Below are 218,740 nucleotides of genomic sequence, written 5' to 3'. Positions count from 1 at the left end.
CGCTGCAGTGTGTTTACTTCATCACTTCGCCATTTCACTGTGGTCAAGCCAACCGACAGTTTGACAAAAGCGGTCGAGCCAGCAGGCACTCGCTTTCTGCTTGACCGCAGTGCCATTTCCACTGAATCAAAGCGACGTTGCGTCGTCTGAACAGTTGTTGGAGGCATTACAGCTACACGAGTTTATAACCTGTTGCAATATTCTAACCATTATACACCACATCATTTCCAAGCAATTTTCATCGACGAGAATGATGCGAACCAAGCACAAAACACTGCCGTCTGTCTAAGCAATGCACTGTCCTTGTTTGTGTAATTGTAGTTGTCTGTCACGTTCAAAAGAACAATATAACAATATTTCAAACACTTTATCTTGTCGGTGGACATATTTCCAAGCGATTCTTCAGTATGCCGGCTGTGTCAACAAACCCACGTGAAGGACATTTTTCCTCTTTGAGCAAAGAGTATTTGCGCTTGTCAACCAGCAGGGAGTAGTAATGAGTCCAAGTTACCGAGAGCTGCTTTAATTCTTAAAGTCTTAACATAGGTTAAGAATTTGAATTAGAAAAAAAAATCCATGGCTCCACTTACTTCATCCACCTACACGGAAATAGAGTAGCAGCAAAACAAGTTCTGTTTCAGCAGCCCCCGCTAAATTGTTTCACTGGCACAGAAGAAAGCCATGGCCTTTGACTTTGCGCAGAAGGAATCGTCGACTTACGAGCTCTCTCAATAAAACCTGCGAGCTCCATAATAAGCCCTGCTTTGTTTCAAATACATCCAAGTGAGAAAAAAAAACATTTATAGTACTAATTACAACGGTTTCCCATTGAATTTTCTTCCTGTGTTACACATGTCCTGGCAAAGTTCCCAGGATTGTGTCAAGTTCGTCCCACCACCTGTGACTGCTCTGCTAACTACAATACATGGAAAGAAAGGAGGCATGTTCCAAATCACTCTCTTCTGTGCTAAACACTTTGTAATTTGAGTGCAATTTAAGTGCACGCCCTTGTGCACTTTATGAAGTGTCTGTTCTGGAACTACAGATGCTTAAAACCCTCTGCAACCACTCACGGCGAAGGGAGACGAGGCTATGACACGAACTCCTCAATGTTCAGAAACACTCACAAAAAAGATATGGTCATATCAATGACCTGACCAAGGCCAGAATCGACCTGCTGGATGTGCTAATAGCTACTGTGGCTAGGCTGAGGCTAGTTAGAGCTGGACAAGAGACGCAAAATTGATCAGCTGGGATCACAGTCGACCGTGATTGTGCAAAGACTCGCTCTATCTACAAGTGAAGGTTAACAAATATTGAGAAGCCTGTGGCCTAAATCAAGTATGGCCAGGCCCAAATTAATGGAAAGTTCTAGAAAACATTGATTAATATCCCCTTGCATGATGTTTTCTTTTTAAAATTGCACACTGTAGATAAATGCATAGCATATACAGGTTTCAATTCCAAGATTTAATATGATAACAATGGAATTGGATGCACCCACATCACTGACATATTGAAAGAACCACTGTTACATGAAAAGTCACACTAAAAGAAAACTTGAATCCACTTGTGTCCACGGAACGTAATACAATAGGTATGAAGCTAGTAAAGGTTGCTGGCAAAGATAGTCACAAAAAGGAGGAAAATTGCAGGAACTGATTCAAAATGAGTCTTTATTTGAATTGGATATGATTACAAAAGGCTTTAGCAGAAAACTTTAAAAGGGATATTAAAGTTGAATGAAATGTTGGTCCAAAAGGAACAAAAGGAAACAGAGCTGAACCAATTTTTCAAGAGGCGAACTAATGGTCTTAGTCACATGGACTGAGTGTGGGGCACCAACACATGAGACTGTATCTTTGAAAGGTGGCTTAAAAGTATGATATACTTATAAGTAAAGTAATGCCAGTGATTAACATGGACATCAACTACACGGAAGCTGAAAAAAAAATTATTACTATTACGATTTTTTGAACTCAGTCAGTGTAGATTTTGGAGGAGAGGGGTGATGTGGTCACGAGAACGGGTGCGAGTGAAGAGGCGTGCTGCAGAGTTTTGGATGAATTGGAGTTTGTTGAGAAGTTTGGGGGTTGTGCCATAGAGGACGCTATTGCAGTGGTCAATGTGGGATGTGATGAAGGCGTGCAACAATGTATAATTAACGTGGATCAATTGATTATCGTGGCTGGACCAGCTCAGTGGTCTGCTGGTAGAGTGTCTGACTGGTAGGTTGTGGGTTTGATCCCCGGCCGGGTCATACCAAAGACTGTAAAAATGGTATCCATTGCCTCCTGGCTTGGCACTCAGTATTTGGGGTTGGACTTGGGGGGGTTAGATCACCTAATAATTCCCATGCACGGCACCGCTGTTGCCCATCGCTCCCTCAGGGGATGGGTCAAATGCGGAGGACAATTTTTGCATCCTTCGGGATGTGACAATGATTGGGACTACAACCTTTAACCTTTTGTTCATGACAAGCGTGAAATTTACTTTCGATCACGTGTTATGCATTTTATTGTGCGACTATGAAGGACTGTCATAAATATCACTCCAGGAAAACAAAGCGACCCAACACTGATTTGACAATTTAAAAGTAATAAATCATTAAAAAAAAATACATTGACATGTTTTATGACTTTATTTCTGAGAGCACATGGACTTAATCCACAAAGTGTCAAGTTATTATCTCCCGGTAGTTAACGATTTAGTCAAAAATGCTTTTATGCATCAACAGGTGTATGGTGCCAATTGACTAAAAATTGGTTTGGGAACACCTCCCATAAAGCCTCTTAAGTATTCATGTTTAATAATGGAATTCTCTGTGGCTCCCATGATTAATGTTCCACCTTTTGCAATTGCAAATATTGTCTCACACACTAGTGCAGTATAACTGTTGGTATGAATTTGAAACAAAACTTATATGAAAACAGAGAGCATGAAAACTCATCAGAAACAATTGTTGCCCATTTCTTTTTAATGCTTGACCTTATACAGAAACATGTTGAGTAACTGACAACCACAGATTTCATTTTTGTTTGTTTATTTGTTTTTGTTTTTCTAACTTATTTTAAGAGTTTTGTTGAAAAATGATGGATAGTAATTGAGTGGTGGTTGAGCGAATCCCAGGCTGGTGCTGGAATCCTCAGAACCTGCAGCAGACGCCACATCCTCTCATGTTGGGGCAGCAGCCACAGCACACACGGCAGGCAGCAGGGCTCCGCTTGGATCTGCTGCTGTACGGCATCTGTGTGAAGGACAAGAGACGTGAGCAAGGTGTTGATCTGCAGCATCACCTCTCACTCTGTTGCTCCTCTCTGCTTCCACCCAGTGTGTGGAGGCACTTTGGACTCACCTTCCAGGAGTCCACTGACGCCTCTTCATCCACAGTTTCTGCTGCTGGAGTGTCAACATACACTGGCACATCAAACTCAGCCACCTGTCAATGAGTGCATCAATCCAGTGACATTAAGAGTGTTTCAGTGCAGCTGATGAGAGAATGAAATGAGCGCAGGTAAAGTTCTTACTTCAGAGAGAGGAACAGCAGAGCTCTCCTGGATACAGATGATGGTGAGAACGACGGCCACGGCAACAGCAACACTGAAGGTCTTCATGTTTGGAGGCTTTGACGTCTTCCACTGCTTCAATCTCTGACTCTTCTGGTGACTCTTGTCAGGTCTTTGGACTTCTCCTGTCTGATGCTGGACTGGAGCTCATGTGATGGTATTTATACCCACTTGGCCTCATCACTGACAACACCTAAAGCAAAGGGGCTACTGCCAGGAACCTGCTTGCATCACAGACTGCTGGGATGCTGGGAATGAGCGTAGGAAATTCCTCCATCTATCATTCGTTTGGTCTCTTATTTGTGTAAGATGTCAGACATTGACACTTAATGGGTGTGTTTCATGTTTCTCTCAGTTGTTTTTGCTATAAAATATTTAGGATTATTCCAGTTGGTTTGTCGTGAATTTAAAAAAATACCCATGGTCAAAATGAACACATTTATTTATATTCCTTATCATGTGACCTTTTTATCACTTTTGTAATATTACTGGTAAATCATAAAAGCATTGCATGAATTTGGTCTTTCATGAAGCTGAACAAGTTTTTAAATATCAAATGTTCAATGTGTCCAATGCGTTCAGAATCAAAAACTTTGCAAAAAACAAAAAAACAACCTGTTTACGTTAATGTCTGTTATCTGATGCCCCTTTTCATCTCTTACACCAGCTGTGATGTTAGAAAATACAAGCAAATGTTGATTATTAGCGAATCAAAACACAATAGCCATTCAACTTACTGTCTCCGTAGAGCGAGAAAAACAAATATCTATTTTCTTTCCATTTGCATTCTGATAGAGCCCTTTAAGTATTACATATCAGGCCTTTAAATTATAATAAAGCAGAAAAAATAAAATGTAATACAGGAGTACATGAGTTTAGTGAGGTTTTTTCTATCTGCTTCGGTGTGTATTTATTTAAACTTGTGTATATGTTTGAACATGTGTTGTAATCAGTGTTTGTACTTTCAACAGGTGAAGAAGGAGATGAAATTTCTCTAAAGACTGGATTTTCCCAAAGTATGAAGCAACAACATAAATCCCCCGTTTGACATGAGGTCGTTGTCAGCAGCCAGTTAGGGTTAAGGTTATGGTTGAGGTAAATGTCACTTTTTTTCATAAACTACCCATTTCCTTTATAGGTGAGGAAGCAAAACACTAAAGCTAGAGAAGAGTCTGTGGCATTCTGGCCATAGTTTGTCTGTAAGAGAAAATTGAAAACGCAGCTTTAATTTCACCTTTTATCCTCACAAAAACACTGACCAGAGGTTCTCTCAGTCTCCCATCTAGCTGCAAAGCTAGATGGGAAAAGACATAGAGCTGGAAGGGCAACCACAAATTCTGTATAGAATCATTTGACAACAAACTGATGATTTAAACTATCAATACACTGCCGTTTAAATTCAGTTGTGCTGTTGAGAGATTTCATTGTCTCTAACACAAAAATTCAGGCTGTTCTGTTCAAATTCAAAATGGATTCACATTCAGTTTGTAGTTGCAAAGAGTCATAAAAAGGACATTTAATTTTGAGCAAAAGTCTTAATTCAAACAGGCTCGATGTGTCATGAAGTGGTCTGTGGTCAGTGACGACAAAGTTTGACAACTATTATGTCTTTTAAACAAGTCATACATTCAAAACCAGTCATGTGATTTAAAAAAGAGATACTGTTGGAATCTGTGAGAAGTATTGAAGTTTATTGAAAGGTTCCATACATTTATAGCCCTGTTTTCATTCATTCATTTTCTATACCCGCTTCTTCCTGAGCTCAGGGTCACGGGGGTCTGCTGGAGCCTCTCCCAGCTGTCATAGGGCGAAGGCAGGGTGACACCCTGGACACGTTGCCAGTTCATCGCAGGGCCACATAGAACCAAAAAGCCATTCACACCTACGGACAATTTAGAGTGTTCAAATGACCTCACATGCGTGTTTTTGGAGTGTGGGAAGAAGCCGGAGAACCTGGAGAGAACCCACACAGATACAGGGAGAACAAGCAAACACCACACAGAAAGGTCCAAGGCCCGGAATCGAACCCACGACCTTCTTGCTGTGAGGCAGCAACGCTAACCACTGCGCCACCGTGTCTCCCCCCAACCCCAGGCCTGTTTTTTGTTTTTAGTTTTCCAAAAATTAAAGCTGTGTTCTTAAATCATGATACTTACTTAAATTTTTTCATTTTATCAGTTTTGGATAGATGCAACAGATTGATAGTGAGTGGTTGTTGAGTGAATCCCAGGCTGGTGCTGGAATCCTCAGAACCTGCAGCATACGCCACATCCACTTATGTTGGGGCAGCAGCCACAGCACCAACGGCAGGCAGCAGGGCTCCGCTTGGATCTGCTGCTGTACGGCATCTGTGTGAAGGACAAGAGACGTGAGCAAGGTGTTGATCTGCAGCATCACCTCTCACTCTGTTGCTCCTCTCTGCTTCCACACAGTGTGTGGAGATTCACCTTCCAGGAGTCCACTGACGACTCTTCATTCACAGCTGCTGCTGCTTCTGCTGCTGGAGTGTCAACATACACTGGCACATCAAACTCAGCCACCTGTCAATGAGTGCATCAATCCAGTGACATTAAGAGTGTTTCAGTGCAGCTGATGAGAGAATGAAATGAGCGCAGGTAAAGTTCTTACTTCAGAGAGAGGAACAGCAGAGCTCTCCTGGATACAGATGATGGTGAGCACGACGGCCACGGCAACAGCAACACTGAAGGTCTTCATGTTTGGAGGCTTTGACGTCTTCCACTGCTTCAATCCTCTGACTCTTCTGGTGACTCTTGTCAGCTCCTTGGACTTCTCCTGTCTGATGCTGGTCGACAGCTCATGTGACAGTATTTATACCCACTGGGCATCATCACTGAAAGAAAAATGTTTATTTAGAAACCTCTTCTAAATGACCTTTTTTTCACTTTAATAAAATATTGGTTATGAAAAAAGATAAAAGGAATCTGCCCTGTTTCTTGTGTAAATGTTTGTCTGAATAAAAACACGTTTTTATAAACCTTAGCATGTGAGACCTTTTGTTACTTTAATAAAAGTTAGTAAATAATAAAATAATTGCACAAATTTTGTCTCTCTTGTTTTTCTTTTTTTTTTTTTTTTTTTATACCAAGGTCAATAATGTTTTTTGTCATCTTAGTTAATGTTAAAAGCCATTAATTTTTAGTGGCTCAATAGAGTGAAGGAACAAAAGGAAACAGAGCTGAACCAATTTTTCAAGAGGCAAACTAATGGTCTTAGTCACATGGACTGAGTGTGGGGCACCAACACATGAGACTGTATCTTTGAAAGGTGGCTTAAAAGTATGATATACTTATAAGTAAAGTAATGCCAGTGATTAATATGGAAATCAACTACACGGAAGCTGGAAAAAAAAAATAAACTAAGCATTTAGAAGTTTATCGTTTTACACTATTTTTAGGACTCAGTCAGTGTAGATTTTGGAGGAGAGGGGTGATGTGGTCACGAGAACGGGTGCGAGTGAAGAGGCGTGCTGCAGAGTTTTGGATGAATTGGAGTTTGTTGAGAAGTTTAGGGGTTGTGCCATAGAGGACGCTATTGCAGTGGTCAATGTGGGATGTGATGAAGGCGTGCAACAATGTATAATTAACGTGGATCAATTGATTATCGTGGCTGGACCAGCTCAGTGGTCTGCTGGTAGAGTGTCTGACTGGTAGGTTGTGGGTTTGATCCCCGGCCGGGTCATACCAAAGACTGTCTCACACACTAGTGCAGTATAACTGTTGGTATGAATTTGAAACAAAACTTATATGAAAACAGAGAGCATGAAAACTCATCAGAAACAATTGTTGCCCATTTCTTTTTAATGCTTGACCTTATACAGAAACATGTTGAGTAACTGACAACCACAGATTTCATTTTTGTTTGTTTATTTGTTTTTGTTTTTCTAAATTATTTTAAGAGTTTTGTTGAAAAATGATGGATAGTAATTGAGTGGTGGTTGAGCGAATCCCAGGCTGGTGCTGGAATCCTCAGAACCTGCAGCAGACGCCACATCCTCTCATGTTGGGGCAGCAGCCACAGCACCAACGGCAGGCAGCAGGGCTCCGCTTGGATCTGCTGCTGTACGGCATCTGTGTGAAGGACAAGAGACGTGAGCAAGGTGTTGATCTGCAGCATCACCTCTCACTCTGTTGCTCCTCTCTGCTTCCACACAGTGTGTGGAGGCACTTTGGACTCACCTTCCAAGAGTCCACTGACGCCTCTTCATCCACAGTTTCTGCTGCTGGAGTGTCAACATACACTGGCACATCAAACTCAGCCACCTGTCAATGAGTGCATCAATCCAGTGACATTAAGAGTGTTTCAGTGCAGCTGATGAGAGAATGAAATGAGCGCAGGTAAAGTTCTTACTTCAGAGAGAGGAACAGCAGAGCTCTCCTGGATACAGATGATGGTGAGCACGACGGCCACGGCAACAGCAACACTGAAGGTCTTCATGTTTGGAGGCTTTGACGTCTTCCACTGCTTCAATCCTCTGACTCTTCTGGTGACTCTTGTCAGGTCTTTGGACTTCTCCTGTCTGATGCTGGACTGGAGCGCATATGACAGTATTTATACCCACTTGGCCTCATCGCTGACAACACCTACAAGTATAGAAGTTGCTGTCAGGAACCTGCTTGCATCACATACTGCTGGGATGCTGGGAATGAGAGTAGGAAATCCCCCCAAAACCACCAATAAATTGTGAAATGAGAGACCTTGTATTACAATGACACTCCATGTATAAATGTAAGAAACTTCTATATTCATATTTATATAAAGTTTTCCCTTTCGAACCTCAAATCAGCTGCCATTGATTATGAGATGCTCGTTGTTTGAGTCATTTGCCTTCAGTTAGTGAGGACTTAGTCATGAAGACAGCATTGTTTTTTAAATTTTAGGTAAGTGCAATCATTGTTGGACATAAAGTCTGAGTGTATAATTTCCAAAGTTTCTTTCACCCAAGATCAAAGGTCAAAGTGCACTTCCTGATTGAACCACTGTCCCCTCTTTCTACATCTCTGGCAGTCAGGAAATCTCTCTTTGGCTCCCCTCAAGAAAACAAACATGAACCCTAACAATTTGATAATTCTTGAGCTTTTAGTGAAATAAAATTATATTGTTTTCTTTTTTAGTTTTCCCTGCTGATTTCTATGTCTAATTAAAAGAAAAGAAACCTTGATTGTCTTAAACAATAAAATACAGATATTGCTTTAAGAAGAACAGATGACATGCAGTCACATCAGTCACAAAATGCTTGAGTTAAAGAAAAAAATACATTTATCTTTTGACATTTATCGTGCATTTGCCGCAAGTCCTCCTTAATATTTAGTGGTCAGGTCAAAGGAGCTACTGTCAGGAACCTTCTTGCGCCACTCTCTGAGGAGTGCTGGGAATGAGCATGGAAGTCTGATGACAACACAACAAAATCAATATATTGGGAAATAAGCAAATAGATCACATCCTCAACCAATCACACTTGTCCTGCTGTCATTCATGTCTCCTATTATAAAGAGACTCCAATTATTAATGCAACTAAAAATACTTAGAGAATGTTTTACCTCCTTCACTTGGAAAACATTATTTTACATCTTTATGAAACACACTGTGCACATATGAATGTCATGTTGGAGGCTTCCAGACATCTCTTGTTACCAATCATATAACTTTAATGGCAATTTTATATAAAAAAGGAAACATATGGATACGCTCTTTAGAGTAGACAATTTAGCTTTATTTGCTGTTGAATGAGCAACATATGAGGGAGAAACAGTAACAACAAATATCACACTTAATCTGTAACACAACAGTATAGAAGCATCCTCTAATATTTACAAGCACAATTTAAGATTAATGTGTTTCAGAGCAAAGTCATAACTGGACAGATGAATTTGGCGCAGGACCAATCACCAATGGAACCTGCAGCACATGCCACATCCATACAAGAAGGGACATGCAGCCACAGCAACGGCCATGTTGGGCCCCTTTACTTTCTGCCATCTGTGTGAAGGACAAGAGACATGAACAAGATGTTGATCTGCAGCATCGCCTCTCACTCTGTTGCTCCTCTCTGCTTCTACCCAGTGTGTGGAGGCACTTTGGAGGGGAAAAAAAAAAAAAAATGTTGTGTATCTTCTCTGTGTGAAGTGAACAAACCTTGGTGGTGGCATTTAACATTGCTTGACCCACAGCGGCTGGATCCTCAAAGTACACTGGCACGTTCACATTCACCTTCTGTCAATCAGTCAGTTGATCAATCCAGAGACAAGAAGAGTGCAGCTGATGAGAGAATGAAATGAGTGCAGGTAAAGTTCTTACTTCAGGGAGAGGACCAGCAGAGCTCTCCTGAATAAAGATGACGGTGGGCACGACCGCCACGGCAACAGCAACACTGAAGGTCTTCATGTAGAAGGGCCTGGTTAATTAGGGCTTTGTGGGTGAGTATGAGGATTTTGAAGTCAATACGTTGTGGGACAGAGAGTCAGTGTAGATTTTGGAGGAGAGGGGTGATGTGGTCACGAGAACGGGTGCGAGTGAAGAGGCGTGCTGCAGAGTTTTGGATGAATTGGAGTTTGTTGAGAAGTTTAGGGGTTGTGCCATAGAGGACGCTATTGCAGTGGTCAATGTGGGATGTGATGAAGGCGTGCAACAATGTATAATTAACGTGGATCAATTGATTATCGTGGCTGGACCAGCTCAGTGGTCTGCTGGTAGAGTGTCTGACTGGTAGGTTGTGGGTTTGATCCCCGGCCGGGTCATACCAAAGACTGTCTCACACACTAGTGCAGTATAACTGTTGGTATGAATTTGAAACAAAACTTATATGAAAACAGAGAGCATGAAAACTCATCAGAAACAATTGTTGCCCATTTCTTTTTAATGCTTGACCTTATACAGAAACATGTTGAGTAACTGACAACCACAGATTTCATTTTTGTTTGTTTATTTGTTTTTGTTTTTCTAACTTATTTTAAGAGTTTTGTTGAAAAATGATGGATAGTAATTGAGTGGTGGTTGAGCGAATCCAAGGCTGGTGCTGGAATCCTCAGAACTTGCAGCAGACGCCACATCCTCTCATGTTGGGGCAGCAGCCACAGCACCAACGGCAGGCAGCAGGGCTCCGCTTGGATCTGCTGCTGTACGGCATCTGTGTGAAGGACAAGAGACGTGAGCAAGGTGTTGATCTGCAGCATCACCTCTCACTCTGTTGCTCCTCTCTGCTTCCACCCAGTGTGTGGAGGCACTTTGGACTCACCTTCCAAGAGTCCACTGACGCCTCTTCATCCGCAGTTTCTGCTGCTGGAGTGTCAACATACACTGGCACATCAAACTCAGCCACCTGTCAATGAGTGCATCAATCCAGTGACATTAAGAGTGTTTCAGTGCAGCTGATGAGAGAATGAAATGAGCGCAGGTAAAGTTCTTACTTCAGAGAGAGGAACAGCAGAGCTCTCCTGGATACAGATGATGGTGAGCACGACGGCCACGGCAACAGCAACACTGAAGGTCTTCATGTTTGGAGGCTTTGACGTCTTCCACTGCTTCAATCTCTGACTCTTCTGGTGACTCTTGTCAGGTCCTTGGACTTCTCCTGTCTGATGCTGGACTGGAGCTCATGTGATGGTATTTATACCCACTTGGCCTCATCACTGACAACACCTAAAGCAAAGGGGCTACTGCCAGGAACCTGCTTGCATCACAGACTGCTGGGATGCTGGGAATGAGAGTAGGAAATTCCTCCATCTATCATTCGTTTGGTCTCTTATTTGTGTAAGATGTCAGACATTGACACTTAATGAGTGTGTTTCATGTTTCTCTCAGTTGTTTTTGCTATAAAATATTTATGATTATTCCAGTTGGTTTGTCGTGAATTTAAAAAAATACCCATGGTCAAAATGAACACATTTATTTATATTCCTTATCATGTGACCTTTTTATCACTTTTGTAATATTACTGGTAAATCATAAAAGCATTGCATGAATTTGGTCTTTCATGAAGCTCAACAAGTTTTTAAATATCAAATGTTCAATGTGTCCAATGCGTTCAGAATCAAAAACTTTGCAAAAAAAAACCAAAACAACCTGTTTACGTTAATGTCTGTTATCTGATGCCCCTTTTCATCTCTTACACCAGCTGTGATGTTAGAAAATACAAGCAAATGTTGATTATTAGCGAATCAAAACACAATAGCCATTCAACTTACTGTCTCCGTAGAGCGAGAAAAACAAATATCTATTTTCTTCCATTTGCATTCTGATAGAGCCCTTTAAGTATTACATATCAGGCCTTTAAATTATAATAAAGCAGAAAAAATAAAATGTAATACAGGAGTACATGAGTTTAGTGAGGTTTTTTCTATCTGCTTCGGTGTGTATTTATTTAAACTTGTGTATATGTTTGAACATGTGTTGTAATCAGTGTTTGTACTTTCAACAGGTGAAGAAGGAGATGAAATTTCTCTAAAGACTGGATTTTCCCAAAGTATGAAGCAACAACATAAATCCCCCGTTTGACATGAGGTCGTTGTCAGCAGCCAGTTAGGGTTAAGGTTATGGTTAAGGTAAATGTCACTTTTTTTCATAAACTACCCATTTCCTTTATAGGTGAGGAAGCAAAAAACTAAAGCTAGAGAAGAGTCTGTGGCATTCTGGCCATAGTTTGTCTGTAAGAGAAAATTGAAAACGCAGCTTTAATTTCACCTTTTATCCTCACAAAAACACTGACCAGAGGTTCTCTCAGTCTCCCATCTAGCTGCAAAGCTATATGGGAAAAGACATAGAGCTGGAAGGGCAACCACAAATTCTGTATAGAATCATTTGACAACAAACTGATGATTTAAACTATCAATACACTGCCGTTTAAATTCAGTTGTGCTGTTGAGAGATTTCATTGTCTCTAACACAAAAATTCAGGCTGTTCTGTTCAAATTCAAAATGGATTCACATTCAGTTTGTAGTTGCAAAGAGTCATAAAAAGGACATTTAATTTTGAGCAAAAGTCTTAATTCAAACAGGCTCGATGTGTCATGAAGTGGTCTGTGGTCAGTGACGACAAAGTTTGACAACTATTATGTCTTTTAAACAAGTCATACATTCAAAACCAGTCATGTGATTTAAAAAAGAGATACTGTTGGAATCTGTGAGAAGTATTGAAGTTTATTGAAAGGTTCCATACATTTATAGCCCTGTTTTCATTCATTCATTTTCTATACCCGCTTCTTCCTGAGCTCAGGGTCACGGGGGTCTGCTGGAGCCTCTCCCAGCTGTCATAGGGCGAAGGCAGGGTGACACCCTGGACAAGTTGCCAGTTCATCGCAGGGCCACATAGAACCAAAAAGCCATTCACTCTCACATGCACACCTACGGACAATTTAGAGTGTTCAAATGACCTCACGTGCGTGTTTTTGGAGTGTGGGAAGAAGCCGGAGAACCTGGAGAGAACCCACACAGATACAGGGAGAACAAGCAAACACCACACAGAAAGGTCCAAGGCCCGGAATCGAACCCACGACCTTCTTGCTGTGAGGCGGCAACGCTAACCACTGCGCCACCGTGTCGCCGTGTCACCCCCCAACCCCAGCCCTGTTTTTTGTTTTTTGTTTTCCAAAAATTAAAGCTGTGTTCTTAAATCATGATACTTACTTAAATTTTTTTCATTTTATCAGTTTTGGATAGATGCAATAGATTGATAGTGATTGAGTGGTGGTTGAGTGAATCCCAGGCTGGTGCAGGAATCCTCAGAACTTGCAGCAGAAGCCACATTTTGTCACGTTGCGACAGCAGATACAGCAGCAACGACACTGTAAAATTCTCCATCTGATGACCTCTGGCATCTGTGAGAAGGACAAGAAAAATGAGCAAAGTGTTCAATAGCAGCATCGCCTCTCACTTTGTTCATCCTCTCTGCTTCTGCTCAGTGCGTGGAGGTCTTCATGTTTGGAGGCTTTGACGTCTTCCACTGCTTCAATCCTCTGACTCTTCTGGTGACTCTTGTCAGCTCCTTGGACTTCTCCTGTCTGATGCTGGTCGACAGCTCATGTGACAGTATTTATACCCACTGGGCATCATCACTGAAAGAAAAATGTTTATTTAGAAACCTCTTCTAAATGATCTTTTTATCACTTTAATAAAATATTGGTTATGAAAAAAGATAAAAGGAATCTGCCCTGTTTCTTGTGTAAATGTTTGTCTGAATAAAAACACGTTTTTATAAACCTTAGCATGTGAGACCTTTTGTCACTTTAGTAAAAGTTAGTAAATAATAAAATAATTGCACAAATTTTGTCTCTCTTGTTTTTCTTTTCTTTTTTTATTTTTTTTTACCAAGGTCAATAATATTTTTTGTCATCTTAGTTAATGTTAAAAGCCATTAATTTTTAGTGGCTCAATAGAGTGAAGGAACAAAAGGAAACAGAGCTGAACCAATTTTTCAAGAGGCAAACTAATGGTCTTAGTCACATGGACTGAGTGTGGGGCACCAACACATGAGACTGTATCTTTGAAAGGTGGCTTAAAAGTATGATATACTTATAAGTAAAGTAATGCCAGTGATTAACATGGAAATCAACTGCACGGAAGCTGAAAAAAAAATAAACTAAGCATTTAGAAGTTTATCGTTTTACACTATTTTTAGGACTGTGAAAAGATATAGAAAATAACATAAGACACCTATCTTCTACAAAAACTTCTAGTAATCTTTATTGAAGGGAGACATAATGAACTGAAAAGAATAACTTGAAACCTTAACAGAAGGAATTTCACTAATTGCTCAGGTTTGTGAGAATATATAGAGACAGGATTTAAGGAAGAAAAAAAAAGATAGATAGCCCAATAGAGTGAAATGCAATGTACCCAAGTTGTGGCATATTTCTCTTTACTGATTATTGTGTCTTTTAAACCGGTAGTACATTTACAAGTATTTATGTGGGGTTTTTTTAAGAGACAATGAGGACATGTCAGGAAAATGGACATTTATTGAAAGATTCCAAAAGCTTATCGCAAAAAAATATTTTGAAGAAAGACAGTTTGTCCAAGAAATATACTTGGAAAAAGAATTGAAACATGTTCAGTCCCTGATAACCAAAGATGTATTTTATTTTTGTTTGTTTATTTTAAGAGTTTTGTCGAAAAATGATGGATAGTAATTGAGTGGTGGTTGAGCGAATCCCAGGCTGGTGCTGGAATCCTCAGAACCTGCAGCAGACGCCACATCCTCTCATGTTGGGGCAGCAGCCACAGCACCAACGGCAGGCAGCAGGGCTCCGCTTGGATCTGCTGCTGTACGGCATCTGTGTGAAGGACAAGAGACGTGAGCAAGGTGTTGATCTGCAGCATCACCTCTCACTCTGTTGCTCCTCTCTGCTTCCACACAGTGTGTGGAGACTCACCTTCCAGGAGTCCACTGACGACTCTTCATTCACAGCTGCTGCTGCTTCTGCTGCTGGAGTGTCAACATACACTGGCACATCAAACTCAGCCACCTGTCAATGAGTGCATCAATCCAGTGACATTAAGAGTGTTTCAGTGCAGCTGATGAGAGAATGAAATGAGCGCAGGTAAAGTTCTTACTTCAGAGAGAGGAACAGCAGAGCTCTCCTGGATACAGATGATGGTGAGCACGACGGCCACGGCAACAGCAACACTGAAGGTCTTCATGTTTGGAGGCTTTGACGTCTTCCACTGCTTCAATCCTCTGACTCTTCTGGTGACTCTTGTCAGGTCTTTGGACTTCTCCTGTCTGATGCTGGACTGGAGCGCATATGACAGTATTTATACCCACTTGGCCTCATCGCTGACAACACCTACAAGTATAGAAGTTGCTGTCAGGAACCTGCTTGCATCACATACTGCTGGGATGCTGGGAATGAGAGTAGGAAATCCCCCCAAAACCACCAATAAATTGTGAAATGAGAGACCTTGTATTACAATGACACTCCATGTATAAATGTAAGAAACTTCTATATTCATATTTATATAAAGTTTTCCCTTTCGAACCTCAAATCAGCTGCCATTGATTATGAGATGCTCGTTGTTTGAGTCATTTGCCTTCAGTTAGTGAGGACTTAGTCATGAAGACAGCATTGTTTTTTAAATTTTAGGTAAGTGCAATCATTGTTGGACATAAAGTCTGAGTGTATAATTTCCAAAGTTTCTTTCACCCAAGATCAAGATCAAAGGTCAAAGTGCACTTCCTGATTGAACCACTGTCCCCTCTTTCTACATCTCTGGCAGTCAGGAAATCTCTCTTTGTCTCCCCTCAAGAAAACAAACATGAACCCTAACAATTTGATAATTCTTGAGCTTTTAGTGAAATAAAATTATATTGTTTTCTTTTTTAGTTTTCCCAGCTGATTTCTATGTCTAATTAAAAGAAAAGGAACCTTGATTGTCTTAAACAATAAAATACAGATATTGCTTTAAGAAGAACAGATGACATGCAGTCACATCGGTCACAAAATGCTTGAGTTAAAGAAAAAAATACATTTATCTTTTGACATTTATCGTGCATTTGCCGCAAGTCCTCCTTAATATTTAGTGGTCAGGTCAAAGGAGCTACTGTCAGGAACCTTCTTGCGCCACTCTCTGAGGAGTGCTGGGAATGAGCATGGAAGTCTGATGACAACACAACAAAATCAATATATTGGGAAATAAGCGAATAGATTACATCCTCAACCAATCACACTTGTCCTGCTGTCATTCATGTCTCCTATTATAAAGAGACTCCAATTATTAATGCAACTAAAAATACTTAGAGAATGTTTTACCTCCTTCACTTGGAAAACATTATTTTACATCTTTATGAAACACACTGTGCACATATGAATGTCATGTTGGAGGCTTCCAGACATCTCTCGTTACCAATCATATAACTTTAATGGCAATTTTATATAAAAAAGGAAACATATGGATACGCTCTTTAGAGTAGACAATTTAGCTTTATTTGCTGTTGAATGAGCAACATATGAGGGAGAAACAGTAACAACAAATATCACACTTAATCTGTAACACAACAGTATAGAAGCATCCTCTAATATTTACAAGCACAATTTAAGATTAATGTGTTTCAGAGCAAAGTCATAACTGGACAGATGAATTTGGTGCAGGACCAATCACCAATGGAACCTGCAGCACATGCCACATCCATACAAGAAGGGACATGCAGCCACAGCAACGGCCATGTTGGGCCCCTTTACTTTCTGCCATCTGTGTGAAGGACAAGAGACATGAACAAGATGTTGATCTGCAGCATCGCCTCTCACTCTGTTGCTCCTCTCTGCTTCTACCCAGTGTGTGGAGGCACTTTGGAGGGGGAAAAAAAAAAAAATGTTGTGTATCTTCTCTGTGTGAAGTGAACAAACCTTGGTGGTGGCATTTAACATTGCTTGACCCACAGCGGCTGGATCCTCAAAGTACACTGGCACGTTCACATTCACCTTCTGTCAATCAGTCAGTTGATCAATCCAGAGACAAGAAGAGTGCAGCTGATGAGAGAATGAAATGAGTGCAGGTAAAGTTCTTACTTCAGGGAGAGGACCAGCAGAGCTCTCCTGAATAAAGATGACGGTGGGCACGACCGCCACGGCAACAGCAACACTGAAGGTCTTCATGTAGAAGGGCCTGGTTAATTAGGGCTTTGTGGGTGAGTATGAGGATTTTGAAGTCAATACGTTGTGGGACAGAGAGTCAGTGTAGATTTTGGAGGAGAGGGGTGATGTGGTCACGAGAACGGGTGCGAGTGAAGAGGCGTGCTGCAGAGTTTTGGATGAATTGGAGTTTGTTGAGAAGTTTGGGGGTTGTGCCGTAGAGGACGCTATTGCAGTGGTCAATGTGGGATGTGATGAAGGCGTGCAACAATGTATAATTAACGTGGATCAATTGATTATCGTGGCTGGACCAGCTCAGTGGTCTGCTGGTAGAGTGTCCGCCCTGACACTGGTAGGTTGTGGGTTTGATCCCCGGCCGGGTCATACCAAAGACTGTCTCACACACTAGTGCAGTATAACTGTTGGTATGAATTTGAAACAAAACTTATATGAAAACAGAGAGCATGAAAACTCATCAGAAACAATTTTTGCCCATTTCTTTTTAATGCTTGACCTTATACAGAAACATGTTGAGTAACTGACAACCACAGATTTCATTTTTGTTTTTTTATTTGTTTTTGTTTTTCTAACTTATTTTAAGAGTTTTGTTGAAAAATGATGGATAGTAATTGAGTGGTGGTTGAGCGAATCCCAGGCTGGTGCTGGAATCCTCAGAACCTGCAGCAGACGCCACATCCACTCATGTTGGGGCAGCAGCCACAGCACATACGGCAGGCAGCAGGGCTCCGCTTGGATCTGCTGCTGTACGGCATCTGTGTGAAGGACAAGAGACGTGAGCAAGGTGTTGATCTGCAGCATCACCTCTCACTCTGTTGCTCCTCTCTGCTTCCACCCAGTGTGTGGAGGCACTTTGGACTCACCTTCCAGGAGTCCACTGACGCCTCTTCATCCACAGTTTCTGCTGCTGGAGTGTCAACATACACTGGCACATCAAACTCAGCCACCTGTCAATGAGTGCATCAATCCAGTGACATTAAGAGTGTTTCAGTGCAGCTGATGAGAGAATGAAATGAGCGCAGGTAAAGTTCTTACTTCAGAGAGAGGAACAGCAGAGCTCTCCTGGATACAGATGATGGTGAGCACGACGGCCACGGCAACAGCAACACTGAAGGTCTTCATGTTTGGAGGCTTTGACGTCTTCCACTGCTTCAATCCTCTGACTCTTCTGGTGACTCTTGTCAGGTCTTTGGACTTCTCCTGTCTGATGCTGGACTGGAGCTCATGTGATGGTATTTATACCCACTTGGCCTCATCACTGACAACACCTAAAGCAAAGGGGCTACTGCCAGGAACCTGCTTGCATCACAGACTGCTGGGATGCTGGGAATGAGCGTAGGAAATTCCTCCATCTATCATTCGTTTGGTCTCTTATTTGTGTAAGATGTCAGACATTGACACTTAATGAGTGTGTTTCATGTTTCTCTCAGTTGTTTTTGCTATAAAATATTTATGATTATTCCAGTTGGTTTGTCGTGAATTTAATAAAATACCCATGGTCAAAATGAACACATTTATTTATATTCCTTATCATGTGACCTTTTTATCACTTTTGTAATATTACTGGTAAATCATAAAAGCATTGCATGAATTTGGTCTTTCATGAAGCTCAACAAATATTTTAAATATCAAATGTTCAATGTGTCCAATGCGTTCAGAATCAAAAACTTTGCAAAAAAAAACCAAAACAACCTGTTTACGTTAATGTCTGTTATCTGATGCCCCTTTTCATCTCTTACACCAGCTGTGATGTTAGAAAATACAAGCAAATGTTGATTATTAGCGAATCAAAACACAATAGCCATTCAACTTACTGTCTCCGTAGAGCGAGAAAAACAAATATCTATTTTCTTCCATTTGCATTCTGATAGAGCCCTTTAAGTATTACATATCAGGCCTTTAAATTATAATAAAGCAGAAAAAATAAAATGTAATACAGGAGTACATGAGTTTAGTGAGGTTTTTTCTATCTGCTTCGGTGTGTATTTATTTAAACTTGTGTATATGTTTGAACATGTGTTGTAATCAGTGTTTGTACTTTCAACAGGTGAAGAAGGAGATGAAATTTCTCTAAAGACTGGATTTTCCCAAAGTATGAAGCAACAACATAAATCCCCCGTTTGACATGAGGTCGTTGTCAGCAGCCAGTTAGGGTTAAGGTTATGGTTAAGGTAAATGTCACTTTTTTTGATAAACTACCCATTTCCTTTATAGGTGAGGAAGCAAAAAACTAAAGCTAGAGAAGAGTCTGTGGCATTCTGGCCATAGTTTGTCTGTAAGAGAAAATTGAAAACGCAGCTTTAATTTCACCTTTTATCCTCACAAAAACACTGACCAGAGGTTCTCTCAGTCTCCCATCTAGCTGCAAAGCTATATGGGAAAAGACATAGAGCTGGAAGGGCAACCACAAATTCTGTATAGAATCATTTGACAACAAACTGTTGATTTAAACTATCAATACACTGCCGTTTAAATTCAGTTGTGCTGTTGAGAGATTTCATTGTCTCTAACACAAAAATTCAGGCTGTTCTGTTCAAATTCAAAATGGATTCACATTCAGTTTGTAGTTGCAAAGAGTCATAAAAAGGACATTTAATTTTGAGCAAAAGTCTTAATTCAAACAGGCTCGATGTGTCATGAAGTGGTCTGTGGTCAGTGACGACAAAGTTTGACAACTATTATGTCTTTTAAACAAGTCGTACATTCAAAACCAGTCATGTGATTTAAAAAAGAGATACTGTTGGAATCTGTGAGAAGTATTGAAGTTTGTTAAAAGGTTCCATACATTTATAGCCCTGTTTTCATTCATTCATTTTCTATACCCGCTTCTTCCTGAGCTCAGGGTCACGGGGGTCTGCTGGAGCCTCTCCCAGCTGTCATAGGGCGAAGGCAGGGTGACACCCTGGACACGTTGCCAGTTCATCGCAGGGCCACATAGAACCAAAAAGCCATTCACTCTCACACCTACGGACAATTTAGTGTGTTCAAATGACCTCAAATGCGTGTTTTTGGAGTGTGGGAAGAAGCCGGAGAACCTGGAGAGAACCCACACAGATACAGGGAGAACAAGCAAACACCACACAGAAAGGTCCAAGGCCCAGAATCGAACCCACAACCTTCTTGCTGTGAGGCGGCAACGCTAACCACTGCGCCACCGTGTCGCCGTGTCACCCCCCAACCCCAGGCCTGTTTTTTGTTTTTTGTTTTCCAAAAATTAAAGCTGTGTTCTTAAATCATGATACTTACTTAAATTTTTTTCATTTTATCAGTTTTGGATAGATGCAATAGATTGATAGTGAGTGGTTGTTGAGTGAATCCCAGGCTGGTGCAGGAATCCTCAGAACTTGCAGCAGAAGCCACATCTTGTCACGTTGCGACAGCAGATACAGCAGCAACGACACTGTAAAATTCTCCATCTGATGACCTCTGGCATCTGTGAGAAGGACAAGAAAAATGAGCAAAGTGTTCAATAGCAGCATCGCCTCTCACTTTGTTCATCCTCTCTGCTTCTGCTCAGTGCGTGGAGGTCTTCATGTTTGGAGGCTTTGACGTCTTCCACTGCTTCAATCCTCTGACTCTTCTGGTGACTCTTGTCAGCTCCTTGGACTTCTCCTGTCTGATGCTGGTCGACAGCTCATGTGACAGTATTTATACCCACTGGGCATCATCACTGAAAGAAAAATGTTTATTTAGAAACCTCTTCTAAATTATCTTTTTATCACTTTAATAAAATATTGGTTATGAAAAAAGATAAAAGGAATCTGCCCTGTTTCTTGTGTAAATGTTTGTCTGAATAAAAACACGTTTTTATAAACCTTAGCATGTGAGACCTTTTGTCACTTTAGTAAAAGTTAGTAAATAATAAAATAATTGCACAAATTTTGTCTCTCTTGTTTTTCTTTTTTTTTTTTCTTTTTTTTTTACCAAGGTCAATAATATTTTTTGTCATCTTATTTAATGTTAAAAGCCATTCATTTTTAGTGGCTCAATAGAGTGAAGGAACAAAAGGAAACAGAGCTGAACCAATTTTTCAAGAGGCAAACTAATGGTCTTAGTCACATGGACTGAGTGTGGGGCACCAACACATGAGACTGTATCTTTGAAAGGTGGCTTAAAAGTATGATATACTTATAAGTAAAGTAATGCCAGTGATTAACATGGAAATCAACTGCACGGAAGCTGAAAAAAAAATAAACTAAGCATTTAGAAGTTTATCGTTTTACACTATTTTTAGGACTGTGAAAAGATATAGAAAATAACATAAGACACCTATCTTCTACAAAAACTTCTAGTAATCTTTATTGAAGGGAGACATAATGAACTGAAAGGAATAACTTGAAACCTTAACAGAAGGAATTTCACTAATTGCTCAGGTTTGTGAGAATATATAGAGACAGGATTTAAGGAAGAAAAAAAAAGATAGATAGCCCAATAGAGTGAAATGCAATGTACCCAAGTTGTGGCATATTTCTCTTTACTGATTATTGTGTCTTTTAAACCGGTACTACATTTACAAGTATTTATGTGGGGTTTTTTTAAGAGACAATGAGGACATGTCAGGAAAATGGACATTTATTGAAAGATTCCAAAAGCTTATCGCAAAAAAATATTTTGAAGAAAGACAGTTTGTCCAAGAAATATACTTGGAAAAAGAATTGAAACATGTTCAGTCCCTGATAACCAAAGATGTATTTTATTTTTGTTTGTTTATTTTAAGAGTTTTGTTGAAAAATGATGGATAGTAATTGAGTGGTGGTTGAGCGAATCCCAGGCTGGTGCTGGAATCCTCAGAACCTGCAGCATACGCCACATCCTCTCATGTTGGGGCAGCAGCCACAGCACCAACGGCAGGCAGCAGGGCTCCGCTTGGATCTGCTGCTGTACGGCATCTGTGTGAAGGACAAGAGACGTGAGCAAGGTGTTGATCTGCAGTATCACCTCTCACTCTGTTGCTCCTCTCTGCTTCCACCCAGTGTGTGGAGGCACTTTGGACTCACCTTCCAGGAGTCCACTGACGCCTCTTCATCCACAGTTTCTGCTGCTGGAGTGTCAACATACACTGGCACATCAAACTCAGCCACCTGTCAATGAGTGCATCAATCCAGTGACATTAAGAGTGTTTCAGTGCAGCTGATGAGAGAATGAAATGAGCGCAGGTAAAGTTCTTACTTCAGAGAGAGGAACAGCAGAGCTCTCCTGGATACAGATGATGGTGAGCACGACGGCCACGGCAACAGCAACACTGAAGGTCTTCATGTTTGGAGGCTTTGACGTCTTCCACTGCTTCAATCCTCTGACTCTTCTGGTGACTCTTGTCAGGTCTTTGGACTTCTCCTGTCTGATGCTGGACTGGAGCGCATATGACAGTATTTATACCCACTTGGCCTCATCGCTGACAACACCTACAAGTATAGAAGTTGCTGTCAGGAACCTGCTTGCATCACATACTGCTGGGATGCTGGGAATGAGAGTAGGAAATCCCCCCAAAACCACCAGTAAATTGTGAAATGAGAGACCTTGTATTACAATGACACTCCATGTATAAATGTAAGAAACTTCTATATTCATATTTATATAAAGTTTTCCCTTTCGAACCTCAAATCAGCTGCCATTGATTATGAGATGCTCGTTGTTTGAGTCATTTGCCTTCAGTTAGTGAGGACTTAGTCATGAAGACAGCATCGTTTTTTAAATTTTAGGTAAGTGCAATCATTGTTGGACATAAAGTCTGAGTGTATAATTTCCAAAGTTTCTTTCACCCAAGATCAAAGGTCAAAGTGCACTTCCTGATTGAACCACTGTCCCCTCTTTCTACATCTCTGGCAGTCAGGAAATCTCTCTTTGGCTCCCCTCAAGAAAACAAACATGAACCCTAACAATTTGATAATTCTTGAGCTTTTAGTGAAATAAAATTATATTGTTTTCTTTTTTTAGTTTTCCCAGCTGATTTCTATGTCTAATTAAAAGAAAAGAAACCTTGATTGTTGAGAAGAACAGATGACATGCAGTCACATCGGTCACAAAATGCTTGAGTTAAAGAACAAAATACATTTATCTTTTGACATTTATCGTGCATTTGCCGCAAGTCCTCCTTAATATTTAGTGGTCAGGTCAAAGGAGCTACTGTCAGGAACCTTCTTGCGCCACTCTCTGAGGAGTGCTGGGAATGAGCATGGAAGTCTGATGACAACACAACAAAATCAATATATTGGGAAATAAGCGAATAGATTACATCCTCAACCAATCACACTTGTCCTGCTGTCATTCATGTCTCCTATTATAAAGAGACTCCAATTATTAATGCAACTAAAAATACTTAGAGAATGTTTTACCTCCTTCACTTGGAAAACATTATTTTACATCTTTATGAAACACACTGTGCACATATGAATGTCATGTTGGAGGCTTCCAGACATCTCTCGTTACCAATCATATAACTTTAATGGCAATTTTATATAAAAAAAGGAAACATATGGATACGCTCTTTAGAGTAGACAATTTAGCTTTATTTGCTGTTGAATGAGCAACATATGAGGGAGAAACAGTAACAACAAATATCACACTTAATCTGTAACACAACAGTATAGAAGCATCCTCTAATATTTACAAGCACAATTTAAGATTAATGTGTTTCAGAGCAAAGTCATAACTGGACAGATGAATTTGGCGCAGGACCAATCACCAATGGAACCTGCAGCACATGCCACATCCATACAAGAAGGGACATGCAGCCACAGCAACGGCCATGTTGGGCCCCTTTACTTTCTGCCATCTGTGTGAAGGACAAGAGACATGAACAAGATGTTGATCTGCAGCATCGCCTCTCACTCTGTTGCTCCTCTCTGCTTCTACCCAGTGTGTGGAGGCACTTTGGAGGGGGAAAAAAAAAAAATGTTGTGTATCTTCTCTGTGTGAAGTGAACAAACCTTGGTGGTGGCATTTAACATTGCTTGACCCACAGCGGCTGGATCCTCAAAGTACACTGGCACGTTCACATTCACCTTCTGTCAATCAGTCAGTTGATCAATCCAGAGACAAGAAGAGTGCAGCTGATGAGAGAATGAAATGAGTGCAGGTAAAGTTCTTACTTCAGGGAGAGGACCAGCAGAGCTCTCCTGAATAAAGATGACGGTGGGCACGACCACCACGGCAACAGCAACACTGAAGGTCTTCATGTAGAAGGGCCTGGTTAATTAGGGCTTTGTGGGTGAGTATGAGGATTTTGAAGTCAATACGTTGTGGGACAGAGAGTCAGTGTAGATTTTGGAGGAGAGGGGTGATGTGGTCACGAGAACGGGTGCGAGTGAAGAGGCGTGCTGCAGAGTTTTGGATGAATTGGAGTTTGTTGAGAAGTTTGGGGGTTGTGCCGTAGAGGACGCTATTGCAGTGGTCAATGTGGGATGTGATGAAGGCGTGCAACAATGTATAATTAACGTGGATCAATTGATTATCGTGGCTGGACCAGCTCAGTGGTCTGCTGGTAGAGTGTCCGCCCTGACACTGGTAGGTTGTGGGTTTGATCCCCGGCCGGGTCATACCAAAGACTGTCTCACACACTAGTGCAGTATAACTGTTGGTATGAATTTGAAACAAAACTTATATGAAAACAGAGAGCATGAAAACTCATCAGAAACAATTGTTGCCCATTTCTTTTTAATGCTTGACCTTATACAGAAACATGTTGAGTAACTGACAACCACAGATTTCATTTTTGTTTGTTTATTTGTTTTTGTTTTTCTAACTTATTTTAAGAGTTTTGTTGAAAAATGATGGATAGTAATTGAGTGGTGGTTGAGCGAATCCCAGGCTGGTGCTGGAATCCTCAGAACCTGCAGCAGACGCCACATCCTCTCATGTTGGGGCAGCAGCCACAGCACCAACGGCAGGCAGCAGGGCTCCGCTTGGATCTGCTGCTGTACGGCATCTGTGTGAAGGACAAGAGACGTGAGCAAGGTGTTGATCTGCAGCATCACCTCTCACTCTGTTGCTCCTCTCTGCTTCCACCCAGTGTGTGGAGGCACTTTGGACTCACCTTCCAAGAGTCCACTGACGCCTCTTCATCCACAGTTTCTGCTGCTGGAGTGTCAACATACACTGGCACATCAAACTCAGCCACCTGTCAATGAGTGCATCAATCCAGTGACATTAAGAGTGTTTCAGTGCAGCTGATGAGAGAATGAAATGAGCGCAGGTAAAGTTCTTACTTCAGAGAGAGGAACAGCAGAGCTCTCCTGGATACAGATGATGGTGAGCACGACGGCCACGGCAACAGCAACACTGAAGGTCTTCATGTTTGGAGGCTTTGACGTCTTCCACTGCTTCAATCCTCTGACTCTTCTGGTGACTCTTGTCAGGTCTTTGGACTTCTCCTGTCTGATGCTGGACTGGAGCGCATATGACAGTATTTATACCCACTGGGCCTCATCGCTGACAACACCTACAAGTATAGAAGTTGCTGTCAGGAACCTGCTTGCATCACATACTGCTGGGATGCTGGGAATGAGAGTAGGAAATCCCCCCAAAACCACCAATAAATTGTGAAATGAGAGACCTTGTATTACAATGACACTCCATGTATAAATGTAAGAAACTTCTATATTCATATTTATATAAAGTTTTCCCTTTCGAACCTCAAATCAGCTGCCATTGATTATGAGATGCTCGTTGTTTGAGTCATTTGCCTTCAGTTAGTGAGGACTTAGTCATGAAGACAGCATCGTTTTTTAAATTTTAGGTAAGTGCAATCATTGTTGGACATAAAGTCTGAGTGTATAATTTCCAAAGTTTCTTTCACCCAAGATCAAAGGTCAAAGTGCACTTCCTGATTGAACCACTGTCCCCTCTTTCTACATCTCTGGCAGTCAGGAAATCTCTCTTTGGCTCCCCTCAAGAAAACAAACATGAACCCTAACAATTTGATAATTCTTGAGCTTTTAGTGAAATAAAATTATATTGTTTTCTTTTTTTAGTTTTCCCAGCTGATTTCTATGTCTAATTAAAAGAAAAGAAACCTTGATTGTCTTAAACAATAAAATACAGATATTGCTTTAAGAAGAACAGATGACATGCAGTCACATCAGTCACAAAATGCTTGAGTTAAAGAAAAAAATACATTTATCTTTTGACATTTATCGTGCATTTGCCGCAAGTCCTCCTTAATATTTAGTGGTCAGGTCAAAGGAGCTACTGTCAGGAACCTTCTTGCGCCACTCTCTGAGGAGTGCTGGGAATGAGCATGGAAGTCTGATGACAACACAACAAAATCAATATATTGGGAAATAAGCGAATAGATTACATCCTCAACCAATCACACTTGTCCTGCTGTCATTCATGTCTCCTATTATAAAGAGACTCCAATTATTAATGCAACTAAAAATACTTAGAGAATGTTTTACCTCCTTCACTTGGAAAACATTATTTTACATCTTTATGAAACACACTGTGCACATATGAATGTCATGTTGGAGGCTTCCAGACATCTCTCGTTACCAATCATATAACTTTAATGGCAATTTTATATAAAAAAGGAAACATATGGATACGCTCTTTAGAGTAGACAATTTAGCTTTATTTGCTGTTGAATGAGCAACATATGAGGGAGAAACAGTAACAACAAATATCACACTTAATCTGTAACACAACAGTATAGAAGCATCCTCTAATATTTACAAGCACAATTTAAGATTAATGTGTTTCAGAGCAAAGTCATAACTGGACAGATGAATTTGGTGCAGGACCAATCACCAATGGAACCTGCAGCACATGCCACATCCATACAAGAAGGGACATGCAGCCACAGCAACGGCCATGTTGGGCCCCTTTACTTTCTGCCATCTGTGTGAAGGACAAGAGACATGAACAAGATGTTGATCTGCAGCATCGCCTCTCACTCTGTTGCTCCTCTCTGCTTCTACCCAGTGTGTGGAGGCACTTTGGAGGGGGAAAAAAAAAAAAATGTTGTGTATCTTCTCTGTGTGAAGTGAACAAACCTTGGTGGTGGCATTTAACATTGCTTGACCCACAGCGGCTGGATCCTCAAAGTACACTGGCACGTTCACATTCACCTTCTGTCAATCAGTCAGTTGATCAATCCAGAGACAAGAAGAGTGCAGCTGATGAGAGAATGAAATGAGTGCAGGTAAAGTTCTTACTTCAGGGAGAGGACCAGCAGAGCTCTCCTGAATAAAGATGACGGTGGGCACGACCGCCACGGCAACAGCAACACTGAAGGTCTTCATGTAGAAGGGCCTGGTTAATTAGGGCTTTGTGGGTGAGTATGAGGATTTTGAAGTCAATACGTTGTGGGACAGAGAGTCAGTGTAGATTTTGGAGGAGAGGGGTGATGTGGTCACGAGAACGGGTGCGAGTGAAGAGGCGTGCTGCAGAGTTTTGGATGAATTGGAGTTTGTTGAGAAGTTTGGGGGTTGTGCCGTAGAGGACGCTATTGCAGTGGTCAATGTGGGATGTGATGAAGGCGTGCAACAATGTATAATTAACGTGGATCAATTGATTATCGTGGCTGGACCAGCTCAGTGGTCTGCTGGTAGAGTGTCTGACTGGTAGGTTGTGGGTTTGATCCCCGGCCGGGTCATACCAAAGACTGTCTCACACACTAGTGCAGTATAACTGTTGGTATGAATTTGAAACAAAACTTATATGAAAACAGAGAGCATGAAAACTCATCAGAAACAATTGTTGCCCATTTCTTTTTAATGCTTGACCTTATACAGAAACATGTTGAGTAACTGACAACCACAGATTTCATTTTTGTTTGTTTATTTGTTTTTGTTTTTCTAACTTATTTTAAGAGTTTTGTTGAAAAATGATGGATAGTAATTGAGTGGTGGTTGAGCGAATCCCAGGCTGGTGCTGGAATCCTCAGAACCTGCAGCAGACGCCACATCCTCTCATGTTGGGGCAGCAGCCACAGCACCAACGGCAGGCAGCAGGGCTCCGCTTGGATCTGCTGCTGTACGGCATCTGTGTGAAGGACAAGAGACGTGAGCAAGGTGTTGATCTGCAGCATCACCTCTCACTCTGTTGCTCCTCTCTGCTTCCACCCAGTGTGTGGAGGCACTTTGGACTCACCTTCCAAGAGTCCACTGATGCCTCTTCATCCACAGTTTCTGCTGCTGGAGTGTCAACATACACTGGCACATCAAACTCAGCCACCTGTCAATGAGTGCATCAATCCAGTGACATTAAGAGTGTTTCAGTGCAGCTGATGAGAGAATGAAATGAGCGCAGGTAAAGTTCTTACTTCAGAGAGAGGAACAGCAGAGCTCTCCTGGATACAGATGATGGTGAGCACGACGGCCACGGCAACAGCAACACTGAAGGTCTTCATGTTTGGAGGCTTTGACGTCTTCCACTGCTTCAATCCTCTGACTCTTCTGGTGACTCTTGTCAGGTCTTTGGACTTCTCCTGTCTGATGCTGGACTGGAGCGCATATGACAGTATTTATACCCACTGGGCCTCATCGCTGACAACACCTACAAGTATAGAAGTTGCTGTCAGGAACCTGCTTGCATCACATACTGCTGGGATGCTGGGAATGAGAGTAGGAAATCCCCCCAAAACCACCAATAAATTGTGAAATGAGAGACCTTGTATTACAATGACACTCCATGTATAAATGTAAGAAACTTCTATATTCCTATTTATATAAAGTTTTCCCTTTCGAACCTCAAATCAGCTGCCATTGATTATGAGATGCTCGTTGTTTGAGTCATTTGCCTTCAGTTAGTGAGGACTTAGTCATGAAGACAGCATCGTTTTTTAAATTTTAGGTAAGTGCAATCATTGTTGGACATAAAGTCTGAGTGTATAATTTCCAAAGTTTCTTTCACCCAAGATCAAAGGTCAAAGTGCACTTCCTGATTGAACCACTGTCCCCTCTTTCTACATCTCTGGCAGTCAGGAAATCTCTCTTTGGCTCCCCTCAAGAAAACAAACATGAACCCTAACAATTTGATAATTCTTGAGCTTTTAGTGAAATAAAATTATATTGTTTTCTTTTTTTAGTTTTCCCAGCTGATTTCTATGTCTAATTAAAAGAAAAGAAACCTTGATTGTCTTAAACAATAAAATACAGATATTGCTTTAAGAAGAACAGATGACATGCAGTCACATCAGTCACAAAATGCTTGAGTTAAAGAAAAAAATACATTTATCTTTTGACATTTATCGTGCATTTGCCGCAAGTCCTCCTTAATATTTAGTGGTCAGGTCAAAGGAGCTACTGTCAGGAACCTTCTTGCGCCACTCTCTGAGGAGTGCTGGGAATGAGCATGGAAGTCTGATGACAACACAACAAAATCAATATATTGGGAAATAAGCGAATAGATTACATCCTCAACCAATCACACTTGTCCTGCTGTCATTCATGTCTCCTATTATAAAGAGACTCCAATTATTAATGCAACTAAAAATACTTAGAGAATGTTTTACCTCCTTCACTTGGAAAACATTATTTTACATCTTTATGAAACACACTGTGCACATATGAATGTCATGTTGGAGGCTTCCAGACATCTCTCGTTACCAATCATATAACTTTAATGGCAATTTTATATAAAAAAGGAAACATATGGATACGCTCTTTAGAGTAGACAATTTAGCTTTATTTGCTGTTGAATGAGCAACATATGAGGGAGAAACAGTAACAACAAATATCACACTTAATCTGTAACACAACAGTATAGAAGCATCCTCTAATATTTACAAGCACAATTTAAGATTAATGTGTTTCAGAGCAAAGTCATAACTGGACAGATGAATTTGGCGCAGGCCCAATCACCAATGGAACCTGCAGCACATGCCACATCCATACAAGAAGGGACATGCAGCCACAGCAACGGCCATGTTGGGCCCCTTTACTTTCTGCCATCTGTGTGAAGGACAAGAGACATGAACAAGATGTTGATCTGCAGCATCGCCTCTCACTCTGTTGCTCCTCTCTGCTTCTACCCAGTGTGTGGAGGCACTTTGGAGGGGGAAAAAAAAAAAAAATGTTGTGTATCTTCTCTGTGTGAAGTGAACAAACCTTGGTGGTGGCATTTAACATTGCTTGACCCACAGCGGCTGGATCCTCAAAGTACACTGGCACGTTCACATTCACCTTCTGTCAATCAGTCAGTTGATCAATCCAGAGACAAGAAGAGTGCAGCTGATGAGAGAATGAAATGAGTGCAGGTAAAGTTCTTACTTCAGGGAGAGGACCAGCAGAGCTCTCCTGAATAAAGATGACGGTGGGCACGACCGCCACGGCAACAGCAACACTGAAGGTCTTCATGTAGAAGGGCCTGGTTAATTAGGGCTTTGTGGGTGAGTATGAGGATTTTGAAGTCAATACGTTGTGGGACAGAGAGTCAGTGTAGATTTTGGAGGAGAGGGGTGATGTGGTCACGAGAACGGGTGCGAGTGAAGAGGCGTGCTGCAGAGTTTTGGATGAATTGGAGTTTGTTGAGAAGTTTGGGGGTTGTGCCGTAGAGGACGCTATTGCAGTGGTCAATGTGGGATGTGATGAAGGCGTGCAACAATGTATAATTAACGTGGATCAATTGATTATCGTGGCTGGACCAGCTCAGTGGTCTGCTGGTAGAGTGTCCGCCCTGACACTGGTAGGTTGTGGGTTTGATCCCCGGCCGGGTCATACCAAAGACTGTCTCACACACTAGTGCAGTATAACTGTTGGTATGAATTTGAAACAAAACTTATATGAAAACAGAGAGCATGAAAACTCATCAGAAACAATTGTTGCCCATTTCTTTTTAATGCTTGACCTTATACAGAAACATGTTGAGTAACTGACAACCACAGATTTCATTTTTGTTTGTTTATTTGTTTTTGTTTTTCTAACTTATTTTAAGAGTTTTGTTGAAAAATGATGGATAGTAATTGAGTGGTGGTTGAGTGAATCCAAGGCTGGTGCTGGAATCCTCAGAACCTGCAGCAGACGCCACATCCTCTCATGTTGGGGCAGCAGCCACAGCACCAACGGCAGGCAGCAGGGCTCCGCTTGGATCTGCTGCTGTACGGCATCTGTATGAAGGACAAGAGACATGAGCAAGGTGTTGATCTGCAGCATCACCTCTCACTCTGTTGCTCCTCTCTGCTTCCACCCAGTGTGTGGAGGCACTTTGGACTCACCTTCCAGGAGTCCACTGACGCCTCTTCATCCACAGTTTCTGCTGCTGGAGTGTCAACATACACTGGCACATCAAACTCAGCCACCTGTCAATGAGTGCATCAATCCAGTGACATTAAGAGTGTTTCAGTGCAGCTGATGAGAGAATGAAATGAGCGCAGGTAAAGTTCTTACTTCAGAGAGAGGAACAGCAGAGCTCTCCTGGATACAGATGATGGTGAGCACGACGGCCACGGCAACAGCAACACTGAAGGTCTTCATGTTTGGAGGCTTTGACGTCTTCCACTGCTTCAATCCTCTGACTCTTCTGGTGACTCTTGTCAGGTCTTTGGACTTCTCCTGTCTGATGCTGGACTGGAGCTCATGTGATGGTATTTATACCCACTTGGCCTCATCACTGACAACACCTAAAGCAAAGGGGCTACTGCCAGGAACCAGCTTGCATCACAGACTGCTGGGATGCTGGGAATGAGCGTAGGAAATTCCTCCATCTATCATTCGTTTGGTCTCTTATTTGTGTAAGATGTCAGACATTGACACTTAATGGGTGTGTTTCATGTTTCTCTCAGTTGTTTTTGCTATAAAATATTTAGGATTATTCCAGTTGGTTTGTCGTGAATTTAAAAAAATACCCATGGTCAAAATGAACACATTTATTTATATTCCTTATCATGTGACCTTTTTATCACTTTTGTAATATTACTGGTAAATCATAAAAGCATTGCATGAATTTGGTCTTTCATGAAGCTCAACAAGTTTTTAAATATCAAATGTTCAATGTGTCCAATGCGTTCAGAATCAAAAACTTTGCAAAAAAAAAAACAAAACAACCTGTTTACGTTAATGTCTGTTATCTGATGCCCCTTTTCATCTCTTACACCAGCTGTGATGTTAGAAAATACAAGCAAATGTTGATTATTAGCGAATCAAAACACAATAGCCATTCAACTTACTGTCTCCGTAGAGCGAGAAAAACAAATATCTATTTTCTTCCATTTGCATTCTGATAGAGCCCTTTAAGTATTACACATCAGGCCTTTAAATTATAATAAAGCAGAAAAAATAAAATGTAATACAGGAGTACATGAGTTTAGTGAGGTTTTTTCTATCTGCTTCGGTGTGTATTTATTTAAACTTGTGTATATGTTTGAACATGTGTTGTAATCAGTGTTTGTACTTTCAACAGGTGAAGAAGGAGATGAAATTTCTCTAAAGACTGGATTTTCCCAAAGTATGAAGCAACAACATAAATCCCCCGTTTGACATGAGGTCGTTGTCAGCAGCCAGTTAGGGTTAAGGTTATGGTTAAGGTAAATGTCACTTTTTTTCATAAACTACCCATTTCCTTTATAGGTGAGGAAGCAAAAAACTAAAGCTAGAGAAGAGTCTGTGGCATTCTGGCCATAGTTTGTCTGTAAGAGAAAATTGAAAACGCAGCTTTAATTTCACCTTTTATCCTCACAAAAACACTGACCAGAGGTTCTCTCAGTCTCCCATCTAGCTGCAAAGCTATATGGGAAAAGACATAGAGCTGGAAGGGCAACCACAAATTCTGTATAGAATCATTTGACAACAAACTGATGATTTAAACTATCAATACACTGCCGTTTAAATTCAGTTGTGCTGTTGAGAGATTTCATTGTCTCTAACACAAAAATTCAGGCTGTTCTGTTCAAATTCAAAATGGATTCACATTCAGTTTGTAGTTGCAAAGAGTCATAAAAAGGACATTTAATTTTGAGCAAAAGTCTTAATTCAAACAGGCTCGATGTGTCATGAAGTGGTCTGTGGTCAGTGACGACAAAGTTTTACAACTATTATGTCTTTTAAACAAGTTGTACATTCAAAACCAGTCATGTGATTTAAAAAAGAGATACTGTTGGAATCTGTGAGAAGTATTGAAGTTTATTGAAAGGTTCCATACATTTATAGCCCTGTTTTCATTCATTCATTTTCTATACCCGCTTCTTCCTGAGCTCAGGGTCACGGGGGTCTGCTGGAGCCTCTCCCAGCTGTCATAGGGCGAAGGCAGGGTGACACCCTGGACACGTTGCCAGTTCATCGCAGGGCCACATAGAACCAAAAAGCCATTCACTCTCACATGCACACCTACGGACAATTTAGAGTGTTCAAATGACCTCACGTGCGTGTTTTTGGAGTGTGGGAAGAAGCCGGAGAACCTGGAGAGAACACACACAGATACAGGGAGAACAAGCAAACACCACACAGAAAGGTCCAAGGCCCGGAATCGAACCCACGACCTTCTTGCTGTGAGGCGGCAACGCTAATCACTGCGCCACCGTGTCTCCCCCCCAACCCCAGCCCTGTTTTTTGTTTTTAGTTTTCCAAAAATTAAAGCTGTGTTCTTAAATCATGATACTTACTTAAATTTTTTCATTTTATCAGTTTTGGATAGATGCAAGAGATTGATAGTGAGTGGTTGTTTAGTGAATCCCAGGCTGGTGCAGGAATCCTCAGTACCTGCAGCATACGCCACATCCACTCATGTTGGGGCAGCAGCCACAGCACCAACGGCAGGAAGCAGGGCTCCGCTTGGATCTGCTGCTGTACGGCATCTGTGTGAAGGACAAGAGACATGAGCAAGGTGTTGATCTGCAGCGTCACCTCTCACTCTGTTGCTCCTCTCTGCTTCCACACAGTGTGTGGAGACTCACCTTCCAGGAGTCCACTGACGACTCTTCATTCACAGCTGCTGCTGCTTCTGCTGCTGGAGTGTCAACATACACTGGCACATCAAACTCAGCCACCTGTCAATGAGTGCATCAATCCAGTGACATTAAGAGTGTTTCAGTGCAGCTGATGAGAGAATGAAATGAGCGCAGGTAAAGTTCTTACTTCAGAGAGAGGAACAGCAGAGCTCTCCTGGATACAGATGATGGTGAGCACGACGGCCACGGCAACAGCAACACTGAAGGTCTTCATGTTTGGAGGCTTTGACGTCTTCCACTGCTTCAATCCTCTGACTCTTCTGGTGACTCTTGTCAGCTCCTTGGACTTCTCTTGTCTGATCCTGGTCGACAGCTCATGTGACAGTATTTATACCCACTGGGCATCATCACTGAAAGAAAAATGTTTATTTAGAAACCTCTTCTAAATGACCTTTTTTTCACTTTAATAAAATATTGGTTATGAAAAAAGATAAAAGGAATCTGCCCTGTTTCTTGTGTAAATGTTTGTCTGAATAAAAACACGTTTTTATAAACCTTAGCATGTGAGACCTTTTGTTACTTTAATAAAAGTTAGTAAATAATAAAATAATTGCACAAATTTTGTCTCTCTTGTTTTTCTTTTTTTTTTTTTTTTTTTTATACCAAGGTCAATAATGTTTTTTGTCATCTTAGTTAATGTTAAAAGCCATTAATTTTTAGTGGCTCAATAGAGTGAAGGAACAAAAGGAAACAGAGCTGAACCAATTTTTCAAGAGGCAAACTAATGGTCTTAGTCACATGGACTGAGTGTGGGGCACCAACACATGAGACTGTATCTTTGAAAGGTGGCTTAAAAGTATGATATACTTATAAGTAAAGTAATGCCAGTGATTAACATGGAAATCAACTACACGGAAGCTGGAAAAAAAAAATAAACTAAGCATTTAGAAGTTTATCGTTTTACACTATTTTTAGGACTCAGTCAGTGTAGATTTTGGAGGAGAGGGGTGATGTGGTCACGAGAACGGGTGCGAGTGAAGAGGCGTGCTGCAGAGTTTTGGATGAATTGGAGTTTGTTGAGAAGTTTAGGGGTTGTGCCATAGAGGACGCTATTGCAGTGGTCAATGTGGGATGTGATGAAGGCGTGCAACAATGTATAATTAACGTGGATCAATTGATTATCGTGGCTGGACCAGCTCAGTGGTCTGCTGGTAGAGTGTCTGACTGGTAGGTTGTGGGTTTGATCCCCGGCCGGGTCATACCAAAGACTGTCTCACACACTAGTGCAGTATAACTGTTGGTATGAATTTGAAACAAAACTTATATGAAAACAGAGAGCATGAAAACTCATCAGAAACAATTGTTGCCCATTTCTTTTTAATGCTTGACCTTATACAGAAACATGTTGAGTAACTGACAACCACAGATTTCATTTTTGTTTGTTTATTTGTTTTTGTTTTTCTAAATTATTTTAAGAGTTTTGTCGAAATATGATGGATAGTAATTGAGTGGTGGTTGAGCGAATCCCAGGCTGGTGCTGGAATCCTCAGAACCTGCAGCAGACGCCACATCCTCTCATGTTGGGGCAGCAGCCACAGCACCAACGGCAGGCAGCAGGGCTCCGCTTGGATCTGCTGCTGTACGGCATCTGTGTGAAGGACAAGAGACGTGAGCAAGGTGTTGATCTGCAGCATCACCTCTCACTCTGTTGCTCCTCTCTGCTTCCACACAGTGTGTGGAGGCACTTTGGACTCACCTTCCAAGAGTCCACTGACGCCTCTTCATCCACAGTTTCTGCTGCTGGAGTGTCAACATACACTGGCACATCAAACTCAGCCACCTGTCAATGAGTGCATCAATCCAGTGACATTAAGAGTGTTTCAGTGCAGCTGATGAGAGAATGAAATGAGCGCAGGTAAAGTTCTTACTTCAGAGAGAGGAACAGCAGAGCTCTCCTGGATACAGATGATGGTGAGCACGACGGCCACGGCAACAGCAACACTGAAGGTCTTCATGTTTGGAGGCTTTGACGTCTTCCACTGCTTCAATCCTCTGACTCTTCTGGTGACTCTTGTCAGGTCTTTGGACTTCTCCTGTCTGATGCTGGACTGGAGCGCATATGACAGTATTTATACCCACTTGGCCTCATCGCTGACAACACCTACAAGTATAGAAGTTGCTGTCAGGAACCTGCTTGCATCACATACTGCTGGGATGCTGGGAATGAGAGTAGGAAATCCCCCCAAAACCACCAATAAATTGTGAAATGAGAGACCTTGTATTACAATGACACTCCATGTATAAATGTAAGAAACTTCTATATTCATATTTATATAAAGTTTTCCCTTTCGAACCTCAAATCAGCTGCCATTGATTATGAGATGCTCGTTGTTTGAGTCATTTGCCTTCAGTTAGTGAGGACTTAGTCATGAAGACAGCATCGTTTTTTAAATTTTAGGTAAGTGCAATCATTGTTGGACATAAAGTCTGAGTGTATAATTTCCAAAGTTTCTTTCACCCAAGATCAAAGGTCAAAGTGCACTTCCTGATTGAACCACTGTCCCCTCTTTCTACATCTCTGGCAGTCAGGAAATCTCTCTTTGGCTCCCCTCAAGAAAACAAACATGAACCCTAACAATTTGATAATTCTTGAGCTTTTAGTGAAATAAAATTATATTGTTTTCTTTTTTTAGTTTTCCCAGCTGATTTCTATGTCTAATTAAAAGAAAAGAAACCTTGATTGTTGAGAAGAACAGATGACATGCAGTCACATCGGTCACAAAATGCTTGAGTTAAAGAACAAAATACATTTATCTTTTGACATTTATCGTGCATTTGCCGCAAGTCCTCCTTAATATTTAGTGGTCAGGTCAAAGGAGCTACTGTCAGGAACCTTCTCGCGCCACTCTCTGAGGAGTGCTGGGAATGAGCATGGAAGTCTGATGACAACACAACAAAATCAATATATTGGGAAATAAGCAAATAGATCACATCCTCAACCAATCACACTTGTCCTGCTGTCATTCATGTCTCCTATTATAAAGAGACTCCAATTATTAATGCAACTAAAAATACTTAGAGAATGTTTTACCTCCTTCACTTGGAAAACATTATTTTACATCTTTATGAAACACACTGTGCACATATGAATGTCATGTTGGAGGCTTCCAGACATCTCTCGTTACCAATCATATAACTTTAATGGCAATTTTATATAAAAAAAGGAAACATATGGATACGCTCTTTAGAGTAGACAATTTAGCTTTATTTGCTGTTGAATGAGCAACATATGAGGGAGAAACAGTAACAACAAATATCACACTTAATCTGTAACACAACAGTATAGAAGCATCCTCTAATATTTACAAGCACAATTTAAGATTAATGTGTTTCAGAGCAAAGTCATAACTGGACAGATGAATTTGGCGCAGGACCAATCACCAATGGAACCTGCAGCACATGCCACATCCATACAAGAAGGGACATGCAGCCACAGCAACGGCCATGTTGGGCCCCTTTACTTTCTGCCATCTGTGTGAAGGACAAGAGACATGAACAAGATGTTGATCTGCAGCATCGCCTCTCACTCTGTTGCTCCTCTCTGCTTCTACCCAGTGTGTGGAGGCACTTTGGAGGGGGAAAAAAAAAAAATGTTGTGTATCTTCTCTGTGTGAAGTGAACAAACCTTGGTGGTGGCATTTAACATTGCTTGACCCACAGCGGCTGGATCCTCAAAGTACACTGGCACGTTCACATTCACCTTCTGTCAATCAGTCAGTTGATCAATCCAGAGACAAGAAGAGTGCAGCTGATGAGAGAATGAAATGAGTGCAGGTAAAGTTCTTACTTCAGGGAGAGGACCAGCAGAGCTCTCCTGAATAAAGATGACGGTGGGCACGACCACCACGGCAACAGCAACACTGAAGGTCTTCATGTAGAAGGGCCTGGTTAATTAGGGCTTTGTGGGTGAGTATGAGGATTTTGAAGTCAATACGTTGTGGGACAGAGAGTCAGTGTAGATTTTGGAGGAGAGGGGTGATGTGGTCACGAGAACGGGTGCGAGTGAAGAGGCGTGCTGCAGAGTTTTGGATGAATTGGAGTTTGTTGAGAAGTTTGGGGGTTGTGCCGTAGAGGACGCTATTGCAGTGGTCAATGTGGGATGTGATGAAGGCGTGCAACAATGTATAATTAACGTGGATCAATTGATTATCGTGGCTGGACCAGCTCAGTGGTCTGCTGGTAGAGTGTCCGCCCTGACACTGGTAGGTTGTGGGTTTGATCCCCGGCCGGGTCATACCAAAGACTGTCTCACACACTAGTGCAGTATAACTGTTGGTATGAATTTGAAACAAAACTTATATGAAAACAGAGAGCATGAAAACTCATCAGAAACAATTGTTGCCCATTTCTTTTTAATGCTTGACCTTATACAGAAACATGTTGAGTAACTGACAACCACAGATTTCATTTTTGTTTGTTTATTTGTTTTTGTTTTTCTAACTTATTTTAAGAGTTTTGTTGAAAAATGATGGATAGTAATTGAGTGGTGGTTGAGCGAATCCCAGGCTGGTGCTGGAATCCTCAGAACCTGCAGCAGACGCCACATCCTCTCATGTTGGGGCAGCAGCCACAGCACCAACGGCAGGCAGCAGGGCTCCGCTTGGATCTGCTGCTGTACGGCATCTGTGTGAAGGACAAGAGACGTGAGCAAGGTGTTGATCTGCAGCATCACCTCTCACTCTGTTGCTCCTCTCTGCTTCCACCCAGTGTGTGGAGGCACTTTGGACTCACCTTCCAAGAGTCCACTGACGCCTCTTCATCCACAGTTTCTGCTGCTGGAGTGTCAACATACACTGGCACATCAAACTCAGCCACCTGTCAATGAGTGCATCAATCCAGTGACATTAAGAGTGTTTCAGTGCAGCTGATGAGAGAATGAAATGAGCGCAGGTAAAGTTCTTACTTCAGAGAGAGGAACAGCAGAGCTCTCCTGGATACAGATGATGGTGAGCACGACGGCCACGGCAACAGCAACACTGAAGGTCTTCATGTTTGGAGGCTTTGACGTCTTCCACTGCTTCAATCCTCTGACTCTTCTGGTGACTCTTGTCAGGTCTTTGGACTTCTCCTGTCTGATGCTGGACTGGAGCGCATATGACAGTATTTATACCCACTGGGCCTCATCGCTGACAACACCTACAAGTATAGAAGTTGCTGTCAGGAACCTGCTTGCATCACATACTGCTGGGATGCTGGGAATGAGAGTAGGAAATCCCCCCAAAACCACCAATAAATTGTGAAATGAGAGACCTTGTATTACAATGACACTCCATGTATAAATGTAAGAAACTTCTATATTCATATTTATATAAAGTTTTCCCTTTCGAACCTCAAATCAGCTGCCATTGATTATGAGATGCTCGTTGTTTGAGTCATTTGCCTTCAGTTAGTGAGGACTTAGTCATGAAGACAGCATCGTTTTTTAAATTTTAGGTAAGTGCAATCATTGTTGGACATAAAGTCTGAGTGTATAATTTCCAAAGTTTCTTTCACCCAAGATCAAAGGTCAAAGTGCACTTCCTGATTGAACCACTGTCCCCTCTTTCTACATCTCTGGCAGTCAGGAAATCTCTCTTTGGCTCCCCTCAAGAAAACAAACATGAACCCTAACAATTTGATAATTCTTGAGCTTTTAGTGAAATAAAATTATATTGTTTTCTTTTTTTAGTTTTCCCAGCTGATTTCTATGTCTAATTAAAAGAAAAGAAACCTTGATTGTCTTAAACAATAAAATACAGATATTGCTTTAAGAAGAACAGATGACATGCAGTCACATCAGTCACAAAATGCTTGAGTTAAAGAAAAAAATACATTTATCTTTTGACATTTATCGTGCATTTGCCGCAAGTCCTCCTTAATATTTAGTGGTCAGGTCAAAGGAGCTACTGTCAGGAACCTTCTTGCGCCACTCTCTGAGGAGTGCTGGGAATGAGCATGGAAGTCTGATGACAACACAACAAAATCAATATATTGGGAAATAAGCGAATAGATTACATCCTCAACCAATCACACTTGTCCTGCTGTCATTCATGTCTCCTATTATAAAGAGACTCCAATTATTAATGCAACTAAAAATACTTAGAGAATGTTTTACCTCCTTCACTTGGAAAACATTATTTTACATCTTTATGAAACACACTGTGCACATATGAATGTCATGTTGGAGGCTTCCAGACATCTCTCGTTACCAATCATATAACTTTAATGGCAATTTTATATAAAAAAGGAAACATATGGATACGCTCTTTAGAGTAGACAATTTAGCTTTATTTGCTGTTGAATGAGCAACATATGAGGGAGAAACAGTAACAACAAATATCACACTTAATCTGTAACACAACAGTATAGAAGCATCCTCTAATATTTACAAGCACAATTTAAGATTAATGTGTTTCAGAGCAAAGTCATAACTGGACAGATGAATTTGGCGCAGGACCAATCACCAATGGAACCTGCAGCACATGCCACATCCATACAAGAAGGGACATGCAGCCACAGCAACGGCCATGTTGGGCCCCTTTACTTTCTGCCATCTGTGTGAAGGACAAGAGACATGAACAAGATGTTGATCTGCAGCATCGCCTCTCACTCTGTTGCTCCTCTCTGCTTCTACCCAGTGTGTGGAGGCACTTTGGAGGGGGAAAAAAAAAAAAATGTTGTGTATCTTCTCTGTGTGAAGTGAACAAACCTTGGTGGTGGCATTTAACATTGCTTGACCCACAGCGGCTGGATCCTCAAAGTACACTGGCACGTTCACATTCACCTTCTGTCAATCAGTCAGTTGATCAATCCAGAGACAAGAAGAGTGCAGCTGATGAGAGAATGAAATGAGTGCAGGTAAAGTTCTTACTTCAGGGAGAGGACCAGCAGAGCTCTCCTGAATAAAGATGACGGTGGGCACGACCGCCACGGCAACAGCAACACTGAAGGTCTTCATGTAGAAGGGCCTGGTTAATTAGGGCTTTGTGGGTGAGTATGAGGATTTTGAAGTCAATACGTTGTGGGACAGAGAGTCAGTGTAGATTTTGGAGGAGAGGGGTGATGTGGTCACGAGAACGGGTGCGAGTGAAGAGGCGTGCTGCAGAGTTTTGGATGAATTGGAGTTTGTTGAGAAGTTTGGGGGTTGTGCCATAGAGGACGCTATTGCAGTGGTCAATGTGGGATGTGATGAAGGCGTGCAACAATGTATAATTAACGTGGATCAATTGATTATCGTGGCTGGACCAGCTCAGTGGTCTGCTGGTAGAGTGTCTGACTGGTAGGTTGTGGGTTTGATCCCCGGCCGGGTCATACCAAAGACTGTCTCACACACTAGTGCAGTATAACTGTTGGTATGAATTTGAAACAAAACTTATATGAAAACAGAGAGCATGAAAACTCATCAGAAACAATTGTTGCCCATTTCTTTTTAATGCTTGACCTTATACAGAAACATGTTGAGTAACTGACAACCACAGATTTCATTTTTGTTTGTTTATTTGTTTTTGTTTTTCTAACTTATTTTAAGAGTTTTGTTGAAAAATGATGGATAGTAATTGAGTGGTGGTTGAGCGAATCCCAGGCTGGTGCTGGAATCCTCAGAACCTGCAGCATACGCCACATCCTCTCATGTTGGGGCAGCAGCCACAGCACCAACGGCAGGCAGCAGGGCTCCGCTTGGATCTGCTGCTGTACGGCATCTGTGTGAAGGACAAGAGACGTGAGCAAGGTGTTGATCTGCAGCATCACCTCTCACTCTGTTGCTCCTCTCTGCTTCCACCCAGTGTGTGGAGGCACTTTGGACTCACCTTCCAGGAGTCCACTGACGCCTCTTCATCCACAGTTTCTGCTGCTGGAGTGTCAACATACACTGGCACATCAAACTCAGCCACCTGTCAATGAGTGCATCAATCCAGTGACATTAAGAGTGTTTCAGTGCAGCTGATGAGAGAATGAAATGAGCGCAGGTAAAGTTCTTACTTCAGAGAGAGGAACAGCAGAGCTCTCCTGGATACAGATGATGGTGAGCACGACGGCCACGGCAACAGCAACACTGAAGGTCTTCATGTTTGGAGGCTTTGACGTCTTCCACTGCTTCAATCCTCTGACTCTTCTGGTGACTCTTGTCAGGTCTTTGGACTTCTCCTGTCTGATGCTGGACTGGAGCGCATATGACAGTATTTATACCCACTTGGCCTCATCGCTGACAACACCTACAAGTATAGAAGTTGCTGTCAGGAACCTGCTTGCATCACATACTGCTGGGATGCTGGGAATGAGAGTAGGAAATCCCCCCAAAACCACCAGTAAATTGTGAAATGAGAGACCTTGTATTACAATGACACTCCATGTATAAATGTAAGAAACTTCTATATTCATATTTATATAAAGTTTTCCCTTTCGAACCTCAAATCAGCTGCCATTGATTATGAGATGCTCGTTGTTTGAGTCATTTGCCTTCAGTTAGTGAGGACTTAGTCATGAAGACAGCATCGTTTTTTAAATTTTAGGTAAGTGCAATCATTGTTGGACATAAAGTCTGAGTGTATAATTTCCAAAGTTTCTTTCACCCAAGATCAAAGGTCAAAGTGCACTTCCTGATTGAACCACTGTCCCCTCTTTCTACATCTCTGGCAGTCAGGAAATCTCTCTTTGGCTCCCCTCAAGAAAACAAACATGAACCCTAACAATTTGATAATTCTTGAGCTTTTAGTGAAATAAAATTATATTGTTTTCTTTTTTTAGTTTTCCCAGCTGATTTCTATGTCTAATTAAAAGAAAAGAAACCTTGATTGTTGAGAAGAACAGATGACATGCAGTCACATCGGTCACAAAATGCTTGAGTTAAAGAACAAAATACATTTATCTTTTGACATTTATCGTGCATTTGCCGCAAGTCCTCCTTAATATTTAGTGGTCAGGTCAAAGGAGCTACTGTCAGGAACCTTCTTGCGCCACTCTCTGAGGAGTGCTGGGAATGAGCATGGAAGTCTGATGACAACACAACAAAATCAATATATTGGGAAATAAGCAAATAGATCACATCCTCAACCAATCACACTTGTCCTGCTGTCATTCATGTCTCCTATTATAAAGAGACTCCAATTATTAATACAACTAAAAATACTTAGAGAATGTTTTACCTCCTTCACTTGGAAAACATTATTTTACATCTTTATGAAACACACTGTGCACATATGAATGTCATGTTGGAGGCTTCCAGACATCTCTCGTTACCAATCATATAACTTTAATGGCAATTTTATATAAAAAAAGGAAACATATGGATACGCTCTTTAGAGTAGACAATTTAGCTTTATTTGCTGTTGAATGAGCAACATATGAGGGAGAAACAGTAACAACAAATATCACACTTAATCTGTAACACAACAGTATAGAAGCATCCTCTAATATTTACAAGCACAATTTAAGATTAATGTGTTTCAGAGCAAAGTCATAACTGGACAGATGAATTTGGCGCAGGACCAATCACCAATGGAACCTGCAGCACATGCCACATCCATACAAGAAGGGACATGCAGCCACAGCAACGGCCATGTTGGGCCCCTTTACTTTCTGCCATCTGTGTGAAGGACAAGAGACATGAACAAGATGTTGATCTGCAGCATCGCCTCTCACTCTGTTGCTCCTCTCTGCTTCTACCCAGTGTGTGGAGGCACTTTGGAGGGGGAAAAAAAAAAAATGTTGTGTATCTTCTCTGTGTGAAGTGAACAAACCTTGGTGGTGGCATTTAACATTGCTTGACCCACAGCGGCTGGATCCTCAAAGTACACTGGCACGTTCACATTCACCTTCTGTCAATCAGTCAGTTGATCAATCCAGAGACAAGAAGAGTGCAGCTGATGAGAGAATGAAATGAGTGCAGGTAAAGTTCTTACTTCAGGGAGAGGACCAGCAGAGCTCTCCTGAATAAAGATGACGGTGGGCACGACCACCACGGCAACAGCAACACTGAAGGTCTTCATGTAGAAGGGCCTGGTTAATTAGGGCTTTGTGGGTGAGTATGAGGATTTTGAAGTCAATACGTTGTGGGACAGAGAGTCAGTGTAGATTTTGGAGGAGAGGGGTGATGTGGTCACGAGAACGGGTGCGAGTGAAGAGGCGTGCTGCAGAGTTTTGGATGAATTGGAGTTTGTTGAGAAGTTTGGGGGTTGTGCCGTAGAGGACGCTATTGCAGTGGTCAATGTGGGATGTGATGAAGGCGTGCAACAATGTATAATTAACGTGGATCAATTGATTATCGTGGCTGGACCAGCTCAGTGGTCTGCTGGTAGAGTGTCCGCCCTGACACTGGTAGGTTGTGGGTTTGATCCCCGGCCGGGTCATACCAAAGACTGTCTCACACACTAGTGCAGTATAACTGTTGGTATGAATTTGAAACAAAACTTATATGAAAACAGAGAGCATGAAAACTCATCAGAAACAATTGTTGCCCATTTCTTTTTAATGCTTGACCTTATACAGAAACATGTTGAGTAACTGACAACCACAGATTTCATTTTTGTTTGTTTATTTGTTTTTGTTTTTCTAACTTATTTTAAGAGTTTTGTTGAAAAATGATGGATAGTAATTGAGTGGTGGTTGAGCGAATCCCAGGCTGGTGCTGGAATCCTCAGAACCTGCAGCAGACGCCACATCCTCTCATGTTGGGGCAGCAGCCACAGCACCAACGGCAGGCAGCAGGGCTCCGCTTGGATCTGCTGCTGTACGGCATCTGTGTGAAGGACAAGAGACGTGAGCAAGGTGTTGATCTGCAGCATCACCTCTCACTCTGTTGCTCCTCTCTGCTTCCACCCAGTGTGTGGAGGCACTTTGGACTCACCTTCCAAGAGTCCACTGATGCCTCTTCATCCACAGTTTCTGCTGCTGGAGTGTCAACATACACTGGCACATCAAACTCAGCCACCTGTCAATGAGTGCATCAATCCAGTGACATTAAGAGTGTTTCAGTGCAGCTGATGAGAGAATGAAATGAGCGCAGGTAAAGTTCTTACTTCAGAGAGAGGAACAGCAGAGCTCTCCTGGATACAGATGATGGTGAGCACGACGGCCACGGCAACAGCAACACTGAAGGTCTTCATGTTTGGAGGCTTTGACGTCTTCCACTGCTTCAATCCTCTGACTCTTCTGGTGACTCTTGTCAGGTCTTTGGACTTCTCCTGTCTGATGCTGGACTGGAGCGCATATGACAGTATTTATACCCACTGGGCCTCATCGCTGACAACACCTACAAGTATAGAAGTTGCTGTCAGGAACCTGCTTGCATCACATACTGCTGGGATGCTGGGAATGAGAGTAGGAAATCCCCCCAAAACCACCAATAAATTGTGAAATGAGAGACCTTGTATTACAATGACACTCCATGTATAAATGTAAGAAACTTCTATATTCATATTTATATAAAGTTTTCCCTTTCGAACCTCAAATCAGCTGCCATTGATTATGAGATGCTCGTTGTTTGAGTCATTTGCCTTCAGTTAGTGAGGACTTAGTCATGAAGACAGCATCGTTTTTTAAATTTTAGGTAAGTGCAATCATTGTTGGACATAAAGTCTGAGTGTATAATTTCCAAAGTTTCTTTCACCCAAGATCAAAGGTCAAAGTGCACTTCCTGATTGAACCACTGTCCCCTCTTTCTACATCTCTGGCAGTCAGGAAATCTCTCTTTGGCTCCCCTCAAGAAAACAAACATGAACCCTAACAATTTGATAATTCTTGAGCTTTTAGTGAAATAAAATTATATTGTTTTCTTTTTTTAGTTTTCCCAGCTGATTTCTATGTCTAATTAAAAGAAAAGAAACCTTGATTGTCTTAAACAATAAAATACAGATATTGCTTTAAGAAGAACAGATGACATGCAGTCACATCAGTCACAAAATGCTTGAGTTAAAGAAAAAAATACATTTATCTTTTGACATTTATCGTGCATTTGCCGCAAGTCCTCCTTAATATTTAGTGGTCAGGTCAAAGGAGCTACTGTCAGGAACCTTCTTGCGCCACTCTCTGAGGAGTGCTGGGAATGAGCATGGAAGTCTGATGACAACACAACAAAATCAATATATTGGGAAATAAGCGAATAGATTACATCCTCAACCAATCACACTTGTCCTGCTGTCATTCATGTCTCCTATTATAAAGAGACTCCAATTATTAATGCAACTAAAAATACTTAGAGAATGTTTTACCTCCTTCACTTGGAAAACATTATTTTACATCTTTATGAAACACACTGTGCACATATGAATGTCATGTTGGAGGCTTCCAGACATCTCTCGTTACCAATCATATAACTTTAATGGCAATTTTATATAAAAAAGGAAACATATGGATACGCTCTTTAGAGTAGACAATTTAGCTTTATTTGCTGTTGAATGAGCAACATATGAGGGAGAAACAGTAACAACAAATATCACACTTAATCTGTAACACAACAGTATAGAAGCATCCTCTAATATTTACAAGCACAATTTAAGATTAATGTGTTTCAGAGCAAAGTCATAACTGGACAGATGAATTTGGCGCAGGACCAATCACCAATGGAACCTGCAGCACATGCCACATCCATACAAGAAGGGACATGCAGCCACAGCAACGGCCATGTTGGGCCCCTTTACTTTCTGCCATCTGTGTGAAGGACAAGAGACATGAACAAGATGTTGATCTGCAGCATCGCCTCTCACTCTGTTGCTCCTCTCTGCTTCTACCCAGTGTGTGGAGGCACTTTGGAGGGGGAAAAAAAAAAAAATGTTGTGTATCTTCTCTGTGTGAAGTGAACAAACCTTGGTGGTGGCATTTAACATTGCTTGACCCACAGCGGCTGGATCCTCAAAGTACACTGGCACGTTCACATTCACCTTCTGTCAATCAGTCAGTTGATCAATCCAGAGACAAGAAGAGTGCAGCTGATGAGAGAATGAAATGAGTGCAGGTAAAGTTCTTACTTCAGGGAGAGGACCAGCAGAGCTCTCCTGAATAAAGATGACGGTGGGCACGACCACCACGGCAACAGCAACACTGAAGGTCTTCATGTAGAAGGGCCTGGTTAATTAGGGCTTTGTGGGTGAGTATGAGGATTTTGAAGTCAATACGTTGTGGGACAGAGAGTCAGTGTAGATTTTGGAGGAGAGGGGTGATGTGGTCACGAGAACGGGTGCGAGTGAAGAGGCGTGCTGCAGAGTTTTGGATGAATTGGAGTTTGTTGAGAAGTTTGGGGGTTGTGCCGTAGAGGACGCTATTGCAGTGGTCAATGTGGGATGTGATGAAGGCGTGCAACAATGTATAATTAACGTGGATCAATTGATTATCGTGGCTGGACCAGCTCAGTGGTCTGCTGGTAGAGTGTCCGCCCTGACACTGGTAGGTTGTGGGTTTGATCCCCGGCCGGGTCATACCAAAGACTGTCTCACACACTAGTGCAGTATAACTGTTGGTATGAATTTGAAACAAAACTTATATGAAAACAGAGAGCATGAAAACTCATCAGAAACAATTGTTGCCCATTTCTTTTTAATGCTTGACCTTATACAGAAACATGTTGAGTAACTGACAACCACAGATTTCATTTTTGTTTGTTTATTTGTTTTTGTTTTTCTAACTTATTTTAAGAGTTTTGTTGAAAAATGATGGATAGTAATTGAGTGGTGGTTGAGCGAATCCCAGGCTGGTGCTGGAATCCTCAGAACCTGCAGCAGACGCCACATCCTCTCATGTTGGGGCAGCAGCCACAGCACCAACGGCAGGCAGCAGGGCTCCGCTTGGATCTGCTGCTGTACGGCATCTGTGTGAAGGACAAGAGACGTGAGCAAGGTGTTGATCTGCAGCATCACCTCTCACTCTGTTGCTCCTCTCTGCTTCCACCCAGTGTGTGGAGGCACTTTGGACTCACCTTCCAAGAGTCCACTGACGCCTCTTCATCCACAGTTTCTGCTGCTGGAGTGTCAACATACACTGGCACATCAAACTCAGCCACCTGTCAATGAGTGCATCAATCCAGTGACATTAAGAGTGTTTCAGTGCAGCTGATGAGAGAATGAAATGAGCGCAGGTAAAGTTCTTACTTCAGAGAGAGGAACAGCAGAGCTCTCCTGGATACAGATGATGGTGAGCACGACGGCCACGGCAACAGCAACACTGAAGGTCTTCATGTTTGGAGGCTTTGACGTCTTCCACTGCTTCAATCCTCTGACTCTTCTGGTGACTCTTGTCAGGTCTTTGGACTTCTCCTGTCTGATGCTGGACTGGAGCTCATGTGATGGTATTTATACCCACTTGGCCTCATCACTGACAACACCTAAAGCAAAGGGGCTACTGCCAGGAACCTGCTTGCATCACAGACTGCTGGGATGCTGGGAATGAGCGTAGGAAATTCCTCCATCTATCATTCGTTTGGTCTCTTATTTGTGTAAGATGTCAGACATTGACACTTAATGAGTGTGTTTCATGTTTCTCTCAGTTGTTTTTGCTATAAAATATTTATGATTATTCCAGTTGGTTTGTCGTGAATTTAATAAAATACCCATGGTCAAAATGAACACATTTATTTATATTCCTTATCATGTGACCTTTTTATCACTTTTGTAATATTACTGGTAAATCATAAAAGCATTGCATGAATTTGGTCTTTCATGAAGCTCAACAAATATTTTAAATATCAAATGTTCAATGTGTCCAATGCGTTCAGAATCAAAAACTTTGCAAAAAAAAACCAAAACAACCTGTTTACGTTAATGTCTGTTATCTGATGCCCCTTTTCATCTCTTACACCAGCTGTGATGTTAGAAAATACAAGCAAATGTTGATTATTAGCGAATCAAAACACAATAGCCATTCAACTTACTGTCTCCGTAGAGCGAGAAAAACAAATATCTATTTTCTTCCATTTGCATTCTGATAGAGCCCTTTAAGTATTACATATCAGGCCTTTAAATTATAATAAAGCAGAAAAAATAAAATGTAATACAGGAGTACATGAGTTTAGTGAGGTTTTTTCTATCTGCTTCGGTGTGTATTTATTTAAACTTGTGTATATGTTTGAACATGTGTTGTAATCAGTGTTTGTACTTTCAACAGGTGAAGAAGGAGATGAAATTTCTCTAAAGACTGGATTTTCCCAAAGTATGAAGCAACAACATAAATCCCCCGTTTGACATGAGGTCGTTGTCAGCAGCCAGTTAGGGTTAAGGTTATGGTTAAGGTAAATGTCACTTTTTTTGATAAACTACCCATTTCCTTTATAGGTGAGGAAGCAAAAAACTAAAGCTAGAGAAGAGTCTGTGGCATTCTGGCCATAGTTTGTCTGTAAGAGAAAATTGAAAACGCAGCTTTAATTTCACCTTTTATCCTCACAAAAACACTGACCAGAGGTTCTCTCAGTCTCCCATCTAGCTGCAAAGCTATATGGGAAAAGACATAGAGCTGGAAGGGCAACCACAAATTCTGTATAGAATCATTTGACAACAAACTGTTGATTTAAACTATCAATACACTGCCGTTTAAATTCAGTTGTGCTGTTGAGAGATTTCATTGTCTCTAACACAAAAATTCAGGCTGTTCTGTTCAAATTCAAAATGGATTCACATTCAGTTTGTAGTTGCAAAGAGTCATAAAAAGGACATTTAATTTTGAGCAAAAGTCTTAATTCAAACAGGCTCGATGTGTCATGAAGTGGTCTGTGGTCAGTGACGACAAAGTTTGACAACTATTATGTCTTTTAAACAAGTCGTACATTCAAAACCAGTCATGTGATTTAAAAAAGAGATACTGTTGGAATCTGTGAGAAGTATTGAAGTTTGTTAAAAGGTTCCATACATTTATAGCCCTGTTTTCATTCATTCATTTTCTATACCCGCTTCTTCCTGAGCTCAGGGTCACGGGGGTCTGCTGGAGCCTCTCCCAGCTGTCATAGGGCGAAGGCAGGGTGACACCCTGGACAAGTTGCCAGTTCATCGCAGGGCCACATAGAACCAAAAAGCCATTCACTCTCACACCTACGGACAAATTAGTGTGTTCAAATGACCTCAAATGCGTGTTTTTGGAGTGTGGGAAGAAGCCGGAGAACCTGGAGAGAACCCACACAGATACAGGGAGAACAAGCAAACACCACACAGAAAGGTCCAAGGCCCAGAATCGAACCCACAACCTTCTTGCTGTGAGGCGGCAACGCTAACCACTGCGCCACCGTGTCGCCGTGTCACCCCCCAACCCCAGGCCTGTTTTTTGTTTTTTGTTTTCCAAAAATTAAAGCTGTGTTCTTAAATCATGATACTTACTTAAATTTTTTTCATTTTATCAGTTTTGGATAGATGCAATAGATTGATAGTGAGTGGTTGTTGAGTGAATCCCAGGCTGGTGCAGGAATCCTCAGAACTTGCAGCAGAAGCCACATCTTGTCACGTTGCGACAGCAGATACAGCAGCAACGACACTGTAAAATTCTCCATCTGATGACCTCTGGCATCTGTGAGAAGGACAAGAAAAATGAGCAAAGTGTTCAATAGCAGCATCGCCTCTCACTTTGTTCATCCTCTCTGCTTCTGCTCAGTGCGTGGAGGTCTTCATGTTTGGAGGCTTTGACGTCTTCCACTGCTTCAATCCTCTGACTCTTCTGGTGACTCTTGTCAGCTCCTTGGACTTCTCCTGTCTGATGCTGGTCGACAGCTCATGTGACAGTATTTATACCCACTGGGCATCATCACTGAAAGAAAAATGTTTATTTAGAAACCTCTTCTAAATTATCTTTTTATCACTTTAATAAAATATTGGTTATGAAAAAAGATAAAAGGAATCTGCCCTGTTTCTTGTGTAAATGTTTGTCTGAATAAAAACACGTTTTTATAAACCTTAGCATGTGAGACCTTTTGTCACTTTAGTAAAAGTTAGTAAATAATAAAATAATTGCACAAATTTTGTCTCTCTTGTTTTTCTTTTTTTTTTTTCTTTTTTTTTTTACCAAGGTCAATAATATTTTTTGTCATCTTATTTAATGTTAAAAGCCATTCATTTTTAGTGGCTCAATAGAGTGAAGGAACAAAAGGAAACAGAGCTGAACCAATTTTTCAAGAGGCAAACTAATGGTCTTAGTCACATGGACTGAGTGTGGGGCACCAACACATGAGACTGTATCTTTGAAAGGTGGCTTAAAAGTATGATATACTTATAAGTAAAGTAATGCCAGTGATTAACATGGAAATCAACTGCACGGAAGCTGAAAAAAAAATAAACTAAGCATTTAGAAGTTTATCGTTTTACACTATTTTTAGGACTGTGAAAAGATATAGAAAATAACATAAGACACCTATCTTCTACAAAAACTTCTAGTAATCTTTATTGAAGGGAGACATAATGAACTGAAAGGAATAACTTGAAACCTTAACAGAAGGAATTTCACTAATTGCTCAGGTTTGTGAGAATATATAGAGACAGGATTTAAGGAAGAAAAAAAAAGATAGATAGCCCAATAGAGTGAAATGCAATGTACCCAAGTTGTGGCATATTTCTCTTTACTGATTATTGTGTCTTTTAAACCGGTACTACATTTACAAGTATTTATGTGGGGTTTTTTTAAGAGACAATGAGGACATGTCAGGAAAATGGACATTTATTGAAAGATTCCAAAAGCTTATCGCAAAAAAATATTTTGAAGAAAGACAGTTTGTCCAAGAAATATACTTGGAAAAAGAATTGAAACATGTTCAGTCCCTGATAACCAAAGATGTATTTTATTTTTGTTTGTTTATTTTAAGAGTTTTGTTGAAAAATGATGGATAGTAATTGAGTGGTGGTTGAGCGAATCCCAGGCTGGTGCTGGAATCCTCAGAACCTGCAGCATACGCCACATCCTCTCATGTTGGGGCAGCAGCCACAGCACCAACGGCAGGCAGCAGGGCTCCGCTTGGATCTGCTGCTGTACGGCATCTGTGTGAAGGACAAGAGACGTGAGCAAGGTGTTGATCTGCAGTATCACCTCTCACTCTGTTGCTCCTCTCTGCTTCCACCCAGTGTGTGGAGGCACTTTGGACTCACCTTCCAGGAGTCCACTGACGCCTCTTCATCCACAGTTTCTGCTGCTGGAGTGTCAACATACACTGGCACATCAAACTCAGCCACCTGTCAATGAGTGCATCAATCCAGTGACATTAAGAGTGTTTCAGTGCAGCTGATGAGAGAATGAAATGAGCGCAGGTAAAGTTCTTACTTCAGAGAGAGGAACAGCAGAGCTCTCCTGGATACAGATGATGGTGAGCACGACGGCCACGGCAACAGCAACACTGAAGGTCTTCATGTTTGGAGGCTTTGACGTCTTCCACTGCTTCAATCCTCTGACTCTTCTGGTGACTCTTGTCAGGTCTTTGGACTTCTCCTGTCTGATGCTGGACTGGAGCGCATATGACAGTATTTATACCCACTTGGCCTCATCGCTGACAACACCTACAAGTATAGAAGTTGCTGTCAGGAACCTGCTTGCATCACATACTGCTGGGATGCTGGGAATGAGAGTAGGAAATCCCCCCAAAACCACCAGTAAATTGTGAAATGAGAGACCTTGTATTACAATGACACTCCATGTATAAATGTAAGAAACTTCTATATTCATATTTATATAAAGTTTTCCCTTTCGAACCTCAAATCAGCTGCCATTGATTATGAGATGCTCGTTGTTTGAGTCATTTGCCTTCAGTTAGTGAGGACTTAGTCATGAAGACAGCATCGTTTTTTAAATTTTAGGTAAGTGCAATCATTGTTGGACATAAAGTCTGAGTGTATAATTTCCAAAGTTTCTTTCACCCAAGATCAAAGGTCAAAGTGCACTTCCTGATTGAACCACTGTCCCCTCTTTCTACATCTCTGGCAGTCAGGAAATCTCTCTTTGGCTCCCCTCAAGAAAACAAACATGAACCCTAACAATTTGATAATTCTTGAGCTTTTAGTGAAATAAAATTATATTGTTTTCTTTTTTTAGTTTTCCCAGCTGATTTCTATGTCTAATTAAAAGAAAAGAAACCTTGATTGTTGAGAAGAACAGATGACATGCAGTCACATCGGTCACAAAATGCTTGAGTTAAAGAACAAAATACATTTATCTTTTGACATTTATCGTGCATTTGCCGCAAGTCCTCCTTAATATTTAGTGGTCAGGTCAAAGGAGCTACTGTCAGGAACCTTCTTGCGCCACTCTCTGAGGAGTGCTGGGAATGAGCATGGAAGTCTGATGACAACACAACAAAATCAATATATTGGGAAATAAGCGAATAGATTACATCCTCAACCAATCACACTTGTCCTGCTGTCATTCATGTCTCCTATTATAAAGAGACTCCAATTATTAATGCAACTAAAAATACTTAGAGAATGTTTTACCTCCTTCACTTGGAAAACATTATTTTACATCTTTATGAAACACACTGTGCACATATGAATGTCATGTTGGAGGCTTCCAGACATCTCTCGTTACCAATCATATAACTTTAATGGCAATTTTATATAAAAAAAGGAAACATATGGATACGCTCTTTAGAGTAGACAATTTAGCTTTATTTGCTGTTGAATGAGCAACATATGAGGGAGAAACAGTAACAACAAATATCACACTTAATCTGTAACACAACAGTATAGAAGCATCCTCTAATATTTACAAGCACAATTTAAGATTAATGTGTTTCAGAGCAAAGTCATAACTGGACAGATGAATTTGGCGCAGGACCAATCACCAATGGAACCTGCAGCACATGCCACATCCATACAAGAAGGGACATGCAGCCACAGCAACGGCCATGTTGGGCCCCTTTACTTTCTGCCATCTGTGTGAAGGACAAGAGACATGAACAAGATGTTGATCTGCAGCATCGCCTCTCACTCTGTTGCTCCTCTCTGCTTCTACCCAGTGTGTGGAGGCACTTTGGAGGGGGAAAAAAAAAAAATGTTGTGTATCTTCTCTGTGTGAAGTGAACAAACCTTGGTGGTGGCATTTAACATTGCTTGACCCACAGCGGCTGGATCCTCAAAGTACACTGGCACGTTCACATTCACCTTCTGTCAATCAGTCAGTTGATCAATCCAGAGACAAGAAGAGTGCAGCTGATGAGAGAATGAAATGAGTGCAGGTAAAGTTCTTACTTCAGGGAGAGGACCAGCAGAGCTCTCCTGAATAAAGATGACGGTGGGCACGACCACCACGGCAACAGCAACACTGAAGGTCTTCATGTAGAAGGGCCTGGTTAATTAGGGCTTTGTGGGTGAGTATGAGGATTTTGAAGTCAATACGTTGTGGGACAGAGAGTCAGTGTAGATTTTGGAGGAGAGGGGTGATGTGGTCACGAGAACGGGTGCGAGTGAAGAGGCGTGCTGCAGAGTTTTGGATGAATTGGAGTTTGTTGAGAAGTTTGGGGGTTGTGCCGTAGAGGACGCTATTGCAGTGGTCAATGTGGGATGTGATGAAGGCGTGCAACAATGTATAATTAACGTGGATCAATTGATTATCGTGGCTGGACCAGCTCAGTGGTCTGCTGGTAGAGTGTCCGCCCTGACACTGGTAGGTTGTGGGTTTGATCCCCGGCCGGGTCATACCAAAGACTGTCTCACACACTAGTGCAGTATAACTGTTGGTATGAATTTGAAACAAAACTTATATGAAAACAGAGAGCATGAAAACTCATCAGAAACAATTGTTGCCCATTTCTTTTTAATGCTTGACCTTATACAGAAACATGTTGAGTAACTGACAACCACAGATTTCATTTTTGTTTGTTTATTTGTTTTTGTTTTTCTAACTTATTTTAAGAGTTTTGTTGAAAAATGATGGATAGTAATTGAGTGGTGGTTGAGCGAATCCCAGGCTGGTGCTGGAATCCTCAGAACCTGCAGCAGACGCCACATCCTCTCATGTTGGGGCAGCAGCCACAGCACCAACGGCAGGCAGCAGGGCTCCGCTTGGATCTGCTGCTGTACGGCATCTGTGTGAAGGACAAGAGACGTGAGCAAGGTGTTGATCTGCAGCATCACCTCTCACTCTGTTGCTCCTCTCTGCTTCCACCCAGTGTGTGGAGGCACTTTGGACTCACCTTCCAAGAGTCCACTGACGCCTCTTCATCCACAGTTTCTGCTGCTGGAGTGTCAACATACACTGGCACATCAAACTCAGCCACCTGTCAATGAGTGCATCAATCCAGTGACATTAAGAGTGTTTCAGTGCAGCTGATGAGAGAATGAAATGAGCGCAGGTAAAGTTCTTACTTCAGAGAGAGGAACAGCAGAGCTCTCCTGGATACAGATGATGGTGAGCACGACGGCCACGGCAACAGCAACACTGAAGGTCTTCATGTTTGGAGGCTTTGACGTCTTCCACTGCTTCAATCCTCTGACTCTTCTGGTGACTCTTGTCAGGTCTTTGGACTTCTCCTGTCTGATGCTGGACTGGAGCGCATATGACAGTATTTATACCCACTGGGCCTCATCGCTGACAACACCTACAAGTATAGAAGTTGCTGTCAGGAACCTGCTTGCATCACATACTGCTGGGATGCTGGGAATGAGAGTAGGAAATCCCCCCAAAACCACCAATAAATTGTGAAATGAGAGACCTTGTATTACAATGACACTCCATGTATAAATGTAAGAAACTTCTATATTCATATTTATATAAAGTTTTCCCTTTCGAACCTCAAATCAGCTGCCATTGATTATGAGATGCTCGTTGTTTGAGTCATTTGCCTTCAGTTAGTGAGGACTTAGTCATGAAGACAGCATCGTTTTTTAAATTTTAGGTAAGTGCAATCATTGTTGGACATAAAGTCTGAGTGTATAATTTCCAAAGTTTCTTTCACCCAAGATCAAAGGTCAAAGTGCACTTCCTGATTGAACCACTGTCCCCTCTTTCTACATCTCTGGCAGTCAGGAAATCTCTCTTTGGCTCCCCTCAAGAAAACAAACATGAACCCTAACAATTTGATAATTCTTGAGCTTTTAGTGAAATAAAATTATATTGTTTTCTTTTTTTAGTTTTCCCAGCTGATTTCTATGTCTAATTAAAAGAAAAGAAACCTTGATTGTCTTAAACAATAAAATACAGATATTGCTTTAAGAAGAACAGATGACATGCAGTCACATCAGTCACAAAATGCTTGAGTTAAAGAAAAAAATACATTTATCTTTTGACATTTATCGTGCATTTGCCGCAAGTCCTCCTTAATATTTAGTGGTCAGGTCAAAGGAGCTACTGTCAGGAACCTTCTTGCGCCACTCTCTGAGGAGTGCTGGGAATGAGCATGGAAGTCTGATGACAACACAACAAAATCAATATATTGGGAAATAAGCGAATAGATTACATCCTCAACCAATCACACTTGTCCTGCTGTCATTCATGTCTCCTATTATAAAGAGACTCCAATTATTAATGCAACTAAAAATACTTAGAGAATGTTTTACCTCCTTCACTTGGAAAACATTATTTTACATCTTTATGAAACACACTGTGCACATATGAATGTCATGTTGGAGGCTTCCAGACATCTCTCGTTACCAATCATATAACTTTAATGGCAATTTTATATAAAAAAGGAAACATATGGATACGCTCTTTAGAGTAGACAATTTAGCTTTATTTGCTGTTGAATGAGCAACATATGAGGGAGAAACAGTAACAACAAATATCACACTTAATCTGTAACACAACAGTATAGAAGCATCCTCTAATATTTACAAGCACAATTTAAGATTAATGTGTTTCAGAGCAAAGTCATAACTGGACAGATGAATTTGGTGCAGGACCAATCACCAATGGAACCTGCAGCACATGCCACATCCATACAAGAAGGGACATGCAGCCACAGCAACGGCCATGTTGGGCCCCTTTACTTTCTGCCATCTGTGTGAAGGACAAGAGACATGAACAAGATGTTGATCTGCAGCATCGCCTCTCACTCTGTTGCTCCTCTCTGCTTCTACCCAGTGTGTGGAGGCACTTTGGAGGGGGAAAAAAAAAAAAATGTTGTGTATCTTCTCTGTGTGAAGTGAACAAACCTTGGTGGTGGCATTTAACATTGCTTGACCCACAGCGGCTGGATCCTCAAAGTACACTGGCACGTTCACATTCACCTTCTGTCAATCAGTCAGTTGATCAATCCAGAGACAAGAAGAGTGCAGCTGATGAGAGAATGAAATGAGTGCAGGTAAAGTTCTTACTTCAGGGAGAGGACCAGCAGAGCTCTCCTGAATAAAGATGACGGTGGGCACGACCGCCACGGCAACAGCAACACTGAAGGTCTTCATGTAGAAGGGCCTGGTTAATTAGGGCTTTGTGGGTGAGTATGAGGATTTTGAAGTCAATACGTTGTGGGACAGAGAGTCAGTGTAGATTTTGGAGGAGAGGGGTGATGTGGTCACGAGAACGGGTGCGAGTGAAGAGGCGTGCTGCAGAGTTTTGGATGAATTGGAGTTTGTTGAGAAGTTTGGGGGTTGTGCCGTAGAGGACGCTATTGCAGTGGTCAATGTGGGATGTGATGAAGGCGTGCAACAATGTATAATTAACGTGGATCAATTGATTATCGTGGCTGGACCAGCTCAGTGGTCTGCTGGTAGAGTGTCTGACTGGTAGGTTGTGGGTTTGATCCCCGGCCGGGTCATACCAAAGACTGTCTCACACACTAGTGCAGTATAACTGTTGGTATGAATTTGAAACAAAACTTATATGAAAACAGAGAGCATGAAAACTCATCAGAAACAATTGTTGCCCATTTCTTTTTAATGCTTGACCTTATACAGAAACATGTTGAGTAACTGACAACCACAGATTTCATTTTTGTTTGTTTATTTGTTTTTGTTTTTCTAACTTATTTTAAGAGTTTTGTTGAAAAATGATGGATAGTAATTGAGTGGTGGTTGAGCGAATCCCAGGCTGGTGCTGGAATCCTCAGAACCTGCAGCAGACGCCACATCCTCTCATGTTGGGGCAGCAGCCACAGCACCAACGGCAGGCAGCAGGGCTCCGCTTGGATCTGCTGCTGTACGGCATCTGTGTGAAGGACAAGAGACGTGAGCAAGGTGTTGATCTGCAGCATCACCTCTCACTCTGTTGCTCCTCTCTGCTTCCACCCAGTGTGTGGAGGCACTTTGGACTCACCTTCCAAGAGTCCACTGATGCCTCTTCATCCACAGTTTCTGCTGCTGGAGTGTCAACATACACTGGCACATCAAACTCAGCCACCTGTCAATGAGTGCATCAATCCAGTGACATTAAGAGTGTTTCAGTGCAGCTGATGAGAGAATGAAATGAGCGCAGGTAAAGTTCTTACTTCAGAGAGAGGAACAGCAGAGCTCTCCTGGATACAGATGATGGTGAGCACGACGGCCACGGCAACAGCAACACTGAAGGTCTTCATGTTTGGAGGCTTTGACGTCTTCCACTGCTTCAATCCTCTGACTCTTCTGGTGACTCTTGTCAGGTCTTTGGACTTCTCCTGTCTGATGCTGGACTGGAGCGCATATGACAGTATTTATACCCACTGGGCCTCATCGCTGACAACACCTACAAGTATAGAAGTTGCTGTCAGGAACCTGCTTGCATCACATACTGCTGGGATGCTGGGAATGAGAGTAGGAAATCCCCCCAAAACCACCAATAAATTGTGAAATGAGAGACCTTGTATTACAATGACACTCCATGTATAAATGTAAGAAACTTCTATATTCCTATTTATATAAAGTTTTCCCTTTCGAACCTCAAATCAGCTGCCATTGATTATGAGATGCTCGTTGTTTGAGTCATTTGCCTTCAGTTAGTGAGGACTTAGTCATGAAGACAGCATCGTTTTTTAAATTTTAGGTAAGTGCAATCATTGTTGGACATAAAGTCTGAGTGTATAATTTCCAAAGTTTCTTTCACCCAAGATCAAAGGTCAAAGTGCACTTCCTGATTGAACCACTGTCCCCTCTTTCTACATCTCTGGCAGTCAGGAAATCTCTCTTTGGCTCCCCTCAAGAAAACAAACATGAACCCTAACAATTTGATAATTCTTGAGCTTTTAGTGAAATAAAATTATATTGTTTTCTTTTTTTAGTTTTCCCAGCTGATTTCTATGTCTAATTAAAAGAAAAGAAACCTTGATTGTCTTAAACAATAAAATACAGATATTGCTTTAAGAAGAACAGATGACATGCAGTCACATCAGTCACAAAATGCTTGAGTTAAAGAAAAAAATACATTTATCTTTTGACATTTATCGTGCATTTGCCGCAAGTCCTCCTTAATATTTAGTGGTCAGGTCAAAGGAGCTACTGTCAGGAACCTTCTTGCGCCACTCTCTGAGGAGTGCTGGGAATGAGCATGGAAGTCTGATGACAACACAACAAAATCAATATATTGGGAAATAAGCGAATAGATTACATCCTCAACCAATCACACTTGTCCTGCTGTCATTCATGTCTCCTATTATAAAGAGACTCCAATTATTAATGCAACTAAAAATACTTAGAGAATGTTTTACCTCCTTCACTTGGAAAACATTATTTTACATCTTTATGAAACACACTGTGCACATATGAATGTCATGTTGGAGGCTTCCAGACATCTCTCGTTACCAATCATATAACTTTAATGGCAATTTTATATAAAAAAGGAAACATATGGATACGCTCTTTAGAGTAGACAATTTAGCTTTATTTGCTGTTGAATGAGCAACATATGAGGGAGAAACAGTAACAACAAATATCACACTTAATCTGTAACACAACAGTATAGAAGCATCCTCTAATATTTACAAGCACAATTTAAGATTAATGTGTTTCAGAGCAAAGTCATAACTGGACAGATGAATTTGGCGCAGGCCCAATCACCAATGGAACCTGCAGCACATGCCACATCCATACAAGAAGGGACATGCAGCCACAGCAACGGCCATGTTGGGCCCCTTTACTTTCTGCCATCTGTGTGAAGGACAAGAGACATGAACAAGATGTTGATCTGCAGCATCGCCTCTCACTCTGTTGCTCCTCTCTGCTTCTACCCAGTGTGTGGAGGCACTTTGGAGGGGGAAAAAAAAAAAAAATGTTGTGTATCTTCTCTGTGTGAAGTGAACAAACCTTGGTGGTGGCATTTAACATTGCTTGACCCACAGCGGCTGGATCCTCAAAGTACACTGGCACGTTCACATTCACCTTCTGTCAATCAGTCAGTTGATCAATCCAGAGACAAGAAGAGTGCAGCTGATGAGAGAATGAAATGAGTGCAGGTAAAGTTCTTACTTCAGGGAGAGGACCAGCAGAGCTCTCCTGAATAAAGATGACGGTGGGCACGACCGCCACGGCAACAGCAACACTGAAGGTCTTCATGTAGAAGGGCCTGGTTAATTAGGGCTTTGTGGGTGAGTATGAGGATTTTGAAGTCAATACGTTGTGGGACAGAGAGTCAGTGTAGATTTTGGAGGAGAGGGGTGATGTGGTCACGAGAACGGGTGCGAGTGAAGAGGCGTGCTGCAGAGTTTTGGATGAATTGGAGTTTGTTGAGAAGTTTGGGGGTTGTGCCGTAGAGGACGCTATTGCAGTGGTCAATGTGGGATGTGATGAAGGCGTGCAACAATGTATAATTAACGTGGATCAATTGATTATCGTGGCTGGACCAGCTCAGTGGTCTGCTGGTAGAGTGTCCGCCCTGACACTGGTAGGTTGTGGGTTTGATCCCCGGCCGGGTCATACCAAAGACTGTCTCACACACTAGTGCAGTATAACTGTTGGTATGAATTTGAAACAAAACTTATATGAAAACAGAGAGCATGAAAACTCATCAGAAACAATTGTTGCCCATTTCTTTTTAATGCTTGACCTTATACAGAAACATGTTGAGTAACTGACAACCACAGATTTCATTTTTGTTTGTTTATTTGTTTTTGTTTTTCTAACTTATTTTAAGAGTTTTGTTGAAAAATGATGGATAGTAATTGAGTGGTGGTTGAGTGAATCCAAGGCTGGTGCTGGAATCCTCAGAACCTGCAGCAGACGCCACATCCTCTCATGTTGGGGCAGCAGCCACAGCACCAACGGCAGGCAGCAGGGCTCCGCTTGGATCTGCTGCTGTACGGCATCTGTATGAAGGACAAGAGACATGAGCAAGGTGTTGATCTGCAGCATCACCTCTCACTCTGTTGCTCCTCTCTGCTTCCACCCAGTGTGTGGAGGCACTTTGGACTCACCTTCCAGGAGTCCACTGACGCCTCTTCATCCACAGTTTCTGCTGCTGGAGTGTCAACATACACTGGCACATCAAACTCAGCCACCTGTCAATGAGTGCATCAATCCAGTGACATTAAGAGTGTTTCAGTGCAGCTGATGAGAGAATGAAATGAGCGCAGGTAAAGTTCTTACTTCAGAGAGAGGAACAGCAGAGCTCTCCTGGATACAGATGATGGTGAGCACGACGGCCACGGCAACAGCAACACTGAAGGTCTTCATGTTTGGAGGCTTTGACGTCTTCCACTGCTTCAATCCTCTGACTCTTCTGGTGACTCTTGTCAGGTCTTTGGACTTCTCCTGTCTGATGCTGGACTGGAGCTCATGTGATGGTATTTATACCCACTTGGCCTCATCACTGACAACACCTAAAGCAAAGGGGCTACTGCCAGGAACCAGCTTGCATCACAGACTGCTGGGATGCTGGGAATGAGCGTAGGAAATTCCTCCATCTATCATTCGTTTGGTCTCTTATTTGTGTAAGATGTCAGACATTGACACTTAATGGGTGTGTTTCATGTTTCTCTCAGTTGTTTTTGCTATAAAATATTTAGGATTATTCCAGTTGGTTTGTCGTGAATTTAAAAAAATACCCATGGTCAAAATGAACACATTTATTTATATTCCTTATCATGTGACCTTTTTATCACTTTTGTAATATTACTGGTAAATCATAAAAGCATTGCATGAATTTGGTCTTTCATGAAGCTCAACAAGTTTTTAAATATCAAATGTTCAATGTGTCCAATGCGTTCAGAATCAAAAACTTTGCAAAAAAAAAAACAAAACAACCTGTTTACGTTAATGTCTGTTATCTGATGCCCCTTTTCATCTCTTACACCAGCTGTGATGTTAGAAAATACAAGCAAATGTTGATTATTAGCGAATCAAAACACAATAGCCATTCAACTTACTGTCTCCGTAGAGCGAGAAAAACAAATATCTATTTTCTTCCATTTGCATTCTGATAGAGCCCTTTAAGTATTACACATCAGGCCTTTAAATTATAATAAAGCAGAAAAAATAAAATGTAATACAGGAGTACATGAGTTTAGTGAGGTTTTTTCTATCTGCTTCGGTGTGTATTTATTTAAACTTGTGTATATGTTTGAACATGTGTTGTAATCAGTGTTTGTACTTTCAACAGGTGAAGAAGGAGATGAAATTTCTCTAAAGACTGGATTTTCCCAAAGTATGAAGCAACAACATAAATCCCCCGTTTGACATGAGGTCGTTGTCAGCAGCCAGTTAGGGTTAAGGTTATGGTTAAGGTAAATGTCACTTTTTTTCATAAACTACCCATTTCCTTTATAGGTGAGGAAGCAAAAAACTAAAGCTAGAGAAGAGTCTGTGGCATTCTGGCCATAGTTTGTCTGTAAGAGAAAATTGAAAACGCAGCTTTAATTTCACCTTTTATCCTCACAAAAACACTGACCAGAGGTTCTCTCAGTCTCCCATCTAGCTGCAAAGCTATATGGGAAAAGACATAGAGCTGGAAGGGCAACCACAAATTCTGTATAGAATCATTTGACAACAAACTGATGATTTAAACTATCAATACACTGCCGTTTAAATTCAGTTGTGCTGTTGAGAGATTTCATTGTCTCTAACACAAAAATTCAGGCTGTTCTGTTCAAATTCAAAATGGATTCACATTCAGTTTGTAGTTGCAAAGAGTCATAAAAAGGACATTTAATTTTGAGCAAAAGTCTTAATTCAAACAGGCTCGATGTGTCATGAAGTGGTCTGTGGTCAGTGACGACAAAGTTTTACAACTATTATGTCTTTTAAACAAGTTGTACATTCAAAACCAGTCATGTGATTTAAAAAAGAGATACTGTTGGAATCTGTGAGAAGTATTGAAGTTTATTGAAAGGTTCCATACATTTATAGCCCTGTTTTCATTCATTCATTTTCTATACCCGCTTCTTCCTGAGCTCAGGGTCACGGGGGTCTGCTGGAGCCTCTCCCAGCTGTCATAGGGCGAAGGCAGGGTGACACCCTGGACACGTTGCCAGTTCATCGCAGGGCCACATAGAACCAAAAAGCCATTCACTCTCACATGCACACCTACGGACAATTTAGAGTGTTCAAATGACCTCACGTGCGTGTTTTTGGAGTGTGGGAAGAAGCCGGAGAACCTGGAGAGAACACACACAGATACAGGGAGAACAAGCAAACACCACACAGAAAGGTCCAAGGCCCGGAATCGAACCCACGACCTTCTTGCTGTGAGGCGGCAACGCTAATCACTGCGCCACCGTGTCTCCCCCCCAACCCCAGCCCTGTTTTTTGTTTTTAGTTTTCCAAAAATTAAAGCTGTGTTCTTAAATCATGATACTTACTTAAATTTTTTCATTTTATCAGTTTTGGATAGATGCAAGAGATTGATAGTGAGTGGTTGTTTAGTGAATCCCAGGCTGGTGCAGGAATCCTCAGTACCTGCAGCATACGCCACATCCACTCATGTTGGGGCAGCAGCCACAGCACCAACGGCAGGAAGCAGGGCTCCGCTTGGATCTGCTGCTGTACGGCATCTGTGTGAAGGACAAGAGACATGAGCAAGGTGTTGATCTGCAGCGTCACCTCTCACTCTGTTGCTCCTCTCTGCTTCCACACAGTGTGTGGAGACTCACCTTCCAGGAGTCCACTGACGACTCTTCATTCACAGCTGCTGCTGCTTCTGCTGCTGGAGTGTCAACATACACTGGCACATCAAACTCAGCCACCTGTCAATGAGTGCATCAATCCAGTGACATTAAGAGTGTTTCAGTGCAGCTGATGAGAGAATGAAATGAGCGCAGGTAAAGTTCTTACTTCAGAGAGAGGAACAGCAGAGCTCTCCTGGATACAGATGATGGTGAGCACGACGGCCACGGCAACAGCAACACTGAAGGTCTTCATGTTTGGAGGCTTTGACGTCTTCCACTGCTTCAATCCTCTGACTCTTCTGGTGACTCTTGTCAGCTCCTTGGACTTCTCTTGTCTGATCCTGGTCGACAGCTCATGTGACAGTATTTATACCCACTGGGCATCATCACTGAAAGAAAAATGTTTATTTAGAAACCTCTTCTAAATGACCTTTTTTTCACTTTAATAAAATATTGGTTATGAAAAAAGATAAAAGGAATCTGCCCTGTTTCTTGTGTAAATGTTTGTCTGAATAAAAACACGTTTTTATAAACCTTAGCATGTGAGACCTTTTGTTACTTTAATAAAAGTTAGTAAATAATAAAATAATTGCACAAATTTTGTCTCTCTTGTTTTTCTTTTTTTTTTTTTTTTTTTTATACCAAGGTCAATAATGTTTTTTGTCATCTTAGTTAATGTTAAAAGCCATTAATTTTTAGTGGCTCAATAGAGTGAAGGAACAAAAGGAAACAGAGCTGAACCAATTTTTCAAGAGGCAAACTAATGGTCTTAGTCACATGGACTGAGTGTGGGGCACCAACACATGAGACTGTATCTTTGAAAGGTGGCTTAAAAGTATGATATACTTATAAGTAAAGTAATGCCAGTGATTAACATGGAAATCAACTACACGGAAGCTGGAAAAAAAAAATAAACTAAGCATTTAGAAGTTTATCGTTTTACACTATTTTTAGGACTCAGTCAGTGTAGATTTTGGAGGAGAGGGGTGATGTGGTCACGAGAACGGGTGCGAGTGAAGAGGCGTGCTGCAGAGTTTTGGATGAATTGGAGTTTGTTGAGAAGTTTAGGGGTTGTGCCATAGAGGACGCTATTGCAGTGGTCAATGTGGGATGTGATGAAGGCGTGCAACAATGTATAATTAACGTGGATCAATTGATTATCGTGGCTGGACCAGCTCAGTGGTCTGCTGGTAGAGTGTCTGACTGGTAGGTTGTGGGTTTGATCCCCGGCCGGGTCATACCAAAGACTGTCTCACACACTAGTGCAGTATAACTGTTGGTATGAATTTGAAACAAAACTTATATGAAAACAGAGAGCATGAAAACTCATCAGAAACAATTGTTGCCCATTTCTTTTTAATGCTTGACCTTATACAGAAACATGTTGAGTAACTGACAACCACAGATTTCATTTTTGTTTGTTTATTTGTTTTTGTTTTTCTAAATTATTTTAAGAGTTTTGTCGAAATATGATGGATAGTAATTGAGTGGTGGTTGAGCGAATCCCAGGCTGGTGCTGGAATCCTCAGAACCTGCAGCAGACGCCACATCCTCTCATGTTGGGGCAGCAGCCACAGCACCAACGGCAGGCAGCAGGGCTCCGCTTGGATCTGCTGCTGTACGGCATCTGTGTGAAGGACAAGAGACGTGAGCAAGGTGTTGATCTGCAGCATCACCTCTCACTCTGTTGCTCCTCTCTGCTTCCACACAGTGTGTGGAGGCACTTTGGACTCACCTTCCAAGAGTCCACTGACGCCTCTTCATCCACAGTTTCTGCTGCTGGAGTGTCAACATACACTGGCACATCAAACTCAGCCACCTGTCAATGAGTGCATCAATCCAGTGACATTAAGAGTGTTTCAGTGCAGCTGATGAGAGAATGAAATGAGCGCAGGTAAAGTTCTTACTTCAGAGAGAGGAACAGCAGAGCTCTCCTGGATACAGATGATGGTGAGCACGACGGCCACGGCAACAGCAACACTGAAGGTCTTCATGTTTGGAGGCTTTGACGTCTTCCACTGCTTCAATCCTCTGACTCTTCTGGTGACTCTTGTCAGGTCTTTGGACTTCTCCTGTCTGATGCTGGACTGGAGCGCATATGACAGTATTTATACCCACTTGGCCTCATCGCTGACAACACCTACAAGTATAGAAGTTGCTGTCAGGAACCTGCTTGCATCACATACTGCTGGGATGCTGGGAATGAGAGTAGGAAATCCCCCCAAAACCACCAATAAATTGTGAAATGAGAGACCTTGTATTACAATGACACTCCATGTATAAATGTAAGAAACTTCTATATTCATATTTATATAAAGTTTTCCCTTTCGAACCTCAAATCAGCTGCCATTGATTATGAGATGCTCGTTGTTTGAGTCATTTGCCTTCAGTTAGTGAGGACTTAGTCATGAAGACAGCATCGTTTTTTAAATTTTAGGTAAGTGCAATCATTGTTGGACATAAAGTCTGAGTGTATAATTTCCAAAGTTTCTTTCACCCAAGATCAAAGGTCAAAGTGCACTTCCTGATTGAACCACTGTCCCCTCTTTCTACATCTCTGGCAGTCAGGAAATCTCTCTTTGGCTCCCCTCAAGAAAACAAACATGAACCCTAACAATTTGATAATTCTTGAGCTTTTAGTGAAATAAAATTATATTGTTTTCTTTTTTTAGTTTTCCCAGCTGATTTCTATGTCTAATTAAAAGAAAAGAAACCTTGATTGTTGAGAAGAACAGATGACATGCAGTCACATCGGTCACAAAATGCTTGAGTTAAAGAACAAAATACATTTATCTTTTGACATTTATCGTGCATTTGCCGCAAGTCCTCCTTAATATTTAGTGGTCAGGTCAAAGGAGCTACTGTCAGGAACCTTCTCGCGCCACTCTCTGAGGAGTGCTGGGAATGAGCATGGAAGTCTGATGACAACACAACAAAATCAATATATTGGGAAATAAGCAAATAGATCACATCCTCAACCAATCACACTTGTCCTGCTGTCATTCATGTCTCCTATTATAAAGAGACTCCAATTATTAATGCAACTAAAAATACTTAGAGAATGTTTTACCTCCTTCACTTGGAAAACATTATTTTACATCTTTATGAAACACACTGTGCACATATGAATGTCATGTTGGAGGCTTCCAGACATCTCTCGTTACCAATCATATAACTTTAATGGCAATTTTATATAAAAAAAGGAAACATATGGATACGCTCTTTAGAGTAGACAATTTAGCTTTATTTGCTGTTGAATGAGCAACATATGAGGGAGAAACAGTAACAACAAATATCACACTTAATCTGTAACACAACAGTATAGAAGCATCCTCTAATATTTACAAGCACAATTTAAGATTAATGTGTTTCAGAGCAAAGTCATAACTGGACAGATGAATTTGGCGCAGGACCAATCACCAATGGAACCTGCAGCACATGCCACATCCATACAAGAAGGGACATGCAGCCACAGCAACGGCCATGTTGGGCCCCTTTACTTTCTGCCATCTGTGTGAAGGACAAGAGACATGAACAAGATGTTGATCTGCAGCATCGCCTCTCACTCTGTTGCTCCTCTCTGCTTCTACCCAGTGTGTGGAGGCACTTTGGAGGGGGAAAAAAAAAAAATGTTGTGTATCTTCTCTGTGTGAAGTGAACAAACCTTGGTGGTGGCATTTAACATTGCTTGACCCACAGCGGCTGGATCCTCAAAGTACACTGGCACGTTCACATTCACCTTCTGTCAATCAGTCAGTTGATCAATCCAGAGACAAGAAGAGTGCAGCTGATGAGAGAATGAAATGAGTGCAGGTAAAGTTCTTACTTCAGGGAGAGGACCAGCAGAGCTCTCCTGAATAAAGATGACGGTGGGCACGACCACCACGGCAACAGCAACACTGAAGGTCTTCATGTAGAAGGGCCTGGTTAATTAGGGCTTTGTGGGTGAGTATGAGGATTTTGAAGTCAATACGTTGTGGGACAGAGAGTCAGTGTAGATTTTGGAGGAGAGGGGTGATGTGGTCACGAGAACGGGTGCGAGTGAAGAGGCGTGCTGCAGAGTTTTGGATGAATTGGAGTTTGTTGAGAAGTTTGGGGGTTGTGCCGTAGAGGACGCTATTGCAGTGGTCAATGTGGGATGTGATGAAGGCGTGCAACAATGTATAATTAACGTGGATCAATTGATTATCGTGGCTGGACCAGCTCAGTGGTCTGCTGGTAGAGTGTCCGCCCTGACACTGGTAGGTTGTGGGTTTGATCCCCGGCCGGGTCATACCAAAGACTGTCTCACACACTAGTGCAGTATAACTGTTGGTATGAATTTGAAACAAAACTTATATGAAAACAGAGAGCATGAAAACTCATCAGAAACAATTGTTGCCCATTTCTTTTTAATGCTTGACCTTATACAGAAACATGTTGAGTAACTGACAACCACAGATTTCATTTTTGTTTGTTTATTTGTTTTTGTTTTTCTAACTTATTTTAAGAGTTTTGTTGAAAAATGATGGATAGTAATTGAGTGGTGGTTGAGCGAATCCCAGGCTGGTGCTGGAATCCTCAGAACCTGCAGCAGACGCCACATCCTCTCATGTTGGGGCAGCAGCCACAGCACCAACGGCAGGCAGCAGGGCTCCGCTTGGATCTGCTGCTGTACGGCATCTGTGTGAAGGACAAGAGACGTGAGCAAGGTGTTGATCTGCAGCATCACCTCTCACTCTGTTGCTCCTCTCTGCTTCCACCCAGTGTGTGGAGGCACTTTGGACTCACCTTCCAAGAGTCCACTGACGCCTCTTCATCCACAGTTTCTGCTGCTGGAGTGTCAACATACACTGGCACATCAAACTCAGCCACCTGTCAATGAGTGCATCAATCCAGTGACATTAAGAGTGTTTCAGTGCAGCTGATGAGAGAATGAAATGAGCGCAGGTAAAGTTCTTACTTCAGAGAGAGGAACAGCAGAGCTCTCCTGGATACAGATGATGGTGAGCACGACGGCCACGGCAACAGCAACACTGAAGGTCTTCATGTTTGGAGGCTTTGACGTCTTCCACTGCTTCAATCCTCTGACTCTTCTGGTGACTCTTGTCAGGTCTTTGGACTTCTCCTGTCTGATGCTGGACTGGAGCGCATATGACAGTATTTATACCCACTGGGCCTCATCGCTGACAACACCTACAAGTATAGAAGTTGCTGTCAGGAACCTGCTTGCATCACATACTGCTGGGATGCTGGGAATGAGAGTAGGAAATCCCCCCAAAACCACCAATAAATTGTGAAATGAGAGACCTTGTATTACAATGACACTCCATGTATAAATGTAAGAAACTTCTATATTCATATTTATATAAAGTTTTCCCTTTCGAACCTCAAATCAGCTGCCATTGATTATGAGATGCTCGTTGTTTGAGTCATTTGCCTTCAGTTAGTGAGGACTTAGTCATGAAGACAGCATCGTTTTTTAAATTTTAGGTAAGTGCAATCATTGTTGGACATAAAGTCTGAGTGTATAATTTCCAAAGTTTCTTTCACCCAAGATCAAAGGTCAAAGTGCACTTCCTGATTGAACCACTGTCCCCTCTTTCTACATCTCTGGCAGTCAGGAAATCTCTCTTTGGCTCCCCTCAAGAAAACAAACATGAACCCTAACAATTTGATAATTCTTGAGCTTTTAGTGAAATAAAATTATATTGTTTTCTTTTTTTAGTTTTCCCAGCTGATTTCTATGTCTAATTAAAAGAAAAGAAACCTTGATTGTCTTAAACAATAAAATACAGATATTGCTTTAAGAAGAACAGATGACATGCAGTCACATCAGTCACAAAATGCTTGAGTTAAAGAAAAAAATACATTTATCTTTTGACATTTATCGTGCATTTGCCGCAAGTCCTCCTTAATATTTAGTGGTCAGGTCAAAGGAGCTACTGTCAGGAACCTTCTTGCGCCACTCTCTGAGGAGTGCTGGGAATGAGCATGGAAGTCTGATGACAACACAACAAAATCAATATATTGGGAAATAAGCGAATAGATTACATCCTCAACCAATCACACTTGTCCTGCTGTCATTCATGTCTCCTATTATAAAGAGACTCCAATTATTAATGCAACTAAAAATACTTAGAGAATGTTTTACCTCCTTCACTTGGAAAACATTATTTTACATCTTTATGAAACACACTGTGCACATATGAATGTCATGTTGGAGGCTTCCAGACATCTCTCGTTACCAATCATATAACTTTAATGGCAATTTTATATAAAAAAGGAAACATATGGATACGCTCTTTAGAGTAGACAATTTAGCTTTATTTGCTGTTGAATGAGCAACATATGAGGGAGAAACAGTAACAACAAATATCACACTTAATCTGTAACACAACAGTATAGAAGCATCCTCTAATATTTACAAGCACAATTTAAGATTAATGTGTTTCAGAGCAAAGTCATAACTGGACAGATGAATTTGGCGCAGGACCAATCACCAATGGAACCTGCAGCACATGCCACATCCATACAAGAAGGGACATGCAGCCACAGCAACGGCCATGTTGGGCCCCTTTACTTTCTGCCATCTGTGTGAAGGACAAGAGACATGAACAAGATGTTGATCTGCAGCATCGCCTCTCACTCTGTTGCTCCTCTCTGCTTCTACCCAGTGTGTGGAGGCACTTTGGAGGGGGAAAAAAAAAAAAATGTTGTGTATCTTCTCTGTGTGAAGTGAACAAACCTTGGTGGTGGCATTTAACATTGCTTGACCCACAGCGGCTGGATCCTCAAAGTACACTGGCACGTTCACATTCACCTTCTGTCAATCAGTCAGTTGATCAATCCAGAGACAAGAAGAGTGCAGCTGATGAGAGAATGAAATGAGTGCAGGTAAAGTTCTTACTTCAGGGAGAGGACCAGCAGAGCTCTCCTGAATAAAGATGACGGTGGGCACGACCGCCACGGCAACAGCAACACTGAAGGTCTTCATGTAGAAGGGCCTGGTTAATTAGGGCTTTGTGGGTGAGTATGAGGATTTTGAAGTCAATACGTTGTGGGACAGAGAGTCAGTGTAGATTTTGGAGGAGAGGGGTGATGTGGTCACGAGAACGGGTGCGAGTGAAGAGGCGTGCTGCAGAGTTTTGGATGAATTGGAGTTTGTTGAGAAGTTTGGGGGTTGTGCCGTAGAGGACGCTATTGCAGTGGTCAATGTGGGATGTGATGAAGGCGTGCAACAATGTATAATTAACGTGGATCAATTGATTATCGTGGCTGGACCAGCTCAGTGGTCTGCTGGTAGAGTGTCCGCCCTGACACTGGTAGGTTGTGGGTTTGATCCCCGGCCGGGTCATACCAAAGACTGTCTCACACACTAGTGCAGTATAACTGTTGGTATGAATTTGAAACAAAACTTATATGAAAACAGAGAGCATGAAAACTCATCAGAAACAATTTTTGCCCATTTCTTTTTAATGCTTGACCTTATACAGAAACATGTTGAGTAACTGACAACCACAGATTTCATTTTTGTTTTTTTATTTGTTTTTGTTTTTCTAACTTATTTTAAGAGTTTTGTTGAAAAATGATGGATAGTAATTGAGTGGTGGTTGAGCGAATCCCAGGCTGGTGCTGGAATCCTCAGAACCTGCAGCAGACGCCACATCCACTCATGTTGGGGCAGCAGCCACAGCACATACGGCAGGCAGCAGGGCTCCGCTTGGATCTGCTGCTGTACGGCATCTGTGTGAAGGACAAGAGACGTGAGCAAGGTGTTGATCTGCAGCATCACCTCTCACTCTGTTGCTCCTCTCTGCTTCCACCCAGTGTGTGGAGGCACTTTGGACTCACCTTCCAGGAGTCCACTGACGCCTCTTCATCCACAGTTTCTGCTGCTGGAGTGTCAACATACACTGGCACATCAAACTCAGCCACCTGTCAATGAGTGCATCAATCCAGTGACATTAAGAGTGTTTCAGTGCAGCTGATGAGAGAATGAAATGAGCGCAGGTAAAGTTCTTACTTCAGAGAGAGGAACAGCAGAGCTCTCCTGGATACAGATGATGGTGAGCACGACGGCCACGGCAACAGCAACACTGAAGGTCTTCATGTTTGGAGGCTTTGACGTCTTCCACTGCTTCAATCCTCTGACTCTTCTGGTGACTCTTGTGAGGTCTTTGGACTTCTCCTGTCTGATGCTGGACTGGAGCTCATGTGATGGTATTTATACCCACTTGGCCTCATCACTGACAACACCTAAAGCAAAGGGGCTACTGCCAGGAACCTGCTTGCATCACAGACTGCTGGGATGCTGGGAATGAGCGTAGGAAATTCCTCCATCTATCATTCGTTTGGTCTCTTATTTGTGTAAGATGTCAGACATTGACACTTAATGAGTGTGTTTCATGTTTCTCTCAGTTGTTTTTGCTATAAAATATTTATGATTATTCCAGTTGGTTTGTCGTGAATTTAATAAAATACCCATGGTCAAAATGAACACATTTATTTATATTCCTTATCATGTGACCTTTTTATCACTTTTGTAATATTACTGGTAAATCATAAAAGCATTGCATGAATTTGGTCTTTCATGAAGCTCAACAAATATTTTAAATATCAAATGTTCAATGTGTCCAATGCGTTCAGAATCAAAAACTTTGCAAAAAAAAACCAAAACAACCTGTTTACGTTAATGTCTGTTATCTGATGCCCCTTTTCATCTCTTACACCAGCTGTGATGTTAGAAAATACAAGCAAATGTTGATTATTAGCGAATCAAAACACAATAGCCATTCAACTTACTGTCTCCGTAGAGCGAGAAAAACAAATATCTATTTTCTTCCATTTGCATTCTGATAGAGCCCTTTAAGTATTACATATCAGGCCTTTAAATTATAATAAAGCAGAAAAAATAAAATGTAATACAGGAGTACATGAGTTTAGTGAGGTTTTTTCTATCTGCTTCGGTGTGTATTTATTTAAACTTGTGTATATGTTTGAACATGTGTTGTAATCAGTGTTTGTACTTTCAACAGGTGAAGAAGGAGATGAAATTTCTCTAAAGACTGGATTTTCCCAAAGTATGAAGCAACAACATAAATCCCCCGTTTGACATGAGGTCGTTGTCAGCAGCCAGTTAGGGTTAAGGTTATGGTTAAGGTAAATGTCACTTTTTTTGATAAACTACCCATTTCCTTTATAGGTGAGGAAGCAAAAAACTAAAGCTAGAGAAGAGTCTGTGGCATTCTGGCCATAGTTTGTCTGTAAGAGAAAATTGAAAACGCAGCTTTAATTTCACCTTTTATCCTCACAAAAACACTGACCAGAGGTTCTCTCAGTCTCCCATCTAGCTGCAAAGCTATATGGGAAAAGACATAGAGCTGGAAGGGCAACCACAAATTCTGTATAGAATCATTTGACAACAAACTGTTGATTTAAACTATCAATACACTGCCGTTTAAATTCAGTTGTGCTGTTGAGAGATTTCATTGTCTCTAACACAAAAATTCAGGCTGTTCTGTTCAAATTCAAAATGGATTCACATTCAGTTTGTAGTTGCAAAGAGTCATAAAAAGGACATTTAATTTTGAGCAAAAGTCTTAATTCAAACAGGCTCGATGTGTCATGAAGTGGTCTGTGGTCAGTGACGACAAAGTTTTACAACTATTATGTCTTTTAAACAAGTTGTACATTCAAAACCAGTCATGTGATTTAAAAAAGAGATACTGTTGGAATCTGTGAGAAGTATTGAAGTTTATTAAAAGGTTCCATACATTTATAGCCCTGTTTTCATTCATTCATTTTCTATACCCGCTTCTTCCTGAGCTCAGGGTCACGGGGGTCTGCTGGAGCCTCTCCCAGCTGTCATAGGGCGAAGGCAGGGTGACACGCTGGACAAGTTGCCAGTTCATCGCAGGGCCACATAGAACCAAAAAGCCATTCACTCTCACATGCATACGTACGGACAATTTAGTGTGTTCAAATGACCTCACATGCGTGTTTTTGGAGTGTGGGAAGAAGCCGGAGAACCTGGAGAGAACCCACACAGATACAGGGAGAACAAGCAAACACCACACAGAAAGGTCCAAGGCCCAGAATCGAACCCACGACCTTCTTGCTGTGAGGCGGCAACGCTAACCACTGCGCCACCGTGTCGCCGTGTCACCCCCCAACCCCAGGCCTGTTTTTTGTTTTTTGTTTTCCAAAAATTAAAGCTGTGTTCTTAAATCATGATACTTACTTAAATTTTTTTCATTTTATCAGTTTTGGATAGATGCAATAGATTGATAGTGAGTGGTTGTTGAGTGAATCCCAGGCTGGTGCAGGAATCCTCAGAACTTGCAGCAGAAGCCACATCTTGTCACGTTGCGACAGCAGATACAGCAGCAACGACACTGTAAAATTCTCCATCTGATGACCTCTGGCATCTGTGAGAAGGACAAGAAAAATGAGCAAAGTGTTCAATAGCAGCATCGCCTCTCACTTTGTTCATCCTCTCTGCTTCTGCTCAGTGCGTGGAGGTCTTCATGTTTGGAGGCTTTGACGTCTTCCACTGCTTCAATCCTCTGACTCTTCTGGTGACTCTTGTCAGCTCCTTGGACTTCTCCTGTCTGATGCTGGTCGACAGCTCATGTGACAGTATTTATACCCACTGGGCATCATCACTGAAAGAAAAATGTTTATTTAGAAACCTCTTCTAAATTATCTTTTTATCACTTTAATAAAATATTGGTTATGAAAAAAGATAAAAGGAATCTGCCCTGTTTCTTGTGTAAATGTTTGTCTGAATAAAAACACGTTTTTATAAACCTTAGCATGTGAGACCTTTTGTCACTTTAGTAAAAGTTAGTAAATAATAAAATAATTGCACAAATTTTGTCTCTCTTGTTTTTCTTTTTTTTTTTTCTTTTTTTTTTACCAAGGTCAATAATATTTTTTGTCATCTTATTTAATGTTAAAAGCCATTCATTTTTAGTGGCTCAATAGAGTGAAGGAACAAAAGGAAACAGAGCTGAACCAATTTTTCAAGAGGCAAACTAATGGTCTTAGTCACATGGACTGAGTGTGGGGCACCAACACATGAGACTGTATCTTTGAAAGGTGGCTTAAAAGTATGATATACTTATAAGTAAAGTAATGCCAGTGATTAACATGGAAATCAACTGCACGGAAGCTGAAAAAAAAATAAACTAAGCATTTAGAAGTTTATCGTTTTACACTATTTTTAGGACTGTGAAAAGATATAGAAAATAACATAAGACACCTATCTTCTACAAAAACTTCTAGTAATCTTTATTGAAGGGAGACATAATGAACTGAAAGGAATAACTTGAAACCTTAACAGAAGGAATTTCACTAATTGCTCAGGTTTGTGAGAATATATAGAGACAGGATTTAAGGAAGAAAAAAAAAGATAGATAGCCCAATAGAGTGAAATGCAATGTACCCAAGTTGTGGCATATTTCTCTTTACTGATTATTGTGTCTTTTAAACCGGTACTACATTTACAAGTATTTATGTGGGGGTTTTTTAAGAGACAATGAGGACATGTCAGGAAAATGGACATTTATTGAAAGATTCCAAAAGCTTATCGCAAAAAAATATTTTGAAGAAAGACAGTTTGTCCAAGAAATATACTTGGAAAAAGAATTGAAACATGTTCAGTCCCTGATAACCAAAGATGTATTTTATTTTTGTTTGTTTATTTTAAGAGTTTTGTTGAAAAATGATGGATAGTAATTGAGTGGTGGTTGAGCGAATCCCAGGCTGGTGCTGGAATCCTCAGAACCTGCAGCATACGCCACATCCTCTCATGTTGGGGCAGCAGCCACAGCACCAACGGCAGGCAGCAGGGCTCCGCTTGGATCTGCTGCTGTACGGCATCTGTGTGAAGGACAAGAGACGTGAGCAAGGTGTTGATCTGCAGCATCACCTCTCACTCTGTTGCTCCTCTCTGCTTCCACCCAGTGTGTGGAGGCACTTTGGACTCACCTTCCAGGAGTCCACTGACGCCTCTTCATCCACAGTTTCTGCTGCTGGAGTGTCAACATACACTGGCACATCAAACTCAGCCACCTGTCAATGAGTGCATCAATCCAGTGACATTAAGAGTGTTTCAGTGCAGCTGATGAGAGAATGAAATGAGCGCAGGTAAAGTTCTTACTTCAGAGAGAGGAACAGCAGAGCTCTCCTGGATACAGATGATGGTGAGCACGACGGCCACGGCAACAGCAACACTGAAGGTCTTCATGTTTGGAGGCTTTGACGTCTTCCACTGCTTCAATCCTCTGACTCTTCTGGTGACTCTTGTCAGGTCTTTGGACTTCTCCTGTCTGATGCTGGACTGGAGCGCATATGACAGTATTTATACCCACTTGGCCTCATCGCTGACAACACCTACAAGTATAGAAGTTGCTGTCAGGAACCTGCTTGCATCACATACTGCTGGGATGCTGGGAATGAGAGTAGGAAATCCCCCCAAAACCACCAGTAAATTGTGAAATGAGAGACCTTGTATTACAATGACACTCCATGTATAAATGTAAGAAACTTCTATATTCATATTTATATAAAGTTTTCCCTTTCGAACCTCAAATCAGCTGCCATTGATTATGAGATGCTCGTTGTTTGAGTCATTTGCCTTCAGTTAGTGAGGACTTAGTCATGAAGACAGCATCGTTTTTTAAATTTTAGGTAAGTGCAATCATTGTTGGACATAAAGTCTGAGTGTATAATTTCCAAAGTTTCTTTCACCCAAGATCAAAGGTCAAAGTGCACTTCCTGATTGAACCACTGTCCCCTCTTTCTACATCTCTGGCAGTCAGGAAATCTCTCTTTGGCTCCCCTCAAGAAAACAAACATGAACCCTAACAATTTGATAATTCTTGAGCTTTTAGTGAAATAAAATTATATTGTTTTCTTTTTTTAGTTTTCCCAGCTGATTTCTATGTCTAATTAAAAGAAAAGAAACCTTGATTGTTGAGAAGAACAGATGACATGCAGTCACATCGGTCACAAAATGCTTGAGTTAAAGAACAAAATACATTTATCTTTTGACATTTATCGTGCATTTGCCGCAAGTCCTCCTTAATATTTAGTGGTCAGGTCAAAGGAGCTACTGTCAGGAACCTTCTTGCGCCACTCTCTGAGGAGTGCTGGGAATGAGCATGGAAGTCTGATGACAACACAACAAAATCAATATATTGGGAAATAAGCAAATAGATCACATCCTCAACCAATCACACTTGTCCTGCTGTCATTCATGTCTCCTATTATAAAGAGACTCCAATTATTAATACAACTAAAAATACTTAGAGAATGTTTTACCTCCTTCACTTGGAAAACATTATTTTACATCTTTATGAAACACACTGTGCACATATGAATGTCATGTTGGAGGCTTCCAGACATCTCTCGTTACCAATCATATAACTTTAATGGCAATTTTATATAAAAAAAGGAAACATATGGATACGCTCTTTAGAGTAGACAATTTAGCTTTATTTGCTGTTGAATGAGCAACATATGAGGGAGAAACAGTAACAACAAATATCACACTTAATCTGTAACACAACAGTATAGAAGCATCCTCTAATATTTACAAGCACAATTTAAGATTAATGTGTTTCAGAGCAAAGTCATAACTGGACAGATGAATTTGGCGCAGGACCAATCACCAATGGAACCTGCAGCACATGCCACATCCATACAAGAAGGGACATGCAGCCACAGCAACGGCCATGTTGGGCCCCTTTACTTTCTGCCATCTGTGTGAAGGACAAGAGACATGAACAAGATGTTGATCTGCAGCATCGCCTCTCACTCTGTTGCTCCTCTCTGCTTCTACCCAGTGTGTGGAGGCACTTTGGAGGGGGAAAAAAAAAAAATGTTGTGTATCTTCTCTGTGTGAAGTGAACAAACCTTGGTGGTGGCATTTAACATTGCTTGACCCACAGCGGCTGGATCCTCAAAGTACACTGGCACGTTCACATTCACCTTCTGTCAATCAGTCAGTTGATCAATCCAGAGACAAGAAGAGTGCAGCTGATGAGAGAATGAAATGAGTGCAGGTAAAGTTCTTACTTCAGGGAGAGGACCAGCAGAGCTCTCCTGAATAAAGATGACGGTGGGCACGACCACCACGGCAACAGCAACACTGAAGGTCTTCATGTAGAAGGGCCTGGTTAATTAGGGCTTTGTGGGTGAGTATGAGGATTTTGAAGTCAATACGTTGTGGGACAGAGAGTCAGTGTAGATTTTGGAGGAGAGGGGTGATGTGGTCACGAGAACGGGTGCGAGTGAAGAGGCGTGCTGCAGAGTTTTGGATGAATTGGAGTTTGTTGAGAAGTTTGGGGGTTGTGCCGTAGAGGACGCTATTGCAGTGGTCAATGTGGGATGTGATGAAGGCGTGCAACAATGTATAATTAACGTGGATCAATTGATTATCGTGGCTGGACCAGCTCAGTGGTCTGCTGGTAGAGTGTCCGCCCTGACACTGGTAGGTTGTGGGTTTGATCCCCGGCCGGGTCATACCAAAGACTGTCTCACACACTAGTGCAGTATAACTGTTGGTATGAATTTGAAACAAAACTTATATGAAAACAGAGAGCATGAAAACTCATCAGAAACAATTGTTGCCCATTTCTTTTTAATGCTTGACCTTATACAGAAACATGTTGAGTAACTGACAACCACAGATTTCATTTTTGTTTGTTTATTTGTTTTTGTTTTTCTAACTTATTTTAAGAGTTTTGTTGAAAAATGATGGATAGTAATTGAGTGGTGGTTGAGCGAATCCCAGGCTGGTGCTGGAATCCTCAGAACCTGCAGCAGACGCCACATCCTCTCATGTTGGGGCAGCAGCCACAGCACCAACGGCAGGCAGCAGGGCTCCGCTTGGATCTGCTGCTGTACGGCATCTGTGTGAAGGACAAGAGACGTGAGCAAGGTGTTGATCTGCAGCATCACCTCTCACTCTGTTGCTCCTCTCTGCTTCCACCCAGTGTGTGGAGGCACTTTGGACTCACCTTCCAAGAGTCCACTGATGCCTCTTCATCCACAGTTTCTGCTGCTGGAGTGTCAACATACACTGGCACATCAAACTCAGCCACCTGTCAATGAGTGCATCAATCCAGTGACATTAAGAGTGTTTCAGTGCAGCTGATGAGAGAATGAAATGAGCGCAGGTAAAGTTCTTACTTCAGAGAGAGGAACAGCAGAGCTCTCCTGGATACAGATGATGGTGAGCACGACGGCCACGGCAACAGCAACACTGAAGGTCTTCATGTTTGGAGGCTTTGACGTCTTCCACTGCTTCAATCCTCTGACTCTTCTGGTGACTCTTGTCAGGTCTTTGGACTTCTCCTGTCTGATGCTGGACTGGAGCGCATATGACAGTATTTATACCCACTGGGCCTCATCGCTGACAACACCTACAAGTATAGAAGTTGCTGTCAGGAACCTGCTTGCATCACATACTGCTGGGATGCTGGGAATGAGAGTAGGAAATCCCCCCAAAACCACCAATAAATTGTGAAATGAGAGACCTTGTATTACAATGACACTCCATGTATAAATGTAAGAAACTTCTATATTCATATTTATATAAAGTTTTCCCTTTCGAACCTCAAATCAGCTGCCATTGATTATGAGATGCTCGTTGTTTGAGTCATTTGCCTTCAGTTAGTGAGGACTTAGTCATGAAGACAGCATCGTTTTTTAAATTTTAGGTAAGTGCAATCATTGTTGGACATAAAGTCTGAGTGTATAATTTCCAAAGTTTCTTTCACCCAAGATCAAAGGTCAAAGTGCACTTCCTGATTGAACCACTGTCCCCTCTTTCTACATCTCTGGCAGTCAGGAAATCTCTCTTTGGCTCCCCTCAAGAAAACAAACATGAACCCTAACAATTTGATAATTCTTGAGCTTTTAGTGAAATAAAATTATATTGTTTTCTTTTTTTAGTTTTCCCAGCTGATTTCTATGTCTAATTAAAAGAAAAGAAACCTTGATTGTCTTAAACAATAAAATACAGATATTGCTTTAAGAAGAACAGATGACATGCAGTCACATCAGTCACAAAATGCTTGAGTTAAAGAAAAAAATACATTTATCTTTTGACATTTATCGTGCATTTGCCGCAAGTCCTCCTTAATATTTAGTGGTCAGGTCAAAGGAGCTACTGTCAGGAACCTTCTTGCGCCACTCTCTGAGGAGTGCTGGGAATGAGCATGGAAGTCTGATGACAACACAACAAAATCAATATATTGGGAAATAAGCGAATAGATTACATCCTCAACCAATCACACTTGTCCTGCTGTCATTCATGTCTCCTATTATAAAGAGACTCCAATTATTAATGCAACTAAAAATACTTAGAGAATGTTTTACCTCCTTCACTTGGAAAACATTATTTTACATCTTTATGAAACACACTGTGCACATATGAATGTCATGTTGGAGGCTTCCAGACATCTCTCGTTACCAATCATATAACTTTAATGGCAATTTTATATAAAAAAGGAAACATATGGATACGCTCTTTAGAGTAGACAATTTAGCTTTATTTGCTGTTGAATGAGCAACATATGAGGGAGAAACAGTAACAACAAATATCACACTTAATCTGTAACACAACAGTATAGAAGCATCCTCTAATATTTACAAGCACAATTTAAGATTAATGTGTTTCAGAGCAAAGTCATAACTGGACAGATGAATTTGGCGCAGGACCAATCACCAATGGAACCTGCAGCACATGCCACATCCATACAAGAAGGGACATGCAGCCACAGCAACGGCCATGTTGGGCCCCTTTACTTTCTGCCATCTGTGTGAAGGACAAGAGACATGAACAAGATGTTGATCTGCAGCATCGCCTCTCACTCTGTTGCTCCTCTCTGCTTCTACCCAGTGTGTGGAGGCACTTTGGAGGGGGAAAAAAAAAAAAATGTTGTGTATCTTCTCTGTGTGAAGTGAACAAACCTTGGTGGTGGCATTTAACATTGCTTGACCCACAGCGGCTGGATCCTCAAAGTACACTGGCACGTTCACATTCACCTTCTGTCAATCAGTCAGTTGATCAATCCAGAGACAAGAAGAGTGCAGCTGATGAGAGAATGAAATGAGTGCAGGTAAAGTTCTTACTTCAGGGAGAGGACCAGCAGAGCTCTCCTGAATAAAGATGACGGTGGGCACGACCACCACGGCAACAGCAACACTGAAGGTCTTCATGTAGAAGGGCCTGGTTAATTAGGGCTTTGTGGGTGAGTATGAGGATTTTGAAGTCAATACGTTGTGGGACAGAGAGTCAGTGTAGATTTTGGAGGAGAGGGGTGATGTGGTCACGAGAACGGGTGCGAGTGAAGAGGCGTGCTGCAGAGTTTTGGATGAATTGGAGTTTGTTGAGAAGTTTGGGGGTTGTGCCGTAGAGGACGCTATTGCAGTGGTCAATGTGGGATGTGATGAAGGCGTGCAACAATGTATAATTAACGTGGATCAATTGATTATCGTGGCTGGACCAGCTCAGTGGTCTGCTGGTAGAGTGTCCGCCCTGACACTGGTAGGTTGTGGGTTTGATCCCCGGCCGGGTCATACCAAAGACTGTCTCACACACTAGTGCAGTATAACTGTTGGTATGAATTTGAAACAAAACTTATATGAAAACAGAGAGCATGAAAACTCATCAGAAACAATTGTTGCCCATTTCTTTTTAATGCTTGACCTTATACAGAAACATGTTGAGTAACTGACAACCACAGATTTCATTTTTGTTTGTTTATTTGTTTTTGTTTTTCTAACTTATTTTAAGAGTTTTGTTGAAAAATGATGGATAGTAATTGAGTGGTGGTTGAGCGAATCCCAGGCTGGTGCTGGAATCCTCAGAACCTGCAGCAGACGCCACATCCTCTCATGTTGGGGCAGCAGCCACAGCACCAACGGCAGGCAGCAGGGCTCCGCTTGGATCTGCTGCTGTACGGCATCTGTGTGAAGGACAAGAGACGTGAGCAAGGTGTTGATCTGCAGCATCACCTCTCACTCTGTTGCTCCTCTCTGCTTCCACCCAGTGTGTGGAGGCACTTTGGACTCACCTTCCAAGAGTCCACTGACGCCTCTTCATCCACAGTTTCTGCTGCTGGAGTGTCAACATACACTGGCACATCAAACTCAGCCACCTGTCAATGAGTGCATCAATCCAGTGACATTAAGAGTGTTTCAGTGCAGCTGATGAGAGAATGAAATGAGCGCAGGTAAAGTTCTTACTTCAGAGAGAGGAACAGCAGAGCTCTCCTGGATACAGATGATGGTGAGCACGACGGCCACGGCAACAGCAACACTGAAGGTCTTCATGTTTGGAGGCTTTGACGTCTTCCACTGCTTCAATCCTCTGACTCTTCTGGTGACTCTTGTCAGGTCTTTGGACTTCTCCTGTCTGATGCTGGACTGGAGCTCATGTGATGGTATTTATACCCACTTGGCCTCATCACTGACAACACCTAAAGCAAAGGGGCTACTGCCAGGAACCTGCTTGCATCACAGACTGCTGGGATGCTGGGAATGAGCGTAGGAAATTCCTCCATCTATCATTCGTTTGGTCTCTTATTTGTGTAAGATGTCAGACATTGACACTTAATGAGTGTGTTTCATGTTTCTCTCAGTTGTTTTTGCTATAAAATATTTATGATTATTCCAGTTGGTTTGTCGTGAATTTAATAAAATACCCATGGTCAAAATGAACACATTTATTTATATTCCTTATCATGTGACCTTTTTATCACTTTTGTAATATTACTGGTAAATCATAAAAGCATTGCATGAATTTGGTCTTTCATGAAGCTCAACAAATATTTTAAATATCAAATGTTCAATGTGTCCAATGCGTTCAGAATCAAAAACTTTGCAAAAAAAAACCAAAACAACCTGTTTACGTTAATGTCTGTTATCTGATGCCCCTTTTCATCTCTTACACCAGCTGTGATGTTAGAAAATACAAGCAAATGTTGATTATTAGCGAATCAAAACACAATAGCCATTCAACTTACTGTCTCCGTAGAGCGAGAAAAACAAATATCTATTTTCTTCCATTTGCATTCTGATAGAGCCCTTTAAGTATTACATATCAGGCCTTTAAATTATAATAAAGCAGAAAAAATAAAATGTAATACAGGAGTACATGAGTTTAGTGAGGTTTTTTCTATCTGCTTCGGTGTGTATTTATTTAAACTTGTGTATATGTTTGAACATGTGTTGTAATCAGTGTTTGTACTTTCAACAGGTGAAGAAGGAGATGAAATTTCTCTAAAGACTGGATTTTCCCAAAGTATGAAGCAACAACATAAATCCCCCGTTTGACATGAGGTCGTTGTCAGCAGCCAGTTAGGGTTAAGGTTATGGTTAAGGTAAATGTCACTTTTTTTGATAAACTACCCATTTCCTTTATAGGTGAGGAAGCAAAAAACTAAAGCTAGAGAAGAGTCTGTGGCATTCTGGCCATAGTTTGTCTGTAAGAGAAAATTGAAAACGCAGCTTTAATTTCACCTTTTATCCTCACAAAAACACTGACCAGAGGTTCTCTCAGTCTCCCATCTAGCTGCAAAGCTATATGGGAAAAGACATAGAGCTGGAAGGGCAACCACAAATTCTGTATAGAATCATTTGACAACAAACTGTTGATTTAAACTATCAATACACTGCCGTTTAAATTCAGTTGTGCTGTTGAGAGATTTCATTGTCTCTAACACAAAAATTCAGGCTGTTCTGTTCAAATTCAAAATGGATTCACATTCAGTTTGTAGTTGCAAAGAGTCATAAAAAGGACATTTAATTTTGAGCAAAAGTCTTAATTCAAACAGGCTCGATGTGTCATGAAGTGGTCTGTGGTCAGTGACGACAAAGTTTGACAACTATTATGTCTTTTAAACAAGTCGTACATTCAAAACCAGTCATGTGATTTAAAAAAGAGATACTGTTGGAATCTGTGAGAAGTATTGAAGTTTGTTAAAAGGTTCCATACATTTATAGCCCTGTTTTCATTCATTCATTTTCTATACCCGCTTCTTCCTGAGCTCAGGGTCACGGGGGTCTGCTGGAGCCTCTCCCAGCTGTCATAGGGCGAAGGCAGGGTGACACCCTGGACAAGTTGCCAGTTCATCGCAGGGCCACATAGAACCAAAAAGCCATTCACTCTCACACCTACGGACAAATTAGTGTGTTCAAATGACCTCAAATGCGTGTTTTTGGAGTGTGGGAAGAAGCCGGAGAACCTGGAGAGAACCCACACAGATACAGGGAGAACAAGCAAACACCACACAGAAAGGTCCAAGGCCCAGAATCGAACCCACAACCTTCTTGCTGTGAGGCGGCAACGCTAACCACTGCGCCACCGTGTCGCCGTGTCACCCCCCAACCCCAGGCCTGTTTTTTGTTTTTTGTTTTCCAAAAATTAAAGCTGTGTTCTTAAATCATGATACTTACTTAAATTTTTTTCATTTTATCAGTTTTGGATAGATGCAATAGATTGATAGTGAGTGGTTGTTGAGTGAATCCCAGGCTGGTGCAGGAATCCTCAGAACTTGCAGCAGAAGCCACATCTTGTCACGTTGCGACAGCAGATACAGCAGCAACGACACTGTAAAATTCTCCATCTGATGACCTCTGGCATCTGTGAGAAGGACAAGAAAAATGAGCAAAGTGTTCAATAGCAGCATCGCCTCTCACTTTGTTCATCCTCTCTGCTTCTGCTCAGTGCGTGGAGGTCTTCATGTTTGGAGGCTTTGACGTCTTCCACTGCTTCAATCCTCTGACTCTTCTGGTGACTCTTGTCAGCTCCTTGGACTTCTCCTGTCTGATGCTGGTCGACAGCTCATGTGACAGTATTTATACCCACTGGGCATCATCACTGAAAGAAAAATGTTTATTTAGAAACCTCTTCTAAATTATCTTTTTATCACTTTAATAAAATATTGGTTATGAAAAAAGATAAAAGGAATCTGCCCTGTTTCTTGTGTAAATGTTTGTCTGAATAAAAACACGTTTTTATAAACCTTAGCATGTGAGACCTTTTGTCACTTTAGTAAAAGTTAGTAAATAATAAAATAATTGCACAAATTTTGTCTCTCTTGTTTTTCTTTTTTTTTTTTCTTTTTTTTTTTACCAAGGTCAATAATATTTTTTGTCATCTTATTTAATGTTAAAAGCCATTCATTTTTAGTGGCTCAATAGAGTGAAGGAACAAAAGGAAACAGAGCTGAACCAATTTTTCAAGAGGCAAACTAATGGTCTTAGTCACATGGACTGAGTGTGGGGCACCAACACATGAGACTGTATCTTTGAAAGGTGGCTTAAAAGTATGATATACTTATAAGTAAAGTAATGCCAGTGATTAACATGGAAATCAACTGCACGGAAGCTGAAAAAAAAATAAACTAAGCATTTAGAAGTTTATCGTTTTACACTATTTTTAGGACTGTGAAAAGATATAGAAAATAACATAAGACACCTATCTTCTACAAAAACTTCTAGTAATCTTTATTGAAGGGAGACATAATGAACTGAAAGGAATAACTTGAAACCTTAACAGAAGGAATTTCACTAATTGCTCAGGTTTGTGAGAATATATAGAGACAGGATTTAAGGAAGAAAAAAAAAGATAGATAGCCCAATAGAGTGAAATGCAATGTACCCAAGTTGTGGCATATTTCTCTTTACTGATTATTGTGTCTTTTAAACCGGTACTACATTTACAAGTATTTATGTGGGGTTTTTTTAAGAGACAATGAGGACATGTCAGGAAAATGGACATTTATTGAAAGATTCCAAAAGCTTATCGCAAAAAAATATTTTGAAGAAAGACAGTTTGTCCAAGAAATATACTTGGAAAAAGAATTGAAACATGTTCAGTCCCTGATAACCAAAGATGTATTTTATTTTTGTTTGTTTATTTTAAGAGTTTTGTCGAAAAATGATGGATAGTAATTGAGTGGTGGTTGAGTGAATCCCAGGCTGGTGCTGGAATCCTCAGAACCTGCAGCATACGCCACATCCTCTCATGTTGGGGCAGCAGCCACAGCACCAACGGCAGGCAGCAGGGCTCCGCTTGGATCTGCTGCTGTACGGCATCTGTGTGAAGGACAAGAGACGTGAGCAAGGTGTTGATCTGCAGCATCACCTCTCACTCTGTTGCTCCTCTCTGCTTCCACCCAGTGTGTGGAGACTCACCTTCCAGGAGTCCACTGACGACTCTTCATTCACAGCTGCTGCTGCTTCTGCTGCTTCTGCTGCTGGAGTGTCAACATACACTGGCACATCAAACTCAGCCACCTGTCAATGAGTGCATCAATCCAGTGACATTAAGAGTGTTTCAGTGCAGCTGATGAGAGAATGAAATGAGCGCAGGTAAAGTTCTTACTTCAGAGAGAGGAACAGCAGAGCTCTCCTGGATACAGATGATGGTGAACACGACGGCCACGGCAACAGCAACACTGAAGGTCTTCATGTTTGGAGGCTTTGACGTCTTCCACTGCTTCAATCCTCTGACTCTTCTGGTGACTCTTGTCAGGTCTTTGGACTTCTCCTGTCTGATGCTGGACTGGAGCGCATATGACAGTATTTATACCCACTTGGCCTCATCGCTGACAACACCTACAAGTATAGAAGTTGCTGTCAGGAACCTGCTTGCATCACATACTGCTGGGATGCTGGGAATGAGAGTAGGAAATCCCCCCAAAACCACCAGTAAATTGTGAAATGAGAGACCTTGTATTACAATGACACTCCATGTATAAATGTAAGAAACTTCTATATTCATATTTATATAAAGTTTTCCCTTTCGAACCTCAAATCAGCTGCCATTGATTATGAGATGCTCGTTGTTTGAGTCATTTGCCTTCAGTTAGTGAGGACTTAGTCATGAAGACAGCATCGTTTTTTAAATTTTAGGTAAGTGCAATCATTGTTGGACATAAAGTCTGAGTGTATAATTTCCAAAGTTTCTTTCACCCAAGATCAAGATCAAAGGTCAAAGTGCACTTCCTGATTGAACCACTGTCCCCTCTTTCTACATCTCTGGCAGTCAGGAAATCTCTCTTTGGCTCCCCTCAAGAAAACAAACATGAACCCTAACAATTTGATAATTCTTGAGCTTTTAGTGAAATAAAATTATATTGTTTTCTTTTTTAGTTTTCCCAGCTGATTTCTATGTCTAATTAAAAGAAAAGAAACCTTGATTGTTGAGAAGAACAGATGACATGCAGTCACATCGGTCACAAAATGCTTGAGTTAAAGAAAAAAATACATTTATCTTTTGACATTTATCGTGCATTTGCCGCAAGTCCTCCTTAATATTTAGTGGTCAGGTCAAAGGAGCTACTGTCAGGAACCTTCTTGCGCCACTCTCTGAGGAGTGCTGGGAATGAGCATGGAAGTCTGATGACAACACAACAAAATCAATATATTGGGAAATAAGCAAATAGATCACATCCTCAACCAATCACACTTGTCCTGCTGTCATTCATGTCTCCTATTATAAAGAGACTCCAATTATTAATGCAACTAAAAATACTTAGAGAATGTTTTACCTCCTTCACTTGGAAAACATTATTTTACATCTTTATGAAACACACTGTGCACATATGAATGTCATGTTGGAGGCTTCCAGACATCTCTCGTTACCAATCATATAACTTTAATGGCAATTTTATATAAAAAAGGAAACATGGATACGCTCTTTAGAGTAGACAATTTAGCTTTATTTGCTGTTGAATGAGCAACATATGAGGCAGAAACAGTAACAACAAATATCACACTTAATCTGTAACACAACAGTATAGAAGCATCCTCTAATATTTACAAGCACAATTTAAGATTAATGTGTTTCAGAGCAAAGTCATAACTGGACAGATGAATTTGGCGCAGGACCAATCACCAATGGAACCTGTAGCACATGCCACATCCATACAAGAAGGGACATGCAGCCACAGCAACGGCCATGTTGGGCTCCTTTACTTTCTGCCATCTGTGTGAAGGACAAGAGACATGAACAAGATGTTGATCTGCAGCATCGCCTCTCACTCTGTTGCTCCTCTCTGCTTCTACCCAGTGTGTGGAGGCACTTTGGAGGGGGGAAAAAAAAAAAATGTTGTGTATCTTCTCTGTGTGAAGTGAACAAACCTTGGTGGTGGCATTTAACATTGCTTGACCCACAGCGGCTGGATCCTCAAAGTACACTGGCACGTTCACATTCACCTTCTGTCAATCAGTCAGTTGATCAATCCAGAGACAAGAAGAGTGCAGCTGATGAGAGAATGAAATGAGTGCAGGTAAAGTTCTTACTTCAGGGAGAGGACCAGCAGAGCTCTCCTGAATAAAGATGACGGTGGGCACGACCGCCACGGCAACAGCAACACTGAAGGTCTTCATGTAGAAGGGCCTGGTTAATTAGGGCTTTGTGGGTGAGTATGAGGATTTTGAAGTCAATACGTTGTGGGACAGAGAGTCAGTGTAGATTTTGGAGGAGAGGGGTGATGTGGTCACGAGAACGGGTGCGAGTGAAGAGGCGTGCTGCAGAGTTTTGGATGAATTGGAGTTTGTTGAGAAGTTTGGGGGTTGTGCCATAGAGGACGCTATTGCAGTGGTCAATGTGGGATGTGATGAAGGCGTGCAACAATGTATAATTAACGTGGATCAATTGATTATCGTGGCTGGACCAGCTCAGTGGTCTGCTGGTAGAGTGTCCGCCCTGACACTGGTAGGTTGTGGGTTTGATCCCCGGCCGGGTCATACCAAAGACTGTCTCACACACTAGTGCAGTATAACTGTTGGTATGAATTTGAAACAAAACTTATATGACAACAGAGAGCATGAAAACTCATCAGAAACAATTTTTGCCCATTTCTTTTTAATGCTTGACCTTATACAGAAACATGTTGAGTAACTGACAACCACATATTTCACTTTTGTTTGTTTATTTGTTTTTGTTTTTCTAACTTATTTTAAGAGTTTTGTTGAAATATGATGGATAGTAATTGAGTGGTGGTTGAGCGAATCCCTGGCTGGTGCTGGAATCCTCAGAACGTGCAGCATACGCCACATCCTCTCATGTTGGGGCAGCAGCCACAGCACCAACGGCAGGCAGCAGGGCTCCGCTTGGATCTGCTGCTGTACGGCATCTGTGTGAAGGACAAGAGACGTGAGCAAGGTGTTGATCTGCAGCATCACCTCTCACTCTGTTGCTCCTCTCTGCTTCCACCCAGTGTGTGGAGGCACTTTGGACTCACCTTCCAGGAGTCCACTGACGCCTCTTCATCCACAGTTTCTGCTGCTGGAGTGTCAACATACACTGGCACATCAAACTCAGCCACCTGTCAATGAGTGCATCAATCCAGTGACATTAAGAGTGTTTCAGTGCAGCTGATGAGAGAATGAAATGAGCGCAGGTAAAGTTCTTACTTCAGAGAGAGGAACAGCAGAGCTCTCCTGGATACAGATGATGGTGAGCACGACGGCCACGGCAACAGCAACACTGAAGGTCTTCATGTTTGGAGGCTTTGACGTCTTCCACTGCTTCAATCCTCTGACTCTTCTGGTGACTCTTGTGAGGTCTTTGGACTTCTCCTGTCTGATGCTGGACTGGAGCTAATGTGACAGTATTTATACCCTTTATAACCTGCTTGCATCACTGACAGAGGGATGCTGGGAATGAGCGTTGGAAATTCCTACTCCTTACTGGCAGTCATGACCTCTTTTTTTGTTTGTCTGTTTCAATAAATCACAAATTACAACACAAATAGATAGAAGGGTTGAGTAAGGGCACCTGGACTTGTTCTTCTGATCTTGAAGATATTTCACCTCTAATCCATATGACTTCTTCAGGGATGATGTTCTCTCCTGTCTTAAAGTGTAACTGGTCCTGGAAACACTTCTTGTTCAGTACCTGACTGCTTGAATTTGCCAATTTGAACTCCATCCTTGCCTAACTGTTGAGATCAATCAGAAAAATCCAAAGTCCATCTTTGTTCTGGCACTGATCTAGCTATAATAGAGAGGTAATTCATAACGGCTCCACTTGTGACATTTTGGATGCCACTTTCAAGTAGTGAATCACAAGAGATTTAAAGCTTTACAGTCCATAACAAAAGTTTTTTGTTTTTTGATTTCACTCTAAAATGCAATATTTTAAAATGTGGTTGTGAATATTTGATGATGCTTCTATATTGTGGTGTGTTACAGATTAAGTGTGATTTCTGTTGTTACTGTTTTTTTGCTCATGCTTCAGCAAATAAAGATAAATTCTCTGATGGATTTAATTGCTTCTTTTTTTTTCTTTCATGTCAACTTTACAAAACCATACATTCTACCAACAACCACATTAACATTTGTATTGGCAAGACCACATTATTGTGATTTTATTGAGAGGAATACAAAAAAGAGGTAACTCTTAGGTGTGATAAGACACACACCAATTCAAGTAAAGTGTTAAAAAAGTAGTTTTCAGCTGGCCTCCTCACAATAAAATCAATATCCAAATTGACATAAACTTTTTAAGTGTGCAGTTCCAATATATTCAAGTTACTGCACCTGGTAGAATAAGAGATGTTGATCATATTTTGATGAAAACATATATGTCATATTTTTTTTGCAGGAGTGCAAAAAAAAAAAATTATACACACACACACACACACACACACACACACACACAGCTTTTAGTTAAAAGTGACAGTTTGTTGTAACATATTGACAGAGTCAACTAAATTTAGCCAGAGGTAGATGAAAAAAACAAACAAAGTGCATAAATTATTAAAACATGGAAATGATATTTAAATATAATTTCAATATTTGCTTTTGCTTTTGTGAGTTGGATTAAATTTTAGAATTAGGCGACAAATGTGTCCTGTTTTACATTGTGACTGTCCAAGAATTAAGCTTGTTTAATGTAGTCTAAATGCCCAATTTATAACATTTAAAGGGCTTTTTTGGAATAAAATGGGACAGAAAATAGATATTTGTGTTTCTCGCCCTTTTGAGCCACTTAAAATAAATGACTGTTGGGTTTTGATTTGCTAATCATCAACATTTACATGTATGTTCTAGCATCACATCTGGTGTAGTGTAGAGTTGAGCTCAAGTGCGACATCAGCGAACAGACATTGACGCCAAAGTTTAGAAAGCATTATGCTTTCTGAACACATTAGACTTTTTTTATTTACTAAGACAACAAAAAACTGTATTGACCTTGGTTAAAAAAAAAAGAAAGACAAAATTTATGCAATGATTTTATTATTTACCCAAATTTTATTAAATTGCTAAAAAGGTCACATGATGAGGTTTCTAAATACACATTTTGCTGGCAGTGATGAGGCCAAGTGGCTATAAATACCAGCTCTTGAACATCAGACAGGAGAAGTCCGAGGAGCTGACAAGAGTCACCAGAAGAGTCAGAGGATTGAAGCAGTGGAAGCCGTCCAAGCCTCCAAACATGAAGATCTTCAGCGTTGCTGTTGCCATGGCCGTCGTGTTCACCATCATCTGTATCCAGGAGAGCTCTGCTAGCTCTCCCTCTGAGGTAAGAACTTGACCTGCACTCATTTCATTCACTCATCGGCTGCACTCTTCTTGTCGCTGGATTGATCAACCGATTGCTTGACAGTGGAAGAATGATGATGTCTCTTCGTGTCCTTCACACAGATACAAGGGAACAGCGGTGCCAAACCAGTCGCTTTCTTAACTGGGCAGAAATTTGTCTGCATTCCCTCCCACAATCACTGTAGCCTCTGCTGCCCTCAGTGATTGTTCCTGCACCAAATTCATCTATCCAGCTATGATTTCCCTCTAAATGGTGTTCTGGATGTTTGTGGGTGCTTCTATCTTGTGTTGTCTTACAGATTAACTGTAATCTGTTTCCCCCTCATATGTTTCGCATGCTTCAGCAAATAAAGACAAATGGTCTCAGAAATTTTAGCACGTTTTCTTTTTTTGAAATGCACTCAAACATATTGGTAAGGATAAATGTTTTTAAAATTCCAACATGACATTCATATGTGCACAGTTTGTTTTAAAACTATTGTTTTCCCAGTGAGGACTGTAAAAACTTGTTTGAATATATACGGTTCTTCCATTAATAACTTGACTATAATTGGAATACAAAAAACAAACTAGAAAAGTCCTGACTGACAGTGTGGAGGAATTTCCCATTTTAATTCCAAGCATCCTTCAGTGAGTGACACAAGCAGATTCCTGACAGCAGCTCGAGCAGCTGTAGGTGCTGTCAGTGATGAAGAGGTGGTTATAAGTACCAACGCGTATTTACTCAAAGTCAAGTGTCATATTTTGAGGACAGACTCTTTTTTCCTTTGCTGAATATTTCAGCCAGTCATTTTAAATATAAAGACCAATCACACAGGTGTGCACACAAAAAGGAAGTCAGGGTCAGACATGAGAGGAAGGAAATGATTACAATATAAAACAGGATGTGAAGACACGAAGACACGAGACAGTAAAGAATCTGAAATAATAACGGAAGAATACTGAGTTGTAAATAATGTTCCATTAATTAAAATTAACATGTTGTTTCATAATAATCTGATATTTACCTGTATATTCTGACAAAACATCTAAAACCGGTAAATGTCAAGCAGGGGGTTGTGGCGATTGCTTTTAGACTTTGGTAAGATCTCTATTTACAAAAACTGTAAGTGTCAACATGACCTGCTTTATCAGTTAAAAGTGCAAACATTTATTACCACACTTGGCATTTTCCAACATGTGGACATCTACGTCTGAATGAACAGACCTATAGGGGCAGATGAGAAAACGCATTACATAATCTGATTGTTTTGATAGCTGTTTGTTTTTTGTTGTTTGCTTGGTGTTTTTTTTTTGTTTGTTTGTTTTGTTTTTAAATAACTAGGGTTAAAGTTTGGAACAGACACTTTGATACAGTTTAAAGTAACAAGGAAAGGCTCAATGTGCAACATTTAAAGGACGTATCTATCAGCATGAAATATGGCTGAAAATAGATATTTGTTTGTTTGTTGGCTCTGTTAAGTCAAAGATATAAAAAAGAAGAGATACATGGCTGTTTGCTAAATAATCCGCATTTGCATGTATTTTCTGACATCACTTCTGGTGAAATACAGATGAATGAACGTCAGTACTTTAAATAAATCCTTTAAGTCCTTTAAATATCCTTAAATGCCTTTTTTTAGCACAAGTCGGAGGAAATAATGAGGCCATTTGCTGAGGTGTTGAGGAAGTAACATCCTCCCCTGGTCTCTAATAAACAACAATTCCAGAGGCAACTTCACTTTCCAAGGGTGGTCCGAGGGTGGCCGTCCAAGCGCCCACCAGGTCCAGATTAGCTCTGCTGTGCTTGGCTGGTTCTCCACTGCAGCGAGAGGAAGTGTGGCATCCAGCCATGGCCACGGTACGCGGAACCATTGTGTTGCTCTAAGCAGAGCTGGATTGCACCTCACAATTAGAAATGCCCCCAAAGATCAGGTGTTAATTCGGCGCAGACGGGCGGGCAGGAAGGAGCGGAGGTGTCAAAAGTTTTTACCTTCTGTGCTTAAGTAAAATAATGGATACTTGTGTTAAAAAAATTATTTTTAATTAAATTAAATTAAATTAAATTTTTAAAAAAGTACTTCCATGAAAGCAGAAGCACTGATTTGACTCCTTTACTGAGTAAAACAAAGAAAGTACAGGTTGTGAAATGTATTTAATTAAAAAATAACACTGTTTTTTTGCTACTAATGAAACAATACTTTTGTTGATAATTTTGGAAAAATACTTTATATACTTTGATAGTTTTTATACTTTTTAAACTGCAGCACAATCAATCTTTAATCAGTAACAGTTATGACCATTGAGCCATTATTGGATGTTTACTATTTTAATTACGATAACCAATGTTATTTTCTCCATTTTAATTTTTCTCTGTACTTAAAACTGAACCGTGACCCCAATTCGAGCTACTCTAAAATAGTCTTCCATTAAAATATGATCCATTTTTACATTCACTTACACAATAGCATAGCTCAAATGGCTCCACTTCAAGCAACGGCTATAATAGTAATAAATAATGTAAAGTAAACTACTTTTAACAGAATTTGCATCTTTCAAACACTTCAAACATAAAAGTAGCCACCTTGTTTTTTCCAATTCAGGGAGTAGAAAGTACAGATATTTGTGTACAAATTAAAGGTAAAAGGTCATTAGAAAAACAAATACTAAAGTAATGTGCAAAATACCTGAAAAACCTCCTTTAAGGACAGTAACAAAGTATTTGCACTTCGTTACTCTCCACCTCTGGGAAGGAGTGCTCGCGATTTTAGGTTTCATTACCCCCCCTCACGCACAGACGTGCGTTTTACAAGCCGAAAGTCGCGCACCAGCTAACGCTCGCAAAAAAAAGTACAGACTGCCAGTCTGGAGCCTTGTGATCCCGCCCTCACCCAGGCTGGCTCGCAGGGGGCCGCCATCGCTCTCTCAGACGGATGCCCATTCTACGCCCCCATACTGGCAGAGCTGCCGCGGAACCACACAAGGAGATAGTAAAGCAGAGCAGAAGGCCCTGTTCAGCTTCCTCACACACACATACACACCGTGTGGTTTATTTTATCAGGCCCGTACCCACACACACAACACAATGCAGGCAGGCAGCAATTAGGGGGCCTGTTCGTTGGTAAAAGTACAGTAAACCGGCTCTATAAATCTTCAAGTAGTGCCTTAAAAGTGCACAAAACCAAAGTGCCAGGGCGGCCAAGACGAGGAATTCACAGGATGTTGCTGTTGTTTGTCGGTCGTTACAGAGCGCTGCGCCGCCCGCGTTCCAGACGCAGGGAATTAGAGTCAGCAGTCAACAACAGGCGGCTCGCTCAAACCGTCCACGTCCTCGGGAGCTCGGTCGCGATATGTTGCGCGCACGCAAAACGTATTTCATGCTCCGTTTCATCCGCTGGAAAGAGGGCGGAATCCCCCTCGGTGACAGCTGTGCCAGATGGCCAAGCCTTTTTTCTGAATTTTTTGCGGTATAAATTTTGTTTGCCATGTTCAGCCATTTCATGTTTGTTCACTAAAATGTGGCATTTTGGCAGGGAAAAATCGAACTATTTGTGTGCGCTGAGATTTCTTGGAGGGCGCAGGGTAAGGCTTTACCAGATGACCTCACAGCGTGATGCAGTAAGTTATTTAAAAATGAATAACAAAATGAGAAAATCAAGCGTAAGTATCCTGGGAACCCCCCTGCTTTTTAAATGACTTGTGGCCCAGATCCATCTAGGACCACTAATAACGACGGGGGGGAGCGTTCTCATACTTCCTGTTATGAAATCACCCTCATATCAGATCGGCTGTTGGTAGATGTCACTCTCTCAGTGAAATAAATGTCTGCTGCCATTCGATCAGACAGCTGCTTTGCTTTAAAATGGGAAAGAAATACGGGAGAGTCAGAAGTCGGTGGCCTGACGCTGCTATTCCTGGAGCCATTATTAAAATGAGTGATGGACCCAAACTTAACTTAACGGTGAAATTGACTAAATGCCCGACTTTTAACTGACGCTACGGCCCCACCGACCTAAAACAAATTAGGTGATCTCCTCGCTTCGGACTTGGCAAAAACAAGCAACGTCACAGATTCGTGACTCAGCCGTGGGGGGGCGGGGGGGGGGGGGTTCACAAACGAATATCCCAACAACGTTTCGGCGCCGGCCGGGGCTCTGTGTCAGCCGCGCGCCGCTGACCGCATCCAGAGGGTCGCAGCGAGAATCAAACAAATGCGGCCTGTAACATCTCATTTAGCTACGACTGTGTCAGGCTCCCAGCTGACGGATTACTCATCACTCTCGACCGCTAACGCTCCAGAACCGAGGGTTCCGCGAGCCGCGGACGCACACGAGCGTGAGCGCGTACGCACACACGCACACACGCACCTATACACAATTGAGACCGGAAAGCACTGACACGAGGCGGAGAGACCTCCCCCGCAGCTGCAGAGTTGATTAAACACGTCTCGGCGTCCCACACACAGGCCCAGTAAAACGCTCCACGCAATGGATGATGACGGCATGGCGCTAAGACTGGGTGGCGTCGCGGGTTCTGGTTGGTCGTCGCGGCGCCCCCAACGCCGCCCACAGGCCGAGTCTCAACTTCCTGTCACGTGCGGCTCCTCAGAGCCTCTAAACCCAGCTTCTTATTTGGAGGGTAAATGAACCTTTTTTTTTTTTTTTTTTTTTACTTTCCCCCCCCCCCCGTGCGGACCCTCCAAGTCGGGGGGTGCTGGCAGGGGGATTGCTTCCGCGTAATCCGGCGCTGAATGAAGGCCGGGGGAAGATAAACATTCCGGGACAATGAGACCCTCCGTTTACCCCCCGCCGCTCTCATAACCGCTTAAAATCCTGCTTACCCACAATGCAACACTCGAGTGAATAACCCCCGCAAACCCCCCCCCCCCCGCCACCCCTCCGGAACCCGCGCGGAACCTGATTGAAACCCGCTCCGCTCCTGGAAGTGTCAGCTGCGGCCCAAATACGGCCCATCTGGGAACCTGACTGCGCGCTTTATATCCAGCTCGGCCGCTCTTAATATACTTTAATAAGACCTGTTTCCGATTAATATCCCCTTGAAACCGGTAGTAACGCGGCTACTAGGCACGTATAAAAAATGGACCGAATGAATGGCGCAGCGCTGAGCCAGGGAGCGCGGGAGGGTGGAAAATAGCAGGCCCTTGTGGATTTGCCCTGACCAGCTGGCTCTGGAGCCCCATATAATAATGCCTGTGCCCACGGCTCTCAGGGCACCAGTAAGATGAAGTATTTCGCCGAGCCCGTAATGTGTTTAAAGGTGCGCTTGTATGTTTCGGTTCAAGCCATAAAATACCCGTGTGTGTGTGTGTGTGTGTGTGTGTGAGTGTGTGTGTGTGTGTGTGTCACATCCTGAGAGGAAGGAGCGGAGCCGCTCGACCCGTATTCCTCTCAAATGAAATGAACGGATAATGGCTTTGTGTTGGGATTGGAACTCAATGCATCAGAAGAGGCCCAGCCGGTAAGAGGAACACGAGGTTAAATTATATAAAAATAACCCCCCCCCCCACCCCGCCCCTTCAACCCTCCAAAAAAAAAAAATAATAATACTTACGGCACCCCGAGGAAACAGTGGTGCACCGGGGCCGCCGCAGAAACGCCTGTCTGTTCCGCGTAATAGGCGGCGATAAAAACGTCTCCCCGTATCCCGCTGCACCTGCTGTTATGAAGAACGGCCACGGCAACGACACCGCGGCAAGTGGCTCGTAAATTTCGGGCCGGTTTGTTATCCAAGAACGAAGGAAAAAAAAAAAAAAATGGAAAGAAAGAAATTACTACACCACGGTTAGTTTAGCGTGCAAGGTGAGCTTCTGAGAACACGGATCCCGTCTACTTCCTGTCCGGCGGAAGGGGCGAAAAAAAAAACCCCGACTGTCACATTTTTAATGTTTACCGGACTTCGAATTCGGTTCCTTTAACAATTTCCTGTCTCAAATGCCGCCGCGGCAGCCGAGTAAGAAAAAAAAAAAAAAAAAAGCGGAAATTTGTCACGGGCAATTAGCTTTTATTGGGGAGCGTATTTATTTTTGGGATTAACCTGTTACCTAGCAACTTTTAACAACGGCAAAAATCGGCATCGCGGAGTTGACTTTGGATGACGATTTTTGCAATTAGGGCCGCGCGCGGCAATAAAAGTCGAGCCCGTCAGTGCCAGCGCTTCGGCCGGGTTCGTGCGCGCCGTGATTTAGTGGGTTTGTACACACACGTGGCAAACAAAACTTTGAGACTTGCCTCGTCCTTTGACACCGCTGTGATCCTTGCCGTTTCATCCGCCGCCAAAGACCCTGGCTAACCCCTGATGATTCCACATTTCCTTTCACTTGGAGGGCAAGCCTCATTATAGTTATTTAAGAAAAAAAAAAAAAAGGGCAAAATATTACATTTATTATTACCGGGTAATATTATTTGCCCCACCAAAAGTCATAACTTCCATCTCTGCCGGCTACATTGGAACGAATGTGTCACATGTGCCGCGAGTGCGCCGTGCACCCGTGCGGAAGGCCACGGGAACACAGAGGTCCCTGAGTCCCTTCTTCTCCTCCTCCTCCTCCTCCTCCTCCTCCCCCTCCTCCTCCTCACTTTCTCATCAGGCGTATGCGCGTGGCGGCACTGAAGCGCACGGATATGCAGTCGTCGATATATATACGGTGCGCAGGGTCATTTCCTGTTGGTGGTTTCACTTGTTGTGCCTTTGAAGCCGCCTTTAATAAAAGGGCCGGGGCAGAACTAATGAAAATGCTTTTGGACAGATTAAAAGGGAGCTTCGCTCTCAGCCACCTTACCACAGTTAGCGCAAACATAAAAACACACACACACACACACACACACACACATGCAAGACGCACCCGCGCACAGGCATGAGTGCACAGAAGTGGGTTTTGCGCAAGGGGCGACCCTTCCTTCTGATGTGTGAAGGACTATCAACCCTCAGCCACAACACTGAGGGAACCATCAGGAGATTGAAAACAAGACCAACGAGTCACTCCTGGGAAACGCTCACAGCGTTTACCTCGAGCTCTCGGGGAAGGGGAAGTGTGGATGTCGTGTCTCGAGCTCAGTGAATCCACCTGAGCGCCAGATCTTCTCAGTAAGCCTTGTGACTTAATCCCTTGTCTGGTGCAGTGGTCGTCTGGCGCGGTGACATATGTGCAACCACCAGCAGCTGGAGCCGCATTGGAAAACAGTGTGTTGCATCTGTGCAAACACCTTATTTTTTTGGAGGACCTGAAGGACCACCCCAGATCAGACTGATGTCTACACTCTGAAATGCATTCAGTCGAGATGTTTCACAAGGGTGGTTTTCTTTCCTTACTCAGCTTCTGACTGCTCTGTTACCTTCAGTGGAACCCTTTGCATCCTCTTCTCTCAATCAACTACTTCATGTCTTCTTCCACTTACATCAACCAAAGAACTTCCTCTTTGGTCATCATTTCGGTCTTCTGCCTGCCAGTTCCAACCTTATCTCATTCACAACCATCAACTTCCATCCTTCTTGTATATTTACGGTGTCTCCTCTGGACACGTGTCCGCTGTACCTTCAGTGTCTTCATTCCTGCTCCTATCCATCCTGGTCACTACCAAAGAGGTGGCAGGTCAACGTTGAAGCTCTGCCCCCTGGACCTAATTGGTGTTCCTTAATTAATGCCAAGTAGGTTGATCAAAACGAGTTGGCTTGTATATCGATGCTCTTGAACACATCGCCAGTGTCTGCACCAAGGGTCGCTTTTTTTTTCAGCCTTGGTTCAACTTTAAACCCGTTGCAACCCAAATAAGGGGGGCGGGGGACCACAGTTCAATCATCACGTGGCTTCTTCTCCAGTTCAGCTTCTTTTGCCTTCAGTTGCTCTTTCGCCTCGTCCAGTTAATTCCCCCTGGGCACTCTCAGGTCCGGCATGACCACCTGTTTTTATGTTTCTGAGACCAGTGCAATATCCAATCTGAGGGTGGTCCCTGCGAAATCTGGGTTGCTTCCCCGTGCCCACACCGCTTTGCCAGTCAAGTGCCATTTCCCATTAGCCCATGAGCCAAAACCTTTTATTTTCATTTCATTACTCATTCCAGTATATTTCCTAAATCAATTTTCATTCCTGTTGACCCGCCTTATTTTTGGGTCTCAACCCAGGTTTTCGTTCACTGACCCTCTTCACCTCCTTTTTTCCACATAATGAGGTGAGTGTGGTGTGTATGTGGGTGATTGGGTGTGTTTTTTCTTGTTGGGTGACATTTTAGTGTCTGTGTTTCTGCATGTAACATCAATGGTGCAGCGCTGACCTGAATGAGACACTGCACTCTAATTATGAAAGTCTGCTAGTTGGAGAAAAAACATTTTTCAGCCCTTTTTTAAAAAAAACAAAAAAAAAAAAAAAAAACAAGCAGTGCAGCTTCAAGCTGGAACTTTTAACTATCACCTCTTTTACAGAAAAAAATATATGGCCACAAAAAAACTTTTTCAATTATGTCCCTGAGCATGACATTATTTCTGGAATTGTCATCAATTTCATGCTCAAACTACTCAGTGGGTTTTCAACTCCAGCTTTATATAGCATGTATAGTTGTTACACTGGGCAATGTGAAGTTTATAGACAAAGGTATGACTGTTTGGTCCAGTATGCCACCTGTAATATCCATAAGTATGTCCATCCTATCTGACAGATGACACACAAAAGAGAGTTGGCCTTATTGTCCCATTTCTGGAAATTTGCTTTATTTTTCTCTCGTGTTTCTCCTATGACAGTTAGAAACGTGGTTATTATATGTTGTCGTATTTCTCAGGCTGTGCCGTTCTCTCCTGTCATGTTATTCACACTTTAAAAGAAACGATAAAGAGAGATGACGATAAATATTCATAATTTACAACTTTTGTCAAACTTGTTTCTTCCCCTCCTCATGACTTCACAGTTGATAACAGCAGTGGAAGGAGTCTTCTGTAATCACATGAGAACAGTACCCTCTGTTGGAACATAACTAAATCGCAATAAAATGCAGATATGGTTATGATGCATGGCTTGTTTGTCTTCATTATATTTTATTTGATGCACACACACACACACACACACACACACACACACACACACATATATATATACATACAGTATATATACATATATATATACAGTATATATGTATACATATATATACATACATATATATATATACAGTATATATGTATACATATATACATACAGTATATACGTATATATGTACTGTATATATGTATATTGTGGTTTAAAGGTTGTAGCTTGGAGTGATGACATTTTTTGCGTCTTCGAACACCTGTTAAAAATGTCGACTCCTGACAATCTCAAGTCGGCCACGAGATGGACATGGAACATATGAAATGAAAAGTAGTGTTTTTCAACACCGACAGACCTCCCTGTGGAAATATCATGTGAATTTAGCAGGGTTAACCAGTGCAGGAAGACTGCGGCCTGTCTTTAAGGGTGATATATCAGTGACACCACGTAATTCATCTGCTACTGTGCATCCATAAGCTGTCTGGCAGATAGAACCTCTCTCTATTTTTCTCTCTCTCTATTTCTCTCTCTCTCTCTCTCTCTCTCTCTCTCTCTCTCTCTGTTCAAACAAAGATTACACAGTGTGGATCTCAGGATAAATTAGCCGAGACTTGAATGAAAACACTTCTCCTCACCAGTGTGCCAGGCAGAGGAAACTTAAAGGGTATTTTTTTTTTTTTCAAGTGTTTATTTGATGTTTTGAACACCGTAAAAGTGAATAAGCTGGGCTTGCCTCATTTGAGGAGGTGTTCAAACGCATGCATGTGTGAGGAAAAGCAAATCTCCCGGCCAAACGCATGTTGTTAAGGCCATTACAGTATGAACGAGCCACCATAGACACACTGTATTTGTACCACTCACAAGACTACGTCATTGTGAATTACAAACCCTTAACCGTCATGCTGTTAAGTCTCAATCGACCGTGTCCAATCCTTTGGCTGAAGGTAGCACTTGTGTCATGCTCCGCGGCGTGATGGATTTCACAAATGTTTTTCGGAAGAAAAAAAAAAAAAATAGCGCGACTGCACGGCCAAGTCAAGCAAAGAAAATGAGCCGCGCGCATTAAGGGTCAACAAAGTCTCCACCATAGAGTCACACGAAATGTATTTTAATAAAACACAATGTACACATATGCAGTCCTATGACCATACATTTGCTGGATCTAATTGATAAACCTTAAAACGTGTGTCAAAGCATGGTTTTGTCTCTTGTTTTCAGAACGGAATCAGTAGACGAGGTCAAATGAACATAACACAACACTCTGCGTGACATCAGACAAAAAAATCTTTTCCACGTGTCGAAGGTATACACTGTTACAAGGAAACTCCAAGAATATTTCAGCATATAAGAGTAACAGTATGAGGCAAAAAAAAAAATAATAATTATTATCTCACCGAACCAAAAAAGTACAAAATAGAATTAATAAATAAATCAAATATATACCATATAAATGAAATAGCTATGTGGCGGCTATGTTTATTATTTGCTTTTCATTACTTTCATCCGTAGCTTGCTATTACAACCTTTATTTTTTTCATCTCTAAAACATTTAGAACTGTGAACGAGTCAATACTGAAAATACAGTAATAAGCTTTTTTATTATTATTATTATTATTATTAGATAAACTATGTACACATGAGTCCGTTGCCATGCTAGTCAAACAACAAATTTTCTTCCTCTTTTCTCTTTTTTTATCCACACTATACAGTTAGCGCATAAAGCGGTCCGAACGTAAACAGTTTGTGCGGAGAATAAAATACTTTGCAACTATGCAATTGTAGTTGATTTAATATTACTCTCAAAAAAAAAAAATGTACATAACATAAAGGCCACACATGGGAACACTCTGTCTCCTATTAAAGGGGGGTGGGGAGGGTCGGTGGGGGAGGGGCGTGTGAGGGCAGCTTTGACATAAATAGAGGAACAACAAGGAGGGAAAAAAAAAAAGTCTTTCAGCTCAAGATGCCATATTCCTGTCCATCAGCATCAAATTCGCTCCGGGCTGAATCTTTCATCTTCGTTCGTCTCCGTCTACAGTCGCACTCTGTGGTTTTCGCCCTCCGGCCACCCCGCCCCGCCCCACCCCCCCGGATAATCTCTCCCTCACCACCTTTTTTCTTTTCTTCTAAATTTCAACCGCTCCCTTCTTTAAATCTCTTCCACCTCCTGAAGTCTCTGGCTGCCTCCCTTCTTTTCGTCGAACATCGCAACACGGCCACCGAGGAGTTTGGGTGATGTCATCTGCGAAAACGTCCACAGAAAGCTGGGTCGAGGGGGCAGGGCGAGCTGGGCGAGGACCGGGGAGCGCAGGGGGGACTCTTTCTGTTCTTTGGGGGGCGGGGGGCGTGAAGCGCAAGGTTTGGTAACTGACACTGATACTGCCGTGTTGATATTAGACATATATTTGGTGTGGTGGGGGAGGGAGGGTGGGAGGGGAGCCTGTTCGGGGGACGGTCGTCATCCAGAGTACGGGAGCGGCTAGCAGCTATGCGTTTTGGTTCTTTGTTCAACGGGAAGTCGTTTCTTTTTTTTTTTGTTGTTTCAGTCCTCACTGGCTGGTGCGCGCGGAGGCCAAGTGGTCGCTGTGCTGGTTCTGGGCCCGAAACCGCAGCCTCTGCTTGTTCTTCTTCTTTGGTTCTTTGGGTCGGTGCTTTCCCGAGCCACCTGGGAGGAAGGAGAAACGGGAGACGAAACGTTAGCCCCTTCACGTAGCAGCGCCGCCGCAAACATTTGTTCAGGTTACTCGGTCAGGCAGACTTTTAAAACGCGCTCAAACGCTGGCAGCGTCCTTATCGAGAAACTCAACCTCCCGGAGCTCCGCGGGCCAACACAAGAAAAAAGGAGACCAGTGTGTCACTACTTATTAGAGATGTTTTATCGTGAAGAGCTACACAGACAAGCACTTCCTTTTCTTAACCTCACTGATCTGGCTTAGCTCGAAAGAGGCTGCTGGCAACACCACGGTGCTACTATTAGTATTTGTGGGTTTTTCTCCACAGACTTCTTGCAGCAAAGCAAAGGCTGCACACAGGGACTCCAACCCAGGACGGTGGAGCGGAATGGATTGTATGTGCTTATAGATAACACGGCTGCCCATATAGCGAGGAGGCGACATTGTCTTGGAGCCGCTAAATCGCCTTGCTAACCCTGCAAAACTCTGTCAAAGCTGCAACTATTTTAGGCTCTATGTCCATTTTACGAGTGGGATATAATTTCTCAAAATGTCATCAACTCAATGCTAACGTGATTGGCCGTGTCAGCAGCTATTTGCTCACTTTCGTTCGTGTTTAAATTCGAAGATGACAGACTGAAGTGGAATTTGCTGCACCGACTACTAACTTTGATGACTTTGGATGTCGGTGCAAAAAAAAAAACAGCCTGAATAAACTTTCCAAGAGTTACTAGGTATTCGCCCAACCGTGAAAGATGCCCAGACAGCGGCAGTCGAGCCGGCCGGCTTGCATAAATAGTGACCCTTACATGAAAAGTGCGTGTCAGGTATCTGATTGTCCCAGCCATCCGTCATCACCAAATCTCATTTGTTAAACAAACGTCCGCTCGGCCCAACACTTTCCACAGTCCACTTCGACGGTGCAGGGGCGATAAGTGTGGGGATGTTGCGTAACCCTCTTTCCAAGTCATTTCTAAGGTTAATCCATCCCAGGTTTCTGGTAGGATGGGCAAGGCATGCTGGGAACCGACTTCCTGCTCTCATGGAAGGCTTGTGCGGCGAGAGAGGGGTGTGAGTGTGTGTGCGTTGGGGGAGGGGTGGAGGTTCTGTACCCACGAGCTTCTCTGTGACAGGGGAGAACTCCGGCTACCAAACCGCAAAGGCAACCATCTGGCTGCCAAGGGCCACAAATAAGATAACGAGGTGTGTGTGCGAGATGTGTGCACGCGGGTGAGTGTGGGGGGAATTTAAAGGGAAAAAGGAAAAAAAATAAAATAAAAAAACCCCACGACGGTAGGGAGGGAAGCGATCTGGAGCACCAGAGAAAGAAAAAAAGACCACACAAGGTCCGCAGGTCCGGCGCCTGTTGCACTTGTTGTTGCACCGTGAGGCACATTTAAGGAAACACTCGCTCGCCAAGGGCCGGCGTACTTGGGGGAGAGAGAGAGAGAGAGAGAGAGAGAGAGAGAGAGAGAGAGAGATATTGCGGCGCTAATAGGTCCCCCTGATGAATAACGCAGATACATGCAAACGGCGAAACTCCGGCAGAAAAGTATTTCCTGCAATTAATCTAATCTCGTTATTTTGACTCACGCGCGCTGGCACCGGCGTCTCTCTCACGCATCCATTTCTACGAAACTGACAGACGTTACCAAGAGGGCCTTTGTACACTTGCTCGGCTGATGCCGTTTGAGATTTATTTTGCATGACTTGTGGCATGACGCTCGTTAGCAGAGTCGGCGAATCAAAGGCGGAGGGGGCATTTTGGCCTATAGGTTCATTTTCCTAATTGCCCTTTAAAGAGGTAATTTTCATCCCGAGCAGCGTTGCTATGGCAGCTGATAAACACCGCTCTGCGTGCAATCAGCTCACGATGAATTACATTTGATGGCAATAAAGTACACGGTGCAACTCTCTCTCCCCCTCTCTCTCTCTCTCTCTCTCTCCCTCTCTAACAGGCAAAGGCTTCGCAGACCATTCCTTGGATGCAAGGCTGCACTTAGACGAGAGAAATAAAGGCTGCATTTACAGAAATTGCTTGAAAACAGACACACTTATGTGAGAGTTAAGTTAAAAAGTAGTTTTCCTGGCGTATTCAGGACTGGGCGGGAGATGCACAATCCAAAAAGTTTCACGCTCGCCTGCAACAGCACTACACGGCACAGAGTGAGACTCAGGAACGACAGGGGAGGAAGCAGTTCGGCCGCTGCGGACGCTGACTGAGGTACAGAGGTCGGGCGGGGGGGATTAAATGCAGATGTATTTCCTACACACCAGTCATTAAAAAGTAATTTGCCCTGATAACGGAGATGACCTGTTAAGTTTGTGAGACAAAAACGTCACAGCTTGGCTTATTTAGCACTGGAGCAAAAAGTGTTTTTTCCTTTAATGAAGCTGGCAAAATAAAAACACATCCAGACAAATAAAACCCACACTGCACTATAGGGTATCACTTTTATGAGATAAGTTAGCTAAATCCTTGCATAAAATTGGACGCTGTTGCTTATTTTCTAACTTTCTAGGGGAACAAATTACACACATGCTGACATAAAGACCCAGTTAATGAAGATCAGTTAATGTCTGTTGCTTACTAGTCAATTCTCCACAGTTTACCTTTCTTTATTTAACCTTTGTAGACTCTTTAAGATAGGCAAAGTAAATTACAGCTACTGCAGGAAACAAGAATAACTCAAGTTGGATGTGTAACTGCGGTTTTGCAGGAATTGGATCTGGATGAACTTAACCTGGCTGAGCTACATTCAGATCGTTTCTCACGTTGCACTGTTCATAATCCAGTCTCCACACTGACAGCTAGAGGGCAACCAATCCTCACGAAAGCCCCTTCCCCCATCTGACGCGTCCCCAATCAGACGGTCTGTCATGTCGCCCACCGGCCGAGCGCCGAGACTTTCCCATAGGCCGCTATGCACTCTGACTACCAAGCTTTCATTTTCTCATATTTACGACCAACGTAATCGCCCGAGCTGGTTACCAGGGTTCCCAGAGGAAGCCATTAAATATGCCTGTAGAGAAATGATAAAGTCAAGACCAAATTCATAAATCTCGCAGCACATAAAGATGATTCTTTACAAGCGCTGCCGTTTCCAGATCGTGTCCATGTTTTGCCTCTGGAGCGACGCAGCAAGTTTAAATCGAAGGAGCGCAGCGTTTTTTTTTTTTTTTTTTATCAGGCAGTCATCATCCCTCTTTATGCATTTTTTTTCCCACTTAAATTCTAGCTGGCAACATTTACCTCCGCCGGAGCAAAAAAACCCACAGTTTCACCAATGTTTAGTTTTCTCTCAAAGATTCAATCTTCCTCTGCCAGCTCATGCTCACGTTTGGCTTTCTAGATAGAAATATAAAAGATGTAATCAAACAAACAAACAAAAGTCCTGAGAGCAAATCAACATGTTTTCTATTTGGGAATCAGAAGCAGAGCAGTGCGGTTGGGTGGTCGTTAACCGCTGTCAGGATTGACCTTTGTGGAATTCTTTAATGTATCTGAGTGGGTGCGCACAGTTTTATACAACGCGCTATAGGCCGGCTGGCCGGCTAACATGGACTTCTGTAGATCACCTATGTGAGGGGGCAAAGAAATATTTGGTGTCGATTTCCAATATTTTCAGTTGCCAAACCAGAGCAAAGTAATATTAAACCTCTTTGCATGCACTGTGGTTGACTTTCCTCAATAACCTCTCAAAGCTGACTGGGACGCATCGCTTTTTCTTCTCCTTTCCCATCACTCTTCCTCTCCCTTTTCCCATCTCTCGAGACAAAGCTTGAAGCTCTTTGCCGCTGCACGGTGGAGGTCCAGTACAATGAGAGGTATCATATTATCAGGCTTGCACTCCAGAATGAAATCTCCTCGTGGGGGCAACAATGTGACTTGTCCGACTTATGCGCTGAAAGACGATCAGTCACCCTTCGCGGGACGACGAACTATGTATGATCAGTTCTATAGGCCCATTATTATGCCCAAGGATACTATAATACATATGGAACAGTTCTCTTGCTGCTGGCTACGCGAGGAGTCTACAGCGGCTGTTTCTTGGTTCCTGCGGAGACCTGCAAGAGTCGTTTTACACGAACATCAGGTGTGTCACATTTTGACCGATGAGAAGTTCCACAGTCACTTCATAGAAGAAAATGTATGCTTTTGTTATTCTCTCTAAAATAATAAAAAATAATAACAAGACTAGACACAACTCTGGATACTGCGACATCACAAAGGGTCCTGAAACCCAGATTGAATCCCACTGCTCTCCTCTACCGGGCAATGTTGAGACCACTTGTTTCTCATTTCAAACCTGTAGAAGGTCCAAAAAAAAAAAAGCATCAGTTTCAGCAGGAAGCTAAAACCGTGCATTATAGCTGGAGGCTGTAAACAGAGGGCTAAATATACTGCTCACACTAGATCCTTTGAAAATTAAAGGTTGTAAAATGTGTATAATGTAGGACCATCCAAAGAGATGCTCAACTCGAAAATCTGCATGTATCCAGAAAGGGTTTAACCCTTTTAGTCAGTGCAGTATTTACGCCTGATATGCTCAAACAATTCCATCACATTTTCTGAACACTTGGCAAATAAATAAAAACCATGTCGGCCATGTTATTTCTCATAATCTTATCCCTTTGCAAACTTGAAGGCCCTAAAAGAGCCATGCCGGTACCTACATGTGACCCTGGGATCGCAGAGGCCTCAACCTGCTGCGGAGGAGCAATGCGAAGAGCAGCGCCGCAGCCGGCCAAGTGATTCCATCCACTAACGGCAGAGCGGGGATCGAAAAGCCTAATCTTATCTCCACTGCTTGTGGTCCGAGAGGAATCGATGGCTGACCTCGAGAAGGCATTAAGACGTACGGTAAATGGGATCCTATACTGCTGAAAATTCTCCCCGGCTCTCCTGTTACCCCCATCCCTCCACTCCACGCAGACGGTCAATTAATAACTTTGGTGGGTCGCCGAGGACGGTGCGCTCACGCGTCAGAGGTTGGGGCCGGGTGGGGGGGGTCGGTGGTCCCGACAATTTTGAAGAAGATTTGCGACTGAGGGAAGGTAAAGCCCGGAGTTTTGGGCGGCTCGTCTTTTTCATAAGCAGGCCCCAAGCAGAGGCCATTATTTGCGAGGGAAGGAGAGAACTACTGGCGCCAGGGAGATTTGATTTCAGTGGGAGAAATTGGATTAGCGGCCATTAAGGGCCTCCTCACACATACATTTATAATGCTGTGAAGGGGAAAGGATCTGCAAGCCAGCCAGCGCGCTCTCTCTCTCTCTCTTTACTCGCACACCGACAAACTCCTCCGTCTGGGAAGAGGTTACGGGTACCGACATTGACCCACGCCGCTGGTGAACTGAGCTCTCCCTTGATTTACGGGCGGAATGCAGCGATGTGACCCGGTGCGACCCATAGATCCTTAAAGTGCAGGCCAAAACCTCATATGACACCGTGCGCTGTCGTCAGCATCCGGGGAAAACGTCATGGAGGGGGAGAGAAAAGCGTGATTAGGATGAAAACGGATGCTTTGGTATAAAGAGGGAGGCCGTTTTTTTTAATGAACGCAGCCCGGCATCAGTCACGATATCTGGGAGGACACACTACTGGGTAGCGGTGCGAGCAAAGGCACGGACGTCAGAAGTAGGAAAAAAGAAATCACCCTTTTGACGAAGAGGAAAATCATTTACAAGCTCATCCTGCCAACCAGCTGACAAGGGGGGGGGGGCTCTCTGCACAGCATCACTTGGCCCTAACAAGGTTAGTCCGGATCACACTTTTTCATTCACTCTTTCATTCTTTCGTTCCCTTCCCACCCCCCTATGCCCCCTCCCCCCACCCCTACCGCGCTCTGCTTACTATCACAGCGCTGCAAAAGCCGGCATGATTCGAAACACATGCATTCCGATCGAAAAAAAAAGCCAGAGTTGGGATTAGGTCAGTCATTATTTTCTCATCTGTGACCCCCCCGGAGGATCAGCGCCCAGATTAAAAAAGCAGGTGAGCTCACCGCAAGCGCTCTTTGATGCGCCGTCTCGCTGACAGTAAGTCAAAGTGAAAACCCCGGCTGGGAGATTAACATCTCACGGTAGAGGAGAGCCGGCAAGACGCGCATGACTGACGGGGTGAGCAGCGCGGTGGACGGGTCAGCGTGGACAAGGTGCGTTCCCCCAATCTGGAAATAAAAGTGGGTCTTGCCAGCAGCCGCGAGCAACCTTGGATGACTGAAGAGCAGACGACAGTTACTGCGCATCCACATCGGCTCATGTGGAGTTCACAGTCGTGCTCGAGTGCTTGTTGGAAGCGGATCCTTATCATTGCGGGTAACGACGTCTGGTTTGAATGTTCAGACCTGGTTCGTCAAACTTTCCACGACAGATGTCAAATTAGGCCACCGTCCAAAGAGCGAGATACGGCATTCCACTGCTATTTACGTTAGCGCGCTGTTACTTAAACGCTTCCCCGACTCTCAGAAGTCTCAGAGTCAACGCACGCACCTCTTGCAGATGTTAAAGTACGAAACTCGAGGCATGATGCTTTGCATTTCCGAGGATCAGTTTAATGCCAAAACATCACTAAGGCGAAGAAACACCCATCACTATCCAACCATTGTGTGGATCACAATAGCAGGGAGAGCAAAAAGGCACAGCAGGGTCCAATCAGTCTACATACTACATCGTGAGACATACAGAAACTTGACACGCCAGATTAAATGTTTCCGAGATCATTTGCATTGACCAAACAAATCCGTCTGGGAAAGAGCCCATTGAAAACATTTGGAATGGGAGGCCAATTGCAGGCAAAACGGCCGTGTTGCGTCGCTGTGTTTAACGCGCCTCTTGCCGAGGCCAGTTGGGGGTTAAAACCACAACATGTTGTTTTTATTTTGAATACAAAAAAAAGACGTCTAGGTCTCGCAACGCTGCCACTAGTGGAACATCTATTCTGCTCTTTCTTTTTTAGCAAAAACTCCTCTGTCTGTTTTTTTTGGCATGTTTTCTTTGTTCCCCTGCGGGGGATTTTAAGGACAGCATGCAAGAGATGCTTCTTGTTAGAATTTAAATAAATAAAAAACAACTAAGAAGAGGCTTATTAGTTATGCAGTTCTAAAACTGAAACACTTTGACACAAAGAAACACTTTGGTTGAGGTGGAAGCATGATGTGCATGATTTAAAGTTTCAAAACTCAGCTGTGTGTAAAATTGAAAATAATAATCTGATTTAAAAAAAGCTGCACTTATTTTTGATTTAAATAATTATATGTGGACTGGCACATTGAAATACAAATGAAACACTGAGTGCTACATGTTGTCATTTAGTTCTCAAATTATTGCAAAAACTCTCCTGGTTTCGAGAAGGTATCATATGATGTTATTATATTGTTGAACACACAAGGATGTAGGTATGATTATTACAATTGCAAGGCCTTATCGGAATGGTTGTGGTCACTGCTTGACAACAGTTACAGTTAACTTGCTGTTAACTAAACTTTGTGGTTCACCTCCACAGCAAAAACCCCGAAAGACACTGTGAAACCCCGGAGCTGTCGCATGGAAAATTCAAAACCCTCTGATTGAACCCTCAGCTCCTGCAAAACTTTAAACTTGTGTGTGAGATATAAGGGTTTTTCTAAGAGAGAGAGAGAGAAAGAGAGAGAGAGAGATAAAAAAAAAAAAAAAGTTGAAGTAAGGTGCATGCACGCTTTATTTTTCCATATGAAAGTTGCATTTCAGGGGCTTGAGGCTGCGGTGTGATGAGCAGCCAGGCCGTGGACTGGCATCGCGGCCTGTCCCGCCGGGTCTAATGCGCACTGAAAACCGCAGGACTTGGAGAGAAGTGAGCAGCAGCCTCCTCTGCGGTCTGCTATCTCACGACTGACTCATCGACACATCTGGGCCTAAGTATATGGGGCTCTCCTGCCCCATGGGCACTCGGGGGTAAATGAGGGATAATTAGCTTGAGTTGACTTTAATGAATGGCTTAATGTTATGTTTCAATTCTGATGAGAAAAATATAAAGGCCGGCACTTATCAAAGGGAGCTCCTGAGGGCTCGTCGCTGGTGTGGGTCTGTTTGTTTTTACATTTGTCGCGCACACGGGGGCGAGGTGCGCCGGGCTGAAGATGGCTGCAGGCGAAGGAGCGGTTTTGCCTCAGACCACAGATCCAAAGTTTAGGAAGCCTGTAGGGACACCGCGGCCGTGCACACCGGCATACTGAAAATTGATCTATCTCGCTGGGGGAAGTGCCACACATGTGAACACTGTTTGTCGTTACTTGAGGGATAGAAAATGACCAAAGTGCTTCACTTTGATTCCCCCGTCTTTGATCCGGCGTATAATGCCCACAAGCTGTGACAGCGAAGCAGGAAGTGTCTGCGAGAGTTATGATAGGCCGCTCATCTCGGCTTCTGATAAGTGTATTGCGTTGAGCTGATGAAATCGCTTAAGCAGGCACGGGACGCTGCACGGCTGAGTTTTTTTCCTATCCCATTTCAGATAACAAGCTGATTTCCAGATAAGCCGATGTAACTGTCATGTAAATTATACATGCTGTGCTTAAGCGGTCCGTGCTGTTCAGTTAGTTATCTCCACTGATGCCGTGGAGGCAAAAGCTACCGGTTGGAGTTCATTGAAACTCTGACACACTTGTGCCTTTTATTAACGGGCCTACGCATGAAGCAGGCAGGTTTGCGCTAACCATATAAAAATCTAAACACTTTTCAATCTATAGGTGGGAACATTCAAAAGGCTCCCCATAAATCCCGCAGGAAAGGGGCTCTCTTAATGGTGCTGTTCTACAAATTGTTGTTTGTGAGAGCATTTTTCTTTTTAAGGGCCAAATGTAAATCTACGCCTCAAGCTCAGCAGCTAGCGAGCCCACAAAAAGGCTGGAGGAGAGTGTGGGCGTTGGATGTACATGCCTCCTATAATGGGGTCTTTTCTTGGTGTGTGACGGCATATAGATGGGGATAAGTGTAGTTGATTGAGTTCACTAAACCCACTCTTAAAAAGAAACTCTGTTTATACTTGAATGTCCACTGCGAGCTGCCGCTCCGTATGGAAGCTCGTCCTGGATACTATCAGTACGTGGGCTAACGTTGGCCGCCCTGCTCTGCTCTGCTCTGCTCTGCTCTGCTCTGCTCTCTACTACATCGAACCCCAGCCAGACTCATTACAGCGTTACGTTTGCCAAACGTCAGAGAGTCCTAATCCTCAAAACCTTTCCTGGCTCGGTATCAAAATGAAAGAAAAAGAAAAAGAAAAAAACCCCACTCTTCGTAAACACAAAGCAGTATATACTGTATGCAACGCTGCCAAACCGTTCTGTTAAGGTTCTGCGTCGGATTCTGCATTCTTCCTTTTCGTCCTGCTTTATTTCCTAGCGACGTTTAATCAACCGAGTAGCTACTGCTGATACTGTGGCGGTAAATTTCTGACGGGAAAAAAAAAAAAGGTTTTACTGTCAAGTTTCCGCGCTTGAAATAAGACACGCACTCGCGTCTACTTCGGTCAGAAAGTAAAAAAAAAAAAAAAACATTTGTTTAACTGATCAATCAGAGCTTTCTGATTATAGTTACCAGCAAGCTGCTTTGACGCAGGCTAAAAAGATGTTTGAGTGGACAAGCCACAGAAACAAAGTGACGGGGCTTTTTGGATAAATTATCGCAGAACAAAGTGACCGTGTGTGATCCATACAGTCTACATACCCCCAGCCCCCACTGCGCTATGCATGCACCATCAACACGTGCCTGCGCCGGGGTGACTTTTAGCACGCGCATTTATAAACATGAGCTTTTGCAGCTTTTTTTGTCCTCTAATTCCACCTGGTCCTGCATCCTCTCTGCTCTATGTGGGGCTGAACGGGGAAACAGGAAAAAGGGATATAGGAGGAAATTGTCAAACCTGACTCCCTCCGCGTATCACATTTCTGCACAAGTCCGTTTTCTTATCCCAGCCACCGCCGCCCCACCGGTGGGGAACACCGGGAGGAAATCCCTCACATGCTCGGACATCGGCGCACAACTGTCCCGCGCTCCGAAAAACCCGCGAGGAGCCGAGCAAAGTCAGACGGGCTCAGACACCAAAACAGAGACAGGGGCCGTCCGGATCAGGGCCACAATCCCACCCCCCCCACCCCAACCCATGCAATAACCAGCAAGCAGGGAATCAAGCGCGACTGGAGCTTTTGTTTGCCTTGATTGTTCCGCTAACTCTTGGAGGTCTAGCTGTTGTTCAGCCCGTCTCCTCGGATGATCCGACCGGCTGCGTGTGGTTTTCTTTTTCTTTTTTTTTTTTATGTGTGTGTGTGTGTGTGTTAGTGTTAAAAATAGTTCATTAGTTCACAGCGGAAGAAAGGTGGGGGGTGGTCTGCGTTTGATGTGTTCCCGGGGCTCCCGTTGCTCAGGGAGGAAGGTAAAGCCAATTCAGGAAGGGCTTGATCCTCTCTTAGGCCTGCGTTGCATCAAACAGTCGCCACTCAGCTGGCAGACTGACAGCTGAGCGGCTCGGACCGATCCGATCACAGACGCGGGCAACGAGAGCCACCGCCAGTCAGCTCGTCCGCACCAGACACCCGCCACCCACTCCTGTCAATAATCCACCTTCAGCCCACCGAAACACTAACACAGGGCTCTGGTGCATATGGCAGACATTTTCTTGTTGTTTTTAGCTGTGTATGATTACAGTGCAATTTCAACGGTCATTTCAGGGTCTCGCCTTGCAGAGGACAGGTCGCTGTGTGTGTTTGTGTGTGTGTGTGCGCGCGCGCACGCTCCAGCGGGCAGCAGCATCTGTCAGTGATGCGGCGGCGGGAGAAAAAGTTGGGAATCAAATCAAAGGGAGGACTTAAGCCCCGGCTAATCTTAGAGAAATGTCTCAAGGCCCGTTGGGACTCACGGTCCTCAACCTTTTGCCACCCACCAGGGAGGGCTGTGTGAGGGGATTCAGCGCTTGCAGTTGAGTTCCACTGCGCCAATTTCTCAAATATGCTTTGAGATTTTTTTTTTTTTTTTTTTTTTTTTCTTGAAAGAGACACGTATCGTGTCCTTTGACAAGGTAACAAAATGGGTTATTTCATGCCTGACAGGACGGTCAAAAGATTAGTGCAGTGCCATTCAGCTGCGCAACCTAATATGCAGTAACTAGAGGGACAACTACAGACGTGCAAAATACCTGCCATGGCCATTTTTGGCATCCAAAATGAGAAAGTGGGTCATCTTCCCTTTCATTAAGAAAAAGATGTAAAAATTAAATAAAACTGGGCACCAATTTGCAGCATTTTTGCGGTCAAACGCACTGTCTGAATGAATATCTGTAAAAAGAAAACAGCCACGTTCGACAACACACTTTATCACAGCAAAACCTAAAGGTATCATATTATATGCATTTTCACTTCTTCATCATCTTTCATCCTGGACAACCGTGCAGACATTCCACATAATCTATTCTTAAATGACGACAACACCTCAATGGATCTGTAGAAAATCATAGTTAGCCCTTGGTTTACACCCAGCAGTAATGCTTGGCTTTAGCTTCCTCCTAAAACTTATGCTTTGGTGTACTTTAAACACTTCTGGTAAGGGACAAAAACCAGACAGCTGCGACAAACACCTGCTTGGTGTTGTTGTCACAAGCCCGGGAGGGAAGATCAGCGTCTTCTGTGACTTTACAGAGGACTGATTTCCATAATAGGGCACCTTTGGAATTTTCCGTTCATTTGCAACCACTAATATAAAGGAATTCATCTTATGACATACATGCATTTAAAAAAAAAAAAAAAGTACAATAGTCACTAACAACTCAGGAGGGTTAGCAATCATTACCACTATGAAGCATACACATACAAGAATGTAGACAACTGATAACTTGTTTTACTTTGTAAGTACTCGGAACTTACAAACTAAGGAAGCTGAATGTGCAGCTTTTCCATTAAAGCTTTACATCACAACACACACTTGATATCCCCTGCTACCCTTTAAGGAACAAATGGAAGAGTTTAATAGACCAGCGATCCCAGCAGACAACAGTAGCGAAGCTCTCCAAGTTTTTGGAGGCGAGTCAAGTCCGGGGAGATAAAACGTCGATCGTTTACACCAGCGGTCCTCACGGCTGGCCCCACACCAGTTGCATGACAGTTGCAGATAGGTCATTCATTGCCGCGGATGACCTCATGCCTTAAGTGGCTGCTGCTCGCGTTTTATGTGTTGAGAAAATTTCCAATGGCTGTTTAAGTGCTGCCACTATTTGCTCCGTTTAGCTTTAAATTGCTAACCTGTGACATCACCTTTATGTTTGGCCTTTTAATGCTAATGTGCGTGTTTGTGCTCGACGACCTCAGTATGTTGGCCCTGGCCTCTACTTACCCCGGTAATGGCTGTGCTGTTAAACTGCACGCCTTCTGCATTTGTCACCGTTAGCTCAACACACACACACATACACACAAACAGACAAACAGCCAGACGTGCAGGCAGTCCAGGCCCAGCAGGCCTATACTTGCTGCTTTGTTGTGTCTGCACGTCTATGCTCGGGGTCCATTCTGAGGGACGTGAGTGGGTCCGAGGGCCCTCTGAAGACTCTCTGAATCAGCAGCTCTAATTAAAGGCTGTTAGGCGTCTGTTCGGTACACCTTGAACTGATGGAAAAGAGACCTAACGGAGGAGCAGAGAGCAGCAGGAAGGAGAGCAGAGGAGCTTCTGGTAGCTGGGCCAGTGCAACTGTTCGCCAGATGTTTTGTTTTGTTCTTTCCCCAACCAGTGGAGGAGAAGCGCACAGAGAGCTGCCGCCTCGAACAATGTGAGCCACGCGAACGCACGCAATCTCTAGGACTGTCATCGTTGTTCCTCACCGCGTCGTGACGTGTGCTACAGTTATACGCGAGTGGGAAATTGTCAGCGCGAGCCAGCGAAAGGGGATGTTGAGATACAAAGGGGGGGGGAAAAATGGTGCTAATGCAGCGGCTCGCACTGCATGTGAGGTCTGATTCATTGTTTGCCCCCGTCCATTAGGGCGTGTCTCACAACGCCTGCTTGAACGTGCGTGCGTGTCCCTGTTAGCGTGCACGCACCATCGGCTGCCCGGCCTGGTGAAGAACTGGACATGAAAGCTTTGGAGCCTGCAGGAAAGCTGGCATCGGCAACAGTTTTGGGGTCCAGAAGAAAGAGCAATCAGGCCGATCCCAACTGCTGTAAACATTGAGGTGCAACATCCGGGCACCAGGCCCGACTCGAATGTCGGGTCAAAACGATAAAGGCATTTCAAGCCTGAGTGCCTTGGCTGAGGAGAAACAGATGCTATTTTGTGCCTGCATTTGATAAATTCCACAATTCCATAAATTTACGATAAAGAACAAAATTTGATGTTTTCCTAGAATTGTGGGGATGAAAGACCTTGTAAAACGACAACAGAATCATTACAGGCACTCCCTAATCCAACCCCCAATGAAAGCCTCTAGAGTAGGGCGAGTGGGGTTTCATTGCAGGTTTTTACTGTGGCCACCCATTGAAGGTCTGCCGCGAAATCCTCTCTCCACTGTTTCAATCTGGGTTACAAACAAAACTCTGCCGTCACATAAGCCGTCGTTCAATGGTGTTTCCCTTGCACGCGCAAAACCGGTCAGTGAGTGGACATCTTCCCGTTTTAAACGCCGTTTCTTGTGAAAACTGAAAGGGCAGCTAGCCATAGCCACGGGGAGAATGCTCACTACACAACGTGTGTTTTACAGCCCAGTCATGTCACGGCCAATATGAGCCCTCACGCTGCTCAGCAGGTGGAAATCGCTGCCATTCGTGGAGCAGCAGAACAAGAAAACATTCCGCTTCTGTGCACCATCTTTCCCTTTCTCCTCCGCCCACCCCGCTCGCTGCCACTTTGTTTGTTTGTGTACGTCTGTTTTTGATGAGCTGTTGATGTCGAGCCCATATGGCTCATTTCCTCCGCGGAGAAGCAGAAGCGGAAGCCTGCAGCCGACGCTGCGTTTGCCCCGTTTTGGCACGTGGAACGATTTCGGGCTCGTGCTCCCCGACTTTTCCAGCTCGTGAGGCGACACTTTGAGTCGGTATCGGCTCAAGACTGAGGTAAGCAAATGAGAGAACTGCATTTTCTAATGTGTCAACCATTCAGCACAAGGCAATCCTGTGTTCAACCACAACACAACTGGGCCAGAGTGTGAAAAAAGAAAAAAAAAAAAAAAAACTTGACTCACACCCCTCCTCTTTCTTCCTGGTTGGAAAAGACCAGATGACAATAATGTGGAGTATTGAGCCCAGTAAGCACCACTGACCCCTCCTCTTCCGCCTCCCTCCTCCCGTCCCTCCACCCCCTCGGTCTTTGAAAAAAGCCTCCACATGTTTATGGCTCATGCCTGTGGTATGACGATGGATTCTCCATATAAAAGCCAGCAGGATCACGGGGTGTTTCAAATATTGGTCTCCGAAGACAGTTGCTGACAAAATGACAGCGGCCATATTTATTTTGGTAGGAGAGCTGGGCCACTTAGTGGGAAGTTAATCAGCGAGAACCCCCCCACACACACACACGCACACACACACACACACACACAGATACAACGCAGCACACACAGCTTCTCTGTCTCCCAGTATAAAAGGTATACATCCAAGTATATATCCAAGACAGAGAATGCTCAGCAACCACCAATGGCATTTTTCCTCATGTGGAAGATGGAAGATTTGAAATCACACAAAGGGAGGTAGAAAAAAACATTTAAAAGCTGGTTGAGGGACAAGAAAGATGGATGGTATGTTGAACGCCTGTGAAAAGTATACTACGTTTCAAAACCTTTTAATAAACCCAACCGAATATTAGCATGGAGACAAGGAGAACAATGGAAGGCCATCAACAGATAAGACGTGCAAATGTAGGGGAACCAAGACGGAACTCTATAGGAAGAGGGAAAAAAGGACAAGAGAAAACCATGCCAGCAACGGCATTCCGCAAAGGGCGGTTAAGTCGACGACAGGTCGTAGTATCTTCTCCGCTACCCAGATTTACTACAAGTATACAGACCAAAGCCATCAAAGCTGCCTTGACCGAGTCAAACTGCAACCAAAACTTCTGACAAAACACCCGGAGAAAAAAAGAAAAACTTGCAACCAAGTGTTTCTTCGCAACCATACTTTGGCAGGACTTAATTACATAAATGAATGGCGGCATCCAGTGTGGCGGCTGGTGGTTGGGTTTTCTACTAGACACCAAGAGAGGCCCCCATGTTTCAAGCCAGGCCATCCAGCGGAGGCACGGCAAACTTCTAAGGCCCTCTTCCCGGCTACTGTGTCAGCCCCTATGGTGCAGCCTTATTAAATAAAGATTAAGCCGTGTCTCCCCAAGTCACAACAGGCTGCCGTGTGAGGCACACAAAATCACGGCAGCTGCCAATTAGAACCCTCTGTCTTTCCTGGGAAAACACTCTCTCCTTCACTCCCGCTGGCGGGAAAAACTGACCCGGATTGTCCGTGATATTACCCCGCCCAGAGATCGCCGTTAATCACCCGTCATTCCATTGTGACAGAAATAAGAGTAGGACTCCATCATCTGTCCACCAGGTTCTTGACTACGCCCAGAGACATAAACTGGGAAACTGGAATCTCGATTCAAAGGAAACAAAGATTCAAAATGTATTTCTAAGGGCAAAGTAGGCTGTACAGTTGTGCCCGATTTGCCGCTGGCCTCTGAACACCTCTGCTGAGACAAGAACATGCTCGATCAATTAGCTACGAGTAGACAGTCTGTGCCTGTTGGCCCGATGTCTACATCTGACAAAAAACCTATACAAAAATGTGTTTGACTGTCTAGTTTCCAAGCCAAACAACAACCACAGACGCAGATGTGCCTGAATGCAGAACTAAAAGGCCCAGAAGCGAGCGGCACCATTTCCGAAGGGTCGTGAGTATTGCCATTCCAGGGATAAAGATCAAAATTGTTTGTGTTTCGCCTGCTGTGTTGCATGCACATTCTTTTAACACTCGCTTTTAAGATGCCAGGAACCGGAATTGTTTTGCCGTCTTGAGCATTCCCCTTCCGACAGACAAGGCGGTTGAGCTTCCCCCCCGAAGCGGATTTGAGCGAACCGCTGTTGCATCGGTTTACAGGAGCAGATACTTTGAAAGCAGATGGCCCGCAGACTGTGAGGACAGAAGGTCCACAGAACTGCGGATTCACCACAGAACCAGAATGGCTTCAGACAGTGCCTGGCGTTAATCCTCACCAGTTAAAAGCAAATGCTTGCGAATCTGGTCGATCGGGGTAAGATTTGAGTTCACTTTGGTTCTTTTCCACTACAGGCTGTAGGTGCTTAGAGAGGAAATGAAAGCGCCGCCTGCCTCTCTCTCACTTCCAATCATTTTAAACCTCGCAGGACCTTTAGATGTCACACTGTGGAGGAGTGATGAGGCTATAAACTGGATCTAGGCGGGATTATCTACCAATCCTGCCAGCAAAGCGTGCAACAAACTTGTTTACCGAAAGGTTTCAAGTGAAGGGCAGAGGGAATTGAGCGGGCACTGTGGCCGCAGAAGGTGGTTATCCCAGTTACAGAATAAACAAAAGTGCACACAGAAGTTATGACAGACAGCATTAGTGGTTGCTGCACTCTGATGACTGATCAGTTGGAGGTCTTGGACTTAGTTGAGACCTACAGCAAAACAGTTTTTTTTCTGGTTACACAAGGGAGACCAATAGACCCACAGAGGCCACTTGCTTTCCAAGTACATAGTACATAGTAGTATATAATCCAAAAGGCAAGGTAATCATTAGACTCTTTATTTCCTGTCATTCTTCCTTTGTCTGCTTTTTATCGTTATCCGTCTTTCTACCTCTACAAGGTTAGCAGAGTGACTCACAAAAGCCCAGAAGCAAGAGAGTATGTTAACTGCATTGTGTCAGAAAACCAAGCCCTTAAAACTTTTTGGTTATCAAGTCCTAAAGTCCTGTGTCACTTTAAATTTTTACAGTTCCATGAACTCATATTGTAAAACCTTTAACCGATTTTCTCTGGGTTAACTCTAAATCTGTCTACTCCGTGTTCTCCATGTACCTCGGGAAATAATCTACTTTTCTACACAAAGCTGCAAGGATCACTCCCGTTCGCTACCATTGAATGTTTTCATGCTGTCAAAGAATCAGAAAGCTGATTTGCAGAGAACGGTGAAAATTAGTCCCCGTTACAGGGGCTTGTTTGCGTTGGACTTCGTTCTCCCTTGAATCTCAAATCAGGGATTACGCTGAGAGTGAGACTTTTCAAGAGCTTTAACATTTTAGCTTGTTTACACAGCGTCTAAAGTCTCCGGCGTGGCAGAAGCAGCTGTTTGTTGGAAGGCTACAGTGGAGTGGCTGAGCCAAAGAGAAGGATGGGGAAATGGACTAATAGATTGATCGGCCACAAGGGGCATTGGGGGAGCCAAAGAAGAGGAGGAAGAGGAATTGTCACGTGTCTGTTTGCGGACCAGTGAATCCGATGACAGGCATTGCTGGGAAATCTCTGCAGGGAGTTCCTTAATGGCATCAATATGAAAGAGCCACGTGCTGCGTGTGGCGGAATTGCTCTCCTCACCTTTCTTCTCCCCTCCTCCCCACAGATCCCAAGACAGAAAGAGAGTGGGGGGTTGCAGGGGGGCTGTGCCAAAACAGCTATTAATAAAGTCTCATTCTTGTTTCTAGTATCTCCGCATCACCATACAGAGAATACAAAAATATGTTTTACCAATCAACAGCTGGGCAGAAAAAAAGTTTATTCCTAAGGAGAACATTTTGCTCATAGACTAACATCAGGTTTTAACGTCTTTACCTTCATGTTCAAAATAAATAAATAAATGAATAAATAAACGTGTAGTCCCCCCCACACCCCCAAAGGAATAGTTCGCTCAACTGAAATCTTACCCATTTACTACTCACCACTTTGTGGATTGAGGCTGTGGTGACAGGGGAGTTTCAAGGATGGAAACTGTGTCATGGAAATAGTAAGAATCATGTTGAAACATGAATTCCAATATTCAACGTAATTTGTCTCCGCTCTGAACCAAACTGGGCCACGATGCCCATCGTTGCCTCCGTGCTGAAGCAATGTTCCTCTTTTTCAGGTGAAACCATTTCAGGTTTTCTTCATTTTTATATACAGTTAAGGTTTAAATAATTTTAATAAAGCACCTGTCCATCTCTCTCTAATTCTCAGACAGTCTACAGCCTGTGGCCGTGTCCATATGTGCACGTATTTGTAGAAAACATGGTGACAATCTTAATCGTAAATATGAATTCGCTAAATGGATTCCACCTTGGAGACATGTTTTGTTTTTGTTTTTTTATGCTGGCATGCATACCTAACACTCTGACCTGAATTTCTTTCTGCCCATGACACAGTGTCTGTCCCAAGCAATGAAAAACGTCAGATTTCTACCAAAATAAGCATAGTGATAAAGAGCAAATGAGTAAATTCTTATTGTTGGATGACTCAGTCCTTGTCAGTGTTTGCCCACTAAAACAATTTAGATCACGTTTACTCATTTCCTTACAGCTTTTGAAAGAAGGGTGGGAAAAAAAACGTTGTTTAAAACCAGTCTGACAGTTTGATGTTTAAATTGTCTGTGATACATTGACATATTTTGTCTGCCACAGACAATCATCTCCTCACATTCCGTTGGTGTGGAATGGCATTTAGTCTTCTGTTAAACAGCTGCTGAGAAACCTTGCAGCGTGAATGAAGACTGGCCCCTTGTATAAAATGCTTTAGCCACGGTTTCTATCAAGTGGGCAATTCCCTCTCCTCCTCCTCCTCCTGACGTCTGTGATTTATTTATTTCTTCTGCTATTTGTTTGTCCCCTGACCAGGTTTGATCTTTGTGGACACACGGGGACGGGATGAAGATCATTCCCCTTGTCCTTGTGCTCCGACTCGGCTAAGCTGGGAGACAGGGATCTGACAATGACGTACAGTGTAATTTAAATACGTAGATATGTTGAAATGCAAGCCAGGGCGATCAGATAAGCATTTCCATAAATAGCGCACCTAAACACTGCTTCCCCTGTCTCTGAATAATCCACAGCATCTTTACGGTCTGCAGTTATATAATCCCATGCTTATCCGAACACTGGTGTTGTGTGTCCAGGGAGGTGGCAGATAGAAATGTTGATTTCTGGATTGTCGTCGATATCAAGCGCTTCTCATTTTTACCTTTGCAAATGAGATCTGCGGTCTGTCCAGGCTGAAAGCTTATCATGCTGTGCCTTTTTTTCTTCTTTTTTTTTTTTTAGCACCAATAGGACTATACAACCTGCAAAGCTCTTTACGCGTTTAAGGTGTTCCGCGATAAATTCAAACTCCAGCCACTGCATGATTCTGTACATTGCGTTGGGTGGCCTCCCATTGCACCCCACTTTATTATCAGTCATGGGAAGTGATTATTTTACAATGTCATAGAGCTGAGCTCCATGCGACAGCCCTGGATCTCCTCACATTCCACTTCAGCAGCTAATATTTTTGCTCTGTATTTATTTGAACAGAGGAGTGTTCAGTTTCACTGGCTTTTTCCAAGTGGGTATTTTTCACGAGCGGCCCAGCGGTAGGGAATTAACAACACATGCCCGAGTCTGAAATTCACCTTTATTAAACGGGCCTCTGCAACGACTTCATGAGCCTGGAGAGGCCGCCGGCGCGCACGTTGTGACACTTTTACGCGCGGTCGTCGAGGCCGCGGACACGTAACTGAGTGGACTGAGAGCGCAGCAACAGCCGCGGCCTCGGCGCCTCGAGGGTTAAAGTGGACGTGGGGAGTCTGCAGTCGGTTTTTGAAAGGCCTGAGGAATGGCTCTGCTGCGTGCCTCATTTAAACTTCACGACAACGCCCCATTAGTTACTTTGAGCTCGAGCAATTAATGGCTGTAACCGTGGGCAAAAATGCCCCGATTTTAATTAAAAAGGAGGTCATAAAGTGTCTCGGAAAAGGTCAGACAGGCACAAAGAGGTGCTGAATAACAGGAACGCCATCCAGGAACGAAATGCATCATGGCGTCGCAGGAAAAGGGACAAACTGGCTGAAGAGTGAAGCGTAATGATTTTCCCCAAGTTTATTTATTCTTTCACCACTTTTCCAAATGACCCTCTTGTTGCATACACTGAGCCAGCGAGCGGACAAAACACTTGCGGTGGTCAGAACATTTTACTCTTAACTGTTAAACAATGTTTTCACTTTTGTGTCAGCCTAAATGATTACCTGCCACGGTAATCGCTTTCTTATTTGGTGAATTAAATATTTAGACTGGGCCTATCCTAATCCAAAGTTTATGGGGGATGTAAAAGTAGGCTGCATTAAGGGCAAGGACATTTATTTTTTAAAGCGCTGCTTACTGGGGCCATCACCCCCAAATGGTGTGTTTGGCTCGCTTGGGAGAGAGATGGTTTACTTAAAAAAAAAAAAAAAAAAAAAAAAGACCCGAGTGTATTCACTCACAGAGAAGGTCCACATTCGACTTCTCATTTAACAGCCTGACATGCACGCTGTGTGTGCCACCGCAAATATCTGTCAGGCTGACGGGAGGAAACAGAGACGGCCATTGAGGAAAACCTGCCGTTCGTACTTTGAAGGATTCCTAGGAGGAGAGGGAAGGAGACTGGGGAGGGAGGCGACGAGGGAGGAAAAATATACCTCAGAAAAAAAAGGAAAAAAAAGCGCTGGCTCAAGCGAGGGCCGCCATGGAAAAATACTATTTCATGCGCGGCAACACCGGCGCGCACCCCGAGAACTCAGACGTTGTAAAAACAAGGCTGAGCGTGAGGCACGAGGGGTTACATGAAACAGGTGGAACTCTGAGGGGAGGAAGGAGCAACCCTGTGGGATAAGTGGGCTGTTTTCTTTAATATTGAACAGACCAGCGCAACGTGAACGTGGACGGGGGTCGGAAGTGAGTGACAGACTCTTTGACGGCGCGCACGTTGGCTGCATAACATCCCTACCTCTCCTGCAGTGCCTCATGGCCATTTTGCACATCCTGGACTCGGCAATGGTGGGACATGGTATCGTGTCCTTGGGTGGTTTCTTTACAATGTGCCGTGTCCGCGTCTCCAGACCCCACTTAAAGCCACAGGTTTTGTTTCTCCTGGTGCAGGCTCCCCATTCGCTCCACTGGCCCACCTCGCAGCCCTCTGCAGAGACACAAACAAGCGGGGATGTTGAGCAAAAAACCACAGCAGAGCGCACGTGTGGTGGCCACTCAAAGGTCAGGTTGTAATGGGGCTTTACTGGGGTGCAGTAACCTTGTTGTGTGTGTGGTCCCCACCAAAGCGCTTGTTTTCCTAAAATATGCACGCCAAAAAGGTCTGCGCAGCGCTTGTCAGTTCAGATTTCCAGAGAGAGAATGGAGAAGAAAAATTTGAGGAAGTGAATTAAGCTTTCTAAAGTTCTAACTTTTTTTTTTTTTTTTTGCCAGTAAGATAAACTCAAAATTAGTTTTTGGGGGGGCTGCTCCACTTTTTTCCAAAGGTAATTACAGAAATGAATAATTGAAAAGAGGAAAATAAGCCACTTGTTAGTTCTTTTTTCAATCCCTACTGTGGGCTATGTGAAAGGTAGCTCTGGATTTGTGCTACAACTTAGGTTGAATTGATTATTGGGCATCCACTTAGATGAATTTTCATACTTATGCTTCCCAACACCAGTGACTTCACCCAGGACGGTTGGGATAATGTTACAGTTTAATGAACTCCAAGGGACAATTAGTTTTATTTTCATCTGCACGTGCAACGTCAGCATCTGAAAGTATATGTGAGGGAGGTAGTGTTATAACACTATATTACATTTGGCTAACATTTATATTTAATATGTATAGGTAGGATCATTAACGTCGATTAGCTGCCACCGCATGCCATTGACACCAAAATTTGAGTGCACAGAGCCATATGTAAAAATCATTTTTTTTTTTTTTTGCAATTACCCATGATATTAAACTATGACAAAAAAAAAACACCCTCTAAATGTAAATTACAGGTTTATCTCACCAGCAAAAATTACAGTTTGAATTCTAATTTCAATTTTCTTGAATGGGAAACTAAAATGATAAAACGTCTCAGTGAGTTCCCTCGCCAACAAGGGAACTTTGAGGGGAACGTTAAAGAAATGCAGTTCAATAGTTTGTTTATTGTCCATATCTCTTGGCACACGTGTGTCTTATTACACATACCTCCACACTCCATGGTGTCCTCAAGCGGAGTAAAGCCTTCGGGGCACTTGTCAAAGCATCGCCCTTTGTGGAGGTAAAAACCTGATTTGCACTTGGTGCAGAAGTCTTTGCTGAAACAGGATTCGCAGTTGTCTATCCTGCACCCTGGAGAAGAGAAGAGGGAAAGGGAGAGACTCGTCAGGGTCAGAGCGAAACCCTCTCATCTGGAGTTGATTGAAAGCCGAGGGGTTTGGGGAAGGGGCTTCTTGAAAGGATTATACTGTCTCACCCGCAAGAAAACAACAAAAAAAAAAAAAGCGTCAGACAGCGATGCCCCTGTGAATTATTCCTCTCCGGGCCTCAAGTGCATTTCAGAGAGTTTGTTTTTGCCTGACAGGTTTTCCTTTCATCCCTTTGTTCTTGTTTGGAGTGCGCAAGTCAACAGCGTGAAAACGCAACAGTCGGAGAGGGCAGGAAGTCACGTCGAGTGGACGCTCACGTTTCCAACTAAGAGTCAGCTGCGGCGGGAACAATACATCCCATTAGAGTTCAGAAGCAGGTTCCTTCAGGTGCTATCTTATCTCCGCACTGTGCGCACTGACTCTTCCAGAACGGAGGGTTATTGGGTGGGTGGGGTTTTCACGTTTTTACGTCGATCCTTTCCTCTCTTTCGGCCGTGATTTTGAAAAAAAAAAGAAAGGGGGGATCAGGGTGGTGAGACAACTGCAGATTACGTCTTCCGATGCTTTTAAAAACAGATCGGGAGGTCATTAAACGTCTCAGCACCCCGGCTAGCGCACGCGACACTTGCAGCGTTAGGGAGCCGCGGCTCTGTGTCACCCAGCTCCTACACGCTGCAAATAGCACAACGCGCAGGGCCAAATTACAACAACCACACCGACGGGGACGACGCACAGGCCCACATGATTAGAAGGAGCCTCCCCGAGCGCTCTAATTTACGATGCGACTCACAGGACACATTGCTCAACGGACTTCCAGCGTCAGCAGAACCATAGCCTTTAGCACCCCCACCCCGGCCCCCAGCCCCTCCCGCACAAACACCCGTTGCTTCCCAGGTAGGATGTTATCTACTCCCCTAATTGCGTCTTACACGTCGGCAAAACCGCTCATTAGGCGCGTGCGCACCTCTGGCGTAAGCGCTCCGTCGCTGTGATTTTCCACATGTGAGAGGGCTTTTATCTGTGACCCTCGCAGAGTCCGGGGAAGGGAAGGTTCTCACAATCACACCCCTTAATTACGCCATCGCAGGCTAACCATCAGGCCTCCTCCGCGACATTCCTCCAAAACGAGGGGGTCCCTCCCCGCCTCACTTTGAACCCTCAAAGTATGGCCTCTGCCCACTCGCTCTGGTCTCACGCTTCTCCCGACCAGTCTAAACAAACCGTGGACACACACATGCGCACATGTGTACAAACACGCACGCAGCGGTGCGGCTGGAGATAGGCCCGCCGCAATCAGGCTGCGCCTACCCGCAGTTTGAAAGATGGGGACCGAACGTCCATAAATCAACTAATGGTGTCGGTCATTTCCTCGGCTCTTACGTCATTTCGTGCCAGTAATTCAATCACGACGCACGGTTTAGCTTTTTGAGCGAAATCTTAAATTTCAGCGCAACATATGTGACTTTATCAAAGACAGATAAAGAGATTTTTGGTTGAGGAAAGCGTGAATCTATGAGAGGAACAAGTGACAAGAGCGAAACAAGTTATTATACGCTCAGTGAAACTGAATCACCGCAGTGGGGGCCGAGCGAATAAATCACCAGGCCAATTGAAAAGCGCCAGAGCGTCTTTTACAATTAACAGTTTTCAAGCTTGTCGTCACCTGGAAGAAGTTTGGCTTTCAAAACAGAAAAGCAAAAGAGTAAAAGGGAGAACATCTGGCAGCACTCTGCAGCCAGAGCGCTGTTGTGCAATCCCCGCTTATTGACAGTCAATATGTGCGAGGCATATGTGGGAAATTATGGTAACCCACTAAGGACGGTAGCCTTCCTTTGGACTCTTGAAAGTTAAGTTCAGGACACTGGACTGTTTTTTGGTTAAGTTGAAGATGTTTTGCGTGTCATTCGAAAGGCTTCCTCTGAAGAAGTGAGGTGGCTAAACACCTTCAAGTTACCAAAAACAAGTCCAGTTGCCTTAACTCAACTGTCAAGTCTAGTCTACGATGATCTGGGTGACTGAGAACCTTCGCAGACCGTTAAGACGTGCCTTTACAGGGACGTCCGTTTGCTGATGTGCTTAAAAATCCTGTTGTCTAAACAGGAGATAAGTAATAATGTCTCGCTGAAAGATGGAAGAGGTGGATGACACGTCACTGGGCCTCCATGGGAGTTAGGGAGGGGGGTCAAGGGGTCATCGCAGAACGAGGTGGGTCGGAAGGGATCACTGTGACATTTATCCCTCGCTCCAGCTATCTGCAGGCAAAAGGCTATCTGGGACGGCGATGGGGGTGGGGGGGGTGGGTGCTATCTGTGACAGCGGAGAGGCTCCCACACTGATCGCCAACCAAGTCGGGCAGCATCTCCGGCAGCTCTGGAAACAGATACAGGGGAGCGGGTTCATTCTTCCAGCAGGATTAACCTCTGGACCACCTTTAAAGTCTTCATCGAGGTGCCTCGGGGAGACTAATGAGAAATAATGAGGTCATCAGATCTCATTGAAGGTCCAGTGTTCCTGCGACTTAAACGCATTATCATCATTATCTCCCGGCACTGGCCCTGGCCAGGAGTTGCATTATGAACGCGGGAGCGGAGGCCTTATGTTTCACCCCAGTGAGAATTTCAACCCTCAGCCGGCGAAGTTACCCATATTAGTCGACACCGCACCGGCTGCACCGTTTTTTGATGTTGTCCGCTCTGTTTTTGCGCTAAATCTGGCCCGCGAGTCGACACGGCTTCTGATTTAATGGCGCGCGCTTGAAGGCCGGTCTCGTTGCTGCGTGCTGGACCGAGAACCCAACAATTTTCATCAGGTACACTCGAAGCCTCAAGTCGGCTGCTCTTCCTCCTCGAGCTGCCAGCGCCATGTGTAAACACTCCATATATTTACATTAATATTCACCAAGGAAAGAAAGAGTGCTCAATCATTTCATGGAGATTGATGAACCTCTCGCGTTCCAGACTGAGTTTTTTTTTGTTTTTTTTCAAGCGTTATCTGAGCTGCCGGAGGAGGCTTGTCTACCGAAAGAGCCTCAGCCTACACAAAACTAACCAGACCTGATGTTGTGCAGCAGGAGTGTCCATGTCGTAAAAGACCTGGCAACGCGAGGGGGAAAACAAGCCTTATTTCTTTCCATCTTTCCCCTCCAAACTGAGGCAAACGGCTCTGACCTACTCTCTAGGCCTCGGGGTTTGGCTGACATGGAAGCTCTGGCTCGCTCGCTGCCATCCAGCCAAGTCGTGTGGAGCTGCGAATGGCAGGAGTTAATGGCGAAGGCCGGAGCTGCAGTGTTCTCTCTAAATCACATTTTACACTTTTCTCTTTTCCACATGGCTGCTCTTAACACGAAGTGGTGGAAGTGTCCCTGTCAATCAGTGAAAGGAGAAAATGTTAGAGGGATCAGCGGCGCTTCAAGGTTCTTCTTCTCACACACACAGACACACGTGGTGGATTTGCTCCTGATTCTGCTCTGCCAGTCCCAGCATATGCATAGCAGGCAAAAAAAAAAAAAAAAAAAATGACAGGCCTTCCACTCACACTGCGGTATCCACAATCAACCAGTGTTTTGAAATGAAAAAATAAAGATTTATCTTTGCGTCTGGCAGCAACGTCCAGAGAGAAGCACTTGGTTTGGTGGGCTTTTTGTATCATCTGGCAACCCAGACAGCAGCGAAATATCCTTTGGTGGATCTCAAAGGCCAAAAGCAACTGGCCTTTGGGGTTGCTTTGACTGTACAATGGAAATAGTCCCCAAGGTAGAGCAGGAACGAGGCAGAGTTTGGATGAGTGACACGCAGAGGCAGAGCGAGGCAGCGCCACCAAGCACTGCCAGACGAGGGCTTCCGAACCCGTGCAAGCCCGTCTCCAAGACCTTCGAGAATATTTTGAGGCTCGCGCTCAACGGCCCTCGTCTGTCGCGCTCAACACGTTTTCATGGCGCACTTTTAAATAAAACAATCCCTGATATCCATCATAGTCACCTTTTCACTTGCGGTGGTAATTCGATGTGGCAGCGCAGTGAGAAAACGCAACAATGGAAACTGGTCACGGTCCCTGACAGTAAATAAAGAAATCAGCGTTTGCGATCCAAGAGAAATTACTTTTGACACAAGAGCCTTCAGGGGCACATCGTGCTGGCACTGGGCAAGCTGCGATATTCAAACTATGCTTCCAGGATATTGGCAATCTCAGGCCTTGATCAGTCTGGTTTGCGCTTGGCAGCAAAACGGCTGGGGTTTTCACATGCCTCTGCTGTGTGGTAAGGCTACTGGGTTGGTGGCTGGAATATAGCAGTGGGGGGTCCATAATAAACAGAGAGGGATGGAGTTGAGAATGCAGCTCTCCTCCCATGCTGACCCTCTCAACACTTTCCATTTTTTTTTAACAGCTCTAATAGTCACCTTTCAGCTCGTAATTCTCTCCGCCAGAGACATCACTAGTGATACAGTGTGACAAAATGTGTGTCAGCTGGGGAACGCGCATTAAAACCAAGCTATTATAAAAATGGGACGGGGGCCAGACAACTGCACTGAGTTCATACAGATTCGCTGGTACATGAAGCAGCACAGTGTGCGACTGCCGCTACAAATCATTTCCTCGGAGCTGGAGGTCGACACCCGAAGACATGGGTGCAGGACCTCTTTTGGGCAACTGATAAGAATCCCAGTGAATTACACTGCAAATGGTTTATGGCTCGTATGGCTCCCAGCCATTAAGCGGCTGAAAGGGGTTACTGCAAAGCAAAGAGCGTGAAATGTAACATGCCGACATACAAAAGAGCATTATGCAATGAAAAAATATTACTGAGTGTGAGATCCATCTCTGGAATGGCAAGCACTGCGACTCCCACGTCTCAGGCCTCCAAAGAATCCTGCCTGAGTGTAGCTGTGGAAGGGTTTAACAGCCATGCTACATTGCTGAGAGTGTATTTCCCATTGTTTTGGCAACCCCAAAAATTTTTGGTATTTCAATCTTCTTTCTGTAACTCAGGGAAATAATCCAGAGCACTGACACTCCAAATAGATCATAAAAGAAGTCATGTGTCCCAAATTGTATACATATGTACCAAATAGGCTGTTTCATATTTTATTGGATCAGTGAGCAAATTGTGTTCAAACTGAGAAAGTAGTCAAATGTGGCATATTTACTCTTAACTGTACATACATTTCTTAATAATGGACATTCACATCCTCAACAATCAGTATATATGTGGTGTGCCGGAACTTGGCCCAATGGCATTACCCTGCAAGCTAAAGTTAGCATTCACCAGTTTGCTAACATGCTCCTATCAATGCAGGCTCCTCTTAATCGGGCATGTACGTTGTTGTGTGCACTTGGTTGAGTGTAATAAAGTTTCATGTCTGCTGTCTTTGCCCCCCCAAATCTCAATAAAAGATAAAAAAATGTGGAACTTTGTGTTTGGTTTCATATATCTGTTGTCACCTTAGCATATTAGCATTGAAACTGGTATGACTGGAAACCTTGCTCATGTCCTTTATCACCAATCTCTCAGATGTGCTGGTCATCCCAAAAGTGATGTCATACTTACAAATGGGAAAAGGTTGCTTTGCCAATGTAGCAGACAAAATGCCAGTTGGAAAATATTGTGGTCACTTCCTGAAGGTGAAACCCACAGCAGATATGGGACAATACCACGCCATGTTGTAAACCATACTAAAGTGTACCGCATTTAGGTAAACTAAAAAGGAAATCTTAGACACAGTCATGGACCGTACTTAAGTATTGGTGTATTGTAGTAGTAAATAGTGGCGATGGGTAATTGTAATTTTGTCCCCAAGACTAATGCACAATCTCAAATATGTGTGTTTTCAATGATGCAAAGTCACATAAAAAAAAAAAAGACCATTGCTCAAGGATTTGTGGTTTGACATCTCAGCCCATATTAGACAGCAGTGAGCTCAAGTGGGACAAACAACAGGGATTAGCCTTTGCAGTGTCCAATTTTGGATAGATTAAAAAGACCTTTTGTGAGCTCCCTAATGTTTGTAGCGAAGCGCAGGGCTACAGCCTAGGAGGAGACGTCAGAGGGGCTCAGAGTGAGGTTTCCCCTCTGCAGGTCTAGCTTGTCAAGGCTGTGTTTTCCTTTATTCATTCAGTCGAGAAAATATTTTCAATGAGATAAGATCACACAAACAAACTCTGGTGTAATAACAAGCAGCTGCTCACTAAGTGATTTCAGAGAATGCGCTTTAAAAGCTCATGATAACAGAGGCTTTACGCCACGTTCCAAGCTTCTTTGGAAACAGGGAGCACATAGCAGCTTTGTCCAAGCCAGCAGAGAACCCCTCGACCACTTTTTTTTTTCCTCTTCAAGCTCTCGCATGCCTGCTGCCTCTTGTCAGTTAGCAAATAATATTCACTGACCCGACAATTTACTCGAAACCCAATAAAATGTCCGTTTATGGAATCTGAAAGCGAACTATTTGCGAAATGACAAGCCGAGAATGCGGGTCAGATAGGAAACTGGATTAGAGAGCTATGGCCGAGGCAGTGATCACATCAAAGTGGGTCCAACTCTGAGATTTGATGCTAAGCGACAATGCAAGATGTTCTTCTATGAGCTGTCGGAGCGCAGAGGGATTTCAACTTGCCCTAGATCAGGAGTTATTAAAGTCAAAATTGCCCCAGCTTGGAAATCCAGGTTTGGTTAGCATGGCATAAGTAAATAAAACAGGTTTAATTTTTTTCCATTGAGAACTTTCAACAAAAAAGGAAAAAGTCTCTGTGATCACATTAACCTAAATATCAGAGAAGAAAATCAGACGGATTGGTTTCCTCTTAAATAAAATAAACGTTCTCTGTCGACCCTGTTTTAAATTTTCTTCCTGCATTTCACTTTCCACCCTGGCAATTGAAAATTTGTTATACAAGCCTATCTGGCTGCACATTGTGCTTTAAAAATGACATTCATTTCAAAATTTCGGACCGCAACATTTACATTTTCAACCCAAGATGAAAAGGCAAAAAAGGCAAATTTTGATATTTTTCTTCCAGCTTACTACATCCTCGCTCTCGCTTTGCTTTCATGTCCTTCATTAGGAGTTTTATCTAACATCGGATTCACCCTCTACTGGACTTACTGGGGTAACACTAATACTGCAAACATGGCCAAGCCTCCTTAAGCCATGGATTTACAGTCATGTTACACTGACGACAGTAGAGCCCTCACTGTTGAAGCGGGAAGGTGTCCTTTGTTTTGGTGTGTGTAAAGTAAACAAACGCAACCTAACTGATGACACGAAAGTCGTTTGCTCCTTTGTGTGCGTTAACAACTCCATGCATAGCGCCAACTGCTGTCTTGGAGCATGTGCATACACAAGCATGGTCAGGCTTGGAGCCAGTGTTAAGGTTTGATTAGCAGGTGCTACATTAAAAAAAAAAGGAGAACCTGGAGTGCATCTTCACTATTGGATGAATTAATGACAAGAGTGTTCACATCAAAATACGGTGAAGATCTAGCTGCGCAGCTGGCTAAAGTGACATGAGGTTGCCAGATTTCTTATTCAGATTTCAATGTGATATGATAAAATATTCTAGTGTAAGACTGGTGCAGGTTTCACGCCATATTTTTTTTCTGGGGCTGTTGAGCTATCAGATGTTCTTGTATCTACAGTAGTTTGGCCTTAGCTGAAGAACTCAGAATATTCACCTTATTGGACTTGAATGTCCGGACAGCCTCCTCAGGGGTTTCATTTTAGTGTCTGTCAGGACTTTGGCTCAGGGAAGTAAAATGAGTTCAAATTCCTCTCTGTTTTCATATGAAACACTCAGCCAACACCTTGGGCTCTGCATAAACCTATAAAATCTCTTTGCTTTCTCTCCCTCTTCCTCGTCCCATGTTACAATAAGGCTTTGAGATCAAGGCGCTGCACAAGGAGAGGAGGACGACGTCGCGTTCATTGGATTTGCGAGTAGCACGAATCAAGGGGAAGGCTCAGTGTATCGCTGTTATTATAGGAGTTTCTTTATTAAAACGGTGCAAGCGGGAGAGTGGGGTGTGGTCGGCTCAGAGTTATGAACTCAGACGTTTTCCACGAGTCAGTGTAGTTAAAAAACATTTTACAACAGCGCTCAAGAGCCGTGTTTCAAAAAATCGGGTGAACGGCCAAATGTGATTTTTATCAACAAAGAGCCGTTCTTGCATGGTAAAGATTTTTAATGACCGTCCTCCCAACATGAATTTGCATGTGGAGAGTGCAGGCGCGCTGCTCGTGACTGACCTCCCTTTCAAAGTCAAAAAGAGATCTGACACTGAGCGACTTTAGCTGCCAAGAAATTACACAGTCTGGTGAAAATCTCGAGCCGCAAGCCCCTGCAGAAAGAGAGCTTCATTCCTTAATGCTAATATAGTGTATAATTATCTTTGTTGCTTCGCTGATATGAAAAGACAAGGCCAACGGAAGGGTTTGCTTTTACGATACGGGTCTCGGGCGCAGCTACGACGCAAGTCGCTGGCCAACCTCGTCTGCGTTTGCGCGGCGTGTTTAATGCCTTCGTCATTGACTGTGACACAAAGGGAGCGCCGGAGGGGAGACATGAAACGACGCACTGGCCGGTCTTTAAATCCCGAATGATACACGGCGAGGACGAGGTATCATGACTTAGACCCACCAACCCCCCCACCCCCCACCCCCGTGACCGCAGATTGAGCCCTTCAAATTGCAAAGCGTGGGAGTCTAGTCAGCTGTAAATCGACCCCAAGGGTGTCGATTTAGGGTGATGGCAGGGTGCAAGAGGGAAGATTTGGAAAGGCAGGTGAGGACTTACTGGAGCAAATGTTGAGCTCTGGGCTGCGTATGCCGTAGTATCCGGCTGGACAGTCGTGGAGACATTCCCCGTACTGCCTCATCCTCTCCCGCCGCAGGAACAGGAAGAGTTTGGGCTGGCAGTTTACACAGCCGTTGTCTCTGGAGCACACGGGGCAGCCTTTACAGATGGGGTACGCTCCATAGCTAGCTGTGGGAGAAACACACGGTGTCAGCAGGATGGTAATGATCCAAAACTGGTGTTTTCGTCTATTCTTTCACATTGCTTGATGTCAGTTTTCTCCGTGTATTGTGAGGATCTCACAACAAAATACAAAAAAACTACGTAATACAAGGTGATGATATTGAGAAGATAATGCTGAGTACAGAGTACATATTGACATTCTTGAGACAGAAATTACCATTCCTGCACTTTCCAGTACCTAGAATCCATCATAAATAAGTAAGTAAGTAAGTAAATAAGTAAGTGAGTAAGTAAATAGTTTTAGTAAAGTGCTTGACTTTGAAAATGTTTTTAAAACAGTTAAATAAAACAATATTTATTGGACGTAAAAAAAAAAAAAATGTTTTCCTCATGTCAAATGATCCAACAATATTCACATTGGCAAAAAATAAGGAAGTGAGCGCTGAGACACTGTGGGCTTAATGTGTGGTCCGACTGAACGACGGAGAATTCATTAACCCGAGCTGCGAGCAGTTTTCCTGTTGACAAACGGCGCCTTCTAATATGTCACAAATAACATTTATCTTAGCGCTGAACGAAAACAACACTCGGGCGCCACACGTATCGCGGGGCTGCGGCGGATGTGCGTGACTTTTTACGAGCCACATCTCTATTTCTTTAACATTTGTGGAAAAAAAATAAAAATAAATCTGCCAAGTCGGTGGAATTCCACGAGGGGAGCAGCAGATTCCATGCGGTCCTGTTCGCCATCCGTTTGTGGATGACCCTGACTTCACCCAGCGGCCAGGAGCGAGTGAACTCGAGGCAACGCGCTGAGAGTGTGGGAGGGCTGGCCGGCAGAAGACAGACTGAGGGCCGTGTGTGTGTGTGTGTGTGTGTGTGTGTGTGTGTGTGTGTGTGTGTGTGTGGGAGCAGAAACCATAGTAGATTCATCAGCAGCATGTTTTCTAATTCCAAGTAAACAGAGCCAACGCGGCAATTTGTCATCCATGCAAATTCTGCCTGAGCCTGCGTTGAACGCACTGAGTGGCTCCGAATGTGGATGCTGCATTCGTTCACCTCCAGAACGTTTGCATTGAGACAGCCGACGAAAGCTCCCCCAAAAACCGCAGCGGCTGCAGCCCAGCGAGAGCTGCCCGCCGGAGACAAAAAGAGCCAATAAAAAGAGGGTCCGTTCCACAATAAGTGGCCTTCAACGTAAACTCCTTAGAGTCCCATTTACAGGAAAACGTCCTTTGGCCGAATCGGATCCCTCCAAACGAGAGCGACTGCTCGGACAGGGATGACCTACCACAATGCTCGGGTGGGGGGGGGGGAGAAGAAAAGATGGACAAACCTTGAGAGACGGAACAAAACATGTCAGCCCCATGCTGGATTTACGCATTAGCTGTCTCCGTACAGATTTACCCAGATAAAAGAAAGCACTAAGTGGCCCCAGAGCAAGCATCAGTTTGTAATCATCTGAAAATCACTCAGCAGATGTCAGGCTCATGGTTCCCTTTCTGTTGGAAGGGGCAGGCGGTCTTCACAACAGCGCGCCGCTCTGCCAAACTTCTGTTGTTCTCCCAAAAGGTTGCCTGGATGGAGGCAAGATTAGCTGCTACTTAAGGGATCCAGATCAGTATCCGAGAAACCCTGTGAATCAAAGTTGGTTTTGAGCTCATCCAACGCTCAGATGGAAGAGCGACGCCCTTTGTCGACCGCAGTAGATTCTTTCATTTCTTTGAATCCTATATGGCAGCGCTCGGTCAGCCAGTTGATTTTATACTGGGCAAATCTGAATGTGCAAAAAAAAAAAAAAAAGCAATTGCCACTCTAATGAAATTTTAGCAGCGGTAATGGCAGTGTTACTTTTTGAATCAAATAACACCACAAACATAATTTCACCTCGCTCGCATTTCACTCTGTCAGTCCTTCCATTCAGTAGAATTAAACTGTTGCCCCGACCCCAAACCTCACACATGACAATTCTGTAGAATATTCAGTCAGAAAGTGTTTACAGCGCTCTGACATTCTTATTAACTTGGCCGTATTTTCTCCCCCCCCCCCCCTGCCCTCTCTGCCAAACTTAAACACAAACCTTGACAGAAAGTAAAAGCCAAGAACTGAGAGTCTGAGGGAGTTTCTGTCTCCAGGATAAGATTTAGAGCTATCAATAATGTGCTAACGCACTTCGACAACAACAGCCGCGAAAAAAAGATGTTAGGTCCCATGGCCATTTCCAACCAAACAGATACTCTGCAGACAACTTTTTCAACCCTGAGAAAGCCAAATTGATCCGTCTCACTCTTGTGCAATCGAATGTTTGTTTTGCTAGTTGCTAATCTACTGACAAATGCTGATTGGGGCTAGAATAATCACACGCCTTACGAATGCCGGCGAATCCCACATCCTGAAATTAGCATAAGATTGGGGGAAAAGACTGTATACAGTAGACAGAAAGTATTTTGGTGCTGATCTTGGGAGATTAACTTGTGTGTGTCTGTGGAAAGGTTTGGGGGTCCAGGCCACAGGTATTTCAGGAAGGAGGCCACAATTCACAGTGTCTGCCCAGCTCATATCCTTTGCTACTGGCATAGCGTCTGGTGCGTTTTACATCAATATGTCAGCTGCTAGCAGGTTTCAGCCATTCGTCCAGAAAACGCTTACTCATTTCAATTGGATTCCTTCTTTCGAGGCGAACAAGTAGCCTTTTTTTTTTTTTTTTGGAAGAATAATGGGGGCTGTGGACACAGATAAACAAAAAGGCTTGAAAGTCAAAAAGTCTTTATTGGCTTTATTGGCCTGAAAATTGAATAACAGTTTGCCAAAACATGGAGAAGCCCAGTTTTTGTTGTTGTTTTTTTATTTGCTTTTATGGCGATGCAACAAAAGGAAATGAGTCGTTAAGGAGTCTGTAGATCACTACGTCTTACTGCCTAATTTGGCAGAAACATAAAACTGTATTTGTAGTGTTCTGGGCAATGGATGTGGTTTTTTCCCAAGAATATTGTTCATCCCCCTTTTCCCAAACAGCACCAGTCTATCCCAGTGTTAAAAAAAAAAAAAAAATATATATATATATATATATATATGCCGGCCGTCATGTTTTGATACACCCTCAGCTGCCCTTCATGGCCTCTTCTTTCCCCACTAATCGTGTAATGTTTTGGCTCTTCGAGCCTTTCTCCTGTCAATCACAAAGGAACTGAAAGCGACCCAAAGATCCAGAGAAGCCGCACAGAAAGTAGCCGTCGGGGGAATATGGATCCCAGGTTTTTTTTGCTGGGAAAAGAGCCCATTGGTCATTCAAAGTGCCACTTCCAGCGTCTGATAAACCGACGGCGTTTACGGTTTCAACCACGGAGGACACATTACGTGAAACAAAACAAAATCCGCACTTCCCACTTCTGACAGCGAGCTGAAGCCCCTTCAGATCATCAAGTACTGTATTCACAAAAGCCGGGGTCCACATGAATGTCATTGAAGAAGCATCTGCAAAGTGCTTTAAAATACAAAAACTTAATGTGTGACTCATTATGCCATGGCTACAAGACAAAGGGCTCATATAAAGCTGCTGCTCTTGTACCACATGAAGGACCCTTCACATATTCTATTCCTCAGCCATCAAGGGAGCATAATTTCGTGTTAGACAAAAAAAATGAAAGAAATGTGTTCCATATTAAAAGGGACAACAGAAAATATAGCAAATGTGTTTGTTTAGACACAGTCTGTTAGCCTAGCTGAACAAAACATCAAGGAGCAGCAGAGTGATCTAACCTGGCATAACATCATCAATATTGCAACTAAAAAATGTCGCACATTATTACAAAAAGTGCAGCTTGACGCAAAATTTTGTTTGTTGCAGATCCAGCCAAGATATTTAGCTAACTAGCTACTTTCCTTCACAATTGATGATACTTAAATCTTGCTAGTGAGGTATGAGTATATCAAGGAATCACTCATGATAAATCAATTCCATTTCATCATCGACATGATAATAATTATCATAATCATTAGGCAACAGGCAGAGTCAGATCAGGTTTCGAGTCTTCATTCATGCAAAAGCATTGCGAAGACTCACAACAAGAGGACCGACAAAATGTTTTCAGACCTGCACTTTCATGCGCCAACCTCGGGCTTGCTGCAGGGTATGCTCGGAAGCAGTTCAAGTACAATTAGCCCCGCTGCGAGCTCCAGCTGAAACCCAAACTCAGTCTCAGGTAGGTTTTTATGAGTCCAAAGCAAGCGTGACAGACTGCTCTTTGGGTTGCCAAGAAGCCCTGACATATGCAAGAGAGTCTCCCCACGGGCGACCAACTTCCCGCCGTTTGCTAACCCACCGCTACCCATGAAATCATTCACATTGACCCATTCCGACTCTCTGCAACCCTAAACCCTCACAAGGCAAATTGCACATAATTTTGTGCTTCTTTCAGAGCCCCTTACTCTAAATTGGGGCTGAGAGCAATACCGACTCTCTCGCAAGTCGAATTCGATAAAAAAAAACCTTTGAGGACTTGCACTGCTGAAAACCGATACTTTGTAACCATTTTCAGGTCTTTAAATGCGACAGTTTTATTATGACAGCAAAAAAAAAATATGATTAAGCGATCCCTGTGCCCCCCCAAAAAAACTCTTGTGCAATATAAAATAAACTAAACCCTATCTCACTTTCCATAAAAGTTAAGCAAATTTTATTCACAAAATGGGAATACGAGGAATGCCAAATCAGATGTGAAAAATTTGTGGTCTGCCGTATGTGCAATTTCAGTCATAGCCTGCTGTTGGCATTGGAGAGGTTATAACCCAAAGCCAATCCAAGCGTCACCTTTATAACCTACTGCCACCGCTGTCAGAATGTTTTGTTTTTCCTAAATGAATGCTTGACACACATGTATAAAATAGAAGCTATTAAATATCATTATAAAACAATATAATTATGAACGCATAGGCAGCAAAAACAACAATGGCACTGGATTACATGTCCCGCACACCTGAAAAAGAGCTTTTACCAAAACAAAACTGTTTCTATTCCCACAGCTCTCCTCTGTGTCCAAGAGGCCCTGGTATGTAAATCTAATAATACAAGTGCAGTGCCTGTAGTGAGCATACGTTTTGGTGGGGAGGCCTCAGTTTAAAAGGCGGTTCATGGTGAACACATGCGTGTGATCGATTATGTCGATAGATTGATGTGTGTCTGAAGTTATGATAATGTGATGGGGAAACTACTTTGTCAACTTTCATGTGAAACGTTTGCGGCTACTCTTGAACTTAAATTTCCAAGAGCACCATCTCATCCCATTGTGCGTGTGTTCATACGGTAAGGCTGCAATAATGAAAATACAAAGACAAAACCTCTGCAAGAAAAGTGCAATCGAAAAGTCATGATGGGGAAGCGCAGTTTTGGCTGCTGGAGCCTACTTTAGCCTGGTTTTGGAAGCGGACTTTTCACGATAAGTTGAAAAATAGCACCAGAGCACACATCCAACAGTTGGAAAACTGCACTCAACAAAGAGATGAACAGCGAACGCCACTGAGGGGCATCCATTTTTGAACGTTGTTTGAAAAGGGGAACGACCCACGTGTGGCGTCATCAAGAAACTGGACAGAGAAGAAATAAAACCTGCAAATTTATTATCTGCGTGCATTCTAACGAGAAACGTATGGTGATGGGGTCAGCGGTGGGAACCCTGAAGTTTTCGAGTGAAACGGAGTCAGCGGGTCAGGAGGGTTTCTGCTCCCATGCAAAAAGTATCACGTTTACTGACAGAATTATACCCTTTCTTCCTGGCACTGCAGTCAAATTATTGTTTATTGTCCACCTCTCTCCCCCCCCCCCCCCCCCCCCCTTAAATGACGGATTGACTGCTGCCCAACTTTCAGGGGAAACGGGGACATTTGGTATCGAGGCAGAGGGGCTGGACGCGGGGTCAGAGCATCGGCCAACGGCACGGCGAGCCGCAGGCACAATCACGAGCAGCAAAAGCCATTTTCTGGGTCTCTGAGAAACCACCGAACCGTTTTAGTCCTCACCCCCGGAGCTGGGAGAGCCAGCGGTGTCACCCCTCGCGCTCAGAGTTCACCGTCTGCCGCAGCGGCGCTGCAGCGTTCCGGGGCTTGTTAAAAGCCGGTACATGGAAAAACGACATCAAACCTTTGCACGACTGTCACTTGATTTGTCATGGAACAAGAAGTTACACTTACTTAGCTTGAAGATTGTGGAGAAAAACCAGAACGGGGGGGGAGAAAAAAAAACGGAGGGAGCGGGGGGAGGTGGTACGTTTCGGGGGTTGTTCGCTAAGGGCAAATTTCTGTTCCAACTTAGCAGAAAATATGTTGGAGTTGCCTCTGACTCCTTCCCAGCTGGAAAGAGTCAGGTTTTTCAGGATCTAAGTTTCCCTCCCCCCCCCCCCCCCCCCCTCACTCCCCAAGTTTACGTTAACAGATCATGCCGTAAGCACATGTTTATAATTTGGGACAGTCCTGCTGCTTATAATGATTTTGCAGCAGGAGGCTGAGGAAACACATTTGCTGTCAGGCGCTTTGGCTCGGCCAAAGTGTTCCTGCGACAACACTTCCACCAGGCGGGACGGCGATATGGACGTATGCATGAAAAGGTGGCAGCGTGTATGGGGAATGGGTTACACAGGCAGCCGCCGCCGTTCCCACCACACCTAAAAGTGTGGGACTCGGTTTAATGATTCGCATTTAGGGGCACAATAAAAGGGCAGTTTAGTATGGGGTGACTCAACAAGGTACAGGTGAGAAAACGAAGCGTGACTCATTTGCTGACCGCAAAAAGCCCCACGCACAAAGCGCTCGCCATTAAAGAAACAGCTTGACATTTTGGAAAACAGACTGATTAGTTTTCCTGCTCAGAGTTCTTTGGCGCGGGAAAATGTGTTAGCCCTGCGCTCGGGCATTTGAATTGTGAATTATGGATTTTCTGCTTCTGACTAAACTACAATTAGATAACAATAAATAACTGGTAAGTCAGAATTATGCAGTTACGCTGAAGAGTTCATTTGGCGACACATGAATTGTTTTATGACCACAGGGCCTTTCTTTTGTCTGCCTACCGACCTGCCATGAAGCCAAAATAAAAAAAAAAAAAATTTACCAAGATGTTGACTTTGGAATGATACAATGTAGCATTCTGAATAACTTTATCTGGTATCTGGCAGATATTACTTAACAAGCTCTTGAATGGCTATGAATTTTGTTTGAAGGGTTATGTGGAACGTAAAATTTCCAATGTGAGACACAAGAGAGGAACTTGACCCTGGAACCGCACACCATTTAAGGAACTCTTCAATTTCCAGCCATCTAATATTGTCCCAAGAGGAGTTTTCAGCCCCCTGAAAAAGTCCACTGTATTATTTTCAGGCCTGTTTCTCCTGTTACTGTAACAGTAGGACCAATCATACGGACTGGTGACAATTACACTAGTTATAATTGTAGCATTACAAACTAGTAATGCTGTTAGAAATTCAGTGAAATTTTCAATTGATCACACAAAATAACCATGTTGATGCCATAAAGGTGAGCCTTATATTTATATTTGCGTAGTTCAAATTATTGATTATTAATGTTTGCAGATTTTTAAGTTTTCAATAATAAATATACAATGCATCTGCGTTGAAAAGAGCTCTTGTGTTGTTTCGCATTACATGCTCAAAAGTGTATGTGTATACACCAAACAATCATTCACTGTAATTGATCGAAGTGAAGAGGACCTGTACTCTGAGTGATGAGACACTGATAGTGTTTCTCAGTCAACCCGGAACTCTGAGCACCTTTCATCCATGTGTCCAGCTGAACTCATTGCGGCGCGAGACCCTTGAACTCCCTCCAGTTCTGTATGAAAACCCGTTAGTTCACTTCCTGATTAACGTTTTTATGACAGATTATAGTTTAAATCCCATGTCTTGGGTCAAATCCCACATCTGGATGCCTTGGTGTAGAGGAGGCCTCATCATTCCTGTTTGAGGAATATTAGAAGTGGAAGGTGACCCAGTTGACCTAATCTCTGGGTGTCTCAGAATTGTCTTGGAACAGAGTCTTTTAACACTCCTGACCACACTGATGGATGCTAAAAACCTTTGACCTCGCCGGACATGTCACTGCCTAGAAAGCTCTTTTGTCCACGGAAAGAAAAGCAGAGCGTGAGCTTAACGTGGCAGCGTCAGGCGACGGGACTCTTCACTGTAGATGTCAACCCAGTAAAATGTTTTACAGCTCAGTTGGGCCTCAAAAACAATGGAATATCTGCTCATGGCTACTGCCAACGTTGTTGAAACAATGCCTTTAAAAGAATGCTAAACAGGTTAGTTTGTTCCAGGAGAAGAAAAATCCACCATAAAATGAGGACTTTTAAGATTTTTAATTGTGGCAACATGGTTTACGTATTAGTGCCAGAGTTGTAAAGTGTTTTGTTTTTTTTCAACCAAAAATAGCTCTTTTCACTTTCCTTTACAACATAACACGTGGAGCATTATGCAGAGTGGAAGTTTCCTAAAGCTGCACACTGAAATGGAAACTGTTGTTGGTTTTAAAATAAATCTGGCATCTCCTTCTTGTTTGGCTCAGCTCATCACGGGCATCTGCTTATGATTTTTTTACACACATATATATATATATATATATATATATATATATACATCGTCACTGGCACTCGCTTCACGCAACACGGCCCACCAGCGCAGGTGCAATTGGCCTTTGAGTGATGCTGCGCAACAAAGGCGCCACAAAAGTTCATCATCACTCATAATGACATTTTTCTCTCTTCCAGATTATTTTCTGGACAGGGAGCAGAAGAAGACGGCTCACTCTGCGTGCCTTGTCTGTTCTTCGTCCCTTCTCGTAATTAATCCCTCACAGGACAAAATGTGAAATCTTCTCATCTCAACCGTTTCTCAGCAACCGTGTATACAATAGTGTTGCATGAATTCGACACAACCCGAGATTGGAAAGACTGGCAAGGCACCATGATGACTGTGTGCATGCGGAGCAGTCAACATGCAACTAATTACCGGAGATACACAGAAGTTTAGCAGGAAACCTGCTGAGCCTAATTTTGAAAACTGGAGGAGAACAATAAAGTTAACCTAGCTGTACAAACTTTATTGTAGTTGCTAAACAAAACCACACAAACACAGATGTAGTCCAAATTCGGGGAGGGTTTGAGTTCCTTGTTGAAACGGGTGATGAGCCATTGAAATGAATGACCTCAGCAGTAAACATTATAACAGGATAGCAAAAACAACAAGGACCTATTACAGCCGACCCCCCAAGAGGAAATTTTACAATACTCAAGTATATTAACTAATAAAGTTAACTTTTGTTGCACACTTCATTTTTGTTGATCTGTTTTGTCAAAAGGCCAGAGGACAGAAGACGAACAGTCCGAACTACAGACAGTCAGTCGTGTGGTTGGGGGGGCAGGTGGGGCGGCGGAAAGCTTGAAATAATATAATAAAACCTATTGCTCTTCCCCAGATCCCCTAAAAGTTGTTGGAGGAATGTGTTTCCTCTGCTGAAGAAAGGAGAAGAGGAGGAGTGGCTCCGATTATCCCACATGTTGGTAATTTATCACACATAAACCTCGCACCTAATTTTCACACCTGCACGTCAAACTCACTGGAAGTCCAGCAAATTCACACACGCACACATGCACACACACACACACACACACACACACACACACGCACACACGTGGGGCCGAGGACGAGAACGTGGCCGTGGGCTTCCCTCTGCGCCGGGGAAAGGAGGACATCACAGGCCAGGATCAGTGGAGTCGGTGGGCATGCTCGGCATATTTGCACCCCATGCTACAATACAATGTGTGTCTCCCACCCGGCCAGCGCTCCATCTAACTGCCCCATTTGTCATCGCCTTCACTAAACTCGTCGCGACCTCCAACTCACACATCTGAAAAACACAAGCGCTGGACACACTTGCCAAAAAGTACACAGTGTAGCTGCGAGACCAGATGAGGGATCCCATGCTGATCTGAAGACTCGGAACACACTGAACCGAAGCCCGAATGAGAAAGAAAAATGTTTCATCCTGTCACTCGCCGACTGTGTTGGGGAAAGAAACCAAATCCACTATTAAAGGAGCAGTTAAAATAAATTGGATCATCATCAAGCCTGCATTCAACGCTTGAACAAAAGCTTCCAAATGTATTATCAATAAACTTTTTTTTCTGAGGGTTAAAACAGCACAGAGCTTTCTTTTTCTTTCCACTCCCTAATGCTGCAAAGTAATATGTGTATATGTATTTTGTTACGGCAAGGGCTGAATGACATAGCTTAGCACACTGGCTGGAAATAGGATAAAAGAGTTGCCTGGCTCAGTTTAGGGTCCCATGTTATACCCATTTTCAGATCTTCATTTTTCATTCCACAGTCCAGTGGAGCGCCATCACATCATTCATTACCCTTAAACCTCTGAGACCGCAGGGTATTTAGCCCTCTGTTTACAGCGAGATCATTCGCTTCAGCTCCCCGCTGACCCTCGTGCACTATTGTACCTTGCACTTGGCTGGCGGTGTAGTCACTAGCCTGGGGGACATATCGGTAAGGTAGCTGTCCCCTTTATGATATCAGAAAGGGACTTTGTGCAGAACTTTCCCAAATCACTTGCTAAAAGTAGAGCAAACGCAAGAACTAAAGAGTGGGTTTCATTTTCATCTCATTTGGCGGGAGCAGACTACAGAAGCACATAAGAGACTGGTAAAGTGAATGAAAGGTTACCCAGTGTGCCATTGCACACTATTTCAAAACAAATATACAGATAGGACAGATATGGTTGCATCTGGAGTTAATTCCTGTTTTCTGGTGTTCAGAAAACAGTGGAAACACAGTGATGAAACATGTCGCCTTCACCCAAGTGATAACGTCTCCCTGTGATTTCAAAAGTGGTTGAGTGTCAATGTGAAGAGACTGTAAGCAAAATGTCTTCTACCGCCAAGCTGTTCTAGCATTATTTCACAAAAGAAAGCCAATCACCACAATGTAACCTGTCACTGTGCTGCACGTAGTATAAATTTGAAATTCTGAGCTCGGGCTGAGTGTCCCATGATGCCACATTGAGTGACAGGGCAAAGAGCAAACAGTGGCGGGGTAGGGGCAACAGCTCTGACCCTTGTCAACAAGGCATTTTCCTCCACACAAATGCCGCTCTCTGGGTGTTTTCTCAATTTGTGAACACTCTCTGCAAACCCTCGAGATGGTTGTGCCAGTGTGGAAATCCCAGTAGGTCCGCAGGTTGTGAAATTGTCAAACTAACCCATCACTTAAATCCTCTTTCTTCTAGAATCATCAGATTGTCTCACTTTGAACTCCAGAAAGTCACGTTCAACACGTGTAGCTGTCTAATGGTCTTGAACTCCTGCCATGCGATTGACTGATTAGCTACTGATGGTAACAAACAATTGAAATTTTTAACTGACAAAGTGGCCCGGAAGAAAAAACAGTCCTGGCCACCAAAAAGATCTGACTGAATGGGCCACACAGATCTTCAGCAGAATGTGGACAACTTCAACAGTTCTACTTCATTAACCCTTTAACAGGGTACAACCACCTCCCATTCGGACAAAGCCAACCGGGGCAGATGTGGGGTGATTGCCAGGGTCAAAAGTGGACTGCACCACAGGGGGTGCATGGTAAATACCTGCTCTCACTTTCACACATGGTGCCTGCCACAAAGAAAAACACAAACATCAAAGATATTTTTTTTCCCCCCCGTTAAAAGGAAAAGCGCCTGGATCCAATATCTGCAGGTCAAAACAACTTGTTGTCTCCCAAGAAAAGGCTGGACCATTATTTAATCGCTGTAGACTGAATGTTCACCGAACGTTGATATTATTCATCCGAGCGCGCCAGAGAACAGTGGCGTTCCCGTCCGCGCCATCATCAATAACGTATGTGCTATCCCAGACACACGCAGCCGCAAAGACCAGAGAGAGAAGTTCATCCGGGGTGTTTCAGAGAGCTGAGATATACAGTTTGTTTGGACTGGTACACTGTATCCACATCACAGCAGCTGCCTTGTGCACCAACAGGTGTCTGGGTCACATCTGGCTTCGCGTCCCTGCAACACCACAGAGCTGCAACCAAAGACCTGGCACCGCCTGGGCCTCCTAACAGGAACCGGCTTTGGTTGGCTCTAAGATGGCCACGCTCGGGCCTCCGGAGTACACATTTATTTTCTCCGGTGCCCTTTGAGGCAGAGACTTGGAACAAATGCCTTTGAGAAGTATGAGGAATGAGGGGGCTGCAACGGCCAAAATGAAGCACATAAAACAAAATGAAAGGCAAGACTGTGGAGCAAAGATTTACTTGACTTTCCTTATTTCCATTTTCAGTGAAAATACTGTACACGCATACTCCTGGTCGTGGAAACGTATGCCGTTGCCAGGACAGGAAGCGAGCAGTGGTATGCAGGTGAGTTCAAACACAGTAAAGGTGTCAGATCTAAACAGATCTGTGCATGAAGAGACATTTGTTAAAGGGCAAAGACAACGGATGAAAACAGACGTACTCCACTTGTTTTGAGTCATCAGTGTTTGAGCAGCCTAATTGGTTACCTTCTATTGGCTACTCTAACAAGGCTCCAATGACTACGGTATACCCCAAAGCGATGCAATAAACAGCAGGCAACTAAATGAGTAGCCTTTACTGCCATGTACAAAAAGTCACTTACAGGAAACAATAATTGTGTGTGCAGATAGTCTCCAGACCAACAGGGTTAACTGTTTGCCCGATGCAAATTTGAAAAATGTGTGGACCATTTGTCCAAAAATATCACCAAAAGAGCACCCAACAAGCACAACGAGAAACTTTGATCAGAATGACCTCAACTCAACTGAAACATTCAAAACGCCAAGTTTTGTTTGAAAGGTTTTGTTGGCCAACACTTTGGATAATTACTATTTTAGCATTTTGCTAGTGTGAACACACTGACAGCATATCGACTGCCAATGATGATCATCACAGCCTTCTAGAGAGAAATATTCCTTGAAGCTGTGCGTGTTTCTGTTGTGCAGTGGCCATGCTTTTGTCAAAGCCAACTGTTGCGAGCTGTTCCTTGATTTGGAAGTCTTGGGACTTCTTTTCTTTCAAGCCACCGTCACCGCGTGATGTTTCACGTACTTTTCAGCGACTTCTCTTGAGAATGTACGTTTCTAGCTACCCGTACGATTGCTGCCACCAGTGATGGAAGCCAGCCGGATGTGATCTATTACACTTCACCATTGTCCATTACTGCGCCAAGCTCGTACCATCACTAAAGCCATTAGCTGGTAAACATGTAAACTACATGTGACCCCTGTCCACAGATACCTATTAGTTAGGACTCCTGCTGGTGACAGCTGTTTACACAGCTAAGGCCCTGCTCCTGAGACCTGGCCCCAGTCCAAATCAAATAATATGCCGTTAAAGACAAGTCAGCCAAAATGTAACACAAGTTCATAAATAAAGGGGGGGGGGGGGAGTGGAGGAATTGGATAGATATTAATTGCCTTCCACTTCTTTTAAATCATTATAATTTGGTCTACAAAGGCTTTCGTTTCACTGCCGGGACCTGAAAAAAAAATGTATATATATATATGCATATATATATATATATATGTGTGTGTGTTTTTTCAACTGATGCGGGAAAAAGAAATGTTACCACAATTGATGTCCTCTTTGGAAAAGTGCAACATGCTGCGTTATTAAATTATTATTATTTTCTTTTGTGTGTGTGTGTGTGTGTGTGTGTGTGTGTGTGTGTGTGTGTGTGTGTGTGTGTCTGTGTGTGTGTACCCTGTGGTTGAGTAGTGCACAGCAGCCAGGCTTGAAGTCCACAGAGGCAACAAGACAAACAACAGCAAAAACCGCAATCACACAACAGCTGAGTCAGACATGAGGCAAACGGGTTTGCACCCATTCCTAATGAATTTATGGGTCCACTGGAGAAGAAGCATCTCGGTTTAATGTTACACCTCGGATGCATTCAGTGGCTAATGAGTGAAGTGTCATCCAGTGTTTTAAGCTCTTCATTAAGAAAATTTAGGGAAACTAACTCTGAGAAATTAAGTGTCTCACCAATAGTTTCTGAGAGAAATATGGCTGTGGCTCAATTAAAATCCCTTTGAAAATGCACTACTCATATTTTCAAGACTGTTTTTGCCCTTGGGTCCCCACCATCTGTGTTTAACTTGTGCAACCCAACTGCCGAAAAAGAAAAAAAAAAAACATGGAGACAAACTGTAAACAGTAACTTGGACACGTGGATGATTTTAGTCACAAAGAACTGATTGAAACGATCCGTCTGGTTTTAGTATGTGTGAAAAATCCAATTTACTACAATTTAACCACCGACAAAGATGACCTTCACGATGATTTAAGGAATATTTCTAGATGCATAATTAATTAAACAAGGAAAAATGGGCCTAATATGGACAGAACTTAACCCGTACGGATGTAACCCTACATTCAACCTCATTGGAGTTTTGACCCTCTTTCTGTCTCTTCCTGATTTAAATTTACAGCCATTTCACTGCCTGGGCTGGTCTCCCACATTCCATTCAGACTTATCAACCCAAGTTCAAAATATCCATAAATTTTCATTTCAAGATCAATCAAATAATTTTTCAAATTCAGTCCAGTCAAAAAGATAAATCTACATCCTGGACAGGCTGTCAAATGATGTCCAGGGCATGTCAAACCAATATGGGGAGACATAATCTCGACGCGTTAAGTACCTGTTGTCCAATCAGAAGCCAGAAGAAAATGAGAAATCCCCTGAAAAATAACAACAATGACATTGTGACTTCTTGTACAGGTGAGAGAGATAATGATTAAGGGCAACAAAATGCCATCTGAAGCCTATCATCCTAAATGCAGCGAGTAAATGGACATTTTGTCTGCTGGACAGCTTAAAACCAGAACTTCCTTGCATTTTGGTGATTTGGTACTTTGGCCATTAACAAAGTAAATATACAAACAAAAACCGACACCAAGGAAAACTTCAAACAAAAGGGACAAAGAAAACTCCAGTTTCCGGTACACACACTCTTCACCCTGGAGGAAGTATTCCAAAAGCTGCAGGTGTTAGTCATTTGTCATTTGTTTGCGTGCGCATGAATGGTTTGGGGTTGGGGGGGGGAGCATGTGGATATTGTGTCACCATAGATGCCATTTGTTGCCGCACAAGTCGTACATTGACGTACATTGTAAGCACCTGACAATAATATCCACATTACACCCTGACAAGGAATTAGACGTTCATTGTTTAACATTGTGTTTAGCTTGTTGTTGCTGCCCCCAAGAGGTCAAGGATGACACTGACTTAGCCACTTGTCGCACTAACACAATGACCTTAATTGATTGTTTGGAACTCAAAAACAAAACATATTTCTCCCTCGCTAAGGAACACTCATCGGTGTGTCAGTTTTAACGGCGGCCATAAAGGGGACAGCGCCATGTGCTCTGTATTCATTGCGTCGACTAACACTTCCACTGTGCCGCTCGCTGTGTGTCGTGACTGATCTGAAATCTTATTGCTTCGCTCTGATGACAGGCGGATCCATATCTCATTCAGTCGCTCCGCTGCGCCTCTGCGTATCTTCTGCTCCCATCAGGGACGATGAGCAAAAGCTCGACGCTGGGGCCCGGTAATGACTCCCAGCTTTGTTCCTGATTAAAACCACGCCGGGTGCTTCTGCACTCCGCAGGCAGCCATGAGGCCTTCCCGCCTTCCGCTCCTCTGCGAGGAGATCGGAGCACACGCCAGCCACAGGCACACACACAGGCTTCTCGGTTAAGGTGACAACAAGCCTCGCACACCATCGGTGCCTCTGTCATCTCGTCCAGACCGGGCCGAACCTAATTGCGCGCACGAGTTATCGTTTACCCCGAGGGTTGCCCCAGAACCAACCCTCTGGATCGGACACATGAACAGTCAGACATCCCTCAAAGAATCTCTTTATAGAATGTTGGAGATGTTTCGAACAAATGACCTCACTGGTAGACAAACACGTTTTCTTTTCAGTTCTAACAGATCACAGGTAGCAGAGGCCCGACAGGTAGCAGGTAACAGTCGGAGCGGCCGTATCTTTTACCTATACCTCTCCAAGACCATACTTGGGGCCGGCGAAATTACAGGCGAACTTCACAAAGCAGCTCTTTATTACGCCGGGCCAGCTCACTTCCTCTCCGTACCAAGGCATCGCATGCTGAGCTTTATTTTGATGTGGCGTGTAAGCATAATTAGAGGTCCCATAAAAGCGAGGGGGGACGAGAGGGGGCCGGGGGGGTTGGTGAAGGAGTCTTGTCCATCTGTCAAGTGTTAAGGGCGGGCACGGGGGTAGCGATCTGAGGCCGATGCCTCTCTCGTTACAGCGGCAGACGTTCACGCAGGCATGGACGCACTGTGACCAGGCATTAAACCAGAGGCAAACTTGTCTTTCTTTCTTTCTTTCTTTCTTTCTTTCTTTCTTTCTTTCTTTCTTTCTTTCGTTCTTTCTATTGACGGTATTGACTCCCCTTAGTTTCAGATTGAGAGGCTGCGAACATCAATGCAGTGTAGCTAGTCGGCACTCGCACAGTGGTACACGTTGCCTCGGCCAGCAAAATTTTGGAATATCGTGTCAGAAGATCCATCGATCTCCGAAAGTTGTGTGCGGCCCCGTCGCCAAACAGAGGCTTAGATTAGCAACACTAACTTGATGTTGCTTAATCTAACCAATCAAGTTTTTGATAGAGTTTGATAGAAACAGTACATGTTATCAAGCCAATGTGTGACTTCGTTAAGAATCTAGTGGTCCATGTTGTTGCACTCTAAGCAACTATTTGTTTTTTTGTTTTGTTTTTCTTGAGAAGACTCACACGATTTAACAGCTCATTCTCAGTCTTTTGTGTGGTACTGGTTGATGCTGCCATCTAAAAGTTAAACGAGCTGTTTAAAGGCCAATTAGCATCCGGCTGCAGGGCAGACACGACTCTGATCATCTTCTTTAAAAGTTGAGGAAAATTTGTTTGTCTTGTTGTGCAGCAATTGCGGAATGGTCGGAGAGCGCAACCAAATAAACACAGCGCGTTACCCAGTTACCACCAGTGTGTGGCAAAATGTGGCAACAGAACTGAAAGGAGTAACATTTTCCAATTAAAAAAAAATGTGACTTTTAATATCGTCATTATTACTTCACTTCTGCCTTGAACCCAATCAACATCACAAACGCTGAACTCTTCGACTTAATTGTAATGAAGCTATTTTGTAAACGGTGAAAAGGAAATTCTTCTTTTTTTAAAAAAAAAAACAATTTCCATGATTTACTTATTTTGGGAAAACACACAATGGATGCCTGTTGTATCCATGCCACTACCTCTAAACTGCCCTTAATTGAATTGGTTTCGAGGTGTGTATTATAAATGTGAGATGTAAGCAGTCTGGAAGTGTGTTTCACTGTAGGCCTGTGGAGGCTCCATCTCCAGCTCTGGGCAGCTCTCCTACCTGTGAAGCCATTGTATGAGTCATTTTTATTTTTTTTTCCAAAAATGCTCCTTTTGTGTTGTAACTTTATGTATGGCACTCCGGAATGATTCCCACATTAGAGTCTTTACAGCCCCAATAAACTTGAGAGAATCAGACCAAATTGGCCGGCTCTGTTTAGTAGCTTTATAAGGAAACGTATTAAGGTGTAATAGCTTCGGGGGAGGGACGAGGAGGGGGTTGGGGTAGGGGGGTGCAATTGCGGGCGCGGGCAGAGGTGAGGGTTACAAAATCGCTGTGGAGGGGTGGCTGGGGGTGGGAGGGGGACACTGCGCTTTTTGTCTGCGGCTTGCGAGTTTCCAGTCACCGGGGGAGGAAATGTGGAGCGCATTATAAGGGGTTTTATGTAATAACTTTGTTTTATTTTGCATTTCCGAAAAAATGAACTTTTACAGTGTGGTAAAAATGTTGCCTAAAATAAGAACCATGTGCCTGGCGCTCGGCATCGCCGGCACACGGGATCCTGTCACGGTAATGGGCGAAGGGTGAGAAGAAATATTCCCTCGCGTATGTTATCGCCCCTTAAATAGCAGAAAATTACGAGGGAAGAGGACGGGGCTTTGTCCTTTGTCCGTCTGTTTAGTGCGACGGCACTCCCGACAATTCCCATTCGGACGCGGCGTCGGACTTTGCCGACTCCCTCGCTTCACACATCGCGGTTTAAAGGTCATTACGCCGGTTTGATTCCTTTGGTTTTCTCTTTTTTTGGTCCAGAAAAAAAACGATTCCCCCGTTAGAGGAGGAGAAGGCGGGAAGGGACAGGTCAAAGTAAAACAAATCATCCGTACTCCATCTTAAAAGAAGCTCTCTCCGGGAGAAAAGTTCATGCCACCGCATGTTTTCCCTCCGCTTTTTTTTTTTTTCCAGCAGTGTAGCATGGCATGGGTGCACTGAGGCGCCTTTCACCGGCTTCATCTGATACCGCTGTGACTGGGAGCGGGAGCTGCGCTACAGGCCCGGGATCGACATGCATGGGTTAGTAGGTCAAACAAGGAGCTAGTCTTTTCCGCAGACTTTTCTCCTCGGCACCGGGGGTCAGACTAATGTGATTTATCAATACGCCCCGCATAAGCGAATCATTGTCCGACGCGATCACGTGATCAGGAGTGTGACGGCTGCTCCTCTAATGGGGCTCGACGCCTCGGTGAGAGCGTCGCAAATTTTTGCACCTGCAAGGGCGTCCGCCTCGGTGACAGGCACATACTCACATACAAGAAAAAGGGGGGGGGGGGTGAAACACTATGCGAACGTATGAAGGCCTAACTGACAGTAGTGTTGCAGTACTCCAGATTAGTCTGGGTCTCGAGACCACTTTTAAAGGGTCTCGTCTTAGACTCTCAGACTCTGAGGACTCGTTCTTGTCTCAGTCTCGGACCGGGCGGACTCTGGATTTTTGATCAAGACCGGTCAAGACTCAGCCAACACTACAATGACACGATAATAATGGAAAAGAATCCAGGTGCTGCCGTTTCCACTCTGTTTGCGACACCCAGAGTGACGCAGTCCCTTATTCCTAGTTAATTATTTTTTAATTTTATGAAGCAATTTTTTTTTTGAAAATGGATTAAAATAGCTGTCAAAGCAGCAAAAACATACTGGTCATTTTTTTCTGTTTTGTTATTATTTTTCTTTGATATATAAAGTCTTGGTCCTGTCTTGGGTCTCAAAGCCAAAATGCCTTGGTCTTGTCTCGGTCTCGATACTCTCTAGTCTTGATAATGTCCTGGCCTCGGTTGGCGCGGTCTTGGCTACAACGCTAGCTGACGGGGCCTCGGCCGGCCAGTGAAAAGACAAGAGCCAAGCAGCCTGACGCTGGAGCTCCGGCTTCAGGTCAAGACTCAGCTCGCTGTAATCCCTCTCAGGTGATGCCGTTCGCATTCAGCCGTTTCCAGCTGATCTGCTTAAAACGCGCCGTCCTTCACCCCTCCCCCCCATATCCTCCCCGCTACCAACCTCCTCCCCCACCCCAAAAAAAAACAGACACAACACCCCCCTGAACCCGCCAACGAGGGGTGCGTCACCGCCCCGGCTCGCTTTCCAGCGACGCCCACCAGTCAGGCGATCGATCTGGGCACTTTGTCCGAATAAAACCCCCAGCATGGATATTAGGTGGCAGGACGCGAGGCTCACATCACCTGGATTAGCGCAGCATCATGTGAGAGGGCTTTGTTAACGGACGTGACATCTGCAGAGCTTTTTCTCTCCTCTCACTTTTTCCGTAGCCGAGTGGTAGAGCTTTTTTCTCTCTTTTTTTTGCTCCTTGGAGCGTTACCTCTCCTCCGTCTTAGGGCACTTAATCAACGTATTATGTTGCGCAGCAGAGGAGGCTTCCAACATTAACACTTGCACCCACAAACCTGGGACTTTGTGTTCGCTCCCAGTGCGCGGTGGGCTGATTTCTCAGGGCTCACAGAGAGAGAGAGAGAGAGAGAGTTGGAGAGAGAGAGAGAGAGAGAGAGAGAGAAGCCCGCATTGTTCGAGTCGCTTATCAGGCATCTAAACACACGCTGAAATGCTTATGCGCACGCGGCCAAAAACTGCATTTAACTTGGAAATTACGGCCACGTCATCTTCTTTTTCGGCCGCATTATCAACATTGTGAAACCGCAGGCCTCAATCCGCAGCAGGATAAACACCTGAAAGTCCCAGGTTTCTTTTTCCCATCAACTCAAACGCAAATGCACTGCAATTTGCCATTTAGAAAAGCACTTTGCGCGCCAGTGACGCAAAACGCATCTCCGACCGCGCCTCCCTCTAAAACCCCCCAGCCCTCCGACCCCCCCATGCCCAAAATACAGGAATTCAATTCTTTATCTGGGAGCCGCAGCGCTGAGGAAACAGTTGAATGTGACCTGAAGCAATGCTGCAGCCTGCTGGGAATCCACAATCAGGGGGTTCTGGATAGATGCAAAAATGCTCAACGGCATCACGTGGCAAACTTTTCGCCGCCGTCACCCCGGCCATCGGCCATTTGAAACGCCTTCACGGAGAGCCTCTGGTTCCCTCAGGCAGCGCTGGTGGAGGAGGCTGATCTAATGTAGTCAGCAGGTGGCATCATTAGCCAGAGAATAAAAATGAAACGTAATACCCTTGATGATATTGCAGCGAGGCTCTTTGCATTGGACTCAGATAAGCAGGATAAGCAGCAAATAGGTGTGAATTTGATGTGTTTTGCCATTGCTTTTATAAAGATATATATATATTTATTTTTTATTTTTTTATTTTTTTTTAATGCAGATCACCACAGTTTGGTGAGCAAGCAGTGACTGAGCACGACCAGATCCCAATCTTGACACAACATGTGCATTACAGTCAGTCACAATGGCTTTTCTTTTTTTTTTTCTTTTTTTTTTAACATGCACACCTGACTTGGCCGCATGCCCCGAACGCACGCACACTTCATCTTGACAATTTTATTCACGGACGTAAAAATTGCTCTTTTTTTTTTTTTTTAAGAAATATGCACAGGGAGGAGGTTTATCTACGCACGCAAAAACACTCCCGAACGCTTTGGATCGCTCTGCGTGCGTGCCAGACTAGAATTCGTGTAAAGCTGTCGCAGGCACCTCGGGGGCAAGAAAAATAGTCAAGCATTTCTGGGCCTATATTGGACAGTGATCTCTTACACATGCTTCTCTGGGCCGTAAGCATGATGCATAAAGGACGGAAGCGAAAAAAAATACCAAGAATCCTGGCCTGCTGCCACCATCCGCTGGAATGGCACGTTTGGCTCAAAGAGGTCTAAATATCCCGACCACCCTCCTCCCCCAAAATACACACACACACACATAGACTTTAACCAATACAGTAAAAATCTGTGCAGGATTATTTTGACAAGTGCAGCATCCGCTGCGAGGACTGATGGAAACAAGGCCTGGTTTATAGCGCCTCAGCTGAAAGCTGCTCCTGGGGTCAAATGTGCGAGTTAACCTCTTGATCTCATCCCCGCTGGTTAACCCGGCCCACTAGCGCCACCGCCGCCCACTTCACCCCCTCACTTTCCTCACCCCTGGGCGCACACTGTGGTCCAGACGTCAAGTCTGGGTTTCCCAATTTGACCGTCCAAAAAAAAAAAAAAAAACGTTTCAAAGCAATTTTGCGATTTTTATTTGTTTTTGTGTGTTTTTTTTTTTTTTAAAGAGGGATCTGCACTCTATAATATGCAGTATCTAAACTCACACCGCGCGCTGAGAAGTACTTGGAGGGGGGGAGAGAGCAGCCGTGTGTGCGCCACTACCCCGCAGTGATTGGCTGATTATTTGCAGATGGGCAGCGGAGGGCTTTCAGAGTGTGGAGGTTTCCCCGCTGGCACGAAGCGCATATGATTAAATTTGCGATCGTCTCCCCCAGTTTACAAGACACCCCCTCCTCTCACCTCGCTGCAGCTGACTTTTCACCTCCACCCGCCCCCCCATCTTCCACTCTTCCGCGAACCATCTCACAGAGTTGAAAGTGTACTGAGGGTAGATTATATTTAAAGGGGGGGGGCAGGGGGGGAGTCCTGTGCGCCGTTTCCGTGCGCCACTCTGACCGAGTCCCATCTCCGCGGTCACCCCGAGGGGACCTTTGTGATGTGTTATGTCACACTCCCCCTCCACCACCCCCCAACCCCCCCCTCCTGGTCTGTGGCTCGGCGGGGGCCACTTTTTCTTTAATCCCGCTGTCTCCTCATTCATTGAGCGTATGGAGCAGTATTTACCAAAGGGCTGATCCCCTCCCTCCTCGAGCCCCGCGCCTCCGCTGGGCGATTGTTATGCGGGTTTCCTACCAACTGTTCAAAGTGGTTATGAGATCAATTAAAACCAGCTTAGGGGGGGGTGCGGGGCGGGGCGGGGCGGGGGGGCTGCAGTGGAGATGTGCAATATATAAATCAGCGGAGGGGGCGGTGGGTTCCGTGTCTATTCATTAAATAACTCCTATACAGCCACCTCCACCCACTTACTCCCCTATAAACTGCCGGATCTATGGACCGATCTGCGCCAGCGCATTTTCACATGTGCATAATATGGGATTGTTTGCGGAGGGCTACAACAGTGGAGAGCCCTGTCAGCGGCGCGCCTGACAGCGTGTTTAAATCACAATTATCTGATCCACTGACGCAACGCGAGTTTAAAAAAAAAAAAAAAAAATCAATTTGGGACACGCGCGGCCAATTTTGCGCACATTTTACGGATTATCCGCACGCTCCGGAATCGTTGCGTAACATTATAAAAATATATCTTTCATCAGGTTAATGAGTTGCACCAGGAGCCGCAACACGGACTTGTGGTCGGAGTTTCTTTCAGCGTGAATTTCTGAGATGTTTCCTTTCACTGCAGTGTGTGTGTGTGTGTGTGTGTGTGTGTGTGTGTGTGTGTGTGTGTGTGTGCAGCGTCTGTGAATGTTTCCCCATAAAAATGAGGAAGCCGACTCAGGCGCCAATCGATCAGTCGTTTTCACTTTTTTTTTTTTTCTTTTTTTTTCACTTTTTCACTTCACAGACTCCCGCACATCCCGTGCGCTCCCGGCTCTCTGGGAACCTCCAACACAACCGCAGAGGACTTCAAGAAGCGCGTTTTGGGTACTTTTGCCTCCCGTGGACCCCCCCCCCCCCCCCCCCCCCCCCACACACACACACACACACACACACACACACACACACACCGCCACAAACTCCCCCCCAAGCCTCATCCTCGTGCACAGACACACGCGTTTACCTCTCTTGGTCCTCCTCCAGCGGTGCGACGGCGCCTGACAGTTGCTGTACTCCATACAGTTCAGAATGATCAGGGCAAAGGAGAAGAGTCGAAACTGCATCTGGACGGCGATCGGTAGTTCGGACTCCGGTAAAACGGTGCCAACAAGGCTCGGGATGAACTCGCGGACTTGGCAGTGTCCTCCTCCAGCTTCTTCACGCGATCCTCCAACGTGTCAAACATCAGACGGGATGCGACATGTTGCCACGCCGCTGGCCGGAGAGCATTTTACGAAGCGAGCGAGCGCGATGGGTCCTCCAACTCACTACAAGTGTCCGTATGGGCGCGCTGCGGGGAGAAGGACAAAAATAAAATTAGGTTACTGTGATAACAGCGTGAATGAAATCAGCGCTTTCCTTAAACAATGATGTGTGAAGGTTTTGGAGGGGGTAGCGTTGGGAGATAAAGGGGGGGAAACACGGTAACGGGGCTTTGGTGTTAACGTGCAGATGCAAAAGGCAACAACGACTACTGCCCAGCTGCCCCTCTCCAAAAAAAAAAAAAAGGAACGCGCAGCCGTGCGTAATAGTGGCCAGGGCGCTCCGCGAAGGCAACGTGTCGGCGAGTACCTTGCATCAGGAGGAGTGCTTGCTTGCTTGCCTGCGTGCGTGCGTGCGTGCGAGCGTCCTCCGGTTTTTTTTTTTTTTTTTTTCCTTTTTCTTTTAGGTTCCCTCTGACGGCAAGTGCGACTCGGGAACGTGAAGCATCCCTCTCTGCGGGCGAAACTTCGGCGTCTCCAAAAGTGGGCTTCAAGGGGTCCTCGGAGGAGGGGAGGTGGGGGGCTGGGTGGGGGGGAGAGAGAGGTGGTCGGCGGTGAACGAGGAGGAAGGACGAGCGCGAGTTGCGGGGGTGTCGGCCGGGGGTCTTCTCCTTCTTCGCTCTTCAGAAAAAAAAAAAAAAAAAAGTTCAGGATTCCCGTTACCCCCTTAGGGTTTGTTCACTCGAGGGCTTCCCGTGCTCGTCCTGCGAACCCCCCGGCAGAGCCCACATGTGTCTGTGTCTGCCGCGGAGGAGCAGCAGCAGGAGGAGGAGGAGGAAGAGGAGGAGGAAGAGGAGGAGGAGAGCCGGCAGAGTGAGTCTGCGTTTTGCGGGCTGCTGCTGCCGCTGCTGAGGTTGGCTGAGTTTAAATGGTCCTGATGCTCGCTGCCCCTTTTCCTCATATAAGCGCCGCGCCGCCGCCGTCACGTGTGCGCGCCTGTGCGTGCGTCCGTGCGTGTGGACCTCCGGATTTTTTAAGAAGTTGGGGGATGACATTTGGCGTAACTCCCCCCCCCACACACACACACACACACACACACCCAACTCATCCATCCCACCCCCTCAAATTTACACACCTCAGGGCGCCCCCCCCCTCCCCCCTCTCCACCCCAATCCGCCCCCTTCCACTGGCACTCGCCAGCAGTGGTGGGTGAGAGTGAATGCCTCTGGGTCCTAGTGAGTATTTTTTTTTTTTTAAATGTAACATCCTGAGGGGTTAAAAAAAAAACAAAAAAAAAAAGTGCGTTCAGCTCCAACGGGTTCACGTTGCGCGCAAAATGGGCTTTCCTCACATCTGTTGAATGGAAGTGACCTCTTTAAAACCTAGCATATTATTTCTCATCTTTTCTTAATTTCCAAGGCATCTTCTTAACTCAGCGATATATATACATATATATATATATATATATATATATATATATATATATATATATATATATATATATATATATATATATATATATATATGTAACGCCGTCGACGTTGAGTCATTAGACGGGAGGGGGAGAAAAAAGAAGCAATTATGTGCGCAATGACGCAGGGTGCGCAAGTCAGCCATCTCGTCACACCTGTTTAATTGCGCGCCTTGACCCCCAGTTGCTCTCCTAGGAGGCTGTTATTGTGTCTCGGTCATAAATCGATACACGTATAATATATAAGAACCTCCGGGTGCGCAGCTTCACAAACTGACGCGGGCGAGACGGTCAACACAACCAAAGTTTGCGCAGCGACTCACCTTGCGAGGGAAAATGTAAGAGGCGTCAGTAAAAAAAAAAAAAAAAAAAGTAAGAGAATGAGTATGACAGTGGTCTCTACAATAATATATATTTTTTAAAAAATCAATTGTGAAGTGCTATGGGCATTCCTGGTACACATTCTGATTGGAGCAATTGGAATAAATTGTGAATGAACTACCCACCTTCAGCCACTAGGTGTGGCACTTAATCTTTTATTTATTCTAGGAAATTATTTTCGTTCTGTGGCCATATTAATAATCCTGCATGTGACACTCACGAAAAATCTGGAATTACTAAAAGCATGTGCACGCATTTGAAGGTAACACCACAAAAAAACCCTGTTGTTTCTTGTTGGAAAAACAAATATATTTCCAAGGTAAAGCTTTTTAAATAAAAATAGCTCACATTGGCCTTTCACGTGCTCATTACAAAAGACTATTTTACACACACACACACACACACACACACACACACACACACACACACTTGCTCTTTCTCCACCTTAAACACCAAAGAAAACAGTGAGTTGTGCCCGCAAACAGGAAAACAACTCATTCAAACACAAATTGCCACTGGAAATGATTGGGGGGAAAGTGTGTGTGTGTGTGTGTGTGTGTGTGTGTGTGTGTGTGTGTGTCGGGGGGTTAAAACCTCTAACAATATGTTGAAAAAAAAAAAAAGAGAGGAATCATGGGTGTTTTCTCGCCAAAACCTATGGTGACCTTTGTCCTGAGTGTTTATTTATTTATCCAGAGAACAGTGACAGGCGCTGTGGTCGGGAGGGCTGTTAGCCACAGGCAGTGCCGCTGGGTTTGGACCACTCGCTAAAACAACATCTGAGAGTGCACGCTTAAGGTGAATGTGATAATTTAAGCGTCCGGCACTTTTTATTTTCATGATGTGTCATGGAGAAGAAGGGGACGGATGGGGGCGAGGTGGTGGTGGTGGTGGTGGGAGGTGGAGAGGGTGGGGGTGGGGTGGGGGGGGCAAAGCCATCATCCCTTCCTCCTACTCGCTGCCGTGCACATTAAGTGGAGGTGACGTCAGCATTCGGATGGTCTGGCTCGGAGCCCTCAGCGCCATAACAGCAATGAGCTGCTGTGCACCCTGTGCATCAGGGTACCAGCGTGGGCTGTCGTCACGGTTTGTACTAGGTAAAAGGAATAAAAGTGGGGGCGAGGAAGGAAGAAAGAAAGAAGAAAAAAAAAACAGCGGAGAAAGTTCCAAACCGCGGTGGTCATCTAAGTTTGAATGTCGAAAATGTCAAAGACGAAAAAAAAAAAAAAAGGGAGCAGATTGGGGAAAGACGAGAAAGTTCAAGTTATACTGAGCAACTTCCCGTGTTTGTAGCGTGAAAGAGACAAACCCAGGAATAGCCCGACATGACATTTGCAAACATAGCAGAGACATTTGTACAAATACAGCTTTATGGCAACCATAAATCTTGTTGGCAAAACCACCTTACCACCAGGTCCCTTTGTGGCACTTCTCGAGGGTTTGGAAACACAAAACAAAACCTTTTAAGAGTAAAATCTATACTGAATTAAAGTTTGGAACATGATTTTTTTTTTTCCCAGAAGCCAAAAAAGAACATTGAGTTGCAGATGAGAAAGAAATCTTTATCTCCAAAAGTGAGAAAAGTCCATCTTCTACCAGTTTTATTTACAATCCAATTATCATTAAATACGTGCTAATCCACAAAGTTTTTGGAAAGTAGCTCTTTGTAATGTCACAAAGGGCTCTGATACATCTCCCAGGTTAGAGACACCACCCCCAGCCAGGTGTATGTTCTGCCAACTGTGACCGGCTTAAGTATATTGCTTTCTGGAGGTCCACAAAGTTTTTAGGATGGTTAACAAGACAAGGCTACTCTCTGTAATCTGGTGTGGAAATGTAGGATCTGGAAATGGTTGTAACATGGAACCTGCAAGGATGTATCCAAAGCATCAAGGTGCTATATAGGTGGATGCTTTAGTAGGAGTAGGAAAAAAAAAATGATATGACGGAAGTTGACCTTTCTATACCTTAATGACCTCGTACAGACACGAGCTGGGCTCCACAGTCCTTCAAAACTGGGAAGGTTAACCGCTGGTTAAAATAGTTGCAAATCTGGTCGCTGTGTGTCCCAGGATGGATGTATCGTAAAAATATTCTACCCACTGTTCTACCGGAGAAATTTTAGAATCAAAAATAACCCCAAAAAGCATCCTGGACATTGTAGTCCATGTCTGGAAATAACCGTCTCATTGTTGCTTGTGCTTTAAACCAAACTTTTTAACGCTATTATTAGACTAATGAATCAACACTCTACCGATACGTGCTGAATCCACTGAAACCAAAATAAAGACAGCACTCTGCTTAAGTTGTTTATCCACGCAGGGAAGTGCCGACTCCACCGTTTTTTCACCATCAATAAATAATGCAACGGGCTGTTTTGTCTCCGTACGACTATCTTTCTGCTCATTAAGTGACGTTATGGGAAAAAGGCAGCGCCTCAGACCGAGTCTCAGCTTTAAAGCATACAGCTACAGGTGAGGCTTAATCATTTTGAAACTTTTTGGCTTCTGCCAAAGCAAGCGACCCCGTGCAGTTACCACCATGACGGCTCCGCGGTCGGCAGCCAGGGCCGATGTAAAAACAGAACAAATGGAAACAAAAACACCACCGTGCTGAATGAGTGGCGCTTCATGCTCACCATCCGGGGACTCGGACTGTAAATCCAGTACGTGAAGCACTGGAGCACCGTGCCCTCTTAAAAGATGTTAATGGGGAAGTGTTTAGTGCCTTTTATACAGCAAAGATGTTGTGATCATTTTATTGGTCCCATTAAAAACCCGGCAAGGCAGCCCAAATCCTGAGGTTACAGGTCTGAATTTCTTGTGTATCCATATTTAAAGGACCTACCCACAATCTCATTTGTATTGCTTTCAGACCGCTGGGTGTTGACAGAATCCTTTCAGGAGAGAGAAGATGCATAGGATGGGTTTAGTTATAAGAAGTACAGGAACAGTTTGTCAGTAGTTGCTGAATGATGGCATTCTGGCCCGACAGTTCTAACGGGACAGTTACTCATTTGAAGCGGAGCAGAGAATTGCACTTATGCCTTTTCACTACTTCTGACTGCTTTGCCAAGACTTCAAACGCCGCCGTGCACTTTGACCTGCGAGTCGGTCGGGTGGAATGCAGAGTGTGTCATCCCATCGCCAAAAAAAAGGGTCATGCTGTTACCAACCAACTCCACCAGGAGTGAAGACATCCAAGTGGGCTGCTTTTAAGTTATGCGAGTCCCAATTCCCTCTCGTTCGTGAAGGTGTTTGTGTCTGTGTGAATGTTTGTATCTGGGGAATCTGAGGAAGTTTTGGATTGGATGGAAATGGGGGATTCAGTTGTGATTCACGGTTGCTGTATGGTGTCTGGATCCCTGTTCATAAGCTGTACGTAGCTTCGGGGGAGTTACTTTTTTTTTCTTTTTTTTTACCAACGTACTTTGAACAAAATATTATTTGTATTTCTATCTAAAATAAACTGAAATTGAACTGAATTTGGTCTGTCAAGTTAAATTGTCAAGACTAAAATTGTTAAGTCTAAACTGACTGCAAGAGCAATTTGGTTGTCCTCCTTTTCCTCCCCTGTTCAGATTAAATCAGCACTTTTTTTTTTAATCTTAATGTATCCACGCAGACAGCAAGGTGCATTTCGCAAAAACTCATTGTCTGGAAGGAAGAAAAAAAACTGTGTGCGCAAGAAGAGAAAAGGAATGTCAAATGACGGCTGTTTGTAAGCAATTAAGATAAAGTGGGAGTCTGAGAAGGTCAAAGGCAGAGTGAAATGCAAGGCTTCGGAAGAACATTAAAAAGATTGTGTCCGTCTGGCTAATGGTTCTTTATGGCTCCCTCATGTCCTCAGATGGGCTGGATGACTGGCAGAGAGTGTGACCGCCAGTAACTGTACATCACCTCGGTGTGCCGCCCTCAAGCCCAGTCGCACTCCGCCGGCCGCGGCTGAAACGAACCGCCGAGGCCCCATAAAACCAACAGACTAAACAGCCATTCATCATCAGTGCGCGCACATGATGCGCATCACTCGCAGCAGTCTTAATTGCCCCACTATGTGACTCACGGCACACATTAAAAACTTCTGTATTACTGAAAAAAGACTGGCAATCACGTAAACACCAAACCTCTATTTGTAAAAGCTCCAGAAATAAAGCACTCGAGGGTGAAAAAAGGTTTTCTTGGTCACTTTTATTGAACGCTTGATGACTTTGAACCATTGCAAAACAGCGCTGTGATCCGTCAGTGTACAATTGAAACACGTCACACCAGGAGTAGGATGGATCCGTCGTTCGGTTGCTAAAAGCCTGAATCCTGCCCGGCCCAGTTTGGAGTCTGAGGGGAGAAAAAAAAAGAACATGAACAATTTCAAATTGAAGATGTAATGAAACATATTTTTCGTTTAGTTTAGGTGTTTCCATTACCAGCTTTTTTTATTGCGGTATTTAGGTTTTTGCGCAATTATTGGGGTAATGGAAACGCAGCAATAGGCATTTTGAAAGTGGTGTGAAAACAAAGTTGATAGTTTGCATTGGCCTAGCACAATAAGATACAATTAATTGCCAAGATTTTTTTTTTTTATTTATTTATTTTTTTAAGAAAGACTGGATGCTTTATTTTGTTTTAGTGCCCTTCCCAGGCAATCAGTCCTGTGTGGAAATGTGTTCAGGCACCAGGCAAAAACAGAAGCTCCTTCCGAAAATGTGTTATGGGTGGGGGGGGATTTGGATTGCCGGAGCTGCGACGGACCACAAGGACGAGCCACACACGCAGTCAGAGAAAGAAACAAAAAAAAAGGGGACACACGCCGACTCGAAATGAAACCTACCAGACCCGCAGCCGCACACGCATCTGTTGCAATTCGGGGGTAACAGGTTAAACATTGACATTATTCCTGCAAGGGCTGAGCGGCCGAACCCATTAGGAAACCTCTGAAGTGGTCTGTGTCAAGACGCTGACTTGTAGCCTTGAGGATAGCGGGAGATGCTTGTTTGCAGCCTCTCTGGTCAAATGACAGCAACCTCTTAATGAGGTGGGCGGATGGCCGTTTTACAGGGCAGGGTTACGGCCCGCACACCTGCTGCAAATACCCCGACAATGGGGAGGGAACGTAATTGGCCACATCAAAAGATGGCCACTTAAGAGTTGCGCCGGCTCAAGAAAAAAAAAAAAAAGTCAACATGCGACATGTCTTTGTTGAAACTGCGGAGTCAAGCGGCGCCCTGCGAGGCAACCAGGCCGTCGGTCCACCTGCTCCCACACGCACGTGCATGCCCTCGAGGGCTCGCGGCACTCGGCGGCGCGCCGTGTGGATGTACCGCTTGACGTGTTGCATACCGGCTAAAAGAAAAAAAAAAAAAAAAAAAAAACAGCTCGGGGTCAACATCAAAAAAAAGCGCGCTAAATGGGATGAGTGTAGCAGGGCCCTAAGTGCAGGGAACCCTTGGCTTTGAGTGATGTTCACCGAGAGCCGGCGCGGGGGTCCAGCCTTATTTACGTTGCTGCGCTGAGTCACGGCGCTCAGCCATCGTTTTATGGTTGTTTGGAATCTACCTTGTCATTAGGCCTTTGAAGAGCATTGGAGGGATGAAAGCGTCAGCTCTGTTAAACTTGCTCTTACTGGCTTATTTCGTGTAAAGGGAGCTCCGCTGATGGCTGTTCATCAACATTCTTTCGCCTCGCCTGTTCTGTCCCGGGCCGATCATTTGAGTCGCTTTGAACTGCTTCGCGAGTTGACCTTCCCGAGCTATCCGACGGGTTAAAAGGCCGGCCGGGTTGCCTTCGGGGGGGGGGGTGCCGTTTCCGCACTACGCACCTCAGTCTTGCTGCTCTGGGCCTGCTTCTTCTCGATGTTCATGACCAGCATCTGGCTGCGGAAGGAGAGGCTCTTGGTCTTCTCGATCACCTGCTGGTAAGGCGAGACGGCGTTGTTTCCCATCACCACGTGGCCCTGCAGGAATGGACGAGACGGTGAGCAAGTGGGCGGAGGCTTTCGCAGATGTGCCACCCCTTTCAAACGCCCTCCTGCAGCTTCTCGGGGGGCAATTCCCATCCACGGCACTGTCGGTGCCTGGAGGTAATTCTATGTCATTCTGCTTATGACAGAGTGCCGTTTGTGACACGCATGTTTGTTGAATGTGGATGCTCGAGTGGGGACCCCAAACCGGGGTTGTAAAATCCAGTTGCAATATTTTCGATGACAGCATTGAGACACAAAAGGAGGTTTAAAACCCCTTAACACTACTTTCACTTTGCAAAGCGCTGCAGGAATTTTTCCAATTGACAAATCGCATGCATGAAGCCGCCTAATGAACAAGTCAGAAGGCCTTACCAGCTTTGAGTCAATCTTGGCGTCAAGCCGGGCGTTTCGGATCAGGTTGACGATCCATCTCTCCGCTTCCTCGGGAGACATGTTGAGTTTGTCTGCCAGCATGCTGATCAAAACGACAGGAAATACACGAGAGTCAAGTCCAGCACAGGGAAAAGAAAGGAGGCGGGAGCTCCGGGCAGGAGAGATGACCCATGCAAAGGACTCCATGGTATGACAGGCACGAACCGTTTCCCCCTTTTGTCTTTGTCCAAATAATGGAAAGCGAAAACATTTGGTGGGTTCGACTGCGAATTTACCAATTTAATAAAGCAAAAACAGACTAAATGCCGCGGTCACGTAGTAAAACCGCCTTTTCCTTCATGAAGGACGTTAGTCTGCTCGGTGTTTGGTGAAGACTCGAATTCCTTTCGCCCAATCTGCGCTTTGTTTAGCCACTCTTCAAGAAAACATAATCTCAGATTTGTTTTTAGGGGACTTTATAAAACATGTGGCTTATGAAGAAAGTCAAAAATGATGCGGAAAAGAACAATGGAGGGAAGTGCGGTTGGACGAGCTTGCTCGACTGCCCACTTTAATCAAAGGATGGTGCAGTCATTTATTTTTCACACACACACACACACACACACACACACACACACACACACACACACACACACACACACACACACACACACACACACACACACACACACACACACACACACACACACACACACACACAACAATGCAGTACGTAATGGCACCACCAGCCCGCAGCTGGTAAAGTCAATTTTTGATTTACGCAACTAATCCACAAATTGTGTTGTAAATACGTGGCAATCACTGTTTAAAAGGGAAAAAAATTTACAGACGTGAACAAACGACTCAACTCGACCTGCCCGACTATCTGACACTGTCGGCGCTTGGCCCCAACCTATTTCAAGACAAACTTTCCCCACCTGGCTGCGCGCGGCTGGTCATGACACAGTGGTCTGAACAGCGACCGTCACACAAAATGAAAGCCAGGTTGAGGGAGTGGGGGTCGGAGGGGGGCAGTCTGCCCTTTAAGGGAACTAGATGTGGATGCGTCACAGTGGAAGGAGGGGAGAAACGAGGGTGGCTCTCATTCTTTGATCCGCAAAGCTTTCCCCAGTGCAGCTGGCCTCCCTTGTGGCTTTCAAAATAACGAGACCTCCTTGATACCCCCTATCCAGACCCCCATCCCCCCCAACATTTCCTGCCCTGTTCCTTGTGTTGTCTGACCCCACCACCCCCTCCCACCACCACCACCACCCGCTACGCCTACCAAATTTCGTACAAGGGCCCCAATAAATATCTGCGACCCCTGTGCACACCACACATAATTACCTTAACTACGCACCACATCTCTGAGGAAATCCACTCACCCCTTTCAAAAAAAAAAAAAAAAAGTCCTGCAAACTGAACTGAATGCAATTGGGTAGTTGCAGACTGGCTAGTTGCAGACTGGCTGTGTTTATCATCTGTGTGTTCATACGACAGGATTACGAGGGGCTGCATAAAAACTATTTTCATAGCTAATTTTCACTTCCTTGTCTGTTAATCACATTTGGCGAGACTCATTTGGTGAGTAAGAGCCAATTTACCCGGACCGCACCATTTCTCACTTTATGGCTGTGCAAACCTAAAACCCAATACAACGATCCCCCGCCCCCCCAAAAAAGCTTTACTTTTTCGGCTTATTGTGCTTGTGGTCGAGAGCAATCTTATTTATTTAAGTCTTTGTGATAATGTGTCCAGAAATAAAAGACACCAACTTCTGGTCAAATGGTGGCAAAACCACAGAAAGAGGGGAAGTGGAATGATGTCAGTGTCCGGATTGGTCATTTCAAGCATACAAGACAAATAAAATAACAGAAAAACATTACCTCAACATAATGGGCAAAGTAAGGGTTGGTCTCAAAGTGACTGGGCGACCTGATTCATGTGCACTTTTGCATCCCAGAGGAAACGGGGGAGTCGATGGAAACTGAATCCGTCACTTACACACAGCCCTGTGGGACAGCTGACTACACTTCGGATGATCAAAACCCAACGAAAATGGCACTTGACAACGAAATCGCTCCTACGAATGGTTATTGGGAGCCCAACAAGTTCGGTGTCAGTTGTGCGGTGACATAACAAAAATGTGATGGCTAACACGTGTTGGCTATTACAGGCCCACGCCACTATATTTGGATTTCAAACCTAAATGTCACTACAATTGCAATAATGGGAGCCTTTTATTTGAATTGGTGTTTTTGTGATTAATGCTGAAATACAATATGAAATGCAATTAGGCGAGAACCCAGAATGTGTGTAAGGCTAAGACCTCCGCCCGAAAGCGGGTTTGAAAACCAGACCGGTCGTCAATTCTTTGCTCCCAACAACCAGGCAATTGGAAAAAAATGAAAAAAAAAAAAAAAAATGTTTCTGGTCAATATGCCTTGTAGTTACGACTGCTGCTCAGGTGTATGTGGTTGGTGTTTTGTTTGGCAATTCAGTAAGAGAAGTGGCCCTTGTAAGTCTAGTCCAGGACAGACATGACTATCAAAACAAAAGCATTATCAGGTTTCTGAGCCTGAGCATTGGGCTAACGAGTAACACCCACCCCCTCGGAACAACCATTCTTGACAGCAAACAAACATAAACAAACAAAAGCATACGTAATTCTCGTGGGACAAGATTTCAGGAGAATTACAGCTTAGGCGCTTCGCAGTATTCAGTGCAACTGCAAATCGCAATCGTACGCTGTTGAAATTTTTAGAAATGTCGCTTTCATTTTTGCGAAAAACTGCAACGGAAATGCAGCTAGTGTCTCTCTGAGGTGTGCAACAACCACCACTTCATAAACAAGAGTGAACACAAGAAAAAAAGAAGTGTAGAAAAAGAAGGGAGGGGGGAGCTAGGAGGGAGTCAGGGAGTGGGTTAGACTCACAAGCCACACTATTGACATCCTAAAGCCCTAAAGCCAAGTAGGCAGCCACCATGAATGGTTTTGTTTTACACAATCATGATCCTATTCCTTTGGGGAGCGGGGATCACTTTCATTTCGACCCTTTACTCACTTCGGCTCCTGAGCTTTCGACTTCAGGCTAGGGGTCTCTGCTGGGGCTTAATACCAACCTCACACTTAAAAAGTAGGGTCAGGCACTGAGGTCTAACTCTGTTAGAGGGGAAAGATTGTTTTGAGGGTAGGGGGTTTCCTCCCCCCCCCCCCCCCCAAAAAAAAAAAAAGCAGCCTTTTTCTTGGCACGATTGACCCAAAGTGAATTCATTGTTAAACGCGAACATATGACAGTGGTTGGGAGAGTCTGTGTCATTTGGAGCCGCTGTGCTTTAGGCTTGAGGGTAAAACTGATTTTTTTTGAGGGGAAACCTAAATGATTGTGCGGTCTTTTAAATGACTCAACTGTGAGGTTTAAAGATTTTCGGCCTTGTATCCAAATACACAAGACACTTCTTCCAACTACTGCTGTGTACAAATACAACTCTCTTGATGAGGGGGGGCGAGGGGGGAGAACTCCTCAAAAAACAAAACAAATCATGTGTCTTCAGGATTTACTCAGAATGTTGAAAGTGTGCGTTTGAGGTCAAAGCAGGGTCTGGCCACTGAAACATGTCATGGAGGGACGAAGGAAATAAACCCTGTAAATCAAACAAGGCAAACAAAGCTAAATTGGAAACACACATGGGACACTCTAGAGTCTAGACTCAAGGATGTGTGTATGCAATTATAAGTGCAGGACGGAATCAGTTTTTCGCTGCCTACAGTGTCCATAAGACTTATTTCACATGAGACTCCATTGCATAAAATATCTCAATTATGCCAACTTCTGGTCTACTTGTGAGGCCCGAGCTTTGGGCAAAAGATGACCTAAATATTTGTGAAGCCATCATAGCCGACCGCTGCAAAGTTGTCCTCATTAAAAACAGCAGTCAAACTCGTTTCCATCCATGCTTGGGTTGCAAAGGGCTTCTGGACAAGGCTAATAAGTTGGCATTTTGGCGTCTTGGGGGAAAAGCTCTGTCCATCGTCATAACGCGGCTAAAAATAAAAACGCGGAAATCCCTGAAACCGCTCCAGATATGATTCCCTCCAACACAGACTCTTACCAAACAAAGTCCAAGACACAAAGGGAGGGGGGGGGGGAGTGTAAAGTAGAAAAATCACCATTTGACTTCCTCTTTCTGTGTTACCACTAACCTTTGTGGTTTTTAACAAGTAAATGGATCCAATTGCAGAATGTCTGCCAAAAAGAACCAGGACTTCTAATCAATTCCAGACAATCTGCAACTGGAGATTTCGACAGAGCCTGATCATGTTCCACAGTTCAACCTTGACTACAGACCTCCCTGACTCTACCTGACAGAGGATGTAATAATCTATTGTGAAAAAGAAATCAAGTCCCTCCATCCACCAAGAACCTGTAAGTACGAAATAAACCCAAAATACAGAATTTTTTTTTTTTTTTTTTTTTTTAAATCAAAGTTTTTACATGCACAATATATTGCATATGTCTATTATATATGCACGGCCTCATATATAAATCAAAAACCTTCATCCACCATGAGAGCGTTCGTCCATCTCATTCTCCAAATATGATAGAGAGAGGCAGCCAGATCCCGTGGGCTCTCTTAATTGCAGACAATTACTATAATCTTTTATTTTCTTTCCACTTACGCTTATTATAATTAGCATTGACTAAATTGATTGGCTTGTGGAAGACATCCAAGGTCAAATTTGTTTAATGCAACTCAAACAAATTTTGAAGTGGGAGTCAATAGAGGCTCGCAGGAGCTTCTGCACTGCGTTCGCAGAGAGACGAGGGGTCCAGAGGCTCCCGTCTATTACAGCAGCTGGAAGCATGTCAAGCAATCTAAACTGTGACCTTTTCCTCGGGGAAAACTGCCCACAAGTTGGCCTTGAATGGGCGGTCTTAAAAGTTTAGTGGGTAAAACAACCTGTAAAGACCTGGAAGCAGTTATGCCTCACAAATACTTAATCCCCAAGATGTGTAGGGTCAGCACGACTGTGCGAGGAAGGGGCAATAAACACTTATCTGTGACGAAAATTCCTCTAATCATTAAGCCCACGTTACTACTTCCTGTTTACCGACCGTCTATTGTCTAGGAACAGCGATCGAGACTGCCCATTTGTTTTCTATGAGAATAGCACTGTCATCACGGTTGAGATTAAAAAAAAAAAAAAACATGAAGGAAGGTAATTACCTGATGCTAATGCATTGGTGGATTCTGCAGAAAGTTTCAAAAATGAAAAGGCGGGCATTCTCGATGAAGTCCTCAAGGCAAGCAACCAGGAAGAAGTCATTCACCAAAACCTGAAAATGTAAAGTATTTTCCATCAAGCCGAGCAAACGTCAAAAGAAATTTTGCAAAACTTCACAGTCACAGGGTTCAAGTAAAGCAAAAGGTTGACGAAGCACAGTCAGCAATTGGTGGTCACACGTGCAGCTTTATATATATTCAAAATGATAGGAATCCAGAGGGGGAAAAGAACAGTCAGTCCTGACAAAGCCGGCATTAAGAAAGATCGCACAGCCAAGATTTACGCTACAAGGAACTTTATTTCCCTCTGTAGTTTGTACGGGGTATGAGTAATCCCAGGCTGTGAGAGGTGCTTTAATGAGACCACAAATCTTCAAATTCAGAGAACACAACATGAGACAACACAGCGCACGCTGAGGCGACCGCCGAGGACACCGCACTGTCTGCGACTTATCAACAGCCATCTGGTCTGGTGTCAACTCCTGTGTGCAGGAGCTCCAAGTTTTTAATGGCTGCAACCGTTGAATTGCCCTCGCAATAAAGTCTCGGGGGTGGGGGGGGGGGAGCTGCTCTTCTCCGTCGCTCAATTAAAGCGTCGACCATGGCCTCTCACAGTATGATTTGCTGCCTTTTTGGCACACTTTTACACAACTGAAGATCATCAGAATTATTCGGCACCATTAGGTGTTTACGACCTTAAAAAAAAACCAAGTTACGTAACACACACCGGCTTCCTGGTTGCTTCCAGTGTTCCAAATTCTCCATTAAGCGCCATTTCACATCAAAGAGCTCTATCTTTAAAGGTACACCATGAATTACAAGCTCTTGTTGTTTGCTTACGCTGAAAGTGGTTTTGCTCGAGTACATCCAAACTACAGGCAAAACACACTTCGGCTGGGGTAGCGCACATCTAAGGCCGATAAACTTAAAACAGAAAAACAAAAGATAAGCGCGGTCGCCTGGGATTCGTGCTGCAAGCCTCCGATTATGAAAGTGGCCTCGGTTCTACGGTTACAAGCAATTCGAAGGCACCACTGTAGGTAAACCGCCAATATACTTTTCATTTGTGGACATGCAAGTACACATTTGACAGTGATCACAAATTCAGGTACAGCAGGAAAAAAAAAAAAAAAAAGAAAGCGAAAGAGCGAGCAAAATGAGAAATGGTTGCAGGCCATCCCAGTAAATGTTAACGATTGGATACCAGTTGGATATCTTTTTCTTAAAGCACCTAGCTTGCTCAGAGCGCCTGTGAACTGAGGTTAATAAGCCTTCTTTCTCCCAGTGGCGGTGCACTGTAAGACTGACAGGTCGGTCCGGGGTTTAATACACAGCTCGGACTCTGAGCTGAGATGTTGGGCTGGAGCATCTGTTTCCACCACAGCAGAGCCTCTGCAAATGAACCCCTGTCCTTTTTTTTTTTTTTTCCTTTTAACCCCCCCCCCCCGCGTTTCTTTTTGTATGTGCAACAGTTTAACAAGATCAGCGTTTGAGGGCATGTGTCATGTCTGACCTGAAACTGGATACAGCTCTAATATTGTTGATAGTACACGTGATCATTTGTAGACGGCCCCTTGAGGCTCTCTCGCAGGAAAAATCTCATTTTCTACAGGAAGGTGCTTTGGATTTCCTTTAACCAAGTAAAACAAATCCACTCGAGATAGTTTGTTTGTAGCTGCCTCGTTGTTAAACAGTGATTTTGCAGATGACTATTTTTATTAGTTTAAAAACAGGCTAAAATGAAGGAGCACCACGAGCAAACTGCTGACATGATAGGTAAACATTTACTCGTGGGATGGAGCCAGATGTTTTTTATTTTAAAGGTTTATCGTCGAGAAGGAAGATGAAAAAGGAGCCCAAATAACCAGAAATCTTTCCTTTTATTCCTCTGCAGGTTCAAATGATCAAGTCATCTGGGACACCAAATTATGTTGCGTACACAATGAATGATGTAGGATCAAGTTGCACAAAAAAAAAAAAAAAAAGAGAGAGAGAGAGAGCAGAACGACAACAGTGAGGACACCTGCTCTCTGAATGTGATTTATGTGCGCTGAATGTGTCCCCGGAACCTCGCCGACTACTTAGAATGGGGCCTGCTGGGCTGCAAGCGATCAACACAACACACAATTCATCATTGTGTTGTTGAGGAATTTCTGTTATTCCGACCACCCGCTGTACCCAAGAGAGAAAAGGCAACACTTGCGGGGTTGTATCTCAAACAATGCAAGTTACTGAAAACTACGGAAGCTTTTTCAGTGACCCAAACATATGTAAAAATTTAAATATTGCTGCACAAGATTTTTTTTTTTTAATTACATTGTGGTGGTGTATGTTTCAATTCCACATTTGGGTGGCATACACCATTTGAGAGCAATTGCTTTTGTCAGACATCATTATCCTTGCAGTGTGCAGGGGGGGTCAATAATCTGCTCTTTACTGGCTCTGGAATTTTGGTTGGTCCTCTTGCACACTATATGCAGAGGTGACCAACGATGGGGCATGTCCCACCGGGAGGAGGCCTCGGGGGAAGACCCAGGACACGCTGGAGGGACTATGTCTCCCGGCTGGCCTGGGAACGCCTTGGGGTCCCTCCGGATGAGCTGGAGGAGGTGACTGGGGCCGGGGAGGTCTGGGCATCTCTGCTGAGGCTGCTGCCCCCGCGACCCGACCCCAGATAATGCGGCAGAAGCAGAAGAAGAAGAAGAAGGCCAACGATGGGGGTCCAACTATTCATCCATCTTGTATATTTATTTTTTGGACTAATTGAAATCAACAATTGCACTGATGTATTTTTCCCCATTTTTTGCACGCCTCATTTGAACTTTTTCTCTCTCTTTTTTTTTAAATGTGCATCTCCAGCAAGGCAATGCCAACTAAACACGCAACCACTGAACACAGACTGCACGTCAGGAACTTATCAAATACATTAGGAGCTCCTGTACCAACCTGTTTGAAAGTGGCCAAAAATGAGACAAGCACCAGATCATTATGAGCTGCACTGACAGAGGAGCTGTTCTAACACTGGAAGCAAAACAATCAATCTTGGTCAACGTCTTAAAAAAAAAAGTTGCTTTCATCTCCTTTATTTTGAGGCGTCTGCACACCTCACAGGAGCCCTGCTTGTAAAGCTTTTATTGTTCGCCGCAACCCTGTTGGGTCAATTACAGCCCATAATGAAATCTGACAGATGCCTGAGTCATGCAGTGACCAAGAAGACCTCTATATTTGACACTATGACACAAGGTCCAGGCTTTGTGTCTGGCTGGCTGGACCCACACGGCGCAGAAAAATAAAAGGCTGAGTGAACGAGCAGAAGGTTAGACAAACGACAACGGTGCCAAAGATATCAAGTGAGCGGACAAGCGAAGGTTCGAGGGCACTCGTGAGGGAAACCAAGAGCAATCTCCAAAGAAGAAGATGAAATGCATGAAAGTCAAACAACTCACCGATTCACACTCCCTCAGTTTCTTTTGTGCGCTGTCAAAGTCGAAGTTGACGTACAGGCACTCCACAAACTCGGTGATAGGATCTTTGTAAGTGTAGGACTCCTAAAAAGTGGAAGAACCAAAAGTGTAAATTTCTTAACAGAGGTTAAAATGTTTCAAGTGAGTTTTCAAATTAAATTGAGAAAGAAACATTAAAATATAAGTGTAGTTTCTCTACATATAACACAAGGCATTTAGATCATGTGTAATCTTACATGCGTTCACTGGATAAAGAAAAGGAAATCATAAACACTGGTTCAGTACAAGTGCTTCACAGTAATGACTCTGCGGTCAACAAAATCCTTCTCGTCATTTGAGCAAAATAAACACAATTTAAAAAGGAATTGAAGGGAAACAGTTTGAAAAACTTCAAAATCATGTTTGAGACAGAGCTAAAAGTGCCCCAAGGCCACAGAGCATGACATGCTTTAGTCATTTAGAACAACCTAACAACCTACTGCTGAGCTTCTTTGCTGAATACGTTATTAGATGCTACAACATATTAACTTTGCGTGCCAATGTAAAAAAGCAAGTCCAGCTGCCGTAACTTCTTTTTTTCAACGTTACATCCATTTCACTTCTTTCCTTAGAAACAACCCATGGAGCGACAGTACACCCAACACAAACTGCCAGAAGCCAAGAAGCTGCATCACACAACACATCGCATCAATGTTTAATGTTGTATGGTTGCATCAGTTTAAATACAATATGAAATAAAAATATTTCTAAAATGAGTTTCAATTATGTGCATCCTGTTTTTAATGTTATTAATCAGTATAGTAGTTATTTCAAAACTATATAGAAGTTTTCAAACAGTATTTTTTTTTTATTAATATTCATTTTATATTTTTGAAATTTAGTATTTAATAATTCCTAGTTTTTAAAAACAAAAAAAAAACAAAAACAAAGATGACCTGCAAAACTAAAACTAAATTTGCAAAATGAAAAGTATTTTTTAAAAAAAATGAAAAAATTAGTTTAAAATGAAAAAAACAACTAAGTTTTGATGAATTTCAGTGTTTGTGTGAGAGACTGCACTGACTAGCTACCAAAAAAATGGTTGTCATGACGTACGGATGAGAAATTCAATCAGACAAAAATGTGCCTGGTGTGCAAGGAGCTCGACTCATTCGTCAAAGCGTCCGTGGTCTGCAGGCAACGACGGCTCACACCCACTTAGCATGCACGTGAAATAAACCCATTAAGTACCTGCTGGATGACCTTCACCAAATCCTTCAGAACCTGCCGACGCTTGCGGACATCCTTGTTTGTAATGACGGCTGTGGTCAGGTAACGCAAGATGTGGGGGCACATGGTCTGGATCGCGTTGAGGTATCTGGATGTGGGAAGGACAAACGCAATTACTTTATCGCGCTGATCAAAGGCGCCGTCTCCCGTTTGGAATGACACCCAATGCAACATTTCGGATGCCTGTTTGACTCCTGGCATTTGGGACGGAGCCAGGACAGATAAATGTCCCCGACGAGAGCCGAACTTCTGGACGCGAGACTCGGCGTTAAGCCGCCACCTTTCATTAGAGCCCCACTGGAGGGAGGAGGAAAAGGAAACTCTGGCAAGAAGATATAGATCAGTGAGCAGAGACCTGCCCAGTAGCTGAAACCTAATCCATGGGCTACTGATGTTTCAGCTACAGGTCAACTGGCTGAACACAAGAGACAAGACGCCGTCGCAGGCTGACTCTAATCCCAAGACAAATTTGGAGCCGGGGGGGTTGGGGGGGGGCAATCAATCAAAATTGATTTTATCAGCACTCTTGTTAGACCTCGTCGCGGAGCCATCATTGCATCTCGCGCCCTCCCATTCATTGCCCTATTTACCAAATTAAATCTGAGGGCAGGAAGCAGAGTGGGCTCCTTCGGGTGTCCGATTGCTGAGGGGCGGAGGGACGCGCGGCCAACGGTTTAATTAGTCCCCAAACAATTAAAGAAAGCGGGGATGTTGAAGTCTAAAAACGGCAGTGGGCAGCTTGGCAAAGCCAACATCGGTCTGTTTTGGGAGCGCCGACTCCCACCCGTGACTTTGTAGCTGCTCGACGCCTGACCGCAAAGCTCTGTGTTGTGTTTCTGATTAAATTACACCTACTTACTCTCCTGAGGGGACTCCAATAGCATGAGGGCTACTTCAGCACACTCGGCTGGAGTTTGGGGAGTTTTGAGGCGAAACCCATCACTGTACGAGGTAACTGAGGATGCCATTGAGACATGCTGCTTGGCAATCAAGCGCAATAACTTATAATCTATTAGGGAGCGACATTTATTTTGGTGGTGGTGGTGGGGGGGTGATAGAAAGAGTCACAAAATCTTTCTAAGGCTCGTCTGCAAAGGAAATCATGCCCAGCGGATGAACTCAAAACGCAGACAATGAAATGACTCAATAGTTCGGACGTATTTATCCACTCTGCACCTGTGTTATGCTTGGTTACCGTGCACTGTTGCTCTTGCAGTCAGCGCAGCCTGTCAGTAGTACACAAACCAAATTGTTGGACTAACATCTGCTGACTGCAACGGTAAGGGAGGTCAAATGTGGAGCTGAAGGCCAGCCACTGGTCAACAACCATAGCCAAAGGAAGTACTGGTCAAGAGATGGGGAGGGCGAGCCAAGTCTCTGTGGGAAAAACATGAGGTTTCTAGACTGTGAAACTGCAAAGCACACAAAACTACCTCAGTTTGTCCACACAGAGGGCTGGGTGAGCTTTTCCTCAAGTAATTATTGGGCAGGCCTCCTTAATCATCCGCAATAAAATTAAAAACTGAGTAAAATCCCAGGGAGCGAGAGACTTGAGTGCCCTATGTTGTGGTCGCCTCTGATACTGTCTGTGGAACCCAATCATCTGCACAATTATACAAGCCTGCAATCAGAACGGGGAGCGAGAGGGAGGGGGAGGCAAAGACATCAAAATAGGTGGTGTGCAAATTTTAACACGGAGTATAAAGTTTCCGATCTGCAATACACATGGCCTCATTCTCGACTTGGAGAGTAAACAGACCACACAAAAACGGTCCTCTGAAACCACTTGAAAAAATACCAGCTGGATTCGCACAGAAGCCCACGGCCCAAAGTGTGGCCGTAAAGCACACCGGCTTCTCTTTGAGATGGAAAAGGTCGGAAGATAACGAGCATGTTTTTCAGAATTAAAACTGATCTTGGAGAATTATCGCAGTGTTGTAAAATGAATGTACATTTTTAAAAGCCGCGCTCCCACCTTCCACGCCAATCAACACATCACGAGCAAAGAGTCAAACACTCCTACTATTAAGTTAAACAGTGAAGAAGAGTGAAATTCTGAATTTAGCAAATTATTACATTTGCCGTTGAACCGATTATGTGACGTTATCTTTACCAATAATTCGTGTCAAAGCAAAACTTGAGCGCAGTCCTGGACGTAAACGTAGGTGAAGCTAAAGTTGAACACATTATGCTGCACATTTTACTTACTGCGGCTGATACAGAAAGAGCTCAATGATGTTGTCTCGGCCCTTGGGGTGGTTGAAGAAGACAAACAGGGACCAATGAATGAGCCATGTCCTCTGCTGGAGGGACTGAAGCGGGGAGGTGACAGACTGGACGGGACAAAGTTTGGAAGACAGACAAGGGGAGAAGAAAAGAGCCCGAGAGAGGGAAAACAAAATAAAGGTCAAATTTAATATTTGGTTTGTCTTATTCATAGTCAAGCGGCGCAGGCTCCACGGTAAGCACAAAGAGAGACAATTTAAGCAATACGCCTCCTACGTGGTCATCAATCGCACCGAGTCGGCCATTTTACGCTCCAATCCAAGTTCTTAAATAGTCAGATGAGGGCTTGTGGGCGAGGAATAAAATGCCACAGCAGGGCTGTGCTGCAAGCGAAATGTCAATACGAGAGTCCGTGTAAGGGAAACTAAACGAGGTATCAAATTCTGAGAAGTGGGGGGCGTTTACATTGTTATCGATAGTCTCTCTCAGGCGGGTCAGGTCCTCCATGGCCGCCTCCCAGTTCTGCATCAGGATCTCGGAGGCCAGCTTGCCCCACAGCGAGTTCAGAGCGTTCCTGTCCGTGGCTGGGACCTGGGGAGGGAGGAGACACGGTGCAGCTGTATCACTATTATATACACAGACAGACAGACACACACACACACACACACACATCAACTTTCTCTCTGCGTTCGGAGACGTGGGTTTACCCATTTAGGATCACAACAACCATAAAAATAATTTCATTCTTTTCCCCAACCAATGAGGAACTTCAATTACAACTCGAAAAGATGCCATAACTTCATAAATCAGCTCTTATGTTTCAAAATTCTCAAAAATGACTTGAAAGTCCATCTGCCCTCAATTGGTTGGTGATATATACAGTGCATGTCTTAACTACGGCTCCTATTTCCACATTAACAGCATAACAGCATGGGTGTTGTCAAAAAGTGGAACAATCCTTTAAATAAATAAGTAAAAAAAATAAAATAAAAAAAAGTGGCTTGACATTTAATTTTCGGTAACTAAATTCCAATAGACAGTTTAAACCGGTCAGGGTGTGATCGTAGAGTGTGTAAGTGACTCCACCATCTCAGCACTCAAAGTGAATAATGCAGCGTTACTCGATTACTTTCGATGAAACCCTCAAAGCAAAACGACTGCTGGACCACACCAATAGCTGCACCCACAGCTGGAAAAATCAATTACAGGACACCAATCCAGCAAGTGAACTTTTCAGCTGCCACGACCACTGTGACACCCACGCCTTGAAGCGATCCACGGAAACACAAACAAACTTCCACTGACCCGTTTGTCGGACTTGGCGTGAACGCAGCCCAACGCGGACTTTTAATATTGAAACGGCTTTTAAGGAGTTTTCTGATTTATGCGTCCCAAAAAGCCAGAGACTTGGGACAAATTGTGCTCTATAAAACTCAGACGAGGCTGAGAGAAAGCGCTAAATAATCAAGCAAATGGTCTGGCTTTGCGCAGGACAATTCACCCGTCCAAGAGCCAATCAATCGGAGTATTCCCGGTTAATTTTGTGAATCTTCAATTATCAGGTACGAAAGGAAATCCATTAGAAAGGTTGAACCCACTTGCAGATTGCTTCTTCCAAAATAACAGAAGGATTGGCCAATGTGACGTTGCCTGTAATAACAGCGGGCCGTGGATACAGTTGGGGGCAGTTATTTATTTGAACAGAATGTAAAGCATCACCTATAATACCATCAGCTCGAAGCAAAAGTGGAATGTACCAGAGACACACTGCACTATAAAATCCTTTCACTTATCAATCAACATCCAGTTCAAAACTCACTGCGGAATGGCACTTTTACCTCGCAAAGCAGCTTTATTGTACTTTCTTTTATAAATTATACCAGCAGCAGTTGCTTGAATTAAATGCACATGTGACAGGAGAGTTGAACAGAAAATAAAAAAAAACTCTAAAACATCCTGAGAACTATTGTTCTGTGAAAACATAAAAGTTTTATCTTTGGACCATTAGCTCTTTAGGACTTAAGATCAATGCATGGCAAAATGAGATTGAAATAGAAAGAACGCCATGATTAAATGAGCTTTGTGAAATAAGTTTGAACTGATACTCAAATGAATATGGAAAAGGCTTACGTAATGTAATGTTTTTGATTAATAATCAAGTTGATTCTTGACAGAAATATTTCAGGGCATTTTTTTTTTGGGTGGGGGGGGCACAAGACGCTTTAGTTTTGTGCCCAGAAAACCCCTCAATTGTCAGGCACCTAAATCACAAACACAAACCTGCTAGTGGAGCAAAACGTTCAGTGGAAGCACAAGGTCACTTTCGTCAGCGGTGGCGGCGGCTTCTGCACACCGCTCACGAGCGAGACGACTGAAATAATCTCCATCCAGCAACCTAATTGAGTGTGGACCACTGTGTCACTGTCGCGAGGTGATTAGGCTGAAATATGAACTGACACTAACAAGACACATCCTTTCCAGGATAATCACTCTCCAAATATGTTGCAGCCTACCCCGCTTCTGATTTCCAGGGCTGGCTTAAATAAACAGAAGGAGTCAGGTAATGAAACACAGGTTGAGAATGCCTCTGAACCTCGGCAGAGGCAATCACTCTGGGGTGGACGCGGGGGACTACACCCTAGGGGCTCCTGGGAAAAGCCCACGGCGGCAGTTTAAGATAACAGCAAGCAGCAGACGCGGCGACGTGAGTCAAGCAGGAAGTCGGAGTGGGTGGGTGTCTGCCGACTGGCCAGAGAGAGCCAGATCCTGACCACACCTCCCTCCCCCCCGCCGGACAGCCGTTCAAGTGGACTGTGACACATGACAGACGTACGAGAAGAGGAAACGCTTAAAAAAAAAAGTAGTACAGGTCTCCGCAGGCACCCCGCAAATTGCCGAGATTATTTAGAAATGAAGGCGTTTTTTTATTTGCCAAAGGCGAGTCTCCCTGATGTTATTGAAACACACTGGACAAGACAAAGAAGTCAAACTGTCGAGAGAAGAGACTGGTTCCGCTATAAATATTTCAGAGTCTGAACCTATAACAGACAGATCACATATAAAGGATCAGCATTTTTTGTCGTCGTTTTGTTTTTACTTCCGACTTCTGGAAATCCACAACTCCTCTTGTTTTGCTGACCTCCAAGTCCTTTAAGGTGGCAGCCTTCCACACACACACACACGGTCTGGCTTTCACAAACGGCCACGCCACCACAGTTTCAGTACCTGGGTTTTTTCCAGCAGGTGCCTTGACTTTCCATTGGGTCGTGAAATGGCCAGCGCATTTTCGCTGGCTGACCAGCAACAATAAATTGACTGTGCTGCGGCTCCGTCGGGATACTCAATCTTTATTCTCAACACTCAATCCCTGCATTAAGCGATGATATGAATAAGTTGCTCTTTTCGGGGGCTAGGCCACGCTGTAACAGGACCTGGGGCATGGATTTTGCAAGGCTGGCTTCCTTGGTTTAATTGACTGGGTTTCCCACGTTAAATGACTTTACGGCGCCTCACCTCTCCCATGGGGGGGCGGGGGGCGGATTGAAAGAGCAGCCAGAGGATGGGAGGTCCACAAAACACTGAAAACACAGGGGGTGGGGTAGGGGCAGGATACGCACTGCCATTGGGCTGCAACACACCTGAGGAGTTTCATATCTTCACCCATTTGAAAAATGTGGGAGACCTCAGACAGGGAGATGAAGGCCACCACCCCCTGACTGTTTGTGGGGAACAAATTGGGATCAGAATCAAGCCAAAATTCTCTAGTATGTCCCCAGGCCTAATTAAATACATTTATACGAAAAAGACCATCGCCTTCTCAGGATCTAAACAACACATGCTTTGCTGCAGAGCCTGAACTGTCTATAGCTTTAAATGAGAAGCCAATATCAAGGATAGGATATTCAAAAAATAAATAAAAAAAACGATGCTGGACCCTGAACAACATACCTCAATTAAAGCAATTTTGGTTTATTTAGACTGAACTGCAAAACCATAAACAACTGTTATTGGGAGAGAGGGTCATATCCATTGCAAATGCATTTCTTTGGCGCACAGTGGAAGTGGAAATCTTGGGGGAATTACTCATCAACTTGTCTCGGATGCAACTCTTCCTTCTGGAGAACTTGAGCGGATGAGTGAGGGAGAAAAAAAAACGCAGCAGATGAATCCAACTGTTTTGGGTTAAGTGGGCTGTTTGTAGTGATGAGTGTTCATCACCGCTCAGAGCCACTGCCAAGGTTTCAAGGAGGGGTCCTCTGCAGCATCATGAGCGCGCATGGCTTTCCCAAGACCTGTCATCCAGAAGACGAAGAGGCAACTGTGCGGTATCAAATTCCAATTATGACTTGGAGGAAAATGATGGTCTTAATGTTTCATACTCTAATGGATAGAAGAAAAAATGCTGTTTCATGCCCATTCTCTCAGGCCTGGCTTTGGTACAAGTCCTTGCGTTACCACAATGTGAACGCAAAGACAAAACAAAAGCCAGAGGACAACTAGAGACACTGTGGGCCCACAGTGTGAACACCGCCTAAATCTGATTTTTTTTTTTTTTTGTCATCTTATGTAACACAGATCTGATTGTTTAAAGGCACTATGAAAATAAAAAACATAAAAACATTTGTAAAAAATATATAATGCATACTGCATGTGTAATGTTTTAATATATATTCCAATGTGTATGTGCTGTTTTATGGACCCTGATTCTTCTTAAGCATGTTTGCTTTCTTAATACCGAGTGCTGAGCAACAACAATGCGTCGCATATAGCTCAGCGTGTTACTTAAAATGCCTGTCTGCAAAACTCAAACAGATGAGGTGGCACTCCGCAAGGACAGATTTAAACTCTGCCATGACTCAAACCTTTTGCCCAAAGACACTGGCAGGTTTTGCCATGTCAAACTTCGCTGAACTTGTCTGCAGCCCAAGTCCTCATCTTTTACTCATTTCTCGAAGGCAAGGGAAGAGAAGCCGCAAATGCCAAAAGCCGAGCAACAAGTCTCATTGTTTACAGAGAAAACGGGGAGTGTGCTTGTGCACCAACAACAATACTGCCAGTAGTCTCCGAGCTGTAATTATCTTCCCTTGCAAATCATTTGCTGGCTTCCTTCATTTTGTTTTTTGCTTAGAAAACATTTATCTTGAAAATGACTTAATTTAAATGATTTCTGAAGTTCTGGACCCTGTAATTTGGTCTTCTTCCCCTTGCGAGATCACCATTTTGAATTCAAGAGGGAAAGCAGGAGGCTGACGAATGGAGGGATGCTTTGCATAACTTAAAGCACAGCATAACCTCAGAAGTCGTGACGAGGGACTCGCTGGCCACGGCACTCCAATCAATAAGCTGTCTGCTCAGGTCTGCCCCATGAGAAGACTACAGACAGATTATGCAGCCCGCCACTGATCACTTGGCCCAGTATAAGATCCTGCTCAAGTATTAGAGTGGCTGTCTTCTCCTAATACAGAGGACGTGCAGGGAATTGAGGAGGCAATGACGTAAGCTTTTCACATTCCATTACTTCTAAGTGTTCTTTTCAATGCGACCAACCTTCTGAGGAATTAAAGCAATTTGTTGATCATAACGTAAAGTCTAATTTTAATAAGTCGGATGGACAAACTGATTTAGTATGGAAACAAGAGCAACAAGAAAGAAGAAAGGCACTAAGAGGGGTCAGGTGTGGAGTCAGGTGTGGGGGGTCAGGTGTGGGGTTATTCTCAGACAGACATTAACAAGTAATAACTAAAGCGTAAACACTGTGATGAGGTTGGACTTACCAGGACACGGAAGAAGTAGAGATATTCCGCGGCGCCAGAGTAGTTTCCACACTCGTACTGGAACTTGGCGTATCGGTACAGTGTGTCCAAGTACTCCTGACGAAACTGCAAAAAGAACGCGAGGACACCAGCGTCAAGGAATGGAAAAGGAGGAGGGTATACCTCAGACTGAGTGACTTACAGATCTATGTCCGAAGTGTATGAAAAGGAGGCTCAATCATAACTTCAACTTAATAGGAACAATCTTGTTTTTGATTTTATGTTTTTTTGCGGCTGCTGTGGTAGCACACGGCTTCTGAATGAATAAAAAGTAAACAGTGAAATATCATATCAGCACTATTTTCCAGGAAAATATTCAAAATCCCAAGAAGTGGTTATGTGACCTCAATTGCAATTGCATAAGTATATATAGGGGATGGATTTCAAGCTCTGGTCCTCCTCCATTTGACCGTCCTTCCTGCTGCCCACTAGATCTGAGCAGCATGGGCTGACGTAAGGCCATTCTGTGTGTGAATGGCCGTACGCTTTGGGCTGCCGGGCCTTTCCCACAGGGGCCCCGCTCGTCGGTCGCGAGGTACACTGGGGACAGCACCCAGGTCAGCGGGATACCGGAGTGGGAGGAGAGCAGTAGCGGGGAAGGAAAGAAGCCAAACATCACGGTAAATATAGAAGCTCCGGCATTCTTGCGGCTCCATCCACGGGTCCCGAGCTACTCCGTTTATTCTTAACAATTCACCACAGAATGTAAATGTCCGCAGAATTTGTGCAAGCCGTACAAACCCCGAAAATGAGTCAAGGGTTTCGGGTCCTCCCATTTCGCCCCTAGAACAACTGCGGGTTCACACAAGTGGCATGGGAAACACAGCGGAGAAAGGGAGACGTCAGCACAGCGGGGCAACTTACGTTGTGCTTTTCTGCCAAATAGTCGAAGAGCATTCGTCCATCCCTGTGAAATAAAACAGAAAATGAAGACAGGCCTCATCGTGGCGAGAGGTCATTTGACTCCAGTTGCCATTTGGCTGACGTCCTGGCGTTTTAAGTGCTTCAGGTATCTTTTTCCACTTCTGTTCTGAGTCAAGAGCTGCATATAAATAAAGGCCATTTGACATGTAAAACAATATCATGGCCAGTTTATTGCATTCGGTTTGGCTATTACAAATGGGTGCTAGTTGTGTAATGAACTGCGTCTCCAGAGAAAAGTGCATTTAATTATCTCCGACATAACAAAGCAATGATGTCACGTGTCAACCACATTTTACAACTTTGCCTCTCTAGTCTCAGATGTTGACATTGATGGTGGGCGCGAAGCTAAAATCACTTTGTAAATAAGTGGACCTGCAATTGCTGACGCATATTGGGTGAATTCTAGTAAGAAGGATTTTCTTTGCTCAACTCATCTCATGTCCCTGTGATTAAGTCTGCTGTTTATTACAACACAAATCTTGATCCCTTTGAGCTGTTGGTAATAAGTTAGTTCATAACTGCTTTGTTTTAACCATTCGACACGTCAAACATGTTTATCCTTGCACAAACACAAAATGAGGAAAAAGAATTTTGTGTGAACACGCTGTAGAAATTCTGTTTCATAAATTCTGCTAATTTGAGGTTTCGCAAGAAATTTGGTGCCAAGACGTCCCACAAAAAATCTGCACAGAATTACCGTCATCTTCGGCACAAAAGTTTGAGATTCACAAGCCAAGCTCATATTTATATAAATCACAGAACAGACTAACTGGTGCTCAGAACCTATTGAGAGATTGTTTAAAAACATGTCTCTAATGTGATTTGCTGCAATAACTAGGCCTCGGCAGTTCCAAATAAAGACTACTGAGCGCTATAGGCCTACTGTAACCAGTCATTACAACAACTGAAAGCATTATGCAGTCTAAATTACTTGCATATATAAACTGAAAAAAAAATTAAATAAGGTCTTTATCATGATGACAACTTGATGATCGTGTCATAGGAAATATGAAATAACCAGCAATAAGAATCGATAAGCTCAAAACAGTGAAATGTCACAAGTATGCAGATCATTTAAACATATGCAGTGGTGTAATCGTAATGAGACAGATGAGCCAGATGCTGCTAAACTATGGATCACATTTGATTACATTTTTGAGGCCAATGCTTCTATTAGCAAAAGAAGAATATTAACATTTTGAACATTTGAAAATGGATGGATGTACCTGGTGGACTGCATCTGCCTTGTAGTCTCTGGATCCTCAAACATTTTCACGATGGGTTCCGTCTCTGACTGTAGTTGCTTCAGCTGGGCCACAACCTCAGTCCTTTTTTCCCTCAGAGCTGAAACAGGGAGAAAGAAAGTGTAAGCGGCACTTGAATAAATTTTAAGTTTGAAAAAAAAAAAAGTCCTAAATGAAGAATTAAACACTGGCCCTTACTTTGAGGAATTTCCTTTTCAGGAAAAAGGCTTCTATGCACATCCATGGCAAAGTCAACCATGTTTGTGTCACTGAGAAGGTCCAGTTTGCCATTAAGCAGCTCCTCTTCATTATAGATCTGAAAATATAGAAATTAAAATCTGATTAATAATCAAATCAGAGTTAGGACAAAGTTACAAGAGCAGTAGCATGCACTTTAATCGGGTTTGTTGTTGTTGATAGTACAGCGTAGAAAGAACAGTATTTATATATTTTTAAAAAAAAAAACAACATGAAAAACTGATTTTATACTTCACACACAAACAGGGTGACGTGCTCCTTGAGTTTTATTAAGGCCTCTGACCACTTGACTGGTTCGTGAAAACAACTTCAAAATAAAATGGCTTTAAGAAAAAACGTGTTGCTTTAAGTCGGCTCATACGGAAGGATAGTTTTTGTCAAAGCCAAGTGAACATAGTCAGCCGTCTACCAGGGGGAGGTAAATTCTAAATCCTCTATGTAGGATACCAAGAGGCACCATTGCGTTTTATCGGATTAAAAATTATTTGCTCGTCCACTGCGAAAAAGGAACCGACAGCCAAAGAGTAACAGGTATTGTATTGTTAGCTCGTTGTCTGAATAGATGCAAAGTTAACCTAAATATCTTCCCAGTTCTAACCACGAGTCTCAAACAATGAATACACTTCGTGACTTTTATGAGTTTGGTTACGAACAAAACGCTTTTGTTAGCTTCCCATGATTAGCATTACTCCTATCGAAACACTTTTGTTAGCTTCCAGTGATTAGCATTACTCGTGAGCACAGTCACCAGTTTCCTTGACCAGCGTATCCCCACCGGGCGGTGAAACTGCTGATCCGCAGGAAGCTACCGTGTTCGATAACACCGCCCCGCACATGTGTACCTCTCAGCTACGACGCTAAGAAGAAGCACGCACTCCCGAAACCCCATTCCGGCGCGTGGTTTTCAAAACGGACGTAAAGTTTACGTAATTATGTAAAAACTTCCGTCTTAATTTCGCGAAAGTAGAAAATCAAATTGGGTATATTTTGTACAACGAAGCAAATACTCGCGCGGCAGTGTCACAATCCGAGTTAATGTCTATTTACTTACAACCCATTGGATAATAAGAGGTGGTTTAGAGAAGCACACGTCCCAAAAGGGTACATTTCTCCGTGTCTGTGCTTTTATTTTGAATGCAGGAAGCAAACGAGTTCCTCAAACGTAAAACGTGGATTCAACACAGTACAAGAAAATGTGACCAACTCCGCGGCGAACACGCGTGTGCCAGATTCGGTTTAGAACCTAATAAAACCGGTTGCGATTACGAAAAAAACATTCACAAGGTGTAGTGTTATTATTGGATCACGTACCTCTTTTACAGACAGGAACTCCAGCAAAGGGAAAACGAGATGACGATCTAAAAAGTGGGCAATTTTGGTGGTGAGGTCGTACTCCGCCATCTTTGCTCCAGGAAAAGGAAGCGGAAGTGCGATTCAGCCTCCTACCCAGGAGCGGACCAATCACCGGCGCATGCATTTGATTGGTCGATAGAGAGATAGATACTACTACTACTACTACTACTACTACTACTACTACTACTAACAATGATAATAATAATAATAATAATAATAATAATAATAATAATAATAATAATAATAATAATAATAATAATAATAATGGAAATATAACATTTCAACAGTTTTAGTCCACCCTTTTTCTGTTATAGTTCTCCCAGGACACTTCACACAAAAAAATATTTCCCTCAGAGTGCCAGTCTCACTTCCCCTCAATATGTGGGAATGCCAGGCCTACGGATGAGGTGCAGGATTTATAAAACACTTTGAAAACATATTATACTCTTACTGTTAATACTGGACTTTCAACAGGCCTCATTTTCATGGCATCTTTACTGGTTTCTCAAAAGGTTTTGCCACTGACTTGGAATCCTATCAACATTTCAATAAATTCCTTGTGGTGTTGACCCAGTCAAACATTTAATTTAAAAAGCGGAATCCAAGTCAACAGTTTGTTGAATGTAAAAACAAGGGCTTCATTCCAGACACCACTAATATTCCTCTGTCCATGGCTGTGTACATTTTTTTCACGGGGAAGGTAGCCATATAAGGGCAAATATATCCACGACAAGCGCAAACTCACTCTTAAAACAACCAGATCATTTCCAATCATTTGACTTTTCCACAAAGTAAGAATGTTTTCACTGTTCAATTGAACCATCGGCTTAACTCCTCCCAACTGCCCTTTAAAACGTGCCCATGTGTTGACCATACCGAGGCTGACAACAGCCAATATCAGCTCCTAAATGACCCATCTCTAATAGGTTTCACCATGTTTTTTTTTTTTCTTCAATGACCACATGAAGCTGGCGTGTGTCCTCACACAATTCAACCCTTGTTACTAATGGACTCATGCTGCTCCACTCCCACTTCTCGCTGCCGCCTGACTGCAGGTAGAAATGAGTCATAAACAGACAGCACTCACCATAGCCAGTTGCTGTTTTACCGGGTGCTCCTGACACAGTCAGCTCTGCCTCAGCGGCAACTTGCTTCAAATGCTGCTGAAGACTCCTTTGTGTTGTACGCTTGATTTTGGGAAAGGTTTCTGAAGTGAAAACAGTCACTCATGCATCATTTGGCCAGCCTAGCAAGCACCACAGGCTCTTTGGCTGCTGTATTGGCTTTACATGGTCACAATAAAAGAGTTTCTCTGCTGCTCACAACCAGTATTTGCCTTTCTGTTTGTTCAGATACTTTTTCCTCATAGACATGCATCTAATAATTATTATAGAATTTTAAAAGATAGTGCCTCAGTTGCGTGAGTTAGATGATTGTAATGTTTAAAACATCCCATTCTCTGTCCAGGAACCGCAATGACTGTAAGTGCAGCCTGGATCCACAGAAGTTGGGATGCTGTGTGTGAAATAATTAGAACCAAATGTGACTATTTAGTCATCCTTCTTGGCAATTATATATTTGAAAACAGTTCAAAGACAGCGTATTTGGTGTGTCAACTCATCACTTCATTTACTTAATGTTTCTTGCAGGACTGTGTCTTCATTTGCTGGTATGGAAATTTTAAATTGAAGATTAGAAGACATGGCAATTTGAAAAAGTTACTGACAACGCAAAAAGATGCAATTTTAAATGTCATTAAAATGGGAGTGGAGTGATTACATTAAACCTCCTTTAGGCACTAAAAATGAGATGTGCAAAGGCCTTTTTAATGTGCGTGTGTCATGCTGACTTTTGTATATCTTTTTAACACTGCTTGGTCAGTTCTCACATGTGCTTTTCTCAGAAACATTGTGTTTGGATTTTCAAATCAAACATTCCAAACCACAAAACATAATTTAAGGCCAAGATATATAGAACCCACTTTGTCAAAAGTTCAAGAGCAAGTTTGCCCATCTGTCTTCATGGAGACAAGCAAAACTAAACCCATAAATTGCAGTAAGTAGGGTAAAAGGGAAATAGATGATTGAAATGAATGAATAAAGTAATTTATAAAATGTGTGGGAGACTATATAGTTTAATACTTGCACGCAATAATATTTGTCACAGTAAATTTAGGGGAAAAAATCTGGAAGAGAACTATTGTGTGAAGTTGCGTCAGATCTTATGGCAGTATATTGCGCCAGAAGAGAAATGCGGTGAAATAAATGCAATGGTGAAAAAAAGGTCACATTTTGCGAGAACAGGCATTGGCTCTAATTAATTCTAATCTAATCCTGTACCATTAAATTGAATGTTGTAAGAGAAATAGCTGATGCAAAGTTTTTCTCGCTGCTAAGCTAACTGCTGCTGACTGTAGATTTATTTTTAGCAGTTTATTTACCAAATATGTCGGCTTTGTGGTTCTTTTGATCCAACCCTGGGCAAGGAAGCAACCTAGCACACTTCCCAAGATGTTAAACGAAGTCTCTAAAGCCTGAGTAATTGTGCACAGCCCTTACAAGCATAATCCCTGCTGCACTTTAATTGTTGTTTGTCAGATTCAACCTCTGTGTGGACACAGTTCATGGTGGTCTGCTCTCTGACATAACTGTGCCTTGGCAATGTCTGCAGTCTCCTCCTGCCAACGGGCTGCTCAGGCAGCCGGACAGGTTGAGTGTAACTGATTTCTTCCCTTTGAATCCCATGATTCCTAGCCAGGACGTTGAATGAGTAGGTTTGGGTTAAGGGTTTCTCAAAGCAGAGTAAATATAAACAGTTATCCACCAATTCAATCTGGTTTGGGGGCGAAATGATCCACAGGTTTGAAATTGGGAAGCTGACAGCAACACGCTTCACCCTGGAGAACATTTTGTCCATCGTTCACTATGCCTCTCCTGCACAAAAAAGTCATCAGCCTTAATGGGATAAAAAGTAAAGGGTGCTGGTGTAATGGGCCAGATATTCCATGAAAAACCTCAGCCCCCTCAGTTCTCTGAAAGCTTACTTGGTTAACAAATGAATCAAAGGTCGGCAGAGAAGATGACACTGCCAGGGAGGCCCACCAAAGGCCTCGCTCTAATATCCCTTAAAATATAAATCAATAAGACCTGAAGACAAATGACTCAACGCTTGACGGGGCGCAGCCAAGCGTTGCTTGTTCTCGGGCTGAATTCCAACATTGCATATGATTATCAATGATGCCTTTGTAAACTTTATAGATATGCATCACCTCGCCCTGACTGTGTGTAGGGTTATAAATCAACTGCTCCTGATTCCGAGCCTAGCGCTTAGCTCAGCGCTGTCACACACTGTGGCAACAGGATGAAGGTTATCGACCAGGCCTGCGGATCAGAAAACAATTAAAACTCGCAAGCGAGGGCCCAGTGCCACCATGCATGGCAGAACATCTGGGCAACACATGCACAAACAAGGAGGGGCTTGTACTCACCCACATCAGCAGTATCGCAAAAGGCACACATGGGAGTTGATCAATATTTGACCTCCTATAATCCCTTGTCTGCAGACTCTGTTCCCAGGCTCTTTCCTCTGGTTAAGCACTTTCCCGCTGCAGTTTCGGCTGGAACCATGACACAATGGAGAACATGCTGCTATCTTCAAATTTGAGGTCGTGACCATTTTCAATCTGGGAAGAAAAGTGAAATCATGCCTCTGGATTTTAATTTTTATCCATTGTTCAGGTGCTTATTGGGTTTAACTTGTAGTATTAAGACCCTCAGGAATAATCAAGTAACGGCAAGTACTTGAAAAAAAAAAAAAAGGCCTCTTTGGATGTTAAATGTGATTATACTATTAGGTTTAAGGAGGTGCTTCATATGTCAAGCTTGAAATGTGTTTTGAAAAAGGCTGATGAAATGAAAGAGGAGGGGACTGGAGATGAGATTGACAGGATTCTTGCAGCAGTAAGGAAATTGCGTTTCTAACCTTTCTCAGAGTAGGCAAAATTAGCACGTCACAACCCAACTCATTAGTCTTTTGCATCAGCATTATGTTAGATTGTATTAACTGCTTTGTCATTAATTGCAATTGAATTACGAGAGGAGCACAGTCAAGTTTTCATGTAAAAATGATTTATAGACTTAAAACAGTTGTTTTTGCCTGAATACTAATTGCTTCAAAAAATGAATGTCACTGCACAACAACAGCTGTTACTCCACTCTTGTGCACGGCAATATTAAATCTCCTTCAGTGTCTTACGAGAAGGAATGATGGGCCACTAAAACCAATCTAGCGACACATAATATACTGCATGTGGTAATACTCCAATCCACAATAAGCAATCATGCTATGCCACACGAGGTGTCAAGGGAGCAATACATCCTCGGCTTCATGCTGCGCGAGCAACATCAATTACCAGCATGGTGCCGCTCTGACATGGGGCTGAATATTTTTCTTGGCACGGCGGCCGAGAGTGTGAAGAGCAGGCGGGATGGAAGGAAGTGTAATTGTGATGTGCCATAATTTCCTTCGCGGGGCCTCTTGCTCAGGATATGGATGAGGTCAAAGGTGCTACAGGGGGGAGTGTATCACTGGTGAAGCCTTCTGGAGTCATCTGTACAGAGTTATTTGCGGGGTGGTGAGAGCAACTTGGTCGGACAGGGAACCTAATCAGATTTCAAAGTAAACACAGCTCCGCCGGCTCCAGAGGGCTGAGTCGAAATGTTGCTGCTAATTGCATCTGTCTTCGTTTTCCGCAAACTCACCGTGCAACACCAATGAAAGCGAGATCTAGATGGAATAGGACCCATAATTCCTGACCACAGAGAGCACCTCAAGCTTTGCTTCAATTTTAATTCCATAACTGTTCATTTCAGGGGTTGCCAACTCTGATTGCTTCTGTCAGAAGTCAAGATATACTGCCTGCGAAGGGTCTCTACTGGAATGTTCCTTTTTTTCACACATGGACCATGAAAAGGAACATTTATATATGTTTTTCTCGGGTGCTTTCTGTGAGGGCTTCCAGAGCATGGAAATCTCCATAAGCACAAGTCGAGTCGCAGATTTCAGGTTTTTCCGAGGGCTGCAACTGATCTGCCGTATTCTCAGAGTTTTGCCCCAAGTCAAACAGATGCCTGATGTCGAGGCACTCATTTTTCAATACCATCAAGTTTAGCAATTTAAAGTTATGGACAGCTATTTCATTGAAGGCTTTTACCGCCCTGTCCTCAAATCCCGCGAGTCACAGTCACTGCAGAGTGTTTACTGCAGGTCATGGATGGGGGCCTGGCCGTCAATGGCACTGTGGCAGACAGGGGAAAGCCCTCTTCCCCAGAAGGACAGTGTACGATTGTTCTTATGTGGTTTCTCTGGTATTTTGTGCTCCAAAAACCTAACCACATATCAACCGACTGCTATTTGCAGACTTGGAAATTACAAATGCACAGATCACCAACAGTGTTACATTATGTGTTCCTGACAAATGTAATAACATCTAATAAATCCATCGTGCACCTGCTTGACCGTGGAAGTTATACATTACTAGGAATATTTAGTTTTTCCAGTAGTGAGCAATGTATCTTATTACACAGAGCATTTTTTTTTACACATATAACTCCTTCCATAATTACTTTAAGCAATTTTGTTTGTACTATTGTTGCAGAATGCAGACTTTTGCCACAAAATGTGTCAGCTGATGTGCAGGACATGCTTTTGAATGCAACTTTTCTAATTTATTTATTTATTTATTTATTTATTTATGTGTCTTGTACCTTTGCTGAAAACAAACATGCAAACAGACAAACCACAAAAAAATTGATACAGCAGAACATTGACATGATACAGTAGGGATATGGAGTAACTGGATATGACATCAGACCCTTAGTCCAACAAACTCAGTTTACACTGAGCTCATATCGATGTAACGAGTTAGATGGAAGTACTTATACAAGCGTGTGTCAGAATAGGATGAGCTGTACCGAAAATACAGAAAATGTGTGTCTGGCCTAACAAAAAGGAAATTAAAATAAAAATGGAAATTAAGCATGAGAAATAAAATTGAAAACTGCTGTAGCCTGTATTCCACCATGACACATGGCCTCGTTTATTATAGTTTAACTGAATTCCGCTCCTCTCAAGTAAATACAATGCAAAGCTGACATTTTCAAGTTTAACACACCACAGTGAAATGCGGAAAAATAGGTCTGAATAAATCTGAAATATACTTGAACGGGAACTAGGTCTTCGGCTCACTCTGTAGGCAACGTTGACAGACATGCGCTCTATTAAACACGCCCACTGCTGACGAAGTCGTGGCGTAGTGCGCCGCGTGACGTCACATTCTTAGACGGAAAAGATGGCGTCGGTAGCAGACATGTACGATGTGACCTGGGAAGGTAAGCCAAAAATGAGAGATATTTTCCTTCTAAGTCTTTGAGACCGAGTCGTTCGAGGTTTACCGTATTATATGGTTTATGGATGGTGTCACTTTGCAAATATTCCTGAATTACGTGCTGTCCTCCGTATATTTTGCGTTGGGAAGGAGTCAACCAGTTAGCTTGTGCTAATTTGCAACGTAAAACGACATATTGAGTTTATGCTGAACATCAGAAACGCGGCGTTAGTTCGGCGTTAACGAAGTAACATTTCGGTCTGGAGCAGCGCGCTATGGTTTGTGATTCTGACAGATAACGGTATAACGGATACCGGTAGCATGTTAGCCCACCACGGCTACACGGCTTCAGTCCGGCATGCAGTTTCTGTCGACACAAAGCACACGCGAAAGATCTTTGGTAATTACATGTAGTTGTAGTGTCACTCCGCTGTCATCGTGTGGATGTGTGTGCTAACGTGGCGTGCACATGCACCGCTTGGTTTTCAGTGCCCGAGTCGCTCCGTGTCTGTTAGCTGAAATGATGGTAAATGAATGAAACGTTCCTGCCTCGCTGTGCCGAAACAGCGTTTGTTTGTTTCCCCTTTCTTACGCCCATTTGTGTGTCGCCACTGAACGCGGTTCGGTATAGATCGAAAGTGTTAATCATTCACGCTTGAACCTTTTTTCACAGAAAAACACAAAGTGTTAATGATTCTTTCTTCCGTGCCCTTAGACATGAGAGACAAGCTGCGGAAATGGAGAGAGGACAACTGCAGAAACAGTGAACAAATTGTGGATGTTGGTGAAGAACTCATCAGTGAACACGCGTCAAAACTGGGAGATGACAGTAAGTGGTTCAGCTTTAGCCAACTGCCAAATTCACATCCATTTATGTTTCAACTGAAAATAAATGCACATTCATGTCATCATCGTTACGATGTACTGAATTTCACTATCTATCTATCTATCTATCTATCTATCTATCTATCCCATTAAGAGAATAATAAATAGACAAATAGATGTCTATTGGCATTATGACCTCAGGCTAGTTGCAATACGGTCGATCACTTGTATGAACACAATCAGCCGTTTTTGGGGGAAATGTTTGGGAATAAGTTCATAACCTCCGTGGTGTAACGTAAGATATTTGACTTATTTTTATTTAGGTTTTGTCAAGCCATATTAAAAAAAACAGCCGAGATATGTTGAACTTCGGTTAAAGTGTAATTTACCCCCCTGTCCCAAGTTTAACAAGTTTTAAATGCGGAACGTCTGCTCTGTGGTGTTGAAAACCACTGAATGGCCCACTGGTGCAGAGATCCTGTGAGTTAGGAATCTGCTGGCCGGCTTTCTTTTTCTCTCAATCTTTATTGTTTATGAATGTGTGACCTAAAAGACAATCCAACATAATGAAGTTAATTAACAGTGGAAATAAATAAAGGATATAAAACATGCAATGCTCTTGTTGGTTGATCACACAAATTTAGGGTGACTGAATAGTTTTTTTTTGTCTTTTATATTAGAAAGACTTGTTTTAATACTGTTAAAGTGATATTGAAATGAATATAGATTTTTCCCTTTTAGAAGGAGCATGCTTTACCTGTCATAGACGGGCTGAGGGTCATAATTTCCTATCTGACAGCACCGTCTTGCAGCATTTCTCCATAAAATTCTCTCCTTCCTGCTCTTAATGATTTGTGCTCTCCCCAAAGAGGTGTGTAAACCCTTAGCTTGCTATGCTTTTATAGAAACCAGCTCTCAAATTGGCTGTGAAATCATCAGTTTAAGGACTAGAGTCATTAAAGTCAAGAAAAACGGTTGGGTTTTGTTTGTTTTGGCGTAATTGTTTTTGAGTGGCGCAGGACTCTATTCGTCTTTCCAATGAAGCAGTCATTTTCATTAGGCTGAGCATTCCCAGTTTTCTTGTCGGAACTGCCTGTCAGAATGTTAATTCCATTAGTGGACCTGTGTAGCCAGGGCACAAGTCAGTATGTTATGTTAAAATTGAATGAGTAAAAACAACTTCCCACTGACCACCAAATTAAGCACAGTCTGCCAACGAAAAGACCTTACATGTGTGTGGTTTTTAACTATTGGCCATTATTTAATCAAAAAGAGTATATATGATTCCTTGGATTAGAAGCCTTCCAAAAACAATTAACTGTAATATAGGCGCGCAGCAGTAACCCCTAAAGTGTATGTGGTCAGAGTGTCAGAAAATTTACATTCATCATATCAAACTTATCACTCATGTTTCAGTTTCCCTCACTGGTTCATTAAAAGTTATATTGTGTAAATATATATGTAATATTTATTGTGGAAACAGACTGCCGTTAGCCTAAGCATATTCAGCTGTTAAAACTTGCTCTGGCATGTGAACGACGGCACTGTCACACGAGAACACGTTTGGCTCGAGCAGAAATGTCCATTGAGCAATTTTGGTTTCACAAATATTGTTTTATTTTTCACACTAAATTTGTTTTTTCTATCATTTACCAGGCCAAACAAAGGCTCTGCTCTTCAAGAATAATGAGAAAATTATACATTTGGAAAGTAAATGGGGATAGTTTACGGGAAGTTTGAGTCATTCTTGATTCGGAAGTCAGGAATAATTCAGTTTTGTTGGATATGATGAGACTGCAACAGTTATAATTACTGACTGCAGACAGTCGAAACCTAAAATCCGAAACATTTTGTTTTGTAATGTTACGGCAGACGGCGATATGCAAAGGCGCGCTAACAGAGCAATCTTTGTCTCCCTTGAACAGTATGGATTATATATGAGCAGGTGATGATCGCAGCTCTGGACTGCAGCCGTGATGACTTGGCTTTGGTAAGTTCACCACTCCTACTGTAGAGGGCTTTCAAATGCATCACTCACTCGTACACAAGCTTTTACACTTTGCGTTGTTAATCAGATGTATTTTTCTTTTGGAAAGGCCTTGTCTATACACTCGTGTATAAAGCAGATGATGGAAGAATTCCGCTATTAGTGGAAGTTGGATAATTTTTCATGCAGATTATATATTTTTTTCGCATTTGGGTTTTAAAGCTTAGGCAGAAGTCACCTTGAGATATCCATTGGTCTAAAAACATAAAGATATTTGTTGTGTTTTTCTTTCTAAAGAAAAAAAAAAAGTAGTTTTACTATGCCAGAAATCACTGTTACTGAATCCAGTCTTGGGAGTTGGTATCCCTGTGAAATGTTTGTGTCCTGCTATCAGACACGCAAAAAACACAAGGACCAAAGTTGTGTGAAATAATGGCTTCACGTATTTCACTGAAAACTCTCTCCACTAAAATAGTAAGTAGGCACAACAGAGATGGCAGCTAACACAGCAAGGGCTGTGTCAAATCAGTGTTCCGCAAAGTAAATTTTTGACCTTCACGACTTTCCCATCCAACACTTTAAAGGAGCTCTCAAGCGTGTAACAACAAGGCTTTAGCATAAAGTTGATCCGCATCCAACTGTAATTGCTCTCTCTGCTCTGCCCACATCCTTGCAGACCTGTCTACAGGAGCTGGAGAAGCAGTTTTCTGACAGCCACAGAGTGAAGCGATTATCAGGCATGAGGCTGGAGGCCTTGGAAAGGTGAGCGATGGTGGCCATCGAAAAGCCCCAGAGACGGACCAGTTCCGCGGGCTCCTCAGGGCGCCCTGGGGCGAGAAGCTGTTCGCAAATGCTAAGTGATACGCGGCCTGGGTGTGTGGAAGCACAATCTGTGTGTGGGGTAGGACGTGTTTGTGTTGGAGGGCCGAGCATTCCTCTGGACTACGGAGCAGGGCGAGGAAAGGTTCAACGCTGGGTAGTCCCGAGTTTCGGGATTCCCGGGAAGGAAGTGGTCGATGGCGCTGTTATTCTGGGGGTCCCTCAAGCTTCCCCGGTTTCTATTTTTCTGTGTTTTTCCCTCTTGCCGTGTTGCTACTCCTCATTCGTGCTATATTTTGCTCTCCCCGTGCCCTCCCCACTCTCATGCTTTCTTTCCTGTCTGGTTTTGGTGTAAAGAGAGACAGAAGTAGGTCCTTGCCCTATAAATATTGACGCATAGGCATAAGCACGGCTCCCTCGGTGATGACTTTTATTTTTAAATCCACACAATGAGGCTGGGAGGATAAACAGGGTCTATTTCAGTCTGAAGAGAGGGCAACGCAGTCTGTTTTGCTCTGCGCTCACATTCGCCACCCTGGTCACCGACGCCGGTTTATCGGTTATGTCAGAGTTTATGTGATAATTGAGAGTGATTGCTTCAGCCCTGTCAGATTAAACAAACGACACGCCGGGATCTAATTGGCAGCAGACTGAGCCTCACTTGAATGACATGGCTTCAAACAGCCAGGCCTCCCCCCCACCCCCCCCAGCGCGCGCACACGCACGCACACACTCACACGCTGTTGGTTCCTAAATAAATAAAGCGAATCAAAGTGGCTCATGAGTGCTTCCCCTGTGCCATTTGAAATCTCCCAACGTGTGGCTGAGTAATAAAGTGAATGTGAGGGAAGCGGGGGCTTCTCTCTACTAATGGGAACCAGAGTTGCTTCTGTCTGCGCGTTGGCTGTGAGCGGGGACGTTCTCCCATCGCCGATCTCCGCCTCTGGCCACTGAAGCTACAGCATCGCACGTTGCACCTCGTAGGGAAGAAGAAAAAAAACAAAACACTCTAAAATCATCTTTTGAAACCCGATTTGCCTCGACAAGTTTTCTCCCCGGATTTCTTTTACCGTATGATTCGATAGTTGCGGCTCGTGAATTTCACATTTAAACACAATCCTGTGGGTTGGGGTTACTGCCCGGGACACTGTTGCTTATCCGGTTCATGCAAACGTGTACACCGTGGGAACACGCATAGGCTAAGAGTCAGGAAGCTGCCTCGACAAGTTAAGGGCTGTATGAGGAAAAGGGCCATTTGATTGCATTTAAAGGTAAATCAAGCTGGCGGCGCACAAAAGCGGCATTCTCTGTTTGTATTGATTTCACGATTCATTATGCCCTTCACAGCGTCCCTTGAATAAGTGTTTATTTCTCATCTTGGGTCGCGACTGATTTCTGCACAGCTTCACTGTAATCCTAGGAACCTGCCGCAATGTATACAGGAGTGTGATTATGTTGTCTCGACTTGATTTCTTCGCCTTTTTTTTTTTTTTTTTAACGTGACTGGGGCCTGGGATCGGTTAAAAGTCTTTGAAGTCCATGTTCTCGTGTCTCCAAAGGTACGACGAGGCCGGCAAGGACTACGACGCAATTCTCCAGGACGACCCCACCAACACGGTAAGCCCGAGAATGGGGAAAAAGGGAAAACCCCCTCCGCTCGGCCCGGCCCTGCGGTCGCACTTCTTTGGAAGGCTTTCGAAGTCTGCCGAGACGCTTCGGTGGCGGCGGCGGTGCGAGTCCGACTCCCACTGGCCTCCCCGACCTCAACCGCAGTGCTGATCAGCCCATCAACCGCACAAATGAAAAGTGTTTCGGGGAGGGGCGCTGGGAGTTGATACACGGCTTCACTTCAGTGACGGACATGTTGGAAGTAAAGCGTAAATAAAGGCCTGGCCTTTGAAGGCGGTGATGTAAGAGATCTTTCAGATGATCCCCCGCCACCCCCAGGTGCAGAATCTGCTGCGAGCGGTGAACACAGTCGTCACCCAAAACTTTCATTCCCCGTGTAATCTCTTTTCAGTGTGGCAACACGCCTGGCGCGTGATTTCCCGATCCCAACCGCCGACTCAAAACACAATTCTGCCTCGTGTTAACTGGTTCCAGAAAGCCACATGGCCAAGAAAGAAAATAAATCTGTGGAGGTTTTTTTTTTTTTTTTTTTTAAACCCAAAAAACAAACAAACCATGAACTTAAGCCTCTTTCACACACAAATTTCAGATTCAGTGTCGTTTTTTTTTTGATAACAGATGTTTTCAAACCAGTTTGAACTACAACAAGTATTGCAATTACAGCACAAAACTTACTTTTCTATTCCACTTTACTGGTGATTCAAATCAGGATTCAGTCCTTTGGCATTGCATCCTTGGCACTTGTTGTTGGATTTAGCTTTACAAATTCTGAGCATTTTGGTCCGTGCTACAAATACATCAAAGTTCAGTGCCCCGCCCTCGTCGCCGCCCCTCCTGCCTTTTGCCAAATGCGTTTTCTGCCTCTGAAAAAATTAATCCACCAGCCACGTAAACATGATGCAGTCAGTTAAGGTAATTAGCACTATTTGTATTTCATGCCCAACGCATTCATTATTTGAAGGCAGAAAGTGGAACAGAACCTCTCCAATATAATCACTTAACTCAGGAGCTGATGATTCTAGTATTGATATTAAATAAACACCATTTCATGTATATAATTCGCAGCTCTGAATTTGTTCAGACTGTCTAAGTGCTTACAGCTGTGTTCCTCAGTGTTAATGGCCCAACTTTTTTTTTTTGCAACTATAATCATACAAAATATACAGTTGTGCTCGTTTCCAAACACTGCATGTTTTTCGTTGTTTTTTTTTCCCTGACTATACGCTGCATGCATTCCACCAGCGTTTTCGACACATGGATGAGCGCCGCCGCAGCAGCATGGGCAGGGAAATATCCTGCAGATGTTTGGCAGAACGTACGTAGGCAGCCCTGAGAGAGCAGAAGAGCACGATGAGTGCTCGAAATGTCATGTCCGTCCAAATTCTTGTCAATAAAAAGTGGTATTGTCGAGGAACACGAGTCGTTAACGGCCGTGTATCCCGAGTCCCTGGCAAGTGCGAGGAAGCTGCATTATTTTTGGCCCTTCTCAACACCAGCGTTTTGGTGAAGACTATAAACATTCAGGCAAAGAGTTTGTGTGCAACAGACTTTTTATTTTTATTTTTATTTTATTTTTTTTGTAACGGGTTTCGAGGGCTGAAATGTGCTACAAATGCTCGGCATTTCCACTTTTCCAGCCGTTCAGACAGTGGGAGTTTTGACTTGAGAGACTCCCAGGGCTCCTCCCTGACATGGCACAGATCTCCTGCGGATTACAGGGACATCCTCGGAAAAGGGAATGGTCAGTTTCCTGGGCTTTGCGTGCTGCCACCCAAGCGAGCGCGGGCTGTCAGTCAAGCCGGGGGCAGGGAATGGAACAAAAACAAGACAAAATAGGTCCTCTGTCTCGTCCGTCGCCACCTCCAGCGCTTTTTCCCACATTCGGCCCTTCCGAAAACGGCCGCGGCGAGAGCCTCTGGGAAGGTGGCTACCACCGCCACGGCGCCGTCGTCGTCCTGTCACCTGTTGTGGAGCGAAGATGGGCCCCGCCCCGCCCCGCGTGTTTGCCTGCGCGCTCTCCAGAAACAGATTGAGGACGAGCTGAGAGATGGCGGAAAATTGGCACCCGGAGGAAGACTTGCGAGCAAGTAAAGCCGAGATTGGAAACTGAGCTGTTGTAATAACAGGCTGTGGAATAGATGTGGTACCCATTAACCAAAATTGTTGAATCAACAGAAATTGCCCAAGTTTTTTTTTTTTGCCATGGTGGTGTCCAAAAAAATGTTGCAAACTCCGAGCCCTTCCAATTGTTTCTATGTTCCAATACCTACAGCAATGATTTGGCATGAAAACTGTCTGTGTGTGTCTGTGTGCGTATGTGTGTGTTGAAATGCATTTCTTTCCACATTTGTAGTTGCAAGTATGCTAAACTGCACCACTTTAATGTATAGTTGCAGGCAAGAAAGTTCAACATCATTATTTTCTCTGATATGATATATTAAGTTTCCCTTTGTAATTGCATTAATAATGAATTTCTGTGCTCTTATTTCACCCCTAATTATTCGACATAAAAAGCTAGTATTTCTTAAAGAAGCCACTGAGGCCACATAGATGACTTCTGAGGTTAACCCTCAATCATACGCAATTACAGATTCATTGTAGAGCAATATTATAATTGTGTGGGTCAATTCCTCTGAAATTTAAAGCTCCAAAGTCGGACGGTTTTTCGACCGCAGAACCGTGAGCCAATTTAAGCGAAATCACAGTCTGATCAGGTATTAATCTGCAGTCTACCTGATTGTGATGTAATCTATATGCGTGACAAGTGCCCTAGCCGTGTCTTGATTCTAACATTTCCACTAGTTTTTGTACATGCAAAGTACGCCCAAGTTGCGTCTGGCTCGTAATATTTATTGAAACCACATAAGAATGTTACGGTAGGTTGTGTCAGAGCTGGGCGTGTGTCAGTGCGAGGTGGGAGGGTTATGAATCTCGGGCCGCCTGTCAGCTGTCTCAGAAATAAATCCTGCCAGTCGGCGGATCCAAACTAGTGAAAATGTTACTTGATTTATTTTTGTTATCTAATAAAGAAAAATGTTCTTTTTTTGTTTAAAAATATGTCTACAACTCCTGCTGTGTTATTCCAGAAGACTAATTGGTTCCTTGTTGTGGAAATTTTTGGATGGCTTTGATTGCAGCAGCATGGCAACCGAAAAAAAATAATCAACTGAACTGGTTCTTTTTTTCCCCTGTCTTATTAGTTTCCATTATAGATTTGCTATGAATTGACTCTCGATTAGGTATGCATGTACAGCCACTGCTTTGTTTTCTCCAAGAGACGTGCAGATACATATATCGTGTCCTTTTTGTTTTTTGCATGTTTTTCCTCTCAGAGAGGCTAAATGTTGTGCGACGGCTTAAGCGCGAGTGTCTCTGCAACTCCAGGCTCAGGCTTCAGGCTGGAAAAGTTGATTTCGAACGATGGCAGAAAGTCCCAAAAATTACACACACCCTTAGACATAACTCACATGTGGTCTTAGATGGCTACGCTCGTGAGCGCACGAGAGAGAGAGAGAAGCCCGACTCAGTCAAGTGCCGCACACGGAATTTGCCGTGGCTGCGCGTTTTTTAACGGAGTGGCAGCCTGCTGTTAGGGATTTTCACTTGCTGCCCAGAAGGAGGCGGCGGCGGTGGGTTGGTGGAACCAAAACATTCGGAAAAGTTGGAGCGGCGGGAGTAACGGTTCCTAATGCAGATTGATGAGATTCTGATCCGCTCTAAGGTCACTTCAACACCAAAAACCGGAGCAAGCGGGCGTCTATTTTGGGTCCGATGTCGGTCGCGCCGGTGCAGAAGTGCCTCGCCGGCAGGACGGGGGCTGTTGGGGTTTTTGGGGGAGTGTGTGTGTGTGTGTGCCATTTTCCCTGCTTGTTTAGTGGATGACTCACTACTTTGTATCAGCCACTGAGCTCATTCCAGCTACCGAAGATTGACTCATAAAACCGTGTCCATTTGCTGTCGGACATGGCCACTAACCATCTCCAATTATTATGTCTCGGCGGGCTCATATTTATTTTAATTTGCCAGTTATAATGCAATTACGCTCGAGAAAATCAACTTCAATGTCTGTACTTTTTTCGTATGTGATTTTTTTTATTTTATTTTTTTATTTTTATGTAATGTCTATTGTTGTCATGAACCCAAGGAGAACATCAGAATTTTTGGTTCACTGAAAAGTTCTTAATGCACACACACAGCAGCTCGGTGCTCATACATCCACTGCGTGTCTCCTCAAACAAACGCTCGACGAACTGAGTTCATATTCTTGTGTACCCTGTGCTCCGCAGGCGGCGAGGAAGCGCAAGATCTCCATCCTGAAAGCTCAGGGGAAGAGCACTGAAGCCATCCGGGAGCTCAACGAGTACCTGGAACAGTGAGTGCTTCGATAAGACTGTCAGCCATAGGAACAAAAAACCAAGGGTGAACAAGTCGGATTTTGAAAACTTGACCAGCAGGCTGAACACAAATATTAAACTCACTGCATTTTCAGTTTTTTTTTTGTTGCTGCTTGATGTTTATGTTGAAGTGCGGTACTGTCATTGTGTCTATTCAGGTTCGTCGGCGACCAGGAAGCGTGGCACGAGTTGTCCGAGCTCTACATCAACGAACATGAGTGAGTCACTTTAATATTTACTCTGAAGCAACAATGTGATTTTTGGTCAATTTTCCCTGATTTATTTTTTACTAATTAGTCCCAGAGGGCACACCAAAGGTTGTTCAATTAAAAAAAAAGGTGGCTTCTTATTTCAATGAGAAATTCTTTGATTAGAAGTTTAAAATTTGAAAAGGAACCAAGCAGGTAGGAAGGGGGGGGGGGTCACATATAAACTGATGGGATAAAGTGCGAGAGGTGACGAAGAGGAGCGTTTTTTAATTTGATGAACCCGCGTTCCTCCGCTGTTTGCTCTGGACGCGGCGACGTGCAGGAAGGTGCGCCTCCGAAAAGTGAGCGCCGCTCGCTCCTCCAGAATGCTGCCCGAAGATGATGAGATTCCAAACTCAGCCAGGGGTCTGAATGGAGTGCTGTTCATGTCTGTCACATAAGAGTCTTTTAATAGGATTTGGGCCCTAAGCCTCCTCTCCTCTGTTTGAGAGCAGACAAACTCCACGGCCTCCTACTGACATCTCAGTCGCCAAGGAGAACTTTGTGGAAGGCCCCAGCACAAGAAAACACTTTTATTATTTACGTCGCGCTTCATCCCTCCTTGGTTGTTTTTGCTCTGATTGACATTGCGCGTTATCCCTCTACAATTGTTTCGGGATCTGCCAGCACGGTTTTAAAGTTTAGGTACAATTTTCTTCTTTTTTTTCGGACCGCGAGCCGCGTCGACGCGCTCGCCCCGAGGTTGCTCGGTTGTTGGCAGGAATGCGCGGCGCGGTGAGAAGGCTACTTATTGGATATTTCACGCCTTTGTCTGGGGAGGCTTTATTGCCGCCGTGGCCCAGAGGAAATCCAGGGGCGAGCGGATTATCTCCCGGCTTATCCCAACACTTCCAATATCGCCGCCATTCTCTCCCACAGCCCCCGCTATCTGCAGGCGTGTCAATTCCTTTTCTTTATTCTCTTTATTTTGGGATGACAAACTCCCTGTTTCCCCTCCTCCTCTTCCGGAAAGCCCGGCCTTTTATCGCCGCCCTTTTCCAGAGGGACAGAAGGCCGGGGCAGACGAGAGAGGGAGAGAGAGAGAGAGAGAGAGAGAGAGAGCTCTTGCTGTGAAATTCCCAGGAGGAGTTATCCCATGCCAGGATAGACGGGGAAGAGACATAAACTCCCCTATCTCCCCACTGGGCAACACCATGGGAGCTAAAAATAAACAAAGCAGCAGCTCTCCCCTCTTCTCTCCTCGAGGCGTCAGTGTTGACACATTATAATTGCAATTAACAGCTTTTCTTTTGCTGTGACACAGTGTTGACATCGTGTCAGCTGTGTTTAGGAGGGAGAGCCCCCTCCCCGGCTCTACTTCTGACCCAGCTTATGGCGGCGCCACTTACTGAAGGCCCCGTTCGCACGTAGATGGGTTTCTCCGAAAACACAAAAACATATTTCGTAGGTTCGGCCTTGCGTTTACCCGAAGCCGGCGTTTTCACTGAAACCGCACAGGCCGAAGCAGCGCATTTTCCAAAACGCTCCTCACGGTGGATCATTTTGAAAACGCCACCTTGCCCGGCTTTGTGTGAACGCCAAAGCCAATCTTTTTTTGGAAACACTGATGTCACAGCTCTAAACCCCTCCCCCCGCGCCTTGTAGCGAACTAGTACTGGCACGACTCCCAGTCAACCATAACATGAACCTTTTAAGGCTTTTTCTTCTAAAGCAACTGTCGATTGTCCACGCCGTCTTTTCATGAGCGATCTTTCTTTCTGTTCTCCGTGTTGCTAATGTTGTTAGTGAGCTAATGCTTCTTTAAGCATGGCCTGCTTCAGGTGTTCTTCTCCATCTTACACCTTAAGGGAGTAAATTTGCAGCGCCACACCAGGCCTGGCATCGGTACTACATCGTTTTCAGTCATTTCCAGCTTCTCCGTATAAATGTGAAAATTTTCGAAGCCGCCTTCGTGTTAACGCGTTTTTTTTTTCGAGAGCGTTTTTGAAAATTTGTGGTTTCACAAAAAACCCGTCTCCGCGTAAACGGCCAAGAAGTCGTTCCGACCATCCAGAATAAACAGCCGCATTTTCCCAAAACTTTCTCCGCGCCGTCCTAATCCGCCCCCTTTGCGCGATCCGCCGCCTCGATTGACTGACGACGGTTAAAACGCCTGCGTTTTCCTCCAGTCCGCTTTTCATCGGGGCAGCGGCCGCGACCTTTCACCCGCGCTGCTCCGCCCGCGAGAGAGGTAGTTTTCAGCAGACGGTTGCTCGGCGGCGCTGGGGCTTAGAAAACTGAGGAGGAAGAGCAGGAGAGGTAAAACTCTGGCTCAGCCTCAAGATCCTGGCTGACGTCTGAACGAGCAAAGCCGCAGCCCCTGCATGAGCACATCTGAAAGTTTTTATGGAGAGGAAGTGGTAATTGTAAGCAGCCCCAGCTCTCCCCCACCCCCCTTTACTCAGCCCCTTCCCCCTGTTTATTTCTTTTTGCCGTGTCCCCACCTTCTTCTTCTCCCCTCAGTGCTGTTAAGCTTTCAGCCAGTTACCATGGCGCGCTTTAAACAGACAAAAATCAGGCCTGTTTTGCGCTGTGGCAGGGATCGTTGGGTTCCTACGAAATCGCTCTTGCATTTTCGCTTTTTTTTTTTTTTTTCAAAGTAAGACGAATCCTCCCCGTTAATCGCAGAATAAAATGCAAGATGCCAGCTAGAAGTGCAAGTGCTCCAGAAATAAAAAAAAAAAAGAAAAAAGGCTCCAAATAATATATTTTACTTTGACTTGGATTTGCCTTGGACGTGTTGGAAGAGGCTTCTTTTTCTGCCGGTAGCCCTGCTCCCGTTTCACTTAATAAGCTAATGTTTTGTTAGGTGTGTGCACATTTTATGGCTTTTTGTGAAGTGATATACTGTATCGAAGCCTGGCTTGCTAGGGAGGGGGGAAACTGCGTATTGGTTGTAGAGTGGCAGCGGATTAGTGTTGAGGTCAACAGCTCAGCATTCTGCTGCTGAGAAGTGATCTCATCTGAGTATAGGCCCGGTGTGCCAGCTTCAACTGTAGCGCTGACCTCAGGAAGGTAGTTAACTACACATTAAAGGCTGAAAAAACACACGGGCTGACAAGATTGATCCTCGCCGTCCCCGTAGGAGCGGAGAAGCGCCACACTACATCGACTTTTACCTTTGCCAGCTGGTCCGGGCCGCGTCACTCCCAACGGCAGACGTGTAAATAAACTTCACATCATCTGGCCCGTCTTTGCGTTGCGTGAAGCTGCAAGTCGCTCGCACAAGGATGGACCCGATGCATTTGTTTGTTTCTGATTAATGCCGAATATCACGTGGCTCACGTTGTTCCATCATTTATCTCCACAGCTACGGGAAAGCAGCATTTTGCCTGGAGGAGCTGATGATGACCAATCCTCACAATCACTTGTACTGCGAGCAGTACGGAGAGGTAAATAACATTTGAATTCAACTCAAGGTCTTCGCAGTCGCTAAGTGCAGCTCACTCGTGATCAGAGAGCTCACATCAACTGTTTTGTCTTCTGTAGCCAATCATGTAGTTTGGCAAACTGACAAAAAAAAAGCACACTAGAGGATTGCTGAATTTGTTGCAAAGAAAAACAAAATGTTGATACGAGTTCGCTCAGAGTTGAAGCCCCTCAGTGAGACTCATTGGTTGTGTCTGTTAACCCCCCCCCAACTCAGGTGAAGTACACGCAAGGAGGGCTGGAGAACCTGGAGCTGGCCAGAAAGTATTTCGCCCAGGCGCTGCGGCTGAACAATCGAAACATGAGGGCCTTGTTTGGTCTGTACATGGTAAGTGCCGGTCTGCAACATTAGAAAGTGGGAAGGGAAGAAATGTATACGGAGAGAGTAAAAACACCAGAAGAACCTTTTTTTTTCTTTTTCTTTCGGGCACTGCGGTTTGTCAAGGTTGAGGCGAGCCAAGGACCATGTCAATGCAAGACTGTACTCGCACTCTGCGTGCGCGCGTGTGTGAAATCGCGCTCGGCGGCAGTAATGGAGGGAGGGGGGGGCTCTCAGGCAGGTCAGCTCGCTGCTGACTCAGGCGGTGAACTCCGCCGTCGGAAAAAGTCCGTCCCCGCGGAGCCCTTTTCTTTCAGCAATAATGGCCCTTTGGTGAGACTCTCATGTTTAGGACTCGAGTTTTTCATTGCGCGAGGGAGAAAAAAAGCGGCAAAACAAGTACAATTAGCCTGCGGCTAATTAGCACGTCAGGTGCCAGTGCGAGCGCGGCGGGCCCCCCTTTCATCTAATGGGTTCCTTTAAACAGGATGTTGTCTGCGAGTGCCAATGCATCACGTGTAAGTGAGACCTGACATAAAAACACAAACGAAGTGGCGGCGGCGGCGGCGGCGTGGAGCGAGAAGCGAGAAGCGAAAAAGAGAAGCAGATTTAACACAGAGGGCTCCAGTGTTGCTCTGGTGGGTTTTTTTTCCCTGCCGCGCCGTGCGACCGCGAGTTCAAACGCCGTCGACGGGATTGCGTTCCCCCCCTCGTTAGAAAAACAGCAAGAAAAAAAAAACAAAAAAAAAACAGCACTCCCCGAGGTTCGGAGAACAAGAGGAGCAGCAGACCCGGGGACGTTGGCTCCTGTTCACTCTCACAGCTCGCTCGCCCAGAGACACAATGCAGGCCCTGTGCGCCGACCCCCCACCCCCCGAACCCCTCCCCCGCCCCACCCTGACGGGTCATCCGCCGACACTCGGGTCTCTCCTGGATGCCTCAGGTGAGAGTTTCTTCAGTTTCAGCCGCCGAGCCGTCTGAAAAGAAACGTAAAGTTTTTTTTTTCGCTCCCGCTCTCTGCGGTCCTAAACTTCTTGACAGGTGCGGAGAGGTTCAGCGAACGGCCAGGAAATTTCTCGCACTGGCCACCGCTGGGGTTGTGGGTTTGTTACTCCTCACAGCGGGCGCGTGGGGGATTTCCCCTCTGTGCTGGAGGGGTGAGGGGGGGGAATAGCCGTCCAGCTTGACGTCACCAGACTTACTTTTATTTGATTTTTATTTCTTTCTCAAAAGTTATAAAGGGAAGGAATAAAACAAAAAGAAAAGAAAATTGCTTGCTTAAACGCCAATACCGAGCCAAACCATCAGATCTGGGGGAACGCGGCAAGGTCGTGTGTCATTTGAGTTCGAGCGCACTGGTTTCCTCGGGGCGCACTTTGAAGTGCAGGCGAGCCCCTAAGCCCGGCGGGGTTTACAGTGCGGAGACGATGGCAGGAGCCCGGGGAAAGACTCGGGATTCTGCGGTTCAGAGGGGAGCTGTCGAGGAAGGCAGAGACCATGATTCACCCAACACTCCTCTCTTTCGCTCACCGCCTTCAGATTTATTTTTTCTCCCCTTCCTCCTCCTCCTACTCCTCCTTAAAAGAACGTACACAAGGTCCTTTCATCGCGGGGAATCGATGGTGTCGGAGAAATCGGACGCCGCTAAGTGACAATTTACGTACGGGAGCACTAAAGCACTCACTTTTTCCTCCCCATAAACGATTTCTGCCGTGTCATCGGGCCAAGGGCTGTTCTTCTCTCTCGCTCTCCCTTTTTCATTCTCCCACGACGGCGAGTCGTGCAGTAGACGGGTGAGGGAGGTCGCACGTTTCGTCTCGTATGCGCTTTTATTGCCGTTTCTCCAGTTTGGGGAAAGAAAAAAAAAAAAACCACTCCTTCTTTTTTTCTCTCTGTGTTCTGTGCTTGTTTTCCCATTTCCCTTCTCTTCTTTGTTCCCCCCCCCCACCCCCCCTCCAGTCTGCAAGTCACATCGCTGCCAGCCCGAAAGTCAGCGCCAAGGTGAAGAAGGACAATATGAAGTACGCCGCTTGGGCTACCTCTCAAATAAACAGAGCCTATAAGGTGCGTGACACAGTCATTCCCTCCCCCTTCTTTCTCCCCTCGCCTCCATCCCGTTGGAAAACTGCGCCCTACTTCAAGACGTCTTTTTCCCACATCCCTCGCCAGACAATGAAAACCACCCATTATTATCTTACAACTCCTGTTAGATTTTGCGGTGCGTTTGCGCACAATGTCCAGAACATCGAGAAATCCCCCGATTTGCATAGTATGTGAGAGAATTTGGCGGTGCAGAGGGGCTGCGAGTAACTCACTGACTCTGCACAACTGCGTTTCTTTCGTCTGAGGCCTTTCGCATCCAGATTCGCTTAATGAATTCCACGCTCCAGAATTTAAATTTTTTTTTTTTTATAGATGAGCCATTCCTCAGGAGACGGGAGTTAACTGCCGAAAGTAGCAGTTTTTTTTTCGGTTTAGTGGCACCGGCATCTGGTTCGGCAGCTGTTAAATGCCCAGCTATTGTACGACGCACGTCTCCCAACCAGTCAAGATTCTAATTATGTCGCTCCTTCATTTGCAGCACCTCTTAACCGTTGCAGCGTCTTGTCGTCGAGCCTGTTCGCAATTTGCATCCCCGAAAATAAACGCCATGCGGTTCAGCGTCGACGGTGCCCGTCTGGGGGAGGGGGGGAAAGGGGAGGGGCGGGGGGGGGTAGAAGAATGGAAGCCTCTGCGCGGGAAAAAACCAGGAGGCGCTCAGGCGGTGTTGGCCAAACGGTTCGCGCCACCGTCATGGCAACCCACATGCAAAAAGCATTTTTTTATTTTTTTTTTTTAAAGACGTCTCACTCTGCCGTGCAAGACCATATGCGTTGCCTGTTGGGGCGCACGCAGTTAAACGCATAATAAGTGGTTCCTTGCTCAGCAAGTGTGGCTCGTGTTGAGGGAGACGCGCCCCGCTGAGCCTCTAAAGACTTTGTCTCACCGCACACAGGAGACCCAGTTCGCATGTTCGACGCAGGCGAGCGCGAAAGGCTGTGGAAAAAAAGCGTACATGCAGAAAAATTCCGAGCTTTTTTTTTTTCTTTTCTTTTTTTTTTTTCTACTTATTTTTCAGGAGTGGCTCGAAGTGATTTAGCCGTAAGGAGGGGCCTGTTTTAAGTTAACACTTACGATACGGGCAGAGCGATGAATTCTTCCTCCCCGATAGAGCGAAATACGCAATTAGCCAATCAGACGTCTGACTCGACGTCGAGTCCACGCCAGCTCCGCTTTGATCAGCGCGCAGCCCGATCCTACCTCGCGGCCTTCGGAGTCTTTGATCCTGGCGCCTCGCCAGATGAATGCCTTTGCTTCTGCTCACCAGTCGGACGATAGAAACGAAGCGCGCGCATCCAAAGTCGCAGGCTCTGAGTTTTTTTTCGGAGTAAGCCTCTCCAGTCAGCGGGCCCCGGCCGCGCCGGTTCACATTTCAGACTCGCTTTCGAGTGGATCGCGGACGCGGCCGCACCGCTTGCGCAGCATCACGTGCGACCCGTCAGGCACATCAAAGCCGCTCGGTCGCCGACCTTCCTGCAGCGATTCCCGCCGACGTCGTCTGAAACTTATTACGGGGGATTAGATGGTAGCATAACCAGTAGCGTGGCATATGTTTTCCCCCGCTTTAATATTTTCTTTACTGCCAGGGCGGTGCGGAGGAGGGTCTCGCCCACACACATCTGCGTCTGGCAACGTCGGCCGTAATGAATCAAACGGGGAGCCGAGAGTCCCGCGACTTTTTCCTTCTGGAAGACTTTTTTTTTGGGGGGGGGGGGGGGCGGAACAAGATTTTACAATCATTTTATTCTGGTTTTATTTCAAATACTCAGTCTCTCAATCTTTCACGTGTAGGTGTACTAACACGCATTGGCGACGACCAAGACACCTCGGCCCCTCTAAATGTGGCAGGAGGAGGATTTATGTTTTGACCCGTCGGCGAACGTGCTGTAACGAGACGCGTCAGACGGCCACACTTTCATCCTGCCGGGAACGCGGCGTGAGCTCCGGCCCAGCGCCGCGCTCCGTCTGCGACCTCTCGTAACTTTTGCACAACGGCGGGAAGCAGAAACGGGCCGCGCGTCCACTTTGATGTTTGACGTCTTTGTGGGTGCCGCGACGGACAAGAAAAAAACAAACAAGCAAGGCGAACGGCGGCCACCTTTAAAAAAAAAAAACAACAAAACAAAACAAAACACTCTTCCGTCAAATGAATTGCGCGATCGTCCTGATGGGCCCCCGTTTTTTTGCCGCGGCCGTCCAACAGCTGCAGGCTGCTCGCTGATTGATGGCCCCTTTAAAGGACTGCTTGTGTCAGTCGTCCACTTTTATTAGAGCCCAGCACCTGGTGATTGTCATACCATGGCGAGGAGGGGTGGGGGGGGTAGGTAGGCAGGTGAGTGCAACTGGGAGCAGACGTCATCTGCAGGTCACGGCCGACTGGGCCTCATTTCAGGTGGGGGTGGGGGGTCAAGCAATTACCAAGGTGGGGTCATTTGACATGTAAAGGAGCTGGCGATTTGTGACTCGTTGGTGGGTGGGCGGGACGGGACGGGTGGAGGCGGGGGAGGAGGGGGGCGGGGGGTTAGATTCTACTGATCTACTGCCCTCGCTCCTTAAACAGATTCTCTGATTACGTCCACTGTCACGATGCTGCTGCTGCTGCTGCTGCTGCTGCGTCACAGCTCTATTATGGGATGCTCTAAATAGACCCCGGAGCTGTCCGCCCCGGGGGGGTCCTGCCTGCTAGCAGAGCAGAGCAGAGCAGAGCAGGGAGCTAAGGGGCGGTCTCACCTCTGGCTGAGGAGATAATTGACGAGCAGGCCCGTGGGGGTTAAATTAGGCAGCAGGGGAATGAAACGGCCTGACGGTTGTGTGCCGCTTCGCCACGCACACTCACGCACCCAGAAATCTAGCGGTGGGGGCGGGGGGCGGGGGGCGGATGAGTCACACTTTTTGGAAAGTACACCGTAGCCAACGCCACCTCAGACCGCCGTCACTCGGGCGAAGTTTGGCAAAAAGGAAACGTCTGGAAAGTGGGGCGTGGGGCTGCGCTTATCTTAAAGAAATGGAAAAAAAAAAAAAAAAAAAAAAAAAAACAACCTGGAGCGAGTCCAGAGGTTGAGTAGACGGCGCTCCACAGTAAAAGCACGTAAAAGCCAGCGCGCGGCCATAAATATCGCCAATGCGAGTATAATTAGCCTGACCCCGCTCTCCTCCGCCCGGGGTGGAGGAAGTGTTCTTCCGCCGTGGTATTTTCTGAAGGGAGTCCATCTGAAGGCTTAATTAACCACGCAGATCCGCCACTGCCTGCTCGCGTGCGCGCCGCTACCCTCAATTGCGTACTTGTGGATCGGGATCGGCGGCACTTCCTGCTTAAAACCCCATTCCGCGGATGCGCCGGCGGAGCGAGCGCTCCGCGCTCGGCCGCTCCAGGCGGAGGAAGTCGGCCGCTCGTCTGTGGGCTTCCTCGTCTCGGAGCCCTCGCACCGACAATTAGGATGTCACAGAGGCAACGGTCGAGGAAAAACCGTCCAATTAGAGCAACTCCGCCCAATAACCATTCCGCCTCGCTTTCCTCCAACTTGCTCAAAAGGTTTTTTTTTTTTTTACGTAAGTGCAGTTTGGCCGCCCAGGTTTGAAAGAGACGTGATGATCTTTCACTTCCTCGGTGCTACTTTCCGTAATTCCAATCCTTTTTCTCCACCTTCTTGTCCGACACGCAGCAGGCCGGTCACGGCGCCAAGGAGAACAAGTGCTCCGTGAAGGCGGTGGAGGAGATGCTGGAGTCCATGCAGATCACCATGTCCTAGATGTCCTCCCCATCCATCCATCCATCCATCCATCCATGCCTTACCTCTTCCCTTCTGTCAACGCACAGCAAGTCGGAGCATCACGGCAGCTGAAACCGCCAAGCGAGTTTGGTTCTGACTTTCAGTTTTTTTTTTTTTTGTTTTGTTTTTTTTTTTAAACGGGCCCAGTTGGGCCCACATTTTCCTCTCCCACGTTCTGACTTCATTTAAACAATCTGTCTACATGATATTAACCTCTCCGACCGGACCAAGCCGTCTGTCTGCATCCCAGGCTGTTTGTTAAACGAGTTAACGCCTCCACATCAAGGCCATAGCACAGTGACCCCGTAGGATAACAAGCTGTACAGTAAACACTATTTATAAAGAGATTGTTGAGATTTCCACTCATCTGGAATTGTCCTTTTAGAATATCTGTCTGTAAATGAAACATCTTTATCTAATAAAACTTGTCTTTTCCTCTGTTATTTGTCAACGATGCGTCGTTCTGAACTTCCGGAGCAGGTTAAGAAACTCCCTCAACACTTTCTATGAAGGCCAGTTGGGCATATAACATAAATGCATTCCCAGGGCACTATCGCAGACTCAGTGCTTCATACATAAGATCTAAACATTCATAATCACATATAACTTCATTGGAAATTGTGGATTTTGACACGGAAAAACAATGTTTTCTGAAGTTTGTTTCTGATACACTGCAAGTAAGAAATAATGTGGTGAGGAGGAATTATTGGGGAGGTTTTTCATAATTGTCAAACGTAATTACACTTCATAACGTATGACCTATGCATTAAAATACCTTACCGATGCACTCATAATGCATTGTACTGTACGGCACCGTAGAAAGTGCTTCCAAGGGGGTCCTGCCTTTGAATGAACCCCGGACAGCAGCCGGTCTTGAGCACTACGAGCAGGACCGTCACCTCTGCCGCTCTCGTGTCGGCCGCCTCGTACCAGTAATTAACGCCCCCGCCAGCAGGAATCGGCTGGGGGGAGAGGAAGAAATAACTCCCCACAAATGTGGGAACGTCGATGACAGGCGGGGAAGAGAGACATCTCACTGCTGTGCGAGGTTGCTCCCCCCCCCCCCCCCCCCCGACTGCTGGAATCCTCCATTCTCGTCGCAAAGAAAAATACAAAGAAATGATGAATTAGGACGGTCCACGCCGCCACCGGCCCAGGTTGTCGCTCACCCGTGTCTGGTCAGCTGCTGCTTCCATCGCTTCTGTTTATTAAGCCGTGGCAGTCGTCCTATAACTTCTCCCTTCTGCTGATGGAAAACGAGAGTGTTGAGTTTATGATCCTTTTTTTTGGACGCCTCTTACTTTGACAGAGGTCATCCACTCAAAGCCTCAAGCTCCCAAAGTCATTTTCTCAAGTTTTTTTTATTTTTTTATTATCATTATCATTTTTTTGTGTGTGTGTGCGCCGTCTGGCCGTGGTCAGTGGGTGGATACGTCTGTATTTGATTTGCCTTAGAATGCGGCGGAACCAATGAAAGCCAGGGGATGCTCAGACATGAACTGTCTAGGCTTTTTTTTCTTTTTCTTTTCTTTTTTTTTTTTTAAGAGGCTGAGGTTGAAATGCTGCAGGGTGAGACTGACAAACCCAGAGGATTTGGGATGGGGGGGGGGGGGGGGAAATCCCTAGATATTACATTTGCATTACATTTGGGTTCTCAATTTATCAGTTTGATGGGTCATTATTAGGAGGCGCTGATGTTTGGCGCTCCCCCCACACTGAGGCAACACTGCCATCTGTAGTCTGGAGAAGGAACTCGTGACCTGTGTGAGTGCGCCGAGACGGACTGGATTGTCGCTGTCTGAGCAGGGACTGAACCTCGGCGTTGTTCCTCCACTCTGCGGCCACCTCTGGTTCTGCCGAGAGAGAAAAATAATCAGCGCCGCACCATCCGCAGGGCACGGATAGTAGCAAAAATAATAACGGTTCTACTCAGCTTTCCTGCGCGGAACTGTGCAACGCAAACACGGCCATGCAGAGTCAAGACAAGAGTCAGCCCTGCTTGTGTTTCTCTGGGCTTGAACAAGCTGTCACTTCTCACCCGACTGTGTGTCTGCGCACGCGGTGCCAGCTGCCTGATGCCTTTTCCATCCCCCCCCCCCCACGCACCCGGCAGAGACTCGGAGCAATCGCTACCATTTTGGCGCTCCCGATACCTGGACGGAGCCAGACCGAAAAGACAGGAAGGCGATGAGAGAACCCTTCTTAACCCCTCTAAGCCGCCGTCTTATTTCAGTGTGTGTTGGGATTCGCTCGCAGTGCTGCCCATAATCCTGGATTCCCCGGGAGATTAGCCTACCAGAGAGCGTTCCTCTTGTTAGCCGGGCTGCTCCGGAGCGGCTCGGCTTTCCTGGATTGGGATGAGCTACGAGACGAAAGTTCACGCCGGTCGGGCGACGGGCCTCACCTTGACAGTCGTACGCGGCTGCGGTGACGGCGTTTGGCAGCGATTGAAATGCGGGGACGCGTAAGCGTGCAGACAGACGCACAACAAGTTTGGGACATCAGGCGGAATTTCAGACTGCGACCTCAACCTTCACAGGTGAACTTAATTTGACCCTCACTGGACTTCTAAGAGCACACGGGCCACTCTTTAATGTTTCAGCACTTGTTGCAAAAAGGATTCGTGAATGACGACCACTAAATGTATATTGAGACAGTCCTCTTCAAAGTGCTGTTCATAATTTAGCATCATGTGACCTGGATGACAAGGCATTGTCATGTGACCTTTATGTTTCGATAAGTTGCTGGAGATGCTACTGCTGCATGCTACCTTAAATGTCCTCTTACTGTGGCATGAACTTTTTATATGTTCCAGAAATGTCACCTCAAACCCATTTTTACATGGTAAATGGACTGCGCTTATATAGCGCTTTCCAGCACCTTCACGGTACATTGTACAATGGCCTCTCATTCACCCATTCACTCACTCACTCAAACATACGTCAATGGGTGGCTGCTGCCATGCAAGACATTGGGAGCAATTTAGGGTTCAGTGCCTGGGGTAGAGCGGGATTTGAACCACCAACCTTTCGGTCATTGGACAACCCGCTCTACCTCCTGAGCTGTTGCCCCCTCAGAAATGAAAAAAGTAGAAAAAACATTGCTATAAATTTTTTTTTTTTTTTTTTTTTTAAATCATACTAAGCCATGCTTCATATGCAAAAGTCAATTGCATAAATAAATGGTAGAGGCTTGGTAGATTCGGCTCGCTTTAAGAAACACACAGAACAACACTTGCAACACAATGGCGCGCTCTTGCGCTACACAACCCTGGCACCGAGCCAGAACGAGACGGTGCGTGATCGCAACACAAAGAGGTACAAGGCTGATCCTTGATACTTGAGCCTGGCGCTGGAGCGTGACTGTGCTTCTTCTTCCTCGGTGACGTCAGGAGCAGAATGGAGAGCCCGGCCTCGGCTCCTCGCTCGCCCGAGAGAGGGGGAGAGGGAGGCTGAAGATGGATGAGGCGCGCACTCATTGGCACAACTGGACCTGTTGATGAATTAGTGTTTTGGCTGTGAGTATGGACGGTCTGACCCCCCCCCCCCCACTGGCTGGGAAGGGAGTTTAGGGAGTCGCAGAGTGGATGAGCGGTCAGGATGGATCACCTGAGATTTAGAGCTGCGCTTAAATGAGATATAATAGGACAATGAGGACTCACTTAACAAACGTGTCACAAACAGATTCCCCTATAGCCTGTTCCATTAGCTCTTGCATAAATCCACGTTCATGAAAATCTGCTTTGTATCCCTGCACGGTCGATTTGCTTGTCTCGTTGCGCCAAATTGAATTTCTTTAAAGAAATTTATTTTGAAGAGCATGTTTTTTTTTGGACAGGAATGCCTTTGTCACTGTCTTTCCAGCAGGTCTGCGATTCAGTACAACAGCGGACTCCTGCAGCAAAGGGTTGAAACCGTTGCTCTGCACAATAAGAGAAGCACAGGACTTCTCTTGCAAAAAAAAAAAAAAGAAGAAATCCAAGCATCGCATGTACGATCGAGGAAGGCCTCCTGGCAGCGTTGCTCCACAATATCCTTCTGTTTATCTTACCCGACACAACAGCACCAGCTTGAGTGAAAACTTTCCCTCCAAGGAGGGTTTTCGATTGCTGGGGAAATCATTTCCTCTCAAGGCAAAGAGAGCATCCTAAAGAGAAGGCCTGCGCTGTGCGTGAGTTTGCGCGAGGGGGAGTTGGAAAAAGCACGGTTATCAAAGTGTGACTGCGAGTATCCAGACAATGTGCAGGCGTGCTTTTGTGTCAGCTCGAGTTTGCGCACGGTAATGAGGGTTTTCCGTGTGGGACGCTGCGGTCGTCTCAACGATACGAAGCGTTTTCTTCTGTGCGTGGAATCAGAGCTATTGGCCTCGGGCGGCGCTTTTTTTTTTTTTTTTGACCGGGAGGCTCCAGACTGTTGCGAGAGGATATTCTGTGGCATTCCTGGTTGTTGCACTGGCTCACAGGGCCTCGGGGCTCTTTGGCAACTTCCTCAGCCGCGCACATGTCCGGGCCGCATCCCAGTCCTGCTACATCTGTCACGGAGCGGAGCATGTGTCAATTTAGAAAGGGCAAGTTGTTGGCAGGGACGCGGCGTTCATGCCGTCCCAACGCAGGCTCCCCAAAACCACAAATCCTTCCCATTCAAAGTGCCTTTTACAACCAGAATGCGCAGCTTACTCCCGCACTGGGAACCGGGGCCTCTTTGCAAGAAGAAAAAAAAAATGGAGGGAAAAACCAGAGTTGGCTACTGATTGAGCTTCCTGGGTGAACGTTGACGGCGACCGCCAAAAGGAACTTTGATACCCTGAAAGGGAACACCGCCGGCTTTGGGCTCGTGCAGACAATGCTTTACGTCGTCTTATGAACGCATACGAGCTATGACATGTGCGTGTGTTCTATGGCAGGGGTTCCGAAAC

At 43.9% G+C, this 218,740-nt stretch overlaps 20 protein-coding genes and 2 long non-coding RNA genes across 25 annotated transcripts; 1 reads left to right on the top strand and 21 right to left on the bottom strand.

The window, feature by feature from the left end:
* Nucleotides 1-10,422: 10,422 nt before the first annotated feature.
* On the bottom strand, nucleotides 10,423-11,232 carry LOC142879520 (hepcidin-like). The gene is made up of 3 exons (XM_076012871.1): nucleotides 10,991-11,232; nucleotides 10,819-10,902; nucleotides 10,423-10,710 (listed from the first exon to the last, which is right to left on the bottom strand). The coding sequence occupies exons 1-3, from the start codon at nucleotides 11,075-11,077 to the stop codon at nucleotides 10,609-10,611; spliced, it is 273 nt and encodes a 90-aa protein (XP_075868986.1). The 5' UTR covers nucleotides 11,078-11,232; the 3' UTR covers nucleotides 10,423-10,608.
* Nucleotides 11,233-14,236: 3,004 nt separating this feature from the next.
* LOC142879521 (uncharacterized) lies at nucleotides 14,237-15,049 on the bottom strand. The gene is made up of 2 exons (XR_012925314.1): nucleotides 14,951-15,049; nucleotides 14,237-14,851 (listed from the first exon to the last, which is right to left on the bottom strand). It is a non-coding gene; the product is annotated as an uncharacterized LOC142879521 (long non-coding RNA).
* A 2,582-nt stretch (nucleotides 15,050-17,631) lies between these two features.
* On the bottom strand, nucleotides 17,632-34,567 carry LOC142879512 (hepcidin-like). 2 transcript variants are annotated; one of them, XM_076012863.1, is made up of 3 exons: nucleotides 34,171-34,543; nucleotides 33,990-34,082; nucleotides 17,632-17,919 (listed from the first exon to the last, which is right to left on the bottom strand). In XM_076012863.1, the coding sequence occupies exons 1-3, from the start codon at nucleotides 34,255-34,257 to the stop codon at nucleotides 17,818-17,820; spliced, it is 282 nt and encodes a 93-aa protein (XP_075868978.1). In that variant the 5' UTR covers nucleotides 34,258-34,543; the 3' UTR covers nucleotides 17,632-17,817. The 2 variants fall into 2 exon arrangements, with proteins under 2 accessions (XP_075868978.1, XP_075868977.1); XM_076012862.1 differs by lacking the exon at nucleotides 17,632-17,919 and adding an exon at nucleotides 33,789-33,890 and having other exon boundaries at nucleotides 34,171-34,567.
* LOC142879510 (hepcidin-like) lies at nucleotides 24,801-25,534 on the bottom strand. Its single transcript, XM_076012860.1, has 3 exons — nucleotides 25,369-25,534; nucleotides 25,197-25,280; nucleotides 24,801-25,088 (listed from the first exon to the last, which is right to left on the bottom strand). The coding sequence occupies exons 1-3, from the start codon at nucleotides 25,453-25,455 to the stop codon at nucleotides 24,987-24,989; spliced, it is 273 nt and encodes a 90-aa protein (XP_075868975.1). The 5' UTR covers nucleotides 25,456-25,534; the 3' UTR covers nucleotides 24,801-24,986.
* On the bottom strand, nucleotides 27,857-28,617 carry LOC142879511 (hepcidin-like). The gene is made up of 3 exons (XM_076012861.1): nucleotides 28,425-28,617; nucleotides 28,253-28,336; nucleotides 27,857-28,144 (listed from the first exon to the last, which is right to left on the bottom strand). Exons 1-3 carry the CDS (start codon nucleotides 28,509-28,511, stop codon nucleotides 28,043-28,045), a joined length of 273 nt encoding a protein of 90 aa, XP_075868976.1. The 5' UTR covers nucleotides 28,512-28,617; the 3' UTR covers nucleotides 27,857-28,042.
* Nucleotides 34,568-38,378: 3,811 nt separating the features above from the next.
* On the bottom strand, nucleotides 38,379-39,112 carry LOC142879469 (hepcidin-like). The gene is made up of 3 exons (XM_076012800.1): nucleotides 38,947-39,112; nucleotides 38,775-38,858; nucleotides 38,379-38,666 (listed from the first exon to the last, which is right to left on the bottom strand). The coding sequence occupies exons 1-3, from the start codon at nucleotides 39,031-39,033 to the stop codon at nucleotides 38,565-38,567; spliced, it is 273 nt and encodes a 90-aa protein (XP_075868915.1). The 5' UTR covers nucleotides 39,034-39,112; the 3' UTR covers nucleotides 38,379-38,564.
* Nucleotides 39,113-41,620: 2,508 nt separating this feature from the next.
* LOC142879468 (hepcidin-like) lies at nucleotides 41,621-42,171 on the bottom strand. The gene is made up of 3 exons (XM_076012799.1): nucleotides 42,003-42,171; nucleotides 41,831-41,914; nucleotides 41,621-41,722 (listed from the first exon to the last, which is right to left on the bottom strand). The coding sequence occupies exons 1-3, from the start codon at nucleotides 42,087-42,089 to the stop codon at nucleotides 41,621-41,623; spliced, it is 273 nt and encodes a 90-aa protein (XP_075868914.1). The 5' UTR covers nucleotides 42,090-42,171.
* Nucleotides 42,172-44,469: 2,298 nt separating this feature from the next.
* Nucleotides 44,470-45,231, bottom strand: LOC142879472 (hepcidin-like). The gene is made up of 3 exons (XM_076012803.1): nucleotides 45,038-45,231; nucleotides 44,866-44,949; nucleotides 44,470-44,757 (listed from the first exon to the last, which is right to left on the bottom strand). The coding sequence occupies exons 1-3, from the start codon at nucleotides 45,122-45,124 to the stop codon at nucleotides 44,656-44,658; spliced, it is 273 nt and encodes a 90-aa protein (XP_075868918.1). The 5' UTR covers nucleotides 45,125-45,231; the 3' UTR covers nucleotides 44,470-44,655.
* Nucleotides 45,232-47,532: 2,301 nt separating this feature from the next.
* On the bottom strand, nucleotides 47,533-48,295 carry LOC142879471 (hepcidin-like). Its single transcript, XM_076012802.1, has 3 exons — nucleotides 48,101-48,295; nucleotides 47,929-48,012; nucleotides 47,533-47,820 (listed from the first exon to the last, which is right to left on the bottom strand). Exons 1-3 carry the CDS (start codon nucleotides 48,185-48,187, stop codon nucleotides 47,719-47,721), a joined length of 273 nt encoding a protein of 90 aa, XP_075868917.1. The 5' UTR covers nucleotides 48,188-48,295; the 3' UTR covers nucleotides 47,533-47,718.
* A 3,543-nt stretch (nucleotides 48,296-51,838) lies between these two features.
* LOC142879516 (hepcidin-like) lies at nucleotides 51,839-52,411 on the bottom strand. Its single transcript, XM_076012866.1, has 3 exons — nucleotides 52,236-52,411; nucleotides 52,064-52,147; nucleotides 51,839-51,955 (listed from the first exon to the last, which is right to left on the bottom strand). The coding sequence occupies exons 1-3, from the start codon at nucleotides 52,320-52,322 to the stop codon at nucleotides 51,854-51,856; spliced, it is 273 nt and encodes a 90-aa protein (XP_075868981.1). The 5' UTR covers nucleotides 52,323-52,411; the 3' UTR covers nucleotides 51,839-51,853.
* Nucleotides 52,412-54,702: 2,291 nt separating this feature from the next.
* Nucleotides 54,703-55,436, bottom strand: LOC142879513 (hepcidin-like). The gene is made up of 3 exons (XM_076012864.1): nucleotides 55,271-55,436; nucleotides 55,099-55,182; nucleotides 54,703-54,990 (listed from the first exon to the last, which is right to left on the bottom strand). The coding sequence occupies exons 1-3, from the start codon at nucleotides 55,355-55,357 to the stop codon at nucleotides 54,889-54,891; spliced, it is 273 nt and encodes a 90-aa protein (XP_075868979.1). The 5' UTR covers nucleotides 55,358-55,436; the 3' UTR covers nucleotides 54,703-54,888.
* A 2,322-nt stretch (nucleotides 55,437-57,758) lies between these two features.
* Nucleotides 57,759-58,519, bottom strand: LOC142879514 (hepcidin-like). Its single transcript, XM_076012865.1, has 3 exons — nucleotides 58,327-58,519; nucleotides 58,155-58,238; nucleotides 57,759-58,046 (listed from the first exon to the last, which is right to left on the bottom strand). Exons 1-3 carry the CDS (start codon nucleotides 58,411-58,413, stop codon nucleotides 57,945-57,947), a joined length of 273 nt encoding a protein of 90 aa, XP_075868980.1. The 5' UTR covers nucleotides 58,414-58,519; the 3' UTR covers nucleotides 57,759-57,944.
* Nucleotides 58,520-60,822: 2,303 nt separating this feature from the next.
* On the bottom strand, nucleotides 60,823-65,989 carry LOC142879594 (hepcidin-like). Its single transcript, XM_076012985.1, has 2 exons — nucleotides 65,820-65,989; nucleotides 60,823-61,110 (listed from the first exon to the last, which is right to left on the bottom strand). Exons 1-2 carry the CDS (start codon nucleotides 65,898-65,900, stop codon nucleotides 61,009-61,011), a joined length of 183 nt encoding a protein of 60 aa, XP_075869100.1. The 5' UTR covers nucleotides 65,901-65,989; the 3' UTR covers nucleotides 60,823-61,008.
* On the bottom strand, nucleotides 63,691-64,469 carry LOC142879459 (hepcidin-like). Its single transcript, XM_076012783.1, has 3 exons — nucleotides 64,073-64,469; nucleotides 63,892-63,984; nucleotides 63,691-63,792 (listed from the first exon to the last, which is right to left on the bottom strand). Exons 1-3 carry the CDS (start codon nucleotides 64,157-64,159, stop codon nucleotides 63,691-63,693), a joined length of 282 nt encoding a protein of 93 aa, XP_075868898.1. The 5' UTR covers nucleotides 64,160-64,469.
* Nucleotides 65,990-68,280: 2,291 nt separating the features above from the next.
* Nucleotides 68,281-69,014, bottom strand: LOC142879494 (hepcidin-like). Its single transcript, XM_076012839.1, has 3 exons — nucleotides 68,849-69,014; nucleotides 68,677-68,760; nucleotides 68,281-68,568 (listed from the first exon to the last, which is right to left on the bottom strand). The coding sequence occupies exons 1-3, from the start codon at nucleotides 68,933-68,935 to the stop codon at nucleotides 68,467-68,469; spliced, it is 273 nt and encodes a 90-aa protein (XP_075868954.1). The 5' UTR covers nucleotides 68,936-69,014; the 3' UTR covers nucleotides 68,281-68,466.
* A 2,329-nt stretch (nucleotides 69,015-71,343) lies between these two features.
* Nucleotides 71,344-72,044, bottom strand: LOC142879593 (hepcidin-like). The gene is made up of 2 exons (XM_076012984.1): nucleotides 71,918-72,044; nucleotides 71,344-71,625 (listed from the first exon to the last, which is right to left on the bottom strand). Exons 1-2 carry the CDS (start codon nucleotides 71,996-71,998, stop codon nucleotides 71,530-71,532), a joined length of 177 nt encoding a protein of 58 aa, XP_075869099.1. The 5' UTR covers nucleotides 71,999-72,044; the 3' UTR covers nucleotides 71,344-71,529.
* A 6,474-nt stretch (nucleotides 72,045-78,518) lies between these two features.
* On the bottom strand, nucleotides 78,519-79,280 carry LOC142879470 (hepcidin-like). The gene is made up of 3 exons (XM_076012801.1): nucleotides 79,087-79,280; nucleotides 78,915-78,998; nucleotides 78,519-78,806 (listed from the first exon to the last, which is right to left on the bottom strand). Exons 1-3 carry the CDS (start codon nucleotides 79,171-79,173, stop codon nucleotides 78,705-78,707), a joined length of 273 nt encoding a protein of 90 aa, XP_075868916.1. The 5' UTR covers nucleotides 79,174-79,280; the 3' UTR covers nucleotides 78,519-78,704.
* Nucleotides 79,281-81,581: 2,301 nt separating this feature from the next.
* On the bottom strand, nucleotides 81,582-82,345 carry LOC142879495 (hepcidin-like). The gene is made up of 3 exons (XM_076012840.1): nucleotides 82,150-82,345; nucleotides 81,978-82,061; nucleotides 81,582-81,869 (listed from the first exon to the last, which is right to left on the bottom strand). Exons 1-3 carry the CDS (start codon nucleotides 82,234-82,236, stop codon nucleotides 81,768-81,770), a joined length of 273 nt encoding a protein of 90 aa, XP_075868955.1. The 5' UTR covers nucleotides 82,237-82,345; the 3' UTR covers nucleotides 81,582-81,767.
* A 3,044-nt stretch (nucleotides 82,346-85,389) lies between these two features.
* LOC142879496 (uncharacterized) lies at nucleotides 85,390-86,199 on the bottom strand. The gene is made up of 2 exons (XR_012925313.1): nucleotides 86,104-86,199; nucleotides 85,390-86,004 (listed from the first exon to the last, which is right to left on the bottom strand). It is a non-coding gene; the product is annotated as an uncharacterized LOC142879496 (long non-coding RNA).
* A 15,362-nt stretch (nucleotides 86,200-101,561) lies between these two features.
* On the bottom strand, nucleotides 101,562-158,887 carry rspo2 (R-spondin 2). Its single transcript, XM_076012804.1, has 6 exons — nucleotides 158,276-158,887; nucleotides 157,668-157,994; nucleotides 134,266-134,454; nucleotides 125,321-125,464; nucleotides 124,098-124,286; nucleotides 101,562-103,139 (listed from the first exon to the last, which is right to left on the bottom strand). Exons 2-6 carry the CDS (start codon nucleotides 157,765-157,767, stop codon nucleotides 103,024-103,026), a joined length of 738 nt encoding a protein of 245 aa, XP_075868919.1. The 5' UTR covers nucleotides 157,768-157,994; nucleotides 158,276-158,887; the 3' UTR covers nucleotides 101,562-103,023.
* A 5,042-nt stretch (nucleotides 158,888-163,929) lies between these two features.
* Nucleotides 163,930-188,024, bottom strand: eif3ea (eukaryotic translation initiation factor 3, subunit E, a). Its single transcript, XM_076012620.1, has 13 exons — nucleotides 187,880-188,024; nucleotides 186,509-186,626; nucleotides 186,293-186,410; nucleotides 185,007-185,049; nucleotides 184,104-184,208; nucleotides 178,795-178,920; nucleotides 178,312-178,436; nucleotides 176,065-176,191; nucleotides 174,817-174,918; nucleotides 171,314-171,423; nucleotides 166,085-166,187; nucleotides 165,569-165,703; nucleotides 163,930-164,088 (listed from the first exon to the last, which is right to left on the bottom strand). The coding sequence occupies exons 1-13, from the start codon at nucleotides 187,967-187,969 to the stop codon at nucleotides 164,053-164,055; spliced, it is 1,338 nt and encodes a 445-aa protein (XP_075868735.1). The 5' UTR covers nucleotides 187,970-188,024; the 3' UTR covers nucleotides 163,930-164,052.
* A 6,142-nt stretch (nucleotides 188,025-194,166) lies between these two features.
* emc2 (ER membrane protein complex subunit 2) lies at nucleotides 194,167-214,269 on the top strand. 3 transcript variants are annotated; one of them, XM_076012666.1, is made up of 11 exons: nucleotides 194,168-194,310; nucleotides 195,022-195,135; nucleotides 197,057-197,121; nucleotides 197,795-197,880; nucleotides 199,497-199,554; nucleotides 203,853-203,938; nucleotides 204,119-204,178; nucleotides 207,519-207,600; nucleotides 207,855-207,965; nucleotides 209,916-210,020; nucleotides 213,722-214,269. In XM_076012666.1, exons 1-11 carry the CDS (start codon nucleotides 194,271-194,273, stop codon nucleotides 213,803-213,805), a joined length of 891 nt encoding a protein of 296 aa, XP_075868781.1. In that variant the 5' UTR covers nucleotides 194,168-194,270; the 3' UTR covers nucleotides 213,806-214,269. The 3 variants fall into 3 exon arrangements, with proteins under 3 accessions (XP_075868782.1, XP_075868781.1, XP_075868780.1); XM_076012665.1 differs by having other exon boundaries at nucleotides 213,719-214,269; XM_076012667.1 differs by lacking the exon at nucleotides 209,916-210,020 and having other exon boundaries at nucleotides 194,167-194,310; nucleotides 213,719-214,269.
* The last annotated feature ends 4,471 nt before the right edge of the window (nucleotides 214,270-218,740 follow it).

This window comes from Nelusetta ayraudi, unplaced genomic scaffold (genome assembly GCF_046127955.1).
Source record: "Nelusetta ayraudi isolate G7.1 ecotype Tasmania unplaced genomic scaffold, CSIRO-AGI_Nayr_v1 ptg000136l, whole genome shotgun sequence".
In the NCBI taxonomy this organism is placed as follows: Eukaryota; Metazoa; Chordata; class Actinopteri; order Tetraodontiformes; family Monacanthidae; genus Nelusetta; species Nelusetta ayraudi.
Note: the sequence above shows the minus strand (reverse complement) of the source record. Positions and strands in the feature narration are given on the sequence as shown.

Coding starts and splice junctions, on each gene's coding strand:
- LOC142879516 (XM_076012866.1), bottom strand. CDS start 52,322: ATGAAGACCTTCAGTGTTGCTGTTGCCGTGGCCGTCGTGCTCACCATC. Junction 52,148..52,235: donor CTGCTGTTCCTCTCTCTGAA/GTAAGAACTTTA, acceptor ACTCATTGACAG/GTGGCTGAGTTTGATGTGCC. Junction 51,956..52,063: donor CGTCAGTGGACTCCTGGAAG/GTGAGTCCAAAG, acceptor TCCTTCACACAG/ATGCCGTACAGCAGCAGATC.
- rspo2 (XM_076012804.1), bottom strand. CDS start 157,767: ATGCAGTTTCGACTCTTCTCCTTTGCCCTGATCATTCTGAACTGTATG. Junction 125,465..134,265: donor AGAGCTCAACATTTGCTCCA/GTAAGTCCTCAC, acceptor TCTCTTCTCCAG/GGTGCAGGATAGACAACTGC. Junction 124,287..125,320: donor GGACACCATGGAGTGTGGAG/GTATGTGTAATA, acceptor GTGTCTCTGCAG/AGGGCTGCGAGGTGGGCCAG.
- LOC142879470 (XM_076012801.1), bottom strand. CDS start 79,173: ATGAAGACCTTCAGTGTTGCTGTTGCCGTGGCCGTCGTGCTCACCATC. Junction 78,999..79,086: donor CTGCTGTTCCTCTCTCTGAA/GTAAGAACTTTA, acceptor ACTCATTGACAG/GTGGCTGAGTTTGATGTGCC. Junction 78,807..78,914: donor CATCAGTGGACTCTTGGAAG/GTGAGTCCAAAG, acceptor TCCTTCACACAG/ATGCCGTACAGCAGCAGATC.
- LOC142879520 (XM_076012871.1), bottom strand. CDS start 11,077: ATGAAGACCTTCAGTGTTGCTGTTGCCGTGGCCGTCGTGCTCACCATC. Junction 10,903..10,990: donor CTGCTGTTCCTCTCTCTGAA/GTAAGAACTTTA, acceptor ACTCATTGACAG/GTGGCTGAGTTTGATGTGCC. Junction 10,711..10,818: donor CGTCAGTGGACTCTTGGAAG/GTGAGTCCAAAG, acceptor TCCTTCACACAG/ATGCCGTACAGCAGCAGATC.
- LOC142879468 (XM_076012799.1), bottom strand. CDS start 42,089: ATGAAGACCTTCAGTGTTGCTGTTGCCGTGGCCGTCGTGCTCACCATC. Junction 41,915..42,002: donor CTGCTGTTCCTCTCTCTGAA/GTAAGAACTTTA, acceptor ACTCATTGACAG/GTGGCTGAGTTTGATGTGCC. Junction 41,723..41,830: donor CGTCAGTGGACTCCTGGAAG/GTGAGTCCAAAG, acceptor TCCTTCACACAG/ATGCCGTACAGCAGCAGATC.
- LOC142879510 (XM_076012860.1), bottom strand. CDS start 25,455: ATGAAGACCTTCAGTGTTGCTGTTGCCGTGGCCGTCGTGCTCACCATC. Junction 25,281..25,368: donor CTGCTGTTCCTCTCTCTGAA/GTAAGAACTTTA, acceptor ACTCATTGACAG/GTGGCTGAGTTTGATGTGCC. Junction 25,089..25,196: donor CGTCAGTGGACTCTTGGAAG/GTGAGTCCAAAG, acceptor TCCTTCACACAG/ATGCCGTACAGCAGCAGATC.
- LOC142879511 (XM_076012861.1), bottom strand. CDS start 28,511: ATGAAGACCTTCAGTGTTGCTGTTGCCGTGGCCGTCGTGCTCACCATC. Junction 28,337..28,424: donor CTGCTGTTCCTCTCTCTGAA/GTAAGAACTTTA, acceptor ACTCATTGACAG/GTGGCTGAGTTTGATGTGCC. Junction 28,145..28,252: donor CATCAGTGGACTCTTGGAAG/GTGAGTCCAAAG, acceptor TCCTTCACACAG/ATGCCGTACAGCAGCAGATC.
- LOC142879593 (XM_076012984.1), bottom strand. CDS start 71,998: ATGAAGACCTTCAGTGTTGCTGTTGCCGTGGCCGTCGTGCTCACCATC. Junction 71,626..71,917: donor AGAGCTCTGCTGTTCCTCTC/TCTGAAGTAAGA, acceptor ACACAGATGCCG/TACAGCAGCAGATCCAAGCG.
- LOC142879512 (XM_076012862.1), bottom strand. CDS start 34,257: ATGAAGACCTTCAGTGTTGCTGTTGCCGTGGCCGTCGTGCTCACCATC. Junction 34,083..34,170: donor CTGCTGTTCCTCTCTCTGAA/GTAAGAACTTTA, acceptor ACTCATTGACAG/GTGGCTGAGTTTGATGTGCC. Junction 33,891..33,989: donor CGTCAGTGGACTCCTGGAAG/GTGAGTCTCCAC, acceptor TCCTTCACACAG/ATGCCGTACAGCAGCAGATC.
- LOC142879494 (XM_076012839.1), bottom strand. CDS start 68,935: ATGAAGACCTTCAGTGTTGCTGTTGCCGTGGCCGTCGTGCTCACCATC. Junction 68,761..68,848: donor CTGCTGTTCCTCTCTCTGAA/GTAAGAACTTTA, acceptor ACTCATTGACAG/GTGGCTGAGTTTGATGTGCC. Junction 68,569..68,676: donor CGTCAGTGGACTCTTGGAAG/GTGAGTCCAAAG, acceptor TCCTTCACACAG/ATGCCGTACAGCAGCAGATC.
- eif3ea (XM_076012620.1), bottom strand. CDS start 187,969: ATGGCGGAGTACGACCTCACCACCAAAATTGCCCACTTTTTAGATCGT. Junction 186,627..187,879: donor AGTTCCTGTCTGTAAAAGAG/GTACGTGATCCA, acceptor CTATATTTTCAG/ATCTATAATGAAGAGGAGCT. Junction 184,209..185,006: donor ATTTGGCAGAAAAGCACAAC/GTAAGTTGCCCC, acceptor TTCTTTTTGCAG/TTTCGTCAGGAGTACTTGGA.
- LOC142879514 (XM_076012865.1), bottom strand. CDS start 58,413: ATGAAGACCTTCAGTGTTGCTGTTGCCGTGGCCGTCGTGCTCACCATC. Junction 58,239..58,326: donor CTGCTGTTCCTCTCTCTGAA/GTAAGAACTTTA, acceptor ACTCATTGACAG/GTGGCTGAGTTTGATGTGCC. Junction 58,047..58,154: donor CATCAGTGGACTCTTGGAAG/GTGAGTCCAAAG, acceptor TCCTTCACACAG/ATGCCGTACAGCAGCAGATC.
- LOC142879472 (XM_076012803.1), bottom strand. CDS start 45,124: ATGAAGACCTTCAGTGTTGCTGTTGCCGTGGCCGTCGTGCTCACCATC. Junction 44,950..45,037: donor CTGCTGTTCCTCTCTCTGAA/GTAAGAACTTTA, acceptor ACTCATTGACAG/GTGGCTGAGTTTGATGTGCC. Junction 44,758..44,865: donor CATCAGTGGACTCTTGGAAG/GTGAGTCCAAAG, acceptor TCCTTCACACAG/ATGCCGTACAGCAGCAGATC.
- LOC142879459 (XM_076012783.1), bottom strand. CDS start 64,159: ATGAAGACCTTCAGTGTTGCTGTTGCCGTGGCCGTCGTGCTCACCATC. Junction 63,985..64,072: donor CTGCTGTTCCTCTCTCTGAA/GTAAGAACTTTA, acceptor ACTCATTGACAG/GTGGCTGAGTTTGATGTGCC. Junction 63,793..63,891: donor CGTCAGTGGACTCCTGGAAG/GTGAGTCTCCAC, acceptor TCCTTCACACAG/ATGCCGTACAGCAGCAGATC.
- LOC142879495 (XM_076012840.1), bottom strand. CDS start 82,236: ATGAAGACCTTCAGTGTTGCTGTTGCCGTGGCCGTCGTGCTCACCATC. Junction 82,062..82,149: donor CTGCTGTTCCTCTCTCTGAA/GTAAGAACTTTA, acceptor ACTCATTGACAG/GTGGCTGAGTTTGATGTGCC. Junction 81,870..81,977: donor CGTCAGTGGACTCTTGGAAG/GTGAGTCCAAAG, acceptor TCCTTCACACAG/ATGCCGTACAGCAGCAGATC.
- LOC142879469 (XM_076012800.1), bottom strand. CDS start 39,033: ATGAAGACCTTCAGTGTTGCTGTTGCCGTGGCCGTCGTGCTCACCATC. Junction 38,859..38,946: donor CTGCTGTTCCTCTCTCTGAA/GTAAGAACTTTA, acceptor ACTCATTGACAG/GTGGCTGAGTTTGATGTGCC. Junction 38,667..38,774: donor CGTCAGTGGACTCTTGGAAG/GTGAGTCCAAAG, acceptor TCCTTCACACAG/ATGCCGTACAGCAGCAGATC.
- LOC142879471 (XM_076012802.1), bottom strand. CDS start 48,187: ATGAAGACCTTCAGTGTTGCTGTTGCCGTGGCCGTCGTGCTCACCATC. Junction 48,013..48,100: donor CTGCTGTTCCTCTCTCTGAA/GTAAGAACTTTA, acceptor ACTCATTGACAG/GTGGCTGAGTTTGATGTGCC. Junction 47,821..47,928: donor CGTCAGTGGACTCTTGGAAG/GTGAGTCCAAAG, acceptor TCCTTCACACAG/ATGCCGTACAGCAGCAGATC.
- LOC142879594 (XM_076012985.1), bottom strand. CDS start 65,900: ATGAAGACCTTCAGTGTTGCTGTTGCCGTGGCCGTCGTGCTCACCATC. Junction 61,111..65,819: donor AGAGCTCTGCTGTTCCTCTC/TCTGAAGTAAGA, acceptor TCCTTCATACAG/ATGCCGTACAGCAGCAGATC.
- emc2 (XM_076012665.1), top strand. CDS start 194,271: ATGGCGTCGGTAGCAGACATGTACGATGTGACCTGGGAAG. Junction 203,939..204,118: donor CTCAACGAGTACCTGGAACA/GTGAGTGCTTCG, acceptor GTGTCTATTCAG/GTTCGTCGGCGACCAGGAAG. Junction 207,601..207,854: donor ACTGCGAGCAGTACGGAGAG/GTAAATAACATT, acceptor CCCCCAACTCAG/GTGAAGTACACGCAAGGAGG.
- LOC142879513 (XM_076012864.1), bottom strand. CDS start 55,357: ATGAAGACCTTCAGTGTTGCTGTTGCCGTGGCCGTCGTGCTCACCATC. Junction 55,183..55,270: donor CTGCTGTTCCTCTCTCTGAA/GTAAGAACTTTA, acceptor ACTCATTGACAG/GTGGCTGAGTTTGATGTGCC. Junction 54,991..55,098: donor CGTCAGTGGACTCTTGGAAG/GTGAGTCCAAAG, acceptor TCCTTCACACAG/ATGCCGTACAGCAGCAGATC.